Raw genomic sequence first — 221315 nt, 5'->3', positions numbered from 1 at the left:
TTCAAAAGTCGTCTTATACGCCAGAAAATGCGGGTGTGTGTGTGTGTGTGTGTGTGTGTGTGTGTGTGTGTGTGTACAAGCGGCCCGGTGCACGAAATTGGTGCACTGTTGGAGGGACGGTGTCCCTTAGCCCAGCCTGCACCCTCTCCAAACTGGGAGCCCTTGGGGGATGTCTGACTGCCAGTTTAGGCCTGATCCCAGGCCCACAGGATGGGGCCTAAACCAGAAGTCAAACATCCCTATCACAATTTGGGACTGCTGTCTCCTAACAACTTGCCTGCCATGATTGACAGCTAGCTGCTCCCCTGCTGGCCCGATAACTCCTAACTACCCTCCCCTGCTGGCCCGATCACCCCCAACTGCCCTCCCCTGCTGGCCATCCTGTGACAACATGGGGACGGCCATCTTGTGATGCAAGGGTGTGAGGGTCAATTTGCATATTGCCTCTTTATTATATAGGATTTGTACATATATATGAAATGGTTTTTTTAATTTTTTATTGATTTTTTTACAGAGAGGAAGAGAGAGGGATAGAGAGTTAGAAACATAGATGAGAGAGAAACATTGATCAGCTGCCTCCTGCACACTTCCTACTGGTGATGTGCCCCCCAATCAAGGTACATGCCCTTGACCAGAATCGAACCTGGGACTTTCCAGTCCGCAGGCCGACACTCTGTCCACTGAGCCAAACCGGTTAGGGCTATATGAAATGTTTTATAGTAAATATATGGTAAGGCAGTAATAATATTAAAAATATAGCAAATTACTAATCATTTGAGCCATCAATAATTGTCTTATTTACTCTCTTTCATAGGCATTTTCTTAGTTGTCACATGGTTTAATTTGGTTTTGTAGCCAGAGAGAAGTGTTTACAATCTGTTTTATTTACACAGACATTTTCAAGGAATTTATGAAAATATTTCTATATTCTAAGCATTGCTAGTTAAGCTATGCTATGGTCTTGATGTTATTTTTTTTATTATTAAACAAGTTCTGTATTGACTCTCTTTAGGTAATCAATACACCTAAAAAAAAAAAATGAACCTAGGATAATTTAAAAACTTTTCTGTTACCTCAGTTGAGGAAGGGGTTTGTTGTCAAAGCCTGCAGGTCACATTTTCTGTTGCATGCCTTCTGCCATCGAGGCCTGTGATTGTGAAGGAATGAACACTTTTTATACCTTTTAAGAAATTTGTAGCAATTTAAACATGTTGAAGATAGGATGAGCCTTCAGGCATTTGGATTCTCTTCTTTTTATTTATTTATTTATTTATTTATTTATTTATTTATTTATTTATTTTTGGTATCATTTTCTCTGAATTGAAGAAGATAGCAATTAGTCTAAGTCAATCTGTTGAAAGATTGAATGCATCCATCACAAGCAATAAATAGCCGAAACCGGTTTGGCCAGTGGATAGAGCATTGGTCTGCAGACTAAAAGGTTCCAGGTTCGATTCCAGTCAAGGGCATGTACATTGGTTGCGGGCACATCCCCAGTGGGGGCTGTGCGGGAGGCGGCTGGTTGATGTTCCTCTCTTATCGATGTTTCTGGCTCTCTATCCTCCTTTCTCTCTGTAAAAAAAAATAAATAAATAAAAAGTCACCTCAGTGAGGCCCTCCCAGGCCATCCAATCTAAAATTTTGTTCTCTCCTTCAGCATTTTATATCTCCTTTACTCAGTTTTGTTTTTTTTTTTCCTCCTTTGCATTTACCACTATCAAGTATACCATACATTTTGAGTTATTTTGTTTCTTGTCTATCTCCTCACTAGAATGTTAGCTTCTTGGGCAAGGTTTTTGTCTCTTGTTTATTTACTAAATCTGTGGGCACATCGCAGAGCCTGGTACATAGTAAGGTATGGAATTATTATATGGTCAAAAAGTGAATGCTAACAATTCACATTTTTGGAAGACTTACTATATCCTAGATACTGTGCTGAGCACCTTACTTAGATGGTTTCATTTCATCCCTTGGTTCTTGCATGATATAGCCACTCCTAATTATTATTCCACCCCACGCATTCTTTCTCACACCAACTTCTTTATTTTTTATTTATTTATTTATTTATTTTTTGTACACAAAACAAAGAGTTTATTTCTGTATTTATTATTAATTAATTATATTATTTTCCGTTCAAGAAAAGATTAGCCAATGGTATTGAACAGGGCTGAGGTCAAGGAAAATGCATGCTGAAATTAATTCTATCACCAGTAGCAGGTTCCTTCACACCAACTTCTTTAAAGAAGTTCCCCTCGGTTTCATCAACTCATAGGCACTGCTCAACCTGCTGCAGTCCAGCTTCCTAGCTGCTATTCTGTGCAAGTTTTTCTCAGGTTACCAGTGACTTTCCAGTTGCCAAATTAAGTAATATAGTTTTAGCTCTCATGTTATTGATCCATCCAGCTTAACTATCCATTACTCTCACCTTCTGGAAACTTATTCTTTCACCTGTGGTAGCACTCTCCTGGGATTTTCTTTCTGACTTTTCCTTTATGGTTTCCATCAGGAATCCCTCTTTTAAGGCCTGCCCTGTAAATGCTAGTGTGCCCGTTTCTGTCTCCAACTTGGTCTTGTCTTTATTGTACACATGCTTCCAGAACCAATGCCTCTTTTAGGGCCTGCAAATGCTAGTGTGCCCATTTCTAGCTCTAACTCAGTGTTGTCCTTATTCTGCCCTTGCTTCCAGCCAGAACCATCTCATCCATTCTCATTTCACCTGCACCCAAATAATGACACTCCATTCTCTAACCTGCGGGGCAGGGGGGTGTGTGTGTGAATATATATATATATATATATATATATATATATATATATATATATATATATATATATATTTTTGCATAGACATTCTAAAGCTATCCTACACTTTATTCAAAACTTAGCTTTCCCCTCAACCTGCTAAGATGTGTGCCTGTATTTTCTGCCTAACTTGATGACACTGCAGATCACCAGTCACCCACATGAGAAACCAGGAATCTGACTCTTACTCCAGCAGAAAGCCCCGCTCCGTCTATTCTGCTCCTGCCCTGTTAAGACTCCCTGGTTCAAGCCCTCAGACTTGTCCAGACCACACTCACAGTAGCCTCCTAACTGTTCCTCCTGCTGCAGTCTTGTTCTCTTCAAATCCGTCCTCCACACAGCCCTGAGCTTCCACTCACATGACCCAGGGCATTGACTGCTGCCGGTGGTTCACCCAGCCTCACCAGGATTTGGTGCCTTAACCAAGCACCACTTCCTCAGTTTTGATCCTGAAAGAGCACCTGATCCACTGTGACTGTCTATTCCTGGGATTGATCAGACAGAGGTCCTAGGAAGAGATACAAATTGGTAAGAACTATAAACATTTGAAAATAGCCAGAACTTGACATATTAATTACCAAAAAAATTATATAATAAAGTATTTACAAGACAAAAATATAAAAAGGATTACAAAGTGGAAAAGAAATTATGAAACTAGGACCAAAAAAAAGGTGTATGAAGGGAGAGTCAGGCACTAAATTCAACATAACCATGGCATTGCTAGAATTCACCAGCAGGTGGCAGACCAAAGAAATGTCCCTTTTATTCTCCCAGATGTGTTTTGCTTTTTGTTTTGTTTTAAACAGAAAGTTTATTTGAACAATAAGACACTTGAAGATTAAACTATCTAGGATTTATTTTTTAGAGTAATTTATCCCTACTTAATGACAGATTGCCCTACAAGTAACAGCTGCGTGCAAAAATTTTATAAAATTGTCCTTGGTTTTACAATGACAAATGAAAAACATTGAAATTCTCCAATCAAACAAGGTATGCAAGAATTTTTATGTTGTTCTTTTTTTGTTAAACAAAGCAAAATGACTTACTGGAAATAAAGATAAGAGCTGAGTGAACATGCCTCTAATGGAGAAAGGGGGTGTTTTCAGAGAACCCGTATTTTTCCCCATCCCATCTCCTTTTGATACAGAGCAAAATATACCATTGGCCACTTAGTTTAAAAAAAAAAAAAAAAAAGCATATGTTTGTGCACACAAATCAGTTAATATATGTACAATAAAGAAATAAAGAAATGGGGAAAGGGGAAATGAAAGAATAGAGAAAACTATACTATAGTAGTCAGATGTGTTGAAACCCAATTGCAGTTTTTTAATTGAGAATGTCTTCTTGGTCTTTAGATTTCTTAAAATTGCTTTCCTGAGCCAGCAAGGGTGTGGAGGGGGGTCAAGAGACAATTAGACTAATTGGATTATTTTGTTAAGAAAACACAAGGTATAAGTAAGGGCTGGCCTCTGACCTTAGCTGAACAGGAAGGATTTGCTAGTAGTGTGTGACAAAGGTCTGTCATAAAGCATTTACAACATTCCTGACAAGGACAAATTCACTATATAATGTGGAGAGGCCTAGGCATTCCCAAGAAAAACACTGGGGAATAATTATATTATAGGCCATCCAAGTTCTGCCACTATGTCTTATCTGGCCTGTATCAGCTAATCTATTGTTGCTTCTTCCCAGGATCGCAGACTCAGTGCATACTCAAGGCCTAGAGGCATACCCAGGGCACTTGAAATAAGAGAAACAAAGGTTGCAGTGCTAATTGTCTCGTGCAGGGTTTTATTGCTCCAGAGACCTTCAGGGAGTGGAGGAGAAGCCCCAGAGCTTAGCTATCAGTGTAGGCCCAGGCTGGCAAACTGTGGCTGGGGAGCCACATGCGGCTCTTTGATCCCTTGAGTGTGGCTCTTCCACAAAATCTCACAGCCTGGGCGAGTCTATTTTGAAGAAGTGGCATTAGAAGAAGTTTAAGTTTAAAAATTTTGGCTCTCAAAAGAAACTTCAATTGTAGTACGTAATACTGTTGATATTTGGCTCTGTTGACTATTGAGTTTGCCGACCACTGGTGTAGACCAACCATGTCAAACTCAAAGGCTAACATGGCCAAATAAACAAGGTTTAAGTTTATGTGGGCCACAAAAAAACAAAAGCTTCAATTTTCATAGAAATGTAGACTTATTTCAAGGGACATGCTGAATCCAAAGGACTGAAATATATTAGTCGTTAACATAAAATAATAGAACATTTTAATAAAAATTAATATTTTTTCCTGAACATTAACTTACAGAAACTGAATAACTGCACAAATTAATAAGTGTAACACGGGAGCATTATCTCAATTCATTGAGGTTCTGCTTCCCGGCATATGTCGACAGTTTGGCTCAAATAAACTCACTAAAATTCTTTCTTTCTTTCTTTTTTTAATATATTTTATTGATTTTTTACAGAGAGGAAGGGAGAGAGATAGAGAGCTAGAAACGTCAAGAGAGAAACATCGACCAGCTGCCTCTTGCACACCCCCTACAGGAGATGTGCCCACAACCAACATACATGCCCCTGACTGGAATCGAACCTGGGACCTTTCAGTCCGCAGACCAACGCTATTTTTTTTAAAAAGAATTTTAGTGAGGCCGAAACCGGTTTGGCTCAGTGGATAGAGTGTCAGCCTGCGGACTGAAAGGTCCCTGGTTCAATTCGGTCAAGAGCATGTGCCTTGGTTGCGGGCACATCCCCGGTGGGGGGTGTGCAAGAGGCAGCTGATCAATGATTCTCTCTCATCGATGTTTCTGACTCTCTATCCCTCTCTCTTCCACGCTATAAAAGATCAATAAAATATGTTTTTTTTAAAAAGAAAGAATTAAAATTGCCAAATTAAGAAAAAAAATATTTTTAAAAAATTTAAAAAAAGATAAATAAGCGTAACACAACTAAACCTATTTTTCTTGTTCTCTGAAAGTGAAATATTTCCTGTTGCGCATACCAAACAAGTCAGTCCAAAACTAACTATGTAGTAATCGGCTGCTAACATTCACTGCTGGTATTAGTAGAGTAAAATGATGCGCCTGCGCATAAGACGCATAAGAGAAATGAATGCAACACAATTATAGTGATCAGTCATTAGCGAATGTTGTAGTTTGTTATTATGTATAACAGGCTATTGTAAAAATTAAGTTACAAAATTCTTATTAAAACATTTTGTACATTCTGTTATATCGGCAGGGCCGCAAAAACATTCATTGTGGGCCGCGTGCAGCCCGCGTTTGACATGCTTGGTTTAGACTGGGGAACGGGCACGGGTTCCTCTTCAAACTGAAGCCATTAGTAGAATCCAGTTCATATCCAGAAAATTCGCTGTAAGAGAGCCTGGGAAATATGATAACTTGAAGTCTTCTGCAATGTATGAAATCGCATAAAAAGGAGGTTGAAATGGATCTTGTGTGCCATGCCCACCCAGCAGACTTGGCATGTCCAAAATCTACCATGTATAAAACATAAAACTGCTGATTCAGCCTTCACCAAAGCTGTGTGTTACTACTCTTCATGTCTGTGGATTTGATGTAATATCTCACTGATTTAGTTTTGCATTTCTTTATGAATCAGATTGAAAATCTTTAGATTTGTTTATTAGCCATTTTCCCCATTTTTATCTGTATTCGTTAGCTACTACCCCCAAAACTCAGTGGCTTAAAACAACAACTGTTAATTATTTCTCAGAGTCTGGGTAGTTTTGCTGATCAGCTGGGTAGTTTTGCTGATCCTAGACAAGCTCTGCCAGTAGCTAGGCTCGCTCATGCGTCTACAGTCAGCCTGTGGATCGCTTAAGCTGGCTGGCTTAGGATGGATTTGGCTGTGCCTCCCTCCTGTGGTCTCTTCCTCTGATAGACTGACTTAGGCTTATTTTCATGAATGTGTCAGGGGAACGAGAAAGACTCAGGAGATTTTTTATCTCTGCTCTGTTTGGGCAGATACTGCCCTCCCACTGGGCAAAGTGCAGCGCAGTGTGGCGGGGCACCACCCAGTGCCTGGATACGAAGAGGCCATGGGTTGGGATCATTTATGAAATCCTCTTGCATTCTTTTTTTTTTTTTTTTTAATTTATCCTTATTGTTGATTGCATTATATTTTGGCTGATGATTTGTTGATTTGTAAAAGTCCTTTTGTAAAAGTTTCTTCATGTCTGGCTGTCGGTGCTGCTCTTGTTTGGAGCCTGAGTTTTTCACATGGGCTCCTCCCTGGGGGCCTCTCCATAATGTGAGCTTTTCCAAGATGGAGGCTGGCTCCCAGGATGAGCATATGAGAAATGGGGGGGGGGGGGGTCCGCGGGGGGGCAGAGGGGGACAGGGCACAAGGCGGGGATGGGTGGGGTGGGGGGTGGGGCACAAAGCAGGCAGGAGAAAGCTGGTCACCACACCTCGCTGAGAGCCAAGCACTTTCACTTCCCCACATTCCATTTTTTCAGGGCTGGCCAACAATCTTTCTCCCCCCCCCCCCCCCATCACCATTTATCCCCTCTGTGCCCTCTTCCACTTCTACCCACCCTTCTTCCCACCCGCTCCCCACAATCACTACACTGTTGTCCAGGTCCCTGAGTGCTGGCCAGTAATCTTAAACCCAACAATCTGGTTTTAAGGAGAAGGAAGTAGACTCCACCTCATCACAGGAGTGGCCAAGTTCTAGAACAGCAAGCGGGACCAGAAATGCTAAATGCTTTTCAAACCTAGACTTGGCCACTCTCTTGTTGGAATTACTAGAATGACCTCTAAGTGGTCTTACTATTGATACTTCCACTTTTGTACTTCCCTTCATATAAATCTCGTGTAGCAGCCTGAAAAACCCTGACAGATTAACGTGTGTCCTCCCTGGCTCATAATCCTTCACTTGGGAGAAAGCCCAGTTTAGGACTGCCTGCGAGTCCGCACGGCCCAGCTTGCCTCCTGTGCGTCAGTGTACGGAGCCCCTCTTTCTAGGTCACACTCCATGTCACAGACCTCCTTTCAGTTCCTCAAACAGACCAAATTTTCTTCTACCTCTGACTTCCTGGAAACTTATTTCCTGCCTGTCATGTGGTTTAGCCCTGTTTATCCTGGTGCCTGAATGTCACTCCCCCAGAGAAGCCTTCCCTGGCCCCAGTCTAAAGGCAGGCCCTTCTCTCTTAGCACTTTGTTAATATTCTTTCATGTAACTGTTCACGATTGCTTGAATAATGGTTGTCTTTCCCATAAAACTACATTCCACAAGATGGGGGTTCATGTCTGTTTGTGCTTGGCACAATGGGCCCTCCAAAAATATCTGTTGAGTGAGTTAATGGTCTAGGTGAGGAGCACTGCAAAAAGCATGTCTCTACCCTCAAGAATCTGGTCTGGGTTTGGACACCAAGCAGGAGTTGGCGGCAGTGGCTATGGTAGGACAGAGGAAAGGTAAGAAAGGGCAAGCCAGGCGAGCAGGCAACCAACAACAACGAATTAATCTAGCAGTCTTCCACTTACACATTTAACCAACTGCCAAACAAGTTAACCTGCTCCTCACCACCAGCAACTCAGGTTCGACAGGCCCCGCTCCCCGCTGCAGCCAGGATGGCAGCCCTGGGAGGAGCACTGGTGTCCTTCTCCTTCCATCCTCAGGATTCGAAGATGGCTGCACTCTCAGCATTGGAAGTTTTGCTAAAAAGCATCACCAAGCCCTGGCTAGTGTTCCTCAGTGGTTAGAGCATTGGCCCACGCACCAGAGGTTCATGGGTTTGATGCCTGGTCAAGGGTATGTACAGGTTAAGGGTTCAGCCCCACAACTCCCCACACATGCACATTCAGATACCAGCGACAGTGCAGGCTCTGGCCCCCTCCAACACAGCATGGCAATTGCAAATCCAGGTTGTTGCCCGTACTTCTGACCAACCGACTGTAGTTTGCAGATTCCCACAACCCCCTCTTTGGACTCAATTAATTTGCTAGAATGCCTCACAGAACTCAGGAAACCATGTTTGTTTGTTTTTTCCACTAGATTACCATTCATTACAAATGAAAATAAAGAATACAAATCAATATCCAGATGAAGAGATACATAGGATCAGGTCCCCAACAAAAAAGCTTGGGAAGTATTCTGGTCCCCCAATGTAGCAACTCCAAAAAAGAGCCAAGGAGCTGTCCTGGGTTTTATGGATCATTACATCATCATGATTGACTAAGTCGATGGCCTTGGCGATTGAACTCAACCTCGAGCCTGGAGAGATGGGGGAGGTGAGGCTGGAAGTTCCAATCCTCTAATCTTAGGGTTGGCAACCAGCCCCACCCTTGGGTGGGATCTAAAGTTACTCCTTAACAAAAGACATCTTCACTCTCAACATTTAGGACGTGTCAAGGGTTTGGTGGCTGTGAGCCAGGAACTGTTGGTGAAGACCCACTATCTTATAAATCACGATATTGTACTAGATAAGACGCAGTTCAATTTTAATTCCAGATTAGCAACAAATACTTTTTTAGGGTATGTCCCAGATATTGCATGGAAGACACTTGTACTAAAGGATTTGTTGATAATATGAAATTCAAATTCACTTGGGTGTGCCCCATATTTTCATTTTTGAGGCCCTGCAATCCTGAATCAGATACTAACTCATGTAGCAAGCTTGCCTCCCCTGAGCAGCTGTCCACAAGTGGTGCCACCACTGGAAAGTCCTTGCTTTCTAGCCTCACAAATGGGAAAAGACAGCATGAAAAGTCACTTGGCTCTTCTGTGGACAGGCCTGTACACGGCCCACCTCAAACCTGGCCACATTCCAGTAGCAAACCCAGACAGGTTGCTCCACTCAGACGCGGAAGGGCGGGGAAATGTTTTCCTATGTCCCCAGAGTTCGATGCCTCCTGTGGAGAGCAGGTGTGTAGAATGAGAGAAGGGAACAGAGCTTTGGCACCAGAGAACTCTTGTGTGTCAATTACTACTCACGAGACTTTGACCAAATTACACAGTTTTTTCATTTGTAAAAAAGCCACAATACCCTGCCCCCTTGCAGTATTGTCAGAGTTCAGTGCCTGGCCATAGAAGGCACTGCCTGAGGAGTTGTTACTACAGTATTATATTTTGTCATTAAAAGTATCCCCATGACTTGCTGTGTGTGGTGTTGGTTTTCTCAGCAACATAGAACAGCAGTATCAAAATTTTTCATGTCTTAGGTTTTTCAATTTAAGAAACCAGTCAAGGCTCAGCAAAGTTCAGTAACTTGCCTGAGCCCTTGGAGCAAGTGTCTCAAAGAGCAGCAAGCGCCCTGCTCTCAGTCAACAGGGTGAGCCGTACACCAGAAGTCGCACGTTTCCACATGAACGCATCAGCTGCATTTGCTACTTTTTCCCAATAGTTGGGAGATTTTTTTTTTCTTTTAAATATCAGAATTGTGCATAGATGCAAATTTTAATCTCCCACTGCAGTTGCCTGAATATAACCCAGTGAAAGGAAACCTGAGAAATATTCTTTTCTTTTTTTACCTTAATTATTGAAAGTATTACATAAGTCCCTTTTTCTCCCCATTGACCTCTTTCAGCCTGCTCTGGTCCACTCCCCGGGCCCTCACCACCCCATTGTCTGTGTCCACAGATTATGCATATATGCATATGCAAATTTATTGGTTGATCTCTTTCCATCTCCCCTCCCCTGCCTTCCCTCAGAGGTTCAACAGTCTGTTCATACTTCTACTGTATATGTTTCTGGGTCTATTTTTGTTCATCTGTTCATTTTGTTCATTAGATTCCACATATGAGTGAGATCATATGGCACTTATCTTTCTCTGACTGGCTTATTTTGCTTAGCACAGTGGTTGGCAAACTCATTAGTCAACAGAGTCAAATATCAACAGTACAACGATTGAAATTTCTTTTGAGAGCCAAATTTTTAAAGCTTAAACTTCTTCTAACGCCACTTCTTCAAAATAGGCTCACCCAGGCCGTGGGATTTTGTGGAAGAGCCACACTCAAGGAGCCAAAGACCCGCATGTGGCTCGAAAGCTGCAGTTTGCCAACCACAGGCTTAGCATGATACTCTCCAGGTCCATCCATGCTGTTACAAATGATAAGAGTTCTTTCTTTTTTATTGTTGTACTAGAAGCCCGGTGCATGAAAATTCATGCACTAGAGAGGGGATCCTTCAGCCCAGCCTGCCCCCTCCACAATCAGGGAGTCCTCAGAGGTGGGAGGAGACCAGCGATCAGGGAAAGGTGATGCTCTCATCACACTCCTGCTGCTGCCACTGCTGGCAGTACAAGCCTTGGCCAGCCCTTGGGCAACCCTGGCCAGCTGGGCAACCACCATCCAAGGCTTCCCTATGCCTCCGGCTGGCCCTGGGCAGCTTGGCAGCTGACATCTGAGGTTTGTCTGCGCCTCAGGCTGGCCCTGAGCAGCTGGGCGGCTGAGAAGACTAGGGAACTCTGTGTGGCAAGCCACCGGGCAGGGCTGAGGGGACTGGGTGCCACCATCATGTAGCTGTGGGCACCGCCATCTTTGAGGGTGTGACAGTCAATTAGCATATTCATTATTTATTGAATGTGAGCACCACCATCTTTGCGACAGTGTGAGGATCAATTAGCATATTCCTTCTTTAGTCGATAAGTTAGTATTCCATTGTATAAATGTACCACAGTTCTTATCCACTCATCTGATGGGCAATTAGGTTATTTCCAAGTCTTAGCTATTGTAAATTGTGCTGCTATGAACATAGGGATGCCTATATTCTTCCTGATTGGTGGTTTCTAGTTTCTTAGTCTATATCCCTAGAAATGGGATCACTGAGTCGAATGGGAGTTTCATTTTTAATTTTTTGAGGAAACTCCATACTGTTTTCCAAAATGGCTGCACCAGTCTTCATTCCCACCAGCAGTGCAAGAGTTCCTTTTTCACCGGGACTGGTTTGGTTCAGTGGATAGAGCGTCGGCCTGGGGACTGAAAGGTCCCGGGTTCGATTCCGGTCAAGGGCATGTACCTTGGTTGTGGGCATATCCCCAGTAGGGGTTGTGCAAGAGGCAGCTGATCGATGACTCTCTCTCGTCGATGTTTCTGACTCTCTATCTTTGTCCCTTCCTCTCTGTACAAAATCAATAAAATATATATATATATATATAAAAAAAAGAGTTCCTTTTTCTTCACATCCTCGCCAACACTTGTCAATTGTTGATTTATCGATGATAGCCATTCTGACAGGTGTGAGGTGATACCTCATTGAATATGAGAAATACTCTGATCTTTCTCACTATTTTCAGCATCATGTGCAACTTCTCAGTGGCTGAACTTACCCTCCACAGATCTTACTCATTTTTTCTAGCACGTATGACACTCCCCATAAGACAAAACACTTTTACTATTCAGATCTCAGATATCAATCTGGACCAAAAATGGGTTGCTGTGACAACAGACAACTTGTTGGACCACATTCTTCCCCTGCTTTGCTTTTTGGTGTTTTTGGTTTTGAACTTGGTTTCATTTTACCATGTCAAGGACCCAACAAAGGAGGCTAGACTGGCCATGACCCAACAGCAGGGCCTGAGACACCCTATAACTTGGAATCTTCTGTGGTTAGCACTGGGTTAATGTATCTACCATATTTTCCCAAGTGACAAAGGGAGTGAGTGAGTCAGACAGAGAGAAGGGGATGATGTGACATGAACTTCTCAGACATCTCAGCTGTGTCACCTATTATTGGTGTGGCCTTGCTCATCTGCTAGTATCCAAAAATGGGACAAGAGCTGAAATAAAAATTCCCCAGTCTTAGGAAAAAAACACTAATTTCCCTTTTTAACCCAAATATTAAGTGATATGCTATGTAGGCAAATAAAGTCCTTCACAATGGTTAGTCCATTAGCACCTCTAGAACTTCTTTACAAGTTACTTTTAGTGAGAAACAAGATACCACTCTCTGGTCTAGATATTTCAGGGCCAATTACAATACAAATTGTCCCCCTGGCATATTGGCAAGTAAATTTTTTCAAGGCTATGTTATAAACCAAATATCTAATTCTACAGAAAGGCTAAAAAAAATACCGTTGACAAGAAGAGAATGAGATGAGTTTTAGGATTTAGATTTTTTTTTTTTTACAGCAATATTTGAAAGGATGTTCCCCAAGAAAGAATCATGATGCCATTCTGTTTGCTGTGTCCCCTGGGGGAGGAGCAGGTCCCCTAAGGAAAGGGTTTTCCTTTGGGTTGAGTAACATAGAAGATGAGAAAAGATCATTAGGAGCCACTGAGCCAACGTCTATGCCTCAAAGTGGAGGAACACCTTGAACAACTGAAGACCACAGTTGATTATTCTCTTTTTTTTTTCTTTTTCTTTAACAGATGAATGCATTTCACATAGTAACGCTTTTTTTAAAATATATATTTTATTGATTTTTTTACAGAGAAGAAGGGAGAGAGATAGAGAGCTAGAAACATCGATGAGAGAGAAACATCGACCAGCTGCCTCTTGCACACCCCCTATTGGGGATGTGCCCGCAACCAAGGTACATGCCCTTGACCGGAATCGAACCTGGGACCTTTCAGTCCGCAGACCGACACTCTACCACTGAGCCAAACCGGTTTCAGCATGGTAACTCTTTTTTAAAATACCGTATTTTCCGGCGTATAAGACGACTTTTGAAACGAAAAAAAGTCAACCGAAAATCGGGGCAAAAGACCAAAATTGCACAAAAATTACCTGCAGATCTTTTTTTTTTTTTTTTTAATATATTTTTTTATTGATTTTTTACAGAGAGGAAGGGAGAGGGATAGAGAGCTAGAAACGTCGATGAGAGAGAAACATTGACCAGCTGCCTCTTGCACACCCCCCACCGGGGATGTGCCCGCAACCAATGTACATGCCCTTGACAGGAATCAAACCTGGGACCTTTCAGTCCACAGACCGACGCTCTACCACTGAGCCAAACCAGTTTCGGCGTACCTGCCGATCTTCACGGCAAAGTAAGTCTTTTCTTTGAAGTGGGGGGTAGTCTTATACAGCGAACATAGGCCTAAACCTATGTTTTAACTGTAAAATTAGGGGGTTGTCTTATACGCCGGAAAATACGGTACATATTTTATTGATTTTTTTTTTTTTTATAGAGAGGAAGGGAGAGGGATAGTTAGAAACATTGATGAGAGAAAACATCGATCAGCTACCTCCTGCAAACCTCCCACTGGGGATGTGCCCACAACCGAGGTACATGCCCTTGATCTGAATCGAACCTGGGACCTTTCAGTTCGCAGGTCGATGCTCTATTCACTGAACCAAACCAGTTAGGCACACATGGTAACTCTTAATAAAAAAACAGCCAGTAAATACAGTCCCTCTTATGATACCCCTCTGAAGTTGGTCATCATTCTTTCTGATGGCCAACTACAAGACAATATACATAGGTTTCCTTTCAAATAAGCAGAGAGAAAAGAAGAGAGAGAAGGCAGGTGAATGGAAGGAAATTATTACTTATTCAGATGGAAATGCCTATGGTGATTCCATATTTTCTTTTCACTGAGGCAAGAAGGAAAAACTATTTGATAGAACAACTGCTCTTTGAGAGCTAGGGAACCTTTGAAGAGTCACACCATGCTGGTTTTAATTCCTCAATTAGAAATAGTAATTCTTGGTTCTCTCCCTCTAGGGAGCATGTGTCTTTCTTTTTCTTTCCCTTCCTCCCGCTTCTTCCTCCCCGTCCCTGCCCCAGGCAAGTTACCAGTAGCTTCCTCATTCTAAGCTCCAAGGGCCCTTCCTTTTCCTCTATAACTTGTTTCTTTAGCCCATTTTTTCTAGTAATTACTTTTTCTACCTCTGTAATTTACCCAATAAATGTTCTCTTAGAAAAAGAAAGGAAGGAAGGAAGGAAGGAAGGAAGGAAGGAAGGAAGGAAGGAAGGAAGGAAGGAAGGAAGGAAGAAATTGTAAGCCTCAACTTCACCACAAGTTTCAAGAATTCAATTTTTTAAATGAAATCTTCCCCCCCAAAAACTATAGCTTAAAAGGGTGATTTACACTTTTTATTGTTACTATATAATTAAATGCAAGAAAACATAAAAAGAGAAAAAAGCCTAAAGAATAGATGTTAGGGCAATCAAAGATGGTGGGCATAGATAAAGACCTACTTGCTGCCTCCCACAACCACATTGAAATTACAACTAAAAGATAGAACAACTATTATCCAGAACCACGGGAAAGCTGGCTGAATGGAAGTTCTAAAACTAGAAGTAAAGAAGAAAATGCATTGAGACTGGTAGGAGGTGTGGCAACACAAAACCGGGCTGGCAACCGGGTGAGCTGAATTTTTTATTTTTTTATTTTATTTTTTTCCTCATTTTTTTATTATTAAGGTATTATATGTGTACATACCTTACCAATCCCCACCCCTGAGCTGAATTTTTTAATTGGGAGGGAGATACAAGCTCCCGATTGCTCTGAACTCCAGTTGTGGGCAAGTCTCTGGGGATTCAGACACATACAGAGAAAAACTGGACTGTCTGGCATCGGGCTGGAATGTGAGGGTGGCTCTCTTTCAGACAGAAGTGCTAGCAGCAGTCATTGTTCCTGCATTGGGACCTCTCCAGTGCAGGGCTGACTGGCAGCCATTGCTGTTTGTTCTACCCTTGTGATTCCCTGAGACCCACCCCACCCAATTTACAATCCCACCCAAGCTATGCACAGTGGCTTTTGCATATGAATGGCCTGTCCTTTCTCAGCCTAAAACCTGTCAAACAGGCAGCAGCTGTGTCAGAGAGCCCCAAAGCTACCAAAAGAAGGCATAAGGCCTGAACCAGCCTGCCTTGCTTCACAGTTGGGCTTTGTCTGGTCACTTCCAAACCCAACAAAAAGAGGAGGAATCTGCAGATCTCTCTTTAGCTCCTGCTGGATGTCCCCAGGCAGTGGATGACTTTGCACCTCCTGGATATCCAAGAGCCATTGTATCTAGTGGTTAGTGTGAGACCATACCAGATTACAACTCTTCACATCCATAAGCAGCACACTCAAGGGGAAGACTTAGTGAGCACCAAAGCCCCACTGAAGCAAGTCCTGCCCCATAAGGGTATCTCCTGCACAGCAGCTCTTCCATTGTACACACAGCTGGTCTCATATTCAACAGGTCTGGATACCAACAGCAATTAAGGCTTAACTATAACAAGACTATGCACACAGCCCACAAAGGGTTTCACCAAGAGTGTCCCCCTCAGGTGATTGGAGAGGCTGAGCCACTGGGCCCTCTAGGAAACCTAGCACACAAAGCCACTCTATCAGTACAGGGAAGCAGCCCAAATAGGGAGACAAAGAAACAGATCACAAATGAAAGAAATGGAGGATAGAGTTCAAAACTATGGTCATAAGGTTTTTCAAGAATATTCTAGAAACCACCAATACAAATGAGTGAGGTCATGTGGTGTTTCTCTTTCATTGATTGGCTTATTTCACTCAGCATGATGTTCTCCAATTCCATCCAGGTTGCTGCAAATGATGAGAATTCCTTCTTCTTTATGGCAGCATAGTATTCCATTGTGTAGATGTACCATAGTTTTTGGATAATAAAGAGCATTATAAACTGATGAACCAAAAGATAGATATAGAGACAGTAAAGCAACAAGCAGATTGTCAAATTACAGCGGGGAGGGGAGGAGGATCTGGGGGAGATAACAGATCAACCGAAGGACTTGTATACATGCATATAAGTACAACCAATGGACATAAAACTATGGGGAGGGAGGGGATATGGGGGAGGGAGGGAGGGGGCAAAAAAAATCATTAAAATATGTAAAAATAAATAAATAAATAAATTAAAAAAAAAAAAGAATAAACTGTTTTGTATAGCCACCACTGTAAAAAAAAAAAAAAAAAAAAAAAAAAGAAACCACCAATACATTAGTGAGACCCTTGAGAATATGAAAAAGAACCAACTAGAAATTAAGCATACACTGACTGAAATAAAGAATAATATACAGAGATCCAAGAGCAGACTAGAGGATCCTAAGAATCAAGCCAAAGATTTGAAATACAAAGAAGCAAAAAACACTGGGAAAGCAAAAATAATCCAAAAATATGAAGATAGTGTAAGGAGACTCTGGGACAACTTCAAGTGTACCAATATCCAAATTAGGGGGGTGCCAGAAGAAGAGACAGAGCAAGATATTAAAAACCTATTTGAAGAAATAATGACCAAAAAACTTCCCCTACCTGGTGAAAGAAATAGACTTCCATGTCCAGGAAGTGCACAGAACCCCAAACAAAAGGAATCCAGAGAGGACCACACCAAGATACAGCATAATTAACATGCCAAGAGCAAAAACAAAGAGAGAATCTTAAAAGCAGCGAGAGAAAAACAGTTTGTTACCAAAAGGGAGTACCTACACTACTATCAGCTGATTTCTCAACAGAAACCACGTAGGCAAGAAGGGAGTGGGAAAAAATATTCAAAGTGATGAAATAACAAGAACCTACAACCATGATTATTCTTCCCAGAAAAGCTATCATTCAGAATTAAAGGTCAGTTAAAGAGCTTCACAGATAAGAAAAAGCTAAAGGAGTTCATCACCACCAAACCAGTATTATGTGAAATGCTAAAAGGTATTCTTTAAAAATAGGAAGAAGTCGAAACCGGTTTGGCTCAGTGGTAGAGCGTCGGTCTGCGGACTTAAGGGTCCCGGGTTCGATTCCAGTCAAGGGCATGTACCTTGGTTGCAGGCATATCCCCGGTAGGGGGTGTGCAAGAGGCAGCTGGTCAATGTTTCTCTCTCATCGACGTTTCTATCTCTCTCTCTTCCTCTCTGTAAAAATCAATAAAATATATTTTAAAAAAAAGAATAGGAAAAAGAAAAGAGTAAAGATAAAAATTATGAGCAACAAATACATATCTATCAACAAGTAAATCTGAAAATCAAGTGAATTAAAAATTTGATGAATAGAATAAACTGGTGAATATAATAGAATTAGGAGTATAGAAAGGGATTGGACTGACAATTCTTGGGGGAAAGGAGTGTGTGGAGGTGCAGGAAGAGACTGGACAAAAATCATACATCTATGGATGAGGACAGTAGGGGGTGAGGGCATCCGGTGGAGGGGAACTGTAGCGGGGAGGGAGAAGAGGGACATCTGTAATAATCTGAACAATAAAGATTAAAAAATAAAACAAGAGAATTTCTAAACAACAACAACAAAAAAAATAAAAAGAGTTTATTCTTAAGAAAAAAAAGAATATACGTATGTTAAATGTTTATTAAAATAGTGATATATAAATGTCTAAAGACTGCAAACAACATAGAAATAAGAACACAAAAATGGGAAGTTCCCTATTCTCCCCTTTCCCAGGAACAATCAGAGTTAATGGCTTAGTGGACAGCTTCCAGATCTTTCTCTGTATGTTGCAATCAAATACAGGTTGAGAGAAGGGTACAATAAGAAAATATGGCTGTACTTAAGTACTTCCTTATTGAAATTACTTTCATTTTTCTTATATCTTGGACATCCTTCCATGCTAGTACTTTATATACCTACTTTATACTTTTTAACTGCCATGTAGGGTTCCACTCAATGGGTATAATTGCAAATGAATATAACCCCCAGAATTTTTTTTATTGATTTTTAGAGATAGAGAGACATTAATTTGTTGTTCCACTTATGATATTTATGCACTCATTTCATTTGTTGATTCTTATATATGCCCTGACCTGGAATTGAACCAATGGTCTCTTGGTGCATGGGACATCAACGGAGGCATATTGGCCAGGGCAAGTCAAATGCATTTAGTATACCCAACCTACTGAACTTCATAGCTTAGCCTGGCTAGTTTCTGCTAAAGATGTATTGCTTTCACATCGTCATAAAGTAAAAAGCTTATGACTTTAGCTCAGTTTGTTAGAGCTGCATCCTCATATGCTGAGGTTGAGGTTGCAGGTTCAATCCCCGGTCAGGGTACATACAAGAACAAACCAGTGGTCCTGGCAAATGTGGCTCAGTTGATTGAGCATTAACTTGTGCACCAAGAGGTCACCAGTTCCATTCCAGTCAGGGTACATGCCCAGGTTTTGGGCTTGATCCCCAATGGGGGCTATGCAAGAGGCAGCCAATTGATGTTTCTCTCTCTTCCTTTCCCTTCCTCTCTCTCTAAAACCAATAAAAACATATATATTTTAAAGAATCAACCAATGAATACATAAAAAGTGACACAAAAAATCAATATTTCATACTCTCTAAAAAAATCAATAATTTTTTAAAATTTAAATTTTTAAAAAATCTGCTGTTTAAGATAAGGGGACACTGAAGGAAGTGACCTCAATACATCTGTGCTCATTCGGTGTCATTTGTATGCTCTCCCCATGACTGCATGGTTTCCTCTAGGCACTCGGTTTCCTCCCACATCCCAAAGAAGTGCACTTGGCATTAATGTCCTGTCTAGTAAGTGAATTATCCCCTTGACATTATCCCCTGTCTAGTAAGTGAATCTAAACATCAAAATAGATTCACCTCTTTCCCCCCATCCCCCGTCCTCGTTCACAGGTATAAGACTTTTGTCCAATCTCTTCCCACCTCCCCACACACATGCACTAACCCCTGAGAATTATCAGTCCACACCCTTTCCATGCCCCTGATTCTATTCCATCCACCAGTTTATTCTGTTCATCAGATTTTTTTTATTCATTTGACTTTTAGGTTCACTTGTTGATAGATTTTAAAAAGTGGCCCTCTGATGGAAGGGCTATTTGTCCAGGATGGGTCCCACCTGGCCCTGAGCTTCCTGGAGGAGTCTGGCCACTCTTGATCCTTAAATGGAATCAGCAGCTTGGAAAATAAGAATCTTACTTGTTTATATTTATCAATAGGTTTCAAGAACCTATTGATGCCATTAGGTGAGGATTCACTGTATACTATTACTACCACAAAAATCTGTTGTTTTTACCCCATTGAGACATTATTGGATAATTTTTTCAATACCTGGTTTACTAGTAAGGACCAGTTTACTGAATATGACATTCCGGGTTTGAATCCTATTGCACCACTCACCAGCCGTTTACCTTGGCCAAATCCTAATCTCTCTGAGTCTGTTTTTTTTTTAACTGTATACCAGATTTAGTAATACCTACTTATGTGGTAATTACAAGGATTAAATGAGCCAGTGCCTGGCCAAATAGAACTTAAAAATAGTAGTTTTATTTTGTATCAGAAGACTTTGCAAGAATGGAACAATGGAAAACAAAATGGGAGGGATGGTACTAGTGAAGAAGAGAAGCCAGGAGTGATCAGGTGTGTATTAACAGAAAGATTTAGCTGGGCATCTGAATGAGGGCTTGACAATGAGGGAGGAAATGCAAGGAGTGGGGGGAGGGGTGGACAATGGCAGAACTGGACCTGCCATACCTCCTCCAGACCAAGTGCAGCAGTGAGACCTTCCGGGAAGGCATGCCATTTGGCTCTGTGATTCTCTCCTCAGTCATCAAGGGATTGCCTGGAAAGCTGCTGCTGCTGCTTCTTCTTCTTCTTCTTCTTCTTCTTCTTCTTCTTCTTCTTCTTCTGAGAGAGAGAGAGAGAGAGAGAGAGAGAGAGAGAGAGAGAGAGTGAGAGAGAGAGAGAGACTTGTTGTTCCACCGGGGATGGAACGCACAACCTTGGTGTAGTGGGACGATGCTCTAACTCACTGTACTACCCGGCCAGGACCCACAGGGAAAAGCTTCTGATTTGGCCTGAACACTTGGTCAACCTAAACTTGAGGCTCGGGGCAATCAGTGGCCCCTTGCCTCCCCGTTTCCCCACTCCCTGCAGCATGCAGTTTAGACCTGAGGGAAACATGAGGGCCCACTACCCCTCAGACATGAAACAGGGTGCTTGTGAAATGGAAAGAAATCATTGTAGGACCGGCAGTTCACCACAGAGAAAAACGTGTTTTCTAACTACTTCATCCATACAACAGCAGCTTTGTTCTGCCCACTAACTTGTGGCCTTCGGGGACGCTGTGCAGGCCCTCCGTGACTGGGCAGGGAACGCACAGTCCTTTGATAATAGCACTTTATCCCGGCCTCTAAATCCCAGTAACACACCCACGAAGAAGGGTCCAAGCAAATGCAGCCTGGACTCCGGGTCTGACCCTGAAATAAAAACCTACCCTCATGGAGAGAAGCACCAGCTTCCTTGGGCATTCAAAAGAAACAATAACTTTGGGACCCTGCATACATCTGCACTTACCTGTCATTCAGACAAAACATCAGCAGAGGCCCTTACCGGTTTGGCTCAGTGGATAGAGCATCGGCCTGTGGACAGAAAGGTCCCAGGTTGGATTCTGGTCAAGGGCATGTACCATGGTTGAGGGCACATTCCCAGTAGGAGGTGTGCAGGAGGCAGCTGATTGATGTTTCTCTCTCATGGATGTTTCTCTCTATCCCTCCCCCTTCCTCTCTGTAGACATCTGTTTAAAAAAAAAATCAATAAAATATATTAAAACAAAACAAAAAAACACCAGCAGAGAAAATGTGTTACCTCATAGAGGCCTGTCTATTTTCACACTTCATCACCCATCCTCTCTGGGAAAGAGAGAGAAAGAAGAAACATCGATTTGTTCCATTTATTCCACTAATTCATGCATTCAGTGGTTGATTCTCTTTTTAAAAATATGTTTTTATTGATTTCAGAGAGGAAGGGAGAAAGAGAGAGAGAGACAGAGAGAGAGACAGAGAGAGAGAGAGAGAGAGAGAGAGAGAGAGAGAGAGAGAGAGAGAGAGAGAGACATCAATGAGAGAGAATCACTGTTTGGCTGCTTCCTGCACACCCAACACTGGAGAGTAAGCCCACATCTTGGGCATGTGCCCTGACAGGGAGTCTAACCTTGACCTCCTGGTTCATAGGTCGATCCTCCACCACACAGGTTATGTTACTCTTACGTTCCATAACTACTAGTATATTGCTTGCAGGGATGCTATTGACACAGTAGTTGGCTGTGCCCCAGACAAATGGGATGCTGGTCTATTCCCATAAGCCTTTATCCCAATCTTCATTACAAGGAGGGCACTGCCATGTGCTCTCAACCAGAATCTCTTGTCCAAGGTTCCTGGTTTGGCTGATGATGTCTTGCTCTATACAACTTTTGTCATCACAGTTTGAGTTGTAATGACTGATTTCGGTCTGAGGAACCTGATGGTGAGCATTGAAGAGACAAGCTGCCAATTTGTGACATCAGGATGACTATTTCTGCACTTGATAAGGTGATAAGGAAACATGCAGACCCTTATCTGGTGGTTTTTATCATAGGGACATTGTATTAGCTTTTCAGGATTCAGGGAATCAATGTAAGTTTTTTTCATGTTGGAAATTAAATAGCTGAATCCAAGTGCTGAGTCAAGAGAATCTCTCCACACAGTCACCTCCACACCCTTGTTGATTCTTGTCTGTGCCTTGACCAGGGATCAAACCTGCAACCTTGGTGTTTCGGGACGATGCTCTAACCAACGGAGCTCCTCAGCCAGGGCTTCAGGTTACTGTTTTATCTACAATAGGTGTCTCCAAACTTTCTACCTTCAATGCTTTAATATAAAATATACTATAACCTAAAAAACGTATAGCTGAATAGTAGAATGCTCTACAACTGTTACAATGAGATCTATATGTGCAGAAACAAAACAATCGGTAAAGTATGTTGTTAAGTGTAAAAAGGAAGGAGCAGATCAATGTTGCCTATGCTGCCCTTGCTGTTACTGTGCATCTGTAAACAGGCGGATGTATGCTTGTGTGTGAATAGACCGTTTCTGGAAGGAGACATAAGAAACTTAACAGAGGGGATGGACGTCTGGGGAGAAGGAGCACATGCTGCTTTCCACTGTTTACACTTATAATTTTTAATTTTAAATCAAAAATTAATTTTAAAAATATAGAAAACATTGGCTTTTGGTGGGTAAAATCTGCAATGTAAACTTTCTAACACAGAGGAAATGTTAGGTTCTTAATGTCAAGAGTCTTCGGCAGACGACGTCTCTCCTTCAGAGTAGGCTAAGCCACAGAGTTGGTCAAGGTTAGCTTCGTGCTTCACATGAAGGAAGGGAGGGGTTTTGTGCACCACAGGATACCCAGACACTTCCCGCAAAGGGCCAAGTGACCTCAATGTGCAGATAAAGCTGTTTGAGCAAGATGCCAGTCTTCAGAGCAGCTTTCCTGGGAGGCACTGGATGAGCTGAATGAAGCAGCACTACACAGCCAGGCATGCCCCTCAAGTCACTTTTATCCTACACTAGGAGGGTTTCTTTAGGCACTTGGGTGGCAGGACCCCTGGAGAGCCCTGACAAAACCACCATTTGACAGCACTAAGTGGGCAGAGAGAGAGGCAGGGGAAGGAAGTTCATGGTACATTCCAGAGTATGAAAACACCTAATTATGCCACATTTCCAAACAGCACGCATGGGCAGATTCTACCTTCTCAGGTAATAATTTGGAAAAGTGTCAAAGGTGCCATGGGAGAAAAGGGCAAGAAAAATAGGGAAGAGAAAGTGTGGGGACCAGAGGATGTGCTTCCACAACCCAGGATAAACCTCACAGCTCACTGACCCAACTTGTAAACCTGTTATTTTTTGAAAGTGAAAATGCTGTATTTTATTTTGTTAAAATGAAATTCTCTCCCAAAGCATTTTAAAATACTTTATTTATTTATTTGTTTTTAAAAAAATACATTTTATTGACTTTCCACAGAAAGGAAGGGAGAAGGATAGAGAGCTAGAAACGTCAATGAGAGAGAAACATTGACCAGCCGCCTCCTGCACACCCCCCACCGGGATGTGCCTGCAACCAATGTACATGCCCTTGACTGGAATCGAACCTGGGACCTTTCAGTCTGCAGACCAATGCTCTATCCACTGGCCAAACCGGTTTCGGCTATTTATTTATTTGTTGTTAATCATCACCAGGGGATATTTTTCCATGGATTTTTAGGGAGAGTGGAAGAGAGAAGGAGAGACAAAGAGAAATACGGATATGACACATGGAATAGTTGCCTCCTGCACAAGCGCTGACCAGGACCTGGGCTAGGGAGGAGCCTGTAACCAAAGTATGTGCCCTTGACAGGAGACCGGACTCCAACCTGGGTCCCTTTGGTCCACAGGCTGAAATTCTATCCACTGAGCCAAGCCAGCTAGGGCTAAACCAGCAGTTTTAAAAAGTGCTTTGGGCCCTCTCTGGTTTGGCTCAGTGGATAGAGCGGCCTGCGGACCAAAGGGCCCGGATTAGTTGTAGGCTCCTCCCCAGCCCAGGCTCTGGTCAGGGCTTGTGCAGGAGGCAAGTAATCCATGTGTTTTTCTCACACTAATGTTTCTCTCTGTCTCTCCCTCTCTCTTCCATTCTCCACAAAAATCAATGGAAAAATATCCTCCGGTGAGGATTAACAACAACAACAAAAAAATCTAGTTTAGCTCTGGCTATGTAACTCAGTTGGTTAGAGAATCGTCCTGATATGTCAAGGTTGCAGGTTCAAACCCTGGTCAGGACACATATAAGAATCCACCGGCCGAAACTGGTTTGGCTCAGTGGATAGAGCATCAGCCTGAGGACCGAAAGGTCCCAGGTTCTATTCTGGTCAAGGGCATGTATGTAGGCCTGGGGCAGCTGATCTATGTTTCTCTCATCGATGTTTCTAACTCTCTTCCTCTCTGTAAAAAAATCAATAAAATATATTTTAAAAAAAGAATCCTCCAATGAGTGTATAAATAAGTGTAACAATGAATTGATGTTTCTCCCTTCCTCTCTTTCTAAAACCAATCAATAAATAAAAATAAAAATAAAAAAGAAACTTCTGGTCCTAGCCAGTTGGGCTCAGTGGTTAGAGCATTAGCCTGCAGACTGAAGGGTCACAGATTCAATTCTGGTCAAGGGCACATGTTTGGATTTTGGGTTCAATCGCCAGTAGGGGGCATGCCAATTAATGAGCAGTTTCAGATTCACAGCAGAATTGAGCAGGAGGTACAGAGATTTGCCAATGTGCTTCCCTGCCTCCTTGTTATCAACATCTGGCACCAGAATCCCATTTGTGTGGGTGTGGCACGTTTTTCCCTCTGTGCCCAGTGTGCCAGAATCAGGATATTTCTGCCTCAACCTGCCTACAGCCAACGGCCTGCCTTGATGGTGGAGGGGAGCCAGGCACCCAATGCTCCTGTTTCCACCAGCTCTGTTTCCATCCCCTCTCATGGGCTGACCTCCTGGATACCTTTTCTCTGCAACTCCTGGTCTTTCTGGGTCTTCTCGCTTGAATGAGTTTGCTTCTTAATGTCTTACCTCCATGTAAGCCCTTAGGTTTCCACTTTCTCTGGCCTGTTAGGTCAGTTAGATTTGACCATCTGCTTTCTTTCAAAATGTCATTACCTTCTTTTAACAGCTGGTCTTTTTCATTCTCTTTGAACACTTGAGCTTATATCCCTTTTAATCCTTTAATGCCATTTTAGCAGACTTTGGGGAAGGAATCAAGTTAAAGGCTTGTGCTTAATTGTGAAATGTCATTTCAAATTCAGTCTTTATTTATTTATTTTAAATATATTTTATTGACTTTTTACAGAGAGGAAGAGAGAGGGATAGAGAGTTAGAAACATCAATGAGAGAGAATCATTGATCAGCTGCCTCTTGCACATCCCCCACTGGGGAATGTGCCCGCAACCAAGGTACATGTCCTTGACCGGAATCGAACCCGGGACCTTTCAGTCCGCAGACTGAAGCTCTATCCACTGAGCCAAACCAGTTTCGGCCAGTCTTTTATTTTATTATTGTTTTCCTCCTCCCTCCTCAATCCCCCTCCCGCACACACCCACTCACACCCACTCTAATGAGTGCCATTACAGTTCAGCTTCCACTTGGTAAGTATATATTGAACATGATATCAAGATATGCATGTGTCTTTAAATTTTACAGTAATGGTATTGTACTAGAAATCTCATTCTGTTCCTCACTTTCTCAACACTGTTTTCAACTGCCTCCACTTGGCTACATTGTAGTTTAATCCTTCTGACTGCTGCATGAAGGTTACCTCCTCAACTCTTGGCTACCATATATTAGAAACCGATGAACATTTTAGTACATTTTATACACTAGAAACTTTCTTTTTCCCTATGTACCCAGGAAAAGAGGGCTGGGACAAAGATTCACACAGGTTAAATTGATTAAATATTACCAGATTTCTCTCCAGAACGGCTGTAGCAGTGAAAACTTCTCAGAGCCCTTGACATCTTGAATGTGACTCCATCATAGGAGTCTATGTCAGACAGCATTTCTCAAACTTATATAACCATGGAACTCTCTCTGTGAAAAACACCATGAGCCTTCAGTGTCTCCCAATACACTGGGGATACTAAGGAAGATTACACAGGACTAGGGGAGCAGCATGCTGTTTTGGGAAATGGGGCAATATTAGTAGCTTTAATCCAGCTTTTTTGTTTGTTTTTGTTATTAATCCTCAACCAAGGAGATATATATATATATTTTTTTGGTTAACCAAGGTCTTTTTAGTGAGAGTGGAAGAGAGAAGAGAAAGACAGAGAGAAACATCAATGTGAGAGAAGCACATTGATTGATTGTCTCCTGCATACACCCCAATCAGGGGGCCCTGGCCGGGAGGAACAAGCAACCAAGGTATGTACCCTTGACCAGAATGGTCCCCAGGTGGATGCTCTATCCATTGAGCCAAACCTGCTAGGGCAACCCAACTTATTTTTTAAATATATTTTTATTGATTTCAGAGAGGAAGGGAGGAGAGAGAGGAGAGTAACATCAATGATGAGAGAGAATCATTGGTTGGCTGCCTTCTGCACACCCAATATTGGGAATTGAGCCTGCAACCTAGGCATATGCCCTTGGCCGGAATCAAACCTAGGACCCTTCAGTCTGATGCTCTATCCATTGAGCCAAACTGGCTAGGGTCGGAATCAAACCTAAGACCCTCAGTCTGATGCTCTATCCATTGAACCAAACCAGCTAGGGCCCAACTTATTTTTAATCTAACAAAGTCATTCTTATATCCTTCACTGCATAGTAAATACTTACTTGCTGGTTAACCCAATAAGTTATTTTTCTGTTATCTGAGGAAAGTCAAGATGTTCTTCCTAATATTTTGTTTTATATATAATATATATTCTGGTAGGAATCAAGACTAACCTTGGAATTTTTTTCCTGGGCCATGAGCAACTGAGATTCAATGGTCAAAATTGTGACTCGTTCAGTAAACACAGGCATCTGCTCCCAAACTATTGGTAAGAGTGCCAAAATTAATATTCAGTTCTGACAGGCAGATAACCCTTACAGTGGTATAGAGAGGAGAATTGATTTTAAAACTTTAAAATTAGAAGTAGTAATTAGGTTTCAAAGGTAAAGTGGTTTTGAAAAAAAAAAAAATAGCCCAATCCAAAGTAGGCTTTACCATTGCAATCATTAAACAAATAAATCTGGAATTAAAATGTAATTTCAGTGTAGATAGAACCCAGTCTACTTAGCTCACTAAGCCCTAGCTAGCCCAGTGCTTGGCATAGAGGAGACCCAATAAATAATTGTTGAAGAAATAAATGAAAAAAAAAATCAGCCATTTTAATTTCAAAAGCCTGATAGTGGAAGATAGGATATAAAACTTTAAAGGTATATATTTATATAATAAATACAACTATGAAAAAGTGTTCCCCTAAACCACCTATAAATATAGGAGATAGAGTCAGACTAGAACACTATTCTTTTAGAGTTAAGGAAATGTAATGTACACCTACTGGAGTATCTGTCCATCCCTCTTTCATGGGAATTAACCACCCCTCTCACAGGTGTGGATTCCTGGATTTCTGCCACTTGACTCTTTGTCCTAGCTGTTGGATCAAGTTAATTGGATCAAGTTGGACATAGCACTGGAGATAGGCCAATCAGATTCTCTCTTCTGGAAATGTGATGTTGAATTATGAAAACCTGTATAGTCTAGACCAGTGGCTCTCACTGGAGGTGTTCTTTGCCCCCAGGAACACTGGCAACATCTAGAGACATTCTGATTGTCACACTGGGGCAGGGGAGAGGTTGGGTGTTATGGCATCTCACAGGTGAGGGCAGGGATGCTGCTAAGCATCCTACAATGCACAGGCCTGCCCTCACCACAGAGTGTGAGGCTGGGAAACCTTGCTGCAGTGTGAGCACCTGAAAAGACAAAATGTAACTCAGTTGACGGGCTGCCAGCCGTCTATCCTCCACACCCAAGGGAAACGGACAGACTCAGCCTGTACAGAGAGAAAATAACGAAGTGTACCGAGAGGAGCTGAGCTTAGATACAATTCCTGATTCCAGTTCCTCCCAGAGACCTGACTACATTTTTGCCCTTTTATCCTTCTAATATATTCTCCTTTTATTAAGATAGCCTGACATGGGTTTTTGTTACTTAAAACCAAAGTGAGTTAAATTAATACAAGAAACATTCAAGTAAATTATTTTACAGTGACTTAAGAGATATTAAGGCGCCGAAACTGGTTTGGCTCAGTGGATGGAGCATCAGCATATGTGCTGAAAGGTCTCAGGTTTGATCTGGTCAAGGGCATGTACCTTGGTTGCAGGCACATCCCCAGTGGGGGGTGTGCGGGAGACAGCTGATCAATGTTTCTCATCAATGTTTTTAACTCTCTATCCCTCTCCCTTCCTCTCTGTGAAAAATCAATAAAAAATATTTTTTTAAAAGAGATATTAAGGCTCATGCAGCTTTGAGATTGGTCATTCTTGGATTGAACAAATAAGTAAAATGAAATAATTCATTTGCATTACTTTTCCTTGTTGCTTCCCCACAACTTCTCTACAATTAGGTACTAGAATGAGTTAAAAACCTCCTGTAAGGCAAAGGAATGTAGGACATGCTGGCATTTTGCTAATGACTCTCCTGGGAATCAGGACACCTTGCTCACCTGCTCCACCACCACACTGAACCCCGCCCCACTCACCAACTCCTAGTCAGTATTTACCCAGCTCCACAGTGATTTCCATTTTGCATATTATTTTGTATGTCCGTGTATCTCATCAGTCTTGGTACTGATTTCATTTCTCTATATACAGGAATTCAATTGTGATCTAGGGCAAGCCACTGAAATGGTCTTCGATACTCAGTTTCATTATGAAAGTTACATTTTTCTTTATCTAAGTCTTAGGAATATTGTGAATTAGTTACTGTGAATTCATTTCTTTATCCAAACACAAATGGTTTCTTAATCATTTAGGAGTTCTTGGACCCCTTTGAGAATCTGATGGTGGATCTTCTCTCAAAAATGTGTATGTGTACTGTCTTTTGCATACAGATCTGAGGGTTCATAGACTGTTTAGAGCCACCATAACTACCTCCCAGCTTATGAACCCTGCATTAAATATTTAGTGTCTCCTATGTTCTAGATTAGGGGTGTCGAACTCAATCAGAGAAGGGGCCAAAATCTAAAATCCAGCCTAAATCGCGGGCCGAATGGTTTACTGAACAGTCATAAACTGTCATTGTGATGGAAACGCAGCGGAGTGCAGTGATGACAGCGCGGTGCGGGCCTCATTGCAAGGCCTGGCGGGACGGATTTGGCCCGCGGGCCTTGTGTTTGACACATGTGTTCTAGATGGTAAGAAAAAAAAGGTGGAAAAAGTAGAGTTCTACCCTTCAGAGGAACACAACTTGGCAAGACTACAGAGCAGCAAACATCCAATTAAAGCCCAAGTAATATACGTTCAGAGAAGGGTGATAGAGAGTACTGTGGTAACCCCGAACAGAACATAATCTGGGTTGGGAATTAAAGAAAGATTCCTGGAAGAAGTGATTCTGCTCTGAGAATTCGGACAAGCAGAAGAAAGCAAGGTCAAGTAGAAGGCTAGGTAAGACTACTGCAGACAGGGAGAAGGGTATGTAGAAGGGAAAGAGCCTGGTGAAAGGTTTAGAGCAGCATTGCTAATCGTCTGTCCATTGACTCTCAGCTCCATTCCTGCTGTATCTCAGGGGCCCGAGTCAACAAACCACACTGCCCAGATCCCTCTGCCAAGTGGTTTCTAGAGAGATTCTGCCAATGGAACGCCTTAGTGGAGGGCTGGAGGCAGGAGAGAGAGAAGCCATGTCCCACTGCTGCCTGCAGCGTCCCCAGTTGTGGCAGCAGTTGCATCCAGTGAGTGGGGTCTGCTGGGCCCAGCTGCAGTGGTGGCACTGACGACTTTGTTGAGCCTGGTGAATGTGCACATCTCATGTTTCTATATCCTTTATGGCAAATTTCTGGATCCCTTTAAGTGCCTGAAGATCACACTTCTTCAAATCTACTCCATGGGTGGGCTTGTGAATATTGATGGTGTATTCTCTGGTCACTACCTTGTTGGTGGCAGAACGGCCCTTCTCACCATCCTTCTATGTGGGAGCCATTAAATTGGAAAGCTGGAAACTCATGAAAGATTTTAAATACATGGTCAATTCAGTTACCTTTAATTTTCTTGTTTTCTCCCCCCGCCTTTTTTTTTTTTTTTTTTTTTTTTTTTTTTTTTTTTTTTTAGAGACAGAGAGAGAGAGAGAGAGAGAGAGAGAGAGAGAGAGAGAGAGAGAGAGAGAGAATGAAACATCAATGAAAAGAACTATCCATCAGCTGCCTCCTGCACGCCCCCTACCAGAGATCAAGCCCGAAACCTGGGCATGTGCCCTGACTGGGAATCGAATCAGCAACCCTTCAGTGTTTGGAATCTGCGCTCAACCAACTGAAGCACACTGGCCAGGACAGTCACTTTTGATTTTTATGAAGATTATTTAGGTCATAATACGGAGAACAGGTTTGAGACTACCAAGTTGAAGGTCAGGTGTCCAATCAGGAAGCTTTTGCAATCATCTAGGGGAGAACTTGATGTTGGTCTATACTAGGGTAGCAGCAGTGAGTTTGAAATGAAGGATTGGAAGGATTTTTATGAGGTGGGATGGCCAGAACAAAATGGCAGATTAAAGACAGCTACAGATTCACTGGCTCGATTTCCATTGATGGGTGGGATCTATAGCTCCTCCTTTCGTATTTAGGTGATTTCTGTAACTGCTTTGACAAACAGAAAATGGTAGAAAGGACATTGTGCTAGTTTCTTGGCACTAAGAGACCAGAAGCTTCCATTTCTTACTTCTTGGAACTTGTCCTCCTGGAACACAACCACCACATTTTGAGAAGTGAAGCCAAATGGAGAGGTCACACATACATAGCTGCTCTCGTTGGCAGACCCAGCTAAGCTCCCAGCCAACAGCCAGCATCAGCTGTCTGCTGTGTGAGTGTGCCATCTTAGATGTCTTATCCAGTCTACAGACAACCTACAGATGACCCCACCTCAGCCACTAACTACAACTGCATCATAGAGCCAAGCAATTCCTACCCACTTAAGTCCATTCAGTTTATAAAACCAAAAGAGGCTTTTGTTTTAAGCCTCAGGTGTTTTTTTTTTTTTTTTTTTTTTTAATTGATTTCAGAGAGGAGGAGAGAGGGAGATAGAAACATCAGTGATTAGCGAGAATAATTTGTGGGCTGCCTCCTGCATGCCCCACACTGGGGATCGAGCCCCCAACCCGGGCATGTTCCTTGACCGGAAATCGAACCGTGACCTCCTGGTTCATAGGTCGACGTTCAACCACTGAGCTGCCAGCTGGGCTATGTGTTTTTTTGAGCCAGTAAGTTTTGGGGTGGTTTGTTATACAGCTGGATTAGGCCCAGAGCGGAACCAGTAACTGCTGAAGTGGGAAAGGAGAGTAGATGAACAGTTTGTGGAGGTGGAATGGGTAAATGATCTATCAGAAACTAGGAAATATATATTTTTGGAATTTCATTAAATATTTTTTCTAGATGTCCTATGATGTTTTAGCTACAGCACTAGCTATCCAGGTTTTAGATTCATTCAGATCTTCTACACTAATTTTAACATCTTCTGCTATAAGAGCAGCTGCACTTCTCAAAAGTGTAAAGAGGAACTATAGTACCTATTTCATCACATTTTCCCCCTTGTTGATGGAGGGATCAATTTCCAGGTCTCTTTTTCATTCATCATGTATTTAGTCATTATCTGCCAGGTACTTGGCACTGTTCTGGGTGCTAGGGGCATTATATTGTCACAAGATAGGTAATATACCTGCCTTCATGGAGTTTACATTCTAACTGGCAGGCAGACAAAAACCAAGAAAAGAAAATGATTACCAACTGATAAAAAGCAATGGAACAAGTAAGCAGGTGCTGATAGAGCATAAAAGTTGAGAGGAACTTACTTTAGACCAAGTGTCAGGAAAGATTTTTAAGCTGAAACTTAAGGAAGTGGAAAAAACCAGTAGTGGGAAGAGGTGCAGAAGTGAGGGTTGGTAGCTATGGGAAACAGAGTGCAAAGCCCCTGAATAGTTAAAAGCTTGACCAGATTAAGGAACTGAAAGACTAGTATGTTTGGAGTGTAGTGAGCAAGAAGACTAGTAAGGTGAAGTTGGAGAGAAATGCAGAGGGTGGATTAAACAATGCCTTTTAGGCCAAATTAAAGGATTTGAGTTTTATTCTAAATGAAAAAGATAGGCAAAAGCATGAATATGATCAGATTCACATTTTAAGATAATGGTCAGAATACACAGGGGAAGACTGGTTGAGCAACTGTTGCAGTAGTTTGTATGACAGAGAAAGATGGCCTGGTCTAAGGTTCACTCTGATTTTCTTTTCTCTGGACTCAGCCTGTTGCTTTTTATTTCTAAAATATATTTTTATTGATTTCAGAGAGGAAGGAAGAGGGAGAGAGAGATGGAAACATCAATGATGAGAGAGAATCATTGTTCGGCTACCTCCTGCAAGCTCCCCACTGGGGATTGAGCTCACAACCTGGGAATGTGCCCTTGATTGGAAACGAACCTGGGACCTTTCAGTTCACAGGCTGATACTCTATCCACTGAGCTAAACCAGCTAGGGCTCAGCCTGTTGCTTTGTAAAGTGTAGGTGGAGGCTTAGTAAAAAAAGAATCACCAATTATTTCCAAGTATCCAAGAATAAATAAGATTCCCAGGGGACTCTTGCTTTGTATAAAGATTTGAATTATTTTCTTGTGTTCTCTCTCTCTCTACCTCTCTCTCTCTTTCTCTTTAATTGAATTTATTGGGGACCAATGGTTCACAAAACTATACAGATTTCAAAGGTATAACTCAATAAAACATCATCAGCACACTGCATTGTGCTCCCATCACCTCAGGCAAAATCTCTTTCTATTCTCATCCCTCCCCCTCTACCCCACTTGGTCCGCTTCCATCTACCCACCCCCCTTTCCCCCTTTCTAAAACCACATTGTTGTTTGTGTCTATGTGTGGTGTGTGTGTGTGTGTGTGTGTGTGTTTGCCTAATCGCTTATTTTAGCCAGCTGCCCCCCAAACCCCACCCCTCTGACAATTGTCAGTCTGTTTTATGTATCCATGCCGCTATTTCTATTTTGTTCTATTTGTGACTGTGTCTACTGGGCCTGGGTGTGCATGGGAGGGGCTAATATGTGTACAAGGGTTTGCTTCCTCCAATTTAGAGATGGGGACAGATCTTTGAAAGGTGTGAGGCTCCCTGAGGTCCACCTCCACCTGTCAGCTACTTTGCCTCGGAGGCTGCCTTCTCTCTCCCTCTCCCCTCCTCTCCTCTTCCCACTGCTGGCTTTCTCCAAAGCCTTCTGAAGAAAGACTGTAGAGTGGGCTCAGGCTCCCGTGACCTACAGACCCTTCCGCAGATCATGAGCTCGGGAGGTGGGGGCAACCAGAGTTAGGAGGACGGGACTAGTGGGCTCCCTACTTGGGGGCCACATGGTCAGGCACTCAGTGAGGGGAAAGTGGATCCTACTCTGGAGCCAAACCACGCAGTCTCTACCAGAATCTCCAACTCTAGCACCTCCGGGGAGAGCAATGTAGGTTCAAGTTGGGTGCAGCCAGCTGTCCCCTCTGCAGGAGCAAGCTCTGTAGGGCAAAGCTACCTGGGCTGCAGAGACAGATCAAAAGAGTCTTTTGTTGCCTGGCCAGTGTTGCTCAGTGGTTAAAGTGTAAGCCCATGCACTGAAGAATGTGGGTTTGATTCCCCATCAAGGGCACATACCTCAGTTGCAGGTTTGATCCCTGGTCTCTCTCACATTGACGTTTGTCTTTCCCTCTCTCTCTTTATCTCCCTCTCTCCCTCCTTCATTTCCTCCCACTCTCTAAAAATCGATGGGGAAAAACCCTTCAGGTGAGCATGAACAAAGAAACAAACAAAGTCTCCTTTTGGGGGTGGCGCCAGCTGAGCCTGCAGGAGGGGGCCAAGCACTTTGTCCCAGTCCCAGAAAATAACCTCTGAGAGAGACACACTCCAAATGTCCCAGCTCCAAGCAGCCATTCCTCTCCCCAGCCCCCTGTGGTGCTCAGCTCAGCAGGGCAGGGCCTGTGGGACTTGGAAGGGCAGATCCAATAATCTATAGGAGGGGGCAGACACTTCTTCCCCTTTACCGCCGGGATATGAGGGCTGAATTCCCAGGGGAGACAGGAGTGACTTCCTTGTGATACAGAAACACAACCCAGCACCTGCCCATCTGATTCCTGGACAAAAGCCTCCCTGGGCTGTCTCTGATGATAGTCAGCTCTGGGCGGCACTCTGATCCCCTTGAGTGACAGAACTCCTCAGGGTGGGGCCAGACGGAGTGGACGGCCAGGCCAAGTGATTTGACAGGTGCGTGTGTGGGTGCAGGCTGGGTGCTTGAGATGGGGAAGAATGGTTCTCTTTTTAAAGCTACACAGTTCGATCATTGAGTGTCTGCCAAGAACTTCTCCAGAAAAGGAGTGCCACCAAGGTCCCTGCTGATTGCAGCCAGCAGACCCCTTCCTCGGGGCGGGGCACTGTTAGGTAGAGTGGCATTGTGAGCAGTGGCAGGACCAGGCAGTGCATTCCCCAGGCTGGTGCTGTAACAATACCAATGCTGGACCCTGGGAAGTGTGTCTGGGTCTCTAGCAGACTCACTTCTCCCCCAGGCAGCCTGAATCCCCACTGATTCTCACCACCAGAGGCTATTCAGGCTCCTCTTCCCATCTCTGTTGCTCTAAGTTGGGGATCCATGCGTGAGGGTGCCACCTGCACGCCTGGGGGAGGGAGTTTTGCAGCTAAGATATCCCTCTTGCTTCTCAGCTGCCAGCTGTGGGTGCAGGAGCCACCCCTTTCTATGCCTCTCCCCTTCTCACCCGTCTCCACGTGGCTTCTTCTGTCAGTCTTTCGTTATTTCAGTTCAGCCAGCCTTCAGTTGGTTATTCAGGTTGGTTGCTCTATAACACATGTGTCAAACACAAGGCCCGCGGGCCAAATCCGTCCCGCCAGGCCTTGCAATGTGGCCCGCACCGCGTTGTCATCACTGCACTCCGCTGCGTTTCCATCACAATGACAGTTTATGACTGTTCAGTAAACCATTCGGCCCGCGATTTAGGCTGGATTTTAGATTTTGGCCCCTTCTCTGATTGAGTTCGACACCCCTAAGAATTTAACTTTAAATCTGGTGGTGGGAGCTGGTGAATGTGGCTTCTATCTACTCTGCAGCCATTTTGGAAACTGAAATATTTTCAACATTAATGGTGTTTTCCACTCCTCTCCACCAACCTCCTCCTTCCCCCACACTCAAGGTTTTCCTCTATCAGGAACTATCTGCTGTGGCTTTTGCTACATGAACTAATTAGTGCTTTGCAAGCCACACTTCACTCTAAACAGTATTTGTTGTCTGAGTTCCTTGGCAACTGGAATAGGGGGGGTAGAAGATGCAAGAGAAGACAAAAATTTGGAGGGGAAGGGGAACTCAATCTGTTGAAGATTAGTCCAGTTTAAAAAATTTTTTTTAATTTTGCTTTCTTCCTTCTGCAGAGCCATAAACATGTATTGCCAATAAAACTAAATTTCATTAGATTGAGACTTACTAGCTTTAAATTCACTTATTTCATCCAATGCCTTCAAGTTAGTAATTCCATCTGAATATGGATGAAATATCTTTCCCTTAAAACATGGTAACATAATTCAGCTGATATTCTTTTTTTAAGAAGTTGATTTCAGAGATAGAAACATCAATGATGAGTGAAAATAATTGATTGGCTGCCTCCTGCATGCCCCACACTGGGGTTCAAGCCTGTAACCGGGGCATGTGGCCCGAACCAGGAATCAAGCCATGAACTCCTTGTTTGTAGGCCAACGCTTAACCATTGAGCTGTGCCAGCAGGCTCAGCTGATATTCCTGAAAGCCTCAACTTGGTCCAGCAGATAGATCATGGAGGTGTACTAACTGCAGAGGCGTTCTCTTCATGGGATTCACATTAGGAGGGTATCCGGCTTCTCCCTGTTCTTCAGAAACGTCTTATCCAAAACACCTGCTGAGCTCGGAGGACAGCCTGGAGCCCCTTGGAAGTCTAGAGGAGAGCTGCTCTTCTCATGAAGGCAGGAGCATGACCATAGTGTACCCTGCGTCTAGCACAGTGAGTGACAATAAAACAAGTGTTTAATAAATGTTTGTTTACTGGATTAATAGAAGAGTTTGGGGAACAAAAGAAAATATGCCAACTACTTATTTAATCAAAGTGACTCATAAAAAATCTCTTACAAATTCACGTTCTGCCCCACTCAGCTTTTGGGGTAGAAAAGATAGGAAAGAGGAGGGCTGAAGTCTGGGCACTTGATGAGACTGAGGAAAGGGCAGATGGTAGGCGCCTTGCTGTAGACTTTAAAGAAGACGATTCCTCCCTTCAGTGGGACTTGCTAAAGGATGCAATGACTTTGGATCTGCAATGAAGCTGCAAGGTATTTTTACACTTTACTTTTTAGAGAGAGAAAGGGAAGGAGAGAAAGAAACATTGATTTGTTGTTCCACTTATTTATATATTCATTGGTTGATTCCTGTATGTGCCCTGACTGAGGATTGAACCCACAACTTTGGTATATTGGCTGATGCTCTAACCAACTGAGCTATCTGGCCAGAACATATTTTTAAACTTTAAATATCCAGTTCCAGATCACAGAAAGGACTTCTCATGTAACCTTGAGTAGGCCATTTATGTAAATTTCTATTACTTAAATTAGGGGTGTCGAACTCAATCAGAGAAGGGGCCAAGATCTAAAATCCAGCCTAAATCGCGGGCCGAATGGTTTACTGAACAGTCATAAACTGTCATTGTGATGGAAATGCAGCGGAGTGCAGTGATGACAGCGCGGTGCGGGCCACATTGCAAGGCCTGGAGGGACGGATTTGGCCCGCGGGCCTTGTGTTTGACACATGTGACTTAAATGAACCACCTCTGTGGAGGAAAGTGATGATGAAAGTTTATTAATTTTTGTTTGTAAAAACACTTTGAAACCTGTGGATGAAAGAATTTCTGCAGAGATACAAAGGGTGGGTAATATATTGGGTCAAATTTTACCCTTTTATGGTGGCAGAGAGGGAATAGACACACTTGAGGACATTTAGGGGGAATCTCTGGCACATTATATTTCAAGCAGCCTTGAAGAAAGCTCCCTACTTTCAAGTGTTTTGTATATCAAGTGTTTTGTATATCAAGTGTTTTAACCACATGTATAGGTTATTATTCTAGTAATTATTTTCTTTTTTGTTGCTGTTAATCCTCACTCAAGATAATTTTTCCATTGATTTTTAGAAAGAGGGGAGAGAAGGGAGCAGGGGGAGGAGAAACACTGATGTGAGAGAGACACATCCATTGGTTGCCTCCTGCACACACCTGCTACTCAGGCAGGTCCCTTAACTAGGAATCGAACCCAGGACCCTTTGGTGCACAGGCTCCACTGAGCCAGGGCATAGCAATTATTTTAACATTTCTCTCCTAAAGTCTCAGCTTTGTGTAAAGAGAATCCTTTGAGGGATTAGCCTTTGAGGTTTTCCTTCTACAACACTTTATTTATTTATTTATTTATTAATTTTTAAAAAAATATATATTTTATTGATTTTTTACAGAGAGGAAGGGAGAGAGATAGAGAGATAGAAATGTCGATGAGAGAGAAACATCGACCAGCTGCCTCTTGCACACCCCCTACCAGGGATGTGCCCGCAACCAATGTACATGCCCTTGACGGGAATCGAACCTGGGACCTTTCAGTCCGCAGACCGACGCTCTACCACTGAGCCAAACCGGTTTCGGCTCCTTCTACAACACTTTAATTTTTACCTTACATCAGTGATACTCAGTTCCTATCCAAAAGGGATCATTTCATCAATTCTAGACAGATGTTTACAAGTTACAATCAGTGATTAGAAAAAGCTCAGGAAGGAGAAAAGAGAATTTCAACAAAACCTTCTAGTCTCTGAGTTAATTATAGTCATTTATAAAAATGGTATTAGTAATTACTTAAGACACATGTGTCAAACACAAGGCCCGCGGGCCAAATCCGTCCCTCCAGGCCTTGCAATGTGGCCCGCACTTCGCTGTCATCACTGCACTCTGCTGCGTTTCCATCACAATAACAGTTTATGACTGTTCAGTAAACCATTCGGCCTGCGATTTAGGCTGGATTTTAGATTTTGGCCCCTTCTCTGATTGAGTTCGACACCCCTAACTTAAGAAATAATGCCAATAGAACATTTTTTTTTAGCATAATAATCTCTTTTAGCAAGGTAAATACAGACACAAAGATAAGACATTTAATGTAAAACTGTCAAGGCAAAAAAGCCAAGCTTAAAAAACAAAACAGGCAATCATCTTTTTCAGTATGCTACATCAATTATACACTGGTAGCTGTGTCCAAATGATCATATAACTTAAAAAAATGTTTTCCTTGACCCTGTAATTTGCTTAGTTTGGCAGGGAGGTGAACAATAAATTTTATTACTTGTTCTCAGGGATAGAAAGGACTTTTGCTTTACTGTGCCTGGCTCTTCCTGAAAGAGGACTGAACTCCTTAACCCTTTCAATGGATCCAGACAAATCCCAGAGAATGTGCCCTGACCAGGTATGGAACCCACAACCTTGGCTATAGAACACACCACCTGAGCTACCTAACCCGCTAGGGCCATGCTATGGTTCTTTTTCAAAAGGTTGTTTTCTTCTTCTAAATTTCCTAAGGCCGCACCAAGCAAGAATTAACATAGGCGGGAAAAAATATTAAAAAAGTGATTTCTGAACTTCTTAAAACACGTTTAGGTTCTTTCGCCTTAAAAAAGGAGGCAGGCTAAAAAACACACACACCAACCAAACAAGTTGCAAATGGCAATCGCATATGACAAGACCGGGCGCTGCCAAGGGAGAGATCCGGGCGGGCCTCCGCCGGCCCGGCCGCGGCGGGGGTCAGGCCACTTTGCGCAACCTCCCGGGGGCGGGCCCGACCCGCGCCGGCCGCCGCCTTCCGCGTCCGCACCAGCCCAGCCCCCGCCGCCTGGTTCCGGCCCACGTGGCCGGCGCAGGCTCAAAGTCCAATGGTGCCTCGGGGCGTCAGCTGCCACACGGCGGCGGGAGTAACGAACGGGTCGGCCGCTCTTCGACTGCAGGCACGCTTCCTCCCCAACCCTCCGGGGCCGCGCGTGACCAACTCCGCTCCCAATCACGGTTGCAGCTGACCCGGCGCGGTACCGGAACCCAAGATGGAGACGTCCCACCCTCATCCCGCGAGAACTCGGAAAGGGAAAATGTTGGGCGGGCGACGGAGAAGTGGCCAATGAGAGAGCGAGAAGGGTATGATGGGCGGCCCTCCGTGCTCCCTCCCCCCTTCCCCCTTTGTGCCCCGCCCGGCAGCGGAGGTCCGGATTGCCGTCCGCCTGCCCCGCCCCTTTCCGCCCTCCCTCCCCTCCCGGCCCTGCTCTTCTCTTCCCGTCTGAGGTGGCGGCTGTTCCCCTCCTCTGCAGCTCTGCGGTACCGCTCCTCCCGACTTCTCTTTCTCCTCGGCCCGAGGCCGGCCTCACCGCTGCCCCCGCGTCCGTCCTCAGGGTGGTCATAGAGCTCCTGGCCCCGAGCATCCGGCGCCTTCTCCTTTCTCCGGGCTTCTGTCCGCGCCTGCCCCGCCATGAATGAGGAGTACGACGTGATCGTGCTGGGCACCGGCCTGACGGTGAGTGCTGTGGGTTTTGGGCGGCGCCGGCGCCCCGAAGACGGGGAAGGGCGTGCGGGCCCGGCGCGGGGGGAAGGGACCTGGGGGCCGGCCCGCACGTCCCTTCTTCCGGGCCGCGTGAGTCGCGGCCTGCGCCGCAGGCTTTCCCTGCGGAGGACACTCCCGTCGCCTTTCCGGGTCTGTGTGTGCAGGGGAGGCGGGACGGGGCGTCGGGCTGGGGGCGGGAGGCGCGTTCCGCCGCCTGTGGGTCTGCGGCCGCTGAAGGCCAAGTAGCTCCAACTGTGGAAGGAAAGACCAGGAGATGCAAAAACTCACTCAAGTTCGTGATTTGGCGACATGGAAGTGGGTGGAAAATGAGTTTCACTCTGTTACAAGAAGAGACCCCAAAAAGCCGGGTTTGGGGACTCGCCTTTCCACCTTCCTGACGGGCTGATGGCCTCTCCCGAGTGGAGACGGAAAAGGCACCCACCCGTCGGCCTGGGGGAGGGTGGGAGCCGCTCGCAGTTTTATTTCCTACTTAGCCCTCAGCCGCCACCAGTCTTGAGCTGTCAACGCTGGGCACAAGGTTTTGTGACAAGTCCGGGGATAATTACCGTCTTGTAATTGTTAAGAGTTCCATTAAACTACATTTTTGGTGAACCTTCGTTTTCTTATCCTTCTTCCCCCTCTCTAAATGAAGAGCATTATCCATTATTTTTTTTAACCACCATGCAATCCCACTTACTAGTACTGAGCATCTGTGGAATTGGAAGTGAGTTTTCTCCAAACTTTTCGATCAATATGCTTTCTCACTTGACCTTTGCCATCTTTTCTTTTTGTGCGGTCTGTTCCATGCCTCCATTGTCTCTTCTTTATGAGAAATGACTGGTGGTGGATTGCTTAGAGGACAAGTTCTGTACTACTTTGCACTTTAGGAAGTTAGAAGATAAAGCAGTAACAACATAAGAGAATGCGAGAGTAATGTGAATGGCAGTTGTTCCAAATACCATGGTAAATTTATTTTTTCTGGGTGTCCGTCTGCTTAGAAACCTTTAATGGTATTCTGGAAATAATGCAGGCAGGTGAGTTGTATCTTGTACTTCTTTCTCTCCCATAAGAAAATGAAGATTCATCTTGTAAAAGAAATCCATTTGAAGAAAGGACCATTTTCATAATCAAACATTTTTTGACCCGGCCGGTGTGGCTTGGTTTCTGGTTCAATCCTCCCTCGGCAGCCAATTGATGTTTCTCTCTCACATGGATATTTCTTCTTCTCTGTTTTCCTTAAAATCAATAAACATATCCTTGGGTGAGGACTAAAAAAAAAAAAAAAAAAAAACTTTTTTAAATTTGAAAGTCTGACTTTGGGCTACATCATCTTAATAAGATGAACATTGATGTATATCATGTATATTCTAAAGAATCTGACCTCAAAGTTCCAAGTAATTTAATGTAACCCACCACTTCAAATTTGTTGAAATGTGTTCCCTCTCAGGATCAAATTAATATATATTTTTTTCAGGTAACACCCCAAATTAACTTTTAGATTTCTCTAGACAAGAAAAAACCTTTGAACTTTCATTTGGCTAATTTTTAGTAAGAGGTTGTTAGGAACCAGAATGGCATATATCTGGTCTGTCATTTTTCTGTTTGTAGTGATTTGTGGTGAGTGTTGAATACTTATTTCTGAATGCTTCATTATGTTTGACCTGCCCAGAAATATACTTGTGACTGGCTAGAAAATGGTACCAAATAGATATAAGCTTACTTACAAAGCTGTTTAGTCATTTTGAATGTGAGATATTAGGTTGAAATTCATTTTTGGTGGTGAGTTAGAAGACTGTTAAATTGCCTAAATGAATAGGCCTACCTACTGCAGGTTTTTAAAGTGCCTGTTTAGGATTTTGAATTAAGCTTAGTAGTTTGTGATGATGGATCTTGCCCATTGGCAGCATGTTGTAAGATCCAATTAGTTCCACTGTTTTTCCACGGTTATTGCTGGTCTTCAGATTTGCTCTTGATAAAGGTCACTTGAACGGGAACAAATGTGTGCAGATTTGTCATCATGCCTGTTTCTACATGCCTAATTCAGAACCATTACTTTGTATCAAAGATGCAGTCTTACTGCACAACAACCAAGTTAAGATAATGCATTTTAGATATTCATTTAGATTGTGATGAGTGGTAGATGCGTATTTAACTATAAATCAGACCTTTTTTTTTTTTGGTAATTTAATGTACTAATCCCTATAAACCTTTCTAGATTGTTTTATGAGATGTTCTTTGAGAATTATATAAATTCAGAGCAATCACATTATTACCATTATTGATGGAAGCAGTGGTAATGGGATGATTTTGGAAAGTCTTTTACCTTTATTTTTACTGATACAAGGACTTTGGTTACTTAATGTTAAATTAAGAGACCACCAAAGTGAAAAACTCTCAAATTAAAATTAACTTTGAGTATTTGGAGTGAACATGCCATTTACTTTTCTTAAGTTTGGTTTATAAATATTTAGTGCCTGAGATTTAAGAACCTAAAAACAAACACTCTCAGTTATGAGTACCAAATATTACATGATGCCAGCGTATGAAGTATTTTTAGCGCATTTAATTTGATACTTTTAAAATAAAGTGTAAAAAAGTGTTGGAGTTTTTCTGTGTTGTCCAGTGTTGTCATTGTTTTGTGTTGGTTGTTAGAAAATAAGGTCATATTAATTCACAAATACTGATAGTAACTAATAAAGAAGGTATAAAAGTATTTGGTATGAATTAGAGCAAAATTTTCATCCTCTGTCTAGGATAATTGGAATATTTTGTATAGTAATTGAATTTTTTAAGGAATTGAGAGGGTTATTATACCTTTAAAGAGCAACAACTTTTAGATAAAAGCCTTTCCAAATGATATCACAACTTCTTTAACAAACTGAGGGACATAATTTACTTGGTAACTAAGATTTCCCATCATGAGGATTAATTGTTGTGTTATGCTAGAACATAATAAAGCCACTGAGACCTAGTGAGGACCTTGGCCCTTCTTACTCCGTAGTCTGAGACTGCTTGGCTTTGTGAATTCTTCAGTCTACTTTTCATATTCCTCTTTGGTCACTTTTGCTGTTGGGCTGGAGACTTTTCTTTTATTTCAGTTTGTATAGACAGTCTCTGGCTACCTAATTTGCTACTTCTGATTGACTTTGGGCTTGGCAATAAATACATGAATCTTCTTCTTTTTTTTTTAAAAATATATTTATTGATTTTTTTACAAAGAGGAAGGGAGAGAGATAGAGAGCTAGAAACGTCTATGAGAAAGAAACATTGACCAGCTGCCTCCCGCACACCCCCTACCGGGGATGTGCCCACAACCAATGTACATGGCCTTGACCGGAATCGAACCTGGGACCTTTCAGTCCGCAGACCGATGCTCTACCGCTGAGCCAAACCGGCTTCGGCCATGAATCTTCTTAAAAGTAGTAAATAAAATAAGGGTAACTAGCACCCCAGACTCTGACAGGAGGAAGATTTTCATATACATTTTACTAATTTTCTTTCATCTCTGACACTTTTAATATAGAGAAAGGGCAAATAGCAATATTAAAATATATTCTCTAATTAATTCTCTCGTAATGTGTATAATCCGGCTACTAGATATGTATAACAGATTATTGTAAAAATTATGTTACCATTTTTTTTTTACAGAGAGGAAGGGAGAGGGATAGAAAATTAGAAACATCGATTCAGTTGCCTCCTTACACTTTCCACTGGGGATGTGTCCTCAACCAAGGTAAATGCCCTTGATTGGAATTGAATCTGGGACCTTTAAGTCCGCAGGCCGACGCTATATCCACTGAGTCAAACTGGTTAGGGCAAGTTATGAAATTTTTATTAATTTTTTATATACTGTTATGTGCCCTTGACCGGCTAGGCTGCAAAAATATTGTGGGCCACATGCATCCCGTGGGCAGTGAGTTTGACATGCTTGGTGTAAGGTATATGATTAACCACCAAACTATACTCTGAAACCAGTATACAAAGTAAAATTGAAATTGAACTATCCTATATAATAAAAGGATGATATACAAATCTACTAGACAGCAGAACAAACTTTTGCTGTGATGCGCACTGACTTCCAGGAGGCAGTCGCTCAATGCAGGAGCTGTCCCGTGGTGGTCAGTGCTCTCCCACAGGGTGAGCACTGCTCCGCCAGAAGCTGGGCTTCATGGCTCATGGCTCACAGCTGGCAAGCACAGCAGGGTGGTGAGAGCCTCTCTTGCCTCTGCTGCAGAACTAAGGATGTCTGACTGCGAGGAGCGGGCTTAAGCCATCAGTCAGACATCCCCCAAGGGCTCCTGAACTGCGAGAGGGCACAAGCCAGGCTGAGGACTCCCCCGAGTGCATGAATCTTGAATCTCGTGCACCAGGTCTCTGGTAAAATATAGAGCTACCATATGATCCAGTTAAAAAATATAGGTGCATGCTGCCCCCACTTTTCACTGCTCAGTCTGTTGATATTGACAGAAATAAACTTAATAGTCTTTTCGCCACCCCTTTTTCTCAGTGTTTAACATAGTAGCAGTCTGTTTGATATTGAAAATAAAGTTGGTTTTAGGAACAGTGTAGAACTAGATCTGCGGACTGAAAGGTCCCACATTCGATTCCTGTCAAGGGCATGTATTAAGTCTAGTAACTAGTTTAATGTCGCTTTTCTAATACTTTTTTAAAATCGAAATTTATTTAAAACAATCAACAAAATTTTAATCAACAATATAGTTGCCGTTGTTTTCTACTACTTGGTGCCCAACGCTCAGGAAGCATTTATTTTATTTAATCCCTCTGTTGTAAAATTCTTGTAGTTTTGATGCAAAAAATTCGGTCCAATGCAGTTTTGAGGCATTCTTCATTTATTAAATTTTTTTCCAAGAAGAAAGTTTTGCAAAGAACGAAACAAATGGTAATCGGAAAGGGGCAATACAGGAAAGAATATCAGGTGAATATGCCGGTTGAGGGAGACTTATTCCCATTCCAACTGGCGCAGTTTTTCAGCGTAGTGATTCTTGCAGTAGTGGGTCGTGCGTGTAGCGTTTCGTGGTGAAAGATTACGCCCTTCTGATTAATCAGTGCGGGTTTTTTTTCTCTTAAAGCTTGGACTAACCTTTCCAACTGGGCACTATACACTGCACTTGTAATGGTTTGGTTAGATGGTAAAAGTTCATAATGAAGAATTCCTTTAAAATTCCACCAAACACACATCATCACTTTTTTCGCATGCAAGTCGGGTTTTGGCGTGGGCTGCGGAGCCTCATTTTTGTCCAACCATTGAGGCCGCCTTTTCAAATTAACATACAGCACCCATTTTTCATCTCCAGTAACAATTTGCTCTAAAAACGGCAAACTGTTTTGACGAGAGAGGAGCGAACTGCAAATTGTGACTCTTTGATTACGGTTGTTGTCGGTCAACTCATGAGGAACCCATTTTCCAAACTTTTGGACTTTGCCAAGTGCACGCAATTGATTGGAAATTGTTTTTTTGTGAACAATTTAAAGTTGTCACAAGCTCTTGTTGGGTAATTTGAGGATTTTGCACCAAAAGAGCTTGAAGAGCTTCTTGATCAAAATTTGACACACGGCCTCGACCACTCTTGTCATCTAACGAAAAATTTCCCTCGCGAAATTTCTCAAACCAACGCTGGCATTTTCTGGCACTAACTGCATCTTGACCAAGAGCACTACAGATGTTTTTTGCAGCCTCACTTGCTTTTCTTCCTAATTGGAACTCGTAAAAAGCATGCAGTGCCGAATATGCTCTTCATCCGCCATCTTCTTAGCCCTAGTTTTGCAACAAAAACCAAACCAAACACAAACTTTTTCAAGCAAAACTTGTTAATTGCACTTCACACGTTCTGTAGATACCACGTGTTTGAAGGTTATGTCAATACAAGTCAACGCCAAGCAAGATTTTAAACGAATGTTAAAAAACGACATTAATTATTACTAGACCCGATACATTGGTTGCAGGCACATCCCCAATAGGAGGTGTGCAAGAGGCAGCTGACCGATGTTTCTCTCTCATCTCCGTTTCTAGGTCTCTATCTCTCTCCTTTCCTCTCTGTTAAAAATCAATAAAATATATTAAAAAAAAAAAGAATCTTTTAAAAAATGCAGTAGAAGTTAGAGTTTTAATGGTTATTTAGTTTATATGCTGGCTCTGTTCTCTTCCATGCCTAAGTTGATCTCTAAGTAGGAAGTGAGAGGCCATTAACTTCCGTGATACTAGGGTACAATTTAATACCATTGGCTTTAGAAACACCATTCAGGCCACTTTAGTATTATACATAAGAGGTACTGTTTCTTATGTGTTAGGCTCCCTCCAAATGAATTATTCCAATTCTGTTGTTTTGTTTAGGGCAATGGTGGGCAAACCTCAAGCCACATATGGCTCTTTGACCCCTTGAGTGTTCTAACTCACTTCAAAATAGACTCGCCCCGGCTAAAAATGGACTTAAGCGCTTGGGCCACGAATTTTCAATAGCGCTGTACGTACGCAACCACATGTGGTATTTTGGGGAAGAGTCATACACAAGGGGCCAAAGAGCTGCATGTGGCTCAAGAGCTGAGGTTTGTCAACCACTGGTTTAGGGTATTGAAGGGAAGTGAATTAAAGTGTCACTGAATGGTACATCACCCATCTCCACATACTAGAGCTTTGCTACAATTGCACTTTAAACAGTTTTATGTGGTTACTTCTTTTTATGTAGGAAAACATGAAGTGCTAGGTGGAGGGCAGATGCCATTAACATAAAAAATGTTGATTCTAAAATGGTTTTGTAGTTTTAGTTATTTTGAATGGGAGTTGTATTCTTATCCTGCTCAGGTCATTTGTGTGTGACTTCAAAATTAATGTGGAGTACTCCCATCTGTTAGATTTAAAATGAATGTGTTAGTTAATATTCATTAATATGCAAATTTCCTGGTGTGATGAATGGACCAGATTTTCAAGTGCAAAAAGAGGAAATTTAGAGTATTTTCTCTGGCTTTAAATATACTAGAGTGTGTGTGTGTGTGTGTGTGTGTGTGTGTATGTGTGTATGTATGTATGTATTTCAGAGAGGATGAGAATGGGGGAGAGAGAGAGAGAGATAGAAACATGAATGATGAGAGAGAATCATAGATCAGCTTCCTCCTGCACACCTCCTACTGGGGATCAAGTCCACAACCTAGGCATGTGCCCTGACCTGGAATTAAACTACGATGTCCTGGTTCATGCTCAACTCTGAGCCACACCATCTGGGCTTCTCTGTCTTTAACGTGCTTTGCTTGTTATTATGTATTCACCAGATAGGTAATGGTAGATTTTAATTTTGAGTTGTTAATTTTGGAAGATAGTAAAATTTTAAGATCACTAATGTGTTTACTATGCCCAGATATGACAAATTTTATCGGTAAATACTTTGTATCAGTGAAACGGCATGTTTTTTTTTTTTTTTTCCCCTCTGTGCCATTGAGTGACAGCTACCACTGGCACAGTCCCAGGAAAGATGCACTCAAGGGTTTTCTTTCAGCACCAGCTACCAAATCCTGGCCCCACTGGAAACGGCATGTTTTAAAGCAAAATTTTAAAGTGTCACATTTGTGCTATTATGTATTTTATTCTTTTGGCAGTGTAAAAGCAGTCTTTTTCAGAGGAGTTCAGGAAAATTAGTGGGCATGTGGGTTTTTAATTAGCTTTGTCATATTAGTTCCAATTGATGCCTTTAAAGGTCGTTAGCATCAGCTCTCAGACTTAGCTGAATCTTAGGTGATTGGGCCTTTGTTAGGCCTCAGCCTTTGGTGCTTGCTAGAGGAACCATGGTTTAGTGAATGGGTCATGCTTATTTGTAACGAAGTGTGAAAAGATATATATAGAAGCTCTGCAACACTCAAAGTTGCTTCCTGTGATTTTGCTTCCAAAAGTTGAACTCTGAAGTCTAATTTTGTCAGCTGGAAATGTGACTTGTTTTCTTCTCTTTATATCATAACCTATTTTTGAGGTGGTATATGTTATTCTACTTTCATATAAATGTTACATCATATATGTTAGTGCTTTAGATATTTTTTGGAGTGAATTGCTTTTGATAGTGTTAGGATTGGTTTTTGTAGGTAAAATACATTCAGATATTAAGACATTAAGAAAGTGAGCCCTAGCCGGTATTACTCAGTTGTTAGAGTGTCAGCCCACTTACTGAAGGGTCACAGGTTTGATTCTGGTCAAAGGCTTGTCTCGTGCCTTAGTTGCAGGCTGGATCACTGACCATGGTCAGGGCAGGCACATGCAGCAGGTAACCAATTCATGTGTCTCTCTCACATCAGTGTTTCTCTCTACCCTATCCCACCCTTTCTTTCTAAAAATCAGTGGGGAAAAAAATATCCTTGAGTAAGGATTAACAAACAAACGAAGAAAGTGAAAAGGCAAGCTACAGAGTAGAAGAAGGTATTTGTAACACATATACCCAATAAAGGACTTGATATATCCAGAATATATAACAAACTTTTGTATAGCAATAAGAAAAAGAAAGCCCATTTTATTTTTTTATTTTTACAGTACATTTAATAAAGTGGGGACAGTGAAATAAGGAAGGGTTTAGGATAGAAGAAGCAACAGGACAGAGTCTAGGCCGGGCTGCTTTGGTGCTCTAGAAATTTTATAGGGAAGAAATGAGCCTAGGTGGGGATGCTTTGACTCACTGGAAAGTCAGAAAAAACGGGCCTTGGAGACAGGTTCAGGGATTTAGCCCAGGACGAGCTTCCACTCCACCCATTGCTCTCCTGGTTGTAAGTTTCATGGGAACCCTTATAGTTTAGGAGATGCACATCTGAGAGGGAAGAAAGCCAAAAGATGTGGGCTTACTTCCGAGAGGGAGAGTGCCTACAAAGCCCATTTAAAAAATGGGCAAATAGCCCTGACCAGTTTGACTTAGTGGTTAGACCTGGGCCTGAAGATCAAAGGGTCTCGGATTTGATTTCGGGTCAAGGGCACATACCTGGGTTGCAGGTTTGATTCCTGGCCCTGGTTGGGGTGTGTGCATGAGGCAACCAGTCTATGTGTCTCTCTTACATTGATGTTCTCTCTGTCTTTCTCTCCTCTTCCTCCCTCCTGCTCTCTCTCTAAAGATTAATGGGAAAAATATAATCTGGTGAGGATTAACACATTAATAAATAAAAATGGGCAAATAATTTGAACAGGCACTTATCAAAAGAGGATACTGTAATTATCAGTAAATTATAAACAAGTTTTTCACCTCATAGTTGTCAGGAAATGCAAATTAAACCACATCCTAATTAGAATGGCTAATTATAAGGACAACAAGTATTGAGCAAGGATTTGAAACAATAGGAACTTTTATATATTGCTGACAAAAAGTGCAAATTAATACAACCATTTGGAAAACTGTTTGTCATTCTGTATTGAAATTGAACATATGTGTATTCTTGATATATAGCCAACAAATGTATACATAAAGGACATGTTGAGAATGTATATAGAGCATTATTTATAACTTGAGGTCCTGGTGCATGAAATTCATGCATGGAAGTGGGGATCCTTCAGCCCTGCCTGCATCCTCTCCAATCTGGGACCACTTAGGGGGATGTCTGATTGCCTCTCGCAGTTCGGGGACCGCTGGCTTCTAACTGCTCACCTGCCTGTCTGCCTGATCGCCCCTAACCACCTCTCCCTGCCTGATCGCCCCTAACTGCTCTCCTACTGGCCTAATCGCCCCTAACTGTTCCCCTGTTGTCCTGATCTCCTCTAACTGCTCCCCTGCTGGCCTGATCACCCCTAAACGCCTCTGCCTTTCCCTGCACCTGGGGCCCAGGATTCCCTCCAGCTGGTCGCAGGCACCTAGGACCTGGGTCGGCCTCACCTGGGCCACCCGCAGTCGCAGGGCACCATGGGTTGGTGGCTTTGCTCAGGCCGCAGGTGCTGGTGTCTGGGACTACAGGCCGCAGCTGCAGGTGCTGGTGTCTTGACATCCGGACTAATTAACATTTTACACTTTTATTATTATAGATCTATTGCATGAATCTATTGATTCTGAGTTCAGAAACAGGCAGAACAAATCTTTGCTCTTGGAAGTCATGAGAGTGGCTGTGGGTGGAGGGTGTTATGACTGGAATAGGGCACGAAGGTGGCCTTGTGGGGTGCTCATGTTTTGTTTCTTGATCTAAAGAAATGAGTTACCCTCCTGGAGTAAAGTTTGAACCTGTTAATGATTTAAAACATTTACAGATACTGCCGAAACCGGTTTGGCTCAGTGGTAGAGTGTCGGTCTGCGGACTGAAAGCCCCCAGGTTCGATTCCGGTCAAGGGCATATACGTTGGTTGTGGGCACATCCCCGGTAGGGGGTGTGCAAGAGGCAGCTGGTCAATGTATCTCTCATCGACGTTTCTAGCTCTCTACCCCTCTCTTCTCTCTGTAAAAAAATCAATAAAATATATTAAAACATTTACAGATACTAAAATGAATAAATATAATATGGAGGGAAATTTGAAATATGTGTGAAAATTAATTATTTTTTTTTTAATCCTCACCTGAGGATATTTTTTTCCATTGATTTTTAGAGAAAATGGAAAGGAGAGGGGGAGAGAGAAAAACACTGATGTGAGAGAGACACATCAGTTAGTTGCCTCCCGCATTTACCTGACTAGGGCCTGGCGCCTGCAAACAAGGGTATGTGCCCTTGACCGGAATCAAACTTGGGACCCTTCAGTCCGAGGGCCAAGGTCTTTATTTTATTTTATTTTTTTATTTTATTGATTTTGTACAGAGAGGAAGGGAGAGAGATAGAGAGTTAGAAGCATCCATGAGAGTCATCGATCAGCTGCCTCTTGCACACCCCCTAGTGGGGATATGCCCGCAACCAAGGTACATGCCCTTGACCAGAATCAAACTTGGGACCCTTCAGTCCGAGGGCCAAGGTTTTTTTTTTATTTTATTTTTTTATTTTATTGATTTTGTACAGAGAGGAAGGGAGAGAGAGAGAGAGTTAGAAACATCCATGAGAGTCATCGATCAGCTGCCTCTTGCACACCCCCTAGTGGGGATATGCCCGCAACCAAGGTACATGCCCTTGACCGGAATCGAACCTGGGACCTTTCAGTCCCTAAGCCGATGCTCTATCCATTGAGCCAAACCGGTTTCGGCCCGAGGGCCTATGTTTTATCTACTGAGCCAAACCAGCTAGGACTGTGTGAATTTTTAAGATACAGTTTCAAAGTCAGACTTCTATGTGTAAGTGGAAAAGAGATTGTTCTTTACTATCTAGGGTCATTTGGATAAATTTGAAAAGCACTAAGGATTTTAAAAGGTACATGGAATTTTCTTTATTCTTAAAAAAAACACACATTTCTGATCACCAAAACCCTTTGGTATAGCAGTTGTGAGTGTATATCCCATCTCTGTGTTTCTCTGCATTAATTTTATTCTTTTTTGTCTCTCCCCCCACCCCCCACCTTGATTTTGGTATGTTAACCCTTTGCACTCCGAACCATTCTGGACATTCGCTACCAGCTACTCGACGCTAACGGCGGAAACGTGCGTTGAGTTAACTCAATTCCCCGTAATCACTAATAAACTGCAAAGTCCCCTGAGACGGGACATCCGAGTGATATGCTAGAATTCCGATGTCCCCTGAGAGGGGACAGCAGAGTGCAAAGGGTTAATATATCCATGCTTTGTTTATCTTTTCCCCCTGAGAGTGGTCTTTTATATTCCTCTGTCACTTTTCAATTTATTTATTTTTTAAAATATATTTTTATTGATTTCAGAGAGAAAGGGAGAGGAAGAGAGATATAGAAACATCAATGATGAGAATCATTGATTGGCTGCCTCTTGCATGCCCCCTACTGGGGATCAAGTCCACAACCTGGGCATTTGCGGTTGGCCGTAATTGAACCTGGGACCCTTCAGTTTGCAGGCTGACACACTATCCACTGAGCCAAACCGGCTAGGGCACTTTTCAATTTATTAATAATAATCCTGGATGCTTCCTTTAGGGCTCTAGCTCTCAGACTCTTTGATCTCAGTATCTGTTGACACTTAAAAATTGAGGACCCTGAAGAGCTTTTGTTTATAAGGGTTTTATCTATTGACATTTATCATTTTAGAAATCATCACTGAGAATTAAAAAATATTAATTCACTTAGAGATAACAATGATAAACCCATTAGATGTTAACATGTATAACACTTTATAACTAGTACATTTCCCAAAACAAAATATATTTATGAGAAGAGTATCATTATTGTACATTTTCTGCACATCTCTTTAATGTCTGGCTCAAAAGATAGTTGAATTTGCATCTGCTTTGGTGTTCAGTCTTTTGTGATGTATTGTCTTAGCTGAAGTAAATGAAGAAAATCAGGCCTCGCCAAAACCGGTTTGGCTCAGTGGATAGAGCGTCGGCCTGCGGACTGAAGGGTCCCGGGTTAGATGCCGGTCAGGGGCATGTACTTTGGTTGCGGGCACATCTCCAGTGGGGGTGGGGGGGTGCAGGAGGCAGCTGATCGACGATTTTCTCTCATTGATGTTTCTAACTCTCTATCCCTCTCTCTTCCTCTCTGTAAAAAAATCAATAAAATATAATAAAAAATAAAAAAAAGGAAAATCAGGCCTCATACAGATGTGTAAGTTGAAAAGAGAAGTGTTTTTGTAGCTTCTCAGATCATGAATCACACCAAAACACAAGTGGCAGGTTTGTTGTTGTTTTTTACATAAATTGCAACAAGATATCTGAAACCATACCAGTGAACATTTAGTAATCTATCATATAAAATTCATTAATCTATCTGGCACTTTGAATTCCTCTTCTCCCCCAGCATGATTTTGAACAGATTCATTGGTCATTTGGAAAATACTGGTTTACTGAGTAATGCAGATCTTGAATTGACTCATTTCATTATACAATAACACAGCGTTTTTCAACCGCTGTTCCGCGGCACACTAGTGTGCTGCGAGATGTTGCCTGGTGTGCCGTAGGTGCAGACAAGACAAGAATTTTATAATTTTTCACTATTTTGTTTACTTAATATTTCATAATAAAGTAATTATAAAATACTTTCTTTGTGTTTATTTGATTCCTATTCAAGAGAATTACTTTATATATAGTCAATATAGGCACAGAGTTAAATTTTTTAACATTTTCTAATGGTGGTGTGTCTCGTGATTTTTTTCATGAAACAAGTGTGCCTTTGCTCAAAAAAGGTTGAAAAACACTGCAATAACAGAAACTCATGTTTGTTGATGTCATTGCTCATATTATTTGAAAAGTTCTTTTAGGTATTGTGGATCTGACATATGCCCTGGAGGGGATGTAAGTTTTCCAGAATTCAAATTTTCATTAAAAATTTTGACTTGGTTTTTGGCAACAAATACTGTCAGTTATTTTTGAAAAAACGTCTGCCAGATACCTAAGTTTGAGTAATCATAGTTTGTTTTTCAGTGGTTCTTTCAAATAAAAATGATGGTTCATGAAAAGAGTAGCTAGTTCATGATACACAACGTTTTTTTTTTGAGCCAGAGTGGCTTTATGTGTACATTTAACAGAGGTAATTTTTAATGCTTCATCAAGGACATTAAGTAAAACTGGCCTTATTTTAAACTGTAACTGGTGGTGCAGAATATAATGACTAGTGTAGTTAAGAACCACTACCCTAATTCATTTTATCCAGTAGTGATCTTATATGATCAGCGCTAATGTCCATACAGTGAAAAATAATTTTATTTTGAAAATAGTTTTAAAAACAGATTTCTTAATGATTTTAGAGAGGAAGGGAACGGGAGTGAGAGAAACATTGATGATGAGAATCAGTGATCAGGTACTTCCTGCACACCCCACACTGGGGAAGGAGCCCACAACCCAGCCATGTGCCCTGCCTGGGAATTGAACTGTGATCTCTTGGTTCATAGGTTCAACCACTGAGCCATGCTGGCTGGGCATGGAAATACTGATTTTTTTTTTTTTTTAATCTGCAAGTTTTTATTAAAATTTTTTTATTGTTGAGAGTATTACACATGTCCCCTTACTCCCCTAGTGCCCTCCTCCACCCAGTTCCCACCCCACCCAAGGTCTTCATTATCCTATTGTCTGTTTCTATAGGTAATGAGTATCTATACTAATAAAAGGGTAATATGCTAATTAGACCAGATGTATTCCGGACAACCCTTCAAACATCCTTCTAGATAAAGCCATGGCTGTGAGAGCCAAGGCAAGCCGCCAAGGCTGGGAGGGCCCATCACAGAGCCCAGGCCAGTTTGGGAGGGTCTTCCTCCGCACAGCATTGATTGCAAAGCCTGGGCAGGCGGACAGGGCCTCTCTGTGGGTGGCGATGGGACCATCAGAACCCCGGTTGAGTGGACAGGGCCTCTCTTTCCTCTGCCATTGATCTCAGAGCCGTTGAAGGGTTGGCAGGGCCTCCTTGTGAGCCGGGATTAATGGTGGAGCCCTGGCCTGGTGGGAAGGGCCTCCCTGTAGGCGGGAATGAATGGCGGAGCCCGGGCCGGGTGGGCCCCCGATTGGAGAGGGTGCAGGCTGGGCTGAGGGAGCCCTCTTACCCCACCATGCACAAATTTTGTGCACTGGGCCACTGGTCCTATGTAATAAAGAGGGAATAGACTAATTGACTCTCATGCTGTCACAAAGATGGAGGTGCCCACAGCCAGTAAGGAGGGAATATGCTAATTGACTGCCCTGCCCTCAAAGATGGCAGCACCCAGAGTCAGTAAGGAGGGAATATGCTAATTGACTGCCCTGCCCTCAAAGATGGCAGCACCCAGAGCCAGTAAGGAGGGAATATGCTAATTGACTGCCCCACCCTCAAATATGGTGGCACCCACAGCCACAAGATGGCGGCACCCTGTCTGCTTGGCCCCCTAGCCTCCCAGGGCCGGCTGGAGGTGCAGACAAGCCTCGGATGGCAGCTGCCCAGCCTCCTAGAGCTGGCTGGGGCTCAGATAACCAGGGCTGGCCGAGACTTGTGCTGCTGGCAGTGGCAACAGCAGAGGTGTGATGGGGTGCCGCCTTTCCCTGATTGCCGGGTTGCCTCCTGCCCCTGACTTTGAGAAGGGGGCAAGCTGGACTGAGTGACCTCCTGCCTCCAGTGCATGAATTTTCATACACTGGACCTCTAGTCTATATAATCTATATAATCTATATAATAAAAGCCTAAGTGATGGTTATGGTGGAATGCCCAGAATAACTGGTCACTGTGATGTGCACTGCCCACCAGGGGGCAGATGTTTAATGCAGAAGCTGACCCCTGGTGGTCAGTGTGCTTCCACAGGGGAGTGCTGTTCAGCCAGAAGCTGGGCTCCCGGCTGGTGAGTGCCTCTCTCACCTCTGTGGCAGTGCTAAGGAGTAGTGAGCACAGCAGTAGGAGCAGCGAGCAGGCAGGCGGAGGAGCGAGGGCTTCTGGACTGTGAGCGGGATGTCTGCTTGCTGGCTGAGGGACCGTCCTCTGCCAGTGCATGAATTTCATGCACTGGGTCTTTAGTCTGTATTATAAAAACCAGTGGTCCTAATGCTGTAATGACCAAAGACTATTATGGGTGGGAGGGGCTGCGAGTGGGGCGGTGGGCAGGGCCATGTGATTTTGCACACTGGGCTTCTAGTATGCGTATAAGATCTTTAGTTAATCTCTCCCCACTCTCCTTCTCCCTTTCCTTTGAGATTTGTAAGTCTGTTCCATGTTTCCACGCCTCTGGTTATGAAAATAGTTTTAACCTTGGCACTCACAGGGTTCTACAGATTACACTTCAAACCCTCCTTTGGGCTGTCCTCAAAGATGGTGGCGTCCAGAGCCAATAATATTTATCCTTAATGTACATCATATATTGCACATACATGGGTGTTAGTTACTAAAACGTTTCATGAGAGACTTGAAAAAAAAAAGTATCTTTTTGAAGCATGCTGTAGTATTTTTCTTCTTTTGAAGATATATGCTTTTCCTGTAGGAATGTATCCTGTCAGGTATAATGTCAGTGAATGGGAAGAAAGTTCTTCACATGGATAGAAACCCATATTATGGAGGAGAAAGTGCATCTATAACACCTCTGGAAGATGTAAGTATTAGAATAAATTAATATGCTTTTATACTTTGAATCTTTCACTTTTTAAAAAAGACTTGATTTCAGAAAGGAAGGGAGAGAGAGATAGAAACATCAATGATGAGAGAGTATTATTGATCAGCTGCCTCCTGCCACTTGGCTTATTCTGTTCCACCTTAGCAATATGTGAATTTGAATGTTCTGAAATTTTAAACTGCAAGCTTTCATCTAGAGTTTCTACTTTCTCACACAAATTGCAAATTAACTGGAACTAATTATAAATGTCTTTTCTGATATGAAGATTCCAGATTTTATTTTTACCTCCTTACATAACTATAAAAGCAAAATTAAGCCTTTTGGCTTTGTATTCAGGAAAGAATGAGTTTAAATGATTTCTACAAATAAGTGTATCTGCAGAACTAATTAATGTGTAATTGACAAATTGTTTCATGTTCTTGCTTTTCTGCTAATAAAAACAAACTGTCTTTGCAGTACTTATGTTAACTAACATTCATTAGTTTAGTAATATGTTTAGTTTATATATGCATTAGAACTTTACTAACAATTTTACCTGATTCAAAATGAAATATGCTTCCTCTGGCTGGTGTGGCCCAGTTGGTTGGAGTGTTGTCCTGTACACCAAAGATTTTATCCCCTGTCTGGCAACCTATCCATGTTTCTCTCCCACGTTGATGTTTTCTCTCCCTCCCTTAAATCCTCCTGTCTTTACAATCACTATAAAAATAAAAATAAATGTTCTTGTTATACTTTACCTCATGTACTGGCATTATTACCCCAAAACCATGTCATTTAAAAACAGTTGCAGAGTATATGGGAATTAAGTTTTGTTACATTATGGATATTTTTTGTTTTGGTTTTAGTTATACAAAAGATTTAAAATACCAGGAGCACCACCATCATCAATGGGGAGAGGAAGAGATTGGAATGTTGACTTAATTCCCAAGTTCCTTATGGCTAATGGTAAAGAATTCTAACTTAAATTTATGACAGAATCTGATTTAAAACTAGAAACTAACTCCTGACAGAGAATATTATTCCAGGTATGTGGAAATGGATATTTTAAAATGGTGAGTAATATGCTCCATTAGAGATGTCTGGAAGCAATAAAATTGGAGAGAAATGGAGGTGACTTCTTAGTGATTGGTTCTGAAGAAAGAAAATTATGATATGACAGTATATATAAAAATTGTAAGCATTTATAACAGTTTTTCTCTTGATGCCAAGACTTTTTAATTTGTTGGCTTTTAAAGTTATTTTTTAATTAGAAGAGTTGAATATCTTTTTAAATTATTGTGATATTATTGTCTTTTTCTGAATGACTGGAAAGTCTATTTATGTTCTTTAAAATAAAGTACTTACCACCCTTTCCCTTTTTTTGAATTTATATCCTGTAATTTGTTTTAGTGCAAAGTTCTTTTTGGAATTTTCTCTGAAATAACTTAGTGTTAACTAAGTTATTTTGAGGTGAATTATAAACTCAAAATATTTTATGTAAGAAAATTATTATATTGAAATTAGAAAACAAAAGCAGAAAGGAAATAAAATTTACATAATTAGAATTCACCATCTAGAATTATAGTTAATATATTTATTTTGGTGTATAATCTGCCAGGCCATTTCTTTCAATTGACATACTATGAGAGTTGGTGTGTGTGTGTGTGTGTGTGAGAGAGAGAGAGAGAGGGAGAGGGAGAGGGAGAGGGAGAGGGGGAGGGGGAGAGGGGGAGAGGGGGAGAGGGGGAGAGGGGGAGGGGGAGGGGGAGAGGGAGAGGGGAGGGAGGAAGAGAGAATGAGTGTGTGTTTATGTAATAAATCTTACTGTATACTCCTTGAAGCGTATTATGGGGGATAAAGGGAATGAGGAATGATTTCTTTTTTTTCCTTTTTTTAAAAAATATATTCCATTGATTTTTGTACAGAGAGGAAGGGAGAGAGAGAGATAGAAACATCAATAAGAGAGAGTCATCGATCAGCTGCCTCTTGCACACCCCCTACTGGGGATATGCCCACAACCAAGGTACATGTCCTTAACCAGAATCCAACCTGGGGCCCTTCAGTCCCCAAGCTGACGCTCTATCCATTGAGCCAAACCGGTCCCGGCGAGGAATGATTTCTTAAGGCTTTCCCTTCATATTGATAATCAACATTAGACTGAGACTGCCTCTTTTCCAGTACTTTTACCAAACCCCGGATATTATTCAGTTTAATTTTTGTCATTTTGTTATACTAAAAGACAAAATAATTGATTTTTAAAATATCTTTTTGTTAGAGAGTGAAATGATTTCTAGATTTTTATTGGCTTTTATATTCTTTTTTTTTTTTTTTTTTTAATTTATTAATCCTCACATGAGGATTTTCCCCCCATTGCTTTTTCAGAGAGAGTGGAAGAGGGGGGGAGAGAGAGAAATACCAATGTGTGACACAGCTAATGATTGCCTCCTGCACGCTTGCCTGGGGCTGGGGAGGGAACCCAAAACCCAGGTATGTGCCTTTGACTAGGATTTGAACCTGTGTCTCTGTTGTGCTAGCCAACCCTCTAACTATAGAGCTACACCTGCCAGGGTGGCTTTTGTATTCTTTTATTATTATTATTATTATTTTTTATTTTTTCAGAGAGAAGGGAGTGGGGAGATAGAAACATCATTGATGAGAGAGAATCATCGATCGGCTGCCTCCTGCACATTCCCTTTTGGGATTGAGCTCGCAACCCCAGCATGTACCCTTGTTCACAATCAAACCTTGGACCGTTCAGTCTGCAGGTCAATGTTTTATCTACTGAGCCAAACCAGCTAGGGTGGTTTTTGTATTCTTGTTCTTTTGCATATTTTTCTGTTGGGGTTTTATGTTTTTTTCCCCTTATTGTTGTAAAGTGCTCTTTATAAAGACTATATACTCTTTTAAAATATGTTTAAAATACCTTTTCCAGTTTGTGATTGGCCTTTTATATTACTGTTGCGCTTTTTTTTGTGTGTGTATGCAAAAGCTTTTAAATTTCATGTAGTCATATAGGTTAATCTTTCTTGTTTTGATATGGAAGGGTATGCTTAAAATTTTTCTATCTGAAGGTTATGTAAATATTAATACTTTTAGTTTTACAGTTTCATTTTTTCACCTATTTTCTTTGTAAATTATATATTTTATTATCCTGTTGTTTGAGAAGTAGAGATTTATGAATCTAAATTTATTGTTTTTCAAAATGGTGAAATATTTGTCCCTCAACACCACTTATCGTTTCCACTTTGATTTAAACTTTTATGATATATTAAATTTTTATATGTGGGTCTGTATTGTTTTTGATTAATATGTGGACTAAATATAATTGTACAATGTACTTTAATCTCTGGCTGCATAATGCTCTTGTCATTATTTCTTGTTTTCAAAGAAAACCTTTTTATTTTGACTGCCTTAGTGTGCTTATCTTTTCAAATGAGTCTTAAAATAATTTTATTTCTAAAAGAAGTTTGCTGTTTTTATTATAACAGAAATTCTTTGGTTTATAGGTAGATAATATTTTAATCATATGCCTAGCTTTCCACCCTCCCATTTATTTATTTATTTTGCTTTTTTGTTTTTTCTTTATCTGAAATTAATGTTTATTTTATTAATATAAATAGACACAGAAACTATAAAGCATAAGTTCCTGAAAATTCTTGCCTTTCAGTTGCCTCTCTTTAAAATATAACAGGAACTTTAAGGAAACCCAGCCTATTTGCAGTAGTATTATAATTCTAAACCTCATACCTGTAATAATTGTGTAGCTTTTACAAAAGCAAGTTAATGAAGTTATTAACCTTAAAGTTGTATAAATTAACAAATACTTCTAAATATGTTAACAAGTAGGTATGCATTCTGATTGTCCCATTTAAAATATGGCTTTGGAGACTTTTTGTAGGAGTTATTGGATAATAGAAAAGAATTCGGAGCCATTAGTATTGGTAAATGTATTTTTATTTCTGTTAGTTTTTAAGGAGTAATAAGATGTTAATCATAGTTTGAACTGTGTGACTTTTATAGGTCAGCTGGTTAAGATGCTACTTTATACAGAAGTCACTCGTTATCTGGATTTCAAAGTGACTGAAGGGAGCTTTGTCTATAAGGGAGGAAAAATCTACAAGGTTCCTTCCACTGAAGCAGAAGCCCTGGCATCTAGTAAGTAATTTTTTTTTTTTTTAGAATGTTAAGGTTTTACAATGGAAAATGACTATTAGAGATTAAATTTAAATGTCCCTTACATCAACCCTCATTTACTCATTCAATAAAAAAATATTTATTGAATGTGTATTATATGCCAGACACCATTCTGGGTAGTTGAGAATACCTCAATGATCAGAATGTTCAAATTTTTCTATTCTTTTTGGTATTTAAAGAGATTTTAAATGACCATCTCTGTATCATGACCATCTCTATGTCTAGGTCTAGTAGTGCCCTTTTCATAATAATAATTCATAAGAGCAGTTGTTTTTTTGTTTCCTGTGTGTTAGCATCTTGCTAAACATTTCACATTCATTTTGTTACTTGGCTTTTAAAACACCTTTATGAGGTAAGTTTTCCATTTTGTAGATAAGAAAACTCAGGCCTGAAATCACATAAGTGATTTAAGTAGCAGGATGGGAATTGAAACCCTGGAGGGATTGCTCTAGAGCCTGTGTTCTTAATCCCTCTATTAAGCTGACCTCCTAGACCCGTGGTTGACAAACTGCGGCTTGTGAGCCACATGAGGCTCTTTGGCCCTTGTGTGTAGCTCTTGCACAAAATACCACGGCCTGGGCTAGTCTATTTTGAAGAAGTGGCGTTAGAAGTTTAAGTTTAAAAAATTCGCTTCTCAAAAGAAATTTCAATCGTCGTATTGTTGATATTCGGCTCTGTTGACTAATGTCTTTGCCGACCACTGTCCTAGACTATATTATTCAACCTGCTTAAAAAGAAAAGAACTCTCGCCGTAACTGGTTTGGGTCAGTGGATAGAGCATCAGTCTGCGGACTGAAGAGTCCCAGGTTTGATTCCGGTCAAGGGCATTTACCTTGGTGGCGGGCACATCCCCAGTACAAGGTGTGCAGGAGGCAGCTGATCGATGTTTCTCTCTCATTGATGTTTCTATCTCTCTCCCTTCCTCTCTGTAAAAAAAGAAAAATCAATAAAATATATTAAAAAAAAAAGAAAGAAAGAAAAAAACTCTGATCTGTCAAAACTCATCTTTTAAGTTGGTGCTGTTGCCATTATCTAAAATCTTTATTTTTAGGAATTTCCAGTGAGTGTGGAGTGATTTTATTCTCTGCCCTAAATTATTTCCTCCACTGGCTCAACCAAAGATTCCTGGTTAATATTTTCTGTTTTGATCTCTTAAATAGCAAACACCCCTAGAAAGGACATCAGTTCTTGAGGGTGTTCTATTTTGATATACAGAGCAGTTTAAGAAACGACACATTTGTAAAACTCAGGAGTAGATGAGTTTTATATACCAAATGTTTTAGGAGTTTAGAGGAGCGAAAGGTTTGGATTGGGAGAATAGGAAAAGAATCAATAAATTCTCCAGTAATTTTATTTTGGCATAAATGTGGAAAAGTGTTCTCATTTATTTTGGCAGTTTTTCATAACTCCCTTTATTCTTGCTATCAGGGGAGAAAATATTGGGCCTAAAATGTTGAAAGACATGATAGCTAGATAGTAAAAACATCCACTAACAGTTTTGCTAGGTTAGAATAGACAATTGGGAAAGGAAGGGAATGGCTCCAAATGAAATTGAAGGGATTTAGTGGCGTGATCATGGGTTACAAATTATTTTAAATCCTTTTTAAAAATATATTTTTATTGATTTCAGAGAGAAAGGGTGAGGGAGAGATAGAAACATCAATAATGAAAGACAATCATTGATCACCTGCCTCCCACATTTCCCATAGTGGGAATGGAACCCACAACCCAGGAATGTGCCCTGTGCAGGAATTGAACCGTGACCTCCTGGTTTATGTATATGAACCTAATATGCAAATTGTCCACTCTGGAGTCCAATGTGCGTTGACCACCAGGGGCTGGCGCAGAATGAAGGAAGGCCTGGCTGGCAGCCTGTAAGGCCTCGATCAACTCTGATATCCGGCCGGACCTACGGATCCTACCAGTGCACAATTTTGTGTACTGGGCTTCTAGTTTTAGGAGATACATATACTACTATGTTTAATACTTTAAACAATAAAATAAAATAAAAACAAGGGCAGTTCCCCCATAGCAAATAAATGTCTATTCTGGTTTATAAAAAAAATAGTTTTAAGTATTTTGAAGATCCCTACTAGAGATTGTGTGGGAGGCAGCTAATTGCTGATTCTCCCTGATTGTTTTTTCTCTTTCTCGTGTCTGAAACCAATTAAAAATATATTAAAGATTATAATAAAATAACAGTATTATTGCCAGAAGTATTTTCGTAGAAATAAGAATGTAAGCAGTTGAATACATTTCTTTTAAACAAAGTTTATGCTTTTTATTTTTTTATTACCTTTGAGCTCTTACCTATAGATTTATTATTTAAAAATATAGGAAGGGAGAGGGATAGAGAGTTAGAAACATTGATGAGAGAGAAACATTGATCAGCTGCCTCCTGCATACTCCCTACTGGGGATGTGTCCACAACCAAGGTACATGCCCTTGACCAGAATTGAACCTGGGACCTTTCAATCCGCAGGTCGATGCTCTTATCCACTGAGCTAAACTAGTTTCGGCAGATTTAATTTTAATCATAGTTACACAATATTACATTAGTTGTAGGTGTACAGCATACTGATTAGACAATTTTATAACTTGAAAGTGAACAGCACAATAATTCTAATACCCACCCTGCACCGTACATAGATACTATTTTATTGACTATAAACAGGCCTGGTGCACGAATTCTTGCACCAGTGGGGTCCTTTGGCCTGGCCTGAAGGATCAGGCTGAAACCGGCTCTCTGACATCTCCCGAGGGATCCTGGATTGCAAGAGGGCACAGGCCAGCCCAAGGGACGTGGGAGCTTGGCCAGCTGGGGAGGGACTGCGGAAAGGCTCCAGGGAATGTCTGGCCTGTCTCACTCAGTCCCAATCCTGGACCCCAGCAGCAAGCTAACCTACCAGTTGGAGCATCTGCCCCCGGTGGTCAGTGCATATGTGACTGGTTGACCAATTGTCTGCCCCCTACTGGTCAGCATGTCATAGTGAGCAGTTAAGTGGCCTTTAGCATGTCATTAGCATATTCTTTTTGATTGGTTGAATGGCGGACCAGACACTTAGCATATTAAGTGTTTATTATATAGAATTTCCTATGCTGTATGTTATATCCCCGTTAATTATTTTATAACTTGAAGTTTGTACTTCTTAATCCCCTTCAACTTTTTGCCGATCTCCTACCTCCTTCTGCCTGGCAACAGTTTGTTCTCTGTGTCTGTATTTGTTTTTTTAGATTCCATATATATGTGATATGGTAGTTATCTTTCTAAGGCATATTTCACTTAGTATTATACCCTCTATATTATCCATGTTGTCAAAAATGGCAAGATTTCATTCTTTTTGATGGCTGAGTAATTTTCCAGTGTATGCATGCGTGTGTGTGTGTGTGTGTGTGTGTGTGTATTTGTACATGTGTATGTGTGACATCAATTTATCTGTTGATAGACATCTAGTATGGTGTCATGTCTTGGTTGCTGTAATGAACCCAGAGGTGTATGTATCTTTTTAGATTAGTGTTTTCAATATTTCGGATAAATACTAGAATTGAAATTGCCGGGTCATGCGGTAGGTCAAGAGCTCTTATCTACATTAATAGCATTAACCACCTGCATCATTTTAAAAAATTAAAGTATTTGCCTTTTTGCAGTTTTATTTTTCTATTTTTTAAAAAAATATATTTTATTGATTTTTTACAGAGAGGAAAGGAGAAAGATAGAAAGCTAGAAACATAGATGAGAGAGAAACATCGACCAGCTGCCTCCTGCACACCCCCCACCGGGGATATGCCCGCATCCAACGCACATGCCCTTGACCGGAATTGAACCTGGGACCCTTCAGTCCTCAGACCGACACTCTACCACTGAGCCAAACCTGTTTCGGCTTTTCTATTTTTGATTTAATTTTTTTCAAATATTTAAAACATACACATATACTGAAAATTCAAATAATATCAAAGGGTATATTTATAGTCTAGCTCTTTTTTTTTAAGAGGTTTATAACAACTTACTATCTAGGGGTGTGTGTGTGTGTGTGTGTTAGCTGGGAAATCTAATCCTTACTATTTTTCACTCCATTCTTTCCACACTGATAGGTAATCATTTTTACTTGTTTCTGGTTTATCCTCCCTTTTTGTAAAAATAAGCAAATAAATGATTGTCTCTTGCACATCCCCTACTGGGGATTGAGCCCGAAAACCAGGCATGTGCCCTGACCAGGAAACAAACCGTGACTTCCTGGTTCATAGGTTGATGCTCAACCACTGAGCCACTGCAGCTAGGCATATATATAATATATACATTCACACACACACACACACACACACACACACGTGTATATATATGTGTGTATATATATGTATGTGTGTGTATATATGTATGTATGTATATATATGTATTTTAAAATATTTATTTCAGAGAGGAAGGGGGAGAAAAAGACAGAAACATGAATGATGAGAGAGAATCACTGATAGACTGTCTCCAGCATGCCCCACACTGGGGATTGAGCTCATAACCCATCCATGTGCCCTGACCAAGGATCAAACTTGACTCCTGGTTTATAGGTGGACCCTCAACCACTGAGTCATGCCTGCTGGGCTTAATGTATTTTTAAGCTAGGTTTATTGAGGTATAATTTACATACAGTAGAGAATTTACCTGTGTTTTTTTTTTTAGCATACAGTTTTATGAATTTTTACCATATCACTACCTTACCTGCAGCTGTTTTTATCTTAATGGATAGAATTTTTAAGTCAGAATGGTGGCAAGAAAATTCTAGACAAAATTCTAGACAAATGAGAAATGGGAAAATGTTGAGGTAGGGAAGTTTAAGAGAAAGGTAAAATAAAAGAGAAAGATGTGAATAAATTATAGTTTTAATAGAGGCCAGGTGTACAGATTTGTGCTTTAGTGGGGTCCCTCTGCCTAGCCTGCAGAATCAGGCTGAAACCAGCTCTCTGACATCCCCTGAGAGGTTCTGGATTGCGAGAGGGTGCAGGCCAGGTTGAGGGACACCATCGGTGAACGATTTTTCACTGGGGAGGGACTGTGGGAGGGCTCCAGGGCATGCCCCATCTGTCTTGCTTAACCAAACCCCCCTGCAGCAAGCTAATCTACCAGTTGGAATATTTGCCGCTTGATGCTCGGTGCACATCATAGTGACTGGTTGACCAGCTGACTGCCCCCTGGTGGTCAGTGCATGTCATAGTGAGTGGTTGAGCGGCCTTAGCATATTATTAGCATGTTACGCTTTGGTTGGTTGAACAATTGACCAGTCGACTGGATACATAGTATATTAGGCTTTGATTATATAGGACAATAGCTTACATTTACTGGACATATTTGCCAGCATGTATGTACTAAGTACTTTGTGTGTGTTATCTAACTTTAGTTTACGTAGTCCTTTATTACAAGCCTGTGATATGTAGGTGCTATTACTTTTTACAGATGGGAAAACAGATATAGTGATATGAAAGAAAAGCCCAAAGTAGCATTATCTCCTAACTGGTAGAACTGGCTGGAAGTTAGATTCTTCTGACTCAAGGAACACCTCCCCCCCCCCCCCCCCCCCCCACACACACACACACTTTTAACTACTATACTATATATAGTATATACAGCTCTAAAAAATACTTTAACTGTCATAGGACATCTGATTTTTTTTTTCTTCATGTTAAACATTTCTAATTCCTGTGATTGTTTCTTATATATTATCTTGACCTCTTGTACACTTTTTTTTGGTAAATTCTCTGATTTGCCAAGATTAACCTATCTACACTAATAAAAGAGAAATATGCAAATTGACTATCTCTCTGCTATGCCCACATGCCAATCAGGAGTGAATATGTAAATTAACCCAACAAAGATGGAGGCAGCCACAGAACTGGAGTGAGCAGGAGGCTTGGGTTGCTCCTAGTGATGGAGGAAGCCAAGTTTCCTGCCCGCCCTGGCTGCTGCTGTAGGAGTGGCTGAGGGCTTGGGTCACCAGGGGCACCCCAGGCTTTCAGCCGGCCCTGGTCTCCACTCAAGGAGGGCATGGGGGGGAAAAAAAAGTGGCTTGGGAGCCTGGGTCGCTGGGGGGCGTGGCCAGCATGAAAACAGCCCTCAGTCTCTTACCCAAGCTGGCCACACCTCCAAGGAGTAAGAGTCCCCACTGGGGGGCTTGGCCATCCTGCAAACAGCCCTCAGCCCCTCACCCAGGCTGACCATGCTCTTATGGGGTGAGGGTTCCCATCGTGGGCATGGCCAGCCTGCAAACAGCCATCAGCCCCTCACCCAGGCTGGCCAGGCATCCCAGTGGGGACCCCCACTATGAAGGCATGACTGGCCTGCACACCCATCACAGGCCCCTTGCCCAGGCCACCCCATGCCCCAAGGGAACCCCCACCCTGATCCAGGACACCCTCAGGACAAACCAGCTAGCCCCCACTCGCGCACCAGGCCTCTAGCTATACCAGTAAAAGGGTAATATGCTAATTAGACTGGGAGACCTTCCAGGAGACCTTCCAAACATTTTTCTGGACAAAGCCATAGTGTCAGGGCTGAGGTAGAGGCGCTTAGAGGCTAAGTGGGGATGGAAGTTGTGGGTGATCAGTTCAGGATGGGATGGAAATTGTGGGTGATCAGGCAGGTTGGGGGGATTATTGGGGGTGATCAGGCCAGCAAGGGGTCCAGTTGAGGGTGAGCAGGTCATCAGTGGGGGTCAGTTGGAGGTGATCAAGACAGCTGTGGGGGCAGTTTGGAGTGAGCAGGCCAGCAGGGGGATAGTTGGGGGAGAGCACACTGGCATGGGGGACAGTTGGGGGTGATCAGGCTGATGGGAGGGGGGGGGGCATTTGGGTTTGAGTGGGCCGGCAGCGAGGGGCATTTGGGGCTGAGCAGGCCAACAGATATAGTGGTTAGGGGCAATCAGGCAGGCAGGCAGGTGAGCGATTAGGAGCCAGCAGTCCCGGATGGTGGGAGGGATGTCCAATTGCCGGTTAAGGCCTGATCCCTGTAAACTGGCAGTAGGACATCCTTTGAGGGATCCCAGATTGGAAAGGGTGCAGGCTGGGCGGAGGGACAACTCCCCCTACCCCTGCACAAATTTCGTGCACCAGGCCACTAGTCCTGTATAATAAAAGGCTAATATGCAAACCGACCAAATGGCAGAATGACTGGTTGCAATGCCATGCACTGACCACTAGAGGGCAGACACTCAATGCAGGAGCTGCCCCCTGGTGGTTGGTGTACTCCTGCTGGGGGAACACTGCTCAGCCAGAATCCCTCAGCCAGGCTCACAGCTGGCTAGTGTAGCAGCGGTGATGGAAGCCTCTGCTGCCTCTGTGGCAGCACTAAGGATGTCCGACTGTTGGCTTAGGCCTGCTCTCCTCAGGGATTGGGCCTTAGCTGTTAGTCGGACATCTCCCAAGGGCTCCTGGACTGCAAGAGGGTGCAGGCTGGGCTGAGGGACCTCCCTCTTCTAGTGCACAATTTTCGTGCACTGGGCCTCTAGTATATAATAATATTGCAACAGACCAGACATAATACTCCAAATGTTGTCTGCTCAGTGTCAGTGGAATTATTACTTTCCTAGGACAATATACTTCTGTTACTGGTAATGTAGACTGTTACTATTGGCTTTTTTTTTTTTTTCCCCCAGATCTATAGACACTCTTGGTTCTCATGATAGATAGTTCATGATGCCATCTAAAACACCAAGGTTCCAGTAAATAATTTGTTGTATATTCAGATATTATTTTTGTGAAATCAATGAGAAATATATATGACTTCTACAGAATATTGAACATAATTAGTATGTTCAGAAATGTTTTGAGAAGTTTTCAAGAATAGCTTTGAAAAGCTAAATCTTTAGCTTGTTTATTTATTCTTACTACTGTGAGGCCAAGGTTCCCTTGGGGCCTGGAGCATCTCGATATAAAAAAATCACCTTTGATATCATAGATCTAAGTGAATCCCAGGGCTTGTGGCAGTCCGAGGTAGCTGTTCTTCCTTCACATCTAATTCTACCATTAGAATTCTATATTGTGTGCCATATCTTAATTTTTTTTATGATACTGTTTTTAAAAGTATATATTTTATTGATTTTTACAGAGAGGAAGAGAGAGGGATAGTGTCAGAAACATTGATGAAGAGATCAGCTGCCTCCTACAGGCCCCCCCCCCCCCCCCCCCCCCAGGGATGCGCCCGCAACCAAGGCACATGCCCTTGACTGGAATCGAACCTGGAACCTTTAAGTCCACAGGCCGACGCTCTAACCAGTTTCAGCTATGATACTGTTTTTACCCTAATTATTTAAAAAATTTTATGGTTACCTCTTAGTTAATTGAAAAGCTTTTATTCTCTTACGAAACTGCTTTGGATTTTGTAGGTTTTAAAAGTCTTGGTATGTTTTTTTTTTGTAAGTAAACCTCATTGTACAAGTGAATGAAGGAAAGTCAAATTTGTTTGAAATGAAGGTAAGACACTAGTCAGGGGACTTACTCTAAAAAAGATTTTTTCTAATTTTTTAATATAATTTTAATATTTTTGTTTTTATATGGTATACCCAATATAAGAATAAGTCAACTTCTTTTTATATTTGCTCCCATAAGATTATATGGATGAAATATTTATTGAGCACTTGCTTATGTGCCAGGTACTCTTCTGGGTTTGGGAATAGGGAGGGTTCAACAGAAGGAAAAAAAGTAAACAAAAATTGTTTCCCTAATGGAGTTTATATTAGTAGGAGACAGGCTATAAGTAAATAAGGAAAAGTACTTTAAGGCTAATACGCTAAGTGTCTGAACATCTTACCTGTCGCTATGACACTCATTGGCCACCAAGGTGCAGAGCTTCAACGCAGGAGCTGCTGAGATGCAGTGACTTGGCAGCAGTAGTTTTTGGGTGATGCACCCCGAAACCAGAGTGGAGGGAGCCCGATTTCTTGCCAGGCCCCGTGATTCTACTTTTGGCTGTGGGTTTTGTTGTTGCTGGGGTACTGTCAGCTCCGAATCTGGTTTATTGCACACTTACCTTTGCGGTCCACACCCTGTATGACAGCAACTTTACAGAGTGCCCTCTTGCACTCCGGGACCCCGTGGGGATGTCAGAGAGCTGGTTTTGGCTCGATCCCCACAGGCCAGGCCAAGGGACCCACCTGCTAGAGGGATCCCGCTCACTCCACAGATGCCAGCTTGGGACCATGGGAGGTTGGCTTCAGGGTGTGTCCAGCCTGTCTTGCCCAGTCCCACCCCGCCGGCCACCTTCTAATTAATTTCCTTTCAATGTATACAAATTCATGCACCAGGTCACTAGTGGTGATAATAATGCTGTATAGAAAGTTGGAACGTGGAGAGAGTATGGGGGTATAGTTTTAACTAGGAAGGCATCATTATAGAAGCTGTTGTTATAAAAATTATACAGTGGGAAATATTATTTTAACTCTTTGAATTATGACATTCATAATGAGCAGTGGACCTCTAAAATGTTTGTAGTCGCAGTGGTTCTGATGCCATACTGCTAGTGATGGTGATCACTAGTTGGCACCATGCATGGCACCATGGAAGGGGCGTAGAAGCTGCTAGAGCACCTCTGCTCGGCCCTGAAACAAGGTCAACCAGACATAATGATGAGGGGAGGGAGGAATGAAAAAGAGGAAAGGGAGAATAATTTAAGAAGACACTAGGTTTTTATTTTGATTTTTTAAAAAGTTACACAGTAACTTTTAGCTGTTGGTGGTAGCTTTAGGTTCCAATAGGCATTATCCACCAGAATATACCTGATTCATAAGTGCATTATAGTGGTGACTCATTTTCTTTGTTAGTCTTTCACCCAACACCAGACAATTAAATTTGAATCTTAACTATGATGCTGATGTGGTGATAGAATATTTCTTTTTAGTGTTATGTCTTTACTAATGTATGCATTCTATCCATTTTTTAAAGGTAGGTTGTAAAAAATGTAGTCAGCTGTCATTAATAGTCTTATAATCATTTGTAATTTTTTTTTTTTTAATGATGAAAAACCATTGCATTTCACTTCTTTATGTCACTTTGTAAAGTAGTTTGGCAGTTTCTTTTTTTTTTTTTTTTAATTGATTTTTTACAGAGAGGAAGGGAGAGAGATAGAGAGCTAGAAATGTCGATGAGGGAGAAACATCGACTAGCTGCCTCTTGCACACTCCCTACTGGGGATGTGCCCACAACCCAGGTACATGCCCTTTACTGAAATCGAACCTGGGACCTTTCAGTCCGCAGACTGACGCTCTACCACTGAGCCAAACCGGTTTCGGCTGTAATTTTTTTTTTTTTTTTTTTTTTACTGATGAGATAGAGGGGGTGGGGGGGAGAGAAAGAAACACCAATTTGTTGTTCCACTTACTCATTTATTGGTTGATTTTTAAAAAAATATATTGATTTTTTTTTTTTTTTTTACAGAGAGGAAGGGAGAGGGGTAGGGAATTAGAAACATCAATGAGAGAGAAACATGAGAGAGAAACATTGATCAGCTGCCTCCTGCACACCACACCGCCTACTGGAGATGTGCCCACAACCAAGGGATTGAACTTGGGACCCTTTCAGTCTGCAGGCTGACACTCTATTCTCTGAGCCAAACCAATTAGGGTTATTGGTTAATTTTTTTTTATGTGTCATGACCTGGTATTGAACCTGCAAGGTGGCATATCTGGAAGATGCTCTAACCAACTGAGCTACCAGGTCAGGTCATGTTCATTTGAATTTTCAGTTTTGTATGTTTCAGTTATAGTCTTGGGAAAGAATGTTAAAAATATCAAACATTAAACTACCAACTGATAAAACAGAAACATTTAAGAATTTGTTATTTTTAAAGCTGTGGTTGTTTTTGAAAGTAGTTGTACATTTTAGGAAAGGGGGAAAAAGATTGTAAAACCAGAAAATTTTCTTTTTCTTTATTCTTGTCTTTCTACTTGCTGGGTATACTAGTAGTAGGAGCTGACTAATAGGAATGTCTGAGGATTTATTATGTGGTCATTTATAGCTATACTAGAGGCCTGGTGCACAAAATTTGCGGGGACTGGGGACAGGGTGAGGGAGTTGTTTTTTATGCCCAGCCTGCACCCTCTCCAATCTGGGACACCTCAAAGGATGTCCTACTGCCAGTTTAGGGATTGGGCCTAAACAGGCAGTGGACATCCCTCTCACAATTCAGGACTACTGGCTCCTAACCGCTCGCTTGCCTGATTGCCCCTAACCAATTCTGCCTGCCAGCTTGATCACCCCCCATTCGCTCCTCTGTAAGCTTGATTGATGCCTAATTGATCCCCTGCTGGCTCCCAACTGCCCTTCCCTGCTGGCCTGATCACCCACAACTGCCCTCCCCTGCTGTGGTCCACCTCCTCCACTCAGTGCGGAACCGCAGGATCAGAGCATGGAGCGGCCCCCAGGCCCTGCCTCTGCTGTGTGCACAGCCATCTTGTGGATGCCACTTAGGCTTTTATTATATAGGATAATGTACTACTTAGTGTACAAAGCAGTGAACTGATTATTTAGGACTTCATTAAAGTAAGTGACTAGCAGTATAATCAACATCTAAATACAGATAAGGAAGAGTATACAGAATTTTAGGCAGTTGGCCGAGTATCAATCAGAGTTGTTAAAAGAACATTCAGTTGGATGCTTCGTGAATAAATAGTTTTTGCAAATTCATGTTTACCTTGCACCTAATAAGAAACATAATTAGACATACTGGTTGTAATTGTACTTTAAAATTAAATTAAGTACTGGTTGTAATTGCACTTTAAAATTAAAGTTCTAACTGATCTATTGTAATTATGTATATTTATTTTAAAGTTGTCCAAATGTTCATATCTTAACCATTTGTACCCTATAAACATCTATAGACGCAAGTGGAGGACCTTTTTTAATTAAATTCCAAATATTGTGGCAGTTAACTGGTTAAATTGCACACTGTTAGAAGAGCTTCAGATAATAACATAGCAAGTTTAAACTTTTCCTTTCATACTTTCTTTTCTCCAGTGTTCTATTGTGAGTGTGTGCTTTTTGAAAAATTATCTTTTAGGCTTAATGGGGCTGTTTGAAAAACGTCGCTTCAGAAAATTCCTAGTATATATTGCCAACTTCGATGAAAATGATGCTAGAACATTTGAGGGCATTGATCCTAAGAAGACGGCAATGCGAGAGGTGTATAAGAAATTTGATTTGGGCCAAGATGTTATAGATTTTACTGGTCATGCCCTGGCGCTTTACAGAACTGATGAGTAAGTTTTCTGGTTTTTAGATTTATATATTTTTTGGAATGCTAACTGAATTTCCTAGTTCTCCAATGTGGAAATTATAGCTAAACAAATATATAGTCATGTCATATACTGAAAAAAGAGGTTCTAGTTGCATATTAATGTTAGAACCTTATCAGTAAAATGTAAAGGTAATGAGTTGAAATCTCTGCAGAAAAATATCTTAAATTGAACACGAGAATGAAAACCGAAGCCTTTTGTAATATTTATTTCCTCTTCTCCAGCTATTTAGATCAACCATGTTGTGAAACCATTAACAGGATTAAACTTTATAGTGAGTCTTTGGCAAGATATGGCAAAAGCCCATACCTTTATCCACTGTATGGCCTTGGAGAGCTGCCACAAGGATTTGCAAGGTAAGAGCCCATATTTAACCTACTTGCTAAAACCCCACTGATTCTGAACTTCATCTTCAACAGAAGTATATGAGATACGGTTGTGAAAAATGAGACAAGATATACCTGTGAATAATGAGATGCTTTTTAATTTTGAAGTAAAATTCACATACAACGAAACCACAGAGCTGCAGTAAAAATGTTTTTTTGATAACTGTGTAAACTTGTGTAATAAAAACTCCAGTATTAAGATAACATTTTTCTCATACAAGAAAATTCCCTTGCATCATTTCATAATCACCCCCCAACCATAACAATTACATTTGTAATTTCTATCACTATAAAATACTTTTGCCCCTTTTTGAAGTTTATATAAAGGGGATAATACAATATGCACTCATTTGTGTCTGGTCTTTGCTTAATATTTTTGAGATTCATTTATGTTGATACATATGCTGGTGGTAGTTCATTTAAAAGATATTGAGTAGTATTCCATTATGTGAATATACCCTCTTGCCTTGATGGATACTTGAGTGATTGCACCACTTTATACTCAGCAATGCCTGAGAATTTTAGTCGCTCTATATGCTTGTCAACATTTGTATTTTCAGTCTTTTTAAATGAAATGGTATCTCATAGTTTTAATTTGCACTTTTTGAGGACTAATATTGATCACCTTTTCATGAGCTTCTTGGCGGTTAGTATAATTTTGTGGTGTGATTGTTCATGTCTTCTGTACATTTCTAAAGACTGGGTTGTCTTTGTTTGTGATATGTAGGAAATCTTGATGTATCCTGGCAGCAAGTCTTTTGTCAGATATATGCATTATAAATGTTTTCTTCCATTCAGTGGCAGAAGCTTTACATTTTTATGTTGTAAAATCAGTAAATATTTTTATTGATTTCAGAGAGGAAGGGAGAGGGAGAGAGAAACATCAGTGATGAGAGAGAATCATTGTTCGGCTGCCTCCTGCACACCTCACACTGGGGATCGAGCCCAGAACTCAGGCATGTGCCCTGACAGGGAATTGAACCTTCCTTCCTCTCCTGGTTCATATCAATGCTCAACCACTGTGCCATGCTGGGCTCTTCCCCCCTTTGCCCCCCAACCCCCACACACAATGTTGGGGGTCCTAAGAAAGCTCAAGAGTATAAAGATGTTCTCTTATGTCTTTTTCTAAAAGCTTTATAGTTTTAGCTTTGTGTTTCAATCAATGTATGGGGTGAGGTAGGGCTCATAAGTTCACTTTTCTCATACCGATATTTAGTTGTTCTAGCACCATTTGTTGCAAAGATTTCTTTTTCATGTTGTCTTGATGCCTTTGCAGAAAATCATTTGACCATATATATGTCTTTTGTTCCAGTGATGTATTTAATTTTCCTATGCCATCACCATTCTGTCCTGAATATTATAATTTTATAGTAAGTCTTGAAGTCAGGTAATGCAAGTCCTCATCTTTGTTCTTTTTCAAAATGTTTTGGCTATTTGAGGTCTTGTATTTCCATATATATTTTAGAACAGGTTGTCAATTTCTAGAAAAAATGCTTGCTGGGATTTTGATCAGGATGAATTAAATCTGTAGAACAGGAGGGTAGAAAAGAATAAAGGGAGCTAAATATTTGGTGACGGGAAATGACTTGACTTTGGGTGGTCACACAATTCAATATACAGATTATAGAAATGTACACTTAAAACCTATATGATGCTACTAACTAGCGTCATCCAATAAATTTAATAAAAAAATAAATTTGGGGGAGAGTTATCTTAATAATATACTGAGTTTTCCAATGCATGAATTTTCTCTCTTCATATATTTAGGTTTTCTTTGTCTCAGCAATGTCTGGTAGCTTTCGTTGTCGAGATCTAGCATTTTTTTGGTTCAAATTTAGTCGTAAGTGTGATTATTTGATGTTGCTGTTAATGAAAGTTTATTTTTAGAGTTGTTTGCGGCTAATATACAGAAATATGATTTATGTATATTGACATATCTAGTTTTATACATTTCTTAGGATTTCCCTTGTACACAGTTGTCTCATCTTTGAACAGAGATTAGCTTCTCTTACAACTTTTGTGTTCCTCCTTTTCTCCCCCTGCCTTTATGCACTGGCTGGGACTAATAGAAAAACGATGATTAGAAGTTGTGAGAATGGACATCCTTGCTTTGTTCCAAGTCTTAAGGGGAATGTTTTCAGTATTTTATTATCAAATATGTTTTTCTAGATTAAAATTTTTTGTATTTATATCTTGCTGAGTTTTTATTATGAAGGGGTATTGACATTGAATTAATATTGCAGAGTAGGAGGAAGCGAGGTGGGGAGAGAGAGAAACTTTGATGTGAGACAGAGAAATATTGGTGGGTTGCTTCCCTAATATAACCCAACCAAAGCTGGGGATTGAACCTGCAACCAGGTTTGGATTACCCTCGATTGGAAATTGAACCCACGACCCTTCAGTGCTTGGGCTGATCCTGTAACCACTGAGAACACTGGTCAGGGCTATCCTTTTAATTTTTAAAATTTAGTTTGTGTGTGTATGAATTTGTGTATGTTAGCTGTCACTACTACCGTGTTTCCCTGAAAATAAGACATCCTCCGAAAATAAGTCCTAGCGCATGGAAAGATAAGACATTCCCTGAAAATAAGACCTAGCACAACTTTGGAAGAAAAAATTAATATAAGACACTGTTATTTTCGGGGAAACAGGGTAGTTTGTGTGTGTGTGTGTGTGTGTGTGTGTGTGTGTGTATATATATATATATATATATATATATATATATATATATATAGTGTAAGTGTGTTTTTTTTCTTTTAGCTATTTTCAAAAATTTCTTCAGGTTTTGGCACTTTCACTAGGATTTGTCTAGGTGTGGTTTTTCTTTGCATTTGTTAAAATGCTTGAACGTGTTAAGTTCATTTTTTTAAATCAAATTGGTAATTTTTAAATCACTATCCTCTTCAGATATTTCATCCCATATTCTTTTCTCTTGACACACCAATTATTTATACATTAGATGCTTGGTGTTATTCCATAGGTCATTGAGGCCCTGCTCATTAAAAACAAACATTTTTATATGTTGATTTTTATTTTTTAAAATATGTTTTTATTGATTTCAGAGGGAGGGAGGGTTAGAAACATCAGTGATAGAGAATCATTGGCTGCCTACTGTACACCCCCTACTGGAGATGGAGCCCTCAACCTGGGCGTGTGCCCTGACAGGGAATTGAACCTTGACCTTCTGGTTCATAGGTCAACACTCAACCACTGAACCATGCTTGCTGGGCTGTACTGATTTTTAGAGAGAGGCGGGGGGGGGGGGCAGGGAGGGGAGAGAGAAAGAGAGAGACAGACAGACATCAATTTGTTCCAGCCATTATGCATTCATTGGTTGATTCTTGTATGTGTCTACACTGGGGATCGAACAACCTTGGCCTATCAAGAGGATGCTCCAGTTAACTGAGCTACTTGGCCAGCACTGCTAATTTTTTGGTCTATTTTTTCCCTCTCCTTACTTCATTGGATAATGCCTGTTCATTTGTCTTTAAGTTCACTGACTCTTGTTTCTCTTATTTCCAATAGGCTGGTAATCCCACCCATGAGTTTTAATTTTTTTTTCTTTCAATATTGTACTTTGTAGATCTAGAATTTCTATTTTCAGATATAATTTATCTTGTGAGATTCTGTGTAACTCATTTTGACTCTCCTAAATATATTTATAACATTCTTGAACATGTATCTTTGAACAAGGATGTTTGCAATTTTTTTTTTTTTTTTAATTAATCCTCATCTGAGGATATTTTTTCCCCCCAATTTATTTTTGGAGAGAAAGAGAGGGAGGAAGGGAAGGAAGGGGAAGAGTGAGAGACAGAGAAGCATTGATGTGAAAGAGGTTGCCTCCCATACATGACCAAATTGTGAACCTGCAACTCAAGCACATGCCCTTGATGAGGAATTGAACCCACAACCCTTTGTGCACGGGCTGACACTCTAACCACTGAGCCATCGATCCAGATATCCTTGATCATATTTCTAATAGTTGTCTTTAACCCTCCTCATTTTTTTTAATAGTAATATGCATCAGTTTATGTTGATTGCTTATCCTCTTTGGATTTTTATTTATGACTTGTAATTTTTAGTGTATACTAGACATATATGTTGGAGTCTATCTCTAAAGAGTATTAATTTTCAAATAGGCAGATAAATTCACTTTGAATTTTGGAGGTTTGATTTTATGCCTTTTTAAAGGGGATCTTTTGTTCTTGGCTGACTTTTTGTCTTGATACAGTAGGTGTGGTCCTAGGCTTTTCTTGGGAAGTTCAGGGTGTCTGCCAGGATCCTAATTTAATAAGGCAATTTCAAACTTAAGACTCGTTTGTCCTTATGACCCACAGCTGTAATCTCTGCTCAAGTCTTTTTGCTTTTCAGCTGTTGCTTTTTTGCTGGCTTTCTTGGAGTCTTCCTCATATGCAAGTACTTCTGGAGTTAGTTAAGGATGGAAGAGATTTTAGAGATTTGGTGCTACTGTTTGTAGGATTCCCCCTCCTCCAAGCCCCCAATTTTCATCTCCATTAACAACCCCAAGTTCTGTCCTATGTCATCCTAAGATAGTAAGACCACAGGCTTTTTGCTTCTTTCCTACTCGTCCATATAAACTACATAAAGATTTCATCCAGTTGCCTCCTTTCAAGTATTTCCCCCAGTCTCTGCCTGCGTTTAGTCACTGTCCGATGCCTCTTGATAGTTTTATTTATTATTTATATGCAAGAGGATTAGACACATTTCAGCTATTCTTTCACTATTGGTCTGGTTTTTTTTTCCTTACTTGATACTCATTGATTATTATACATTTTTATGTAGTTTTCATTACTTTTTATAATTGATGCTTTGACTTTTAAACTAATGCCTTTTAGAAGAAAATTGAGCAGATATATATTTCTTATAATTCTTTAATATCTAAGAAAGTAGACTTTAGTAGTTGAAACAATTATAAATTACCAATTGTAATTTAAAAAATTTTCTAGGCTAAGTGCTATTTATGGAGGTACCTACATGCTGAATAAACCAATTGAAGAAATAATTGTGGAAAATGGAAAAGTGATTGGTGTTAAATCTGAAGGAGAGGTAAAGTAGCATTTACAATTAAAATATACTGTGTTCTTATGAAGAAAACATTATTTTTAATATATATTTTTAACATATTTTGATTTTTTTTTACAGAGAGGAAGGGAGAGAGTGAGTTAGAAACATCTGAGTCATCAATCAGCTGCCTCTTGCACGCCCCCTACTGGGGATGTGCCTGCAACCGAGGTACATGCCCTTGACTAGGATCGAACCCGGAACCCATCAGTCTGCAGGCTGATGCTCTACTGAGCCAAACCAGATTCGGCAGAAAACATTATTATTTAATAAGTACTTAAATTTGGTATGGACACTGATGCTAGATTTCAGACTACATGGATATCTGATTTCTTATAATAAACTGGTATTCATTATGATTAAGGACTAGTAATTGAGTTTGTGCTTTAAGAAAACAGATCAATACTTTGTTGTGTTGATTGTTGCTTCTTTTTGAGACTATAAAATACGCACTATGGATGAGTGCTAAATGGTATACTGTGGGTTGATGCCTGTCTCAAATTTATTTAAATTTAGCTTTGTTAGTACCACTAACATATTTGTTAAAATAGGGCTTATTAAACAATACTATTTTGTTATATTAAGTGACCAGAACTATGGAATGACTGGTTGTTATGTGCACTGAGGTGGCTGGCTGGACCCAACCGTGCATGAATTCGTGCACTGGGCCTCTAGTAATTTAATAAATTGTTAAATATTAACAATGTTTTATATATATATATATATATATATATATATATATATATATATATATATTTGCTAATTTCAGAGAGAAAGGAAGTAGAAGAGTTAGAAACATCAATGATGAAAATCATCAATCAGCTGCCTCCAGCATGCCCATACTGGGGATTGAGCCCACAATCTGGGCACGTGCCCTGAGAGAGAATTGAACCGTGACCTCTTGCTCAGCCACTGGCATTAATGTTAATTGTTAAGTTTTAATTTGGGATTCATTTGTGGAGCTGGCTAGGTGGAGTTTTGAGTAGTGCCTAACATTTGGATTGAATATAAATCAGTTAATTAAAAAAACACATTTTGATTGATTTGAGAAAGGGGGGGGAGAGGGAGAGGTAGAAATGTCAATGGAGAGAATCATTGATCAGCTTGCCTCTTGCATGCCCCCTACAGGAATAGAGCCCACAACCTGGGCGTGTGCCATAACTGGGAATTGAACTGTGACCTCCCAGTTCATTGGTTGATGCTCCGTCACTTGAGCCACACCTGCCGGGCCATAGAATCTTGTTGAAGGGCATATTCTGATTCAGTAAACGTTGAGAGGTGGGGCTACATTTTCTTCCAGGCTCTCAGGCGTTGCAGATGCTATTGGTCTGCAAACCAGATTATTCCACTTCCATGAACTATCACCTCTTACAAATAGAAATGCTCAAAAAGGAAACTCAGAAACTAAGTTATAAAGAACACACACACACATTTTCTTTTTTATTGGTTTGAGAGGAAGAGAGAGGAGTAGAGAGAAACATCAGTGATGAGAATCATTGATTGGCTGCCTCCTGCATGCCCCACACTGGGATGGAGCCTGCAACCGAGGCATGTGCCCTGACCAGTAATTAAACTGGCAACCTCTTGGTTCCTGTTGAACCACTGAGCCATGCCAGCTGGGCACAAAGAGTATTTTGGTATTCCATGGGTTAAGACCATATAAGCAACACTCAATAAATAGTTGGCCATCTGAACTTTTACTTTTGCAGATCTTTTGTTAACTACCTTATGCCTTTTAGCATAATAGGTGTTTGGGAAATCTAATCATTTTAAATATTCACCTGAGGATATGTTTTTATTGGTTTTAGAGAGGGGCGGGGGGCGGGGGTGGTGTGTGTATTGATTGTTGCCTCCCATATATGTGCCCTAACTGGGATTAAGCCTTTAGCCTTTTAAGTTTACGGGATGACGCTCTAACCAATTGAGCCACCCAGCCAGGGCTCAAAATCCTTTTTATTGCAGGTCCCCCCCCCCCCCCCCCCCCCCCGCATTCTTTTTTGCTTCACATAGCTGGTGCTACTCAGGAAATTTCAAGGCTTTGATATACAAGGAAAGTAGACTGTAATATATATCTTTCAGCTTAAGTTTTACTTAGAAAGCATAGTGTTAAAATGAGAATGATTTTGGTTGGTTTGTATTAAATTTTCAAAGCTTTGATGTAAAGGGGAAGAAGACTAAAATATGTATCTTGCAACTTAAGTTTTACTTAAAAAGCCTAGTGTTAAAATGGTATTTTGGTCTGTCTGTAGTGCTAGTACTACTTATGGAACATTTTACTAAAGAGTCTTTATTTGATACTTCTCATATAATGACAACCCTTAATTATATTGTTTCAGTTTATCCTAACAACCACCCTTTGAAATTTCAAAAAGCCAGGATATGAACATTGATCTGCCTAGTTCTAAAACTTCTGAATACTGCATCAGTTTTCCTAATATTTGAATAGGGTTTAGAATTAATGAATCTGTTCCAGGAAAATTTGTAGAGATTGTTGGCAGAGAGAGTTTTAATAGTTATCTTATGGTATCACTATACTGTCTAAAAACATCATGGACACAAAATATAACATCCTTAAATGTTTTATTACAGATTGCTCGTTGTAAGCAGCTCATCTGTGACCCCAGCTATGTAAAAGATCGGGTAGAAAAAGTGGGTCAGGTGATCCGTGTAATCTGTATCCTCAGTCACCCCATCAAGAATACCAATGATGCCAACTCCTGCCAGATCATTATTCCACAGAACCAGGTCAATCGGAAGTCAGGTAAGTTTTGGAAATCAAATTTTTGTAGAATTTTGGTAGACAAAATTTACTTTGTATTTTATCCAGTTTTATTTGCTTTATTAGAGTGAAAAAGCCTTAGTTTTTTTTAACAACATATGATGGATCCCTTTTATTTAGATCCTAAATCATCACCTTAAATGGTTAAATTATCCTAGGAGTCCTGCCTCAGGTTTGCACCCACTGCTTTGGACCTTTGAATGCCACAGAGGCTGAACTAAGATGATCAGTTCAATTCTCCAGTTCCAACATTATGTGCCTGTAAAGGTTTAGCTTGTTAGTGACACCACTATTTTGAGATGATAGTGATGCTTTTATGTCATTATTTGTAAACTTATTATTTATATATAATTTTAAATTTCTCTAAAATCAGGATTTCTAAAATAGTAATTCCTGATTTATTTGCTTTAACCAGCAGTTTTCATCTACTACCTCTTCCTGAAGTCCTAAATCTTTTAACAAATATTCAACTATAAAAAGGGGTTTTTGGCTTTGAAATAATTAAAAGCCACCTGTGTTTAATTTTTTTTTTCTGTATAGGGATCCAAATCACAAAAGATTTATTACTAGAATAAAGGGACTTGTACTAAAGTAACCTTTAAAGGGTTTCCACACAGATTCCTTGGTCAGTGAAAATAAAAGGGAGCCCAGTAATTGTTTTCTATTTTGGAAGTTAATGTAGTTACTTAGTGGTTGGTATACAGACAAGTAGACCTATGGAATTATATGAATTTATTATGCCAACTCAAAAATAGCTTTTGCTGATATGTAATTTTATATTAAATATGCAAGGAATCAATATAGAAGGTCCCCACTTAACGATGGTTTGACTTAATGATTTATCAAGTTGGTGCGAAACTGATTAATTATACAACATTGTTTTTAGCACCGTATTGAATAAATTGATATACTCAACATTATTACAAAATAGACTTTGTGTTAGATGATTTTGTCCAATTATAGGCTAATGTAACTCTTCTGAGCATATTTAAGGTGTGCTAAGCTAAGCTATGATATTTGGGAGGTTAGATGTATTAAATGCATTTTGACTTCCGGTATTTATGATGGGCTTATCAGGATATAACCCCACTGTTAGTTGAGAAGCATCTATACTTAATGAAACCTTTCTTAGCCATTCAAACCCCTTTGCAATGCAAGGTTCAGAGAGACAGAGACCCCAGAGCAGTTAATACGGTTTGCCAGGTTTCCACCATAGCTGTGAAAATGCTGGGAAGAGAAATTTCATTTTCAAGTCCAGCAGTTCACTGCCACATAAATCCTTGATCTCCAAAAGGCTAAAAAGCTGCTGAATATTTGCATATTCTATGTCTGACCCTTTTTGCCTCCATGTACATTGAACTTAAGCTTAGAAGGTACTGTCTATTCTAAGTAATTTTAATTCACGCCTCGAAATACGGGTGAGACCTGAGTGTACACACCCGATGCCCACGTTTTACAAACCTTGGCAGTGAGATGGCATTACTTATTTCCAGATATCTATGTCTGCATGATCTCCTCTGCACACAATGTGGCAGCACAAGGGAAGTACATTGCCATAGTCAGTACAACTGTGGAGACCAAGGAACCCGAGAAAGAAATCAGACCAGCTTTGGAGCTCTTGGAACCAATTGAACAGAAGTAAGTGATGTGTTCATTTATATCAGTTAAAATCCTAGATTAATTTTGGCTCCATGGTGGGGCAAACCCAATGAGAAGAAAGAAAGAGCCATCATCTCCACCAATCTCATCTTGGGTTTTGAATTTCAGGCAATGCAGTGAATGGGTGTGGGGTCAGTTCACCTGCTCACTTAATTCTTTTTCTCCTTCAGATTCGTTAGCATCAGTGACCTGCTTGTACCAAAAGATTTGGGAACAGAAAGCCAGGTAAGTGTGGTGATCTGAAAAGGGTATTATCATGTTTTATTAGGAGATTTCCTTAGTTTCAAGTATTTTTAATTTTTATTTTCAGATCTTTATTTCCCGTACATATGATGCTACAACTCACTTTGAGACAACCTGTGATGACATTAAAGACATCTATAAGAGGATGACAGGATCAGAGTTTGACTTTGAGGAAATGAAGCGCAAGAAAAATGACATCTATGGGGAAGACTAACAGCAGCACATGTTATCATCTAATTAGGACAGACTTAAAATTTGGCAAATAATGCATATTGTATGAAATCAATATTGTAAGGCCTGCTTTTATAATCCAAACAGAGAGATTGCAGAGCACTGCATAAGTAAATATTCCTCCCCTTTCTAATATCATGTATTAACTTGTATTCATGGAGTGGCTGTTCAGAATTGGCAGGTGACCATATTCTGTACTGTTTAACCAATGCTGGCTTTTTTTTCTAGTAAAGGATAAGTTTAAAAAAAAACATTGTGATACTGACGCAAAGATCTTGATACAGTATCTGTATCTTTTAATCAGTGTAGCCTTCACAGTTATGTGTTTCTGCTGCTCAAGAGCTGGACCAGTACCATTTGCGTGCCATCTGTCCTCAATATTAAGCAGATTTGAAATCACATATTTCATAATTTGGGAGAGTACCGAAGTCTTCACTGTAGATTTACATTTTGGTCCTGTCGAGCATTATGATAGTGTCCACATAGCCTCACCACAGGTTTGGTTTATGTGGGCGTAAAATTCCAACTGACTCCAGACTTCCAGAGTCATTTTAGGGGGAGCCTGTGTGGTGTTTTAATCTAATTGATGAGTGCAAAGCAGATAGGAACCTATCATAAAGCAGGTAAATGTAGAAGCTTCTATCATATCCCAGGTGTGGCCTTTTCATGGACCAAGCTGCAATGCAGTATTGATTTGACAGAGCCTCTCCTTCAATGATGTCTGCCTCAAAATGGCTCCAAATGATTTCTGTACTGCAAAATAAAGCCAGACTCTGGAAACCAAATCCCTCTCGATTGGTCTGTTTGTTCCCTGATGTTTAGAGCTGTAAGTATTGTGCTGACCATGATACAGTTGTTTATTTCCCTTAGTAGAGCTGTAACTGATGCTAGGAGAGATGCTGGAGTGGAATGCTCAGTTACTAACAGCATGTGAAGATTCAAACTTGGATGGGTAAAGAAGCAAGTCTGGCTTCCCTGTGAGTAGACCCTAAATTAATTTCTTGACTCGTCTTGATAATATTTTTGTTTTTTTAGTTAATCCTCACCCAAGGATATTTTTCCATTAATTTTTAGAGAGTGGAAGCGAGTGGGAAGGACAAAGAGGGAGAAACATTGATGGGGGAAAGAGACATTGATTGGTTGCCTCCTGAATTCGCCCCAACCAGAACCAGAGATGGAGTCTGCCACCAGGATACGTGCCCTTGACTGGAATTGAGGGCCTACGCTCCAACCACTGAGAAAACTGGCTTAGATATTCTTAGTAGTGGTTAACAAGTACTCTTTTTGTTTAAATGCAAGTTAATTGCCTTTGATAATTCTTATAGGTTGCATTTGTAAGAGAACAAGATAATTATCAGATGGATAGATGCTTTAAAGATTTTCATGTAATTTAAATTGTAATTAGAAATTGTTTTTAACTGGGATCTCCTTTCTCTAATAGCATATACACTACTAGCTATTGGACGAATGAAGACATCTTAATGGTATTCTTTTTTTTTTTTTTAATATATTTTATTGATTTTGTACAGAGAGGGAGAGAGATAGAGAGTTAGAAACATCGATGAGAGAGAGAGGCATCGATCAGGCTGCCTCTTGCACGCCCCCTACTGGGGATGTGCCCGCAACCAAGGTACATGCCCTTGACCGGAACTGAACCCAGGACCCTTCAGTCCCCAAGCCGACGTTCTATCTGTTGAGCCAAACTGGTCTCGGCTTAACGGTATTCTTATAGGCTTTATATTGATTCTTATAGTTATGTTTGAAAGACATATGATTAGGACACATGACTAATTTGTTACAGTAATTGGGATAATAATTTATATTATTACTTAGATTATTTGATTTACTTTAGCTCAATTTCTAAGTCTCACACTACTCATTTTGGCCAGATAATTCTTTGTGATGGGGGACTGTCCTGTGCATTGTATGATGCTTAACAGCATCTCTGATGTAACTCTACCCACTAGATGCCAGGAGTACCTCCCTAGCCTGAGAACCAAAGTGTCTTCCAGATGTTATACTATATCCTGAGGGAAAAATCACCCAAGTTGAGAACCACTGCTTTATGTTAGGGATGGGGAACCTTTTGTCTGCCAAGGGCCACTTGGATATTCTCAGGCCATACAAAACTATCAACTTAAAAAATACAAAACTATCTGCTGAAACTGGTTTGGCTCAGTGGATAGAGCGTCGGCCTGTGAACTGAAAGGTCCCAGGTTCAATTTCGGTCAAGGGCATGTACCTTGGTTGCGGGCACATCCCCAGTAGGGGGTGTGCAAGATGCAGCTGATCGATGATTCTCTCTCATCGATGTTTCTAGCTCTCTATCCCTCTCTCTTCCTCTCTGTAAAAAAATCAATAAAATATATTTAAAAAAATACAAAACTATGAACTTAAAAATCAGCTCGCTATATGGTCAAACATGCAATTTGTACAAACTGGTTGGTATTAAATAGAAAGCAAAGATATTAGGACTTTATGTCCCAGGCTAACGGAGTACAAAAATGACAAAGGCACAATTTCTGGAAGAGCTTATAGTCCAGGTTAGACCCATTGTTCTGTGACTTGGTTAAGTGTTAAAATAAAGAAATGGTGTTATGGGACTGATGGCCTTTGGACTGGATGTTAAAAGGCTTTTCAGTAAGGGGAGACGAACATTTGAGGTACGACTTTAAAGATGACTATACTGGACAGATAGCACCTGACAGGTGGTAGTAATAGGTGCTCAATAAATGTTTCCTTTTCCTTAGTAATTTCAAATCAACTCAGTGTTATGATTCTCTTATTAGAATCTTATGCTTAGGTGAAAATAAAATGGGTTTCTAAGCAAAAGCTAGTGTCAAATAAAACTCTATTTATGAGACTGGTACTTTTGTTTATGTAAGAAGTATATAAAATAGATGAGTGGCTTTGGAAAGAAGTTTCTGTATGGAAGTCTAATGGCCCCCATAGAAGGGCAAGATGAAAAGTCCTATGAATACCCTTTTTTCTGTAGCTTGCAGCTCAGTGCACATGACCTTGGGAGGGGAAAGCCCTGGGCGGGTTTGCTGGGACTAAACTGACAGATCAGGGCCAAAATGATATAAGTGATAGCATTCCTCTGAAACCCAGTTATTATTGCTTAAGTGGCCTAAAAAGTGATACAACTCTCCTGACAAACTAATTTTTGCTATGAAGTCCTTGCAGAAACAGTTGATTTTTCAGTTGTCTTTATTAGAAAAATGAACAAATTAGTTATAAAAACCTTTTGTTCTAAATAGATGCTATGTGTCTTACAATTTTTTTTTGCTTGGTTTTCATGTTTAAAGATTTTAATTTTTAACATCATAAATAAGTAATTTTTCTCAGAGTTGATTTTATAAGTGCATTATTTACAAAATAAGTGGAAAATGACAGTTTATAAATTTGTGCCATTGGAAAAAAGGTTAGCTTTATGTAGTGTTTGAGTAACAGCAAATGAAACACTTAGAGATTATAGTTTTTACAAGGGTAGTAAAAACCTTTAAAACGAATTAATGTGCATTACTTATATGTTACTGATATTAACATGTAAAAACAAAGCTATTGGTTAAAATAGACAAATTTTTGCTACAACTGAATAAACATGTTTATGAAATTATTTTTAACTGTAAATTCAATTGATAGCTTTAAATTAATTATTTAATACTTAAGCACAAAGTGAAATGTGTCATTGTAAATGAAGCTAGATTAAACAAAATGTAAAAAAATGAAAGAAGGAATTTCCCAAGTTGTAGAACATTGATTTGTTTCAATTATGAGAGGGGAGACTTTTTTAATGTGTCTTAAAGTTTTTTAAATAAAAGGGAAAATACTAATTTGTTGTTGGCATCACTGGTGTCTAGGCAAGCTATAGTTGAATAACTTGGTCAAATAAAATTGATGATAATTTCATATTTAAAACAAAATAACCAACCACTATTTTATAAGTAGTATGCTACCTAATAGGAAAGTTTCTATGCATTATTAAGATTACATCATCTGTCTTGGTGATCAGGATGAACTGCAGGTGAAAATGCACATCACAGAGAAAATGGGTAATTGGGTTGGTTATTTCTTTCATTAGTGGATACTTTAGAATTTCACACCTATATAATAATTTTTAATTTATAGCATGGTAACATATAAGGTAAAGAATAGAGTTTTTCAACAACTGGTTCCCTCACAGACACAAATGTCAGTGTCTTCCTTCAATTCCAGCTGACATTGGAGAGTTATAGAAAAAGTGTTCTTACCAATAGCTACTCCTAAATGGAGCTGCTACTTTTTGTATATTTTCAATAAAGTTATTTACATCTGTAACAAGGATGCCACTATTTTCAAAGACTTCTCTGGAGACAGGCTTTTCTGTAAAAAGAAAAATATCCCTTTTTGGTAAAAAAATTCATTAATGTACTTTATGAAGTATAATTGACATACAATCTTATATTAGTTCCAGATGTATAACAGTTATTCAACATGTTAATGTACCTTTTTAAAAATAGCAGAACTCCTATGAAACTTCCTATATGGGAAGAAAAGGGAGTCTGGTTCTAGGGAAGAAAAAGGTTTGAAGCTTTGGGAGCAGCCCCTTCCATGGGAGGTGGGAAGAGTGCTGCGAAAGCACTGATGAAATGACAGCCATTCCTTAATTAAAATGTTTGGTGAAGATTCACATGAAACATTAAAAATTAGGGAGTAAGTATAAAAATTAAATAAGGAGATAATAGAAAGAAACTATTTGAGGACTATTAAATAGACAGTGCCCCTCACCCAGCCTTTATCAGACTAACAGCTGATCTTGGATCTATTGAATATATCCACGTTTATCTTACTGCATCCAATGACTCCTCATATAAGGACATTTCTAGAATTGACCCATTTGGGCATTAACTGATTGGTGATATAAAACGAGGCAGCACTAAGGCTGTGTGCCTTTACCTGTTAGGAAGACAGCAAACCTGGCATGGATGTGCTGAATTTGCAGGTTTAGTAGACATTTTAAATGTTCTGTTTTGGTTGATGACCGAGAGTCGCACTGGTGATAATGAAGCAATTCAATGATATTTGCACTTTGGTAGGATTTCAATATTAAGTTCTTCTTATGTGCAATTGAATCCACTCTGGAAAATACATAGAAATGTTAAATTCAGGTTAAGTTTCTTTTTTTACTGTATCTTAGTTTTGTTGTTTTATTCCAAATCTTCTCTTGCCTTCATTACACTTACATTCCTAGTTTAACTACTTCGATAAAACTGACTGAGATTCTTTGTCCCTGTTCTTTTCCACCATACACTTGCCTTCCTAGAAGTCATTGCCTTGATGCATTCTTGAAAACATTACAGGCGCATTATTTTTGCAAATACAGATTTAAAAAAAATAGCATTCTGATTCCAAGGAGAAGGGACATCTGCACATTTATCTACTACCACTTCCAAAAATATCACCAGGCAAGCTTCATATGAATTTCTAGTGGACCTCTTTAGTTCCTAATCTGTAAATTTCTTTAAAACCTCTTCTCTATACTTCAGGTTAAAACAATGTAGCAGCTGGATTTTCCTTAGTTTCTCACATTCTTTTAAATATTACTACCTCTCTTTTTTTTTTTTTTTTTTTTTTTTACAGTAGAGGAAAATGTTTAACTTTTAAACACCTCTATCTCTACTTCTTGATTCCATCTCTCTAGTCAGTCTTCTCTATCACATCCTCCTGTTTGCTGGAGAAAACCAAAATCATATGTATCCCCAAGCACTGTTCACATCACAATGGTGAATTTCCTTCCAGACTTATATATCAATTTACAATTGGCATCATACTGTACTTAAGATACCAACTTTTCTGTTATATTTCTTATTGTTATAAATAGGAATCTTTATATGTTTCTACTTACTGTGTTAAGTTTTATGTGTCATTATTTTGCAAATATTAAAAAATCAGACCTTGGGTGGAATGGCTCAGTGTTAGGAGGGTTGGCTAAGCACCGAAGGGTCTCAGGTTCTATTCCCAATCAAATTACGTGGGTTGTAGGTTTGATCCCTGACCTTGACTGAGGCGTGTGCAGGAGGCAACCAATTGATGTGTGTCTCCCCCATCGTTGTTTCTCGCCTCACAACCCCTTCCCTCCCTTCCATTCTCTCTAAAAATCAGTGGAAAAATTAGAAAACAAAATTAGCCTAGAGATGGAGTTGAGGCTGGTTTTGTAGGTATTGATAACCATTAATGGCTATAAACTCCTCTGTGGTTTTGAAAAGTTAGTATTTTCTTTTGGTTTCAATTATAGATACACTCCCCCAAAGTTGAAAGAATCTGATAGGTTTTCATGAGCTCTTATTATTGCCAGATAAACACACTTTGAAGAGCATATTACTGTTCTGGCTAACTCCTGTGAATGCGTGGTCACAGCCTGGGACCCTGTTAACTCTTGGTTGTCCTCCTGTCCTAGTGCCTCCTAACTATAAGCCTTGTCTGAACTTCTAAGCCGTCTTTCAACATCTCATGCACTTCCATAATTTGTTTTCCTTTGGAAAAATCACTGTTGTTAAACTCAGTAATGGGCATTTCAGAGATGGACGTCCTGGAGTTAAAGCCTATTCACAACTGACTGACTCCAGGTTTGACCTAAGTCAGGCCTGTGATTGTGTACTCTGTATGAAGTTAGGGCGAGATAATTAAAGTAATACACCGTGCCTGAAACAGTCATTTAACAAATGGCTTGTCAAATCTCTTCTTTTCCCAGTCTGTCTCTGAGCTCCAGGCCTTTCCCCCCAATCTCATTAGAACCTGGAGGCACATCTTTGATATGGAGGAGCTACTCTCAGACCCCAAGTTCCTTTAGCCAAGAAATCAATAAATACTTTTCTCCAGCTGTAGAATGGCAGGCTGGCTCAGTTGGTTGGAGTGTCCCATGCACCAAAGAGGTTTTGGGTTTGATTATAACAAGTCAGGGTGCTTGCCATCGATATTTCTCCCCCTTCCTCTCTTAGGATTAAAAAAAATCCCAGCCACATGTTTAGAGATTGCCAATTGGCAATCTATAGTTTAAGCGTAAAAATCAATTTTCCATCCTAGATATAACTGAGGCAACTTAAAAAGCATTAATGTGGCAAGCCTGTAGTTCAATTTATTTTTTATAGTTCATAGTAGCAGAGTCTGAACTTGACTATAGATATTTTAGGATCCCTATGTCAGTCTTCTGTGGGTCTGAGAGCGCTTTTCACAGTATATGCCTATAAACTTTGGAGTACAACACAAAGCTTTCACTGAATAATATGCCCTGCTTTAAAAACAAAATCCAAAAACCAGTCAACAGATCTAAATACTGTGTTCAGTGATGCAGGTGATTTCCATTCCAGTACAAACTTAACCTTGAATAATATCAGTCCAGAGCACATTGAACATTTCAGGGCGAATCACACGGTATTTCCATATCCTCCTGTCGAAGAAAAGGGAAGGACCCCCACCCAAGCCCTCACCTGACATCTGGCCCTACCTTACATCTTCCTTTAGCTTCTTATTTTCCCTGTAGTGAAGCAACCATTTCCATCTTCCATTTCCATTTAGTTTCTCCAGGGCTTTCACAATTTCCTTTAGTTGAACTATAGGATAGAATAAGTTGTGTTTTAATATTCTTGGTTTTCTATTCAAAGCCCAGAATTTATTACTTGTAAAAAAATATAAGACCTGTGTTTGAGTGTATACCATCATTGCCACTTGTGTGGCTATACAGGATCCCATATTACACTTCAAAGATACAGCAACCTGCGCCCTCGATTCAGCCCTACTTATTCATACCGCAGTAGGAGAGAGCTCTGTAGAGAACGAGCATTGCATTTTCTAGCAATTAAAGCTCTGAACATGTAGAGATCACATAGGAGGTTTTGTTTGGTTGCAAAAGCAAAATCCACATTACTAAATACAGAATCTACAAATATTTTTCAACTCCAGTTTCCATGCACAACTCATGCTTGTTAAGGTACATCTTCATCTTCTAATCCAGAAGTTGTGTATCCACATTCTGTTCTAATGTGGTATCAGAGCTAGGGCAGGTTTTGATCATACATAAAAGTGTCTGCTCTGTGCTCTGACAATCTCTTAGATCAACTCAGAGTTAGGGTTATTGACTGTTCATGCAATGGACTAACTATATGTAATTTAGGTAGATCCTCTGTCCCCACAGATCCCAATCTCCAATTGACCCTTGAACAACATGGTTTGAACTGCTCAGATAAAGTATAAGTAGATGCACATAGCTCAAACTTAGGCTGTTCAGGGTCAACTATATATGAATGTTCAAGCAGATAATTAACATGACTTTCAGTAACCATTTTTTAAGATTTCCATGTCAATAAAGTGTAAGGGTGATAGCAACAGAAATGGAAGAGGGCTGATTGTAAGCAAAATTAATCTGTAGCTGATTTTAGTAAGTGAAGAGAATAAAATTTAACAAAATCTCAAATTTGTATGACTATTTTAGCCACACTACTGAGAGAAGGAACTTAGGAGCTGGTTAGTGGTAAGGACAATCAGTAAAACAAGGGAAGTTAAAAGCATGCATATTGGGAATGGAACTATATAAAAAACTGCTTAGTATAGCATATAGCAAAAATTAAGCCCTCAAGAGGTGGAGATTGGAATTATTTTGAGTTGATATTTTTCATGAAATAGCACTTAAGAAACAGGGGAGGAAATTAAAAGACTAACCTAATGTTAAAGTTTCTAATATTCTGTCATCTGATACCACAAAGCCTCCAGTCCGAAACAGCTCTTGGAAGGTGTAATTGAGAACATCTTCAGGGCTGTCTACTCCAGCAAAGATGACACTGGGAAGATGCTTCAGCTTCAACAAACAAGGAATCTATTAAACATAAAAAGATCCCACAATAAAGATAAAGTTTACTGGGTTGTTTTTGTGATTTTTCATCCGAGGGTTTCAAGTTCAGAAAACTATAAATACTTTAACTAATGCACTGATATTCTACCACACATAAGGAATATTAACTCAGTTCATCATAAAACAAGTAAATACAAAGTCTCTATAACTGCAAAGGTTGGAGATAGGGAAGAGTATACCTGAGATTTTAGGGACCTGTAATCAGGCAGGTCACACGTTAGCACCATCACTCCCTGTCTTCAGCTTCACGTGGTGTGGGTGCTGTAGGGATTGTTACTACCTACTGACAGACTATGCCCATAAGTTAGATCTTGTAAGAAGCAATTACTTTTATGCAACTACCCTGTTTCCCCGAAAATAAGACAGTGTCATATTAATTTTTTCTCCCAAAGTTGCGCTAGGTCTTATTTTCAGGGGATGTCTTATCTTTCCATGCGCTAAGTCTTATTTTCGGAGGACGTCTTATTTTCGGAAAAACAGGTAAATATCGGTAATAGGTAATAGGTAAATATAATAAAGAGTTAAGAAAAATTTATATAATTTATTACTATTAGATGAAAATTTATGAGTATCTTTTTATAGTTCTGCCTTAATTATTATGAATAAAAAAGGTGGTAACAAGTCTGATAATTATAGAGTAACAACAGCCTGGAATACATTTCTTTGTAAGAAAGATTTCCAAACCTACTTGATGCAAATGTGATGATATATCTTCATTTTTTATGATGACCATTAGCGTATCATTCTCTCTGTGAAAAGCTTGACAGAAATGCTGAGGTTCAATTTCTGTATGGCCTCCTTTCCTCAGAATATTCTGAAAGATTTACAAATAGCCATTACTAAAAAAAAGGATGCTTGCACAGAACTTTTATAATTTACTAAGGACATGAAAAAGCACTTCCTGTTAACTAAATTACATATCATAACAAGGCAACAATAAATGTCAGTTTGTCTTGTACTAAGTGAGCTTTCACCTGTGAAAGAAATGACTCCTCAGTATCACAGTTGGGTTTTATACGTTTATGTTCAATTCCCAGTCAGGGCATACATCCAGTTTGCAGTTCAATCCTGGTCTGGGCATATATGTATGGGAGGCAACTGACAGATGTACAACACATCGATGTCTCTCTGCCCTCCTCCCTCTCTAAAAATCAATTTATAATATAAGAAGACAAACACTATATAATAATGTTTTTTTATGTCCCATAAAGTATCAAAGCTGATTTTTTTTAAACCACCAGACAATATATTGAGTCTCACCCTCTTCAAGTGAAATTGCCTTGGGCATTCTGTGATGCACTAAAACATGTGTCTGGTCAAAATGTTTCTAGAACATACTCTTGAATATAATACTCATAACAGCTTGTATTACTTCAAGTATCATTAAATGGAGACTGGTTTTGAGGTTCGACAACAGTCCCTTGGATGTGGGGTTTGAGTACCATGGAAGATATATGTGCATGATAGGCAATGCTGTTATACATAGAGGGCTGTAATAGTCTGCTTGGGGGAGGGTAAATTCATTTAATAAAAACTTTAACTTTGTCCTCCTTTGTGATTTTAACAGTTTCTGTTTGAAGGACCCTGGAGGTTTCCATTGCACACCTTGATGTTCCTAGTTAAAAAATACATTGTATTTTGACTATATTGATTCATCACTCAAAATGTATGGGCCATGTATTTTCTTTTTTAAATATATTAATTTTTTACAGAGAGAAAGAGAGAGGGATAGAGAGTTAGAAACATCGATGAGAGAGAATCATTGATCAGCTGCCTCTTGCACACTCCCTGCTGGGGATGTGCCCACAACCAAGGTACATGCCCTTCGGAATCAAACCTGGGACTTCAGTCCGCAGGCCGATGCTCTATCCATTGAGGCAAACTGGTTGAGGCAAACTAGTGGGCTAGGAGTTCACTTTTTGAATAATTATATGTCATGGGGGGCTATTTAATACTTTTTTAACGATACTGCTTACCAAAGGGCATGTAAACTGGAACAAAAACTACGGGGACTGGGTAGGTGGGTAAAGGGACAAATCTGACAACCATTTATGAAGTACCTTGGAGAAGAAAATAATCCTCAATAGGAAAATAAAATGTTACACAGAAAAACCAGGATCCATAAATTTGAAATAAACTTGAAATATTTTAAGATCATAATTAAATTACACAAAATAGGAGCCATCAGCCATCTTGAAGAAAGTGACTAACAACAGATAGCTTTAAGTTAAAGCCTATCTATCATTTTTCCAGTCCATGCTATTCATCTTTTAGAAATATAATACTTCTCAGTATTTCTCCAATGGCCCCAGGATAGTCTAAATGCCTTAGCACGACTTCTATTAAGGCCCTTCCATCCTAAAATGGCCCTTTTTTTTTTTTTTTACATCTCTAGACTTGTTTCTTGACAGAACACACTATGCTTCAGGCATAATGACCAGCCCACTTCAGTGGGCGCCTATACTCCTGGCTCTTTCAGAAACCCTTTCAGAAGCATGGTCCCTTATGCTTTTCTTCCTGCAGCACTGAAGCAATGACTGACACTGCCTGCTGTCTCTCTGGGCAGACATCCAGCCTGAGGGGAGTGTGCTGCATCCACTGCATCCTCCACACCAAGAACCTCGTGTTTACCAGCTTCACACCTGCCTCTGGGAAGAGCAGGAAGCTGCTGGATATGTTTCATTAACATCTACCTAATGTGCCCCTCTGTGATAACTCATACTCATCACATACAAACATCTTCAGATGTCTAAGGATACTCAGTAATTCAACATTTATGAACCTATGTGACAGATAATCTAAAATATAGGACTTCTCAGAAATACTGACCTAAGTGAACTACATAACAAATCTAGTCAAATATTTAGAACTAGAATACTTTCTAGTCTAGCCTTCCACACCTCACACAAGATGTCAACCTTGCTAACTGTAGAAAAATATCCCTGACCTCCCTCAAAACAATTTCAAAGCACCTGCACCATTACACTTACCACACTTAATTTTACATTTATTTTTATCAGTATTTTTCATTTCCCCTCATCTGTATATGCCCGGGCTCTAAAACAGACACTGAGGAGGACTGCTATCATTTGTACTGGCTCCTGCCACCAGTGTGGAGGGGCCATGCTTTGGGCTGGTGCTCCAGGCAGATGAAGAGGGGGTTGGCATGACCCAGAGCTAATTACACTTGGGGCAGGAGGTGAGCCAAACAGCAGGTAAATGAGGGCGATTGAGAGCCCTTACAGCTGGAGAAGGGAACTGCAACTCTGACAAAGGCAGGCTAGACCTGGTGGTACTGGACTGGAATTGGGGAGCAGTGTGCACCTATTTTTATTTTAAAAAAAAAGAAACTTACAGGTGTTATTTGTACATTTAACACATATTTCTTAGCTGTTTGCTTGGCAGATGTAGATATAAAGGCATCCAGTAGCACTGAGTTCACCCAGTGCCAAGTCTTGATTCTGTGGCAGGCAGTTAGATAGACATGAGCAGAGCAAGGATGATGGGCCAGATACAGAAGGTCACCAGGGTGGAAGGTCCTGGGTGGCTAGCAATAGACATTTGTAGGGTAGGATCTCGTCCCCAGGGTGACCTTTCCTCCCCTAGCATATTGCTGGTTTAGACCCCAATCCCATGACATTACTTTCCTAGCGATATCATATAGACCTCAGTTGTCTTAGGTCCAAGCCCAGGAAAGCAGCAAAACCAGACAAGCCACCCCACTGCTGACCTTAGGACCGGATGCATTGGAGAATGAATCCCTACCCTGGCACCAACTGACTAATCAATCAGGGGAGATCCAAACCTTGAATGGACACACTTGGAAAGCTGATGAATATTCTACTGAGATCTTCCCTTAGGCCCTCCCCAGAAATCTCCAGCCTTAGGACAGAGGTCCCAGCATACTCTCCCTCCCAGGAGCACACCTGCTATTTCCTTCCCCCGTGCCTTCTCTATTCTCCCCAGGCACGTCACCTTTCCTTTCCTCACTTCTAAGCTCCAAGGGCCCTTCCTTTACCTCTGTAACTTGTTTTCTAAGCCCATTTCTTCTATGAATACTTCTACCTCTCTGATTTTCCAAATGAATGTTCTCTTATAGTTTGAGTCTTGGCTCTGAATTTTTTGCTACCTAGAACTCAAGTTTGAAGGTTGCTGAACCCAAATCTGGTCTGACCCCACTGGTCTAACACCTGGTGCCATTCCTGCTGCCCACAATAATTCCAAATGTGATTCTTCACTAAAACGAATCAAAGCTCCTTGGAGAAGTGGCTGACTTCTCGGCGGAGTGAGGAAATACACAAGATAAGCCTGTAACGTCACACTGTACCACAAAGGGAGAAGTAGCCAAATAATTATAGGGACTTGTCTAAAGGACACAGAAGCCAACTTTTAAAGGGACTCCCACTAGCTAGGACTGGGACAATCTGAGCATTAACATAGTAAATACCACATGTTAACTCTGAGTAAAATAATATGGAACACAGGTTCACACTGATATAAGCAAAAAAAATAACAAATGGAAGGGAACGAAAAGATCAACCCTACAGCAGAAGGCCAACTAAGGAATTACAAGGAATGATAGAATTAGAATACCACGATATGGCAACCATCACAATAACTGATTCAGAGAAGCAGCAGTAAGACACACCTGAGAAAACAGAACCAATCACCTTGAGAGATTCAGCGTGATCACGTGCTAATCATTCTCTCAACATTGTTTATGGTGACTCTAACTTAAATATATATCTTTAGTTGTAGATACGTAGTATTATAATTATGTTAGTGAAATTACTAGTGTTTTTCCAACATACAGCCTATTTACTAAAATTTGTTAAAAAAAAAAAAAAAAAAGCAGTGCATTAACAACAAAAAATAACCTGTTAGTTGTAAGCCAATTTTGGTTAAAAGCATTTTAGAATTAACAAGGTTTTATTTTTCACATATGACATGGAAATTTGTCCATTAAATCTGAAATCCTTTAAATTGAGGCCTAAAAAAAAAAAAAATCAAAGTTTTACTGTACAATAGGAATCTGACAAAAACAGAGACACGACAAGCAAAGGCAATGTAATACTGAACTTAAGATGGGCTCTGGGGACTGAACTAGCACAGTGCATTAGTGCTCAGGTCCTGATTTTTAGGGTTGTGCTGTGATCATACAAAACTGTCCTTTTTTGTTGGGTAATATACACAAGTTGCTTCCTCATTGCAGCATTCTCATATGAAGGTAATACTATGTATTAAGAGGTAATGGGACATTGTATCTGCAACATAATTTCAAATGGTTCAGAAATGTTAACAGTGGGCCATCTCGGTGAAATGTAAATAGTGAGGTATCTGGGTTCAGAAATGTTAACATTTCTGCAACCTTCATATGAATTTGAAATTATACATTAAAAATTAAAACAAAAGAGAGAATATTGTGTTTTCTAAAAATATAAGAAAAATTCTGAAGGGATAAAATGATTCCTCATGGTAAATGGAGACAGATTCTGGCTCTGTGAAGTTAGAATTTTACCATGGTTACAGCATTTAAAATTAAGGATCATGTTCTTACCAGAATATCAGTTATCCTAATACTCAATAATTAAAAAAAAAATCTAAAACCAAAAGATGTCAATTATCCATATTAATAAAGTAGTTTTACTTTAAATTATATTTTTATTGATTTCAGAGAGGAAGGGAGGGAAAGAGAGAGAAACATCAATGATGAGAATCACTGATTGGCTGCCTCCTGCATGCCTCCTACTGGGGATTGAGCCCACAACCTGGGCACATGCCCTTGACTGGAATTGAACCTGGGACCTTTCAGTCCACAGGTTGATGCTCTAACAACTGAGCCAAACCAGCTAGGCTTAATCCTGTAACTTTTAAAAATCTGAATTTTACCTTAAGAACATATTTTTATTTATATTTGAATTTGAGTATGTCTATACTGGTAACTTTTTGTGAAAATTAGTCATTCCATTAATTCTGGAACATTATACATATCTTCAAATATAGTACCAAGGCAGATAGATCCTTGTAGGATAACATTTGGTATGCAGATAAAAACTGAGCTGTGAAAGTCAAATATCATTTCATATGTCATCTCTTTCTGAAGCCAAGCATGCTGAATTTATTATTTTAAGCTAAAACTAAACAGCAACCAAAATAATCCTATATAATAAAGAGGTAGTATGCAAATTGACTCTCAGGATCTCACAAGATGGCTGCCTATGACCAGGCAGGCTGGGAGGTTAGTGAGGGATGACCAAATGACTGAACAGCAGGCTGTGTGGGGCAACTAGGCTGATGGTGGTGGTGGAGGGGAGGGGGGTGTCGTGAGGGGCAACCAGGCCAACAGGGGGTGCAGCTGGGGGTACCTAGGCAAGTGGTGGAGTTGTGGGGGTAGGGACAGTTAAGGGTGATCAGGCCAGCAGAGGGGGCAGTTGGGGAAACCAGGTCAGCAGGGGGGAAGTTGAGGGTGATTAGCCTGGCAAGGGGGCAGTGAGGGGAGACTAGGCTGCAGGGCCAGGGCAATTAGTGGCAACCAGGCTGGCAGAGGGGGGCAGTTGTAGGCTACCAGGCCAGCAGTGGGGGAGTCAGGGGCAACCAAGCAGGCAGGCAGGCAAGCGAGCAATTAGGAGCCAGTGGTCCAGCATTGTGAGAGGGATGTCCAACTGCCAGTTTAGGCCCAATCCCTGGACATCCTCCAAGGGGTCCCAGATTGGAGAGGGTGAAGGCTGGGCTGAGGGAACCCCCCTAACCCCCATGCACAAGTTTTGTGCACCAGGCCTCTAGTATAATCTGTAAGAAAAAAATCTGTCACCTTACCTTTGTTCTCACAAAGAATGACTTGTCCTCTGTCTCAACGAGGTAAAACAGAAAGGTGCTTTTGCACGCCTCTTTCACGACACTTTTTAGTTTGACGTGCAAACTGCTACACAAGTCTGTAATCATGTCTTCATATGAGGCTGACTTTCTCGGGGAAGATGAATACATCTCTTGAGATGTGGCTTCTCCAGAACCAACATTTGACTCTTTATCTTGGAAAATGACTTGATTGCCATTCATTACCACCTTGTTAAATTCTGCATATTCATTGAGAATAAGGGAGATATCATTCCGGGATTCTTTCAAAGTACTGTTATATTTCAGTTTGTTGAGGTGAAAAGAAACAGTCTGATTTCTTTCCGAATTTGTAAGATGATTTCTCCTGTGATCACATCTTTCCTTCCAAAAGGAAGAACTGTCTAAATTGCTGGACCTGTGGTGTCTTGGGTGCTGGCTCTGTGGTCTGGAGTTTGAGTTCATGATTGTTATCAAGAGGGTAGTTTTGCTCCGGGATGGAGGATGGAGAACTGAGGATTCAGATATTTTTGGCAAAGGGAAAGAGTCAGAGGCAATATGAAGAGGTGGTTCCTTCAAAAAGTCATTGGTGGAAGATGGAGAAAGCTGGGAATTCCCATTCTTTACAATTTGCTTTAGTTTCTGTTGGAAACGCAGATATTCCAGATTTAAAGTGTTCTGGGTAAGGTTATCTGCTATCTGCCAAGTATCTGTCCAGGAGTTTAGCAAGCTATGTTTAGCAGTGAAATTGGGCTGCCTCCTCCAGCGGTGCAAAGTTCTCTTGGTATCTTTGACCTCCTTAGTTATAGTAAAATTAGTGTAAGTCCTGGGGATACCTTGGAGATCTCTGATTTGGATGTAACATGGCACACACTTATCATCTTTCTTTAATCCATCAAACCAGTTTCTGGGAGGTATGCTGGTCTCCAACTCTGGAACATGGTTAGAGTAGGCCCAATCATCATTATCACTATTGTTTAGGCTCAGGAAAGAGTCATAACCATCTTTCAAAGCAACTTCTTTCTTGTGACTACATCGCGAAGTGCAGGAACTCTCCACGTCTAATTTGAGATTTCTGCAATCACCAAAAGAGTCTTGATCAGAGTCTCCTGAAAGTGGTTCATAATGGAAGTCAGAATTCACACTAACATCCATGTCTCCCCCCAGGGTTTCAGAGTCCTCCTCATTCCTGAGCTCCTGACCAGAGCTTTTATTTTCCACCTGCTCTTTAGAGACTCCAAAAACAAGAGGAGCACAAGATTTGGGAACAAAAACGGCAGGCTCTTTATTGACATTTTCTCTGGTGACTGCTGTGTTTTGGTGAGAATCAACATATAGATACATGGGGAAAAGTCCTTTATTCAATGGATCTTTTGTTTTGCATGTTGACATATCTTGCGGCATATGGATGGTTTTTTGTTTGCCTTCTGGAAATGTGGTGTTTGATTCAGAGTCAACATCATCTAGGTCTATGCTGTTTTCATGTAATTCAGCTTCAGTTTCACTATTCTTAAGCAAACTGGCCATTTTGACTACTGATATTTCCTGTGTTTGAAACCCTGTCTCTATGTTTACGGGTCTTGGAAAATGGGTTACGGTAGCACTTGAGGAAAAAGCAAGGTTGGGGATCTCTGAGTGTATGTGTGCCTGTGTATTATTTGCTCCATCAACTGAGTCAGAGCTCAAGGACTTAACTTGCATGCAATTGCCTTCATTTATTTTCAAATCACTACTTTTCGGGCTAGTCTGTTGATCTAACGATACATTCACTATATCACTTGAATTATTCGTAGAAATAAATACATCAACCAAAGACTTATTTTCCAAAATCTTTCCAGGACTAAATGGAGGCTCATTGTCCTCCAAGGCAAGGTGATTTAAGCTCAAATTTCTGTTCTCTGTACCAATCGGCTGCAATGGATTTCCTGATGTTACCAATTTTTCTAGAGAAGACTTAAAGTCAGCTCTGTAACTGCCAGCTGAAGCAGGCTGGTTTAATTCTGTATTGCAGCATGGCACCTTTTCTGAGAAAGAGAAACCCTCATCATGTTCACTTGGGACAATTTGCTTAGTTACTTTACCCAGAAGGGTTAAATCCCCATCTTGTCTTCCTGGGTGATTATTTAATAGTAGAGGCATTTCAGCAGGAAGTTGTATTTGTCGTACCCGAGCGAGGTTGTTTTGTCCCATTGGATAGATCGGTCCAAAAGAATTTACTTTTTCTGCTCTGGCCAAATGTACTGACTCAGCAAGGGAGAACTTGTCACTTTTCCCACTCTGTGCATCAGGATGTTTTAAACTACATAGAGACACATCCCGAGAAGGTTGTGTTTCTTCAACTGGTATCTGGGGGTCAGGACTAGAAGCTGGTGACACTTCTTCAATTAAAGAACCAAAGGGAAAATCTGAGGTAACATTAACTTTTTCTGTGAGCTCAAGGGCAGAAGTATATTTAGCAGAATTCACGTCTCTGTTTTCTGTGAAAGTCACCTCTTGTGGGTTAATTTTGTCTTCATCTAAATCCTGGAGTTCTAAATTCGATAATGGGGCCGCCTCATGTTGCTCTGTTTCACCAGCTGGCATTTCTTCTCTGGGACTTGTAGGTGGTGATATTGTGAGAGCTAGGTCAATGTCAGCATCTTCCTCTAACTCTAGGCTTACCTCCTCTGCATTTATAGATAGGCTGGTTTGTTTAGTAAATGTGGACCTAAATGATTCAAAATTCCTATTTTCACTGTTTAGACCACTCTTGTCACTCTTTAATTCTAAAGAGTCATTCGACGTATTACTTCCTGATGGAATGCAGCTAAGTGAGCAATTTTTTTCCAATATGGCAGGGGCTGATGGTGAGGTTTCTTCAATCTGTGATGGCTCCAAAATCTCCTCTGAAGATATGCTTAAGAGACTCTTAGGTTGCAGAAAAAGTTCTTGAGAGAGTTTCATTTCTTCTCTGGGTAATGAAGAATTAGAACTTTTAACTAATGGTAATGTCTCCTTCTCCAATGAATTATCAGATGGCAATGATGAGCCTGGAACAGGAATCTCTTTTTGTAATGAACATATTTCATTATTAGCTAGTGTCTCTCTACTTACTGAGGGGGCACAAAGGTACTTAGTGCCTTTTTCTCCTGACGCTGCTAGAGACAGAATGTCCTTAAGACCTTGTGTTTGTACCTTTTCAAATGTGGATATAGGAAGTCTAAGACTTGTAGCAGGTGATACTTGTTTAATCAAGTCCATATTAAAGACTGAAGGTTTATCAGCTCTATTTGCAATTTCTGCCTGTATTGGTATACATGCATTTTTTTCAAAAATGAGAGAAACTGGTTCGAGATTAATCATTACATACCCCATGTCACCTTTCTTTTCCTGTGAAGGCTGACATTCTTTGTTTTGGGGGCTGCTATGCTCGATAAGGGCCTGGAAACCACTTGTTTTTGCTTGCGTTGTTGCATGGAAATTATCAACTTTGCTTTCAGGGGTGCTATACACAGATTTTTGACAAATCACTGACTGATTGCTGATCCCATCACAAGTCTTGGTGAATGTGGTTTGTGTGACTGTATCAAAAGAAGTCCCTCTTGTGCTATCAAGTGGCTCAAAGGTTTTATCTTCATCAGGAATAGAAGGTCCATTAATTTGGATACTTCCAGTGCTAGAAAGCATAATATTACAAGTCTCTGTTTTATCTGATGACTCTTCTTTGGATTTTCCCTCAATGATCTGAAATGACAAAAGTAAAAAAAAACAAGCTCAAGAATCAAACAGATTATTTTAAACATTTATATGTGAAGAACAGAATAGACAAGGATTAATTTGACTTTATTCTTTTGAATTTTCTAATCTGTAAGAATAAGACAGGGTAAAGATCAAACAAATCCATCTCTTTTTAGACAGGCTTAAAATACCCCACAAATAGGAATTTGTTTTCTTTATTTTTTTAATTTTTATTTAAAAAAAAATGTATTTTATTGATTTTTCACAGAGCGGAAGAGAGAGGGATAGAGAGCTAGAAACATCGATGAGAGAGAATCATCGATCAGCTGCCTCCTGCACATCCCCCGCTGGGGATGTGCCCACAACCAATGTACACGCCCTTGACCGGAATCGAACCCGGGACCTTTCAGTCCGCAGACCGACGCTCTACCACTGAGCCAAACCGGTTTCGGCAGGAATTTGTTTTCTTTAAACATAAAACACACAGATGAGATCTCCAAAATTTATTGCACAGCCCATTTTTTAAAAAGGACTTTTAGGAAGAAAAGTGACTAGCCCACTGACAATCGAAAGACTTGAAAATCTCTTATTCCTGAGCTATCTTCTTTGCTTATAACTAGAGGTAATTTCTTTCTCAGTGCAATAACTCCTATTCAACAGAGCATAATAAAACATAGTGTAATTTGCATGAATAAACTGAACTAAAGGGACTGATAGTGAATTTGGATCTGGGTTAGACATTAGGATAATTACTTCTGGGTAATTTGATAACCTCATAAACAGTTTTGTGTGCTTTTTTTGTTTTGTTTTTTTTTTGAAGGCTGAAACATAGTTTTGTCCATAATATGGTAAAATGGACTGACCATACAATTAACCACATATCTCTAACTTTTAGAACATTATGATCACAGACTTCCTGCCATATCTTGTGACATCATGTTAAAAGCCAGGACCTGGGTTTCAAACCTCATTAAAAACATCTTTGTCTTAACTGAAAACAAGAAGCAGAAGAATTGGCAGAGTAGGAAATGAGACTCAGAGTTTTAAGAGTACACTACTGGTTAGGCACAAAACACAGGAAAGTCTTAATGGTAGAAGTTATTCTGAGAATTTTCCCACCAGTCACACTGTGGCTGTTAATCTTTGACCACAGTCCCAAACTTTATCATGCCTGAGGTCTTAGGGAAATGGTATAGTATTTGTGTGTGCACCCTCAAAGTAAAGGCACAGTATCCAGGAAGATGATAGAAAGTTTTAATACATGCTACAGAAATTTTTAGAAATCATTAATTTTAATACCATTACTTCCTCTTTAATACTCTATTTTATGTTTACAAAAGATAATTTCTAAAATTAGTACTGATGATAGTTAATTATATAATACCACAACAAAAAATACTTTTGTGTGTGTATGTGTGTGTATATCTCGGCCTGACTAAACTATAAATATTTTCTTTTTTTCTTTTTTTTCATTCCAAATTTTTATTTTTATTTTTTTATTTTATTTTATTTTATTTTATTTTTTTATAAGTTTTTATTGTTCATATTATTAGAAATGTTCCTTCCCCCCCGCCCCACCATTGCTATCCTACACCAGGTTCCCACCCCACCCTCTGCCCTTTCCCCTCTCCCCATTGTCCTCATCCATAGGTGCACAGTTTATGTTCAGTCTCTTCCCACGCCCCCCTCTCCCCTTTTCCCCAAGAATCGTCAGTTCACTCCCCTTCCATACCTCTGATTCTATTATATTCAATAGTTAATATTGTTTATCAGATTTTTTTAATTTCCTTAGTTTTTAGATTCACTTGTTGATAGTTACGTATTCGTTGTTCATAATTTTTATCTTTGTTTACTTTCTCTTCTGAAAGAACCCCCTTCAGCAATTCATATAATTCTGGTTTGGCGGTGATGAACTCCTTTAGCTTTTTTTTATTAGTGAAGCTCTTTATCTGGCCTTCGATTCTGAGTGATAGCTTTGCTGGGTAGATTATTTTTGGCTGTAGGTTCTTGCTATTCATCACCTTGAATATTTCTTGCCATTCCCTTCTGGCCTGCATGGTTTCTGTTGAGAAGTCAGCTGACAATCGTATAGGTGCTCCTTTATAGATTACTACCTTCTTTGCTCTTGCTTCTTTTAATATTCTCTCTTTGTCTTTTGCTCTTGGAATTTTAATAATGATGTGTCTCGGTGTGGTCCTCTTTGGATTCCTTTTGTTTGGAGTTCTGTGCGCTTCCTGGACTTGTAAGTCTAATTCTTTCACCAGGTGGGGGAAGTTTTCTGTCACTATTTCTTTCAGTATGTTTTCGATATCTTGCTCTCTCTCATCTTCTGGGACCCCAATAATTCTGATGTTGGTTCGCTTGAAGTTGTCCCAGAGGTTTCTTACATTATCTTCAATTTTCTGGATTCTCTTGCCTTCTAGCTTCTGTGGAGGAGTGTCTTCTGGCTCTTTATGTTCCAAATCTTTGACTTGATTCTTGTGATCTTCCCTTCTGTTTTTAGGACTCTGTAAAATATTTTTTATTTCAGACAATGTATTCTTTATTTCTTGTTGATCCCTTATCATTTCTCGATGACTCCTTATTAATTCTAGTTGATCTCTTTTCATATCCTCATAGGCCTTATCCATCTTTTCTAGGAAATTCTTGAAAAATCTTATAAGCGTAGATTTGAACTCTATATCCAGACGCTTTTTGTCCTCCATTTCTTTCGTTTGTGATCTATTTTGTTGTCGCATTTCGCAGTTACAGATGGGATGGGGTTTCAGGGTGGAGCCTGCAGCTTTGGCTTCCGTCAGCCCCGCCCTATGCGGGTCCTTCAGTGCTCGCTGCCGGCACCTCTGAGAGAAAGGTGCCCTCGATTTTCGCCTGCTGCCAAAAAGTCTATGCTCTCCCACAATGAGCCCGGTATTGGGGTTCAGTTCAGTTGGAAGTGGAGTTGGAGGTGGCGTTCAAAGCAGTCTGGAGCCCCAGTCTCCTTCCAGTCAGGGCAATCCCGCGGCACAGCCGACCGTCCCTTCTCTGTGTGCAGTGTGCGCACCGCCGAGACCTCCTTTCGCCACTTCCCCCGGGTTCCGCCTTACAGCCCGGCTCCCTATGGCTGAGCCTGAGTCCCTGGGGTCTGGCTTAAAACTGGGGTTCAGAACAGTCGGGGGCCCAGCACAGTTGGAGTTTTGTCTCCTTTCCGCTAGGGAACGCCCGCCAGGCACTCGGCCTCCCTCCTCTCCGGCTCCGTCCTCTCCGCGTGCCGCGTCTCCGTACCTTGGGCTTTTCCAGCTCCTCCGCACCTCCTTCTGGTTTTCTCCTTGCTTCTCACTGTAGAATTTCCAGTCAGTCAACCTTCCTGTAGTTCTGGGCAATGTCCGTTTTATATTTTAGTTGTATTTTATTGAAATTGTTGTGTGCGGCTGCGGCTAGGTGTTCACCTGGGCGCAGCCATCTTCTCATTCCAAATTTTTAGATTAAATATTTTCTTATTTTAAGTAATGGTTAACTGGATTTTAGTTATCTTTGAAATCATATGAAATTTATGGACCCCATCAGGAGAAAAATCATACACACACATATATGTAATACACACATAAACATACATATATGCACACAGAATTTGACATTAAGAAACATCTAGACTAGGGGTGTCAAACTCAATCAGAGAAGGGGCCAAAATCTAAAATCCAGCCTAAATCGTGGGCTGAATGGTTTACTGAACAGTCATAAACTGTCATTGTGATGGAAACGCAGCGGAGTGCAGTGATGACAGCGCGGTGCGGGCCACATTGCAAGGCCTGGCAGGATGGATTTGACACATGTGATCTAGACTGTCTAGATTTGAATCCTGGCTTGACAATTTGCTAACTATGTAACTTCAGGCACTTTCTGTACTCCTCAGGCACTTTCTGTACTCCTCTACGTTTTCTCATCTGTAAGACAGGAAGGAATGGTCCTTACACATAGGGTTTTATGATAATTAACTGAGTTAATGTGAGCCAAGGGCCCAGACCATGATCTGGCTGATAGCACTCCATCAGTCTTGATTATGATGAAGATGAGCATCAGGAGACATTCACAGACCCCTGAGGCTCACCCTTGTACCTGCAAATCCCCAAGTACCCCCAGGGATAGAAATACTGCCTACTCATGTGAAGACAGGCATTATAGGTAACCAAAACCATGCAAAATCATTATGAAATAAAACTTGGCTAAAAGTTTAAAAAGGCAGGGATTTTTGTCAATCCATTTACTTAGAATCTTAATATATAACTTCTTTGCTCCAGTTAAAATTTGATGATCTGGCCTATATTTTCTTTATTTATAAATAGTTATCTACAGAACCATGAGAGGTCTGGCATTTTATTTTCTGTTCCAGTATTTTTTCCAAATATAATTTTAACATATTCAATTTTAATTTGCTTTAATGTTTATCAAAGATGTTTAATATTTACTATTACCACATCTGATCCTTAAACACTTACTCTGGTTAAGACATAATGAATATTATTCGCCTCTTTTTATAAGAAAAATAAGCTCAGAGAGCAGGTAATATGTCTCAAATTATACAACAAACAAGTGACATAATTATGGTTGATTCCCAGATCATCTGAATCCCAATATTTTTTATGTGTGTTTCTTCAATCAAGATGATAGATATACTCCACCTGCAAACTACTGAGTGATACTTATGAAGACTAAGTTTTGGGCATTATAATGACTTACGAAGCTAAAAAATATAATTTCCTAAAAGAAACGAATTTGTTTTGAATGTGATTTTATATGTAAAGAAGAAAACTTCTTAAAAAATGCCACAATTTGTAGTATTCAACTTTACTTACCTCATTATTACAAGAATAGATGAAATTCTGCTTTTCTGGAGTATCTGGATGATCCCCTCTTACAAAAACTTCTTTCTGTTCATTCTGTACCCAGAGTTCCAAGCCTCTTGCAGGCGGTGGTTTAATAAAAGGAAGCAAGGCGTTAGTGTCAGGGAAAGACACTTCGGCGCTGTGACCTCTGGGAGCTTCCTCTGTCTCCAACAAAGGGCCTACAGAACACCTTTCCACGCTGGGGGGCTCCTCAATTTCACTAAATTGAAAAGATTCTATTGTTGTATTGATAGACACATATTTGGCAGGGTTGCTGTGTTCTACTACTTTTCGGGATGATCGTATGACTCTGTTTTGATTGCTGTAAAACAACGCCACCCACATATGAAGTAAAAGCTTCACTTCTTCCACGTTATCAGGTAAATCAGTGTTCCAGGGCCTAGATTTTAAAGAAAGAACATAGAAAAGTCATTGAAAATGGTTACTTTATTTTCTTAACATAAGCAAGTGGCCTTTATTAACCTAAATTTTTGAGTTTATTTTTATTTTAAAAATTGAAACAATAAATAAGATAAAAAATGAAGCTGATTTAACAAATAATTACAATAAGCCTAATCTACTTGTTTTACTGAGAAGAAAACTGAAAATTAAAGCTTTAAGTGACTTTTTTTCAAATCACAAAATCCATAAGAAGTAGAAACATGATAAAAACAGATCGCCCAACAGATTTTTCTTTGCTAACATGCAAACTCTCGTGGACACAGTATACCTATTATGTGAATTTTTTTTAGCAACTGCCTTTGCTAAATCTGGCTTACTCATTTCTACTCTTGCATCTCCTAATAGTTGGAAAAGTCTAAAAATTAAAATATATGTGGGCAATTCAGTGGAACTAAATTCTGGAAAACCTCCTGAAACCAAAAGGGGTGACACAAAATAGTTCTGGCCACTGACAGGCAAAAGGATAGCAGAGAGTTGGATTGGGATGAGTGAGTGGGTCTACCGAACTAGGCTTCAGTTAAATAGGATTAAGGTAAGAAAACAACACTCATAAATACATGGGAACATAACATACCAGTAAATGTATGTTCTTGTGAGTGTGAACTCATAACTGGAGCAAGGAAACAAATCTGACACAATTTAGTCACTCACATATGAAATATTCCACTAATAGGTAGCTCAATATAATTTCATATAGCTAATGCTTCCTGCTGTTAGTCTATTCATTAGCATGTGCCAGATACCATGCAAAACCCTAATGCATGTAACCACCTCAGAAAGTACCTAGTATGTAATGCTCTGTTGGCATCGCCTGGAAATTTGTTAGACCAATTCTCAGGTCCCATCCCAAATAGACTGAGTCAAAATCTGCAGTTCAGCGAGATCCCTACATGAATTGTATACACAATAAAGATTGAGCAGCACTGTCCTGAAGCACAGAAATTTTTGGGTCACAGAAGCGAGTAAGTGGGAGAGCCCAGATAAAACACCATATTAGTCCACACTCTAAAGCTCACACTTTCTGCCACTCATATTACTGCCTTGATCCCTTTTTGAGGAAGATTTATATAACAACCCCATGAAAAACTGCTTACTCATAGCAATCTGATCAGCTTTACAAGCTAGAAGTAATTCTTTGAATGTTTCTTCTGGAATTCAGTCTATAAAGCATTACTTCTATATCTTACTATAATATTTTACACTATGATCTCATTTATTTATTTAATACATTTTTATTGATTTTTAAAAAATATTTTTTTATTGATTTTTCACAGAGAGGAAGGGAGAGGGATAGACAGCTAGAAACATTGAGAGAGACACACCTACCAGCTGCCTCCTGCACACCCCACACCTGGGATGCGCCCGCAACCAATGTACATGCCCTTGACCGGAATCGAACCTGGGACCTTTCAGTTCAAAGGCCGACGCTCTATCCACTGAGCCAAACCGGTTTCGGCTATGATCTCATTTAAATGTTATAACTCAAAGACTGCAAAGGCTTATGAAGGAGCACCTCAAACTAGCAAGCTATTCATGAGGCTACAGTGACCTTGCAAAAGTTCTCCATGTGATCACTGATGGTGGCAGAACTAGACTCATATTCTTTGGTGCCAGTAAACACATCTGCTTGATATTATTATTGAATCACTGGATTTACATAAAATATTACCCCTGTTTGGCACAAGTATCTCTGCTCATTATACTTATTTCAATAGAAAATTTACCTCCATTTCATCAAGTGACACTCCTACTTACCCATGTAATGCTCTTAGTACAGTTTTCTCCAGAGGGTTGTTGGTATATTTGCTGTCTAAGCTGAATACATAGTTTGTTTCACATTTGAAAGTGATCTTGAAGGAGCCGTCACAGCTGAACACAGTACGAGAGCAGTGAAAGTCTCTCAAGCTGGAAGACAGCAATCTGCTCCTGCGCTTAAGTACCGGGTCCTCAGGAAGCTTTTGAATAGGGGAGGTGCTCAGCTGATGCCGAAATGGCATTACTTTTCCCACTGGGGTTCCTGCGTCAGGGCCTTTTGTGCCATTCTTAGTGAAGGCAGGGCCTGGTAACCCTCTCTGCTGTAGCACCTTCTTTGAATGTTCTGCAAGGAGTAGGGCATAGGAATGTTCCACAGCAACAGAAGAACTTTGGCATGCATCTGAAGTTTCCATTGTTTCCTCAGGAAGTGCTGACTGGGCTTCACTAGGGGTCTGACTATCAGAAACCAAGGTCTTTTCCTCTTGGCTGAGAGTTGAATCTGGTGCCAGATTACTCTTATCAGAGGAGGGCTTAGGTAACACTCTACCTTTTCTACTTTTAACTCCTCTATGATATTCATGGTCAGATGTATTGCTCAGAGAATGATCTTTAGAAAGCAAAACATTGCTTTGTGGCAATTCAGAAGGGCAAGGAAGATTTCTGGGCTCAGATGGTGTTGTGGTAGAGGTAGCAGCGCTTAATGCGAGATCAGCTAACAGATTTAGGGCCTGGGAGTCGCAGTTGACAATGGAATTCCCAGCTGGAGCTTTCTGAGCCACTGTGATGTTTTCTGGTTGAGCTGTATTTATGCCAATAACATCTTCTTGCCCACATAATGCAAGTTTTGATTGAAGCTGTGAAGCAGTTTCTCCTTTGGCTACAATGTAAAAGAAACAAACCCATAGCATTTGATTTCATATAATTAATTCCTTGCCATATTATTGATTAAGTCAAAATATTCAAGAAAAACCTTGATATGCTGCATAAACTTTATATTAAAATTTTACAGACTGAGGTATCTTTCTACTCTCATATCTATTATTATGTAATTATCGGAGGAAGAAAGAAGTCCTAAGGAATGTGCATATTAACAAGAAATCACCCTTCAAAAATGCATGTACTGAACCACACACAAGGCATCCTGCTCAGCTAAAGGAATATACAAAAAGCAGAAAACAAGAGTTCTGCTCTCAGAGAGCTTACAATCTAGTGCAAACATAAGAACTTCTAAGTTTTTGAATTGTATATTATAGTATGATAACATACTTCCTTAAATTATTTCCTTTAATCAGTGATTAGAGAATCCACCTAAGTTCAAAATAGAGATGATTTTAACCATGTTGATATTTAATTATAATATGCACTGATATGAATAAAAAAGTTTAAAGTCATGAGTATTCAAAATAGCTAATTGATTTCATTACCTTTTAAAACTTTAATTTCAGCACTGAAACATTTCCTTTCTATCTGCAAAGTAGCAAACCTCCTATCTACTGATAATCCTCCTCTCTGCAGATAATCAAATCTACCTACTCATCACTTGTCTTTAATCAGAAAACTGACATTCTTAAGTGGTTTACTTGTATTGTCAGGACATAAATTCAGCTTTCTTAAATGCGGTTATCGTGAAGGACAAAAGTCATAACACTAAGCAACAATTCCCTGTAGCAAATTGGTAGAGAGACAGAAAGGCTAACTGTGTCCCCTTTATAATTAATAGTAGCAGGTCTGGAATGAATTATTAACCTCCCTGATACATTTAAAAAGAAAACTTGAGTGTGAGCCATGCTGACTGAAACTCAGATATGGCTGCCAGTCATCTCTGGGACGGGGAGGTCCCAGCACAGGAACAATGACTCCTGCAAGCACTCCGCCTGGGAGAAAGAAGCCCCGGAGTTACTGCCCCAATGTCAGACAATCCTCCTGTATGTCTCTGGTTCTCCCAATGCCCCTGCCCAGCACTGGAGGTCAGAGGGCTTGGGACTGTGGACTTGACGTTTTTTGTGGTCTGTTTCATTCTTCACAACCAGACTTGTTGCTCCATGAAGGCCAGCTACACAGTGGAAATGAATGGGCACCAAGGACCCAGCACAGCTTTCTTCAGATCTGGGAGTGGAATGCCTCCTGATGGAGGAGAAATCAGCAAGTCCACCCAGAATCTAATCAGTGCTGTGGAGGAGGTAGCACTTGATTGTATAATAAAAATAATAACAATCAATAAAAACAGGATAAAAACAATAAAACTCTGGCCTATCAATTCATCAAATAGAAGAAAAATGTGTAAAAGTGGTGGGGAGGGTAAGATTAATCAAGCACTGTCAAGTTTTTAAGTGACTCAAAGACTATAATCATCTCATTAGCCCCACAGGTGTTTTGGAAATGTGAAATTCACTTTATGATCTAATGTATTTATTGATACTAATTTCATTTTATCTTTGTTAATAGTATGGCTCTTATCTATGGACAAGGTGAACACAAAGTATATTGTATTGAGTTCAAATGGGTTTGTGTTAATAAATAAGCATAAGCCATTTAATTACTGAGTTGCTAGTTTCTCAATCATTAGAAATATGATCTAATAATCTATCTTAAGAAATTCAAGAGAATGCCAAAGTAATTACATAAAAATATAGAGTTCCGTTACCAAAGACTATGTTGAAAACTTTAGAAAGAACAGAATACTATTAGTTTCAGGTATAAAATGATTGAGACTTCTTAAACTCATATTTCAAGTACAAAAAATGAAACAGATTAGTATAGGCTATTAAACAAAAGAGAATTAAGAGATTATTTAAGAGGTGGTAATCTTAAAATCTTAACTTGGAATGTGGCTAAACAATATATATAGACATTTGCAATATAAATCAATCTATTTTTGAATACACATTTTCAAAACGTTTCATTTTCTGGACTCACTTTTCTGTCAATACTCAATTGTATACCTCTTCCCATTAATCAATTAGTCTACAACTTCCTTAGAGTCAAAATTCAAATGACATGGCTAAGAACATGGGTATTATACAGGTATCTATTCTCGTTTATGAAGTAATTGTAAAGACAGGATCAAAAACCCAAAAGGAAATGAGAGAAACTTGTGAGAGATCAGAAGATCAGAGCAGGAGGAAACCTGGACTGGTGGAGGGGAAGGGCACAGGAGTGAAAAGATGTCTGTGGGGAGGCACTGGCAGGAAAGGGACATGTTAGGAAAGAGCAGGAGATAAATATAGACCCGAGGGGCAAGTAAGAACACATTGATTGTCTTGAAAGACAAGCAGAGTTTTTGATATGGATGCCAAAATGGCAAATACTGCAGGGCCCTAGCCAGTTTGGCTCAGTGGACAGAGTGTTGGCCTGTGGACTGAAGAGTCCTGGGTTCCATTCCAATCAAGGGTACATGCCCTGGTTGTGGGCTCGATCCCCAGTAGGGGGGCATGCAGGAGGCAGCTGATCAACAATTCTCATCATTAATGTTCTATCTCTCTTCTGCCGCTCTGAAATTAAAAAAAAAGGGGGGGGGGGGTTTAAAATATGGCAAGCTTTAAAAAAATGTTATCCAACAATACTTTTAAAAAATTCAGAAAAGAAAAACCAAAGTCAACTCATAATACCATCACCCCAACAAAATTGTAGTTTCTTTCTTCTTTAAAAAAAAAAAAAAAAAAAAAAAAAAAAAAATATATATATATATATATATATATATATATATATATATATATATATATTATTGATTTTTCACAGAGAGGAAGAGAGAGGGATAGAGAGTTAGAAACATTGATGAGAGAGAAACATCAATCAGTTGCCACCTGCACACCCCCTCCTGGGGATGTCCCCTCAACCAAGGTACATGCCCTTGACCGGAATTGAACCTGGACCTTTCAGTCTGCAGACCGACGCTCTATCCACTGAGCCAAACCGGTTTCGGCTGTAGTTTCTTTCTTTAAAATTCCACCAAATAAGATTTTTTTTTAAAAGCTAAGAAAACATTGAGAAAGGAGATCAGGGAAATTAGACAGAAAATTGAGAGATATATGTAGGTTTGAGAAAATGAAGTCTTTGTTAAAACAAATGAAAAAAAAGAACAATAGGACTCAATACTGGAGATAAAGTAAAATTTATAGATTTTGCAGACTGGAAGAACTGCATTATACACAGAAAGAGGAAAGTTAAGAAGGAACGTGGACCTGGGAGAAGAGCTGGTGTGTGTTTAGTTTCAGAAGTAAAATCTACTGAGAAAATGGAACTTCCAAGTAAAAAGGGTATGCTTAGCAGTTCAAAACACAGAACTAAAGCAGTCAGCTATTCGTACATATAACGAAGCCTCAGTATCCATTTAGCAAAATTAGGAAAGTAAAACTTCTTTTAAAATAAACAATGCCTTTTAAAACCAAATACAGAATTCTGGATAACCATTTTGAACACTCTTTACAACTCCTCTGGGACAAATAAAGTTATGATTTACTTTTTATAACCAATTATAGTTCATAAAAATAGTGCTAGATACTACTTACTTGTGTATTTAGTCATAAAAAAAGGCAAGTTATAACTTTTGGTAGACAGTTTATGTTCAGGATTTATGCAAACTAGAAAGTAGGTTTAATTTGTGATACTTGAATCCTTTGAAATTTCCTGATATACAACAGAAAATCAAGTTACTTGGTCCTATCAGTGTTTGAATTAAAGAATATACGGTAGGAAGAATTGTCGATAGATTTTTTTTTTAACTGTTCTTATATTATTTCAACACACTATCTTGCAACCGTGATTACTCAGTATGTGAAATTAGATTTACAAGAAGAGTATTTCTTACCAGGCTGTGGCTGCTTTCTGATTCTGAGATTCTGATTGCCTTTTACTATATTTACCCTCTGTTTTTGTGGAGATTTCTTCACAGGTGGTTTAGCCCTCAGAACAGTTTTGACTGGAGATTTCTCTTGTTTCCTTGCCCTTTTAGCAGTCATTGCAACTGGAACATCTTTAGAAATAAGAGCTTCTTGGGTTTTCCTATCCAACCTGGTCGTCTGTACAAACTGTGCCGTCAGCACTTCAGCACCTTATATAAAAACACACACACCATAATTTAAGGGCAAGGAGGGCTCAAATATTTACCAGCATGGCTTTTCCTTTTATTTGTGTTTCTATTTTAGGGTGTAAATGTAGTAATGAGAAATAAAATTTTGGGTATTTCATTAAAATATATATTTTAATAAAGCAAGAGTTAAAAGTTCTCATTCTATACAATAAAGAGATAATATGCAAAATGACCCTCATGCCTTTGCATAAGATGGCTGCCCCCATGTGGTCAAAAATGGTTTCCACAAGATGGTTGACAAGGGAGGGTAGTTTTGGATGATCAGGCCAGCAGGGGAGGGCAGTTGGGGGCAATTGGGCTGGCAGGCAGAAGCGGTTAGGGGCAATCAGGCAGCAGGCAGAAAGGCGAGCAGTTGGGAGCCAGCAGTCCTGGATTGTGAGAGGGATGTCCCAGATTGGAGAGTGTGCAGGCTGGGCTGTGGGACAACCCTCTTTCCACCATAAACTTGCTAAGTGTTGGTCTATATCCCTATTAGGTGGGGAAGAAAAATATTAAAGTAATAACTTTATAAAAACAAGGTATGACTTCCATTTTTTCTAAAAATCTTCATGATCTTTCATAAGGTAAGCCTAGATATACTAGTTCATAGCACTGGGAATTAGATAATTCATTGTACACAAAAGCAACACAGCCCCTAAGAGGTGATACGATTAAAACATAATAGAGATTGTATATTCATAAAGTGCCATCTTATATATTTCACTTTACTACTTGTAAATATCTAAGTCTTAATACTACTCCTAAAAATCATTTAAAAAATATTTTATTGATTTTTTACAGAGAGGAAGAGAGAGGGATAGAGAGTTAGAAACATCAATGAGAGAGAATCATCAATCAGCTGCCTCTTGCACACCCCCTAGTGGGGATGTGCCCACAAGCAAGCTACATGCCCTTGACCAGAATCGAACCCGGGACCCTTCAGTCGGCAGGCCGACGCTCTATCCACTGAGTCAAACTGGTTTCGGCTAAAAATCATTTTTTAAAGACCAGACAGAAAAAAGCACACTGGACAAAGTGTCCACCTGATTTAATTTCCTACAAATCTATAATATTTTAACTGCTCATCTCTTTTATAAAATGCTCAGCTTTGCTTCTCACATAGAAGGAAGGAAATAGAGACAGAGGAACAAGAGGAAAACAAAACTAGCAACTATCTGCTTATATAACACAAAAGAGTTTAAATTTAAGAATTTAAAAAAATATAGTAAGTGCCCCCTTTGAGCACTTATTATATTTTACCCATTTGCTTTATATAATTTCAGTTGTTTCCCAGCAAAACAAATTTAGCTCCAAAGGCATTATATAAAATAATCACACATAAATATCGGCAAAATTTTAAAATTACATTATAGAAATGTAATTTTAGAAAACAATATTTCTAATTGAGAACAGAAAACATGATACTATACAGTTTAAGAAATTGGGATGACTGCTGGTGAAATGTAGAGAACAGACGAATTTATTTTTTAGGGGTTTTAGGAAAGCTTTAGAATCTCTTAATATTGTACAAGTTCTTGGATCCAATTATTTCCCTCACTAGTAAACTACTACCCTTAATAAAGCAGCATTTTTTTTTAAAGGAATAAGACCTATCATTCCATTATACATTTTTTAGCATTAAGGAATATAAATACATTAAGAACATATCAAGAAGGAAAAACAGTTAAGTGTAAATTAAGAAGAGAAAGAAAATAAGATAAGATGACCAAGACAAAGGGGAAAGTTTTAAACAACTGCACAAACAGAAAGGGAGATCTCTCACAATCCTGAGAGGAAAAACTGAAACATGAACAAGGTGTCGCCCTGCAGGAATTTTTTTCTGCTTATTAGTGTCACTCAATGCCATGTTTCTCAAACTGCATGCAATAATCCATTGATGGATTATAAAATAAAGTTAATGGATTGCAACCAGAATTCTCTATTAAACGAAACAGAGTGGAAGAGAAAATATCAGAATGCATTACACATAGGGTCAACGTCTTTTGAAATTTTTGTTCCAGTGTCATGTGTGAATTTGTGTACTGACTACAAAATAAAACACATTTCTTATAGTGGATGAAATTTAAAACATCGGAGAAACAGAAAACATAATCTTGGGGCTCTGCACATCCCTGATGTTTCTTCTTTAACCCCCAAAATTTCTAGAATCAAAATACGAAATTTGTGTGAAGGGCCAGACAGTACATATTTTCAGCTTTGAAGGTCATTATGTTCTCATTCACAACAACACCTCTCTGCAAACCAGAGTGTGATGTAGCCAGAAATAACTGCTGAAGGAGTCCTTTGTTTACACTTTGCTGACCCCTATAGTTCCCTACTTTTCAACAAAATACACTACCTATAATCTGAGATGGCTTTGAGGCAAAATTGTGTTGTTTGTTGTGCTATGTTCACTAAAGTGCATTTAATTACAGACTAAATGGCTCTCTATTCTGATTATTACTCAATTTTCAGGGGGGGCAACAAAGCCACTTGTGGAACTGTTTCAATACAGGCCACTAGACATTCTGTTTCAACAGATCTATGGCAGGATCCAGGTGACTGTTTTTAAACTGACACACATAAAAGATTAGAAATTCTACCCCAAACTGGTTTAATTTTAAAGGTTCTAGGTATTTCCCCCACCTATTTATACATGTACTAGAGGCCCGGTGCATGAAATTCATGCACAGGGAAGGGAGGGTGTCCCTCAGCCCAGCCTGCACCATCTCCAATCTGGGACCCCTCTCACAATCCAGGACTACTAGCTCCCAACTGCTCACCTGCCTGCCTTCCTGACTGCCCCTAACTGCTTCTGCCTGCCAGTCTGATCATCCCCTAACCACTCCCCTGCCAGCCTGCTTGATGCCTAACTGTTCCCCTACCAACTTGTTTGCTCCTAACTGGCCTCCCCTGCAGGCCTGGTTCCCCCAACTGCTCTCGCCTGCAGGCCTGGGTCCCTCCCAATTGCTCTTCCCTGCAGGCTTGATCGCCCCCAACTGCCCTCCCTTGCAGGCCTGGTCCCTTCCAACTTCCCTCCCCGGCTGGCCATCTTGTGATGGCTATCTTGTGTCCACATGGAGACAGAATCTTTAACCACATGGGGATCAGCATATTACTCTTTTATTAGATAGGATAAGCTACTGGTTATTACTTTTTGTTGATATGTCTGATTTAAATTTTTTAAATTTATTGGAGAGAGGGAGAGTTAGAGAGAGAGATCGATTGTTCCACTTATTGATACATTCATTGGTTGATCTTTATATGTGCCCTGACCGAGTACGGAACCCCAAATCTTGACCTATTGGTGACACTCTTAACGACTGAGCTACCCACAGGTTAAAGGTATGATTTTAGAAGATCCTCTTCATTTACTTTGATTTGTCCAAGGATAACTAAGACACTGGATAATGATCTTTCTAGAATGGTACATAAATAACTCACAGCTTGAGCAGTTTTAGAGTGAAATGCAGCTTTTAGTGGGTTGGGCTTCTGAGGAGATATCTTACAGTGTTTCCTATTTCTTTAAAGAAATATACATATTTTATTGATTTTTTATAGAGAGGAAGGGAGAGGGATAGAAAGTTAGAAACATCGATGAGAGAGAAACATCAATCAGCTGCCTCTTGCACACTCCCCACTTGGGATGTGCCCGCAAACCAAGGCACATAACCGAAATCGAATCCGGGACCCTTCAGTCCGCAGGCTGACGCTCTATTCACTGAGCCAAACTAGTTAGGGTGCAGCTGGTTTTGGCTGTTTCCTATTTCTTGTTTTTAATCTACTGTCTACCTCAATGCTTCTCAAACTTAAGCATGCTGACAAATAACCTAGAGAGAAATGTTGGCATTTCTAAAAAACTTGTGATACTGTACAGCTGCAGTCCACAGGAAAAGTGCTAGAATACAACAGTTATTACTAACTCACTAATTAATCTCTATAAATTGTGCTTACCTCTTTTTCTTTTCTGAGGAAACTGTCCTTTAACTAACTTGAGAGTTGTTGGAGGGGTGGAGCTCCTATTTGCTCTAGCAGGAGTTCTTTTGGGGAAGGGACAGCACAAGTTTACTCTTTTACTCTGCACCACAGGTGGCATGCTGGCCTTCCTCTTTGGCTGCACTCTCAGAGTGGCTGGATTTAATGGAACTATATTTTTCTTCCTAGCTTTAAACATTTCTTCAGCATTCTTTTTTGTTTCAGTTTCTCTTCTTACTTCTGCCTCTGAGTCAAGAAATTCAGGATCTGGAGTCATAACTAGAGAAAATCCAGCATCACAAATTCCATCTGAAATACAAGGAGACTGTGGACACTCTGCCAATAAATCTAACACTGTAGATACTTCCAAAATGTACCCATTAGGATCTGAAAAATAAGACTTCAGCTGAGTTAAAGACTGTACAGGGCACTTTTCAGCTGGAGGAACCAAGTCAAAATCATTGGACATTTTGCCAAAGAGTGCAGTCTCTTTCACTCCACCCTGAGAAGAAGTTGTCAATGGATTTCTCTCCATCTTGTACAATTCTTGGAAATTATGCTTTACTAATGTATTTAGACAGATTCCTTCTTCAGTACATGATTTCCTTGCTTCTAGCAGTGCACAATTAAGGGCAGGTAAAATAGGTATCACCTTCAATGAGATGTCATCTTCAACTTTCAAGTCTTTCAGTCCTAAAATATATGGATATACATTAAAAACCTAAAATTTTTAGTCTTTATTTTATAAAAACATTCAGAAAAAAATTCTTATGAAATTATGGGATGGTTAAATATTACACAGTGCTCCAAATAGAAATCTAAATGGAAATTAGAAGACTCTGGGTACATTTAATGAATATATATATCTCCATATATATATATATATAATCACACAAGAGAGTGGATTTGGAATAAGAACTAGAAAAGAATCACTCAAATGCAATCACCAGGTTAGAATGAGAAAGGCTGACCTGCCTCTAGCTCCATCTTATCTGATGAGGAGCCAGCATGAGCTTAATGTTCCATCAAAGCAACAGCAGTGGCAATGAGTTGGCAGGTTTGTATTTCTACTTTTCAATGAACATTTTCTGCTTATTTTTATAAAAAATATATTTTTATTTATTTTAGAGAGGTAGGGAGAGGGAGAGAGATAGAAATATCAATGATTAGAGAGAATCATTGGTAAGCTGCTTTCTGCAAACTTCCTATTGGGGATGTGCCTACAACCAAGTACATGTCCTTGACCAGGATCGAACCTAGGACCTTTTAGTCTGCAGGCCAACTCTCTATCCACTGAGTCAAACTGTTTAGGACGAACATTTTCTGCTTTTAAATGTCTTATTTTATCTCTACCTTATAATTTACTTGAAATTTTTAAAAATGTATTGATTTTTAGAGAGAAAGAAACACTGAGTTGTTGTTTCACTTATTTATGCATTCATTGGTTAAGTCTTTATGTGCCCTGAGTGGGAATTGAACTCAGAACCTTGGTATATTGGGACGACTTTCTAGCCAACTGAGCTACTCAGTCCAGGTTGTTCAAATTCACTTAAGTTACAATGCTAACCAAGTGAAATGAAAAAAGTAAAATCCTTAAGTAAACCCGAAATTCCATCACCTTGTCTATCAAGCAAAAAAAATTTTTTTAATTAAGTAATTAAACCAACTAGTTTGTGTTTCACTTTCTCTCCTTAGCTAAATGAGGTATTAGGAAAAAGAATAAAAAGATAAATAAAAATAAACAAAAAAATGTGGGTAGACATTAAAAATTCCTTTCTTCCCCTAACCCATTTGGTTTGGACTGAAAGGTCCCAGGTTTGATTCCAGTACAGAGCATGCTCCTTGGTTGTGGGCACATCCCCAGTGGGAGGTGTGCAGGAGGCAGCTGATTGATGCTTCTCTCTCATCAATGTTTCTAACTCTCTATCTTTCTCCCTTCCTCTCTATAAAAACTTAATAAAATATATTCTAAAAAAATTCCTTTCTTGCCGAAACCGGTTTGGCTCAATGGATAGAGCGTTGGCTTGGTGACTGAAGGGTCCCCGGTTCGATTCCGGTCAAGGGCATGTACCTTGGTTGTGGGCATATCCCCAGTAGGGGGTGTGCAAGAGGCAGCTGATCGATGATTCTCTCTCATCGGTGTTTCTAACTCTCTCTCTCCCTTCCTCTCTGTACAAAATCAATAAAACATATTTAAAAAATATATAAATAAATAAATAAAAATAAAAATTCCTTTCTTTGCAGTTTATTACCTAAAAAGTAATAAGAAAAAAGGTTTTTATGTACTGCTAACAACTCACACTAAAGTAGTATTTTTCCAGAAAATTAATTTCAAGAAAGACAGAACCCAGAATGACATGTAATAGCCTATTATAAAATCTATGAAAAACAACATTTTAAATCTGCTAAGCAAAGTATCTATCATTTAAAACAGATAACCATACCTGGGATCCTGATAGAAAATGGCCATTGATAGAAAATGTCTTAATGAACTAGAGGAGGAGGTGTACACTACAACAAAACACTACAAAATTTATTTAAACAAATCTTGTGCTGTTCAACACTAAATGGTATAGGCACTAATATTTCCTATTTATTTCACTTTTTAAAAAATATATATATTTTATTGATATTTTACAGAGAAGAGGAAGGGAGAGAGCTAGAGAGCTAGAAACGTCGATGAGAGAGAAACATCGACCAGCTGCCTCTTGCACACCCCCTACTGGGGATGTGCCAGGGATGTGCCCGCAACCAATGTACATGCCCTTGACCGGAATCGAACCCGGGACCTTTCAGTCCGCAGACCGATGCTCTATCACTGAGCCAAACCGGTTTCGGCTTATTTCACTTAAAAAAAAAAAAATTTTATTGATTTTTTTACAGAGAGGAAGGGAGAGAAATAAAGAGCTAGAAACGTCAATGAGAGAGAAGCATCGACCAGCTGCCTCTTACACACCCCCTACCGGGGATGTGCCCGTAACCAATGTACATGCCCTTGCCCGAAATTGAACCTGGGACCTTTCAGTCCACAGACTGACGCTCTACCACTGAGCCAAACCGGTTTCGGCGCCTATTTATTTCATAATAAAATGAAGTCAGAGCTCTGACAGAAGAAGGAGGCAGTATGGAATAAAAATTAGAAGGCAGGTAGTTAGTTGTTTGACCATAGGCAAGCTTAAGTCTCAGTTTCCTCATCTTTGAAATAATATTTTAAGGGCAGCTAAATCAGTAACTGTATACTTAGCACAATACCTGACAAATGCTTACAAAATGCAAACAACATTTATGTTGTTATAACTGGTAATGTTTTTCTATTGTACAGAGAAGTGATGCCCAAGTCAGTGCAGTTCTCTGCTTTGGGTAACTGCATATGTACAATGTTAAGAAATCATCTTTAGGAGAGAACCAAGATGGCGGCATAGGTAAACACCTGTACTTGCTGTCTCCCACAACCACATCAAAATTACAACTAATACAGAAAAACTATCATCCAGATCTGCAAGAAAGCTGGCTAGGTGGAAGTACTACAACTAGAGAAGTAAAGAAGCAAGTGCACTGAGACTGGTAGGAGGTGCAGAGGCACTGAACAGGCTGGCACCCGGGTGTGCCGCTTTTGTAATTGGGAGGGAGACACAAGCTCCTGCTTGTTCTCAGCTCCAGTGTCGGGCAAGATGCTGGGGGGGGGGGGGGGGGGGGGGAGGGGGGTTGGGGGGGGGAGACTCAGACACACACACGGAGAAACTGGACTGTTTGGCATCGGGACAGGAATACAAGGGTGGCTTTCTTTCACGGTGGTGTGGGAACTGGGTGGAGGGAAGCTATGGGAGAAAAAAAGAGGGACATCTGTAATAACCTAAAGATTAAAAAAAAAAATCAACTTTAAAAACATTAGTATGTTGGTTTTAGCTTTATAAATGCTATACATAATTTTATGTTTAAACACATTGAATGTGATCATAAAATGAGGAAAATTTCCTCATATAACAAAAATAAATGACTTGTTTACTTTATTGTTCAGCAAACATTTATTATTTTTTATGTGCCTGGAACTGCTAGGCTATAGGCATACAGTAGAATACAAGAGAGGCAGGCATTAAATCATATACAAACAAATATTTAAATTCAATTGATGATAAATCTAGGGTTCTCACTGAGGTCAGAATGGTGATGGGAATCAACAGTGGTATTTAAATTGACACCCGACAGACCTGAATTACACACTGGACTAAATCAGAGCTTTACCTGATTTTATTCATTATCCCCAAAATTTTAATACTACAGATAAACTATGTATCTGTTTATATATTGTTTGAGTAATATTTTTTGCCCTATGGGGGTAAACACTACCCAATAAAAGAGAAGGAGAAAAGTAGTCTAGACAGAGAACTACAACCATGAAGACCTTGAGTCCTACTTACTATTATAAAAGTTATCTCCTCGCTATTGCAGGTTTTAAAAAAACATATATTTTTATTGATTTCAGAAAGAAAGGGCGAGGCAGAGAGAGAGAAACTGAATGATGAGAATCACTGATCGGCTGCTCCTGCATGCCCCACACTGGGATCGAGCACAACCCTGGCATGTGCCCTGGACGGAAGTCGAACTATGACCTGGCTCACAGGCCGATGCTCAGCCACTGAGCCATGCCGGCCAAGCTGCAGGTTTTTTAAAAGATGAATTTTTAATTTATTTTTATCAGTCTGCAGGCCGCCACTCTATCCACTAAGCCAAACCAACTAGGGCTATTTTCAAATTAAATTTTAATGATAGTTTATTGTGATTATTATATTAGTTTCAGGTATACAACACAGTGATTCAACATTTATATACCTTACAAAGCGATCACCATTAAGTTTACTAACCATCTGTCACCATATATAGTTATTACAGTAGTATTCTATTATTATTCAATACCAAATATTCAACTTTAAATAATGCTGAATTTGAGGAACATCTGAGATATCTTAAGTGAAAAAGTTAATAAAGAGGTGGATATCTGGATGTGAAGCTTCGAGGAAAGGCTAACCCTGAAAAGGGGACAAAGAGGAATCAACCAGAGAGATTAAAGGAAGAGTTATTTAAAGAAATAAACTTCATTAGTTACCAGGGTTGAGAGGTTAAGCATGATGAGGATGGTCACTGTGCCCTTACCTGCTGACAAGGATGAATGGAATAAATGTAATCCATGTAGAGCCATCTGCTCATCTCCAAAATCTACACAGGATGAAAATCAGAAGAAAAGTTAGGTTGCTATCCTTATAAAACAAAAGTAAACATTCAAAATAAATAGTATTTTAAAAAAGTTGTCCTTACTTGTTTCTGGAATGAAGGCTGATGATGTAAGTAAAATGAAAGCCTCTCGATCTTCTAAGCATTTGATGAGTGCCTTAAACATTAACAAAAAAAAAAAAAAAAAAAAAAAAAAAGATTCAATTCCTCCCCTCCATCTACCACACCACTAATTCAGTAAATTTTGAGCTCATGAAAAATAAACAAATAAGTAAAAAATTTGAAATGTTAGTGTTTATGGGAATCAGGAGAATTTTGCCTGTAGTATCAGAAACTGCAAGTTACTTAACACTCAAATAATCTTGGCCGTTAGGACTACATATAGTAACTAGAACATCAAGGGTTAATTTTAGGGTAGTTTTCAACTACATAACAAACTTATCAGAAAAGAGTAATTTCATTTTTTTTTAATAAGATGCTTGATATTTCACACTGCTGCCTAAATAGTCAATCTGTTATCATTTAGCCACTACAAATTTAAGGTAAATCAGGCCTATGATTGGCATCTTAAGCTCATGTTTATATACAACATATCACAGAATTCCAGAACTAGGAATTCTGGAAGATTCTATGTAATAAAAGAATCCTTTCTACAGCATCTGAGAGATAAAAAATAATAGAAAATAACATAATTAGCTTATGCAGCAATAAAAACATGCAGATGAAAATAATTTTTTTCTTTTTTCCCTCCACCACAGTGTTCAGTGGAATCTTGAGTAAAAACAAAACAAAACAAAACTCCCAAACAACCTTTAAAATTTTAATGTTTACATAAATTGGGGAAATTTTGTCCCAAGATCTGGGCAAATTATTTAAAAGCTATCATTCTAAATTATGAAAATAACAGCTGCTCTTTTCCATTATGTATAATTTCTAAAGCCAATGCTTATGCAATAATTTTTTAAGTTTAAAAAAACCCATACCAAACTAAAAATATATTGTTTAATAAAGTGATAAAACATTCTATTAAAAAAACTGATGGGTCAGAAGCCTAAAAATATGGCAAATTGATAAATTAATCAATAAACACTTCAAGTATGAAAAAAGATTTTTCTAATTATATTAGAACTAAGTTATGACACTAATTCACTAATTGCAAGTTTCTATAATATAATCTTCTATTACTGCCCTTGTATATTTGATAGTTGACACTCCACAGTCTTTTAAGTTCCTTGTTGGTAGAGACAATTTTCTATTTTTGCTTCTGGCACATAGTAAGCACTCAAGAATTATTGGATACATATACCAATAACTACATATACCCATAGCTTTGGCATCTATTAAATTTCAAAGAGGTATAATTCTTGTTTCATTTTCGATTGATGTAAAAAGTGAAAGTGACAAATAATTAGCCTCTATACTGTTCTGCATTTTAGTTTTGTAAAATAGATGAAAAATAAAATCCCTATTTACTTAAAGCTATACACTTCTATCTTTCAAAATTATGTGCAAATAGAATAAAAATATACAGTACATGAAGCAAGAAAAGCATGGAGTTCGGAGGAGAAAGAACCTTAAGTGATATTAATTCCTATAACTAATTATTATTACTAAATGGGTTTCAATCAAAGCCAACCTCTGCACAAAGTCTCTATTATTTTCAATACTATAAACCAGGGGTGGGGAACATCTGGCCCAAAGGCCATATAAGGCCCAAGAAATCATTTGGGCTAGCCCTGCCAAGGCATTAGAGTTTAGTTAATTAAATGTTTGACCAAATATAGCAAGCTAACTTTTAAGTTGATAAATTTTGTATGGCCTCCAAATGATGTTATAAATATCCAAATGGCCTTTGGCAAAAAAAAAAAAAAAAAAAAAAAAAAAAAAAAGGTTCCCCAGCCCTGCTATAAGCACTCACAAGTAGTCCCTTCATGAATGCATTTTTTGAAAGTATCTTTGGACTTTATTCCTTTTAATTTCCAAATATACAATGAACTATGGTACTTTAAAAACCATACCCTACAATCCTATAGTAGATAGCTATCCACTCAACATCCAATGTCGCCCATTTCAACAGTTTTTGCTGTGGGGCACCACTTTCTGTAGATTGGGTGGAATTAACCTCATACCCAGTTCTGGAAGATGGGCTCTGAATGGTCTGAGCTAATTAGTGTAGTCCATTCCCTTTCAGTTACTGATTGAGAGATGTGTAGATCTTTCTCTCCTCCTACCTCCCTTCCCTTCCTGCTCTATCTTCCTCCTTCTCACACCCCTCTCTCTCTCCCTCTCTATTCCCCACTTCCTCCTCCCTTCTCACTCCTCCTCCCTCTTAACACTTAGAATTGAAAAGTTAAGGCTATTATTGTAAATCCCCTTATTGCTTAAGCCAGTTTGGGTTTCTGTTACATGCAACCTCAAGTATATGAACTGACTATCCCTAAGACTTAAGCTTTCCTTCAAGGCTGCTATACTTGTTAGATTTTAAGTTATTAATTTTTTTGCTACCTACTATAGGGGACAGTCCATCATGTCACTAAAAGGCTCAGAATTTGTTTGGTCATGGTCGTACACTCGCACCATCTCTTCTGGGATATTTAGAAATCACTCAATATAGAATCAGCATCTATTCCTACCCTGACACTGAGGAATTCTGAGTAACATAACAGAGAGGGGTCTTTTTCTCAGTAGTCTTAGTTTCTACACTACAAAAGCAGTAGAAACATCAATTCTCCCTCCTACCCCCTCCTTTTAAACCTACGGATTGACACAGGTCACCTTTAAAGAACTATTTCACAAGTGGTCCTTTGATTAATGCAAAAACACTGTGATCTACTCAATTGTCATGAAACAAAAACAACAAAAGAATGAGAAAAATTTTCCTCTTATTCTTAAAATCAGGAGTATAAACTGACTAGTTAAACACAAACTAAGATACAAAGAAGATGAAAAGATCAGTCAATAAATATTTTATCAACATGTCAAAAAACATTGAAGGATAAAAATTCTTCCAGTAAACTAAAACAATTTAATCTAGATGAAGCAAGTAATAGATTATCAAATTCTCAATTTAAGGAAAAAATAATTATTTAAAATTGATTCTTACCAATTGCTTATTTTTAATGACTTCGGTAAGTTTATCTATTTTGTCCCCTTGTTTGTTTGACAATTCCACCTCATACATATTGAAGTACATATCTTGGCAACACACTGGACAAAATAAGAAAAACAGAACATTTCTTATTTTAAATGCTATCTTATTTTTTAAAATAACCAATTTATTCATTTCTATAATAAAAAGTCAAAAAACTAAGAATTTAAAAAATTATCATTCAATGTCCTTGGTTATAAAACACCTTGAAAAAAAGTTATATTGTAAAGTCTGGCTGGTGGGCTCAGTGATGAGCATCAACCTATAAATCAGGAGTTCACAGTTCAATTCCTGGTCAGGACACATGCCAGGATTTCAGGCTTGATCCCCAAAAGGGGACATACAGGCAGCACCTGATAGATCATTCTCTCTCATCACTGATGTTTTTATCTTTTCCTCTCCCTTCCTCTCTGAAATATTAAAAATTTTTTTTAAAATTACTGTATAAAGTATTTCAAAAACAATGCTTTCATTTTACTGACACTAGTATAACAAAGGAAATAAATACTATATAAATATATAAACATCAATGTTCCATGAATTAATCTAAATGATAGAGAAATTTCCTTCTCAGGTTTTCTGCTTTCCCCCCTTCACTTTTAAGTACATAGCTAAACTTTGGTTGATGAGCTAACAATGCAATATACAGACGATGCATTTAGTACAGCACATTTGAAACTTACATAATCTTATTAATCAACTAGAGGTGCAGGGAATTCGTGCACTGGGTGGGGTGTGTGTGTATGTGTCCCCTCAGCCCGGCCTGCATCCTCTTGCAGTCTGGGAACCCTGACATCCTAGTGCTCCGCAGAGGTGGGAGAGGCTCCTGCCACAACCGTTGCACTCACCAGCCATGAGCCTGGCTTCTGGCTTAGCAGCGCTCCTTCTGTGGGAGCGCAATGACCATTAGGGAGCAGCTCTTATGTTGAGCACCATCGTGCTAAAACCTGCTCTCTGGCATCCCCTAAGGGGTCCTGGTTGCGAGAGGGTACAAGCCAGGCAAAGAGACCCCACCAGTGCACGATAAGGGCTGGGGAGGGATGCAAGAGGTTGGCCAACTGGGGAGGGACCACCGGAGGGCTCCAGGGCATGTCTGGCCCATCTTCCTCAATCCTGATTGGCTGGACCCCAGCAGCAAGCTAACGTACAGTTGAAGCATCTGCCCCCCTGGTGGTCAGTGCACATTATAATGACTGGTTGACCGGTCGTTCTGCCATTTGGTTGCTGGGCTTTTATTATATAGGATTAAAGCTAGACTTTGACTCTTTCTGCCGCCATTTTGGTTCTGCTTTCCCTGCACAAAGTGCCCGGTGAAGCCACAGAAACAATCCCTGCTACAGAGCAAGAGTTACCTCAGCCCCTAGCTGAGACAGGGTCTGGAACAGAATCTGACAGTGATGAATTAGTACCAGAGCTCAAAGAACAAGATTCCACACAGGCAACCAACAACAAGCCCAGCTGGCTGCGGCGGCTGACATCGATGAAGAACCAGTCAGTAAAGCAAAAACAGGAGTGAGAAGAAGGAACAAAGGCTATGTCCAAACTGGGTCTTTGGCAGATTACAGGGGTTACTAGGGTATCTTAGAATATCCTCTTTGTCATCACAAAACCAGATGTCTATAAGAGCCCTGCTTCAGATATCTACATAGTTTTTGGGGAAGTCAAGATTCAGGATTTATCTCAGCAAGCACAGCTAGCAGCTGCTGAGAAATTCAAAGTTCTAAGTGAAGCTGTCTCAAACATTCAAGAAAACACACAGGCTCCAACTGTACAAGAGGAGAGTGAAGAGGAAGAAGTTGATGAAACAGGTGTGGAAGTTAAGGACATAGAATTGGTCATGTCACAAGCAAATGTGTCAAGAGCAAAGGGAGTCTGAGCCCTGAAGAACAGTAATGATATTGTAAGTGCTATTATGGAATTAACAATGTAACCGTCTGAAAAGGAGGACACTTTTTGTGTGTGTTTCAAAAGAGTTACTGCAGCTTGGTTTGAAATTTGTACTGTTTCTATCATTAATAAAGTTATGGCTTCTTGTGGGATTAAAAAAAAAGCTTGACTTTGCAATTTTAGATGAAACTATTTTTCCCCGTTTCTAGTTGGCCTCCAAGGAACAGAATCACATAGTAACTCTGCAACTTTTATAAATGAACCTTTTAAGAATCACTTAAGGAAAAACAAAAGTGTAGAAGAGGGGGGAAAAAAACCAAAACCCCAGCACATACACAGTGTACCATTATAGGAAGTTCTTGGGTTACATGGGACTCGACATATGTCGTTTCGTAGTTATGTCGGCATCTCCCATTTATATATATAAAAAAAGTTCCGTCATTTCGACATATGTACATATATATGTGCTTTATGATTTTTATTATTTATTTACCAAAAGTAAAAGTCAGGAATTGTCATCTTTCAAATTTTTTTACTGTTTCACTTCATTAAGGCTGTATATGTGCTCCCTGTGAGTGACAGAGGTGCTTATGTAGGTGGGTTCCGACTTAAGGCAAAAATCCTGTAACATGGAGCCGTAGGAACAGATCTCCGACGTAACCCAAGGACCAACTGTACATTTAAACAAACCTTTTTGCTCCAAGTAATTCTGTTTTCTAAAGATAGCTTCTGGTAGTCTTTTTTTCAGAGACGACACTTTCATTACATACTTAAAATCTAGTTCATGTGGTCTAAAAAAAACAAAATATCATGTGATATAATAATCATTGAAACTATCTACAGCTTCATATGCAGTATATGGTTTTCTAATAAAATGCTAATAAAAATATTGTAACAAAAAAAAATTCTTAAATTGGTAAACTCCAGGTCAAATCACACACACACACACACACACACACACACACACACACACACGAGGCCAGGTGCACGAATTCATGCATAGGTAGGGTCTGGCTGGCCTGCCCTAATGGGTTCTGATCAGGCCAAGCCAGTGGAGGGGAGGGACCACAGGAGGTTACCTGGCCCTGCCCATGATGGGTGGGGGCTGATGGGGGCTGGCCGGGTGTGGGGAGAGGGGGGAAAATGCAGGTGGCTGGCCAGCCAGCCCTGTCTCCAGTCAAGGTGATGGGGCCTATTGGAGGTGGGGCTGGCCAAGGAGGGGCCACGGGCAATTGGGGAGTGATTGAGGCCCTGATCAGGCCAATTGGCCGCAGCAGTGCGCATCATAGTGACCAATCGTTCCAACTGCTGGGCTTTTATATATATATTTATAAATACACATTTTCAAATATATGACCCCATAAACTGTGGTCTGAAAATATGACATTTTAAGCATCCACTGATTATTGTGATACATATAATTTTGGTATAACTAAAATATCCAATGTATGGAAGAACTATGCATATGTAATGAGAATTTGCTATGTGTTAAAAACTTTTGACAATATTGCATTACCTACCAGGCAACATCACATCCAAACTTTTGTATCATTTCACCTAATTTCTTTTTTCTTCTTTAAAACTCATTTTGAAAAATTTATAGACTTATAGATGTCTTCTTTTCTCTTAAATATTTCTCTCTGTGTGTCCTTAAAAAAGGACATTTCCTTATCCACTCATAAAACAATGAACAAAATCAAGAAATTAACAATGATATAATGCAATTAATTAACCTACAGACCTTATTCTGCCAACCGTATCACTAAAATCCTTTATAACGAGAAAAAAAACCAACATTTTGTAGTCCAGGGTCCTATTTAGTATTGATATGTTTGTTTTATCTTCTTCAAGCAGGAACAGTCTTTGTCCTTCTTTAATGACCTTGATATTTTTTAATATAAACCCTTTATTTTGCAGAATATCTTAATCCTGATATACCGTATTTTTCGGACCATAAGACGCACTTTTTCCCCCCCAGAAGTGGGGGGGAAAAGTCCCTGCGTCTTATGGTCCAAATATAGCCTACACATATACTTTAAAAAAAAAGTTTTTTTACTTGCCCGGCTCTGTGTGGTCTCTGTGTGCTTGCCCGGCTCTAAAATGGTTCTAAATGCTGCTGTTTACAGGGTTGATTACATGTGTTTATGACTGTGATATTGGGTTTTAATGCACATAAAATATTTTAGGACACTATTTGTTTCAGAATCTTTTTTTCTTCATTTCCCTTCTCTAAAAACTGGTGCGTCTTATGGTCCGGTGCGTCTTATGGTCTGAAAAATACGGTATTTATTTCCTCCTGATTAGAGTGGCAGGAATACCACAAAAATGTTATATCTTATTCATGTGTTTCCTGATGTGATGCAATGAAATGTTAACTCCATTCCTGATAACGATAACTTAACCACTTAGTTAAGATGGTATCTGCAGTTTTTTTCCATTGTAAAACCAGTCTTTTCCCCTTTGTAATTATTTAATAAGTTGTGGGGAAATAGTGTGAGGTAAGTAAATACCATCAAACTTTCACCTACTATTTTAAGCATCCACTGATTATTGTGATGTCACCAATGATGATTTTGTAATTCCATCATTCTATCCATACTTATTAGTTGCACTCTATAGTGAGGAAGAACTTTCTCATTTATTTATTCAGAGAATACTTACTTTATTCTATGGGTTATAATCTCTTTCTCTCCTTAAAAAAGTCAATAGAAGAAAAAAAGAATTCTGATAGCACACTAGTTTTTGTCTTATATTTCAATTAAACTATATATACCTATAAATCATTTTCAGTACAAATTAAGACCAAATTAAAAAAGATTTCATAAAAAATTTCAGAAATGCTCTTCATTATTCTCCAGAATATTATAATGTAAATACATAGCAACTACCCTATTTAATACTACAGTAGTCTAGAAAACTCAATGTAAAATACTGGAAATCTTAATAAAGATTCAGTAATATAATTCAGTGGTTATAATTTGCTGTATCTATCCTAGGCAAATCTATTTTTTTTGGGGGGGGGGGTGGTGGGAGTCTAACTTCTAGTATCAAATCATTCTCCCATGTATATATTAAAATACTAAAATTTAAAAACTGAGTTGTCAAAGATTATAAAACAAAATTTATTTAAGGCCAAGGTTAGAATTTACTTTTTTTTTCATTTTTTCAAATAAATTTTTATCATATTATTACAAATGCCCCCCCCCCCACCATTGCTCTCCTCCACCAGGTTCCCACCCCACCCTCTACCCTTTCCCCACTCCCCATTGTCCTCATCCATAGGTGCAGTTTATGTTCAGTCTCTTCCCACATCCCTCTTTCCCCTTTTCCCCAAGAATTGTCAGTTCACTCCCCTTCCATACCTCTGATTCTATTATATTCAACAGTTAATATTGTTCATCATATATTTTTTTAATTTCCTTAGTTTTTAGATTCACTTGATAGTTACGTATTTGTTGTTCATAATTTTTATCTTTGTTTACTTTCTCTTCTGAAAGAACCCTCTTCAGCAATTCATATAATTCTGGTTTGGTGGTGATGAACTCCTTTAGCTTTTTTTAATTAGTGAAGCTCTTTATCTGACCTTCGATTTTGAGTGATAGCTTTGCTAGATAGATTATCTTTGGCTGTAGGTTCTTACTATTCATCACCTTGAATATTTCTTGCCATTCCCCTCTGGCCTGCATGGTTTCTGTTGAGAAATCAGCTGACAATCGTATAGGTGCTCCTTCATAGGTAACTACCTTCTTTGCTCTTGCTGCTTTTAATATTCTTTGTCTTTTGCTCTTGGAATTTTAATTATGATTTGTCTTGGTGTGGTCCTCTTTGGATTCCTTTTGTTTGGAGTTCTGTGCGCTTCCTGGATTTGTAAGTCTAATTCTTTCACCAGGTGGGAGAAGTTTTCTGTCACTATTTCTTTCAGTATGTTTTCGATATCTTGCTCTCTCTCATCTTCTGGGACCCCCATAATTCTGATGTTGGTTCGCTTGAAGTTATCCCAGAGGTTTCTTACATTATCTTCAACTTTCTGGATTCTCTTGCCTTCTAGCTTCTGTGGAGAAGTGTCTTCTGGCTCTTTATGTTCCAAATCTTTGACTTGATTCTTGCGATCTTCCATTCTGTTTTTAGGACTCTGTATAATATTTTTTATTTCAGACAATGTATTCTTTATTTCTTGTTGATCCCTTATCATTTCTTGTTGATCCCTTATCATTTCTTGTTGATCCCTTATCATTTCTTGTTGATTCCTTATTAATTCTAGTTGATCTCTTTTCATATCCTCATAGGTCTTATCCATCTTTCTAGGAAATTCTTGAAAAACTTTGTAAGCGTAGATTTGAACTCTGAGAGAAAGGTGCCCTCGATTTTCGCCTGCTACCAAACAGTCTAGGCTTTCCCCAATGAGCCAGGTACTGGGGTTCAGTTCAGCTGGAAGTGGAGTTGGAGGTGGCGTTCAGAGCAGACTGGAGCCTCAGTCTCCTTCCCACCGGGGTAATCTTGCGGCACAGCCGACCATCCCTTCTCTGCGCACAAAGTGCGTGCCTCCGGGACCTCCTCTCTCCGCTCCCCAGGGTTCCACCTTACAGCCCAGCTCCTTCTGTGTGAGCCTGGGTCCCCGGGGTATGGCCTAGAACTGGTGTTCAGAGCAGTCAGAACTGGGGCCCAGCACAGTTGAAGCTTTTATCTCCTTCCTGCTAGGGAACGCCAGCCAGGCACTCAGCCGCCCTCCTCTCCGGCTCCGTCCTCTCCGCGAGCCACATGTCTCTGTACCTCAGGCTTTTACAGCTCCTCTGCACTTCCTTCTGGTTTTCTCCTTGCTTCTCGTTGTAGAATTTCCAGTCAGTCGACTTTCCTGTAGTTCTGGGTAACGTCCATTTTATATTTTAGTTGTATTTTATTGAAATTGTTGTGTGCGGCTGCGGCTAGGTGTCTACCTGAGTAGCCATCTTGGATTCTCTCTCCTTAATTTTCCCAAGGTTAGAATTTAGATATAAATTTGGGTCTCCTGTACCATGGTCCTAGAAGCTTGATACATCTGACCAAAAGTACTTTAATCTAACACCAAGTACAACTGCTATATTTCACACCAGTGCTAACAAGCAAGAACTCAAAATGAGAATTTTAAAAAAGTATACAAGCAGTAGTAAACAATACAAATTCAGTACTTACAGCTGAGTGGGAACCACTGTACCATAAGAGGACAAGAGAGTTATGTCACACAGCAGACAGCCTTTAATAATTAATTTCCCTTTCCATGGAGAGATGAGAACTTTAAGAAATGAGGGTAAGAAAAAACAAATTATTTTACTTATGAACAAAATATTTACTTAAAAAACCTAAAAGAACCAATTAAATAATTCCTTACCATTTTCACCGAGTTCAAGTCTAGGGAAAAAAAAAAAAAAGCAATTTTATAAGAGTCAAGGAAACAAATACAGTAAAATAAAATATGTACACAATTACTTACATGCTTTTATGATCTGGTACCGCCATCTTTTTAGGTTCCTTATACTGAAAAGCTACAATTATGTAAGGATAAATCTGTCTAGGTCGCTCAATCACAGTGGTGCCTGAAAGCTCATACAGGTAATACTAAAAGAAAAAGAATTATAATCAGGGTAGCACTATAGATTTCCGTATGCACCAAGTTGATCTCAACCCACCTAGTAGTGAAACTTAACACATCAGAGACAGAAATGTATCTTAGAAATGATTTATACCTGACTCAGTTCAAAGGCGCGAAAATGACTCGTCTTGTGAGAAACCTTGTTAGCATTTGCAGCCACGTGACAATCATAGCCAGAAGATGGGCTAATATAGTTAGGTGTATAATTCTCAGACACAAACTTGACTTTTCCCTAGAATGAAAGTATTAAGACTAATCAGATGTTTTCAAATAGCAATAATGTTATTCTAGGATTCATTTAAAAGTAGCTGAATAAAAATTTCTATGTATTTCAACTAATAGTTAACTGTGTTAAGAATTAGAAGTATGATTCTTAGAAAATAATCTTTTAAGGCCAAAATTAGTTTTAAGTTTCCATGAACCCCTTAAAATTGCATTTAAAAAGCATGTATGTTTGTATGTTTGGGCATCTTTTTGAGGCAGAGGTCCATTTCTTTTACCACAATATCAAAGGAATACATATTTAAAAGAACCATTCTCCCCCAACATTTTTTTGTTAATCCTCACCAAAGGACATTTTTCCATTGATATTTTTAGACAGAGTGGAAAGAGATGGGAGGGAGGGAGGGAAGGAGGAAGGGAGGGAGGGACAGAGGGAGGGAGGGAGGGAGGGAGAGAGAGAGAGAGAAGAGAGAAAGAGAGAGGGGGGGGAGGGAGGGAGGGAGAGAGAGAGAGAGAAGAGAGAAAGAGAGAGGGGGGGGAGGGAGGGAGGGAGAGAGAGAGAGAGAAGAGAGAGAGAGAGAAGGGGGGGAGGGAGGGAGGGAGAGAGAGAGAGAGAGAAGAGAGAAAGAGAGAGGGGGGGGAGGGAGGGAGGGAGAGAGAAACATTGATATGAGAGACACATATCGATTAATTGGTTGACCCCGGCTAGGGATTGAGCCTGCAACCAAGATACGTGCTGTTGACTGGAATCGAACTTAGGACCCTTTGGTTCTTGGCTAACTCTCTACCATGGAGCCAAACTGGCTAGGGCAAGAGAACCATTTCTTTAAAATAAAAATTATATAGCTTACCAAATAGATTGATTATTCAATGATTATAACATAAAAGATGACAAATGAAATCTAAAATTTCAAAAGATGAGTTTTCAAAGTGAGAATTAAGTTACCAATTATAAATTACAGACCTATATATATATCTATTATATCAGGACACAAAAATTCAGCAAGTAGCAAATATATATACTATATATACTAAGTGCTTAGCAGAGCACTGGCCCTGACTACAGTCAATAGTATTTCCCATTACAGACTTGGCTTCATCAAGGTTACATGTCTTCCAAAAAAAGAAGAAAAAAGGCTGTCATTTTTTTTTTAAATTTCGTATCATGAAATAGCATGATTTTAAAAGCTGTTTTTAACATGATGATAAAGATAGGAAAAATAAAAATATACTAAATATATACCAAAATGAGGATGAGATTATAAATTTATTTTTTATTTTTACAAGAAGAATTATTTAAAAGATGTTTTGTTTTGTTTTATTGCTGTTAAGATCCTGCATCTTCATTTATTGGACCACAAAAGACAATTCTTTGGTAAGGAGGGCTGAGAACAGGTAGGCAAAAACTAAACAGCAATATCCACCAAACAGAGAGGGGATACAGGGGCATAAGCCAATGGCAAGGCAATCTGACATAAGTAAAAAAAACCAAACATTTGTTATCTGAGCTAACAGGTACACTATCTACAGCAGTAATATAGTACTTATCATAGAGCAAGAGAGGAAGGACTAAGAAAGGAAAAGCAGCGATTATGTGCCAGTGCAACACTAATTTTCCTCTAGGGCTTAGGGACAAAATTTTGAAATATAACATATTTACACTCTCTTTAAAAAAATCAGTTCTGTTAGATTTATAACCAAAGAACTCAGAAAGCTAAACAAAAGCAAAAACAATAAAAAGACCACAGAATATGCCCTCCAAAAGGCCACCAATCTATAAAATCAGTGTTTTCCTACTACTTGAGTGAAAATTCTAATTGCAAGATTCACTCATATTGAACTATTAAAGGATGTTTAAGAATTTCTGAGATCATCATGTTATAGGTGCCACATTAACATGTAAACAAGATCTGGATGTTTTAGGGATAAAGAAAATAAAGATTTCTTATTGTGACAATTTAAATCAGACAACAAATGTTGTTCTCTAAACTTATCTCTTTTAATTGTAAGTATTTTTACAAGCAGCTACCTGTGCAAAAAGTGGCATTGTGGCCTGGCTGGTATGGCTCAGTGATTGAGCCTCGACTTATGAACCAGGAGATCGCGGTTTGATCCCCAATCACTTGTTCAGGTTGTGAGCTCAATCCTTAGTGTGGGGTGTGCAGGAGGCAGACAGTCAGTGATTCTTTCTCATCATTGATGTTTCTCTCTCTCTCCCTCTCCCTTCCTCTTTGAAATAAAAAAACATATATTTTAAAAAAATGATTGTGGGACAGGAGTGAGAGAAAGACTTCCCCGAGTATCTTTTGTGTTATTTTGAAGGTTGTTTTTTTGTGTGTTTTTTAACGTAGATCACCTACACCAGTGGTTGGCAAACTTGAGGCTCGCAAGCCACATGTGGGTCTTTGGCCCCTGAGTGTGGCTCTTCCACAAAATGCCATATGTGTGCACAGTGTGATTAAATGTGCAGAAGTTGGCCCATGTGCAGAAGTTGGTTTTCAGCCTGGGCAAGTCTACTTTGAAGAAGTGGTGTTAGAACACTCAAGTTGCCAAAGAGCTGCATGTGGCTTGCGAACCACAATTTGCTGACCACCGATCTACACTAATAAAAGAGAAAGGTGCAAACTGACCATCACTTCACGATACCCACCAGCCAATCGGGAGTATGCAAAATTAACCTGACAAAGATGACTAATTAACTTGCATATGCAGGCGCCGAGCAGCCGGAGGCAGTGGCTGCCTTTGCATGTGCATGCACCAAGCGGCCTAGAACCTGAGGAGCTAGGCCACTCTGAGCCTGTAGGCCCGCCTGTAGGCCCACATGTAGGCCCGGAGCGCCCAGGGTCCCGAAACACCCCAACCACTCTGGGCCTATGCATGCAGGCGCTGAGTGGCTGGGGGCAGAGCAGGAACATCCCTAGGACCCAGAAGCTCCGAGCTGGCATGTGCGCAAGCAGCCAGGGGTGGGGCGGGAACAACCCCGCAGCGAGTGAGCGGACAGCAGGGCCCTGCTTGCCCCTGGCCATGGCAGCAAGGGGCAAGCAGTCCCCCGCAGGGTCCCCCCAGAGAGCAAACACCAGGGCCTTGCTTGCCCCTGTGGCAGTGAGCCAGTGAGCAGACAGCAGGGCCCTGCTTGCCCCTGGCCCCAGTGGCAAAGGGAAAGCAGGCCCCCATAGAGAGCAGACACCAGGGTCTGCGATGGCATCAAACAGGCAGGACCACAGAGAGCAGAGAACCACGGGAAGCAGGCCTAAGTTGTCAGTAAGACATCCCCTGAGGGATCCCAGATTGGAGAGGGTGCAGTTCGGGTTGAGGGTTTTCCCCACTTCGTGCACGAATTTCGTGCACCAGTCCTCTGGTATATTAAATAAACAAAAAATCTTTCTTTAAAGGAAAGCAGAAATAGCAATTTCATTTTCTGATTTTGAATAGCAGTCTTTGGTGAGGACTATGTTTAGCAAATGATCTGCAAAGAACATTATCACCAATTGATAACCTTTACTTTTAAAAAGAAAAATTATACAGAAGTACACATAGGCTTTACCTTAATTAGATTAAAAATTATAATATAGCCAGACTTCCCATGATACCATGGTCTTGCATGAAGATAGTCTGAATATTTGGAAATGTATACACCTATAAGAGCATAAAATATAGATTAATTTACACCTTTAAAATTTTATTTACACATATACAATTATAATGTAGGTCTACCCTTAGCTGAACAAGACAAAAAATAAATAAAAGTCAACATTAAAAACTTTTTTGAAGCTGCTTACTTGAAAAAACTTTCTAAGTTATTCTAAAGGTATAAAAATATTAGAGCTAAGTAAGACAAAACATATTTAATTGATAACCAATTTTCTATTAGGGTCCTAATAATGGAAAACAAAGTGTCACACATTTTTTGAAAACTCTAAGTTTGTTTTTTCTCCATGTAATCATCCAGTGAAAAGATCTATGGTAATCTGATCCTCAAGTTATTTTTTTTTTTCAAAAAAAAAAAAAAAATTTTTTTTTTTTATTAAGTATTGTAACCCCACCTTATCTACAGAGGATACTTTCCAAGACTCCCAGTGGAAGCCTGAAACTGTGGACAGTACCGTGCCCTATATAGTGTTTATTCCTGTACATATATACCTATGGTAAAGTTTAATGTACAAATTAGGCACAGTAAGAGATTAACAATAACTGATAATATAATAGAACAATCATAATAAAGATGATATAAATGTGGTCTTTCCATTCTCAAAACATCTTCTTGTATAGCCACACCTTGTTTTATTGATCTTTGCTTTATCATGCTTCACAGATATTGTACTTTTCACAAATTGAAGGTTTGTGGCAATCCTCCATTGAACAAAATCTCTCTCTCTCTCTTTTTTTTTTACGTGTTATTTATTTTTAATTTCAGAGAGGAAAAGGAAGGAAAGAATAGAAACATCAATGATGGGAGAGAATTATTGATTGGCTGCGTCCTGCACGCCCAAAACTGGGATTCGAGCCCGCAATCTGGTTTTGTGCTTTGACTGGATATTGAACTGTAACCTCATGGTTCATAGGTTAATGCTCAACCAGTGAGCAATAAAGGCTGGGCCAAAAATCTTTAAAAAAAATTTTTTTTTATTGATTTCAGAAAGAGGAAGGGAGAGGGACAGAGATAGAAACATAAATAATGAGAGAGAATCATTGATTGTCTCCTGCATGCCCCCTATTAAGGATCAAGCCTGCAAACTGCACAGGAATCTAACCATGACCTCCTGGTTCATGGGTCAATGCCAAAGCACTAAGCACCAGCAGGGCTGAACAAAATCTTTTGGTGCCACTCCCCCAACAGCACGGGCTCTCCTGGGGTCTCTGTGTCACACTTTGGCTAATTCTTATAAAACAAAGTGGAGCAAAAGGATGTTTATAGTTATACATTAATGTACACAGAGTTTATTTTTGTCCTAATATAAAAACTCTGAGTTCGTCACATCCATAACAATTGGAGACTCAACCTAATGCCCAGGCGGGACTTGACAAGGGTGGGACTGGCTGGGTCTGGCACGATTTTGAGGCACTGCAGGTGGTGGGGACTTGACTCTGGGTCCCGCAGCATGGCCCAGACAATGACAGGAGGAAGATTTTCATACACATTTTACTATTTTTCTTTCATCTCTGACACTTCTATTATAGAGGAAGGGCAAATAGCAGTATTAAAAGATTTCCTCTAATTAATCCCTTTTAATGTGCAGGAATTTCATGCACCGATTTACTAAGAACAACCATGTGACTGACTGAGGAGTATGTTATTGAAGAGGGAGGTGGCCTTGGAGCATAGATACATAAACCACAGGGTTCTCAAGAAGAGAAAAAGCAATAGCCTTTTAAAATTATTTAACACTACCTTAATATAAAGTACTAGAGGCCAGTACATGAAATTTGTGCAGGGGGGGGGGGGTCTGTCCCTCAGCTCTGCCTGCACCCTCTCCAATCTGGGACCACTGGCTCCTAACCATTTGCCTGCCTGCCTGCTTGATTGCTCCTAACCGCTTCTGCCTACCAGCCTGATTGCCCCCTAACTGCTCCCCTGTTGGCCTGATTGCCTCTAACTGCCTCCCCTGCAGGCCTGGTCGCCCCCAACTGTGGCCACCCCCCATCTTGCTCGCCATCTTGTGATAATGTGAGGGTGACCATCTTATGGAGGCCATCTTGTGATGAGGTAAGGGCGCTGCACAAGGGCACAAGGACCACCTAGGCTTTTATTAGTATAGATTACTATTACACACAAAATAACCCACTTCAACTTAAGCCCCAAACTATAAAATATACAGAGGCAGTGGTACAATTTTATTATCAGTCCAGTACACATAGTCCTTGGGTTATGTCGGACTCGACGTACATTGTTTCCTTGTTACATCGTCATCTCCCATTTATTTATATTAAAAAAAAAGTTCCATCATTTCAATGTATGTACATTTGTGCTTTATGTTTTTTATTATTTATTTACCACAAGTAAAGATCAGGAATTGTTATCTTTTTTTTTTTTTTTAAATATATTTTATTGATTTTGTACAGAGAGGAAGGGAGAGAGTTAGAGAGTTAGAAACATCGATGAGAGAGAGTCATCGATCAGCTGCCTCTTGCACACCCCCTACTGGGGATATGCCCACAACCAAGGTACATGCCCTTGACCGGAATCGAACCCGGGACCCTTCAGTCCCCAAGCCAACGCTCTATCCATTGAGCCAAACCGGTCTTGACAGGAATTGTTATCTTTCAAATTATTTTTACTGTTTCACTTCATTACTGCTGTGTATGTGCTCCATGGAGTGACATAGGTGCTTATGTAGGCAGGTTCCAACTTAGTGTAAATCATGTAACATCGCACCATAAGAACAGATCTCTGATGTAACCCGTTACCCGAGTACCTACTGTATAGAATCTGTATTTGTTAGGAATATACAGCTTCCACTACCACCCTATGAAGCCAGTCTCTCAAAAATCATTAATAAAAGCATGGGATTGTAGAAAAGTGGCCTTACTTTTTAATGATGTAAGCTGAGGTATTTATTTGTAATTTACTTTCAAATTCTTCAGAAAAACAAAACAAACCATCACCAACAACAAAGACAAAAACCCAAAAATTTTTTAACAAAGGAAGAAAATGATGCAAAACATCCATTAGACATACATAATGGGCATATTAAATATTATACCAAGGTCTCTTCTATGTTAGCATTTTTTATAAAGGAAAGGAGGGGTGTGGGTGAAAAAGAAGAGGAAAAAAGAAACAAGTTTTATGTACTATAAGTGCCATTGGGTTATAAATTTATTTCCTTTAATGTCTTTTAGAAGAGCTGACTGTAAGTTTTAAAAAAAATTTTGTTTTAAACAGTTACCACATGACCCAGCAATTTTACTCCTAGGCATATATCTGAGAAATGAAAACACACACTATACAAAACATGTCATTAATATACATAGCAGAACTCAACCAATGGATTACAAAAACATGGTATAATCATACAATGAAATATTATTCAGCCAAAAAGGGAATAAAGTACTGATACATGTATAATATGGATGAACCCCAAGGGACACTAAGCTAAATAAAAGAAAAAAAGTCACAAAAGGTCATATATGACTCCATTTATATACACTATTTGGAACAGGCAAATTCATTAGGCAAGAAGTAGATTAGTGACTACCTGGAATAAAGATAGCTAACAGGTGCAGGACTTCTTTTTAGGATGATAAAACCAGTCTAAAATTGTGCTGCTGGCTCCTTCCCCCCAATTCTGCGACTACATTAGAACACAGAATTGTACATTTTAAATAGATGTATGATCTGGTATTGAAATTTTATCTCAAAAAAGATATATTTTTTAAAGTCAGCAGGAATCTAGCCATGAAGTCCAATGATCTTTCTCAGTCTGGATCCTGTAGCACCTGACACAGCTATATATCCTCCCTGCTTAGATACTTCTGTTTTCTGTAAAACTTTACCATCTGATTCTTCATCCATTGTACTGCTCTTGACTCCTCCTCCTTCTACAGACTACACCTTCCTTATTCTCCCCTCCCCCTAGTCCCATATGATCCAAAAGTTGTTCTTTGCCATTTTTTCCTTCTATATTGTTCTATATAACACTATGTTGGGCTTCAACTAATGCCAACCCCCATCATCTTTACCCAAAATCTACACTCCTAATTCCTTTTCCAATTATTCTTATCACCACTAAGATATCTTTCAGAAACGCTTATGAAGATCTCATTATTTTTCAAAATCAATTCATGCAGGTAGCAGTGTCCAATTACTGAGAGTTTATTAGGTTTGTGCTGTGGTCAGCACTTTACAGTCTCATGTATTTTCACAACAAATCTATTGTAGAAGACAGTGCTACCCATCCTATATAATAAAAGGGTAATATACAAATTGATCGAATGGGGGGACCAGTTGCTATGATGCACACTGCCCACTGGGGGGCTGACACTCAATGCAGCAGCCAGGCTATGGCCGAGGAGCACAGGGATGGTGGCAGGAGCCTCTCCCCACTCAGCGATAGCGCTAAGGATATCTGACTGACATCCCATCCCCCAAGGGCTACGAGACTGCAAAAGGGCACAGTACCCTCCTTCCTCCCAATGCAGGACATGTGCACCAGGCCTCTAGTCTTACATATGAGAAAACTGAAGAAATTTAGTGTTAATCTATATTTGGTAATCTTATGATTTACCTTTCTATCAGCTTCGCAACTAATCTTCTCTCCTTCTGTGTCTCTTTTCTATAAGTAAAATCACTGTAGTGTAAGTTTAAATCTTTATTTCCTGTCTCTTACTCCTCACATTCCATAGTTGCCAAGTTTGATAAGTTCTATATATTCTCTATTCCTATTGCTATTATGATAGCATAGAAGAGAGCCTCACTAATCCTGGGTGACTATAATAATCTCCTAGCACTAAAAGATAATTTCAGTATGTTTTCTAGTCCAATCAACTTTTAAAAACAAATTCTGATCATGTAACTTCTATTGGAAAACTTTAGGTTCAAAGCTCATGATACAGTTCTATTCTAAAGATTATTATTTATCATTAATGAAACTGGCCTTTAATATGGGTATCTTATGAAATAAACTACACCGTACTTCATTTTGTAAAAGAAGAAATTCTTTTTTCTTACCTTTTGCTGGGTCACCCAGAGTGGTAATAGCACTGCTGCCAATACAGAGTCCACGCTGACATACCAATTTTGCCTTTAAACAAAAAAGTTCCGATAAGTACTTTGCTTATCATATTCGTCTTGGGAGAGGTAATGATGAACACTAGAATCTATAGGCTTTCAAATAAGAATAAAATCTTTACCCTGTACATATTTATGGCACAAAGCAAGGTTATGTAAGGCTACTATATTTGATTAATAGTTCAAATTTTTCATGAAAGCCACCATTTCTGTTAACAAAAATGTTGCCAGCAAAACCAAATTAAACAAGATCACAGATAAGTCCTTTCTTAAAGTTTTATTTTTCAAATATAGCTTTGGAAATGTTTACTCCCAAATGTGTTTTATAGTACGAATTCTTAGCACATCTTATTTGGAAGTAGTTGATTAAATAAAATATACTGGTATTACTATAATATCTTTATATTATATATGAATATTAAACATTCTGTAAGCAAATCTACCATTGTTTTTAAAATACCATTAACCCTACTAAAACATTACCTTATGTTAAAAATTAAATCAAGGTGCCAAACACATTTTCCTTCTCCCACAAGTCAGGTTAAAGCAACAATATGGATGTTCAATCTTCAAAGATGGGAATGAAACAATTCCAACTAACTAGAATGCTGAAAGTGCTCATTTTATGCCCAAAACTATATCATTTAAACTTGAAAAACCTGCTGAAACCGGTTTAGCTCAGTGGTAGAGCGTCGGTCTGCGGACTGAAAGGTCCCAGGCTCGATTCCAGTCAGGAGCATGTACGTTGGTTGCGGGCACATCCCCGGTAGAGGGAGTGCAAGAGGCAGCTGGTCGGTGTTTCTCTCTCATCGACATTTCTAGCTCTCTATCTCTCTTCCTTCCTTTCTGTAAAAAATTAATAAAAATATATTAAACTTGAAAAACCTGCATAAAGAATAGAAAGTATCTATGTAAACAATGATCCATAATGGAGAAATAGCTGTTCATTCCATTGAAAGGCATTACTGATACCTAAGAAACCTGTATTAATTAAAATCTGACCACGAGTTTACAAATTTAAGATAAAACTAAAAGGGACCTATAACAAGTTGCAGAAATACAATCTCATAACTAGCTTCACTATCATTTATATTGCTATCAAACTAAGTAACAAAAAAGGCTGATGAACTGTTAATCTTATAATACTTACTTAGGTTAAAAACAAAACAAAAAACACAACAACAAAAAAACTTGTTTAATAAGTTATTTTATACGTTAATTCACAAATTTAATTTTATACTACCTAATTCCCTTACCTGATTTTCACTTTCAAACAGAAGAAACCCGTAAGTTTCTTTAAGTTCTTCCTGAGTGTAGTTACTTGCTTTTTTTTCTTGGTAAAAAGCTTTGTACTATATAAAGAGAGAATAATCAAATGGTATAAATATGTCATTTTGCCTTGCAAGTTAATTTTTAAAAATGCATCATCTGAATTGCTCCTGTTAAAAGTCTAATAAAATTTATTTTTTCTATTCTTTAGATTATTAACTTCCAAGTGACTGTTTCCAAGAATCTTTTAATTTGAAAAGTGATAGCTTAAAAGAACTAGGCCCAAATCATGGTTCTTTAAAGCTAAAATAAAACTAACACACAGATACAATGTGTACTAAGCTCCTCACCTCATTTAAGAAAATGTCATTTTTCACCAAAGTCACTTGACTGTATTGAAAACCATGCTCAGATGCCGAGTCCAAGTAAGAAGTATGGAGAATTGAAACTGCCCTCTGGAAGAGAGAGTCTGAACTCAAGGACACTGTCTCAAAAACTGTAAAACACAAACAAAAATAATGCAACTGTTTAAGATAACCAAAGGAAGGGATTAAAAGTGATACACTAAATACTTCATCTATTTCCTTCCTATATAACTAAGACTTTTACCATGTGTTTTGGCGATCATATCTTAATTTAAAAGATGGGCCAAACCTAGTAAAATGTCCTCCCCTGGATCTCCCCCAATGGAGGTGGGGCCTCTCATGTGAAGAAAATAATCTAAATGAATTACAATTTAGGGTGAATTATTTTCAATACAAGAATAAAATGTACCCTGCCAGACCCCTTATGGCTGTGGTTTAAGCTGAATGTTGTAACTGCAACTGGTAAATGCAGATGTGACTGTACTGTCAAGTTGGTGCTCAGCAATCACTCAGACCAATGTTTCACATCTTTATGATTGTTTAAACCTATGCCATATTTTGATAAATTTACCCTTCCTTTCTTCTCATCAAATCCCCAAGTACATCTGTTGGGCTCTTTTTAAGGAGCCTACTATTGCACACTCAGCAAACACATTAGAAATCACTGTATCTTTGGAGTTTCCTCACTAGCTTAGATATGTCTATTGAAGATGTTATGGTTTGTATTATAAAATCATTTTTTTTCATTTTACAAAAACTATTACTTTTTTAAAGTGCTATTTTCAAACCATACTCTTGTGCTATCCCACATATTCTGATATGCCCTTCCCATGAGAGGCATGTTTCCTAACTGAGAATTGCTGACTCCACCCAGTGATTCTCTCGATGTGAGCCTTTGTGCCTTTTGACTTTATAAGTCTTTAGCAAGATCTGAACCTAATAACTTCACATAATATTTTAAACATTTAATTTGTTTACTCCTATTTATAACTTCTCTACTTTCTTTAACAAGGCTGGGGAGGAGTATACAAACTAACAATTTATAAATAAGAAAGCATGGAATAATTTATATAGCACTGCAAGTTATAGTCATTTAGTACAAATACGGTAAATACATTAATGTGGATTCCTACATTTACTAGAACTCTGCAAATTACAGTTCCAAAGTTAAAGGAAAAAGCATATTACTATTATTATTATTATTATTAAAAATATGTATTTATTGATTTCAGAGAGGAGGGGAAACAGAAAGAGCGATAGAATCATTAATGATGAGAGAGAATCATTGATCGGCTGCCTCCTGCATGCCCCCGACCGGAGATCAAAGATCGAGCCCGAAACCCAGGTATACGCCCTTGACTGGAATTGAACCCATGACCCTTCAGACTGCAAGCTGATGCTCTATCCACTGAGCCAAGCCAGCTAAGGCAAAAGCATATTATTTACAATTAAATTATGAACAAGTAAGACAAAACAAACTAGACTATCACAGAAACGAAAACAACATTTCAGTGAAACTAATTTGTACCAAACTGTCCTAACACTTCAATTATAAAGTTAGTTTAAAATGCTTTATAAACAAAACTTCCTAGTACCAACAATGTAAGTTTGTAAACAGCAAGGAAGGAAAGAAAAGAGGATGAAATATTTAAGCATATTCTGAAGTAGTACATCAGATCCATATGAATTCTGTTTTACTTTTTCTCAGTTTCACTTTCTCCTTCAATATTAGTATTGAAGTATTACTAGGGCTATACAAAATAAAGATATACTAGAGATTAAAATAGCAAAACACCCATGATAATAATTAAAATTTTGGCTTTCTAAAGCTGTATTATAGGAGGTCTATGCATTTGTAAATTCATCTTACAAAAGCTTAAATACAGATCAGAATTTGTTTAAAAATTATAAATTTGGAAATCTGTATTTAATATTTTTAAAAGGCAATATAAAAAATGTAACTGTACTTTGATATTTGAGAAATATGTTGCTTTCAGTGACAGAAGCAAAAGTCATCACAGCTTTAAAAATGAACTTTCTATGAATATCAATTTCTTTAAATTCTACAAGATGTTAATAGATAGGCATGTTTTAAGTTTCATAAGTACTGAATACTACTATATCCCTATTTTTGAGTGTTAACGCAAAATAAACTGAAAACTAAAAGCAGTGCAATTAAAAAAACAACATACCTAACACAATGTTTCCCAAGTACATGTAGTCAGAGAACACTTTATACCAATGTGAAGAGTATTGTTCCCAATAAAGCTATTAATAAAGATGGTTTAAAATAAACAAGAAAATAAAATAAATAAAAACAAAAGAAAATATATTTTAAAGATACAAAAAAAGAAAAAATAAAGAGAAACAAGAAGGAAATAAATGACTTTGTGCTTATTTATGTTTACTTCTAAAAATATTTCTTTGTAGTTAAAAATGCTTCCCCTTTAGGTCAGCATCCTCCGGACAGCAATATATATATTCATAATTTAAAATACAAATGAGGAGTATGACAATTTTTTAAATTCATATATATATGAATAAAATCCTTTTGTGGTTAGAAGGGAAAGCATGTCAAAAGCCACAGTGTTGAAAATCACAGATCTTCAATCTTCATGACTTCATAAATTACTTCAATTATACTCTCAAGTAAGCACAAGTTTTCTACTTTATAAATAAGATAGCTGAGAATTTTATAAAGGTAACTTGAAAAGTATTTGCCTATAATGTAGAAAAAGTGGCCCTACGGCTTAAGTGACCAATAGAAAGCACATGGAGAAAATTTAAGTTCAATCATAATGGCTCTGGAAATTGAGTTAATATGCTTTCCTATAGCACCTGGCTTTAGACTCACTTCTCTGCTATTTGTGGATTCAATCTAAAATGCTAACTCAAGTTTGACACAGGTAGAATCTGTTCAAAGTACCCTCCATTAATCTCTCTTTCTCAAAATCTATTAGAGATACTGAGTATCTGGGTACTTTTTTTTTTTTTTAACTTCTAATAAAAGAGATCAGAAAATGATAAACCGATTTCTGATGGTATATCACAGGGATTTTTTTTAATTCTATTAGCATCTGGTCTGACATCAAATAATGAGATGAACTAATGCCAACAACTCAGGTGTCACAAAACTGACAACATCTCCCCAGAACTCTCATTACCGCATCTCCTGTCTGTGCATTAAACAACAACACTCATCAAGAGGAACACCCAGAACCCAACAATATAGTCCATTAAAGGTCCCTATCAGTATCCCCTATAGACGGATTGCAAACTAACCTGCTAGTACTATCTATGATTATATATTTTAAATCTAAGCAGGCCATTTGATAGTTGTTGAAGGAATAGCCTACCCTTTAATCATTTAATTCTAAATGTATTACCTTTACTTTTAATACTAAAGAATTGCCAGTTTAATATAAATACAACTTTTTTAGAGCACAATTTGGTAGGACCTAACAAAATCTTAAAAATGTGCATATCGAATAACCATTCCATTTCTGAGAATCAACTCCTCAGAAACTCTAGTGTAAGTGCACAGGATATACGTAAAAGGGTGTTCCACGCACCAGAATCCATAATAGCAAAAAACACTGGAGATAATCTAAAATTGCCACTAACAGGGAAACACATTGCATTTACTAAATAAAATAAACTTACGAATACTGTCATATAAAGTTATCCATTATACACTATGGAGTAAATAACATGCATTACATAATGTCATTTTGGTTAAAAAATAACAACAACAACATTCCAAATTATGTGTTTGAAAGTATACAGATAAAAATCTAGAAAGATGGGAAACCAAACTGTTAACAGTGTTCAATGGTTATTGAGAGTGGGAAATGGTTAAAATGGAAACTTATATTTTTTATTTTATACATACTTCTACAAATTTAGGCTTTTCCTATATAAGCATATATTACTTCTAATATATCTTAATTCAGAATCAAGTAAAATAAATCATAATTTAAAAAATACAAATGAGGAGTATGACAATTTTTCTTGAATACAATTTAAAAATTTAATCAATCACTTATCAGTTATGGACTAATGATTTAAATAAATTTGTAGCTATTGAAATTATAAATTTTAAAAGTTCTTTCATATGATTAAAATTAAAATTTAAAAAGCTATCCTGGTCTACTTTGAATTTATTAGTAATAACTTATTGGATTTAGTTTAATACCCACTGTTTTCTGGTATGAACCCTGTCCTGGTCTTCTCTAAGAGAGAATGTAGTTGGGTGGGTGGTCTTAATTCATTTTCACCAAGTATACCCCCAGAGTTCTTGACATAGTCCTGTTTTCCGTTAATGCCATAGATGCTAAAATGAAAAAAGAAAAAATTATATCATAAAATGAATAGTTCTATTTACAGCATGTCTATTATATAAACAAATAACTACTGGCATCTAATTTGCATTAGTACAATTCTGTAATGGTTACCTCCTATGACAACTCTACAGAACTAAGGGCTAAAGTTGCTATATAAGCAGTAACACACATAAAATGAAATGCTTTTCCAACAATACATATTTTTTTAAGTTTTAAAGAAAATTTTGTCGACAGAAATAAACTATACTAATAGAATCCCTTTTGCCTTACTGGGAAAAACAATCCTTCAAAATGAAGAGATTATAGAATCACATTCATATTCATTCTACTGATTGGAAATGGCAAAATCAAATAGAACACAAATAAAATACCTCCCCACACAATTTGGTAGCACCTAACAAAAACTTATAAATGTGCATATCAAATAACCATTCCATTTCTGAGAATCAACTCCTCAGAAATACTAGTGTCAGTGCACAGGATATATGTACAAGGGTATTCCATGCACCGGAATCCATAATAGCAAAAACCTCTGGAGAAGTCATATTATGCATCCATTCATTAAACAAAATTACTAGTGACAATTATTACATACCCAGTATTAGGAAAAAGTCTTTACAATGAAAACTACTAGATTAGAAAAGGAAGACAAGCCTGTAAAGAAACTAAGTACATAATGGTACAAACAACCAATTTCATTGATATGTTAAGAAAGGTTTCAGAAAGGCACTGATACTTGATATTCAGATAAGTACTAAAAACAATAAGCCAAAGAGGGGCATAGTGTGTATGTTTTCTAGGTAATGGAACAAATGCAGAGGTAGAAAAAAGATACATGTAAGGAATTGCAAATGGTTTTTCAACATGTTTTATAAAAAGGAATTTAAAGATCACATATACAGTTATATAATTTTACACTTTCCCCCTGGCAAAAGTATTTGAGTCAGAATTGTATGGATATGAATACTTTTAAGAAAAAGTAGCAATATGGTGATACGCATCATTAAGTAAGTAGATTATGTGAACAAGGGAGAGAATTAAATTGGAAATCAGGATACCAGGATTCTATTGCAGGCCTATCATTAATTTATTCTGACACCTTCCTATGATATTAATGACTCCCTTCTCAATAATAATGCCTTTTTTTTTATTCCCTTCTCCCAAATAAGCAGCTTTGGTTAGATATTGGGTGACCCAAAGCTTCAGGAGAGGTTTGGGAGCAGGGTGTATGTGCTTATCCCAAATAATCTAAGCTCATTATGGTAATTTCATTCTCTTTGGTTAGTGATTGTTTTAGGAATAAATATTAATTCAACTCTGGCCAAGACCCTACAAACAGAATTATAGAAAAGGTTTCTTATAAAAAGAACAAGAGGAAAAGGTGCACTCTTCCTGATTCCAACCTCTTCTAGCCTTAAGGCCTTATCTGAAGATGCGTTGTTTTTGTCTGGAACTCCCAGCACCCATAATTAGATTGAGCAGCCAACACAATGATGATGGAACCAAACAGAAAGAATCTAGATCCTTAATGAAGTTCTAGAACTGTTGAATGAACAGGTGCATTGCCTCTGAATCTTTTGATATGTAAACCTAGAGACCAGATGCATGAAATACCTGCAAGTGTAGGCCTTCCTTCCCCTGGCTGCACCGGCTTACCTCTGGCAACCAGACCGGGCTTCCCTTGCAGCCCCTGGTTTTGTCTGGAATGATTTCCAGTCTAATTAGCACATTATACTTTAATCATTATAGATTACACATGTCCCTGATTGTTTAAATCACTTTAATTGGCAGCAGAAAGCACACTAAGAACCTTGTTGAAGTATTTATTCTAAGGCCTCATCCTATATAATAAAAGTCTAATATGCTAAGTGTCTGGTTGTCTAATCGGCCATTCAATTAAAGCGTGATATGCTAAGGCCTCTCAACTGCTCGCTATGACATGCACTGACCACCAGGCAGCAGACAGTCGACTGGTCAATCAGTTGCTGTGATGTGCACTGACCACCAAGGAGCAGACAGTAGACCAGTCGGTATGATGTGCACTGACCACCAGGCAGTAGACACTCTAACAGGTAGGTTAGCTTGCTGCTGAGGTCCAGTCCATGGGGACTAAGAGATGCCTTGGAGCCCTTCCACAGTCCCTCCCCAGATGGCCAACCTCCCACATCTCTCCCCAGCCCCAATTGTGCACCAGTGGGGTCCCTCGGCCTGACCTGCGCCCTCTCGCAATATGGGCTGAGGGGCCCCTTCACTCAAAGTGCACGAGTTTTGTACAATGGCCTCTAGTTTAATTATAATTATCTTTCTAAGGCTCTTTTCAGTGCTAACACCGTGACTATAAATCTGCCTTACTGAAGGTCTAGGTCTAGTATGTCTGAGGCATTGGCACTGCACTAGATAATTTATCAAATTCCTTTTTTATTTATTGCCATGAAGAGACATTTATCTTAATATTTATTAGCAAGAAAGCACAAATGTTAATATAACTTCTGTGAAAACTTGAAACTTAAAATATAGTAAAACTTCACTATAACAGATTAATTTAGGAGAGGAGGGTTTGTTAAAAGTTGAAAGTTCATTATATAATAAAGTAGATTTTCCAAATGATTATGTTTAAGAATTGACAAATTAGTGAGTTTACCTGTTTCTACTTAGGTAGTAGTCACATTTGTGTAGTAATTAAAATTAAGTATGTATGAAAAGTTTAATTTCACCAAAAAGTTTTCTATTTGTATTACTGTAATTTTTCCAACATATATTCTATTCACTAAAATTTGTTAAAAATAACAATGAATTAATAACAAAAACCCAACCTGTTAATTTTCACATGTGACATGCAGACCAGAAATTTTGTCAGTTAAATCGAGGCCCACAAAAATCAAGGGTTCACAGTATAGGTATTTAAAGTCTCTGACTGCTTGATTCCCACCTTCTCAATAAAATCTACATTCTCCCAGGCACAAGGGCAAAACACCCTTGATTCTTATTACTATTCATGTAATATCCCTCTTTAATATCCCTCTTTGATTTTCACATTTCCACTCCATTCTTCATAAGTGTTCCATAAATATCTACTACAGTCCTTTTAAATGTATAGCTCTGCACTAGAGCTGGGGATAAGCGGAGAAAACTGAAAACCTGTTTGCTGGTAATCTTTAACATTTAGGCCATAATTTCAAGAATTATGTGTGAAACAATTGTGTTTAGGACAATCTCCTCTTCAAACTAAAGGGCATGGACTCTGGAATCAAAGGACTTGGAAAGGCAAGATTTTGAACCCAGGTCTTTTTAGCTTTGGGACTTTCTAGCTTTATGATAGTAATGTGTCAGAACAAGAAAGCTATTTAATCTTTCTTCCCCTTCTATTAAAAAATAAATTTCAACAAAGTATATACACTGAATAAAAGGCCAAATGCCACTAGGCTTATCAGTCATTGCCCCTATCCTCCCAGGGCACCCTATTTTCAATTCTCTTAGGTGACAACTTTCAACTTTAGCTGTATCTTCTCGTATAACTCCATGTTTCTAAATAAAATACCTGTATAAACTTAGATATTCCTTTAATGAAAAATACCTTTCCACACACACATAAAAATATACTTCTTCCCATCCCCTCATAGTAATATCATTATTTTTATTAAATCAGTATTCAATATTTCACTAAATTGTATACATTAATCATAAGTGAGCCACAATGGGTAGTCAATTTCCAACCAGCTAAACTACCCGGCCAGGACAACATGATCTTTTGCCAGCCAAACACTTTTTACCAGAATATATCTCAGTGCTGTGCTATTTTTCCTTGGAATATGATGCATACTTTCATTAGGTATTCAAATATGTTTATTTATTTAAGGAGAAAAAACATTCAATTACACTTTGTTTTATTGCATAGTTTTGCTTTTCTTCTTTGGGGGCTCCAGTTTTACATATTTTGGCCTTCTATATCATTACTTCATTATTTACTTTTTAAAAATATATTTATTTTATTTCTCATGGTTTTTTTCTTTTTCTTTTTCATTTTCAAACTGTGATAAAATATACCTAAGATTTCATTTCTACTTTGGTGTTCTTTGCAATGGTGCCTTGTCTCCCATGTGTATCTCATTTATTCTTTGTCTCTGAAAAGGTTTAATCTTTTTCTTCCATTTCTTTTCTGTTTTGCCAGTTCCCATTTCACATCCTCCTACTATCTGGTTCTCTCTTCCTTAAATTCTTATTTTTCTGCTTTGTATCTTTTTATATAGTTTTATGGTCATTAATTAATTAATTTAAAAAATTTTTGTTAAACCTCACCGAGGATATTTTTTCCCCATTGATTTTTAGAGAATGGAAGGGGAGAGAGAAAGAGGGAAGGAGAGAAAAAGAAACATTTATGTGAGAGAGAGACATCAATTGGTTGTCTCCCACATGCACTCTGACTAGGGCCTGAGATCAAACCTGCAATACAGGTATGAGCTCCTGATGGGGAATTAAATCCAAGACCCTTCAATGCAAGGAACAATGCTCTAACTACTGAGCCATGTTGGTCAGGACTAATTCATTTTTAATACAACTTCATTAACATATAATTAACATAGCATGCAATTCACCCATTTTAAAGTGTACAATTCCATGTCTTTTAGCATATTCAGAGTTGTGCAACCCACTTTATCACCACTAACATTTTTAGAACACTTTCATTACCTCCAAAACAAACCTGGTACCCCTTAATCATCCTCCTCACCCCTCACTGTTCCCTACCCCCAGGCCTAGCCATTACTAATTTACTTTCCATCCCTATAGCCTTGCCTATACTAGATCATTTCATTAACAAACAAACAACAACAAAAAAAGAATCATACAATATGTGCTCTTTGTGACTGGCTTAGGTTCATTCATTTTAGCATATACTTCATTCTTTTTTATGATCAAATATTTTATTTCATGGATATATCACATTTTTAATCCAATCATCAACTAATGGACATTTGGGTCATTTCTACTTTGGGGCTATTATAAATAATCATGCTATAAACATTCATGTGCAGGCTTTTGTGTGGGCATGTTTTTATTTCTTTTGAGTATATATCTAGGGGAACTGCTAAATCATATGGCAAACATGTTTACACATTTGAGGAACTACTAAACTGTTCTCTAAAGTGGCTGTACCACTTCACATTCCCACCAGCTATATATGGGAAGTTCTAATTTCTCAACGTTGTTGCTGACACTTATCTTTCTGATTACAACCATCTTTGTAGGTATGGAAGTGATGTATTCATTTATTTTTAAATGTATATTGGAATTTTACGTTGCATTTTTCACCTACTTGAAGACATGATAAGATCTTTTTCATAATATCCAGATAATAAATATTATAGGATTATGTGTCACACAATCTCTGTAACAAATAGTAATTTCTGCTGGTGAAGTATAACAGGGGAGACCACACATGATCTACTTTGTGGCCATCGCCCACCCCCCCCATCATTTGTAGAAAATTGTGGTTCCCCCACCCCTTAACCTTTTTTTGTGTGTGTGTGATATATTTGTATCAATTAACTATTGCTTAATAACAAACCATCCCAAAATTCAGTGGCATAATCACAATCATTTACTGTTACATTTCTATAGTATTGGCTGAATTAGGCTTGTAGAAAGTGGAACTGTATACTTTATATGCCTCATCTACCAATAAGCTAGTAGGGGCATGCTTTTCTCATGGAAACTGCAAAGGTACAGTGAACAAGTGGAAATACCAAAGTCCTCTTAAGGGATATTAGGCCTAAAACTGACATGCTGTCAATTCTACCTGATATTATTGACCAAAGCAAGTCACATAGCCAAACCCAAAATCATGAGGAAAGAAAAGATAACCTAGTGGGAAGAACTGCAGAGTTATGACAGGAATATAAGAAGTAAAACCCTGGGGTATATAACTAATAAAAAATGGCTGTTGTCCGTGAACCAGGAAGTCATGGTTCAGTTTCTGGTCAGGGCATATGCCAGGGCTGCGGTCTCAATTCCCAGTAGGGGGGCATGCAGGAGGCAGCTGGTCAATGATTCTCATTATTTTCTCTCTATCTCACACCTTTCCTCTTTGAAATCAATAAAAATATAGTAAAAAGAAAATGGTGATATGACCTGGTGTATATACTAAAAAACAACAACAACAACAACAATAAATTGTACACTTTTAAGTAGTGATTTTTTTTGGCAGACGAATGATACCTTTAATAGAAACATGTTAAGAGAACAAAAGCCAACAATGAAATGCAATCTATCACAGGATCATATAAATGTACATATTTTTGTTATTCATATGTACATAAGATGAATGACCCTGGACTACTGGCAGAGGGCTGAGGCTGTAGGGAAAACAGCAGTTTTCAGGTTTCTTAGCTTAATAATTTCTTTCTGTTTCTGCTTCCAAGGATTGTATTTTTTAAATAATATGGTGCCTCTGTTTCCACTCCTCTTATAATCTGCAAGTGAAATCTGGTTCAGGAGGGACTTTACTTCGGCTTTGGTTTCCCTCTAAAGACCACTGTAATTAAGAGATCCCACACTTGCTTACACGGGCATATACGTACTCAGTTCTAGGAGTATTTTGCTAGCATGTTCTAAGAACTCTGGGCTGCGTGGGCACTTCCCAATTCTTCCCCCTCTGCTTTCCTTAATGGATGCTATACAGCTGTTCAGTCTGAGGCCAGTACATAGCAATTCTCTCTTAGTCCTTATCTGGGACTGAAGGGTTGCTGGAGATTTCTAAGCTATGCCTCCTCTGCACAACTCTTATCTTTCTCATAGAACTGTTGAACTTCCTATCATGGCTTTCTGACAGCACTTACAGATAATATGGAATTCACAGGGTTTTTTCCCTCCTGAATTTGTTCAAAATGTATTCCGAGAGCTGCTCTCCTCCCATTGTTCTTTTCATAAGTAGAAAGATTAGGAACTAATCTGGTCTTATTCCTTTGGAAGTGTACATTCAGTTCGGTGGTTTTGTTTTCCTGTTTTCTTGTCCAGGGCACCAGATAAACATCTCTTTCAACGTAAAAACTCATGTTCTTCAGTTTTGGGATACAGATAAATTCCTTTCTGCTTTATTAGATGAAGAACCTCACTGACTGGACTTCTAATTTTCTTTCTCACTCATATTTTCTTTTCTTTCTTTTTTTTTTTTTTTTTTGCTAGTTAGTAGTAATATTTTTTTTTAATTTTTTAAATAAGTTTTTATTGTTCATATTATAAAAGCTGTTCATTTAATATCATAGAAAAATGTCTTACCATAATCTGATTAGGGGAAAGAAAAGCAGATTACAAAAGAGAAATATGTGTGTGTTTATAGTCTTAAAGAACATGGACCACAATTTAAACAATGGTCTCTTCTGCATACCACTTTTCAATTATCTGATATTTTTCTTGGTTTATTATCCTCCCATCACTAGATTATTAGCTTTATGAATATGGGAATTTATCCTTTTCCAATGCCCAGAATAGTGCCTAATACACAATAAAGTTTCAATAAACATTTATGTAATGAATGAATCTGTTTTCCTGACCACTTCATTTCTCTACTTAAAATCCTTCCTGGCTTCTTGTTGCTTTCAGATAAAATGTACACTCTTGCCATAACCATGTAAAATCTGGACCCTGCTAATTTCCTACTCACCTTAATCCACCTTCCCAAGTTACTTCTAGCTACACTGATCTTTCATATTCAAGACCTTTCCTGTCTTCAGGCCTTTGTACTTGTTGTTATTTCTGAAGGGAATGCTTTCTCCCATTTTGCCCAGCTTAGCTCCCTCTCTTAATGTAATCTGGAAGTTATCCCATTAGATAAACCTCTGAACATCCCACCTACTAAAGTAGGTGGTTTCTTTAAAGCACTCATCATAACCACATTTTATCAATTTATTTTTTTGGAATCTATCTTCCCCAAAAAGTTAATGTATGGTCCATAGAAGTAAATACTCTCTCTCTTATTCACCAAAGTCCCCCTTGTCCAGTAGAGCCCCTAGCATCACAGTAGATACTCAATACTCTACTCAGGTTGTCTCTGGGTGGGTACAGATAATTTTTGTAACATTTTTACAACTTTATATACTATCACCTGAAATGTTACATTTATATAAATACAACTTGGGGGAAGTAATGCTATTTTCATTTTGGAGAACAAGATCTCCTATAGTCTTAAGTAGCAACAAGTTAGTTTATTAAATGACAACAAAGTAGAGAAAACAAAATGGAAATAGCATTTCTCATAATAAAGAAACCTATAAAACAAAGTGTCCCCATTAAAAAACAGAAAATACAAAAGAACTCATGTACATGGATGATAGTGTAGTGATTGTGGGAATTAGGGGGGTGGGTAGAGATGAAAGAGAGTATAGGGGGATAAATGGTGATGGGAAAAATAATAAAATAAATTTAAAAATCAGAAAATACTATAGGAGAAATGTATGACATTCATAAAAAATTTTAAATGTCATATACAAAAGTTTTTAAAGTTTTTCTATTATCAAAATAATCATACACAGAAGAAATAAAATCCAAGATATCCCTGGTTGTTATCTGTAGTGCAAAGTCCATTGGGAGTCAGTTTTACATTTCAAAAGATGACCCAAAATATAGCAAATCTACACACACAGAAATGATGTAAAAAGTGATGCCATCTCTCTAGCAGTTCTGCAAGGGTTTCCCCACTACCATACTCACAGAATCCAATAAGGAGTTAGGAACAAAGGCACTCAGTAAACCTTCAAGAACCATACAACCGTGTGTGGCTGTGTCATCTCTCATCTCGATGGCCCCACCGAAGTCACTCCCTAAAGCCCCCCGGCAGGTATGGCACTTAGCCTATTCCTTCTCAGTCTCCTCTATTCCCAGCGCTTTGATAGGCAGCTCGCCGACCAGTTAGATGTCCCAGGAAGCAGAGGAGAGCCAGAGCTGGGGTTAGGAGCCCCCACCAGCCCTCCTCACCTCATGGTGAGTGGGGAAGGGGGCTGTGCCGATGCGCCACCGGACCTTCCGCCAGGGAAGGCCAGTGAGGCGGCCAGCCGCGGGACCAGGCTGCCGCGGGGCAGCATGGGATGGCGCCTTTTAAAACTCCACGAGGGCAACCAACCGCGAGCTGGCGCAGACCGAGGTAGGGGAGTCGGGGAGCTGCTGTCTGGTCTGAGGGCAGGCAAACAAGCAGAGTGCCTTTGATCCTGTTTTTTAGGCTCTCCAATACCCAAAGGTGGACGTTATTTTACAATGACCTCTCCAAACTTCCTGGAGGGTCTTGTCCGAAGGCACCCACTAACAAGGCCAGTGTTAATCCCAGACCGAATGTGAAATCCATGTCTTTTCACTACAGTGACCCGATATTATTCTAACTCATTGCCTCTATTAAGCTTTTCCATTATCTTCAAATAAACTCACAAACTACAGTCATGGGGCTTTGTTGTACAATTTACAAAAACAAAAGGACATCTTTACTCTTGACTCATATTTTAACCAAGTAACTTCAGACATCAATATACATTTGCTGGACAGCATCTGCATTTGTTAAAGGAAATCAGGAGATTCTGGAGAATCATCACTGCTATTGTGCTGTACATATAGAAAACGGAATATCTGAGCTCACAAAGCAAATTACTAAAATACTTAAAGAATCATATACATTAATCATATACTATTAAAAAAACAAATTCACTTTGGATATTTAGTATACCCAATGGTGCCTCTTTTAGAAAAAATATTTTTTTGGATTTATATCCATTGTGTAAAGTAAGTTATAGTTATAAGAAATATGACTTTTCCGTTCAACTGTGGGTTACTTTTGTATTTAATACTCAGTTTTTGAATATTGTTTTAATATTCTAAAATCCATTCCAACTGCAGAAAAGTATTTTTGCATATCAAACAGATGCTTATAATCTTTTATCTACACTGTATAAAAAGTCAGCTGTTTCTTTGGAAACCATACTTTTCCATGTAAAAACCTTTCATTAGAGTCACTTCAAACTTTATGTAGTGACATTTTTAGACATCTTTATATATAAAGTAACTGACCTTTGTTCTGGCTCCCCATTTTAAACTTGTCTTATTAATTTGTGCTTTAGCATTAAACTATCAGTCTGCAATGAAATGGCCGCATTAATGTATTTATTACAAAGATATTAAGTAGTTTTGTCCCTCTTACAAGAAAATTTAAGAACAAATTTCTCTCATAATTACATTTTAAGGTCTGCTTTGAGTTCTTTTAATTATTACACATGACAAAAGAGAGAGTGATACCTTATCCGTGCCACAAGGAAGCTTTTTGTGTTTTGAAATTGCAACCACCCCTAGATACACTCCATCTCAAATGCTCTGAGCACAGAACAGTCCTGTTCGCTGAAGGTGGCTCACAGAGGAGCAGAAGATAACCACAGGGTGAACCAGGTATTTGGACTGGTGAAGACAGGCCTCAAGAACTGGGGTCTTGAATATTCTTTCTCCTAATGAGGGAGCAGGTGTACCCAAAGGTAAACAAGATCTATTTCACCATGCCAAAAGGGTAGTGAGTCTTCACACAGAATATTAGCTAGGGATTTAGTTATTCAATTAAGTATTATTAAAATATTAAGAGAAAACAGAAAGTATGCCCCAGGCACATTTCTTATCATGAAAAAGGTAACTAAAAAAAAAAAAAAAAAAAAAAAAGAGAGAGACAAATTAAATAACAAAAACAAAATACCAATTAAGTTAATCAATAAAAACAGAAGCTGGTTCTTTTGAAATATATTAGACTAGAGGCCAGTGTACATTCGTATACTGGGTAGGTGGGGTGTGGTCTCTCAGCCTGGCCTGCACCCTCTTGCAGTCCAGGAGCCCTCAGGGGATGTCCAACTGATGGCTTAGGCCCAATTCTGGTTGAGTGGTGCTCTCCCTGTGGGAGTACACTGACCACCAGGGGGCATCTCCTGCATTGATGATCTGCCCCCTGGTGGTCAGGGCATGTCATAGCAACCAGTCGTTTTGATTGATTTGCAAATTAGCCTTTTATTATATAGGATAATCTTTTAGCAAAAGATTATCCCTAACCGATTTGGCTCAGTGGATAAGAGTGTCAGCCAATGGACTGAAGGGTCCCAGATTCGATTCCGGCCAAGGGCACATGCCTGGGTTGCCAGCTCAGTCCCCAGTAGGGTGTTTGCAGGAGGCAGCTGATCAATGATTCTCTCTCATCATTGATGTTTCTATCTATTCTTCTCCCTTCCTCTCAAAAATCAATAAAAATATATTTTAAATAATAAAAAAATTTTAAAAAAGAAAAAATTTAAGTAACAGGAATAAAAAAAAATGGCTGTTACTATAAATATAAGGAAAAGACTTTTAAAATTAGCATACAGTATTTATACTAATAAATTTGAAAATGTAAGAATAGAATTTATCAACACTAGTCTAAATAGTGTTGATACAAACAAATTTGAACAAACAAATTATGAGGGGAAAAAAAATTAGTTATAGTCCTACCCCTTCTCCCAAAAGACAATTTCCAGAGTTTTATATTTTGGTTTTTGTTTGTTTTTTGATAGAGAGGAAACATCAATTGGTTGCCTCCCATACCCACCTAGACCTGTACCAAATTGCAACCTAAGCATGTACTCTGACTAGAAATTGAACATGCAATCTTTTGTTGTATGGAACAATGCTCCATTCAACTGAGCAACACATCCAGGGAAATTCACCGAGTTTTATTATCAAGTTTTACTTATCAGATTATCAAAAATCCGTAAGTTTGGTAATGCGTTCTATTGGGAAAGCTGTGGAAAGCAAAGTCAAAAGCAAAGCAAAAGACCAGCAGAAAAATATATACTATGTTATTTAGCAAAGATTTATTTATACATTAAGATAAATAAGTCAATAAATATAAAAATGGAAATTCACAATTCAGGAATTATGAATAGCCAATAAGTACATTTCAAAGCACCTCCAATGTATAGATTTAAGAAGCCAAGTAATCACAAGCAAGAATACTATAGCAAAACAGCAGGAAACTAAAGACAAAGAGAAAAAAGTAGCTAGAGAAAAAGAGAGACTGATAGCTGACTTCAATAGCAATAATGAAAACCAAGAGACAGAGGAATGAGATCTTCAATGGACAAAAATAAGAAAAGATAAAAAAGAAAAAGACTGATAAAAACTAAAATTCTATATTCAGCAAAAATACCTTCCATAAATGACAATAAAACAAAGGTATTTTCAGGTAAATTGAATTCATCACAAAAAATTGAGAATTCATAATCAAAAGACCTTTGATGAAAGCTATTCCAAGGATGCATTTTAAGTAGAAGGAAAATGGCCCTAGATGGATGGTCTAAAACATATGGAACACTTTAATCAATAAAGAAATTAAAGAAAACAATGAATAGAGAAAGCAGTAAAAATCTAAGAAATGTACATATGCACTGACTAAAACACAATAACAACTCTAAACAGGTCTCCCTCTGCTAAGAATACTTCTTTTTTTTTTTTTTTTTTAAATATTTTTTATTGATTTTTTACAGAAAGGAAGGGAGAGAGATAGAGCTAGAAACGTTGATGAGAGAGAAACATCAACCAGCTGCCCCTTGCACACCCACTACCGGGGATGTGGCCGCAACCAAGGTACATGCCCTTGACCAGAAATCGAACCTAGGACCTTTCAGTCTGCAGACCGATGCTCTACCACTGAGCCAAACCAGTTTCGGCAAGAATGCTTTTAAAAATCCTATATAATAAAAACAAAATATGCAAATAGAATTAACGGTAGAACGACCGAACCGTGGAATGACTGGTCAGCGGGGCTGGTGAGCAGTAGGTTCCAGGCCAGCCAAGACATGTGCCAGCAGGCAGAAGGAGAGAACAGCGATTGGGGAGAGGATTGGGCAGCGGTGACCAGCTGCAGCAGAGGGGTGATGGGAGTGGGGTGGGGCCGCTCAATCGCCCCTGATAGGCCCGCCTGGTCACCTACCACAGAGGGAGCCCAGACTGGTGCTTAGGCCCGCTCCAGGAGCAGGAATTTTCATGCACAGGGCCTCAGGCTTAAATATCTGATAGTACACACAGTCATGAAGGGTTGAATGAAGCTAAACTTCTAAGATTCAGTTAATTTTAGATTTTGAGTAAGTCAAAGATGCATATTTCTAAAATAAGTATAAAAAGAAAAAAGTACACTTTCCAAACTAGTATAAGACAAAAATGGAATGATAAAAGATATTAAATCAATATTTAAAAATAACAAAAAGGAGAGAAAATATAGAACACCCAGGACAAATAGGAAGCACAAAATAGGAGCTATTGTAGTAAATGTAAATAGCTTATTTGTCCCAGCTAAAAATGTTTCAAAATTGCATTAAAAAAATTCCCACAGGTGCTCTTTAACAGTGAATATGACACTAAAGCTCTCTCAGAATACAGTAATCCTTAGATTTTGCATGCCTCAATTTAACAGACTTCAAATTTAACAGGTGTGGTTTGTATATCTTATGTGAATAATTACTGTTTATTTAAAAATGCTTTTAACCAAGATTTGCTTATAAATAAATTAATGGGTTTTTTTTGTTATTATTTTACTGTTATTTTTAACAAATTCTGGTAAATAGGCCATACTTGGAAAAAAAACAAAACACTGTAGTAATTTCATTGACATAAATAAATATATCTACAACTACAGTCTACATAAATTTAAATCCAGAGTCTCTGCTTGTAAGCAATGTTCGGTGAAAGATTAGCAAATGATTAGCACAGTGCATCTTAGGAAATAATTGAGGCTGTTGTCTGTCTCACTGTGTGACATTCTGCAACAGTTTTCAAAAATTGATTTCAGAGAGGAAAGGAGAGGGAGAGGAAAAGGAACATTAATGATGAGAGAAAAATCATTGATAGCCTGCCTCCTGCATACCCCCCCACGTGACCTCCTGGTTCATAGGTCAACACTCAAATCACTGAGCCTGCTCAACCACTGAGCCACACCAGCCAGCCAGGCATCTGCAGTAGTTTTAACTCCTGCTGGCCTGGTGTTCCAATGTATGCTAAGTCACACCCAAGCTATGTGCATTTGTTTACTCCCAATGATGGTGAATATACACATTTAACTAGACCTACACAGTAAAAATTTTAAATTACAGAATACATATATAAAGCTTTTTGGTGAAATTAAACTTTTCACACATACTTAAATTTTAATTATTGGAGTACATAAAAGTGTCTACATCTAATTTGTCAATTTTTTAACATATGCATTCAGAAAAACTACTTTATTTATGATAGACTTTGGGCTTTAATGGACCCCCCTTTCCAAATTAGTCCATTATATCTAAGTTTTACTGTATTCTGTTTCAAGTTTTCACAGAAGTTATACTAACTTTTATGCTTCCTTGCTAATAAATACTAGGGTAAATGACTCTTCATGGCAACAAATAAAAAGGGAATTTGATAAGTTATCTAGTGCAGTGTCCAATGCCTCGCACATACCAAGCCTCCAGTAAGGCAGTTTGTAGAGTGTCAGTGTCATAACTGAAAGGAGCCTTAGAAAGATAACTAGAGGCCCAGTGCATAAAAATTCATGCACTGATGGGTGGATGGGGGAAGGGGAACCTCATCCCAGTCTGTCCCCTCACAGTCCAGGAGCCTTCAGGGGCAGGAGGTGACCCAGTGATCAGGGGAAGGTGACGCCCCCATCACACCTCTGCTGCTGCTACTGCCAGCAGCGCAAGCCTCAGCCAGCTCCAGCTACCTGAGCCTCGGGTGGCCCTGGGTGGCTGGGCAGCCGACATCTGAGGCTTGCCTGCACCTCGGGCCGGCCCTGGGTGGCTGGGGGGCTGAAAGTGGGTCTAGCTACACTATGCACCTGACGCTCCCCGACTCCCGCAACCCCCCAGCTGAGCTGAAAGGATTGTGGGACTCTGGTGGCAGGCGTAAGGAGCACTGAGAGTAGGTCCCTGCCATACCACCTGCCTGCCACCTCCACATGGCTGAAAGGACTGGGGGACTTGGGCAGGGCTGAAGGCACCGTCATCTTTGTGATGGCATGATGGTCAATTTGCATATTCTCTCTTTATTAGATAGGATTACTATAGTCTATTTTTTGGTGTGTGTATGTGTGTGTGTGTGTGTGTGTGTGTGTGTAAATTTATTAACACAAAAAAGGAATATTTGATAGAGATAACCACAAAGAAAAAAAAATCAATGAGAAGATAATCCTAACTGATAAGCTACAGGCAAAATGAATCAACAGATAGGGGTAAGGGGGAAACTGGAACAAAAATATTCAATATCAGAAATGAAAAAAGGAGACATAATTACATACTTTAGACACTGATAGTAAGAGGGCATTTTTATTATTTTTTAAAATATATTTCATTGATTTTTTTATAGAGAGGAAGGGAGAGGGCTAGAGAGTTAGAAACATTGACCAGCTGCCTCCTGCACATCTCCTACTGGGGATGTTCTCGAAACCAAGGTAAATGACCTTGACCGGAATCATACCTGGGACCTTTCAGTCCACAGGCTGATGCTCTACTCACTGAGTCAAAATGATTAGGGCAAGAGGGCACTTTTAATAACTCTGTGCCAATACATACTAAAAATTTAGACAATATGGACAGAGTCCAGAAAAATCTAACTTACCACGACTGACAAAATTAAAAAAAGAAATCTGAGTAATCCTGTAACCATTAAAGACATTATATCACTAGTCAAAATGACCTAAATGGATTCAATGGTCATTCCTACCACAACTGATTATCTACAAAAGAAAAAGTTCAATTATATTTATATTTCAAATTACACACAAGTAACAATTCTAATTATACAGACATGAAATTAAAAAATTTTAAATCCAGAACTTCTGCTCATAAAAAAATACCACCACAAAGTGAGAAAAGATATTGCAACCAACTTCATATACTTAAACCAAAACAATATATTGCAACAGATCGAATGCAGAAACAGACAAGAGACACTAATTATTAAAGATATTTGCAAAAATGTAAAACAAAGCCACTCTTGTCACGAATATTTTTTGTTTTGGGAAATAGTTACTTTTCATTAAAATGTTAAGGTGTAATGGGTTTGTTTTTATTATTGGTGTAAATATACCAAAAGATGCTCGATATACTTAAAACTGGCTAGTTTTAATGTCTAATATGATATAATCTACAGACACAAAAGGTGTTTGGGGTCCTCAATAGTTTTTAAAAGTGAAAAGTAATCCTGAGCCCAAAAAAGTTTCTGAATTACTGAATTATGAGCACACGTTTAATTTTTAATAAAAGTAATTTATAGAATATACAGTATGATTCTATTTAAATAAAGTTAAAAAAAAAACCAGATAAAAGTAAACAATACAATAAAACTATAAAGTAAGGCAATGGATTAATTAACACAAAATTAAGAATGACCATGGTGATGGGGCAGGGAATACTTTGCTTCTAGGGAGATGCACATGCTAAAGGCTTCTAAGGTACTTAAAGTGTTCTATTAAGCTGAGTACACATATACTTTTCTTTTTTACAGTGCACATAAATTGTATATTTCACAACAAAAATTGTAATATAAGAAACAAGGAGACATACCTATTCTCCTAGAAGGAAAAACTCAAAGGATGTCTCTTCTCAAATTAATTTATCAATTGAATGCAATCACAAACAATATCCCAACAAGATTTTCTATAGAACTTGAAAAGATGATTCTAAATTTCATCTGGAAGAAATATGCAAAAAAAAAGAGCCCAAAACTTTTTTCAAAAGAAAGTATCAAAATATGTTATAAAGTTACAATAATTAAAACAGTGTGGTAACAGACATATAGGTCAAAATAGGATTCAGAATCCTCTCCACCCACCAAATAAACAACCAAAGAATATGACCAGGCCAAAAATGTTTAACTTCCTTGTTATCCAAGGATGATAAAAATTAAAATGACATTTTATTTTCAATTACTAGAAAATTAGTAAGATATTAAAGAAATAGTTACCATCCAGTGCTGAGTAGCAGAAAGATAAAAACACACTGTTTTAGCAACTATAAAAGCTACAATCATTTGAGGGCCAGTTAACAGTATTATTATCCAGCATTCTCGTAGAGAATCAATTCTACAGAAATATAATCATGAGCATATAAAGCATTGTTTATAACAGCAAAAAAGATAATCACTGCAGCATCGTTACAGAGAAAAAAAACTTGAATAACAAGCATTCATTCATAAAGGGATGAAAGACTCACTTGATAGATGCCATATCTACTTAATTATACTAAAAAGATATCATACTGCATTTATATCAAATGGCTATGTATTAAGCAAGTTTTTAGGTACTGCAGATTGTAATTCATTTAAACAACCATGTTTGGATTACAGGAGATGCTCATAATAGTTTTTAAAGAGAACTGGTAATATCCGCCCAGCCACTGCGGCTTGGTGGTTGAGTGTGGACCCATAAACCAAGAGGTCAGGGTTGATTCCCAGTCAGGGCACAGGCGGGGTTGAGGGCTCGATCCAGAGTAGGGGGTGTACAGGAGGCAGCCGATTGATTATTCTCTTATCGATGTTTCTCTTTCTCCCTTCCCCTCTGAAATCAACAAAAAAAATTTTAAAGAGAGAATTTGGTAACATTTGGGCAAATGTCCTGGAAACACAAATTTCAAACACTGCTCTTTGTCTTTCTAAAATAATTGTGTACAGTCACTTTTTTATTTTTCTTTAGTCTGGGTTATTAAAAAAAAAGATATATATTAATATATATATATATATATATATATATATTTTTTTTTTTTAATTTTTTACAGAGAGGAAGGGAGAGGGATAGAGAACTAAAAACATTGATCAGCTGCCTCATGCACACCCCCTACCGGGGATGTGCTTGCAACCAAGATACATGCCCTTGACTGGAATCGAACCTGGGACCTTTCAGTCCTCAGGCTGATGCTCTATCCAGAGCCAAACCAATTTAGGCTAGTCTGGGTTATTTACTTACATACTGAACATATTGTATAGTGCCATCTAGTTCCAGAAGGCAGTTTTTCAACATCAGAGTATTCCTACACCATCAAGGAGTATCTGCTTTGTTATAAACCTGAGTAGGTTTACTACCAATCTCAGATCCTACAATATTAAATATCATATACACACCCTTTTTTCAGAAAAACATTGTGGGCCCTTAGATCACTAATATAATTACAATGACACCATAAACTTGTACATCACCTAAGTTTAGAGTATATTTTCATAAGCCTTGTCATTCAAATTTTACCTTACAGGGATAATAAAGAAGAGTCAGGTATATTTAAATTTTTGGATTTCAAACAGACAAACGGTGATTACATTAAACTTGAGAATTTTCAACGTATCTTCTTCAAATTTTGAGATTAATCTGCCAAGTTCTCTCACAAAATTCGGCTTGGTGCCACCCTCAGTTAAATAGCAGCGGGGTTGCATGTACCAAAATTACGGTTGGTTGCTAAATAACCCTCCCCATGGATAGACTTCTTCCTTGTACCTACTTAAAAAAAAAAAAAAAAAGGGGGGGGGGGGGGGGGGGGAGGTCACACACTGCCATGAAGTCTCTACAGAAAGAACATGTGGTTCAGGGTTTATAGAGAACATTCATAAAATTACTTAACAGCCATTCCAAATCAAATAAGCAAAGGTTTATTTAAATGTCCATAAAGATGAAACTGTTCTCTAACAAGCAACTCAAAAGAAAATGCTTATACCATACCAGGTTTTCTGCCTCAAAAAGGGGAAAGGAAAATTCTGAAACCTTATACCAACTTGTAAAATCCTGGCTTCCTTGAAACAAATGATGATGATACTGAGAATGGCCACAAGTGGTAGAAGGTGGAGAAATGCAAAAAGCAGCAAAGCAAAAACGACTCTGAAAACTCCATCCCCTCCTACCCCATTCACCCTAGAGCAGGGCGAATAGGCAAGAATGCGTTAGTCATTAATCATTCACAAAAAGCATGCAAGTACAACTAAAAAAAATTTTTTTAAATTACAATAGTTACGCCACAAACGCCCAAGCAACTATGCCATGCACAGCAGCAAGGTGTCTACGAAGATCCACAAACCCAAGCCTCCACGAGGGGGAAGTTTTACCTGTCCTTTGTGCTGAGATTTTTGGGATCATTCTTCAATGTCTTGCCCATGGTTTTATATGAGGTCCGCTCCTCACACACGCATTTCCTTTCTCTCGATCCCTCCAAGCCAAAAGTGCCAGAGATATTTTCGGACCTTGTTAATATGCCGCTTTCTTTGCCTCCTTCCTGGCAAGGGAGCTTTTGAGTCGCTTTTTTTGCGGGACTCCTCTTCCTTCTCCTCTTCCTCCTCCTCCTCCTCCTCCCGGATTTCCAATGGCCCCTCGACTCCCCGGTTAGCACAAGCTCCTCAGAGGCGCGCAGGACCCTCCACGTCGCAGCCCGTCCTTCTATCCGCCCTCGTGCCGCGAGCTTCGGGAAGGAGGCCCTGGGGACCGAGGCGCAGGCGGGTGGAACGCGGCCCGGCGACCGGGCTCGGAGCCTGCAGGCCCTGCCGCGCTGGTCAGCCAAGCGTCGCCCCTCCCTCAGAGGATCACAGAAAGGAACCGACCCCCCGAAACGCCTGGCGATCAGAGGGAACCAGTCGACTCCCAGTGAGGGCGCTGGCAACCGGAAGTAAAACCCCACGGCCTCAGGAAGGGGGGCGGGGGAAGAGAAAGTGAAAATTGAACTGCGGCGTACTTACGGAGGGAAGAAGCCAATCACCGAGAGAAGACGACGCGCAGGCGCAGGCTGGGACTGACGTCCACGCGGCGCTCGCTTTTCGCCTCTGCGCAGGCGCAGCGCTGCAGAGCGCTCCAGGATTGGACAACGGGATTTGGCGCGCGCAACTTCCTGACGGGTCCTCTCGCGGGGCTTGAGAGTCGTCGAACGCGCAGGCGAGGACTCGGAGGCGCCACTGTGACGGGCCTATGGGTGCTGAGGGAGTCACTTTCTCTATGGTGTGGAGTCTTTGCCTCTCCTTCGTTGCTCCCTGAAGCTGGCCCTATGAGGCTTGCTTTATCTTGCTCAAAGCGACATTTATGAAATGTAGTCCTTGTGGTTTAATAAATGCCAAATCTATGCAATGTATTTGTTTACATGGTTGGTCCTTAGGAAAACATCTCTAGAAGTTTATAATCTGCAGAGAGCCAAAGGGACCACAAGTAGCACTAATTCTACCAATGAGAGGTATTGAGTACCACATGAGACACCATGAAACAGGTCCTGTGCCACGTTGGGTATAGAAATATTCATTAACTGGCATCTTTTCCTGTTTACTGTGGCCAGATGCTTAATTAGGCACTAGGATTACAGTCCTGTACAAGCTAGAGGTGTATGACAAACAGGAGTAAATTACTGCTATCACCACCACCACAAAAATAGAATTTCATTGAATAATGCTGCTGTGAAACCAAGCTCGAAATGTTGAGGGATGGGGTTGGAGACTTGAGGCCAGGGGCAGAACAGGCACAGATACAAGATCTCCCTGAAAAGGACATACTCCATCAAACTTCAGAGACAAAAACAGACCAAACTAGACCTTGGAAGATGTGGAAGAAGAGCTTTTCAAGCAAAAGGACAAAAGTGCAAAGGTCCTAGAAGTGAAATTGTGTTCAGGAACTGAAGAAGGTTGGCTGTAGAAGCAGAGAATAAAATAGATATTTTGAAATATACAAAACCAAAATATACAATTCTATGACTTATCACTTATGAAACCACCAAACTGATCAAGAAATAGGACATTGCCGAAACCGGTTTGGCTCAGTGGATAGAGTGTCGGTCTGTGGACTGAAAGGTCCCAGGTTCAATTCCGGTCAAGGGCATGTGCATTGGTTGTGGGCATATCCCCGGTAGGGGTTGTGCAGGAGATAGCTGGTCGATGTATCTCTCTCATCGATGTTTCTAGCTCTCTATCCCTCTCCCTTCCTCTCTGTGAAAAACCTATATGTATGTGTGTGTGTATGTGTGTGTGTGTATGTATATATATATATATATATATATATATATATATATATATATATATTTATTTATTTATTTAAAAAAGAAATAGGACATTGCCAAAACCTCAGACATTCTCTCTTGTGCCACCTCCCAACCTTTCCCTATCACCAAACCAAACCACTACTCTAACCTCCATGGTAATCTCTTCCTTAGCTTTCTTTTTTATTTTTTTAAATATATTTTTATTGATTACAGAGAAGAAGAGAGAAAGAGAAGGAGAGAGAAAGAGAGAGAGACAGATGATGAGAATCACTGATTGGCTGCCTCCTGCATGCCCCCTCCTGGGGATGGAGCCCAAAAACCTGGCATGTGCCCTGACCAGGAGTCAAATGGTGACCTCCTGGTTACTAAGTCCACACTCAGTCAGAGTCACACAAGCTGGGCTATTCCTTACCTTCCTTAATCAGTTTTATGGACCCTGAGAAAGAAGGTACCTACTGGTCCCTGAGAAGGACTCCTGGTAGCTTAACTAGGCTCACATTTTTAAAAAGCAAAAATATTAAAAAAGCTTACCAGCCTTTTTCACATAGGGGCCTCTCATGCAAACTGCACTTCAGGGAGAAGCTTGAACTGAACTACCTGCCTGCACTGTGTTTCTGCCATCTGAGCCAACCCTTATATAGGAGTTTCTGGAATCCTATTTCAATCAATAGGACTGAGGCTTTCCCCATCCAATAGGACCTTTGCAGCTATACATCCATCAGCTTCTTCACTCGCAGTCAGAGTGGCTCTATTCTGACCGAAATCATGACAGGAAGGGGGGAGGGAGCAGGGAGAAAAGAAAATGAAAGTCTACCAATCAAACTGTGAAGATTTGGAGTCCTTATTTGCATAAAGATGGATCAATCAATGATTAGGAGTAGGAACTTCTGTCTATAAGTCAGCTTCTCTCTGGCTCTGAGAATGCACTTTTCCTTTCAAATAAAGACTATTTCTCTGGCTGAGCTGAAACACTGAACATCTTTGTCCCAGTAGAGGGAAGCAGACCAGGGAGGAGCAGAATGAAACTATCTATCTGGAGAGAGGCCTGGTCCCAGGGCTGCCTCACAACTGTACTGTGCAACAATTTAGTTGTTTTGCACTGAATCAAGTTTCCTTGGGGATTTCTGTTGGGATTGAACTGGCACCAACAAGCATCAGTTGACAGTTTTCTGCATAATTGTATCGATATATCCCTAAACTTTATCAGTTAGTGGTTTCAAATTTACATAAATTGAATGATTTTGTGCTTGATTTCTTTGGAGTAAATTCTGAGACGCATAATTTTGTCTGTACTTATTCTTTCATTTTCATTATTATACAGGTTATCTCTCACTTTCCAATAGTTTGCATTGTGTCACTAAACTTTTATAAAAGACATTAGTACCTATTTTCACTTTCAAAAAAAGAAAAAAGCCTTTAGTGTAGTAATGTAGCAGGGTAAAATATCATGATGTTTTGGAAAGTGGGGGATACTCTTCACTTCTCACCATTTCAGCTTATGAAAGGTCTCATAAGGAACACTCTACTCCTCTAGTGGGGAAATCTCTAAATGTACTGTTGATAGGCATTGGGTTATTCCCTGTTTTGGCAATTATGAACAAAATTTTTTCCCACTGTTGGCCAAATTTACTTCTCTACCCCATTGATTTGCTTTGGCCATGTGAATTTTTTAACTGCTAGATTTTGAACAGACATGATATGAACCTGAGCCTTAAGGGTCCATGTATAGTTTGATTTGGCTCTTGAGCTCAGATGATGCATATAAGACCATGTATCATGTTGCCCTACCCCTCCAGTATGGGGTCTCAGAACAAACATATATGGAGCAAATGATTATGCAATATGTAGCTCAAACCCATCTTATATTAGCAGAATTTTAGATATCCAAATATCAATGAAGATGAGAATTAATGCTGTTGTCATAAGCCACTGAATTTGGGGTAATTTATTATGCAGAATTATTGTGGCAATAAAGAAGGCATATGTTAAACTTTAATAGATAATGCCAAACTTTTTGCAAATTAGTTTTCCCAAGTTAATTTTCCACAAGCAATGTATGAAAATTCTAATTGCTCTACATGTTTGCCAATACTTTTTTATTTTAGCTATTCTGGGGACTGTTATGGTTTAAATTTGCATTGCTTCCAACTTTTTATTTTTCAAATATGTTTTGGTTATTCTCTTTTAAATTTCTGTATAAATTTTAGATTAAGCTTATAATTTCTACCTAAAAAACAACAACTGCTAGGATTCTGTTTGGGATTGATTTAAATATATAGTTCAATTTGAGAAGAATTAATATCTTAATATTCTATCTTCAAATTCATGAATATGATATCTCTAGATCTTTAAAAAATTCTCTGAGCAATGTTTTTAGTCTTCAGTGTATAGGTCTTGCAGACATCCTACCTAATAATAATAGAGTAATATGCAAATTAACCATCACTCTGCTACACCACCAGCCATGCCCACCAGCCAATCAGAACAAATATGCAAACTAACCCAACAAAGATGGTGGTTAATTTGCATATGCAGAGGGAGAGAGCAGTGAAGATTGAAGACAGGAGGGAAAGCAGCCCCAGCTACCTTGAGGGGCGCGGTGGTGCACACAGCCACGGAGACAGCAATAGTGGGAGGCAGCAGGGACAATGGGCGAGGCTGGTCTGGTGGGTGGGGTGTCAGCACGTGGCCTGTGGAGAAGATGGCTACACTAGCGGGAGAAGTGGGGGGGTGGGAGAGGTGGCGGTGGCGGGGAGGGAAGCCCACTGGAAGTCTTGCAGGAATATTTCTGCAACAGGTCACTAGTTTTGTTATATTTATCTTTTTGTCTTGGTGATATTTAAAAGTTTTAATTTGCAATGATTTGTTGCTAGTATATAGAAATAAAATTGATTTTTCCATTTTAACCTTATATCCTGCAACTTGCTAAACTCATGTATTGGATCTCATAGCTATTTCTGTATTTTTTTTCTTTAATCCTCAATGGATATTTTTTCCATTGACTTCTAGAGAAAGTGGAAGGGAAGGAGAAGGAGAAAGAAATATCGTTTGGTTGCCTCCCACATGCACCTTGACTAGGGAACATGCAATTGAGGTACATGTCCTTGATCTTAAATTAAACATGTGATCCTTCCTTCTGCAGCCCCAACGCTCTCACTACTGAGCCAAATTGACCAGGACTATATTCTTTTTTTCTAAGACAAACAAGTTGATTGCAAATAAAAATACTTTTTTGTTGTTTCAAATCATGTGTGTGTGTGCACTCCTATAACGGTGCACATGGATCACATATCTGTGGTGGTGCATGTGGATTACTCTCCCACTGGGAAAGAGGTTGTGTCTGCTAGTTTTGATAAATCTATTCCTGAGAACAAAAGTAGAAGTGGGGAAATATAACAAAGAGATATAACATGTTATCTCTGTAAAGTGGACTGCTGCCAGCAAGTACATTATGTGTGGGTCTGATGAAATAAATATTCATCTATGGAAAGCTAATGAGTCTAAAAAATATGGTATGCTTACATCACAAGAACAGGTAGGCAAAGATTATAACCAGAAATCAAAGAAGAAATTTCAACATCATTTTCATATAAAATGTGTTGCTCGTCACTAACCTCTGCCAAAAATCTACCTATAGCCAGATTCAAAAACAGCGCATCATGAAAGACGCTCGTTGACAAAGGAAGTGAATGGTATCAAAGAGCAAAACTGGATCTGGGTGAATCATGTCAGAGAAGAAGAAGCACATAGTGGCATTTGTGAAATAATATTTGATATTCCTACCAATACTGATGTATAATTATTTTTTACATTTTTATTTGTAAACTTTACAAATAAAAATATAGTTAATCCTTGAACAACATGGGTTTGAACTGGCCAGAACCACTTAAATGCCACATTTTAAAAAATAATCATACAGTTGGCCCTTTGTATTCCCAGGTTTTTCATCCATAGATTTAGCCAACCTGGGACCATAACAGTATTTTCTATCTAAGATTGCAAATCCACAAATGCGGAGAGATAACAGAAGTTATAGGTGGGTTTAAAAAAAAAAGGCTTTTTAAAAATTGATTTTAAGGCTAGAGATAGATAGATAGAGAGAGAGAAGAGAAAGAGAGAGAGAGAGAGATATTGGTGTGAGAGAGATATATCAGTTTGTTACTTCCCATATGCACCTTACTTGGAATGGATCCTGAAACCTGGGTATGGGCTCTGACTGGAAATTGAACCGATGACCTTTTGGTGCATAGAGGATACTCAACCAACTGAACTACATGGGCAGGGCTATGTGTAGAGTTTTGATTGCTCAGGGGGTGGGTGTCCCTAATTCCCAAGTTGTTCAAGGACCAGCTGTACAGGGCATAGTATAATGAGCAGTTATATTAGGGTAGAGCTTTATTGTTGCTCATTTTAGCTTCCCTGAAAAATTATCTTTAAAAGGTGTTCTGTTTGATAAGACTATCCAACATTATATCCTTCATCTGCTTTCTTCTTTCATTGAAGAATACAGAGTATTTAAAATTAACTTATTTTTTTCCATTAGAAATTGCAAATATACTTTCTGATCTATTACTTTAATCACTACACATATAAATTTACATGTAGGACCAAAATTTTCTTATGTTACCTCTAATATTACTTTGAGTAATTTATTGCAATGATTCTTCCTAAGATTTCACATAACATGTAGAAAAATTATGTCAGACCAAACCAGAGAGGGTCGGACCTGCATTACCACCATTTGTCCACCATCCAGAACTGAAATATCCTTGCTGACATGTACACATAAGGAACTGTTTGACATTGAAATGGGGAATCAAAAGAACTGTTGGCCCAGAAAGAAACTCACTGCAGACTGATTCAACCATTATTGCTTGTCTCATTTTTGGTTCTTATAGGTGTATTTCTAGTAGCACATGATCTCTCTCATTTAGAGGAAATGATGAGCAACATAGACTGATGAACAAGAACAGATCCAGAGGAGAAACCAAGATGGCGGCAAAGGTAAACGTCTGAACTGCTGCCTCACACAACAATTTCAAAACTACAACTAAAAGACAAAACGTCTATCACCCAGAACCATGGGAAAGCTGGCTGAGTGGAAGTTCTACAACTAAGAAAGAAAGAAGAAAGAGCACAAGCGCTGAAAAGCTGAGGTACGGGGGAACACAAATCGGGCTGGTGGTGAGCAACTGGGCACACAGCTTTTTCCAACCCAAAAATAAACAAGCTCCCAATTGCTCTAAAATCCATTTTCTGGGGAGATAGACTCAGGGGACTCAGACGCCTATGGGGAGAAGCTGGACTATCGGAAAGTGAGGGTGACTATTTTGCAGAGGTGCACCCAGCAATCATTGTTTACTCATCTGGAGTGCGAGACATGGGGACTTGGAATTGTGGAAAGGCAGAAGTCTGGTGGTAGCCATCGCTGTTTGCCACACCCTAGCCAAGGGACACCCTGAGACTCCACCCTGCACAATCTACAAACACACCCAAGCTCCAACCAGCGGCTTTTGCATATAAATGGCCTGCCCTGTGGCAGCTTAACCAAATAAACTATAGCACCTACAATCAGTCAGCTTCAAAACCTCCAAATCCCAAGCAAAGAGAAACCTGTAGTTCTCACTGTAGCTCTTTCAGGGTGGCCTCAGACAGTAGCTGACCTGCACCCATTGGGGATCCAGAAACTAGTGTATCTAGTGGTCTGTGTGAGACAACACCAGGTTTCAACTACTCTAATAAGGGACACATTTAAGAGACAGACTCAGTGAGCATCAAAGCCCCACTGGAACAAGTCCTGCTTCATAAACATGTCTCCAGCACAACAATTCTTCCATTATAGATACAGCGGGTCTTCACAGCCAATTGGCCTGGAGGTCAACTACCCCAGTGACACCAACAACAATAAAGACATAACTTCAACAAGGCTGTACATGCAATACACAAAGGGGTGCAGCAAGAGTGTCCACCTCAGGTAATTGGGAGGCTCACCCACTGAACCATATAGAACACCTTAGCACATAAAGCCACCCTACCAACTCAGGGAAGCAGTGAAAATGAGTAGACAAGGAAACAGATCACAAATGAAAGAAATGGAAGAGAACAAGCAACTGGATCTAGAGTTCAAAACCACAGTTATAAGGTTTTTCAAGAATTTCCTAGAAAAGCCGATAAATTTGACAAGACCCTCGAGAATATGAAAAAGAACCAACTAGAAATTAAACATACACTGACTGAAATAAAAAATATTATACAGAGATCCAACAGCATACTAGAGGAACGCAAAAATAAAGTCAAAGATTTGAAATACAAAGAAGTAAAAAAACACTCAATTGGGAAAGCAAAAAGCAAAAAGAATCCCAAAATTTGAAGATAGTGTTTTGGGGTTCATTTTGCTTGGGACTCTGTGAGCTTCTTGGATTTGTTTGGGCTTTTTCTTCCCTATATCAGGGAAGTTTTCTGTCATTAGGTCTTCAAACAGGTTTTCTATTCCTTGCTCAGTTTCCTCTCCTTCTGGCACCCCTCTTGTGAAAATGTTGTTTTGTTTCATGTTGTCCCAAATTTCCCTTAAGCTCTTCTCCTGCTTTTTAATTTTTTTTCTAGAAGCTTCTCTACTTGGCTATTTTTTTCCCTACCTTGTCTTCTAGCTCACTGATGTGATCATCTGCTTTTTCTAGTCTACTGTTGATGCTTTCTATTGAGTTCTTTACTCCAGCGATGTCCTTTTTCATTTCTTCTTGGTTCTTCTTCATTTCCTCTTGGTTCTTACACTTATTGTTTTATTTGTCTTCCATTCTTTTCATCTACCTTATGACCACTTCTATAAATTCTTTCTCTGACAGGTTGCTTGCCTCCATTTCGTTTACTTCCTTTTCTGGTGATGCCTGCTTTTCTTTCATAAGTAGGCTGTTTCTTTGTCTCCCCATGATCTCTCTTCTCTGCATGTCTGGTTATGTAGTTCTCTCTTTTTCCTGTATTGATTTAAAGGCACAGAATACAACACAACTAGGTACAATGACAAGGCAGTGCACACAAATGTATTCACGATATTCATAACCTCAAATAAAGGTGATTTTTTTTCACAGAAAGGTGAATTAGAGGATAGTAGAGAAAGGATAAGAGAACAAAAAGGAATATAAAAATGAAATTGGGTAGAGAGAAAAAAATAAGAGAGAAAAGAGAGAGAATAAGAAAGAAGAGGTGAAAAAACTATATATGTATATATATGGAAAAAACTCCAATAGAACAGTTACTAATCCCAACATGTGCCATCAACAAGTACCTGGAGATAAATGCAAGCTACAAATAACAACTAATATCAAGTAAGGTGAGGGCAAACAGAAGCAGAAATCAAACAAAAAAAGCAAAAGCAAAATAATTTCACAAACAAATATCAATATAATCAATAATCATGCAAACAACAATGAAAGGACAGAGAGAAAAATAAAATAAATTTTTTTTGATAATGAAAAAAAAGAGTGAAGTGTGTATAGATTTGTAGAAGGGGATTGGAAATTAGATACATAAGTAGGGTTAAATTTTAACGGAGTAAAAAGATGAATAGGGAGAATATAAAGCAGGAATAAGGTAAGAGAAACAGGACAACAAAAGAGGAAAAGTGAGGAATAGAGTGATGTCATAAAGGTAAAGTTGCCATAGAGTAAAATGATGCTAAAGGAAAGATGAAAATAGGTTGTAGAACACTAATCCCAAAGTAAAATAAAGAAAAAATAAAATGACACTTAAAAAAAACAACGGTTAAATAGTAGTAGTAATACTGATTGAAAATAAAAATGTAATAATTAAAAAGAGAAAATCAAGTGAGAAAAAAATAGTTTCTTAAGTAAAAGATGAAAAAAAAATGTGCAGTAGTGAAGGTTATTCACTTCCTCTAGTGTTCTTTTTGGCATGCCTGTTTTTTTTTGTCAGGACAGTATTGAAGTTCCCTGTGTTCCACTGCTCCTCAGTGTTGTAAGCCAGTCCTGATTTTTAAGCGGGCAGTATGTCCTTATTTCTCCTATTTCTTTGTTTACAGAAGAGTCAATTTGTGATTCAACCCCTAGGTGGCAGTGTTTCTGGATTGACCTCTGGATCTATAAGTCCTCTCTAGCTAGTGTTTAGGTTTTGTGTTTTCCCTGTGGCACTTAATGCTGGTTTGCCCCAGATCTGTTTCTCTGATGGTTATTTCCCTCTCTGATCCCCAGGTTCCAGAAAAACAATTTTCCCCTGCAGTCTTTTAGATTGTCTCCAATTGGGTGATCCTATGTATTGGGCTTAGTAATCAGTAGCAAGGATTTAAAGAGGAAAGAAAGAAAGAAAAAAAAAAAAAAAGAGCCTGAGTAAGTGTGTGAACTCTGGGGCTGCGTGAAGGTCTATGCAGTCTTTTTTCCCCTTGGGTCTAAGCAGCTGGTACACTTAAAAAAAAAATAAAAAAAAAAATAAAAAAAATAAAAAAATATATATTATTGACTTTTTTACAGAGAGGAAGTGAGAGGGATAGAGTTAGAAATAATAGAGAAAGAAACATCTACAGTATCAGCTGTCTCCTGCACGTCCCATACTGGGGATGTGCCTGCAACCAAGGAACACGCCCTTGACCAGAATTGGACCTGGAGACCCTTCAGTCCACAGGCCGACACGCTATCCACTGAGCCAAACTAGTTAGGGTGCAGCCGGCACACTTTAAAAATTTTTAGGTTGTTCTTTTGTGCCCAGATCAAAATGGGTTGCTTTTTAGAGTTCCCTTCTGTTAGCAGCTTTGCAGACCCTTTCTACATTCATGGATCATGCTAGCCCCAACAGCCACGGATTTTTTGAGGTGCAGGCTTCCCCCGGTCCTCCAGTTCGCGCAGTATGCACATTTCTTTCTCCTGCAGGGAACACAGACCTCACCTTATCCCAGGTGAAATCTGATCTTTCCGTAAGGGAGTGTAGAGCTCCTCTCAATCTGTGTGCTTGCGCTACTTAGGGACAGAAGTTCTGGGGTTTGCAGCTGTTCGGTGGGTGGTGTAGTTGTATATTCCCCGGGCTTTTCTGGAGTCTGATAACATCCGCTTCCCATTCAAGATGGTGCAGTTTCTTAAAAACAACTTTAAAAATACTTATTGCAAAGCAAGGATAATCATGACACTGAAGAAAAGGGAACCCTGGTGTAATATTAGTGAGAATGTAAATTGGTATAGCCACTATGGAAAACAGTATGAAGGTTCCTCAAAAATAAAAATAAAACTGCCATATAACCCAGCAATTTCACTTCTGGGTATTTATTTAAAGGAAATGAAAACACTTAAACTTAAGATATATACACCTCCAAGTTCATTGCAGCATTATTTATAATAGTCAAGGCATTTTTTGCAACTTAAGTGTCCATTGATGGATAAGTGGATAAATAAAATGACACACACATGCACATGCAAACATACACCTCACTGGAATATTATTCAGATATAAAAAGAAGAAAATCTTGCCATTATGATAACATGAATGGATCTTGAGGGCATTATAGTATATGAAACAAGCAAGATAAAAAATATCATATTGCCGAAAACAGTTTGGCTCAGTGGTAGAGAGTCGGTTTCCTGACTGAAAGGTCCCAGGTTCGATTCCGGTCAATGGCACGTACATTGGTTGAAGGCACATTCCCAGTAGGGGGTGTGCAGGAGGCAGCTGGTTGATGTTTCTCTGTCATCAACATTTCTAGCTCTCTATCACTTTCTCCTCCTCTCTGTAAAAAATCAATAAAATATATTAAAAAAAATCATATGATCTCATATGTGAAATCTAAAACAAAACAAAACAAAAAAATGATTTAATAGATACGGAGAACCAGTTGGTGACAGGCAGAGGTAGGGGTAGGGGTGCAAAGTTGATGAAGATGGTCAAAAGGACACAACCTTCCTATATAATAAAGAGGTAATATGCAAATTGACCATCAGTCCAACACACAAGATGGCCACCCCATGTCATCAAAGATGGCTGCCCCATGTGGACACAAGATGGCCTGCAAAGGAGGGCAGTTGGGAGGCTATCAGGTCCGCAGGGGAGAGAAGTTAGGAGTGAACGGGCTTGCAGGGGAGGGCAGTTAGTGGCAACCAGGCTGTCAAAGAAGGGCAGTTAGGGTTGACTGAGTCAGCAGGGGAGGGAAGTTGGGGGTGACCTGAAGGACAGTTAGGGACAATTGGGCTGGCAGGGGAGCAGTTAGGTATCAATCAGGTTGGCAGGGGAGTGGTTAGTGGGTGATCAGGCTGGCAGGCAGAAGCGATTAGGGGTAATCAGGAAGGCAGGCATGTGAGCAGTTGGGAGCCAGCAGTCCTGGATTGTGAGAGGGATGTCTGACTTCCCAGTTAGGCCCAAGGGCAGTTGGACATCATTTGAGGGTTCCCAGATTGGAAAGGGTGCAGACTGGACTGAGGGGACCCCTCTGCCCCATACACAAATTTTAATGCACCAGGCCTCTAATTCAGTTATAAAATAAATCATGGGGATGTAATGTATCACATGGTAAGTAATAATATTGTTTTTATTTTTGAAAGTTGCAAAGAAAATAGATCTTAAAAGTTCACATCATAAGAAAAAAATTGTAATTGTGGATGATGAGTGTTAACTAGACTAACAGTGGCAAACATTTTATAATATGTACAAATATTGAATTATCATGTTGTATACCTGAAACTAATATATTACATGCCAATTATATATCAATTAAAAAAGAAAAATAAGATAGTTGAACCTAATAGACAATAAAAGGATATTAACACAAAAATAGACAAATAAACTACTATTTAATGACTATTTTAGGAACAATTCTGTTTCAGTTTAGAAAAAAATTAACTTGGATCCTATATATTGCAACAAATTCCAAATGAATAAAAATTTAATAACAACAAAACAGAGTAATATACATATTCTTACTCTGGGTGGGAAAAATACATTCTGAATATAGAAGAAAGAGGAAATACTTTCACAATATATTTCTGAATACAGAAAACAGGGGTGGGGAAACTTTTTTTTGCCAAGGGCCATTTGGATATTTATAACATCATTCTTGGGCTATCCAAAATTATCAACTTAAAGATTAGCCTGCTGTATTTTGTCCAACATTAAAAAATATATATCTTTATTGACTTTAGAGAGGAAGGGATACATAGAAACATTAACAATGAGAGAGAATCACTGATTTGCTGCCTCCTCCATGCTCCACTCTGGGGATTTAGCTCCCAGAAAGCCCACAGCCTGGGCATGTGCCCTGACCTGGAATCAAATCCTGACCTCCTGGTTCGTAGGTCGACATACAACCACTGAACCACGCCACCTGGGTTGGTCAAACATTTAATTAACTCACTCCTAATGCTTTGGTAGGATCAGACCAAATGATTTCAAGGGCCTTATATGGCCCGAAGGCTGGATGTTCCCCACCTCTGACATAAAAGCTTAAAAAAGGTTTTCTGCAATTAACTGTTGAAATCAAGTAACAGAATCAAGAAAAATTACAACATAATAAGCTAATAAGGAATATTTTCTTTTTAATACTTTAGCAAATATTTGCATGCATATATATAGACTTAAATATATAAATATAAATTTATATTTATATTGTATTGCAGATAAATATATATGGTATTTATAATAATAAAAGCATAATATGCTAATTAGAGTGGACATCCTTCCGACGACCTTTGGACGAAGCCAGGGCTGCGAGGGAAGCCCTGGTCCTGGGTGCCAGCAGCCAGGGGTAAGGAAGGCCTATTCTTTTTCTTTTTTTTTTTTTTTTTTGAGGCTGTGCCCCCTGCCTGGTGCTGGGCCAGGGGACCTGAGGTTGTGACCCTCACCTGGTGGGACTTGATGGGGGGTGGGCCGGCCGGGTCTGGATCTCGCCCAATGGGACGAGGCTGGCTGGATCTGAGTCTCACATGATTTCCAAACATGTGTGCGTGGGCACGCCCCAGACTCTGACAGGAGGAAGATTTTCATATACATTTTACTAATTTTCCTTCATCTCTGACACTTCTATTACAGAAAAAGGGCAAATAGCAATATTAAAATATTTCCTCTAATTAATTTCCTTTTAATGTGCATGAATTTCATGACCCAGGCCACTAGTTTACAATATAAAAAGCAAGCAATAACTAAGGATAAAGGTGTACATGCTGAAAACTACAAAATATAGCAGAGAAAAATAAAAATAAGACAAATACAGTTACATGTCACTTTTTTTTTAAAGTTTTAATAAGAGCAAGTCAATGAATCTCATGTACCTATTATAAAACATGACATAAGGCAATATAATTAAAACTAAATGCGTTTCCTGTGGTGAAATTAACTTACAGAAATGAAGGTGTTTATTTATTAAATGTGATCTCTGGGGCTCTCCCTGATTCTTTCCCCTCCTGGGAAGGCTTGGCTTGTTTGCTTCCTTTCTCACGCCTGCTTGCTGTGTAATTTTTTTTAAAATCATTTATTTATTTATTTATTTATTTTTACATATTTTATTGATTTTTCCCCCCTCCCTCCCTCCCACACATCCCCTCCCTCCCCAGAGTTTTATGTCCATTGGTTATACTTATATGCATGTATACAAGTCCTTCGGTTGATCTATTATCTCCCCCAGATCCTCCTCCCCTCCCCACTGTAATTTGACAATCTGCTTGTTGCTTTACTGTCTCTATATCTATTTTTTGGTTCATCAGTTTATAATGATCTTTATTATCCACAAATGAGTGGGGTCATGTGGTGTTTCTCTTTCATTGATTGGCTTATTTCACTCAGCATGATATTCTCCAATTCCATCCAGGTTGCTGCAAATGATGAGAATTCCTTCTTTTTTTATGGCAGCATAGTATTCCATTTTATTGATTTTACACAGAGAGGAATTGAGAGGGACAGAGAGTTAGAAACGTTGATGAGAGAGAAACATCGACCAGCTGCCTCTTGCACAACCCCCACTGGGGGATTGTACATACCCTTGACCGGAATTAAGCCCGGACCACAGGCTGACGCTCTATCCACTGAGCCAAACCAGTCCTGGAGAAAGGCCTATTCTTGCACAAATTTTGTGCATCGGGCCTCTAGTATACATATAAAAATATGAACATACGATTTATACTCATATCTACAATAGATACTTTGTCACAGAAGAAATATTGAAGAAAACACAAACATATAAGCACATGGCATATTCATGGGGAAAACAACATCCCATGTCAAATGTATTAATTACTAAATGTACTACACTTAGTAAATAAACTTGCAAAGAAAATTCAAGAGGCTCATTTTGGTAGACAAATGAAAAAAGGGTACAAACACACATTGCTAATACACTTGAAAAGTTATCCCGAGGCCTGGAGTTCTCAATTCCAAGAAGTTTTGAATTCTAAAGGGCTCCAACCCTGCTCAATACCATGCCTATTGACTGGACTGGACGTTCAAGTCCTTGGGAAGCCTCTGCCTGGGTGACCCACCAAATTTTCTGCTCCCGGCTTGTCCGTATGTGTTTCCAGAACGGGCAATTCCTGATATTTTTATTTTCTTGCCCAAACTAACTTCTACATTTAGGCTCAGGGTAGGTCAGGGCGGGTTAAAGAAAAAGCTCCCTTACTCAGTTGTCAACTGAGAGTCATTTGGAATCAGGCCATTAGTTTCTGTCAAGAGTAGAACTTGAAAAGGCTTTTTGTTTGTTTGTTTATTTTTTTTATTTTTTTTTAACAAATGTGAATGATTTGGAATTTATGACTTCCTCTCAAAAGAGAAAGAAACAGGGAGTATGTCAGCTGCAGCAGGAAGTTCATCTTTAAAACGTGGAGGAGCTCTGCAATGCAAAGCTTGGTAGTGAGTTTTAGCAGCTGGACACGTCTTGCTCTGGGACAGATGCTTTGCACACGGGCAGCTGTCTGCCCAGCTGAGCGCGGCGGCAGCTGGACGCAGGTGACCACGCCGTGGCGCTGACCACGCCGAGGCGCGCCCGCCGCACCGGGAACTACAACTCCCGGCGCTCGCGGCCGTCTCCGCGGGAGGCCCTTGTCCCAGCGCAGAGTCACCGGATACGGAGCTGGGGCTGCGTGACAGCCGGCGGCATGGAGTCTCGGACGGCAGACGGCTGCTTCCTGGGCGACGTGGGTGCGTGCGGGGCGCCGCGGGTGCTGCGGGCGCGGGGCTCGGGTTCCCCGGAGCTGGGGGTTCGGAGCTGGGGGGTTGGCAAAAGATGGAGGACCGCCAGAGCCGGCTGTCGGCTCTCGGGGACTGTAGAGGTGCATCTGATGACACTGGCTTTGGGATGGATGGTGTGTCCTCTGAATGTGTGTGTTCTGGGGCGTTAGATGGGCCCTGCTTGGAGGGTCATTTCCTTAAAGGAGCGGGGTCCGGGGATCCCCGGCTTTCATACGTCGTTTCTGTGCCCCACCCCTTCCTACCCCGCCCCCCAGCGCGTCCCAGGGCTGGTCATCACCTTGACGCAACAACAGTGGGACTTCCGAACTGCAGACTCACCGCTAGAGCTCTGAGGAAGAGACCCAGCGGGGCGGGGTGGGGTGGGGTGGGGGTAGGGGTGGGTGGGTCGTCGGTGCCCAGTCAGAGGAGACACTAGGAAATGGCCATGACGGACCATGGTTAGGGCAGCCCAGGTGGGAGGGAGCTGGAACATCTTCCAGGAGCCCCAGAGAAGGCAGTGCACGGTGTCCTTAGCATCCCCCCATCTAACAACCGCCCCCCCCCCCCCCCCCACACACACCCTGGGGTGACAGAAGGAATCAGCTCCAGAAGGAGGATGTGACCTTGAGACGTTGTCACAAAAATGAAATCTCGGTTCTTCACTGATTCTTCTTTACCATTTGGGCTACCCAAGAATGAAATGGATTTGAGGGTAAAGGGACATTCTTTCCCGGAGCAAACTTTCCTGCCTCTGAAGTAAGACTATGGCCATGGGTGCTCCTCCAGCTTCCCCAGTGAGGCCTGCCCTCCTGCACCTTCTGGGGCCATGTGGGCCAGCCCTAGGATTCTTAACTTCGCCTTCTTTGTGCCTCCATCCCAGAATCACTGTGACATTTTATGACTGGCTTAAAGTAAAGGAAATAGAAATAAAATAACTTCTGGGGGAGGGGCAGAAACTATGGCAATAAAATGAACAGTGAAAGTCTGTGAAGAAAACAAAATCTGAAGTATTTCTACACTGGTAAAAACAGCAGTGGGAGTGAAAGTGAGAAGTCTTGAAGGTCATAGCAAGGCAAATATATTTCAATTGATTTTGCAACAGAGCCACCTTCAACACGATCAAAAGCATTTACTAAGCATCTGTTTTTACTTGGCATTCCGCCCCAGACAGACACAAGACTTTGAACCTGCTAATGTGATTGGATAAGTTAAATAAGCAATGAACAGCTAATCACTGAAACTGATTAATTTTTTTTACTATTTTTATTCATGAGCTTTTAGTAGCACAGCATAACTTCTGAGCATGTTTGTTGTGTTTTGTTTTGGGGCAGAACTTAAGGAATGTGTCTTTAAAAGAAAAGCACATTCTAAACTAATGGATACACAGCTTCTGGAGTTCATAGATTTTTTTTTATTGTTTTACTATATTTCTCCAAGATCTGTCCTGCTGATATTTCTATTTTCAACATTAATGTATAAACTGACTGAATTCAATCCAAAACAACACTGCTATCCCAGCAAAAGTATAGGCCCATCATAGGGTCATTTTAATATTCTGATCTCAAATTCTGTATGTGTGTGGTATACTCTAACCAAAGTATGTAAGTTGTCCTTTATTTTAAAATTGATTTTTAGAGAGCTAGTAAGGGAGGGGGAGAGAAAAAACATGAACATGAGAGAACTAAACATCCATCGGCTACCTCCTGCAAGCTCCCCCCTCACCTCCCACCACACACACATACTAGGGATCTAGCCTGAAACCCAAGCATGTGAACCAGCAACTTTTAGTACATGGGACAATGCCCAGCCCACTGAGCCACACTGACCAAGCAGTTCTCCAGTTTTTAAAATAGCCCCTCACAGAGGTAAAGATTGTAGAGTCTTATAATATGGCTTTGTCAATAAGTACAAAGAATTTAGGACAAATCACATCCTAAGATGAATCTGGTGTTTATAACTTGGCAAATGTAATACAGTGCTTTTACCCAAGATAAGTGTCTATTTGCAAAGTTGAAAAAGTGATTCCTGTACTTAGCATTTGTCCTCAAGAACGTCTGACTTGAAAGTAAAAGGCTGGCAGAAGATGAAAGGGAGCCTTAGGGTATCTGCGTTCTAAGCAAGGTGAGCTGCTGAGTTCCTCAGTTATCCTTAGCCAAGAACTCTGACCACAATTCATTGCTGTCCACAGTGCTCAGAAGGTGAGATGGAGAGAGAAAAGGGAGAGGCAGCTCCTCCACTGCAACAAGAGCCATTGAGCTTCTAGGTTAGATGCCAGGCACTAGCCACAAGCCCTGGAGAGCTGCTAGACAGTCATCATTGTTGATAATTTAAGGCAAAACTGAGTTCACGCAGCTGGAAAGAAGCAAAGCTGAGGTTTAAACCCAGGTGGGGTTTTTAGTGTTTGTTGTTGCTTATATTTCATTAAAAGGTTCACACAGTTCCCATCAAATAGGACCATTTCTAATGGACTTGTAGGGCCTGGTTTTGTGATTGAATGGACAAATATGTCTGCTGTGGGTTTCTCGGGAGACCTGGGAGTGCTTTACTACATACTGGTCATCTCCATATTGTCTTTCCTTCTGTGAGAAATGTATTTGCCTCAGGGATCCACAGTCAGAAGCATCTCAGTGCCTGGGAATCTATATACAAAGTTCATCCTTCTGTTGTATCTGCAGAATATGATTTTTAAAAAATACTATTGTATTGAAAACACCTTGAGAGATCTAGATAATCAGTGCCCTGGCTAAGAAGTCAACTTTGGCTGTCTTCTCAAATTGTGTTTCTGTTTCTGGCTTAGAGATGGCTGCATTCTAGAATTCTCTAGAAATGTCCCTTAGTGGAGAAACCTTTAGTTGTGTTATACTGCTTACACAAACGTCAGAGGGAAATCCATTTAGGATCATTTAAACACCAGTTAGGATTCTGAGGCAGTCACTGTGGCCGGCAGTGGCTGCCATCTATAGCAGTACAAATGAGTTTTAACTTTTTGCTATAATTTCACTGCCTTGGAGAATGGAGAAGGGTTGGGAGCTACTTTAGCTGGGAATTAAAGAACAGTAGATAACAGCAGTGTGTTGGGCTAGACCACAAAGGTCCTTCAGGAGGAAAGGAGAAAGGATAACTAGCTGCTCTGGGAAGCTGGTTTCAGGACACAGTGGAAGAAATAACTGAACAGTGATTCACCGTCTTGGATGTACATTGGAATGGCCTGAGGATCTTTAAAAAACGCTGTTGCCTCACTCTGACCAGTTTGGCTCAGTGGATAGAGCATCGGCCTGCAGACTCAAGGGTCCCAGGTTCAATTCCCATCAAGGGCATGTTCATTGGTTGCAGGTACATCTCCAGTAGGGGGTGTGCAAGAGGCAGCTGATCTATGTTTCTCTCTTATCAATGTTTTTCTTCTATCCCTCTCCTTCTTCTCTGTAAAAAATCAATAAAATATATTTAAAAAAATCTCTCTCTCAAAAAAAAAAAAATGCTGATGCCTGTGTCCCATCCCATAGATTCTGATCTACTTGTTTTGGGGTACAGCCTGGCTACCATGTTTTAAAAGAGCATCAGGTGATTCTAACATGCAACCAAGGTTGAGAACCACTGAAATAGAGGAACTTTTGGCCTATTGCAATCTGAAAAACTTGAGCAAATCTGAAACAGTTCTGTGAAAGCAGGGAGGAGAATTAAATGAATCTTATGAAGCAAACCCAAGAACATCAGCACAAAAAGAGGTAAAATTTCGGTACAGAATTGAATAAGTAAAATGAAATTGGGCTGAATGTCACAATATGGCAAGAGATTTAAGCTTCTTCATTCATTATAGTCATCTTTGATGGAGACCCTGTGTGCCAAGCAGGAAGATGAGTTTATCAACTAGTTTGTCGCTAGCTTGCTGTGGAAAAGTTACATTGCTGTTCCTAGGAGATACACAGTCCCCTTCTTGGGTTTTCACCCCAAATCTTTTTAGCTGGGGGCTGTTTTCAGCCCATTTCTTGGGGTGTGCTGTTTCGGCACATGGCTTCATTTCTTCCTCCTCCTCCTCCTCCCCCTCTTCCTCCTCCTCCTCCTCCTTTTTTTCCCTCCTCCTCCTCCTCCTCTTCCTCTTCTTCCTCTTTCTTCTTGTTTTTGTTAATCTTCATTCGAGGATATTTTTCCATTGACTTTTAGAGAGAGAGTGGAAAGGAAGGGGGAGATATAGACATAGAGAGAAATATTGATGTGAGAGAGACACATGGATTTATTTCCTCCCAAATGTACCTGCCTGCCTGAGGTATGTATCTTTGACTAAAATAGAACCCAGGACCCTTTAGTCCTGGGCCAATACTTTATCTACTGAGTCAAACCAGTTAGGACCAAATGGCTTCATTAATGTTTTCCTTACTCATGAAGAGGGCAATCTTCTTCCAAGTTCTAGAAGCGGACTCTCGGGTTGCCCCATCTGTACTAATTTTTATAATAGATTTGCGGCATAAAAGTGCAAAGTAATGAATTTTGGAATAAAAAAGGGGAGTGTCTATCTAAGTTAACATGCAGGATTAGAATAAATTTTCTTCTTTATAATGATTTGTATTTTCAATAAATTCACCACTCTTGGGAAGCTAGTGAAGCTGTCTTGTGAGATTCTGTTTGAGAAATTCCATGGCCTTCTCCTTCTCCTTGCTTTTTGGATCACTTTGTTCCTCAGGCTGCTGGTGGGCCTACCCTGTGTCCACTCGGCTGCCTTCCTGGGACTTGCCTTTGGAAAACGTTTTACATATTTTCATTTTAAAGTTTTATTTTCCAACTTGTATTGGGGTGAAGTAGAAACAAAGATAAGCACTATGTAAACCAAGAATTTAACAGTGTAATCTGATAGAATCAGATAGAAAGAAGGGAGGAGGAAAATGTTTTTCTTTTCCTGTTTTTACCTTCCTAAAGATTTAAACAGCACCAATTGCAGTCTGAGACAGTGTACTGAAGCAAAGGTTGAAAAGTAAGTTCTTGGAGATGCACAAAAAACTAGCAGTCTTTTAAGGAGCAGAATTTATAGACACGAGAATTTGAATTCTCTGAATTGCCCTTCATGGCCAATGTAAGTATGAATGGAGATTAGTCCACTAGAAGGCAAAAGCTGAGAAAACACTTCTAAGTTCATGCTCTAAGATCTGCCTGTTCCCTAGCATTTTAGTATACCTACCATTTAAAATGGCCTCTTCTACCCGCTGAGGCTAATGGATGTTTATAAAGTAAATTAGAGTGAGTGCATCTGTTTCAACATGATTGCTATCAAAGTGGCATACACACACACACACACACACACACACACACACACACACTAGCGGCCCATTGAATGATATTTGTGCAAGAATAGGCCTTCTTTCCCCTGGCTTCATTCCCAGTTGCTCAGGAGCCTGCAAGTTCCCCCTTCCGACCCCTTTCTCCCTCCTGCCTCCCAGGAGCCAGCACATCCCCACTTCCAGTCTGCCTGGGAGCCAGCAAGTCCTCACTTCTGTCTGGAGCACCGCTCCTGTAGCTTCCTCTGCTGCTCCCCATCCCCTTCAAAGCAGGCATCCAGCCCCTCCCAGCCACTCTGTGCCTACATATGCAAATTAACCCACCATCTTTGTTGGGTTAATTTGCATACTCACTCTGATGGGCTGTGGGTGTAGCAGAGGCATGGTCAATTTACATGTTTGTTTATTATTAGGTAAAATGCATTAGAGGCTCAGTGCGTGAAATTTGTACACTCAGGGAGGGGGCGTCCCTCAGCCAGGCCTGCACCCTCTCGTACTTAGACATCCTTAGCACTGCTGCAGAGATGGGAGAGGCTCCCCCCAATGCTGCTGCACTCGCCAGCTGTGAGCCCGGCTTCTAGCTGAGCAGTGCTCCCCCTATGGGAGCACACTGATAATGAGGGGGCAGCTCCTGCATTGAGCATCTGCCCTCTGGTGGTCAGTGTGCATCATAGCAACCGGTTGTTCTACCATTTGGCCAATTTGCTTATTACCCTTTTATTATATAGGATATTTCAGAGAAGAAGGGAGAGAAATATCAATGATAAGAGAGAATCATTGATTGACTGCCTCCTAAATGCCCCCCACCAGAGATTGAATCTGCAACCTGAGCAAGTGCCCTGACTAGAAATTGAACCATGACCTCCTGGTTCATAGGTTGATCACAACCACTGAGCCACACCAGCCTGGCTGAAGAAGTATATTTTTAACACACACACAGACAAATGCATCCTGCTATAAAATAACATGGAATTCTGTGTGGGTTGGATAGTTTGGGATCTCATTCAAAGGTATTTACAGCAAGTCAAATATCAAAAGGACCCTTTTATTAGGAGTTTTCTGCTATGTGAGGTGAATTTTATTGCTTCATTCCATGTATAGAAGCCCCTACAGTGCCAGAAATGATGGCCTGCCAGGGGTAAGAAGGATGTCAGGGGATCATTGAATATCACAGATGCAGTGATATGAAGGATCACTCAGAACCCACTGGAAAAGAGAATAGGAAGAAATTGTTCAAGGACACAAACTTGATGTTACCTGTGCTTTTTGTATGTATGTAAAAACAAACAAACAAACAAACAAAAAACAAACAAACAAAAAACCTCAGAGAAATCCATTAGATATTTGTGAGTTACTAAGCTTTGAGAATCTGACTTTGATGGATTGAAAAAGGATAGCCGGAAATCATTATGTCCTGTTTGGGTTAGAGGTTATTTAACATGTTTATTAGGGGCCAGAGTCAAGAATCCCAGAACTGCTGAATGGCCCTAAGTGGTTTTTGATTTTGCATTGGGACAGGAAATATATACCATGTCCAGATGGACCAGTTCCTATATATGGGACACACCCACAAACACACCCACACCAGCCCGATGTGGTTTGAGGAGCAGGGATTCCTATGCTGCATGATCTTAAACTTTTTTCTCTGTTAGTTTCTAAAATGGGTTAAATGAGAAATTCCAAATAATTTCTTAGTAGTATTTAAAATATAATATTTTATAGATATAATACTGTACATGGTTTAAAAAAATTAAATGGAACCACAAGATTTACCATGAAACATGTCTGTCTTTTTCCAACTCCCCCTTAATTCCTACTACCTAGGAGCAACTACTTCAACTCTTTCAGCCATTTATCTGGTTTACCTCCATTTGTCTAACTAATGTGCTGAAAATTCGATTTCCCAACTTTCAAACTTGACTCTCCCAGGAGACATCCTCTTGGGGGAGATGAAGCCCTCACTCACTTGGTGCTCCTCCACTTCCACATAGTTCCCTCCAGGATCCTCTAATATAATTACTTTTTAAAAAAACTCATTATCTGGAGTTCACTTTATGACTGTGAATATTGCCCACAGCAGCACTCGTTGCTATACTGGGATCACATTTCTTTCTTTGTATAACTTTTGGCTTTTCTTAGAGGTAATGACTGTTCTGTTTGTTTGTTTAGTTTTCTTTATACACAATTACTATCAGACTGTCCCTCAGTTTGCTCAGGCACCTCAGGTAACCTCGGTCCGCTGTCTTTCTTGTCTCTCGGATGACCGGGGTTATACCCTCTACATCTTGCCACTTTGTGTTCCATCCTTGCAGGTTGCTCCTGAGGCGGCTGCCTACATGTCATCCCGGAGCCTGCCTTGACCAGCCCATGGGGATTTACATCACCTCTCTTCCACATTGAATACTAGATTCCACATCTCCCTCTTTTTTGATATAACTCCCTCATTTCAATGGAACACATCTCCAAGGAATGTCTCCAGAAAGCGGGACTCGGAGGCAACTTATTTAAGATCTTGCTTGTTGTTCCCAAATGTCTTGATTCTATGTCCGCACTTCATTGGCAGCCTGGCTCGCTTTGGAATTCTGGGCTGGAAATCCTTTTCTCAGAATTTCGAAGGCACTGCTTCTGTCATTGAGTTTCTAGAACTGCTTTAAGAGATCTGATGCCATTCTGACTCCCGGTTCTTTATTTTATTTTACTTATTCCCTTTTATTGAATTTATTGGGGTGAGACTGGTCAACAAAATTATACAGGTTTCAGGTGCACAGTTCTACAACACATCATCTGTACACTGTAATATATGTTCACCACCCAAAGTCAGATCTCCATTCATCACCATTTATCCCTACACTGTCTTCTATCTCCTTCCTCCCCCCCCCCCCCCCCCGTCCCGCCCCTACAACCTCATTCTTTTAATGGGATTTTTCCCTCTCTAGAAATGCTTACGGTTTTTCCTTATCCTTGTGGTCCTGAAATTATATGGCAGTGTGGCTTGGTGTGGAACCTCTTTACTATATACTAGTACATCACTCTGGCTACTCACTGGAAGCATCCAGAAATCATCCCTTTCATTTCAATTCAGGGGCTTTTTGGTGTATTGAGGAAGGCTCTCTTTTCTCTTTTTGGCACCCTTGTTAATTGGGCTTTAGACTTCCTGAATGGATCTTTTTTTTTTTTTCTTTTCTTACTATTTTTTTCTTACTATTTTCTATCTCCTCCTCATCATTTTGTTCTACTATTTTGATTTTCTGAACTTCATTTTCCTATTATTAGTGGGTTTGTTTTGAATTTTCACTATATTTTTATTGTCAAAAGCTCTTATTCCTTGAATTTTCCTTTAAAAGCTTCCTGCTGTTGTTTCAGTATTTTCTCTCCTGTCTTCTGAGGTTTCAAAATAGTTTTTTTTTTTTAGATGTTTTTACTTACATTGAACTGGTTCCTTATGAATTATTTATTTTTTGTTCATTGTGGTCTCTTTTTTTCTTTTCATATAAAGCTTGGATGTGCATTTGCAAGAGGCATCACAGAGAATGTTGGGAGGTAGGCTTACTGATTTGATTTCATGCAGGGAGTTTGGGCAGGAACTTGCCTCTCTCAGTGCACTGGGGGCTGTCTGTACACTTCAAGAATGTTTATTGGGTATTTGGGAGAAGGGCGTATGCCAGAGCTGGCCGATTATTTTCCATCTGTAACTGTGGCAGAGAAGGAGCTGTCTGCAACAAGGACCTCAGGCTGCCCTAATGGTGTACTTGGAACAAAATTCCTGGCCCAAGCACGATGCATGGTGGATGTTGACCCCAACTAAACCCAGTGTGTTAGATCAGTTTTGTAGTGAAGGTGTTCTCTGAGGCATTCCTGGATATTCAACAGTTGGCTGTGTGAGCTGGTAGGAGCTGGTAGGAATGCAGGCTGCAGTGTCAGAGGGCCCAGGAACTGTGCAGGTAAACTCATTATGGCACAAGGTCTGGTGGAAAAGCTGGAACCCAAGACCCAATAGGACTAGCAGAAGTAGTCATAATGATGATGATGATCCCATCCTAGTCATAGAGTCTGTCATTTACTGAGTGTTAATAATTGGCTGGGAACTGTTAAAATAGCATCCCTTCAGTTTGCACAGCCACCCTGTGGGGTAGTAAAAAATATGTACATTTTATAAGGGAGAAAACAGACTCTGAGAAGGTAAGTACTTTGTGCAAGGTCTCAGAGATTATTGTAAGTGACAGAGACAGGTGTTGGATGATTCCTGAGGCTCCTCCATCACCACGTACATTCCCCTCAGGGCAGCTGATGCAGAACCACTTGAAGTACTCAGCTGGGGGTTCAGATGTGAGGTGTCAGGGACCCAACTAAGGCAAAGAGGGTGTTGAAGCTGGGAGCCAGAAAGGTGAACATCTGTTACATAGACTGAATTAATTAGGTCATACTGGGGGGCAGAGAGGTGGTAAAAGTGTTTCCAAGAATTTGTCATTCCTCCTTGGGTAATCCTGACTATTGTCTGGCAGTAGATTCGTAGATGACATTGGTGAAACTCTCCAGTTTTCAAGAGGAAGGTCTTCATTTAGCCCTTCATGAGCTTGGGCTTGCCAGCAGCTGGTGGACATGAGGAATGACAGGTGTCACTATGACCTCCAACCAAAGCCCAGACAAGAGGCAGGAACAAGCTGGATGCAGCTACCAGTCTGGAGCACAAGTGCCCAGATGCTCTTCCTGGACTGTGGCCATGGCTCTTGTTACAGCAGACTCCTATGTAATTGATGCTCTGGCACCTGGCTCAGTGTCAGGAGCTGGGCAGGCCCATGAAGGGTAGGGAAGGTGGTTACACTTTGGCAGGTGGGAGGTGGGGGGAGGGCAGACACAACTGCTGGGGGAAGGCATTGTCTGGCAAGTCAAACCTGCTCTGGAGAGTATTTACTCATCCCATACCTGTGTGTCAGGTTCCCTGCTGGAACCAGAGGGTGGGCTTGTCCTATCTTAGAGGTGCTTGAGGAGGGATGGGAGAGGAGTGCAAATGAGGAGGAGGTGTGAGGGTGTGCACAGCTAATGATACAGAGATGGAATAAAGAAGGGGTTGGTGGGCGGGCTGCACACTGAAAGGCTTCTGAGGGAACAGACCTTCCACGGGTCTTACTGGGTGAGGAGGACTTTGCTCACTCAGGCAGACGCTGTGGTACGGGAAGCTAGGGAGTGCATTTCAGGCAGGGACAGCAAACACAAAGGCACAGGGCCTGACCCTCTGAGAGCTATGTGAAGTTCATTATAATTAGAGACAATTGTGTGTGTGTGTGGAGGGGGTGGGGAGGGGCAGGTGATGGGAGGGACAAAGGTGATGGTGAGGAGCGGGGAGAAAGACTAGGAAAAGAGGCCAGGACTCCATCCTGGAGGACCTGTGTGCCTGTCTTGTAAAGGAATGTGGGTTTTATCCTGAAAAAAGGAGCAATTGAAGGATTCTGAGCAGGTACTATATGATTCACTTATGATTTAGCTGCATTCGAGAGGGGGTGAGGGGAGGGGGCCCAGGGGAGGTATAGAAAGACTGGAGGGGGGTGTGATGGGACTGAGGGGTGGCGATAGGAAGAGGGAAGCTAGAAAGCCAATTACGTGGCAGGGCTGGGATTCAGGGGAATGCTCATCCCTGAGGGAACTGCCAGAACAGGAGTTCTCAGGTTTCTAGGTGGCCCCTGTCCCAGGGGAATGGGGCATCATGTCACAACTGGGGTTCAGGCACAGGGCTGGAAACAAAGCCTGAGGTCAGGCCTGGCAGTGGGCTGACTAATATGTAGTGTTTTCCCATGCTCTCCCCACTGAAGGCAAGCAGAAGCATGTTTTTTCCTTATGGATAATAAGCCCCCACCTTTTCATGGGGGAAATCTGAGCTTTCTATGGAGGGAGGGCCAGCGCTCAGTCACACTGCTTCATGGGGCACCATGCAGCCCCACATTCTTTGTGTGCAGGTGGTTCTCCCTTCCCCTTGCTTCTCAGCCCTTCCTAGAGGCTGTTGAAGTCACATTCTCCCCCTTAGCGCCCCCCCACCCCCTCCATAACTGTCCCCTGTTGATGACAGCCTGTGGTTGTTACCAGCTGCAGGTGATGAACTCCCCATGCTCAGGGACTCCACAATCTTTTTGTTATTTTTTTTAAAAATAGAATTTTTAAAGTTTTAATTGTGGTTTAAAAAAACCACACAGAAATTGTTAAGATGCTATATTTTAAGTGCACAGTTTAGTAGTGTTAACTATGTGCACATCATTGAGCAACCGATATCCAGAACTTTTTCTTCTTGCAACAGTGAAACTCTGCACCTGTGAAACTGCCATACCCACCTCCCCCCGGCAACCACCATTCTACTTCCGTCTGTATGAATTCAACGACTCTTATAAGGGGAATCATATAAGTATTTGCCTTTTTATGGCTTTTTAAATTTAATTTAATTTTATAATATTTATTTCAGAGAGGAAAGAAGATGGAGAGAGAGATAGAAACATCAATGATGAGAGAGAACCATTGATTGGCTGCCTTCTGCACCTGCTTCCCCCTACTGAGGATTGAGCCTACAACCCGGCATATGAACCCTAATCTTCTGATTCATATAATAGGTTGACGCTCAACCACTGAACCATTCCAACCAGGCTTTTGTGACTTTAAAATTTTTTTATTTTTTTAAAATATGTTTTTATTGAAGAAGGGAGAGGGATAGAAACATTGGTGAGAGAGAAACATCATTAATCAGCCGTTTTCTGTACAACTCCCACTGGGAATCAAATCCACATCCCGGGCATATGCCTTGACCAGGAATTGAACCTGTGACCTCCTGGTTCATGGGTCAATGCTCAACCACCAAGCCAGACAGGCCAGGCTTTTTGTGATTTTTTAAATTTCACTTAGCATAATGTCTTCAAGTTTCATTCATGTAGCATGTGTCAGAATTTTCCTCCTTTTTAAGGCTGAGTATTATTCCATTGTATGGATAAACCACATTTCTTTATCCATTCGTCTATCCATGTACACTTGGGTTGCTTCCACTTCTTAGCTATTGTGAATAATTCTGCAGTGAACATGAGGGTGCAGATATCTCTTCAATAATCCTGCTTTTGGTTCATTTAGATATATATCTAGAAGTGGGATTCCTGGGTCATATGGTAAAAATCTTTACTTTTTTGAGGAACCAGAATACTTTTTTCCATAGTGGCTGTTCCATCTTATATTCCCACCAACAATGCACAAGGTTTCCAATTTCTCTATTTCCTCACCAACATTTATTTTCTGTTTTTTGTTTTTGTTTTTTTTAATAATGAACATCTTAATGGATGTGAGGTGATATCTCATTGTGGTTTTGATTTACATTTATCTGATGATTAGTGATGTTGAACCTCTTTTCATATACTTGCTTGTCATCGTATATCTTCTTTGGAAAAATATCTATATAAGTTTTTGCCAATTTTTAAATTAGATTGTTTGTGTTGTTGAGTTACAGGCATTCTTTATATATTCTGGATATTAACCCATTCAGATATATGATTTGAAAATATTTTCTTCCATTCTGTAGGTTGCCTTTCAATCTGTTGATCGTGCCCTTTGATGTGCACAAGTTTCTTTTCTCTGCTTTGTTATCACACCTCCTGCTTCTGATCTCTGCCCTCCATCACTGCTGCTGGTTACCAGTAAGTTGCATTTCCTCTATAGACTGATCATAAAGAAAGAAAATTTGATTTTTTAAAAAAATTTATGTCCAGACTTTATCGTTTCTTTTAGTAATTCCATCCATCCATCCATTCATTCATCCATTCATTCAACAAGCGGGGGGATATAAGCATCTTTGTTGAGCTCTATTCTGTGCCAGATGCTGTGAATGCAAAGCCAACAAGTGATGCTTGTAACAGACTCACTGCAGCCATTCTCCGTGCTTTCCTGACTGGCCCTGGATGCTTAGGCGGTGTTGCTTCTAACTTCCTATAACTTGAAATGTTGCAGTCATCATGCTGTGAATTATTTGTACATCTCCCTTGCCCATGACCGTAAACTGCTTTTTATCATATCTTATTCATCTTTGTACCCTACAGTGGAAGTTGCCACATCTCTCTGGGTAGCTGCTGGATGGGTGCAAGTGTGAGCCATGCCAGGCTGCCCACTGCTTAGCCACAGGCCTCCCCAGCACCCAGCCTTCCCAAGTGGCACCTCCTTTTCTGCTGTAAGATCCAGGGTCTCACCCTGCTATCCTCTTTTTAGGGTCGTAATTGCTTATTCTGCCGTTGGAACATTGCTCCCCTTAGATTATCTTTAAAGTGATCCATAGCCTCTTTTCGTTACCTCCCAAGACAGGCCTGAAGGTGACTGTTAATTACTATTGGGAAATATGCTGGGGCTCTTTCTTAAGATGGTAAGTAGAAAGTCCCATGAGTTTGGCTTATGTATTTTTTGTGGGAATTAAATATTCCTTCATATTTCAGCTCTTCCTTGGTTTCTCCCATCCCCTATTATTAAGTCCTCATTTCATGAGGTTACATAGGCTCTCTGGCTAAAGGGAAAAATAGGTATAATTAAGGCAGGCAAAATACTACAGAACAACAGTATTTATTGAGGGGGCTCAAATGAGGGGTTGCTAACTCAGAGTGGACAGAGGCTGCTGGGTGGGCAAGGCCTCCTGGGGGAAAAAAAAGGCAATGGATTTCAGTCAAGAACGGTGCAAATGCGTTATCTAAAATGAGTGGGGAGAGGTAGGGGTTGAGGAGAAATGAATTAAAGAGGCAGAACTGGGGAGCAGAGGGGTTCTATTCAGAGGGAAAAGTATTGTCTAAAGCAGTGGTTCTCAAAGTGTAGTCCCGAGACTAGCTGCATTGGCACCATTTGGGAGCTTGTCAGAAATTTAGGTTTTCAGGCCCCACCTGAGACCTACCAACTCAAAAACTCTTGGGGTGGGCTTAGTCTTCTAGGCGATGCTAGTGCTTAAGTATGAGCACTACTGGTTAAAGGTATGGGGAGGTCAGAGTGCTGTATTCTATGTACCTCATTCTCTAGAGCTGAAGGCAGGTGTTGGGTTGGGAGTGATGAGAAGAGGCAAGCTATTGCATAAAAAAGAGGGATAGGAGTAGTGCCTTTGTTAATTTATTAACATGCTAGTTGAACATGTATTTTATGAGATTAGAATGCAAAAATAAATAATTATAGTTTGAGATGATTGAAAATGAAAAGACAACACATCAAAACTAATCAGATGCAGCTCAAGCAGTAGTTAGAGGGAATTTATAGCAGTAAACACCTGTATTAAAAAAGAAAGATCTCCAATCAATGACCTAACTTTCTATCTTAAGACATTGAAAGAAGAGAAAACTAAACTTAAAGCAAACACAAGGAAAGAAATAAAGATTAGAGAGGAAATTAATGAAATAGAGACCAGAAAACAATATAGAAAATCTACAAAACCCAAAATTCGTTCTATAAAAAGATCAACAAAATTGACAAACCTAACTAAACTGACCAAGGGGCGGGGGTGGGGAGAAGAGAAAAGACTCGAATTACCAAAATTAGAAATGAAAAAGGGGACAGTACTGTGAACCTTACAGAAAAAAGGATTATAATGGAATACTATGAACAGGGTGGATTAGTCAGCTCAGGCTGCCATAGCAAAACACCACAATTGGGTGACTTAAACAACAGATACTTATTTCTCATACTCTGGAGGCTGGCAGTCCAAATCAAGGTGCTAGCAGGTTTGGTTTCTCTTGAGGTCTCTCTCCTTGGCTTGCAGATAGTCATCTTCTATGTCCCTACATGGTTTTCCTCTGTTCATGGGCATTCTTAGTGATTCTCTATGTGTCTTAATCTCATCTATACTAATAAAAGAATAATATGCTAATTAGACCGAGAGATCTTCTGGATGTCCTTCTGGACAAAGCCATGGTGGCAGGGCCAAGGCAGAGGCAGTTATGGGCGATCAGCCCATGAGGGGAGGGCAGATGGGGGCAAACAGGCCAGTAGAGGGGAAAGTTGGGGCAAGCAGGCCAGTAGTGGGGGGAAGTTGGGGACAAATAGGCTGGCAGGGGGACAATTGGAGGTGATCAGGCTGGTGGGGGGAACTTGGGAATGATCAGGCCAGCAAGGGGGCAGTTGGGGGTGAGAAGGCCAGTAGGGGGCATGGAGGAACAATTGGGGGTGAGCAGGCCAGCATGCAGAGTGGTTAGGGGCAATCAGGCAGGCAGGCAGGCAGGTGAGTAATTAGGAGCCAGTGGTCCTGGATTGCGAGAGGAATGTCCAACTGCTGGTTTAGGCTAAGGTGACCAGACGTCCTGGTTTTGGTGGGACAGTCCTAATTTTTAACAATTTGTCCCATGTCCAGTGGCATTTAAAAAAAGTCCTGATTTTTGGAAAGATTCTTTTAAATCTTGGACTTTTTTTTAAAATGCTGTGGGACGTGGGACAAATTGTTAAAATCGGGACTGTCCCGCCAAAAGCGGGACATCTGGTCACCTTAGTTTAGGCCCAATCCCACCTAAACCGGCAGTCAGACATCCCCCAAGGGATTCCAGATTGGAAAGGGTGCAGGCCAGGCTGAGGGACTCCCCCCCCCACACCTGTGCACGAACTTCATGCACCAGGCCACTAGTCTTTTTATAATAAAGACTCCAGTCAGGTTGATTAGGACCCATCCCAATGGTCTCACTTCTATAAAGGCTCTATCTCCAATATAGTCATATGCTGAGGTACTAGGGGTTAGGGCTTCAACATTTGAATTTGGGGATGAGGTGGGGAGGGGACACAATTCAGTCCATAACAAATTGTATGCCAACAAGTTAGATATCATGAATGTTGAGGAGAGATTCTTAAAAAGGCACAACCTACAAACTACCAAAACTGACTTAAAAACCTAAAAATCTGAATAGATCTCTAATAAATGAAGATATTGAAGTAGTAATTAAAAAACTTAACATAGGAAAGCCCAGGCCCAGATGTCTTCATAGGTGAATTTGACCCAACATTGACAGATTCTTCATAAATTCTTCCAAAAAATAGAAAAGGAGAGAATATTTCTCAACTCATTCTAGTAGTGCCTTTACATTGATCACAAGAAAAAGGACGCTTATGAACAGACACAAAAATCCTCAACAAAATACTAGAAAACCAAATCTAGCATCATATAAAAAAAGATTATACACCATGAGCGAGTGGGATTTATTCCAGGAATGCATGGTTGGTATAACACTTGAAAATCAACATACTTCCCCATTTTAATGGAATTAAGAAAAAAAGCCCGCATAATTATTGCAATAGATGCAGAAAAAGTATTTGATAAAATCCAACACCCTTTCACTAAAAATAGAAGGTAATGTCCTTGACCTGATAAAGGACCTCTACACAAATCCACACTAACATCACCTTTAAATGTTCAAGACAAAGCTTTCACTCAAAGATCAGGAACAAAGCTTGGATATTTTCTCTCATCGCTTCTGTTCAATATTGTGCAATTGAAATATTGTGCTCTTTCAAGCCAGGTCAACTAAGCAAGAAAAAGAAATAAAAGTATTCAGATTAGAAAGGAAGAAGCAAAGCTATTTCTATTTGCAGATGACATGGTTTTGTGTGTGGAAAATCCTGAGGAATCCATTAAAATCGAATCGCTAAAACCTGATCCCTACTTTCAAGGCACTTCCAAGCAAGAAGGGGGACAGTGTAAATGAGTGTATATGTGTGAGTATTGTGAGAGAAGTGTTTCCCAGAGAAGGACATACTTCGTCTGAGTTCATGTAAAGTATGTAGGTATCTAAATAGGAGATTGCAGGATGGATGATTGGGATGGGAGTCAAAGGTGGGCATTTCAAGCATAGAAGAATATATGCAAAGAGACTCAGTGTGATGAAGCAGGGTCAATAAAAGCTGTGAGTGTGGCTGGGGAGTGGGATTTGAGAGGTAGTGTGGGAGATAGGTCAAGGAGGTGAACAAGGCCCTTGTATGCCACCAAAGACCAATTACATGATCGTGTGCAGTGTCTGTGTGGGTTTCGTCAAGAGTCCCTGGACTTGTACTTGTGTTCATCTCATCTGGATAGAAGTGGTGTGATCTCAGCACTAGGCCTGTCTTCTTTCCAGGTTTCTGGGTAGAGCGCACCCCTGTGCACGAGGCTGCCCATCGTGGTGAGGCCTTGGAACTGCAACAGCTGATCGAGAATGGCGCCTGTGTCAACCAGGTCACAGTGGACTCCATCACACCCCTGCACACAGCCAGTCTTCAGGGCCAGGCACAGTGTGTGCAGCTGCTGCTGGCTGCCGGGGCCCAGGTGAGTGGCCCTTCAGGACATCCGTGGAGCGTGGCTGTGGCTGTGGGCATAGATGGGACCAGTTCAAGGGATGCATAGAAGGAGGAAAATATAGGATTTGGGATTTGCATTCTGTGATTTGCAAATGCACTGGAAGTAAAGAAACCACTGCAGAAGACTGAGCAGGAAAGGAAGGAGGAAACCGGCATGGGGTGTGGTGGTAGTCCATGGTGCGGAAAGGAGGTTTCTGTGTCAACTGCACACTAGGACCAGTTAGTATGGTCCTGGGCTTGGCTGTTAGGGGGTCACTGGTGGCTGAAGAGAAGGCAGTTTTAGCAAAATGGTGGGGGGAGTGCCCTACTGTGCACTAGCAAGGGGACCTGGCAGGCCATGCAGGTCACAGACACAGGCTCTCTGGAGAGCTGTCTAGACCTTGGCTCAAGAGCAGGCTGACTAAGTGGGATGCTGGCACACTGTTCCCTGGTAAAAAGGAAAAAAAAAAACACACCCAAGATTCTGATCTGATTTGCTGCGATCCCTGGTATAAGTACTCATGCCACACTGATTTCAGTGCTTTCTGGATGTTTCATAGTGGCTGGGTGAGCTGGGCCGGACACCATTGGCCGGGTTGGTGTTGGGGTTCAGAGTGAGGCTGAAGTGAAGATCGTGCACTGCTTACTCTTTTCAAAGCTTGGCATTGAAAGCAGATCAAGAGGATGTGGAATAAGCTTCAGCATGCATCCAAAGGGCAGCTAAATGGAATAAGCAGAATCTGCCCGTTGGGAGCTGCCTTTTTCCTGCCCTATGATTTTCCAACTAGAAGAGGCATGCTAAGCAGTTTCAGGCATTCCTAGCTGAGGCTGGAATTAAATCCCCTTTTTATGCCCTGCCTGCTTCAGCTGGAACCTGGAGCTCTCCTTGCTGGATCTGTGCTATTAGGTGCTGGGGTGGTGGCAAGAGGGAGTCTGAGTTGATTCTGCCCAAGAAAGAAAAGAGCCCGAGGCTTAGGAGGTTAGTAAGCAGTCCCAGCCCTAGTTCTTTTAATCCATAACAAGCTCCCCTGCCCAGCATGGGGCCTTAGCACATACTAGAAAACCCAAGAACTTCTTAGAAAAACTAAGAAATGTCTTTGTCCAGATGAATGTGCATCAAGATGAGAAAGCGCATTTCCTCCTTGGTCCTGTAACACTTATTTCTCCCTCCCCACAAGGTGGATGCTCGGAACATCGATGGTAGTACCCCCCTCTGCGATGCTTGTGCCTCTGGCAGCATCGAGTGCGTGAAGCTATTGCTCTCTTATGGGGCCAAGGTCAACCCACCCCTGTACACAGCCTCCCCTCTGCACGAGGCCTGCATGAGCGGTAAGTCAGGTGGAAGGGAGCTACATGGAGCTATATGGTAAGTCAGGTGGAAGTGGGAGCCACTGGCTGGCCCAGGAGAGCTGCTGGTATCTGGCTATTGGTTGCTCCACCAAAGAAACGCTCATCTTTCCTCCTGGAGATATAGGCCTCACCCAGGACCGAGGGGCTGTTGTTTTCATGGTAGGATTCTATTTCTTAGCAGATGCTCAGTGCCTCTCAGACACTAACACTGGAGATGGGTCTACTCTGCAGTCTTTCTCTCAGTCTCAGTGGTCATTTTGCCTTGTAAGCACCTGATCTAGTTAGGAGATGAGACCCAGACGATGTCTCTGAGGACAGGTACTCTTAGAGGAGTGGAAGCTGGTCCTGCAGGCTCAGGGAACAGGTGGGAATTCGACTGCCCTCCAAGAATGGATGGAATTCAGATGGTGGGAGGATAAGAGGAAGGTTGTGCACAGGAAAAATGACATCAAGTCCTATTAGAAACTCCCAATAGACAAGCAACAACAGATAAGATTGGAAATTTAGGGTAAGACCAGATAGTGGAAAATTTTTAAACGACAGACTAAGGATTTTGGATTCCACTCTTGAGCAAAGGTTGCAAACTTGTAGCCTACTAGTATATTTTGATTGACCAGTACAGTGTTTGCCTTTGTTGTACTTCATTGGGGTGTGCAGTGTGCCCTCCTCTGTGTCTTCATGCAGGGACACTGTTCTCTGCTGCCTCATAACCCATAGCTAGGTCCCCTTTTATCATTCTCAGGCACTGGGGATTGCTATAGGCAGCACTTGAAGGTTTCTGAGCAGATATTGAATGGCTGCAAAATAGCATTTTTGAAAGGTTAGTTTACATCCATATACAGTGTAGGGGAGGAAAAACTTTTCCTTTACCTATCTTAGATTCACTGGCTGGTGACAGAGAATCGATTAACAAGAGAAAACAGAAGTTTGCTAATTTGTGTATTGCATCGTGGATAGGCATGGGAGAACTCGGCAAGGTGTCAGGCAAAGGGGTGGTTAGAGCTTGGGCTCATATAGAACAACAAGAGGCCCTGTGCACGACATTTGTGCATTGGGTGGGGGGTTTGTCCCTCGGCCTGGCCTGCACCCTCTCACAGTCCAGGACTCTGTGGGGGATTTCTGCCTGCTAGCTTAGGCCCCCTCCTCGACATCCCTTAGGGGTCCTTAGTGCTACTGCAGGGGCGGGAGAGGCTCCCTCCACCACCGCTGTGCTTGACAGCTGTGAGCCAGGCTTCTGGCTGAGCAATGCTCCCTCTATTGGAGCACACTGACCACCTGGGGACAGCTCCTATGTTGAACATCTGCCCCCTGTTAGTCAGTGCACATCATAGCGACTGGTTGTTCCACCGTTCTGTCGTTTTATAGATTAGGTTTTTATTATATAGGATAAATTTTTAGGAAAATGACAAGACAGAAGAAAAGGACTTTGAGTTTCTAGGATGGCAAGTTGTGGGGAGGCAAATTAGTGGAGAACCAATGGTGGATGGGGCTAGTTTTAGCAACTCCAACTAGCGTTGTCTCTATACTTCCTGGTAGAGAGGGGAGGGGGACAAATATATATATCCTTCTTTTAGGCAATTTGGGGGAGGGCACAGGGCTTTTCTTCTATTTGATTCTTCTCGATTGTCATAAGCTCAAAATAAACCTTATGTGAAAGGCATTTTTTGGGGTACCTTCCAATAGACTGAAATGGTGGTGGTGGTAAGGGATATCCTGGAAGTGAAGAGATGAGTTGGGAGCCATTACAGTGATCCAAATGCAAAACTCTTAGAGTCCAAATGGATGAATTCATTTAGAAAACATAGAAAGATTAATGGGCTTGATATAAGGGAGAGGAAAGCATGCAGTCATAACCTACTCAAGGTTGAGTAGGGAGTGAGGTCAATGGCTGTGACAGATTGACCAGGAGGATGTGCCCCTAAGGAGGGGTGAGAGAAGGCCTGGTAGCGATAAGACATCCAAACAAAAATGGCCAGCAGACAGCTGTAGAGGAGGGGCTAGGTTTTAGGATTATAAATGGAAACTCGGTAGCTACTAACAGGAGATGTGATCAAGAGTTGTGAGAGGATGAAATCTTGTACGTGATGAACCTTGATCCTAACCCATGTTAAAGGCACTTGGAGAGGAGCCAAGGAAAGAGGCAGGAAAGGTGTCTGTGAGCTGGGAACCCCTGGTAAGAAAGTTTAGGTAGTTCACCGAGAATGCTTGGATTGTGGATGCCAGCAACTTTATGTCAACAGCTTGAGAGGCAGCCCCGAAGGGGAGCACCTTCTCTCCCACTGAGGAACTGGGGAGCAGGGAAGAGAGTCTTCTCTGTCTGTTCTAAAGTGGTATTTCCCAACTTCCTGTTTTCCCAGCAACAGGGCCAGCTGTGCACTCCATTTCTGCGGCTGCCAGGGAGGTTTGGGGAACTGTTGTGCCCTCAGGAGAAAGGACAACTATCCACTTGCTCTATGGCCACATGGGTCATGAACTGCCCTTAGCTTGTGATGTAAACCTAATTCTCCTCTCTGCCCCTACAAGCATGGGACCTACCTGTTCTAGCCATCAGTTCTGTCATGCTTATTATTTCTAATGTATATATCAGTGATATTCAACAAGTGTGCTCCAAGAATTTTTAAAACATGCAGTACCTGACTATTAGTCAAGGGCACTGACCTCTTTTCCCTTAGATTGTCAAATAAAAAAACGACAATAGCCAGCACAACAATAGTCATCTGGAGTGAATGCCCTGTCATGGAAATATATAGGTCATAGGATAGACTTGTGTTTTATTGGTCACATCACATAATAAGGTTGTGTCTGATCGGTTAATTCTTGGTACCAGAAATCCTTATACACGTGCAGGTGTCTGCTTTTTATTTATTTATTTATTTATTTTTATTGATTTTTCACAGAGAGGAAGGGAGAGGGATATAGAGCTAGAAACATTGATGAGAGAGATACATTGACCAGCTGCCTCCTGCACACCCCCCACCAGGGATGTGCCTGCAACCAATGTACATGCCCCTGACCGGAATCGAACCTGGGACCCTTCTGTCCACAGACCAACACTCTATCCATTGAGCCAAATAAGTTTTGGCGGTCTGCTTTTTTTTTTTTTTTTTTTTTTTTTTTTTTTTTTAAAGTCACTTTGCTCTGGCCGAATGGCTCAGTTGGTTGCAGCTCTGTCCTGCACATAAAAAAGGTTGAGGGTTTGATCCCTGGTCAGAGCACATATGGAAGGTGGTTGGTTGATATTTCTTTCTCACATCAATATTTCTGTCTGTCTCTCCCTTCCTCTCTTAAAAAAAAAAAATCAATAAAAACATATCCTTGGGATTTTTTTTTTAAAAAAGGTCATTTTGGAGCAAAAACTAGGTAATTACTATTATATATTTTTGTAAATCAGTAAAAATTATACCCATTTTTTGGCAGATTGGCAAAAAAATATAATTTATTTTTTGTTATGTCCCAGAATTTTCGTTATTAGTTTATGTGTGCCATGAGATGAAAATGGCTAAAAATTGCTGGTATATATTTATTGACAGTTTTAATTGTTTTCTATTTCTCTTAAGGAAGTTCTGAATGTGTGAGGCTTCTAATTGATGTTGGGGCCAATTTAGAAGCACACGATTGCCATTTTGGGACACCTCTGCACGTTGCTTGTGCCCGGGAACATCTGGACTGTGTCAAAGTGCTGCTCAATGCAGGTGCGTTGGTGTTTCTACCTGCTCTGCTCAGTGCAGGTGCATCACTGTTTATATCTGCGCTGCTCGAAGCTGGTGTGTTGGTGTTTACCTAAGCTGCTCCATGCAGGTTTGTGTGTTTATATGCACAGTGTGCCAGCTGAGAGCTGAATGGTGAAGTCAGCTAAGGTTTGAAACTAGCTCTCTCATTGGCCAGCTGAGAACTTTGGCCTCAGTTCTAAATTTATAAAACGTACTTTGCGGGCTTCTTGGGATGACTTGTTTCCACAATACCTGGTGCATTGTAGTGCTCAACAAATGCTAACAATTCTTTTTAGTGGCTACAAGGAACCACCCACAAGACCTATCTAATCAGGTTGATGTCTAAACCCAAAAGAGAAAGGGATCCAATGGAAAATGGGTTTGGCAGCTTTTGGAATCCAGGTTATTGTCAGGCATTCTAAAAATACTCAGGATACTCTGGTAAACATGGTACAATAGGTAAACACTGTACTCACCTCCTCCAATGACCACCTCAAAATCACATCATTGAGAACTCCCAGCGGACTAGATGAACAGAAGTCCTATAATTAAGGATGTACAGAAGAAGCTACATCAAAACTGATAGTGTTGTAGGTGGCAGAAAGGGTACCTGGTGTTAGACCAGTGGAGTCAGACCAGACCTGGGTTCAGCAACCTCAGTAGTGCCTGAGGTGTGATCAGGAAAGAATTCAGAGCCAAGACTCAAATTATAAGAGAACATCTATATATATAAAAGCCTAATATGCAAATTTTCCCTTTGGGAGTTTGACTGGGAGACCAGGAGTTCTATTGCTTGCTATGATGTTCACTGACCACCAAAGAGAAGCATGGAATGAAGGAAGGCCCTGACTGAGAGCCAGCACCTGGGGAAGGGAGGCCCTGGTCAGCAACCAGAAGGCTGTGATCATCAGCCAGGCATAGGGACCCTACCCGTGCATGAAATTTGTGCACTGGGCCTCTAGTTTATTTATAAAATCACAGAGGTAGAAGAAGTAGTCCGTAGAAGAAATGGACTGAGAAAAGAAGTTATAGAGGCAAAGGAATGGTCGTAGGAGCTTGGGAGTGAGGAAGGCAATGGTAACGTGCTTGGGGGGAAAGGGAGAGAGAAGGTAAGGGAAAGGCACAGGCATGCTCCCAAAAGGGAGGGTATGTTGGGTCCTCTGTCCTAAGAGTTTTAAAGGTGGAGATTTTAGGGAAGGTCCCAGGGGAAGATCTGCATAAAATATTCAGCAGCTTTCCAGGTACGTCGTTTCAGGGTCTCCACTGATTGATCGATTGGTGCCAAGGCAGGGAATCATTATCCAATGCAGCTGCTCCTGAGATCAGCTGTGGGGTCATTTATCTGGTTTTGCTGCTTCTGGGCCTGGAGCTAAAATACAACTGAGGCAGAGATGCTATCTCTAGGGAGGAAAGATCAGAGGGTCCAAACCGCATAACCAGTGAGTCTTATTAACTTTAATGTGCCACTTTTAAGTCTTTTCAGTGAAAAAGATTCATTTTGTTTAAGGCTGGTCATGGTGGCAGTTTTTACTGTTTATAAAATGATAAAATATTTAGATTAGAAACAGTCATAAGTCTTCCAGCCAATTCACTGATCAGATAGATGGTTGGATCCCACTTCTATCAGTCTAGAGCAGTGGTTGGCAAACCCCGTTAGTCAACAGAGTCAAATATCAACAGCACAACGATTGAAATTTCTTTTGAGAGCCAATTTTTTAAAACTTAAACTTCTTCTAATGCCACTTCTTCAAAATAGACTCGCACAGGCTGTGATATTTTGTGGAAGAGCCACAGTCAAAGGGCCAAAGAGCTGCATGTGGCTCGCGAGCCACAGTTTGCCGACCACGGGTCTAGGGTATCTATCTATCATTACTGTTGAGATTTTAAAATAAAAATTTTACAGTGCAACCATCCTCAGCTTTTAAAATAAAGGTTTGATGGTTCACCAACCCTCTGCAATTCCATTTTGCTTTGCAATCAGGATTTTGATAATGAACAGAGTGCCTGGTATATATGTGCTCAGGACACCTTCATTCATGTTTTTAGTTTCTTTTGTGCCAGAAAGAGAAGAAAGAGAGCAAGGGATTTAAAACCTATTTGAAGTAGTGGCTATAGGAGAAAAGATCATATTAGTAATTCTAATCCAACATCCTCTAGTTAGGACTTTAGAATAAAGTTATTTCTCCTTCATAACTAATAGGAGACCAATTCCATCTGGATGAGGGGCTTTATTTCTTGATTCGGGTAACTGAAAGAATCAGAACTAGAGTCAGTTTTGGGGTCAGTTTGACCCATGGGCTCAAGCATGACATCAATTTTCTTTGAATTTTAAAATTCTGCTTTCCTCAGTGTTCAATTGACCATACTTTTGGTGTCCCCAGTGGGATAGGATGGAAACAGCACATTTGGGCTGAAATCTGAATGCTTCACTTCATGAGGCTTCTGATAGCTTTGTCAGAAGAGTGAAAACTCTCCCTTATGTTCCATTAACCTGAGTTGAGTCCAGTGTCCAGTCCCTTTGGCTTGACCCTGCAAATTCCAATTGACTGGGTCTAGGTGGGGACAGGGATGAACCCAATCAGGGTCCACAGGGAGCTGGAGGTTAGGTCATCCTGCTCACTCCCACCCCAGGACTGCCCTCTCACTGCAGGGTGGCAGTTCAGTGAGGTGGGTTGGAAAGGAGTGGGAAGGGGGCCATAATGGCCTGAAGCAGGGGACTTGGTAACTTTTAAAGGGAGTTTCCATACACCTGAGAACTTGAGTAAGGGATGAACAGAATTTTCCTGGGTCAGCTTGCAGTTGTTGACTACCACTGTGCTGTACGCTCTAGACTCAGTCCTTGCTAGTCTCATCTCAGATGCTTTCCTGTACATCCTTCTAGACCACATGCAGTCTTTTACTTATTTAACAAAACTATTATTTAACTACTAGAGGCCTGGTGCACATTGAGAGGAAAGTAATTAGAAAAAATAGTTTAATACCGCTATTTGTCTTTCTCTATAGTAGAATTGTCAAGCAAATTTACGATCAACAATGACAGATCAAAACACATGTGTGTGATTGGCGCAGCAAGATCTTGATATCTATATTATAAAAAGCCAGTGGCTGTAACGCCATAATGCCGAACGACTAAACAATCGGTCACCAGGAGATACATTGATGGGTCCCACAGCAGCGGTGTGACTCTGGCTCTCATGCCGAGTTCGCGTGCTGGGCCTCTAGTATATAGGTAAACTTGCTTAATGAGACCTGCTTTCTGATTTAGCTCAAATTTTTCCAGCCCAGTGAAGCACTCCAACTTCTCTTTCAGGTAATTTTCAGCAACACAGCAGTAAATATCAACACGAAGCAGATTATTGTAGATCATGCAGGGAGAACAAAGGGTGAAATATTTAACTGCAGCTGTGTTTGACTGTATTCTGCACAATGAGAAAACCTGAAGTAATTTTCATGGTCCACCATTTCTTCTTTTCAGTTGGGTCAGGTTTCTAAACCTACACCTCCATTTTCTGGCTAATGAAAAGAAAATAGGATTCTACAAAGTCTCCTATCTACCTGTGAAAGGCCACTGCCAGCAAGGCTTTCGGTTCAAAGGCTTGGAGAAAGACATACAAATTATACACACAAGACAAGATTAATTTTGACTAATATGGGGGGAAGCCAGGGCAAACTTGACTAGGGCAATCAAGTTCCACTGAGTCTCCTTTACCCAGCTGCTTTTATTTACTATATAGAATACACAATTGCCTTTTAGGAATGCAAACAGACATATCAATGGTAATGTTTATAGTAAACAGTAAGATTATCAGGTTGTGGGGGTGTTTACTTTAGGCCATTGAGTCAGCAGCAGGTCATAAAATGAAAATTCACCCTGTGAATTTCAAAGGGGAATCCAAATCCAGCCTTCTGGTTGACTCTTCACATTTACATTAATTATTGTTGATCTTGGTTTCCAGCATCTACCTACTCTAGGACTTCTGTGAGGATCAAATGAGATGAGGACCGTGAAAATGCTTCACAGACATTTGGTTAAGGTGTAAGATGTTTGCACCTGGCTATAAAGCAAATTGTGTTTCTGAGCCGAAGAAACTCCAAGGAGGCTAGTCACTAGGGAGAGGAAGCTGGGCGTTGCTACCAGTGTTTCCCCGAAAATAAGACCTAGCGTATGGAAAAATAAGACATCCCCTGAAAATAAGATCTAGCGCATCTTTGGGAGCAAAAATTAATATAAGACACTGTCTTATTTTCGGGGAAACAGGGTACATGATATCATTACCTGGTGCCCACAGCCACCATTTCTGGACTGGGCTGGGCTGTGGACTACATTTTGTGCCATGGGGTCTTGGAAGTGTTTGCTATTATTTGGTGGGCTGTCGCTCTGGGGTGGTGGCAGGGCCTGTGTCCCACTTGGGGGAAGCTGAGTGTTGCTTTGTTGGTGCCCAGTCTGCAATACCATTTCTTTGTAAATGGCCAGTGCATTTCATGGCAGCTCCTGCATCTAGTGTCTGCCTCCTGGTAATCAGTGCACATCATAGCGTCTGGTCGGACAGTTGGAGGGACACTTAGCATATAAATATAGATGGGAAATCTCACACATACAAAAAAGTAGAGAGGAGGGAACACCATATGGATTCTTTTCAAGGTAGTGATTCTTTGTGGGAGGCTGATCACAGACCCCTTGGAAAATAAAATTATTTTCGGATCATCCCTCTAGAAAAATTAACATTTGGGCACTTTTGCACTGGCTGTCAGAAAGGGTCTGGTCCAGCTTGATGAGTGAGCTGTGAGGGGCCATGTGTGCCTCAGGGGTGTATAGAAGGCTGTTGGTCATTTGTGGGCAGTGAAGCCTTGTTGATGAGCTGCAGATGATTTTTGCAGAGGAGGAGGGCTGGGGAAGGGAAAAGTCCAGTTATTACTGTGGGTAATTTTTAATCTGACAGCTGGCAGTAAATATTTAACTCTGCTGGAGGTACTGAGAGGAGCTAACTGAGCAGAGTTTGCTTGTACCTTCCCAGCACAGGACTTGTCACATGTTTCTCAGGTAATGTTTCAGCCAGCATAGCACTGAGCCATGTGTGCCTGCTCTGCCCAGGAACTGTGTCAGGTTCTCGGTGTGCTAAGCTGGTGACAGCCCCTTGTCTTTGCTGGCTAAGGTTTTACTCAGCCGACTGCAATCCCATTTTGCTTTGCAATCAGAATTTTGATAATGAGCAGACTTTGATCCATTTCTCTGAAGCATGAAGTTGGCATTAGCTGTTTTCCTCTCTCTCTCTCTGCCCTCAGTTCATGATGGTCATTAGTCCCCACAAAGCCACTCTTCCCTTCCTCAGACCCCTCCTCCCATGCTTCTCCCTTGCCTATTTCCTCTGGTCTCCCATCCCACCATTCTAATGTATTCTATCTATATGTGTTTTATTTTTATTTTTATCTATATATGTTTTGTGAGATACACACAATTGAGTGAAGCATGTATTTTTAATAGACGTAAATGCTATTGTGTTATATTTCCTATTTTTTTTGTGTGTGTTTTTTTTTTACTCAGGCATGTTTTCAAGACCCACCCATATTGCCCTGTGTACCTCTGATCTGCTGTTTCCAGCTGCTGCAGAGTATGCCAGCTTCCCTCTTAGTCACAGTCCTTTCTTTATATCCAATCAAATGTTGCCAAAGCACATTTTAAAGAGATCCTGTTTTGTACCTTGGGATGGCGACCTGCTTTCACCAGTCATGCCCTTCCCCTTCCTCTCTGACAGCTGTCAGTCTGTTCCAAGTATCCATGTCTCTTTTTATTTAGTTTATCAGTTTACTTAGTTAATTAGATTCTACATATAAATAAGATCATATGGTATTTGTCTTTTTATGACTGGTTTATTTCACTTAGATAATAACCTTCAATATTTCTTTCTTTTTTATGGCTGAGTAGTATTCCATTGTGAAAATGTACCACAACTTTTTATCCTCTCATCTATTGATAGGCACTTGGGCTGTTTCCAGATTTTAGTTATTGTAAATAACACTGCAATGAACATTGGGGTACATATAGACTTTTGAATTAGTGTTTTGAGTTTCTTCAGATATATCCCCAGAAGTGGAATCATTGGGCAGTTCCATTTTTAATTTTTTTGAGATAACTCCATACTGCTTCTCATAGTGGCTGCTGCACCAATCTGCATTCCCACCAACAGTGCACAAGAGTTCCTTTTCTCCACATCCTCACCAACATCTGTTCTTTGTTGAGTTATTGATGATAGCCATTCTGACAGGTGTGAGGTGATATATCTCATCGTGGTTTTAATTTTCATTTCTCTGATGATTAGTGACATTGAGCATCTATTCATATGTCTATTGGACATCTGTATGTCCTCTTTGGAGAAGTGTCTGTTTAGGTCCTCTGCCCATATTTTAATTTGATTGATTGTTTTTTTTTGGTGTTGAGTTGTAAAAGTTCTTTATAAAATTTGGATATTAACCCCTTATAAGATATCTTATTAATAAATATGTTCTCCCATTCAGTGGGTTGTCTTTTCATTTTGTTGATGGCTTTTTTTGCTGTGCAAAAATTTTTTAGTTTGATGTAGTCTTATTTATTTATTTATTTCTTTTGTTTCCCTTGCCTGAGGATATATATAAAAATATATTGCTACAAGAAATGTCTGAGATTTTACTGCCTATGCTTTCTTCCAAGATTTTTATAGTTTTGAGTATAACATTTAAATTTTTAATCCATTTTGAATTTATTTGTGGGAATAGCATAAGAAGGTCATGTAGTTTCACCTTTTTGCAAGTTTCTGTCCAATTTTCTCAAAACCATTGAATAGACTACCTTTACCCCATTGTATGTTCTTGCCTTCTCTGTCAAATATTAATTGACCATAAAGCCTTGGGTTTATTTCTGGGCTCTCTATTCTGTTCCATTGACCTATATGTCTATTTTTATACCACTAACATGCTGTTTTGACTACTATGGCCATGTAGTGTAGTTTAATATTAGGTAGTGTGATTCCTTTGACTTTGTTTTTCTTCCTTAAGATCACTGTTCCTATTTGAGGTCTTTGGTGGGTCCATACAAATTTTTGAAATAGTTTTTCTGGTTCTGTGAAATACTCCATTGATATATATTTTCTTAAAAAATATATATATTTTATTGATTTTACACAGAGAGGAATTGAGAGGGACAGAGAGTTAGAAACGTCGATGAGAGAGAAACATCGACCAGCTGCCTCTTGCACACCCCCTACTGGGGATGTGCCCACAACCAAGATACATGCTCTTGACTGGAATTGAACCCGCGACCTTTCAGTCTGCAGGCCGACGCTCTATCCACTGACCCAAACCGGTCTCGGCTCCATTGATATCTTGATGGGAATTACATTAAATCTGAGGATTGCTTTGGGAAGTATGGACATTTTAATAATGCTAATTCTTCCTATCTATTAACACTGTATATGCTTCCACTTATTTGTATCTTCTTTCATTCCTTTCTTCAGTGTCATATAATTTTCCAAGCACAGGTCTTTTATATCCTTGGTTAAATTTATTCCTAGGTATTTTATTCTTTTTGAAGCAATTATGAATAAGATTTTTTATTATTTTTATTTTAGTTTTCCTTTCTGATAGTTCATTTTTGGTCAATAAAAATACAACTCAACTCATTTTTGGATATTTATTTTGTATCCTACTACTTTACTGTTCAGTAGTTTGTTTGTTTGTTTGTTTGTTTTTTGTAAAATCTTTAGGGTTATTTATATACAATATCATGTCATCTGCAAATAATGACAATTTTCTTCTTCCTTTCCAATTTGGATGCGTTTTTCTTTTCTTCTTGTCTTATCGCTGTGACTAGGACTTCCAGTACTATGTTGAATAAGAGTGGTGAAAACAGACATCCCTGTCTTGTTCCTGATTTCATTTGAATTCCAGCGTGTTTGGGGAACATCACCTATTTTCCCTTTGAGCTTCCCTTTTGTAAAATAATATTTATATTTAAGGAACATTCATTCATTCATGCAATACACATTGTTAGAGCCTCTGTCCTGTGTCTGCAGTGTGTGTGTGTGTGTGTGTGTGCGTGTGTGTGCGTGTGTGTGTGTGTGTGCGTGTGTGTGTGAATGCATGTGCATGGACAGGCAGGAGAGCTTGAGTAGCTAAACCTGAGCTTCCAGTCAGGACCCATGGGGACAGACTGCATAGGGCATTAGAATTGTCTCATAACTCACAGGGAAGTTTTATTTACTCTTTCTTCATTTTGGTTCTTTTACATTATTATTGACTAGAGGCCCACTGCATGAATTTGTGCACCAGTGGGGTCCCTGGACCTTGCCTGCAGGATTGGGTTGAAACCAGCTCTCTGACAGCCCTCGAAGGGTTCTGGATTGCAAGAGGGTGCAGGCCAGGCTGAGGGACCCTACTGGTGCATGATCAGGACCGACAGGGACGTGGGAGGTTAGCCAGCCGGGAAGAGACTGTGGGAGGGTTCCAGGGCATGTCCAGCCCATCTCGCTCAGTCCCAATCAGCCAGACCCCAGCAGCAAGCTAACCTACCAGTCACAGTGTCTGCCCCCTGATGGGCAGTGCACGTTATAGTGAGAGGTTGAGCAGCCTTAGCATATCATAAGCATATTATGCTTTGACTGGTTGAATGGACGACCAGATGACCAAACACTTAGCATATTAGGCTTATATAGGATACCTTTCTTTAGCTTTTTATATCAAAAGAAAAAAAAGTAATCACTGCTTTTGGATTTTTGAAAAAGATTTTGCAAAGGTCCCAGCAGAGTCTGTCTTGATTTTGTTTCCTCAATGAGGATTGTTTTTGTAAATTGTGCTGGATGAAAAAGTCAAGGCTGATGTTTATCTCGGCTCCAAGTTCTCTCCTTGGTCATATTTGTTTCTGTTTTACCTGCAGGGGCCAATGTGAATGCAGCAAAGCTTCATGAGACAGCCCTTCATCATGCGGCCAAAGTGAAGAATGTGGACCTCATTGAGATGCTGATTGAGTTTGGAGGCAACATCTATGCACGAGACAACCGGGGAAAGAAGCCCTCAGACTACACGTGGAGTAGCAGTGCCCCTGCCAAGTGCTTTGAGCACTATGAAAGTGAGGCCAGGCTCTCCTTGTTCTTTGGATGATGCAATGCATTGTAGAATGGCACATGAGACACTTGTGCATGAAACTCTGCTCTAACAATATATTAGGTCATTTATGAGTAAATAAATAATCTCAGACTAAGTCCATATGAGGCTGAGAATAAAGACCCAACCCTCACTGTTCAGGAAACAGAGCACAAACGATCTAGCTAAGGACAAGATGTCTTCTTTGTAAACAAATTTTTAAATGAGTTTACATAGACTTAGAGTCACAAGAGGCTTCAAACACCTATCAGTTGAAAAAAAATATTTATTCAAATTTTTGCCAGCCCTCCCCAACTAAAACCCTTTATGAACTTAGAGGCACACTCCATCCATGTCTGATAGTTAACCATTTCCTGGGAGATAATGTTTCCTTTACAAATAATTTTGGGGACAAAGTAACACAGAAAAATGAATTTCACCAGTAATTCTTATTTTTCCTTTCGAAGATTGGTGTATTTCAAAATTTTTCATAAGTTGAGAAATTTATGAAATTTCTCTTTAGTTAATTTATATTTTTGTCAAACACAGATCATTCTAAAAGGCAGGTCCTTAAGGCAGGTCTTTAAGGGACATTTTGCAAATGTCCCTGTGATTCATCTGCCAGGGACCTGCATTTATCTTCCATTGTTGGCCCTAACTTGCTCGCATTCTAAGCCCCAGCTACAGGCTTGTCTGTAGTCCTGAGGTCTTGATCCTCTGCACTAGGATGTGCATTGTGTACTCTGTTGGAGATGGGATGTGCATCAGTACTCCTGAGACCTGCTTACCCACACAGCCCTCAGTGGCCTGGAGCTGCAGGAGCAGGCAGCCTGGACTAACCTTCTCCTTGTCCCTCATTTATTTGGAAGTTTGACAGACAAGCCTGCTAGCTGTAGACTGGTGCATTGCTGACAAACCCATGTGCTAGGGTTATAACATTATGGGGCAAAAGTCACACACACACACACACACACACACACACACACACACACACACGTACACAAAGCAAAAACCTATACCCTCTCAATTCTCCTCCCCCCGAACTTCCCCCCTCACACAAAATGAAATCTCTCTGCACATCACTGGAATTTCATTTCCTGCTCTTGTTGTCCTTGGCCCTGGCTGTCCTTCCTGGTAGCTTTCAAGAGAAGGCTTGTAGGCATGTCCTATTTTTAGGGAAGGGAGGTGTTTCCAGTAATATTAATATATATATATATATATATATATGAATTATTATTATTATTATTATTATTATTATATTTCTTTATTTCAGAGAGGAAGGGAGAAAGAGAAAGAGACAGAAACATCAATAATGAGAGAGGATCATTGACTGGCTGCCTCCTTTATGCCCCCTACTGAGGACCAAGCCTGCAACCCAGGCATGTACCCTTGGGCAGAATCGAACCTGGGACCCTTCAGTCCGTAGGCTAATGTTCTACCCACTGAGCCAAGCTGGCTAGGACCAGTTCTTGATATTTAAAAAAATATATATTTTTATTGATTTTAGAGAGGAAGGAAGAGGGAGAGAAAAATAGAAACATCAATGATGAGAGAGAATCATTGATCGGCCTCCTGCACACATTCTTCTGGGGTGGGAGCCCCCAAACCGTGCTTGTACCCTGACCAGGAATTGAACCGTGACCTGGTTCATGGATCGACTTTCAACCATTGAGTCACACTGGCTAGGCCAGTTCTTGATATTTTTTAGGTTGAAGGGTGTTAATCTATGTTCAACTATGTTAAGCTAACCTCATGTGCTTCATGTTCCCTTTTTCCAGAGACACCACTAACCCTGTCACAGCTCTGCAGGGTGAGCTTGAGGAAGGCCACCGGGGTCCGAGGGCTGGAGAAAATCGCCAAGCTGAACATCCCTTCCCGGCTCATCGATTACCTTTCCTACAACTGAGCTGCAGGCCCGGGAGGCAGGAGCAGGCTGGTGGCACCCTGGCTGCTGGCCTTGCCCAGCCCAGTGTTGTCTGTCTGAAACTCTCAGTTGCTATAGATAGAACAACGTTCCCTGAGTCCCCATTGACTGATCTGTTTCATCTCTCCGTGGACTCCTGGAGAATATTTCCAAGGCGTTGGGAAGGCCCTGCCTCAGCTTCTGCTGGGTTGTGGCCCTGTGCTGGCTCTGGGACTTTGCTCTAACTCAGGGTCCAGCTGTCCTCTTTTCACTGACCTTTCCCAGAAGGACTCTCAGAAAAGACTGTTCTGGAAGCACAGGGGAAGGCCAAGTAAGGCTGGGGTCCAGGGAACTGCTGCTGATTTCCACATGTCTGGGAGGCCCAGGGGTGCGATGCCATCTCTAATTCATTCAGCACGATGCAGCCCTGGGAGGTTCAAAAGGACAGCAGCCTGAGTCACAGGCAGTGGGCCTGTGGGAGGTGAGGTCCTGACCACGTGGCCTGGGATGGATGCATTAGTGACATCTTGCCACTTGGATGCTTTTTTCTTCTGGAGCTAAGGGAGGGCACTTTCCAAGGCCCACCTTCACCCAGGTGTGCCCATTACTCAGGGACTTTGTACGGGTTTTAGGGGGAAGCTCAGGGTCTTTGTTCCCCACAACCAGCACAGTGTTTCACAGGGAGTTTTTCTTCAGTTTTAGGTCTCAATTGAAAAACGTTTATGTGAGGGATAAATAAACTTTTAGAAGATATATAGGATGTACATAGGTAATGTGAAGGGGTGTTAGCACACATGAGCAGTCATTTCCAATGTGAAAGATTGTTAGGAAATGCTTTGGAGATTATTTTTCATCATTTTATGGTTGCCACATGAATTCTTTCTTCCCTAAATTTTGTTAACTCCATGAATGTCTGAGCTTGGTAGAAGAGGTTGCCAGCACCCAGTGGATATTGTCAACCATCGATTTGTGCATTCTGTAGGTATCTGTGGAATATCTAATATGCTTAAGGCATTGTCTTGGTGCTTTGACCTGGATAGGAATCAGACTCATTATCATAAACTGGGGGGGAAAGAGTTTTGCAATCTGCTCCTATAGCAATAGAAACAAGTAGTTCCACGTTATAAGTCATATGGTGAACTAGTAAGAATATTCAGACTGCAGTTGTCTCCATATGTTTCTGTATCATAATAAAAACAAACAGAAAACCAGGGAGTGGAACTAGGGGATTTTGCATAATTAGTTCAGGTATATTTGGTTTCTGGGGAAACAGAGAAGGTACCTCTTGTGAACACCCCAGAAATGTGGACGTTGCCACATTCTCCCAGAGTGCAGAATAGGATAAGCCTAAACTGTCATCCAAGTAATGCCAAGTGTGCTACACAACCAGAAGCGTCTGCACGGGGTTACCTGGGTGGGGCCCCAGATCTGATGGAAAGTTTCATGCTTGTTGTACAGTTATTTTCCATCTCACTGTTCCAGCCATGGTTACATCATTCTATGCTGAGAGTAAGAGCCACTCTGATTTGGTTACAGTCTTAAAAACAAGTTCTGGGTAAAGCAGTGTCTCTGTCTGTACTAAAAACCATGGGGAGAAAAGCATTGGGTTCTGCCCTTTCATCTTTGTAACAGAAACCTGCCTCTAGCAATGAGCTGGTAACAGTTCCATAAGCAGGTGCACAGAGCACAGAATTGCAGCCCCACACTCACTGCTCAATAAAGGTGTTGAATAGTCCATCATTGTGTTCATATGCTTTTTTCTTGTTGGGAGCAGAAACACTGGATGAGCTTCATCCTGTGTGCATCCAGAAGGGCCGCTGTCATGTTCCCCATACCTTGGAAGATCAAGTTATATATACTAGGTCTGTGCCTGTCTGATTCCCATCTTCCTGTCTCTCTCTTTGTCTCCTATGGCTGATCTCAGTGCCACAATCATGTGGAGGAATACTGCCCAAGGGATCAGCTGACTAAGATTTTAGGCCTCCTCCCAGTCTGTACCCCACCCCTTAGCCCCAACTTTACTGAGCTGTAATGGACAAATAATCAGCCTATACCCTTAAGTAGAGGTGTGACTCTGGACGAGTTTTGCCACTCCACTGCACTTGGACCACCCAGCTGCAGAAGAGGGATAGAAGTTCAGACTTTGATCATTAAAAGGACATTGATGATCAACTATTAAATCTTACAGATGAGAAATAGGGTCCTGCCAGCCTCATGGTTTTTTTGAGGCTGAAACTAGGTGATTAAAAGATGCTCTGAAAAGTATAAAGTACTTCCCAAATGTAAAAGTTAGATGGCTATGACTGGACTATGGTCTTGTTGGGGTTTAGAGATCTAAGTGTGTAACCAACTCCCTTCTGACTTTGGGATAGTGCCACCTACTTTAGGAAGAGTATATTTAAAAGACCTCTCAGTTTACATTTTAAAACTCAATGTGCAGATTTCAAGAAGACATTTGTAGCAGAGATAAATGATTGATAACCAAAATATATAAGGATCTATATCCTCTATAATCCTATATAATAAAGAGGAAATATGCAAATTGACTGTCACTCCAACACACAAGATGGCTGCCCCCATGTGGTCAAAGTTGGCTGCCACAAGATGGCATGCAGGGGAGGGAAGTTGGGGGGAACCAGGCCTGTAGGGAAGGGCAGTTAGGGGCTATCGGCCTGGCAGGGGAGCAGTTAGGTGTCGATCAGGCTGGCAGGGGAGTGGTCAGGGGATGATTAGGCTGGCAGGCAGAAGCAGTTAGGGTCAATCAGGCAGGCAGGCAAGCGGTCACTGACCCTTTGAGATCCTCTGTGCTATAGTGGAAGCAGGAACAGGCTGACTTGAACTGTTCCCCACAGGGGCCGCTAACCATTCCACCAAGGCACGGGCAGTACCAGTTAATGTCTCCATTTGGCAGGATCAACCCGTGCTCCTCGTATGGATCATTGGGATCATCAGCCACCAGCTCTGCATTGCTTGGAGTTTCATGATCTTCTTTGGTCACAAAAATGACTGGATCCTTCCCTTCCTGCCAGCAGTAAGCCATGGGTGCAGCCTACACTCCTGTTTTGGTATTCTTTTTACAACAAAATTTTAATGTACAGAGGAGGGGTAAAGGGCAGAAATGCCTTTAAAAAGAGAGAAAGTTACCTGTGTGACCGTTGTAAATTGGATTCTGCTTAAGGATACCTTTCAGCTTTCTATTGGCTACAAAGTCATATTTTGGGTTAAAGGTTTTGTATTCCACAATAGATGCTGATTTATTATTTTTTTAATTTTAATTTTTTTACCAACCTCCTTTTTAAAACGAGGAAACAGGTTGTATCTATTGTACCTTCTTAGATATGCTAGATGTTAGAAGCCTTAAATGTTCTCTGTGGCACACAGGGCCTGCTTGCATCTCAGCGAAATTTCATAAATGTCAGGTGCAGTCTCTTTCCCCTCTCTCTGGCTAGTCTGTCCTGCTTGGCATGACTGACTCCCTAGCTGTTGTGAACCTTTTAAATGTGGCTTTGGGCC

General features: G+C 40.0%; 3 protein-coding genes across 14 annotated transcripts; 2 read left to right on the top strand and 1 right to left on the bottom strand.

The window, feature by feature from the left end:
• The first annotated feature begins 39621 nt into the window (after positions 1-39621).
• GDI2 (GDP dissociation inhibitor 2) lies at positions 39622-83461 on the top strand. Its single transcript, XM_036460900.2, has 11 exons — positions 39622-39763; positions 55726-55833; positions 56700-56799; positions 59854-59988; positions 72062-72260; positions 72521-72652; positions 77650-77749; positions 80354-80525; positions 82037-82181; positions 82373-82427; positions 82513-83461. The coding sequence occupies exons 1-11, from the start codon at positions 39719-39721 to the stop codon at positions 82657-82659; spliced, it is 1338 nt and encodes a 445-aa protein (XP_036316793.1). The 5' UTR covers positions 39622-39718; the 3' UTR covers positions 82660-83461.
• A 1888-nt stretch (positions 83462-85349) lies between these two features.
• On the bottom strand, positions 85350-168347 carry TASOR2 (transcription activation suppressor family member 2). 12 transcript variants are annotated; one of them, XM_036460880.1, is made up of 25 exons: positions 168140-168347; positions 148901-149034; positions 144687-144832; positions 144324-144419; positions 143008-143080; positions 137887-137978; positions 134215-134352; positions 133962-134086; positions 133860-133879; positions 133664-133763; positions 129185-129285; positions 126563-126666; positions 123544-123616; positions 123382-123444; positions 118210-118923; positions 113995-114237; positions 109188-110064; positions 106941-107370; positions 101290-102117; positions 98380-100125; positions 92252-92377; positions 91374-91527; positions 90163-90268; positions 87615-87796; positions 85350-87041 (listed from the first exon to the last, which is right to left on the bottom strand). In XM_036460880.1, exons 1-25 carry the CDS (start codon positions 168187-168189, stop codon positions 86926-86928), a joined length of 6837 nt encoding a protein of 2278 aa, XP_036316773.1. In that variant the 5' UTR covers positions 168190-168347; the 3' UTR covers positions 85350-86925. The 12 variants fall into 12 exon arrangements, with proteins under 12 accessions (XP_036316773.1, XP_036316718.1, XP_036316725.1 ...); XM_036460825.1 differs by having other exon boundaries at positions 98380-102117; XM_036460832.1 differs by having other exon boundaries at positions 98380-102117; positions 109188-110058.
• Positions 168348-183868: 15521 nt separating this feature from the next.
• Positions 183869-219392, top strand: ASB13 (ankyrin repeat and SOCS box containing 13). The gene is made up of 6 exons (XM_036460814.2): positions 183869-184155; positions 201530-201717; positions 202907-203057; positions 206636-206770; positions 215694-215885; positions 217678-219392. Exons 1-6 carry the CDS (start codon positions 184113-184115, stop codon positions 217803-217805), a joined length of 837 nt encoding a protein of 278 aa, XP_036316707.1. The 5' UTR covers positions 183869-184112; the 3' UTR covers positions 217806-219392.
• Positions 219393-221315: the final 1923 nt, after the last annotated feature.

Source organism: Pipistrellus kuhlii, unplaced genomic scaffold (assembly GCF_014108245.1).
Source record: "Pipistrellus kuhlii isolate mPipKuh1 unplaced genomic scaffold, mPipKuh1.p scaffold_m20_p_1, whole genome shotgun sequence".
Lineage (NCBI taxonomy): Eukaryota > Metazoa > Chordata > Mammalia > Chiroptera > Vespertilionidae > Pipistrellus > Pipistrellus kuhlii.
Note: the sequence above shows the minus strand (reverse complement) of the source record. Positions and strands in the feature narration are given on the sequence as shown.

Excerpts from the sequence above, each read along its gene's own strand:
- GDI2 (XM_036460900.2), top strand. The coding sequence starts at position 39,719 with ATGAATGAGGAGTACGACGTGATCGTGCTGGGCACCGGCCTGACG. Across the intron at positions 55,834-56,699 it reads CTATAACACCTCTGGAAGAT|TTATACAAAAGATTTAAAAT; the intron begins GTAAGTATTAGA and ends TTTTGGTTTTAG. Across the intron at positions 82,182-82,372 it reads TTGGAACCAATTGAACAGAA|ATTCGTTAGCATCAGTGACC; the intron begins GTAAGTGATGTG and ends TTTCTCCTTCAG.
- TASOR2 (XM_036460825.1), bottom strand. The coding sequence starts at position 168,189 with ATGGGCAAGACATTGAAGAATGATCCCAAAAATCTCAGCACAAAGGAC. Across the intron at positions 133,764-133,859 it reads ACTTGAACTCGGTGAAAATG|TTCTCATCTCTCCATGGAAA; the intron begins GTAAGGAATTAT and ends CATTTCTTAAAG. Across the intron at positions 87,797-90,162 it reads AAGCTAAAGGAAGATGTAAG|AGTGGATTCAATTGCACATA; the intron begins GTAGGGCCAGAT and ends TGTATTTTCCAG.
- ASB13 (XM_036460814.2), top strand. The coding sequence starts at position 184,113 with ATGGAGTCTCGGACGGCAGACGGCTGCTTCCTGGGCGACGTGG. Across the intron at positions 184,156-201,529 it reads CTGCTTCCTGGGCGACGTGG|GTTTCTGGGTAGAGCGCACC; the intron begins GTGCGTGCGGGG and ends TCTTCTTTCCAG. Across the intron at positions 215,886-217,677 it reads GTGCTTTGAGCACTATGAAA|AGACACCACTAACCCTGTCA; the intron begins GTGAGGCCAGGC and ends CCCTTTTTCCAG.